Raw genomic sequence first — 288,358 nt, 5'->3', positions numbered from 1 at the left:
TGGAAGAGACTGATTGTGCAGGGACAGACTTTAAAGACCAAGTTTACTTGACAAGAAGGTGGTAGGGGTTTGTTTTACACTGAATGAGATTTAGCTATTTTGCTAATGCAGCAGATCGGGCTTTTTCATGTTTAAGTTGCATAATAAAAATGTTGAAGCCTACCCAGATGCACATAGATATAGCTATATGTTGTTTACCTAAGACTGTCGTATAGCAGCAAATAAACAAAAGCAGTCCCCACAGACATTCTGCAGCAGCTTGCAGCAAAACAGAATTTCGATTGCTTATTCTGAGTCTACGAAGGAAGATTAATTTGTTATGCATCTAAATGAATTATTTTACCCTAGATCAGCAAGCTCAAATCATCACACCCTGTATCTTTTATTTTTTGAATTTGAAATAAATGTAGGTAGCAGGATCATCTTCATCATCAAACAACCTCAACAAAGCACCCTGGAAATACCTTGTGGAAGGCTACACTAATGTGACCTGAATTTTTTTTAGATACTTGCTCTCTAAAATCTTACATTCCACCCAAGCCAGTAGGTCCACATAGAAGAGTCAAATATTATTGCATTATGGCTCTTGTCATTTTTAATTCTTCTTGCTAAACCTTTACTCTCCTCCAAGTCATTTCCTCCTGTTCCAATCTTTAGTCTATGCCTTTTTTAAAGGCATTAGCCAAGATTCATCTCCAGTCCGATGCTTTCCTAAGTAAATCACATCTCATCATCATCTTTCTCAGGGTTTAAATTCCCTCTGAACTCATTCATTCATTCACTCACTCACTCATGCATCATTGTGCATCTACCATATGAGATCCTCACAGCATCAAGTTCAGTGTTCTCCACTCAATCAAAATGCATATATTCTATGCCTCCTTAGGGCCCTGGACCTATGCTAGGTGCCACGAAGTTTATAGAAAGAAGCATATGTAGTTATCTATTTCCTTCAAAAAGATTTAAAGCAACTGGCTGTTTAAAACAAATTACAGTAACATAGTCCACAAAATAAAAGAAAAAATCAAGTAATAAAGGAGGAGGAAATTATATCAAAACTTCCCCCTGAGTTTCTAGCATCTAAAAGGAAAATTAAATGGATCATAAAGCTCTCATTCTCTAATGAAAGAAATGCTAATGAAAAAAGATTCTAAGTTGAGCAAGGATAATAAAAACATGGCTGTGCTGGTATTGCTAATGACACAACCTCAGAATCTTTCTTTACACAACATTCCAGTGAACAACCATGAATTCATCAGAGATGCCACTCAGAATAAATCCTCATCATCTCTTGTATAAATGATGTTCTTTTACCTCAAGAAATTTGCCATTTAAAAAAATAATAAAGCATGCATATCTGTAAAAATGGAAGAACATTTTAGAGCTAAACTGTGTGGTGCTAACTGATTAACTCATACTTCTTTGTATGTCCAATAGCACTGGGTATAGTCCTTGCCCATAATGAGCACATAAAAACCTTTGCCTGACTGACTTATAATGCAATATGAATTCAGAGAAGGAAGAGCCTAGTAGTGAGAAATTTGCCATGAAGAGGAGGAACAGAAGCTGAACCTTGAAAGATGAGTGCTTGTTGAATGAGTGAACTCAGATTTTGAATCAGTTAACCTTTTGAAGAGACTTTTTTAAAATTATAAGTAAACCTAATGAATCTATACTCACTGAGTAACTTCTCCAACAAAGCTGCATTTTCTCCATAATCCTTTGTTCATCTCATATTGAACCCTGCATTCTTCTCCTTTCAGACTTTAGTACATTAAAAATTCATAGTTCACAACTCAGCTTATTAGCCTGTATTAGTCACCAATCCAAGAAGTTGTGGGTGCTTTGTTGGTATCCTCAACTTTATCTTTCTGAGATCCAAACAGGTTTGTCTCATCTAAGGAAGTTGAGGTTCCTTGTAGAGTTAAGAGTTCAAGGAGCAAAAAGGCCACTGATTGCATCAATAATCCACTAGACAGCACCTTTAGATTCGTCTGCTAGATCATCCTTTCAGTTTTCATCAAAAAGGAACACATTCTCATTTCCCTCCTGTTGCTACTAGAGGTTGCAATATTCAAAAACCTATATGCTGTAGCCCTCAAATCAGTAAGTACTCAAAATTGTGTGCAAAATATGAATAAAATATTCATTTCATCAAAAATGTTAAGGACTACTTAATTCAAAAACATTTTATATGTTTGCATATTTATTTCTAAATTTGCATATTTGTTTGCATATAACTTATAAAGATGAATGTTAATTATACTTTAAAATCATTTATAAATTGTAACTAAGAATGTTGTATGAATTTTTAAAACTGCTAAATTCTCAAGTACCACTAATTATAAAGTGTCATGTGAAGTACACTGGAGCAGACCTCATATTGAAAAAATATTGAGATCCTGACAAATGGAAAAGCAGAATTGTTAACTGTGCTTGCTGATTCAATGATACCTGAGGCAAGTGAAACTTAAGTGACACTGTGTGCTTTTCCAAAGCATCCATTTACCTTCACTGAATTATGATGAGAAACTCATGCCCCGAACCAGACAAATATTTTACCTGATGCCTCCACACTATCCCATGTTTGAATGTGAGTTTCTGAGAATTACTCCATATTTTAGCTGTACGTATTCATATTCTGAAAGTGACAAAGAATAAGTAAATAAGAATCACAATAAGCAGTAAGGCTGCCTCAGCAGCGTCCTGTGTCAAACGAGGTGAGCTGAGATTTGTGCACACTAACTGGATTTGTAAAATGTTTCAGAGTAATTTAAAAAACATTTACACAAGGTCAGATCTGAACTGGTTTTCAAAAAGAACCATAGAGAAGAATGAAATGTTCAAGGAGTTACACTGCATGTAGATCTAATGCTTTATCTATTAAACTGGGCACGAAATTGGACTTTTCGGACCTCTCACTGTTGTCGCCTCTCCCGTTGCGGAGCACAGGCTCCGGACGCGCAGGCTCAGCAGCCATGGCTCACGGGCCCAGCCGCTCCGCGGTATGTGGGATCTTCTCGGACCGGGGCACGAACCCGTGTCCCCTGCATCGGCAGGCGGACTCTCAATCACGGCGCCACCAGGGAAGCCCTGAAATTGGACTTTTTAAAAGTATAGTAGGTCTTAAATCTCTAGACAATTTTCTCTATTTTTGATAAAATGTTTAATTATTGTAAGCACAGATATGCAGAGATAGGAGCTATTGCTCATGTATCATTTTTCCTAAATTAGCAACTACTGTAAGTGAATTTCCTTTCACCAATTTTTAAAGAGTTGCGGCATATTAAAAATTGACTAACTGGATTTCATCTTATTCCAACATCTACCTTCTTGCCAATAGAAAGCAACATATTGTTCCCAGTTTCCCCTCCTCCACCACCACCATGCCCCTTGTCTCTATTAGTTTAGGGTTGATTTGTAAACATCTTACTACAGGAAATAATTATGCTAAATTATTCCATGTTGTTATATTATCAGTGTCCTATCTGAATCCATACTAATATAATTAGAGATAAAGTCGACACTGAAATAACAAGTAGCTCTTAAAGTTCCATGCATGTTAAGTAGCATTTGCTGTGCTGGCAGAACAGAACTTAGATCTTGAAAATAATTTGATATTAAAAGACAAAAGTAAACAAATTAGATTGTAAGTTTGTTTTTTTCCCCTGTGTATTAATCAGCCCTAGTAAACCTTGTATTATACTCTTCAAATCTGTGTTAATCAGAATTTAGGTTTTGAAAGCCAAAAGGAAAAAAGTTGTCTCCCTCTGGTGGGGAATATAACAAGTTTTTCTTTCTTTCTTTCTTTCTTTTATTTACTTGTAATTTTTTTTCCTGTAATTTTTTTTCCTGCAGTCAATGTCAGATAAGTTTTATGATACTCTAAAAAAGTACTCTTGAATAACCAGATTTTATCATCTTTTGAACACATTTTACTATCTTTTGAACATGGCCAACACTCAGAAAATTCAGATTCAAAAATGACCTTTACTTCTTTCACTTTTTTTCTGAAGAAAATAAAAGGATAAAAGAAGGAAAATATAAAACCAACTTCAAGAAGTAGGAAAGCTTCGTATTTACATGAAATACCCAGGTTCTAAAAACCCAGGTTGCAAAGGTTCACTTTAGAATCTGTAGTTTTGAACAAATGTCACTGAAAAAGCAGTTTCAGAAGAGGAAAGTCCTAAAAGGCCCCCTTCTCCCTCCACCAGATCATCTGTCAAGAGTTCACTGACCTTTCTCCCTTCTCTGTGATCCTGAAACACTCTCCCACAGCCCCCATTTTATCACCTATTGCCTTACATCATGACTTTGAGTGTCAGTCACTTCAGTAGGACTACGGGCCTCTCAGGGTAGAAACCATGCTTTATGCATCTTCAAGTCTGGTGACCAGTGCTTTGCTGGGCTTTCAGCACAAGCAAAACTTACCTCTGTATCAGGCAGTGTGCAAAGTCAAGGGCATCAAATCATGGATGAGATATACCTGATCCCTGCCTTCATAAAACTACGATCTAATGGGAAATAATGGATTGATTTGGGGTACATTTTACCATGGAAACAATACGTTTAAATAGTAGCCACCAGCCAAAAAATCCTACACAATCCATGTTGTAGTTTAAATGATTTAAAATTCCCTATTAAATTGATTCATCCCTAAAAGTTCTATAGGGTTATTCTCATTGTGATTTGTCAAAAGAATTTTTAACTAAAAGTTTGTATGTCTGGACCCATTCATTCAGCAAACATTTATCGAGTCCCTACTAGGTGTCAGGCCCTGTGCCAAGCCATGCAAACACATTCTGGTTGGGAAAGCCAGATAACAAACGAGTAAACAAATTTTTTAAAGGTGACTATAGCTTGTAGTTTGTGCTATGGGGGCGGGGGGGAAAGTAAGGCGATAGAGGATAGGGTATAGTAACCAGGGTTCGAGCATGAAATCAATTTTATACTTAATGGAGTAATTCAGGAGGGTTTAATAGTGGGACTGTTTAGAAGTTATGGGCAATATTAAGGTAAACCAATAAGGAACATTGAAATAGCTTGGGGCTAATAAAAAGTGGGGTCAGTACTACCCCAGGCCTAATTGGACAAAGGAAAGGAAGAGTTACCAGAACCCAAAGAGAAAGCTATAGCTAAATGAGGGTCTTCCCACAGGAACAGTGGTTTTCCCTAGTGAACACAGCCACCAATGACTTGCAGTCATCTTACCAGGCCACCACAGTAACAAAGGCACTGACCTCCTCTCCTCCTGCCTGCCAATACCTGGCCAAGTCTCCCATCTGCCAAACCCAACCAGAAGTCAGAGGGCAATGGAGCCTACAGATGTTGTCCCTAAAGGTCAACTTCCTGGGGAAGATGGAAAGAGGCTCTAGAGGGGCGAACGAAGCAGATGTTTATAGAGCATCATTAGCTCATCCAATCTTAAGAGTTATCATTGGAGCTAAAATCTGGATGAGTTTTGGGTTTGTTTTTTTTTTTTTTTAATGGAGACTACAGCCAAGTAGAGGTTTTGAGGCAGGATAAAGCTTGGTGGCCCAACTCTAGAACTGACTAGATATATGAACTTATACCAGTCACTTCATATTTTGAGGTACGTCAGTAAAATGGACAGGCTGGGCTGTGATGATCTCTAAGCTCCCTTTCAGCTTGAACAACTTAGGAGTCTTTGAATTTCATGATTCCACTTCCTCTCCCATGATGCATCAATGGCATGAGTGCAAATTGAATGTTATAAATTAGGGTCTGCCTTGATTTTCTGAGAGGTGACAGTCCCAGAAGTGAGGAAAAAGTGAAACTTAAAAACTACCTATACTGATCTCACCCATGGAGCTTGGAGCAAAATCTCTAGCCCATGGATGAAAGCCAATTAGGAGACCTGGCTCATGTCACACACAACCTGACAGTGCTTTATGGAAAATGATTTAATTAAAATCATCCCAAGTACATCATTTACTCCCTTTGAAGAGTTCACCAGAGTTTTTCCATTTTTAATCAAAACTCTTTACAAATCACACTTTAGAGTTAGTGAAAGAAAGTTCAAATTACATGGATCACCTTTTTCTTGCAACTAACATACATTGGTGTTTTATTGTGAATTCACAAGTGAAGTGCACTAAATTAAATTATTATTCCCATCGCAACTGACTCATTGGGTGGGAACAAGTTCACACACCATATGTGGGCTGATCCACATGACTGTATCACTGAAAAAAACATAAATTACCATAGTATTTATGTACCAACTGACTGAAACTGGTAGACTTTTCTCTTTTTTACCTTTTTGTTTGTTTTCATGTAGACTAGCTTATACCTGGAGTTCTATCAATATATAACATGTCAGGATGCAGTGGTAGAAGGATAGACATTTGTCAGCCCAAATATTATTCATTCATTCATTCATCAATATTGATTTACTAAATGCCAGGAACCAACGTTTGTGCATGTAATGGTAAAGATTAGTCAGTACTAGTCTTCATGGAGCTAATCAATTTAGTGGGAGCAACCACCACCAGATGTCACTAACTCCACCCCTCCCAGCATTGGTGAGTATAAGAACATCTTTCGAACACTAAAAAGCTTCATACTCACCCGTATTTATTCAAAAATAAGTACATTTTAGTTTCTGTTAATTGCAAATATATAAAATGATACAAGCTACTAGGAATTTAGTAATCCTTTTGATAAATTTGTATGTATTCATCATAGTGTTTACATACATTTGAAACAGAATATTGCATCCATTTGGGAGATATACTATTTTGCCCATCTACAATACACTGTATGCATATGGAATTGTGGTTCTCTTGCCACGGAGCTTAACCCTTTACCCAGGAATCTACAGCCTTCAGATACAAAGATTCTCTGCTAAAGCCTGTGATGAACTAAAGCCAGACTGGGATCTCTGCAGTTCTGATGCACTTGCTGAATTTTGCCATTAGAATAACACCATGTCCACACAGTGTTCCTCTGTATGTCAGTTCCAAGCAACACTACTTTCTTACCCCAAAAATCTCACAGAGAGTTTGTATGAAAGCTGTTTTCAGATGTTTTAGTTATAGCCTCTTCCACATCCCACCACCTTCTATCTCAGACACAACTGGATGGGGGTAGGAGGAAGGCTGGACTGGTAAAGGAAATCCATCCTCCTACCACAAAGGTAATGTGTTTTGTACAAGCATGTGTTTCTGATATTGTATTTACCCGACCTTTCCTTTGTGCCTGAGACTTCTCCAACCCTTAGATAAACGGACTCCTAAAAGGTTCACCTCACAAGTATGATACATGTGCTCAGAAATGTTCAAATCCCAAAGGAAGATGCACTTTGATCTGCCACTAGGATACTACCCCACGCTTGACAGTAATTAACAAGTACCAAAGAGATGTATGACCAATGTGCTGGCAGAAAAGTGAAAAGGTGGTACTGATTCTGACAGGGGGCGGTGGGCGGTACTCCCAGAAAGTGAAGTGACCGGGACCTGACAAAGTACGTATGCTTTGAACTCTTGGTGGAGAGAGAAAGATCATCCAGGCTGGGGAAAAAATGAGACTAGAAGGGATCTGGAACATAGCAAGTGGCCTAGAGACCAGGGTTTCTTATTAGGCTACAATTATTGGCTTAAGCAAGTTATGAAGTCAGTGGTGACTCTTGATCATAGAGATAGAGGGCAAGCCAGTTGGGAAAAACAACATCCCCAAAGGAGCAGATGCAAGAAGGAGATAAATGGCAGAAGTGATCTTTTCCTCATTCAAAGCCTTTGGTGTGCTTCCTTCTACTCATATGATACTTACCACGGATTACCTTGCTGTCAGTCCTTTATGTCCTTGTCTCTTCTCCTCTATTAGATTGTAATTAAATTCCCACAGTGGGGCAGCAGTGTGATACAGTAGAAATAGCAAAGAATTTGTAGTCAAACAAGTAGTTATGTTCAATCACTAGCGCTTCCACATATGTGACCTCAAACAAGAGTCCCAATCTCTCTTAGCCTCTGTTCTTTATAAAACATGGATGGCAATGCTTACATCTTAGAGTTGGTTTAAAGATTAAGTGAACTAAGTAAGACATATGAAGTCTAACATACAATAGACACATAACAAATATATTTCTTCCCCAATCCCATCTCCATGTTATATCCTTAATATTTATCTTCACATCTTTCACGTAGCTGAGTGACCATTATGCACTGAGTGCAAAGCAGTTGCATTGCATTCCAGATCACTCCAGATAATACTGCTTTGGATAATTTGGCTTGGTTTGTAGCCTACATAAACTCTATTCCAAAAATCATTCATTAATCACCTTCAATGTCTGGCACTGCTAGGGCCTAGGACCATAAATGTATGTTCAACATGGGCCCTGCTCTCAAGGAGTTCAAGTTTAGTGAGTTCTTCCTTTGATGACTCATCCCTATGGAAGGACTTTTAAGGAAATAAGCCAATGGTATGCTGAATGAAGCCATTAAACCTGAGTCATCTAAGAACATATTTTTAGAGCCAGGTAACTTCTTCACGAGAACACTCTGTTAATGTTATAAGGGCTTTAGACAAAAACTAATACCATAGTTGAAATCAAGATCCTTAACAGAAGAAAACTCTGGGGAGAAAAGATTTTATTCTATGGTCACAAAATTGTGTTTGATCTTATTGGTGAGTTTGTCCTTTCGGTGTAACAGGGATAAATAGATTTAAAACTGGCTCAAGGACACAGCAAAATACCTGTTTACGTACTTGTATAACCTCAGCAGCTGGAACATGACAGCCCCAGATTGTGATCCTAGATGAAATAACTTTATTTAAGGTAGCATCAGGCAAGCTAGAAGCTTAGAGGAAAGAGGCCCAGTGACAGACACCTCAAGCAGTGGCCGCAGTCATGTCCCAAAGACAGATTTCCCACCATCCTAGAAACAGCAGCACTAAGTGAGGTGTTAATTGTGAACAAACACGATAACCTAAAGAGGCAGAGTAGCAGGAAGAGCTATGAAAACTCAAGTATGCCTTAGATAATCGAGACTAAGAGACTGTAATTTGAACTGAAGCGGTTCAAAAAGAAATTTAAATTAGTCACTAAACCCCATTCTCTCTCCTCTGCTTCACTCTCCAGGGTCTTGATCCATTCCTTTATCTTGTTCTATATCTTTACAGAGACAATATTTACAGAAGCCCTCATATAGGCCAGGTACTGTGAAAGGCATTTCACACACTGTATCTTTTTCATCTTACAATTAGCCTAGGAATTAAGTGTTGTTATTAGCCCCACTATGCAGATGAAGAAAGCAAGGCTTAGAAAAAGTCTTTGATTCACACACTACTCAGTAGAAGAGCCAGGATATGAACTCAAGTCTGACTGAGGACAGTCTGTGCTTCTTAGACTGTTCAAGTTTAATGTGTTATTCCTCAAACAGATAGCTACATTTTATAAATTCATCAGTGTTTCTTCAACTTCAATTTATTAGATGCTCTTGAAAATGAAAATTCCATTTAGACCCAAAAGAATAAGTTTCTAGTGATGAGATTTCAGCTGAAGTCCAGGGATAACTAGAGGCTAGAGGGGTAAGATGGGCAGTAGGAAACCATCCTTAGGGAAATCAGATTTTACCCCATAAGTGGTTAATGGAACCAAGTCACAGAGCTAGACATGAGTAAGAAAGAAAATGTTTATGAACTTGGAACAGTGTCTCAAAGTGGTAAAGTTGAAGGAGAATGATAAGGTCAGACAAAAGTACCTCCAGTTTAACCTCAGAAAAGGGAAAAATGTGGAGATATGCTTCAGAATGGGGATAAGAACTGGATATATTGGTACTGGCTTTCCCTCCTCTCTAAAATACATCCCATGACTGTACTATTCATGAGTATAAATGTTGTCTATGATAATCCCAGTTTTAAAAGAAAAAAAAAGCAATTTACCATATCCTTTTCACCATTTTAATGTTGAGCTATTAGAATCTCACATTCCAGTGCCCTTCTAACTGCATGGTTATAGTCTCCTTACACTTACTCTGAAATTGTTTTTCCATTGTTATCTTACATTATAGTCGTATCGTAATGTCATGTTTAAAGATTCCCCATACACTTGTAATGAAATCGTTTTGCAGTTCAGAATGGCATCATATTGGCACTTTAAGCAGGGTATCCATCACCCTGTATTGATAGTTTTCACAACAAAACACCCTATTTTAGTGACTGTGAAAGTAAATAGCTGTTGCCAGTGATCTGTTCTTCCATTTCAAACTTAAATGGTCTCGTCTGTTTTATTTTACCTTGCAATTTTCACACCCACTGTGGTATGGGCCGAATTTATACTGTGTGCTTTCAAATGAGGACTGCCATTCCATGGGCTCATAAATGTTTATATGACAAGCCACTTATCTGTTTTGGTGTGGTCTTTGTGTCGTAGATAATTCCTTACACTCTGATAATCAATATAGTCTGGCCACTCTATTTGCAAGGCTAATGTAGATAAGTCTTCTGCTCATTGAAATCTAGAGGCAAATTATTTGGTAAATGTTTTTGAATCAAACTAACTGCATATCTAAAAGTAAAGTATGCAATTACTTTATTACACAATAACAGCAAAAAAGAATTCTATTCCCAAATAGCCACATGTGAAAATTTTGAGTAGTGTTTAAGGCAAAGGCTTAAAGACAGGAAATTTGAGAAGAGTAAATGTGGTATTATTATCATTATTACCAAGAATCAGGCATTTAATTTTTTTAACACCATCATCACACCTTGGTGGTTAAATTTTGAGAGGTTAACAATTTGATTCAAATCTTCCCTTAAGAAATTAAATGTTACCCAACCCAAGTCTAATCCAAACTAACTCGAACTTGGAAGTCGGCCAGGACAGGCGCAAGTCTCCCGACAATAGGCTTCACTTTGAGATCTTTCTATTCTCTGCTGTTAAAAGAGCCATTACTACCTCTGACACAACTTCTCTACAGCTGTTTTGACGTTTCTTCCCAGGTCCAGGTTGAAGGCAGAAGGGCAAAAAGAGAACAAAAGTGATACATTTTTACAAAAAAAAGATTTCTGCTAGCATTTTCATATCCAGAGAAATTGGACATTCAGTTGGAGCTGAGAGCAAAGCTTCAGATAAGCCTTTATCTTATACACAACTATTTCTCTGTTTTTAGGAGTTAACACAGATAATGATGATGATACAGCCAGCAAATCAGCTAGGCCCAAGTGTTAAATAGTGTAAATCCTCTTGTTTTAGGTGTTTGTGCCTGAGCTAATGCTTGAATATATTTTCTGCCAGGAAGCAAGTGGCAACACCTGCAGCAATGATTTTGGTTCTTGGATAATCCAAGGTGCCCAAGAAATGATAATAAATCCTTAAAATATCCCCCCAAATGTGAATTTGCTTTATTTAAACACCAAATATATGTTCTCCACAAGAGAATATGGCATGAATTGGAAAACGAAACAATATACGAGGTAGAGGTAAGGATCACTCCACAGTGCCCAGGCCAAATGCCATCATCTCGGTGTGAAGTCCTCCCAAGTCTCATTTCAAAATTGCATTTGAAATGAACCCAAAGAGGAAAATGCATATTTGAATGACTACACATGAAAAACTTGACTGAGGATTTAAGATACAAGCTTCATTATAGACAGCTAAGTAGTGCCTGAAAAAAACCTCATATAACCTTGCAGAAGGGCATCACACACCTTCATGGTCTCTGAATTTCTCTGCCCTCTGGCTCTGATAAGCATTTTATCTGCTTATAATCATCTCTCTCTCCCATTCCTGGAAGTAACTGTTAATTCCAGACTTCTCCAGTCTCCTCAGAGGCTCAACCCTGCACCTCTCACTCACAGCCGTTGACGTTGCCTCCCTCCTCACTGGGAAAATTGAATCTGTAGGTATGATCTCATCCCCCAGATTTCCACTCCACTGTAGCCACCACAGCCCACATGTGTGTCTACAGCCACACGCACTGACCCTTTTCCTCCGGACTCAGAGAATGAGACAAGTTTTTCTTTAAGACTCCTCTCCCTCTTCTGGGACCTCATTTAATCAGTTGAACTCTCTCACACCTATATCTCAAGTTAACCTCCTCTCTCCCTACGGTCTCTTCTTCAGCCTATAAACAACTTCAAGCTGCTCCCATCACTTGAAAAAAAAATTGTTAGATCTCTCCTGATTTCCTATCTCCTTTGTCCCTAAATCTCCCTCAGCTGTGGCCCAGCCTCTCTCTTCCCCCCACCATATCTCCAGCCAAGCTTTTCAAAAAAGCAGTTTCATTTTCCCTCACAGCTCCACTGCAACGTTTTCTTAACACTCCTTTCTACTGAAACTGCCCTTGTTTCAGTAGTTATATTTCTATATTTCACTGCTACACTGAATTATGTTGATAATAATATTAATTATATTAACATATTAATTAATTATATCAACATATTATTAATTATATCAACATATTAATTATGTTGATAATTACTTTCTCCTCAATGAAACTCTATCCTCCCTTGACTTTAATTCTACCATCTTCTCTTGATTTTCTTCATTTCACTCAGACTAGTCTTTCTCTCCTTTTGACATGGACTCCTCTTCCTCTGCCTACTCTTGCAGTGGTATTTCTTCACCTGCTGAGCGTTAGTCCTCCTCTGCCCTTACATAATCGCTTCCATCCTTGTGACTTCAACTATCACAAAAAAGTGGGTGTGTTCCCTACCCCCGCCACTGACTTCTCCCCTAGACTTCAGATTCATACATCTAATTGCCTCATGAACAACTCTACCTGGATGTCCCATAGACCAGCATAAACTGCATGTCCAAAAGGGCATTTATCATCTTCTCCCAAATCCATCTCTTCCTCCTATATTCTCTTTCAACATTGATATCACCATAATCCCTTGAGACACTCAAACTAGAAACTTGGGAATCATCCTTGACTGCCCCCTTCATTCTTTACATCAATCCAATATTTCTGATTTAGTCAGTTAAAATTGTATTGAATACCATAGCCTCTTTTCCATTCCCACCGCTGCTCCCTTATTTAAAGCCCTAGTAATCAGAAGCCAGTCTACTTAACAGTCTCTATGTCTGTCTCCCTTTATTTAGTCTTGTCACCCTCAAATGATCTTCTTCAAAACAATCTGCCTAAAAGAATCTACCCGTATCATTCCCCTTCTTAAAAACCCTCTAATGGTTCCTGCAACCATAGGTATTGTCCAAGCTCCTTCACATTTTATAATTTGCCTCAGCGAGCTTGCGTCACCAACCTCTCCAACTTCATCTCCCACTTCACCCTGACTCATATTTAAGGTCTAGAAATACTAAATCTTTCACAGTTTCTCCAAATACCACTGAGTCACACATCCATGGCTTTACTTGGACTCTAGGGAAAATACCTAGGGTCCTTTCTCTAAGCTGACCTTGATCTATAGATCAAACAACATTATTTTTCAGGTTTTTCAGATGGCACACTCAAATTCCTTCAGTTAAAAGGGCTTTATTGTAACATAACTGGGGAAGTAAGAGACAGGACATCATATAAAAGCATCATAGAGCCAGGCCTGTGGGAGAAATGGAAGATCATTCTAGACACAGTAGCAAGGAACACTCCAGTGCTATTCATAGAGTCTCCCATCCAAAAGATGTGTCTGTTGCTCATGACTCAGTTGGTCCACCATTATAATGGCCCAGCTGTTCATAGTGGTTCTGCTTTCCTGTTTTTAGCACTACTGATTTATTTACTATCACCATATTATGGCTTCTCTCTACCCTTCTTTCTAACCCATGGGTGCTCATTGCCTTCCTTCTGTATATCTTTCTGTTTTTACCACCCTCCTGCCTTATTTTCTATATGACTAGAAGTTAAGCTTCTGATTGGTTGGCCAGATGCTGTCTGTATAGATGCCATAGATACTTCTTTGGGCAGCACTGTGTCTCTTGACCATTGTGAGTGAAATGTCCTTTACTGGGTGTGAGGGTAGAAAACTTGTGAAGATTTCTGAAGAAGTCACCAGCAAGAAGCCTATAAGTATACCCTGAGACCTCTCAAAAGGAGGTAATATAACTGCCAGAGACTCTCTGTGACTTAAAAGCTCACTTTTTAAATGCTTACAATCACACCATCTTAATAACACTCACCATTTATTGAGCAACTACTATGTGCCAAATACTTCACATACATTATTTTTAATTCTTACAAAAAACAGAAATATAGTGACTACTAACACCTTGCTGAGAACCAGCAAGGATAATTAGCATGCTCGAGTTTGCACAAATGACCTCATAAATGGTAAAACAATTCGAATCCAAAAATGCCTGGCTCCAAGGCTAATGTTATTCCCTCTGTACCCAGATTTATCTAGACCATATTCCTCCAGCCTCACATCTGTAATTTATAACAGACCACTCTGTAATACTAATGACTTTATGCCTCAGTCATGTCTTTGAACAATAGGAGAATGAAGTTGCATCTTTTGACACATGATAACTCAGTCTCACTGGCTAATATATGTAAGAACTTCCTCTCCAAATTTCTGTCTGTATCATGCTCGGCCAAAAATTGATCAAAGTTGAAAACTGACAGTCCTATGTCCTCATTAGGCCAGTTCTTCTCTCATTGAGAAGATGGCTTCAGTGTAGAAATTGCCCAGCAGCACCTTTTTTTCTTTAGAATGTGGCTGTACATTAAATATATAAATATGTTCACATCTAAGTCTTTTTAAAAAGAGAGAAATGAGTGTGAAGTTTTAACTTCTGTTGGCTCAGTAAGGAGGATGGAAGAGTTTATATTTTTAATAAATGTATATAACATAGAAATGCACATTTGAACAGGACAGCAAAAATGTGTACTGTAGTAGGAATGCAAATATTCCCTTCTTTTTTACTATGTGGAGTTTTTAAAACTGAAAAGCTAAAGACCATGAACAACTACACACACTCCAGCTTAGCCCAGTTCAAATACCATTCAGAGGTGCTGAGCTGAAAGGAATCCATCCTGGGATCAGGATTCTATACAACCAAACATGATTTCCAACATTTTATTTCTACCTTTCTTTTCAAATCATCTTTACTTCCACAACTGCTCCCTTCTATTAAAGGTAAGGGCCGTAGCATCTCTTCTTTTAAAGCAGCAATGATATTACAAAAGGAAAACAGTCAAAGTTTGCAAATTTCTTTTGGAATTTTCAATGGAAACCAGTCTCTAACTTGTCCCATAGCTGGCATCCCCCAAATTACTACCCAGGAATAATAGCTTACAAATTTTTACATTAAATAAATGTACAGCATTAGAACTGATGCAAAGTTCCATTATTTTGACATACTCTAATTTGAAAAGGGTAAATCAATTTAAACCATTTTTGTTTAAAATCAGCTCCTTAGGCTGTATACTCATAGTGGTTGCCAAGTTTCAACCCAAAGTGAATGTTAAGGTCTATGTTATTAACCCTTGAGAAATGAGCTCTATCTTGGAAACAATGACAGCCCTGGGGACTACCAGGTGCAGCTGCTGAAGCTGACATCAGTCAAGTAAGAGTAATGCACGGTTTCTTCATATGCAAATCACATAACATGTGCTTACCTTTAAAGGGCAATGTCAGATTATTGTAAAATTGTTTAGATATAAATACCTTTTTTGAAGAAACTAAATTCATTTATACTGAACTCTTTATGGCTGACATACTGTGATGAATCACCTCATTACACAGGAAGCCACAAATATGGCTACTGAGGATGAGTATGATTGTAAATAAGACTGCTGGAATTCTACTGTGGCTTGCAGTGACCCTCAATAAAAAGATACCTGTAGACCACGGCAATAGTTTCCCTTGGAACTATCTTGAAATATTGAGCAGCTAATACCCTGCACTTACAATGCTATCAAAATTAATTTTCTAGGGCTTGGATTTTGCTTCTTAAAATGAACCTATTAGGGTACCTTTTTCTTAGCAATGTCTGTGAATTAAACAACTATAAGCCTTCTTCTAAACATGTTGCAAGAGATTAGGAAGTACAAATTGATGAATTTATATGCTGGGAAGGGTCACAAAGTAGCCTTCTGGGATGTTAAGGGATGTTAAGGATATTCTAAATCTTTATCTAATGGTCATTACAAGGAGTGTGTGTGTGTGTGTGTGTGTGTGTGTGTGTGTGTGTGCGTGAGAGAGATCATAAAGCTGTACACTTAAGATTTGTACACTTTATTCTATATAAATTATTTCACAATTTTAAAAAAAGTTAAAAATCAAAGGAAAACAAAAACATTCTGACATCACTAGGTCATTTTTTAAGGGACAGCCTAAGATGAGAACTGCTAATGCAAACTCTAAGTATCACTTCCCAAATTGGAAATCCACGTCCTGCTCTCTGGCCCTTGTCTCCCAAGTCCTTTCATATATTTTTCAGGTATAAAAATGTCAAGGCAGAATTATTTCTGGTGTGAATTTACTATTCAAATCCAAAAATATTCATGCTAAAGTGAGGTTTCCAAAAATTAGACAGTAGTGTCTTTATAGAGAAGAAGTAAGATGAGAAGTTGTTCAGACAGCTGGCCAAAAAAACAGGACAGAGAGAAGGGGGGAAGTAGAATGTTCTGAAGGGTATACAGAGCTGGAGATCGAAGATCCCTGGCTTTTCTATTCTCAAGAGTCCCCACAGGCTTCTTGATCCTCAGTTCATCGTTCCCTACTATTCATAATCTTATAACCTGTGCGTCTCACATCTACCTCACCCTCTCTCACCTGCTCAATTACCAGGTGTAGGACAAAAGTCACTTAGGAGTCCCCAGCTGGGCTGTCTGCCCGAGACAATGGGTTCTATAACAATAGCTCAGATTCATGTTTAAAAATTAAATCATCCATTTGATTTTCAATTTATTTTCAAGTTAGGAACTTTTCTAGCTCTTAGTAAAGAAAACCCAAAGCATATTCAATATCTGCGTTTATACAGCACACGGACACTTGAGTATATAGTAAATGTAGTTTCAGTAGCACACATCATTCCTTATTTAATTCATCCAGCCTGACAGAGTTGGTGGGAATGAATGCAACAATAGTAATATTTCATTTGGTTTCACAGGCATTTCTCACAATGTACATTAAAAAGATATAATATATATTATGAATGTGAGAACAGTAGATACATAGGCATGCATTTTACTCAAAGGTGCATTAATAGAATGGTAAATTCCATGTATTAAGTCTACAATAACAAACATATTCTGAGTTAAGACATCTGTACAGAATTGGTGCCAAATGAAATGTCGCAATCAAATAAAACATCCCTTTATGAGAATCGAAAGCTTTTTTTTAGAGCTAGAAGGAACCTTTTAAATCATCCAGTAAAACTTACTCATTGGAGACATCTAACCTGAGCTTAAGAAAGATTAAATGACTTAAATAAGGTCACACCTAGCTAGCGGAAAAGCCAGGACTAGAACCTTCCTTCTCCAGATAAAATTCTCTTTCCACTACCTCATTAGCAGCAACTACCTGTGAAACAAAAATATGGAGGGGCTCACCACAGCATCCTCATGTGCTCATTTCAGTGTGTGCAAGGATGTTCTTTGTGATGCATGATGACAGTGTATCACACTTCTGCTAACTTGGACAACCTCCTCTCTTCTTGAAGACTGAGTCTATAACCAAACTGCCTTCTTCATAGTACAAACCCATGGATCCTGTGGGCACTCAAATAGTTGTTGATGGAGTCAAATATTGACCATTTATATTCTGTGTGGATATGCACACAGAGCCCACTTCAAACAGAAAAGATTGAAATAATATTTATTTAATATAATACCTCCATCCTAACTAGACCAACCTAACCTGAGAGCTGAAATTAAAGTATCACAGCTCAGAATGTCTCAACTCAGAGCTCAGAACCAGGGCAGATAGTTGCTAGGGCAGTGGGGAGTAGAAGGGAGTGACCATTTCAAGTTTCCAGAGCACATTGGGTGAACCCCCATCGAGCCATGTTCACAAAAAGGGCTCCAAACTGAATCACGGGTTTAAAAGTTCTTTGAAGTCTAATCTCTGAAAAGAATATGAATATCAAGACTGCAACACTTCACCAAATATCTGGCATGAGATTACCAAAGACTCCAGCTGAAGGCCAGAGAGAACATTAAAACAAACATCCCACATTGCTCCTGACCAATTTGCCTTTGAGAAATTGAGTAACACAAACCCCGGTTGACCTTCTGTATAGCAGCACGAAAGTCAGCATCTGTGCCTGTATCGCAGCTGAAATTTTACATAAACTAAGCACAAGGGAGCAAACTCCAGCTTAGACAACACATTTTTAAAGCAACTTTTATCACAAGGACAGTGAAATACCACAGTAGGAGCAGGTTGCTAGCTAATACAAATGATTTTAAGATTCAGTGTCAATGATTGAATTTAGAAGATTATCAAGGAAGCAAAAAAGACCAAAACATAAGGCTAACACAGGACTGGTTGCCTTTTGTTCTTCTGTAGGAATGTGTAGCTGGAAACCACTAGTAGCACTGCTTTGGACACTAGTAAAATTCCTGTAGAGTGTTTTATAAAGGTAATGAACTTGTACGTGCCTCACTGAACAGGCCTGCTATTAAATCTTCCTTTAAAAATGGGACAGATTGCTGGGGTGTTTTGTGAGTAATGTGAGCTTTTCCTGTAGCAGAGTCAGGGATTTTAATCTCTGGCCCCAAAATTATGATTTTCACTAAGTAAAATAAAACAGAAAACAATCCAGTACACACTCCACATCATCAATTTTTAACCTACCTTATTTTTAAGATTTCCCTTGTTAGGAGTAGATTTGGCGAAAGGAGTAAAGAGGAAATATCAAATGACAAACGTCCAGCCGTGACAGCCCAATAACAAACAAATTAAATGTCCATCTCTGTCACAGCTGGCAACCCCAGCCTGGCCTGGGGAAAATCCTCCATTTAGTTCCGAACAAATGTATTGGAGGCTAATCAAAATCTAATAATCCCTCAAGAAAATAGCTTCCTTAGTCCACATCTATAAGAACTATACTCAGTTTGGGGGAGGTATCTACCAGTTGTTTTCCGGTATAGCAACTGTTTTGAAAATAACAGAACTGGACACCACCAGGAAGATATTTCAGCTAAGCCTATTATTCAAATCTACGTCTTCACTCACCAAAGCGTCAAGGTGATGCATTTGTTGATCTGTCTCACAATTCATTTTATTACAGACATGTAGAGACTGAGAAGACCAGAGGAGGAATTCAGGCAGAGCAAAGGAAAGAGAAACAAATTTTCACTTCCAGACAAAGCCTGCCTGTGACTAGTTGGTCTGACTAACTCTGCCAGTTTCTTTTGCCTAAACGGATGAAAAGAAAAAAACAAAAGAGTCTGATAAGAGGGAATCTGGAACATTAATTTAACCCAAGGAAAACCAGGGACGGGAGAAGGGCAAAGAAATAAGAAAAATGCACCAAGAGAATTATCATCAGCATGAAGCAGATTTGTCCTGAATCCTGATTCTTTTCAGGACCTTTCACTGCTGGAAGACAAGCTCTTTCAATAAAAAATAAAAACTATCAAAATTATATCCGGTATTTCTCACATGCCTCCTAGGCATCACTTTACACAATTTATCCCTAAATCTCGTGATCACCTGGCAAGGAAGGAGGTATTATCCTCATTTTGTAGATGAGGAAACTGAGCTTCAGAGAGGTTCAAAGCTTGCTGAAGGCCAACCACAGAGCTATTAAGTAGCAAACCAAAACTCAAGCCCAAAGCCTGAGCTGTTCTGCCTTCCCACAATCGAATCCATTCCTCTCCTCTTCTCTCTCTGGTCTGCTCAACAGTTTTCTTTCTCAGGAAACTCCTATTGCTTATTGTTCCAAATTTAAAGCAAATTAAAAGCTGCCTCATACCAAATGCATCACTACTCCAAGCCATGTAATCAGCAAGATAGGTAAAAATCACTTGGCTTTGTCACTTTGCAGATTACATAACTAGTCAAAGCAAAGTGGGACCAAGGCATGTGGAAGCAAAGCGTAGTTTAAGGCTACACTTCTCTCATGTATATTCAGCCTTTGCACCAAGACTTACTGTTCTCACCTTTTTTGGCAGATAGAAAAGTGCTGGGTTCCAACATCACTTTAAGTCTTACAGTCCCTGGAAGAGTTCAGATGAAAATGAGGCAACATCCATATGGTCCAGGGATTTTTTCTTTTTTTTTTTTTTTAAACAAAGAAGCCTACTACACGCCTCTAATTAAAGTATATACATTAGCATTGGAAATAGCAATTAAAGGATTTTACACACCTAGGGTCCTCTGACAACATACTCATTTACACTACTATTTAAAAGTTTGATTTTTTCCCATGGGAATTTACAATTTAAACGCTATTTTATGGTCCATTCCAAAGGCATGTTTCAAAGGGGGGTGGGATGTCTTTGGAGAAAACCTAGAAATCTAACTTTGGATTGAAATGATGAATTTCTTTTTTAATTGTCTGGGATCTTTCTGAGAACTGTATGAGTAATCTTTGTTAAGAGACATTTTGGTGTCTACATTTCAACCCCCCTGGGGACAGTGTGATGTCACTAAGTGTCAGGGTAGCATGGGAGCAAAAGTCTGGGAGCTGGTGTCAGATATATAACAAACAGCTTCTCTTCTTACTGGCTGTTGACTTGGGGCACATTATTTAAATTCCCTTAGTCTCAGTTTCCTCCTGTGTAAAGTGAGATCAATGTACGTTTCGCAGGGTGGTTTTAAGCATTGAATAAAGTGAAGCCTATAAAATCCAACAGATTGCCTTGGGACATAGCAGGGTCAAAAGCCTTTCCACGCTGTATTTTGTTTTCTAGATTCTAGTAACAAAATTCATTCATTCAATGTTTCAACAAATGTTTTTTGCACTTTTCCTAGGTAACACAGCACAATTCTAAGGCTCTAAATACTAAAATGGGTAAGTCATTGGCTTTTCTTATTCTTAAAGCGCTTATAGACTATTGGAGGAGTTATTTACATATTACTTACACATATAGAAAAATGTTTCGCTCAGACATTGTGTGTTAAGTAAAAATAATAGCTAATATTCATTGAGTACATTCACTGTGCCAAACACTGTGATTTATACTATTTAATTCCTGCAACCTTTATGCTATGAGAGGTATAAGTAAAGTGCTATGAAAACCTAGAGCACAAAGTTATTAATACCAAGAAAGGAAATCACAAAGGCTCTTCCAAAATACTTACAATAATTAAATCAGTTCCTGAAGAATGAATAGGATGTTAACGGCTTGACATGTTTAACAGCCTAAGAGGAGAAGCCTATTCCAAGTGGAGGGAACAGCAAGAGCAAACATAGAGATCATGGGAGCACTCGGTGTGTTCAGAAAACCCAATGGCCACTGGACAAGGAGATAAAGCTAGAAAGATCGGCTGTAGAGAGCACGGAGGCCACGCTAAGGACTTCAGATCATTCCCCACCAGAGAACCTGTGAATTGCCTAATCAGATCTAAGTTTCAAGAAGACCATGGCAGTGGATAGGGCAGATTAGAGACAGGACTAACAGGATATGGGGAGCCCCATTTTGAGCCTAGAAGTGATGGTCAAACAGTGTGTACATTCAGTGCTATCCCTGCCAATAAATGGGGGTAAATATAGTTTTTTCCAGTGGTATTGGTCTGTAGAGGGGGAAATAAATGATTCAAGCTAAATTTGTGGCTGTCATTGTCTTCACGAAAAGTCAGACTCCTAACAGCCTAAACTTTGGATTTAAAGGGGTCTCTTGTAAATCCAACAGGCAAATAAAAGTTGTTTAACAGAATTTAGGGACCGGAGAGTAGATATGAGTCAAGTCTAGGTCTCTGGAAGACTTGTACGGATATTTTTTTACATATCTGGGCCTTTTTTAGCTACACGTCACACTAATATTGATAAAAAGCCACCAGCAGAGCATCATTCCTTAAAGACTTTAGAGCCTTTTTTCTTTTTTGCAGTGGGTAGAAGGGAAGTGGGTATTGCCTGTTCAATACCCCTCAGCTCCTCAAGGAAAGGTTCTGTTCATTCTCATCCTTGTTCCCCCAGCCCCTACACAGGACATGGGACATGGAAGATGGTGCATAACTCAGCAAACCTTTAATTATTTAATCAATCAATTCAAGGCAAGAGATCATAATAGGCTAAACCAGACTTCAGCTGGTTCCAGTTATATGGGAACCATCTCCTTAGAATTTCAGACAAGGGGAGCTCAGTAAGGAGCTGAAGTCCATTTCTAGGCAATCCCTGCATCTATAAAAAGAGGATTCCTAGGAGAAGGCTATTTCCTCCCCCAGACCCTGTGATATGTGTAAGATAGCACCAAGTGCAACAGAATCTTTCTTCCTAAACAGACATTTTTCCACTCCTGTATACCTTCTAAGCATGGAGTATTGGCATTTGTGTGAATTGGTTTCTCCTGAACAGGTAAATGCCTGAATATGATAATATATATGAATTATGTGTCTTTTTAGATAGACAGGCCTATACCTGAAGTCTAGAAGTTGTTGAAAACCTCATTTTCCTCCATGAGTCTCCTATCATTCAATAACTGAGTCCTTCCTCTCTGGTCTCTCTCTGTCTTCACCCTTCATTTATTCTTAATCCCTCTGCACAGTGTCCCAGATCTTTACTCTTGACCTTGGACATGGGCTTTCAGTCAAATGGTTCTATCCAGCTTTCTGCCCACTGGAGCTATGCATGGCTCTTCAAATTCCAGGGTAACTTGAGAAAACAAAGGAAAATAATCATTCCTAGTCCAAGCTCAGAATTAAATATGTAAAAGACAGATCTCTCTTTTGTTCGATATTAAATCAGAACTCTGTTGTTATGCTGATAGAGTCTTTCTGATCTGCTTATTTTTCAAAGAATATCTTCTGTCATCCTTAGACAACATTTATACTCATGAATAGTACATTCATGGGATGTATTTTAGAGAGGAGGGAAACCCAGTTCCAAGAACTGGTTCTGTCATCCTTAGAAAGTATGTGCCAGAGCTCCAGAAAGTATGAGTAGAGCTGCGCTCCAAGAAAGAGGTAGAGAAGACAATTCTGTCTTGATACAATATTATAAAGATATAAAGTAACAAAATAAAACAATTTTCATGATTTCATGATGGAATTTTTCATATTTAAAAATTACTCATCTATCTACCAAATACTGCTCATGGCTCTACTATGAAACTAAGCTTAACCAGCTGGGACATATCATGAACAGTGCTGACATGCTTCAGTTGAAAACAGGGGCTCTGACATGGCCTTAATTTCTATGAAAGGACACAAATTATTATGAATATAATCTGGAGACAAAAAAGGCTGGGGCACAGAGGACTTTGGATGAATTATGTTCCATGAAACATGGCATTACTTTTAATTTTGCACTTATTGGATACTTTGTAGGCCTTTTTTTTTTTTTTTTTTGACAAAGTATGATTGCTGAATCATCTCCAATTTTAAAAGAACAAAACCAAAGAAAGTGGAGCTAAATTTCAATGGAAAAACCTTGGACTAAGCATAAAGCAGAGTTTCATGGTAGAATCTGAGGGTCCTTCTTTAAAGATTAAGATGAAGATAGGGGCTAGTCACAGACAGGGCTTCAAGTCTTGTAAATATTCAAATATTGTTGCATGACACAAGCAGATGCAGGAAAGCAGTTCCTTGAACACACCAGGCTTCTGCACCTACCATTCCCCCTGCTTAAAATACCTTTCCCACCTGGCAAACTTCTACTCGTTCCTCAGAACCCAGATCAGATGTCACCTTCTCAGAAGCCTTCCTTGTCTATCACCCCAGTTGTAGTTAATCACTCCCCTCTTCTGTGTACGTACTTCTACTACTGCACTTACACTAAATTATATTTGTCCACATGTCGGCTTCCCTACTCGAAATATTAATTCCTTGAAAGCAGGCCAATGTCTTATTGATCTTTGAGGAAGTAAAATATCTGAAACAACAAGCACATTTTTCACTTTGCAGAACTGAAGAAACAAGGACTAAATGTGCAAAATCGCTAAGTCTTTCTTCCTGGAACGTATTTGCACAGCCTGAGAAGTCACACAAGAGTCCATCTTCAGCACCCTTGCTCTCCTTTGGTGATTTCTTTTACTCCCTTGATTTCAGCTGTTTTTCTTATGATTGCCAAATCTACTTCTCCAACCCTGAACTTTTGTCCAAGTTCTAGACTCACATCTCCAACTTCCACTGAACATTTTCACATGAACAGCCCATGAAGATCTCAAAATTTCAATATACCCAAAAAGATCTTATAATTCCTTTGCCACAAATTTACCCACCTCGCTTGTTCTCTGTTTCAATTCATTTTCCCTATCTGACATCTTCCCTTTGTGACAAGGTAAACACTTAGAATCAGCTTTTTTCCCCTCTGTTCCATCATTTACTCTGTTCAGTCAGTCACCAAGTCCTTTCAGCATGCCCATCCACTTGTCCCTTGCTTAGGTCTTCTCTTTTCCACTTCTACTGAATTACTTCAAGCTCTCAATATATTTCTCCTGACCAATGCAATGAACTACTAAAAGTCTTCCTGCTTCCAGCCCTTTTAACCCAACTCCCATTAGACTAGAAATTACTTTCCTAGAACAAAGATACATTTGTGTCAGCTCCCTGCTCAAAAACATCACTGATGGCTCCCCACTGATACAATTCCTTTCTCTGGCATGCCAAAACCTTCACAATCACTTCTCTTCCCATCCATTCATCATTTTCTCACCCTGCCCCACACAGTGCACACTCTACACACACACACACACACACACACACACACACACACACACACACACACATAAAGTCCTTAGCCATACCTATCTACTCCTCAAACACTCAGGGCCCAGAGGTAAAATGAAGGGGATTTGTGAACTTGGATATAAGAAAAATTACATCTTGATTTTCACTGGCAGAAGTGTAGCATTTCCTTCTATTATGAATGTAGGCAACAAACTATAGAAATATTAGAAGTACACGTGACTTTGTCACAAATAGAAATCAGATGTAGCCATATCACATTAAAATCACTGCAGATACCATGAATTAACACTTATGCTCATCACTACTTTGAAATTACAATAGTTATTAGACTTGCAACTGGAATTTTTTGTTTAATGCCTTAACAAAGAAGTGTACTTATTATGATTTCACAACTTTTTGGTATTTCAACAGCTCTGTTTCAATTAAACTGGTTTTTGTTATTATCTTTTGTGTTTTATTTTATACATTTCAAAACTTTGTTCTGAGAATGAGTCAATAAGTACAGAAAAAGTTGAGGATGCCTCTCTGGGTTTATCCCAAACTTCACCTCTTTAAGAAGTTTTTCCAGATGACCCCACCCTCACACCACAGAGTTTAAATTAATATCTCCCTCCACTGTGAAGTCATCAACTGGTTGAAACTCCCTATTTGGCGCTCATCACCCTGCCATCCTTTATACTGACTTATTAGTCATTTACTAGTTTTTGAGGTCCTGAGGATAGGAACATTTAATTCCCATTTTTGAGTGTCGTGGAGTTTGTGTTCATGGTAGGTGATGAACCTGAGTTGTGCTGAACATTTTCCTTTTTTCAGGAAAGGTTTTAGGTTAAAGGAATTCAAACTGAGAAAATAGACATGTTGCTGATACATTTCTGTGGTTGAAGTGAGCTTGCCTACTTGTAACCTGAACTGAACGGGCTCTGTCCTCCTACCTGATTTTAGAACAAGACAGGGAAACATGGGCAAGGACAGAAAAGATGACTCTAGAAATTTTCCTTTAGGAATCCAGACATATGGCAATGAATGATTATATATATTATATATATATATATACACACACACATATATGGTTTTCTTTATAGCGCCATCACAACTAACAGTTAAAATGAGTTGTATTGGGACTTCCCTGGTGGTGCAGTGGTTAAGAATCTACCTGCCAATGCAGGGGACACGGTTTCGAGCCCTGGTCCGGGAAGATCCCACATGCCGCGGAGCAACTAAGCCCGTGCATCACAACTACTGAGCCCGCGATCTAGAACCAGTGAGCCACAACTACTGAGCCCATGTGCCACAACTACTGAAGCCCATGGACTTAGAGCCTGTGCTCCGCAACAAGAGAAGCCACCGTAATGAGAAACCTGTGCACCACAACAAAAAGTAGCCCCCACTCACCACAACTAGAGAAAGCCCGTGCACAGCAATGAAGACCCAATGCAACCAAAAATATAATAAATAAATTTTTTAAAAATGAGTTGGATTTGAACACTCACAAGATAACAAGAAAACATTTGGAATACTGACCATTCAATGACCATCTGTGCTTCAGGGTCAAAAAAGTATTTTTGGAACAGTGACTTTTATTGTTATTTGCATGGCATAAGGTCTTTGTGTGAGGATAGAAAACACTTCTTTCACAGTTAATGTATTTTATGTTCAATGATATCCAAATCCATAACCTTAATAATAGTGTGGTTTAAAGAAATAACGTACAGTAACACATGCATGGGACACTCATCTCTTAACAATTAACTGAGATTGATAAAAATCAACACTAGATAAACATTCTTTTGACTGTGGGCCTCATTATAGGATGCTTGAGAGAAACAGAAGTTGTGAATGATAAAGAAAATACAAAAGAAAATGCTACATACGTTTCCAGTTTAATACAGAGATAAGTATTACAACTATATGTTTAACCAAATAATCAGGAATTTGGCCATTCTTCTATTTTATTCCTAGTACAGAGCCTAAGACACAACAAACGGTCCCAAAACCATCTGCCAGGAATAGACATCCGCATGCTGATTTTTTATAATTTTTAGTTACTTATGCAAGCTCCCTGCTCTTCTTCTTCCAGTTTTAGCCATTTCAGTGTTCCCTGACACACTCCTGCTTCTTATGATGACTGGCAAGGGAACTACTAATATTAGTAATAATGACAATAATAATAATAAATACCCCCATGTCTGCATAATGTTTTATAGCTGTCAATATTTTAGCTACTCATACATCAGCTTAATTCTCATACGTACACTGTGAGGAAGACAGGACTGGTATTATACAAAATATAGAGATAAAAGGACCAAAGTTCATGGAGGTTAAGTGGTTTGCCCCAGTTCCACAGCTTGTGAATAACATAATCAATGCATGCAACCAGGCCTACTGAGTCTAAATTCAGTTTCCATTCTACCCAGGGAAGAGTCAAAAATCAAATAATTCCATCTGGGTGATTTCTGAATCTAGTTTCAACTCTTCATCAATCATTTGGTTAAGGGCATGACTGACCACAGGTATAGAGTAGGCACTTAATCATTTGTTCATTTATTTATGCAACAAATAATTCTTTAGCACCTCATATTTATCAAGCATATAAAATCAGTTGACAGATCCAATTGTTCTTAGGCACTTAGGGTATTTACATTACAAGGAAACGACTTAGATTGGTACCTTTTTAACCAGAAGGGAGTCAGCAGGGCAACAATGTTTTAGTCATCTGCTTGTACCCATCCTGATCGTAAAAGATGGAGGGTGGAGAAGGACACCACAGGGGCAATGAAAGGATGTAGTGAATGCTCTGGTACACCCCCCAGATACCACAGGCCCCCTCACAGACCCATGTACTGAGAGTGTTGGCGACCCATAGCTTAGAGCTGAGTGCCTCTCCAGATATTGCCCTTAGCTGAAGAGAGTCACCCCAACCAAAGCCATGCTCCCTCCTCAGGGGCAGCCTGCATCTAATAGCTGGTCTGTACTCCATAGTTACCATCAGGTCAACAGTGCCAGATGATCCCCAGCTCCCCTCACGGGCTGGCTGCCCACCCCTGCTTCTTCTGTCATGGATGTTAATCCCATGGTACAAGAAAGAAGACTTATAAGTGGGATGAAGGAGCCGAATCACCCATTGGCCCACTGGCATTGAAGGTCTCCTCACGGGTGGTAGATGGAGCATAGGTAGCCCATGACATGTGTTAGCGTGACATTGTTAAAACTTTCACCACTGGGAAACTGAAATGATAATCAAGTGGAAGGGGATGCAATGGTGGGTGTATTAGCTCATACACTGGAGAAACACGGGAGAAGTTGCATACATAAAGATAGTAGAATCAGAGGCTCTTTCTGGGGGGCAATCAATGCTTTTGGAAAAAAGAGGTAATAAAAGGCTGAGGGTGATTAATCAGCAATTAAAAGCCAGCTATCAAAGTTAAAGCTCTCTGCAGCATATGAACAGACTCATCTCCCGCAGCCAAAAGACAGAAAAGGCTGAAGACCATGACGAGGACTTTACTATACAAGTAGCAGAGGTCCAGAAAAGGCTGAATTCTTAGCTGTAGCAGGTCTGCTTTGCGAAGGCCAGGACTCTGATTGGGAAGAAATGAGACCTTGAAATACGAAATGGCAAATCTTCAAACATGAATTGCCAGGTTCTCCTGAACTCTCTGGAATTGAGGAAGTGACCCACTCCTCCCTGTTAAGATCTAGCTCTCCCCCTCCCCCGTGCTTGAAGATGCTGCAGAGGCCTCTGCTTTGCAAATCAACATGGATCCCCTCAGGATATTCCCCCACCTCTCTCCCTGGTTACACAGCTGTAATCTAGTATTAAGCCACAACAAAACCTAGTTGAAGTTGTGTTCAGCCTGCTAAGGGAAAGAGACTACATCTGGAAGGAGCTGCAGGATCTAGACAACATGTACCAGCAGGAGGCAAGAAAGTACATGCAGGATAGATTCTGAGTGTACCGGATCAAAGAAGGTGGTACAAGAAGTTGGATAAAGAACATATTGATTTGAGAGACCAACCTCAAGATTACACATCTAGGCAAGAATCTTGAAAAATCATGTTAACACACTACTAGGATGACCTTTCGTTTAAAGAAAACAATGACCCCTACTAAGTCTAGTAGATATGCCACAATTGCCCTGGCAGACCATAGAAGAGGGATTAAAAGGCTTAGAAAAATGAGTATGCTAGAGCACAAACACTAAGTAAGGCCAGAAAAACCACCAGCTGGTTACAGCCTTCTAGGAGGCCCAGAGGATATTCTGTAATCAAAGCAAGAAGAAATACACTGCCTAAGGGACATTCAGCATCACTGAGAAGCTCAGTAGTGGCTGTCCTTTGTTGACCAGAGCTGACAGTAAGAGATTTCATTATGAAACTAGACCCCTTGATAACAAATGGGATGATAGGACCCCAAAATAACAGAAGCCAGGTGGTGGAAGTTAACCATTAAAAGTAAAGTGGACACAGCAGCAAGACTGGAATGTCAGCCTGCAGGGTCTGACCCACAGAGAGCTATAGAGGTGATTAATAGGACATGGTGTCCATAGGGGCAAGATATATGGGCAACCAAGAAGGGTACTGCTCAATCTGTACAATCAAAAAAAATCAGAGAGAGATGATCGAGAAGCTGAAGGCATGTAAATCCTTTGCCCGATTTCTGGACCTGAGCCAGTTTTCAGACCCAAACTGATTGACTGAAAAAGACACTGTGTCCCCAGGAGGAAGGCTCCTGCAACACTATGCAAGCATGACTGGTAATGATTCTTCAGTCCTTCCTGAAAGGGACCTAAAGCAGTTTACTTGAGGAAACATATACTAGAGACAGGGTAATATCAAATATTTTGAAGATTATTGGATCCAGCGTCCATGTTGACATACTTAAGGTCCTGAAGCATCATTCACAACTGCCTATTAGAGCAGAGGTATGTGGAGACCAGGTAATTTTAAATAGTCCCTCTCACAGAAGGTCCACTGAGCCTGTGGACCCACCAGTGGGTCCTCTAATTGGAAGACTTTCTTGGTAGCTGGTACAACTCCAACATGGGTCTCTTGGCCAACTGAGATAGTGAATCAAAAAAAAAATTAGAACCTATGGGGACTGGCAGAGGTTGGTGCCATCCTTAGAGACCTAAAGGACTTAGGGGTGGTGGTCCCCATCATCTCTTCATTTAATTTGCCAGTCAGGTCTCTGTAAAATCAGATAAATCCTAAAGGATTAGGGTAAACTACCACAAACTCAACTAAGCAGAATCCTCAATTATAGCTACTGTGCCAGGTATGTATGTTTGCTGGAGCAGATTAGCACAGCCTCAGGCACGTGGTATGCAGCCGTTGACCAGGCTTATGCATTTCTTTCCATTTCTGTCAGAAACAGTTCTCATGACAGTGTATATCCACAGTCTTGCCCCAGGACTATCCTAACTCTCTCACGCTGTATCATAATGTGGTCCAAAGGGAGTTGGGTCATCTGAGTACCCTGAAGAACATCACATTTGGTCTGCCATATCAATGATAAATAAACGGGGCCAGAACATCAAGAAGCAGCAAGTATGTTGGAAGCTTTAGTAATAAACATAACACTCTGGTGAGCAGTGATAAATCTACAAAGATTAAGAGATCTGCAACATCAGTAAAATGTTAGAGGTCCAGTGGTCTGGGAGCATGCCAGGACAGCCTCTCAAAATAAAGAAGACAGTATTGCATCTCCTACCTCCCACCTCAAAGAAGAAAGCAAAATGTCTGGCAGGTCTTTCTGAGGGCCTGGAAAAAGCATATTCCACACTTGGACTATTATTCTGACCCATATACCAGGAAACACGAAAGATGGCCAGCTTTGGGTACATCCAGAGCTGTGAAAGTCCAGGTCATGGTACAGGTAGTCTTGTCACTTGGGCCAGAGGACACAGCAGACCTTATGGATTTTCAGGTATCTGTGGGAGGGAGAGACACAGTGTGGAGTGTATGGCAAACTCTAATATGAAAATCACAATGAAGAATCCCAGAATTCTGGAGCAAAACCACCCCGCCAGCAGCGGAAAATTAGACACCTTTCAAAAGCACACAGCTCTTGGCATGCTACTGCGCCTTGGTAAACCTGGGGTACCCGACCATAGGACTGCAGTAACCATGCTGTCACAACTGCCCACCATGGGCTGGATTCTGTCCAGCCTCGAGACCAGCTGCAACAGTGGGGGCTGGGATTCATCCCATTCACCTTTCTCTTGAAAGATTTAACCAAGGAAAAGAGGCCCACAAAAACCCCAAAGGAGCAGTCCCTAGAACTTTTACAAGGCAAATGGATTTCAGTGGCACAAGGAGGAGACTTCGGTAGACATTTCAGTGTGCTGCCCAGATCACCCTCTTCAGTCCTGAAGCACTCATTCTCCCAGCTGCCCAGAGTGTCAGCTAAGGAGAGCCACCTCTTCCAGTGCCATGTTCCCTTCCCAGAGTAACTTGTATCCAATGATTGGTCAATACAGGGTAGAAAGGCTCAATCCCTTTGGCTCAGGGCCCTTTCAGCTCCAGAGCTCCTGATGGGTCAGCTGAGATCTCTGTTGTGATGACATCAGCTCTTCCCTCTGCCCCATCCTGCATTGTTCACTCCCCTACAGGAGGTGACCCAAGAATGCTCCCCGGTAAACTTTCTGCATGCTGATCTTCTCAGTATTTTCTTCCCAGGGAATCTTACCTATAATAGCTGTGCTTAGAGTGGGCAACCTGTCCTTGACATACTCCCTTTCACAAGAAAAGCTTTTCTGAGAGTTTTAAAGAACAGAACTAATGGTCAATCCACAATTCAGGAGTGTTTTGGGGTTTGTTTGGGGCCACACCACACAGAATGCGGGATCTTAGTTCCCCTAACAAGGATCGAACCCATGTCCCCTGCAGTGGAGGCACGGATTCTTAACCACCGGACTGCCAGGGAGTTTAATCTTTCCAGTTGCCTCTGAAAAACTAAAGTTAAAATTAAGAAGCCATCTAGAACATATAAATATCTATACTTTATATCTTCATAGCTCTTTATTTAAATAGCTGTTTTGTTACTTTATAAACATATTTTCCCACTCTATGAAATCAACATTATTGTTATATTTTCATACTTTTTTCTTTCATAAAAAGACAAAATCGGGCTTCCCTGGTGGCGCAGTGGTTGAGAATCTGCTTGCCAATGCAGGGGACACAGTTTCGAGCCCTGGTCTGGGAAGATCCCACACGCCGCGGAGCAACTGGGCCCGTGAGCCACAGCTACTGAGCCTGCGCGTCTGGAGCCTGTGCTCCGCAACAAGAAAGGCCGCGACAGTGAGAGGCCCGCGCACCGCGATGAAGAGTGGCCCCCGCTCGCCGCAACTAGAGAAAGCCCTCGCACAGAAACGAAGACCCAACACAGCCAAAAATAAATATAATTAAATAAATAAATAAAAATTTAAAAAAAAAGGAAGAAAAACTCATTGCCTTCTATTTCATTCAACCTTTAAATCTTTCTACTGAGAAATAATTATAAATTCCTAAAACTCCAGTTGCCAATATTACCAGTCTGCTAGAGCCTGATGGTGAAAGCAGACATTAAACAAATATAACATAAATGAGCATTTGAATAACATTTGATAAGTAATCTGAAGGAAAAGCCAATGTGTTCTTTGCACATACAACAGAAGACCTTAACATAATCTGGGGTACCTGGGCTTCCTTGAAGCTGTGGTATTCATGCCAAGATCCAAAGAATGAATGAGATTAGAAAGATGGAAGAGCGGGGAAAGGGATGTACAGCACAGACAACAGAATAAGATATAATAAAATTTCAAGATGGGTGGAAGAGATGGATATCTCCCTTGGTACTTCTTTCTTAGCCCTTCACAGTATGTTTCAAAATACTGAACACGTAGGTTTAGGGGCCTCATAAAACTAGTGAAAGAGTACTCTTTGGTCTTTGGTCCCATGAGCAAAATGGTATGAGTCATTATTTCCTTTTGAAACACAGGAAATGTCCCCATGTTGTTGGGTTTTAGAGTATCACTGCCACAGACCCACTTTGACCATGTTACATTTTTGTAAGCACAGGCTTTAATTGCTTAATAGAAGAGTCCATTGTCTATATTCTAGTAGTTTGCCTAAGAAATTATACAGATGTAGAGATGTTACCTCACATTTACTTCTCTGCATCAGAAGAGAATTTCATCCCACCCCTTATACACACTATATTTCTTAAGGACAAGAATCATACGAGAACCAGGTCTTACCCAGCCCTGCATTCTCAGCACTTAGCACAGTACCTGATACATAGTAGATGCTATATTTAAATCAAAGCCTTAATAATATTCATTTGTACTGAATCATATATTCAAATAATAACAGTGATGCAGCATAACAAGACAAGATTTTATCAAGTTCAAAAGTTAAAGAATCTTTGAAACATTTTTTAAACAGCCAAGCATAATTTACACTTTTAAAAAAAGCTTCCATGCAATCTTTTGTGAATAAGTATGACCTGAGAGTACAAGTAGAAAGATATAGGAAACATCTAATGCTTTCTCTTGAAATTAATCCCCTGAAATGGATCCAAGCTAGGGTAGTCCATCCTGTTGATTCCTTAGCAGAGATTTCAGTAAAGAACTCCTGACTAACACTCAGGAACTCATATCATTTCAGCATCAAGCGACGCTAGGGGAGGCCTGGCATACCTGGGTGGTACTTCAGCTCCTCACTGCCTGTCCATCACTCCACCAACAGATGACAGGTGCTTGTCTTCTCAAAGTGCCACCACACCTTTATGCCAGCTCTTTCTCATGTTTGTGAAAGTCTGGAAACTACCACTACATGATTTCAATCATCGTCCTGTCATCACATCCTCAGCAAGTTATTTGGGGGCCCAAGTGGCATTTTGTACTTCTATATATATTTTGGCAAAGTGTGATTCTCCTCATTAGTGACTGTGCAATATAAAAAAGTATCACAGGAGAGATCACTATGATATTTTGATAAAAGAAGTTTATATTTTAAGGGAAAAGAGAAAAATCACTGCAAAAGTGAATGCAAATTCTCTTGAGAACAAAACAGAAAGCAATTATGACAATGAGAGCATTGTACATTGAGGAGTACATCAGGCAGTACCGTTTCACAAAGTAAAAATCCTATATCAAGTATTAACTCTAAATGCCCATGTCCTTCAAATTAATTATTAGTAACTAAACTAGTAAGCAAGCAATGTCAAGTTATTGCTCTTACTCTATTAATGATAGACTGTAAAACATCTTAAAATAATGTTCTAGACCATAATTCTATGAGCCTCTACTAGCATTAAGATCATGGACAGAAAAATGTAAGAATAGAAGTTACCGTGAATGATGTGTGCCCTGCTTACCAAAACAACTAATAAATAATATCTCTCTCTCATTCTAACAAATATATAGTAATAAGTATAATATATTGTACATATATGTGTTTAATATACACATACTGATTTAATAATAGGTGCACAACTTGAAAACATACTAAAAATTCATTTAGGGCATTCTGTTTTAAAACTTTAATGTAACATACTTTTAAGACTGGGGAACTTCCTGTCACACAGGAACAATTATTGAAACATACATTTTCAACACCAGGGCAGAGCAAACTGCTTCGATTAGGAAACCTAGAGGATATTTCATTTGATTGCTCCAGAGATGAAAAGGCAAGAAAGAAAAAGGATGAAACAATTTCAGATACTTTCAATGCATTTACCAAATCAGAATGAACTGCTTTTGACGGTGCGTGTAGTAAGTCAGAAAGCATTCACTAAACCAAAAGGCAAGAACTTCTTTTCCACTGTGACTAATTCAACTTAATGAAATTATTTAAAAAAATAAAAACTACACATATGAGATATAAGAAGAAAATGGAAGATGATAGAAAGGCAAGCAACAGCCAGTATATTTCATGAAAAGACAATAGCCACAATTTTGAACCGATTAATATTAGAATTTCTACCTGACCTTGAATTTGACAAAACTCACTCTAAAGGCCAAGCTTATAAAAGAACTTCAATTATAAGAGGTTATCTAAAGAGTGTTAAGCTGGTTTTCAAGATGAAATACTAACTGAAGTTTGTATTTATTTCATAAACAGCCATGTTAACCTTGCTATTTGTGCTGCCAATGACATCTTCCCAAGACTATAGAATCCTTCTGCTATAAATCTTTATAGATAAGCAGCTCATTCCTTGTTTGTCAAACTATGGTAGGAAGTTGTACCAGGAAAATAATATAGAAATGAATCAAATGCAATACTGTATATTAAAGAAACAAAATATATTATAGCACATGCCATATAATTCATAATAATCTTTTCTCCCCTAGAAACAAAATTGACATTACAGTAACCAACACTTATACCTCTGAGAATGGTCTTAAGAGCTAGTAAAATATAATAATAGCATTAATAATCCCTTGCATGTGTTTATTGCTTTATAGTTTACAAACCTCCTTTGCCAGTGTTCTATCAGTTGATCATTACAAGAGTCCTGTGAGACAGGTAAGGCATCTGAGACTTAGGGAACTTGATTTACCCAAGGTCATATGGCTAATAAGAGGAAACTTAGAATTCAAACACAATCTAGTTTTTTTGGCAACTATCTCTCTGAAGTTAATATGGCTGTTCAGGGATAGGAGATATGCAACAAGAAAATACTGCAGTGTCAACACTGATAAAATTTTATTTGATCTATTATAAAAAAAACAGAAAGCCACAATTCTTTCAACATTTAATATTTCTTCAAATTGTCTTCCACAGATTTAAGATTTTAATCAAGCAATATAGCATAGAATTCCTTATACAGTAGGAGCCTTCTTATCAAATGTAATCAGGTCCAGTGTTAGGGTGCTAATTGAAGAAATCAGTGGAAGTATGAAATCACTAAAAGATAATAAATACTTTAAATATTTTATTTCGTTAAAACCTATAAATGTTTAAATGTTTTGTATGAAACATTATATAAAATATTTATTCACCACTTTTTTAAAATGCAGAGTCAAAGACTTTTGTTTGAGAATGGGCCCAGTGACTGTCATCCTAAATATCTGTCTTATAACAACCCCATCTATAACTTATCATGTACAATTTTCAGTTTCAATTTATTCAATTTAAAGCAAGAATTTAAGTACTTGAGGAGAAACTGGATTTGCCTAACCCCAAAGGATCTCCCCCAAGAAAGATACTAACTAGAAAGGGAAAAAAAGAAACTTTACAACAGAGAAACCCATCAGTCACCCCCTTAAGCAAGTGATCACTTCACCAGCAGTAAAATGTATCAACATCATAAACCCTTTGATATGATATACTGAGAAGAGCAGAACATCACTTCTGTGGTATTTTTGCCCAAAGTGTGTAAACTCATTCCAGTCATAAGAAAACATGAGACAAACCCAAATTGAGGGGCATCCTACAAAATAACTGGTCAGCTTTCTTTGAAAGTGTCATGGTCACAAAAGACAAAAAAAAGATTGTGCAACAGTCACAAATTGGACAAGATTAAGGAGAAGTAAAGGCTAAATGCAATGTGGGGATCCTGGGCTGCACGCTGGAACACAGAAAGGAAACTAGTGGGAACACTGGTAAAATTCAAACAAGGTCTGTTAGTAGTTAGTTTAGTAATATTGTGCTAATGTTAATTTCGTGGTTTTGTTGATTGTGCTATGGTTATATAAGATTAACACATTAGAGGAAGTTGGGTAAAGGGTATACAAGAACTCTATGTACTATATTTATAAATTTGTAAGTCCAAACAAAATTAGTTCAAAATAAAAATTTAAAAATAACAAACACACAAAAACACTTGCAAAGCAATCTGACTGCAAACGAGTAGAAAGGCAGTCAAACCCCAATAGGAAAAATAAGCAAAAAGGAGGAAAGCAAGTTGTAAAAGAAAAGGAGACAAATGGCCAGCAGTAAGCACAAAGAAAGAAGGTTCTTAACTTAGTAGTTAATCAAAGAAATGCAAATTAAAATGAAATATTTTTGTCTTCAAATTGGCACATTGATTTTACCTATAAAATTCAGTGTTTTATGTATACAGTTCAGCGTGTGAAGATACAGGGAGAAAAGCATTCATAACCACCACAGGTGGGAGCGTAAATTGATATAAATTTCTCTGAGAAACATTTTTAAAATTTAAGTGTCTATATCCTTAAGACAAGCATTTCCATTTTCTAAAAAATTATTTTGAAGAAATAAATGTCAGGTATACAAAAGAAGTTTATTGCCTGAAAAATTTTAAACAACTTAAATGTTCATCAATAGGGAAAGGTTAAATTATAATGATATACTCATATAATAAAATATTATGAAATAATTTTAAAATATAATCTAGATTTATATTCATTGACATAAATAAATATACATGAATTATTATTATGTGACTTATGGTTATCAAAGAACATTTATAGTAATTGTCAATTATAGTACAATTCATAATATAAAAAACATTTATAGTATGTATGTGTATATACATATACACCTGATTTACTTTTTTCTTTTTTTCATATTTTGATCTTCTATATTTTCTACAACTAACATGTATGACTTTTGCAATAAAACTTTTTAAATTCATGGCCCACTCAAACAGTATTTACTTTTCAGGGATCTTTGTGTGAGGAGGGTCACTTGACTCCATTCTGGGACGGGATAGAAAACCTTCTATGGGATATGCCTGCACTTTTAGGAATTGTCACTAGGTGGTACACTGTTTCTCTAGCAGATATTCAAGACATTTTAATTTAAGTTTGCCATACACACTTAGTACTATGACCCAGAGACAATAACCCAGTCCCATACAGGCATACCTCGGAGATATTGCTAGTTTGGTTCCAGACCACTGCAATAAAGCAACACTGCAACAAAGCATGTCATGAGAATTTTTGGGTTTCCCAGTGTATAAAAAAGTTATGTTTACACTGTACTGTAGTCCATTAAGTGCACAACAGCATTATATCTTAAAAAAAAAAAAGTAGATACCTTAAGTAAAAACACTTTATTCCTAAAATTGCCAACCGTCATTTGAGCCTTCAGTGAGTCATAATCTTTTTGCTGGTGGAGGGTCCTGCCTTGATGCTGATGGCAGCTGACTTGATCAGGGTGGTGGCTGCTGAAGGATGGGGTGACTGTGACAATTTCTTAGAATGAGGTTTGCCTCACTGATTGACTCTTCCTTTCATGAATGATTTCTCTGTAGTGTGCAGTGCTGTTTGATAGCATTTTAACCACTGTAGAACTTCTTTCAAAGCTGGAGTTAATCCCCTCAAAACCTGCTGCTGTTTTATCAACTTAGTTTATGTAATATTCTAAATCCTTTGCTGTCATTTCAACCATCTTCACAGCATCTTCAACAGGAGCAGATTCCATCCCAAGAAACCACTTTCTATGCTCAACTATAAGAAGCAACTTCTCATCCGTTGTAGTTTTGTCTTAAGATTACAGTAATTCAGTCACATCTTCAGGCTCCACTTCTAATTCTAGTTCCCTTGACATTACTCCTTGGTCCATGTGCTGCAGAACGGACGCTGGGTTAACAGGCATGAAAACAACCTTAATCTCGTTGCACATCTTCATCGGAGCTCTTGAGTGACCAGGTACATTGTCAATGAGCAGTAATATTTTGAAAGGAATCTTTTTACTAAGAAGTAGGTCTCAACAGTGGGGTTAAAACACTCAGTAAACCACATTGTAATCAGATGTGCTGTCATCCAGGCTTTACTGTTCCCATTTATAGAGCACAGGCAGAATAGAGTTAGCATAATTCTTAAGGACCCTAGGATTTTCAGAATAATAAATGAGCATTGGCTTCAACTTCAGGTCACCACCTGCATTAGCCCCTAACAAGAGAGTCAGCCTGTCCTTTGAAAGCTTGAAGCCAGGCATTGACTTCTCCTCTGTAGCTATGGAAGTTCTATATGGCATATTCTTCCAGTAGAAGGCTATTAGAGGAAATAGAAACTAGATGAAGTTGAAAATCTGTTGTTTAGGGTAGCTACCTTCATTAATGATCTTAGCTGGATCTTCTGGATAACTCACTGTAGCTTCTACATCAGCACTTTCTGCTTCACTTTGCACTTTTATGTTATGGAGATGGCTTCTTTATTTAAACCTCATGAACCAACCTCTGCTGACTTCAGACTTTTCTTCTGCATCCTCCTCACCTCTCCCAGCCTTCAAAGAATTGAAGAGAGTTAGGGCCTCACTCTGGATTAGGCTTTGGCTTAAAGGAATGTTGTAGCTGGTTTGATCTCCTATCCAGATCACTAAAACTTTCTCCATATCAACAACAAGGCTGTTTTGTTTCATTATCATTCATGTGTTCACTGGAGTAGCACTTTTAATTTCCTTGAAGAACTTTTCCTTTGCATTCACAACTTGGCTGTCTGACACAAGAGACCTAGTTTTCAGCTCGTCTCGCTTTTCATATGCCTTCCTCACTAAGCTTAATCATTTCTAGCTTTTGATTTAAAGTTAGAGATATGCAACTTTCTTTCACTGGAACACTTAAAGGCTATTATATGGTTATTAATTGCCTAATTTCAATATTGTTGTGTCTCAAGCAATAGGGAGGCCAATAGAAACAGAGTAAATTCGTGGATGCCAGGGGCTGGGGGGGTGAGAGAAAAGGGAAGATGTTTATCAAAGAGTATAAACTTCCAGTAAGATGAATAGCTTCTAGAGATCTAATGTACACCATAGTGTTTATAATTAATAATACCATATAGTATTTTTTTAAAGTTCCTAAAAGAGTACATCCTAGGAAGCTGGCGGAGGATTAAGATACAGAGATCACCTTCCTCCCCACAGATACACCAGAAATACATCTACACGTGGAACAACTCCTACAGAACACCTACTGAAGGCTGGCAGAAGACCTCAGACCTCCCAAAAGGCAAGAAACTCCCCATGTACCTGGGTAGGGCAAAAGAAAAAACAGAGACAAAAGAATAGGGACGGCACCTGCACCAGTGGGAGGGAGCTGTGAAGGAGGAAAAGTTTCCACACACTAGGAAGCCCTTTCGCGGGCGGAGACTGCGGGAGGCGGAGGGGGGAGCTTCGAAGCCGCGGAGGAGTGCACAGCAACGGGTGCGGAGGGCAAAGCGGGGAGATTCCCGCACAGAGGATCGGTGCCGACCGGCACTCACCAGCCCGAGAGGCTTGTCTGCTCACCCGCCGGGGCGGGCTGGGCTACGAGCTCAGGCTCGGGTTTCGGTTTCCGACGGAGCGCAGGGAGAGGACTGGGGTTGGCGGCTTGAACATAGCCTGAAGGGGTTAGTGCACCACAGCTAGCCGGGAGGGAGTCCGGGGAAAAGTCTGCACCTGCCGAAGAGGCAAGAGACTTTTTCTTACCTCTTTGTTTCCTGGTGTGCGAGGAGAGGGGTTTAAGAGCGCTGCTTAAAGGAACTCCAGAGACGGGCGCGAGCCGCGGCTAAAAGCGCGGACCCCAGAGACGGGCGGGAGACGCTAAGGCTGCTGCTGCTGCCACCAAGGGGCCTGTGTGCGAGCACAGGTCACTCTCCACACCCCTCTTCCGCGCAGCCTGTGCAGCCCGCCACTGCCAGGTTCCCGGGATCCAGGGACAACTACCCCGGGAGAACGCACGGCGCGCCTCAGGCTGGTGCAACGTCACGCCGGCCTCTGCCGCCGCAGGCCCGCCCCGCACGCAGTGCCCCTCCCTCCCCCCGGCCTGAGTGCGCCAGAGCCCCCGAATCAGCGGCTCCTTTAACCACGTCCTGTCTGAGCGAAGAACAGATGCCCTCCGTCGACCTACATGCAGAGGCGGGGCCAAATCCAAAGCTGAGCCCCTGGGAGCTGTGAGAACACAGAAGAGAAAGGGAAATCTCTCCCAGCAGCCTCAGAATCAGCGGATTAAAGCTCCACAATCAACTTGATGTACCCTGCATCTGTGGAATACCTGAATAGACAACGAATCATCCCAAATTAAGGTGGACTTTGAGAGGAAGATTTATGATTTTTTTCCCTTTTCCTCTTTTTGTGAGTGTGTATGTGTATGCTTCTGTGTGAGATTTTGTCTGTATAGCTTTGCTTCCACCATTTGTCCTAGGGTTCTATCCATCCGTTTTGTTTTTTGTTTATTTAAAAAAATTTTTTTTAATAATTACTTTTTATTTTAATAACTTTATTTTATTTTACTTTACCTTCTTTCTTTCTTTTTTTCCTTCCTTCCCTCCTTCCTTCCTTCCTTCCTCCCTCCCGCCCTCCCTGCCTGCCTCCCTCCCTTCTTTCTCTCTTTCTTTCTATCTACTTCTACTAATTCTTTCTTTCTACTTTTTCTCCCTTTTATTCTGAGCCATGTGGATGAAAGGCTCTTGGTGCTGCAGCCAGGAGTCAGTGCTGTGCCTCTGAGGTGGGAGAGCCAACTTCAGGACACTGTTCCACAAGAGACCTCCCAGCTCCACATAATATCAAACGGCAAAAATTTCCGAGAGATCTCCATCTCAAGACCAACACCCAGCTTCACTCAACGACCAGCAAGCTACAGTGCTGGACATCCTATGCCAAACAACTAGCAAGACAGGAGCACAACCCCACCCATTAGCAGAGAGCCTGCCTTAAATCATAACAACTCCACAGACATCCCAAAACACACCACCAGACGTGGACCAGCCCACCAGAAAGACAAGATCCAGCCTCATCCACCAGAACACAGGTACTAGTCCCCTCCACCAGAAAGCCTACACAACCCACGGAACCAACCTTAGCCACTGGGGACAGACAACAAAAACAACGGGAACTACGAACCTGCAGCCTGCAAAAAGGAGACCCCAAACACAGTAAGATAAGCAAAATGAGAAGACAGAAAAACACACAGCAGATGAAGGAGCGAGATAAAAACCCACCAGACCTAACAAATGAAGAGGAAATAGGCAGTCTACCAGAAAAAGAATTCAGAATAATGATAGTAAAGATGATCCAAAATCTTGGAAACAGAATAGACAAAATGAAAGAAACATTTAACAAGGACCTAGAAGAACTAAAGATGAAACAAACAACGATGAACAACACAATAAATGAAATTAAGGCAGAAGAACGGATAAGTGACCTGGAAGATAAACTAGTGGAAATAACTACTGTAGAGGAGAATAAAGAAAAAAGAATGAAAAGAACTGAGGACAGTCTCAGAGGCCTGTCGGACAACATTAAACACACCAACATTCGAATAATAGGGTTTCCAGAAGAAGAAAAGAAAAAGAAAGGGACTGAGAAAATATTTGAAGAGATTATAGTTGAAAACTTCCCTAATATGGGAAAGGAAATACTTAATCAACTCCAGGAAGCACAGAGAGTCCCATACAGGATAAATCCAAGGAGAAATATACCAAGACACATATTAATAAAACTGTCAAAAATTAAATACAAAGAAAACATATTAAAAGCAGCAAGGGAAAAACAACAAATAACACACAAGGGAATCCCCATAAGGTTAACAGCTGATCTTTCAGCAGAAACTCTGCAAGCCAGAAGGGACTGGCAAGACATATTTAAAGTGATGAAGGAGAAAAACCTGCAACCAAGATTACTCTATCCAGCAAGGATCTCATTCAGATTTGATGGAGAAATTAAAACCTTTACAGACAAGCAAAAGCTGAGAGAGTTCATCACTATCAAACCAGCTCTACAACAACTGCTAAAGGAACTTCTCTAGGTAAGAAACACAAGAGAAGGGAAAGACCTACAATAACGAACCCAAAACAATTAAGAAAATGAGAATAGGAACATACATATCAATAATTACCTTAAATGTAAATGGACTAAATGTTCCCACCAAAAGACACAGATTGGCTGAAAGGAAACAAAAACAAGACCCATATATTTGCTGTCTACAAGAGACCCACTTCAGACCTAGAGACACATACAGACTGAAAGTAAGGGGATGGAAAAAGGTATTTCATGCAAATGGAAACCAAAAGAAAGCTGGAGTAGCAATTCTCATATCAGACAAAATAGACTTTAAAATAAAGACTATTAGAAGAGACAAAGAAGGACACTACATAATGATCAAGGGATCGATCCAAGAAGATATAACAATTGTAAATATTTATGTACCCAACATAGGAACACCTCAATACATAAGGCAAATACTAACAGCCATAAAAGGGGAAATCGACAGTAACACATTCATAGTAGGGGACTTTAACACCCCACTTTCACCAATGGACAGATCATCCAAAATGAAAATAAATAAGGAAACACAAGCTTTAAATGATACATTAAAGAAGATGCACTTAATTGATATTTATAGGACATTCCATCCAAAAAAACAGAATACACATTTTTCTCAAGTGCTCATGGAGTATTCTCCAGGATAGATCATATCTTGGGTCACAAATCAAGCCTTGGTAAATTTAAGAAAATTGAAATTCTATCAAGTATCTTTTCCGACCACAATGCTATGAGACTAGATATCAATTACAGGAAAAGATCTGTAAAAAATACAAACACATGGAGGCTAAACAATACACTACTTAATAACGAAGTGATCACTGAAGAAATCAAAGAGGAAATAAAAAAATACCTAGAAACAAATGACAATGGAGACACGACAACCCCAAATCTATGGGATGCAGCAAAAGCAGTTCTAAGAGGGAAGTTTATAGCAATACAATCCTACCTTAAGAAATAGGAAACATCTCGAATAAACAACCTAACCTTGCACCTAAAGCAATTAGAGAAAGAAGAACAAAAAATCCCCAAATTAACAGAAGGAAAGAAATCATAAAGATCAGATATGAAATAAATGAAAAAGAAATGAAGGAAACGATAGCAAAGATCAGTAAAACTAAAAGCTGGTTCTTTGAGAAGATAAACAAAATTGATAAACCATTAGCCAGACTCATCAAGAAAAAAAGGGAGAAGACTCAAATCAATAGAATTAGAAATGAAAAAGGAGAAGTAACAACTGACACTGCAGAAATACAAAGGATCATGAGAGATTACTACAAGCAACTCTATGCCAATAAAATGGACAACCTGGAAGAAATGGACAAATTCTTAGAAATGCACAACCTGCAAAGACTGAATCAGGAAGAAATAGAAAATACGAACAGGCCATTCACAAGCACTGAAATTGAAACTGTGATTAAAAATCTCCCAACAAACAAAAGCCCAGGACCACATGCCTTCACAGGCGAACTCTATCAAACATTTAGAGAAGAGCTAACACCTACCCTTCTCAAACTCTTCCAAAATATGGCAGAGGGAGGAACACTCCCAAACTCATTCTACGAGGCCACCATCACCCTGTTACCAAAACCAGACAAGGATGTCACAAAGAAAGAAAACTACAGGCCAATATCACTGATAAACATAGATGCAAAAATCCTCAACAAAATACTAGCAAACAGAATCCAACAGCACATTAAAAGGATCATAAACCATGATCAAGTGGGGTTTATTCCAGGAATGCAAGGATTCTTCACTATACGCAAATCAATCAATGTGATACACCATATTAAAATGTTGAAGGAGAAAAACCATATGATCGTCTCAATAAATGCAGAGAAAGCTTTTGACAAAATTCAACACCCATTTATGATAAAAACCCTGCAGAAAGTAGGCATAGAGGGAACTTTCCTCAACATAATAAAGGCCATATATGACAAACCCACAGCCAACATCGTCCTCAATGGTGAAAAACTGAAAGCATTTCCACTAAGCTCAGGAACAAGACAAGGTTGCCCACTCTCATCACTCTTATTCAACATAGTTTTGGAAGTTTTAGCCACAGCAATCAGAGAAGAAAAGGAAATAAAAGGAATCCAAATCGGAAAAGAAGAAGTAAAGCTGTCACTGTTTGCAGATGACATGATACTCTACATAGAGAACCCTAAAGATGCTACCAGAAAACTACTAGAGTTAATCAATGAATTTGGTAAAGTAGCAGGATACAAAATTAATGCACAGAAATCTGTGGCATTCCTATACAATAATGATGAAAAATCTGAAAGTGAAATCAAGAAAACACTCCCATTTACCACTGCAACAAAAAGAATAAAATATCTAGGAATAAACCTACCTAAGGAGACGAAAGACCTGTATGCAGAAAATTATAAGACACTGATGAAAGAAATTAAAGATGATACAAATAGATGGAGAGATATACCATGTTCTTGGATTGGAAGAATCAACATTGTGAAAATGACTCTCCTACCCAAAGCAATCTACAGATTCAATGCTATCCCTATCAAATTACCACTGGCATTTTTCACAGAACTAGAACAAAAAATTTCACAATTTGTACGGAAACACAAAAGACCCCGAATAGCCAAAGCAATCTTGAGAATAAAAAGCGGAGCTGGAGGAATCAGGCTCCCTGACTTCAGACTATATTACAAAGCTACAGTAATGAAGACAGTATGGTACTGGCACAAAATCAGAAAGATAGATCATTGGAACAGGATAGAAAGACCAGAGATAAACCCACGCACATATCGTCACCTTATCTTTGATAAAGGAGGCAGGAATGTACAGTGGAGAAAGGACAGCCTCTTCAATAATTAGTCTTGGGAAAACTGGACAGGTACATGTAAAAGTATGAGATTAGATCACTCCCTAACACCATACACAAAAATAAGCTCAAAATGGATTAAAGACCTAAATGTAAGGCCAGAAACTATCAAACTCTTAGAGGAAAACATAGGCAGGACACTCTATGACGTAAATCACAGCAAGATCCTTTTTGACCCACCTCCTAGAGAAATGGAAATTAAAACAAAAATAAATGGGACCTAATGAAACTTCAAAGCTTTTGCACAGCTACGGAAACCATAAACAAGACCAAAAGGCAAGCCTCAGAATGGGAGAAAATATTTGCTAATGAAGCAACTGACAAAGGATTAATCTCCAAAATTTATAAGCAGCTCATGCAGCTCAATAACAAAAAACAAACAACCCAATCCGAAAATGGGCAGAAGACCTAAATAGACATTTATCCAAAGAAGATATACAGACTACCAACAAACACATGAAAGAATGATCAACATCACTAATCATTAGAGAAATGCAAATCAAAACTACAATGAGATATCATCTCACACCAGTCAGAATGTCCATCATCAAAAAATCTAGAAACACTCCGCAACGGGAGAGGCCACAACAGTGAGAGGCCCGCGTACCACAAAAAAAAAAAAAAAAAAAAAAAATCTAGAAACAATAAATGCTGGAGAGGGTGTGGAGAAAAGGGAACCCTCTTGCACTGTTGGTGGGAATGTAAATTGATACAGCCACTGTGGAGAACAGTATGGAGGTTCCTTAAAAAACTGCAAATAGAACTACCATATGACCCAGCAATCCCACTACTGTGCATATACCCTGAGAAAAGCATAATTCAAAAAGAGTCATGTACCAAAATGTTCATTGCAGCTCTATTTACAATAGCCCAGAGATGGAAACAACCTAAGTGTCCATCATCGGATGAATGGATAAAGAAGATGTGGCACATATATACAATGGAATATTACTCAGCCATAAAAAGAAACGAAATTGAGCTCTTTGTAATGAGGTGGATGGACCTAGAGTCTGTCATACAGAGTGAAGTAAGTGAGAAAGAGAAGAACAAATACTGTATGCTAACACATATATATGGAATTTAAGGGGAAAAAATGTCATGAAGTACCTAGGGGTAAGACAGGAATAAAGACACAGACCTACTAGAGAATGGACTTGAGGATATGGAGAAGGGGAAGGGTAAGCTGTGACAAAGCGAGAGAGTGGCATGGACATATATACACTACCAAATTAAAATAGATAGCTAGTGGGAAGCAGCCGCATAGCACAGGGAGATCAGCTCGGTGCTTTGTGATCGCCTGGAGGGGTGGGATAGGGAGGGTGGGAGGGAGGGAGACGCAAGAGGGAAGAGATATGGGAACATATGTATATGTATTACTGATTCACTTTGTTATAAAGCAGAAACTAACACACCATTGTAAAGCTGTTATACTCCAATAAAGATGTTAAAAAAAAAAAAATAGGGAGACCAAAGGAGAGGGAGAGAGGTGGGAGAATAGCCAGTCAGTGAAGCAGTCAGAACACACAACATTTATCAGTTGAGTTCGCCATTTCACACGGGCACTGTTTGTGGCACCCCAAAACAATTACAATAGTAACTTAAAAGATCTCGGATCAGAGATCACCATAACAAACATAATAATAATGAAAATATTTGAAATATTTCCAAGAATTTCTAACACATGACACACAGACACAAAGTGAGCAAATGCTGTTTGGAAAATGGTGCCAATAGATTTGCTCGATGCAGGATTGCTACAAAACTTCAATTTGTAAAATATGCAATATCTGCAAAGCACAATTAACTGACATACAATAAAACAAGCTGTGCCTTTTTTTCATTTATTTAAAAATTATTTTACCTTCTCCAAAATCTCTGTTCATGTAATAGTCAGTTGTTCCATTGCCTTACAGTAGGCATTCAAGAAATCACTGTTGGGCAAAAAAAGACATAATTAAAAATAGAAATGACAGACATCAAAAATAGAGCAGTTTCTTCACATAATTTTGTTGTCTTTCTAAATGAAGTTGAACTGTTTTCATGAGGGTCTTTAATATGATATTCTGCATTGTGAATCTACGTTAAAGGAAAGGCTTAGCATTTCTCAAATGTATTTCAATTCCTTTTTTTCATAAAGTATCTTTGAAGGAATGACATTCTAAGGAATATGATTTGGGAAATCCTGGCCTCAACACTTGTCCATCTTGTTTAATGTAATCACCCTAGCGTCAACCCAGCTGAAGTTTCCATCTTCCTCACTCCTTGTTGTGGATTTCACCTTGGCTGTGCTCATATTCCCCACAGCAATCAGGTCCCACCTTGGCACTTGCTATCATGTTGCCTGCTAGGTGCTGAAGTCTCATATACAAACTCTCTGTACTTAAAACTCCTCTCTCTGAGTGTCAGTGGTCTCATCACAGGTGTTGATTAAATAGATCCCTTACCTATTCACACCTGATTCCAGTCTGAACTAAACTCAATTCAAAGGCACAAACATGCCACCTCCCTGGCCTCCAGTTCATGTGAGATAATAGAATCTCATTTCCCTGAAATGCTTATGAAATAGAGTTAAGTAAGTTGATTTACCACTCATCAAGGCAAACTTTGAAAATGTCCTCATTGTCTAAAGAAAAGAAAAAATCAACCAGGAGGATAAGCATCCTTTATCATACATAGTAGTGATAGTCTTATCACTACTAAGAAATGGTTTACAGAAGCAATTATTATTGTCTGGGTACTTGTTTGTCTCTCACACTAGACGATGAGCTCATTGGAAATAGGAAATATGTATAGTTCATCTCAGTATCTCCTACTAACTACCATGGTATCTGGAACATTGTAGGCCTTATTATATATTTGAAGAATGGATAAATTAACAAATAAGTAAATGAGTGAAAACAGTGATATGTTTATTAGTAAATACTAGAAGGAGCAGCTCACTTCTAAAAATACCAAAATTAAAAACCTGTATTAAATATGCTAACATCAAAATGACTTTCTCACTCATTCATTCACTGATACAAAAAATGTTTATTAAGTACACAGTGTATTGCAGACACTGTGCTAAGGATACAAAAATGAATAAAAAATAATTCTGCCTTCAATAAGTGCACAGTGTAGTAGATAAAAATAACATGTTTATTTAAGACTTCAAATACTTTCATATCAGATATTCACAATAATCCAACAAGACTGAAATCTTTCCATATCTACACTTTAAATCTTTTAAAAGTCATGTGTAGCAAGATGACAGAGGAGTAAGAGGTGGAGATCACCTTCTTCCCCACAAACACAACAGAAATACATCTATATGTGGAACAACTCCTACAGAACACCTACTGAACGCTGGCAGAAGACCTCAGACCTCCCAAAAGGCAAGAAACTCCTCACATACCTGGGTAGGGCAAAAGAAAAAAGAAGAAACAGAGACAAAAGAATAGGGACAGGACCTACACCTCTGGAGGGAGCTGTGAAGGAGGAAAAGTCTCCATTGACTAGGAAGCCCCTTCACTGGCGGAGATGGGGTGTGGCGGGATGGTACAGCTTTGGAGCCACAGAGGAGAGCACAGCAACAGGGTTGCAGAGGGAAAAGCGGAGAGATTCCTACACAGAGGGTCGGTGCCGACCTGCACTCACCAGCCCATGAGGCTTGTCTGCTCACCCGCTGGGGCGGGTGGGGGCTGGGAGCTGAGGCTCCGGCTTTGGAGATCAGATCCCAGGGAGAGAACTGGGGTTGGCTACGTGAACACAGCCTGCAGGCAGCTACTGCACCAAAGCTAGCCGGGAGGGAGTCTGGGGAAAAGTCTGGACCTGCGGAAGAGGGAAGAGATCATTGTTTCTGGTGTGCGAGGAGAGGGGATTCTGAGCACCACCTAAATGAGCTCCAGAGACAGGCACAAGCCGCGGCTATCAGCTTGCACACCAGAGATGGGCATGAGACGCTAAGGCTGCTGCAGCCACCAAGAAGCCTGTGTGCAAGCACAGGTCACTATCCACACCTCCCCTCCAGGGAGCCTGTGCAGGCCGCCACTGCCAGGGTCCTGGGATCCAGGGACAACTTCCCCGGGAGAACACACGGTGCGCCTCAGGCTATGCAACATTACACAGGTCTCTGCCACCGCAGGCTCGCCCTGCATTCCATACTCCCCTCCCCCAGCCTGAGTTAACCAGAGCCTCCTAATCAGCTGCTCCTTTAACCCCGTCCTGTCTGACCAAAGAACAGACGCCCTCAGGCGACCTACATGCAGAGGCAGGGCCAGATACAAAGCTGAACCCCAGGAGCTGTGAGAACAAAGAAGAGAAAGGGAAATCTCTCCAGCAGCATCAGAAGCAGCGGATTAAATCACCACAATCAACTTGATGTGCCCTGCATCTCTGGAATACCTGAATAGACAATGAATCATCCCAAAATTGAAGTGGTGGAATTTGTGAGCAATTGTAGACTTGGGGTTTGCTTTCTGCATCTAATTTGTTTCTGGTTTTATGTTTATCATAGTTTAGTATTTAGAGTTTATTATCATTGGTAGATTTGTTTATTGATTTGGTTGCTCTCTTCCTTTTTTTTAATATATAGAAGTATATATTCTTTTTCCTTTTTCTCTTTTTGTGAAGCTGTATGTGTATGATTCTTTGTATGATTTTGTCTGTATAACTTTGCTTTTACCATTTGTCCTAGAGTTCCATCTGTCCAATTTTTTTTTCGTATAGTTTTAGCACTTGTTATCATAGGTGGATTGTTTTCTGCTTTGGTTGCTCTCTTCTTTCTTTCTTTCTTTTTTATTACTTTTTCATTTTTTTATTTTTAATAGCTTTTTTTTATTTTAAGAACTTTATTTTATTTATTTTTTTCTTTCTTGGTTGTGTTCTCTCTTTCTTTCTTTCTTTCTTTTTTTTTTTTTTCTCCCTTTACTTCTGAGCTGTGTGGCTAACAGGGTCTTGGTGCTCCAGTTGGGTTTCAGGCCTTTGCCTCTGAGGTGGGAGAGCTGAGTTCAGAACTTGGTCCACCAGAGACTTCCAGGCTCCATGTAATATCAAACAGCAAAAGTTCTCCCAGAGATCTCCATCTCAGTGCTAAGACCCTGCTCCACTCAATGACCAGCAAGTTACAGTGCTGGACATGCTATGCCAAACAACTAGAAAGAAAGGAACAAAACACCACCCATTAGCAGAGAGGCTGCCTAAAATCATAATAAGGTCACAGACACCCCAAAACACACCACCGGACATGGTCCTGCCAACAGAAAGACAAGATCCAGCCTCAGCCACCAGAACACAGGCACCAGTCCCCTCCACCAGGAAGCCTACACAACCAGTGAACCAACCTTAGCCATTGGGGGCAGACACCAAAAACAATGGGAACTACAAACCTGCAGCCTGCGAAAAGGAGACACCAAACACAGTAAGTTAAGCAAAATGGAAAGTCAGAGAAACACACAGCAGATGAAGGAAAAAGGTAAATACACACCAGACCAAACAAATGAAGAGGAGATAGGCAGTCTACCTGAAAAACAATTCAGAGTAAAGATGATCCAAAATCTTGGAAATAGAATGGAGAAATTACAAGAAATGTTTAACAAGGACCTAGATGAACTAAAGAGCAAACAAACAAGGATGAACAACACAATAAATGAAATTAAAAATTCTCTAAAAGGAATCAATAGCATAATAACTGAGGCAGAAGAATGGATAAGTGACCTGGAAGATAAAATAGTGGAAATAAATACTGCAGAGTAGAATATAAAAAAGAACGAAAAGAATTGAGGACAATCTCAGAGATCTCTGGGAAACATTAAACACACCAACATTCGAATTATAGCAGTCCCAGAAGAAGAATAGAAAAAGAAAGGGTCTGAGAAAATATTTGAAGAGACTATAATTGAACACTTCCCTAACATGGGAAAGGAAATAGTTAATCAAGTCCAGGAAGCACACAGAGTCCCATAAAGGATAACTCCAAGGAGAAACATGCCAAGAAACATATTAATCAAACTATCAAAAATTAAATACAAAGAAAAAATATTAAAAGCAGCAAGGGAAAAGCAACAAATAACATACAAGGGAATCCCCATAAGGTTAACAGCTGATCTTTCAGCAGAAACTCTTCAAGCCAGAAGGGAGTGGCAGGACATATTTAAATGACAAAAGAGAAAAACCTACAACCAAGATTACTCTACACAGCAAGGGTCTCATTCAGATTCGATGGAGAAATTAAAACCTTTACATACAAGCAAAACTTAAGAGAATTCAGCACCACCAAACCAGCTTTACAACAAATACTAAAGGAACTGCTCTAGGCAGGAAACACAAGGGAAGGAAAAGCCCGACAAAAACAAACCCAAAACAGTTAAGAAAATGGTAATAGGAGCATACATTTGATAATTACCTTAAATGTAAATGGATTAAAAGCTTCAACCAAAAGACATAGACTGACTGAATGGATACAAAAACAAGACCCATATATTTGCTGACTACAAGAGACCCACATCAGACCTAGGGACACATACACCCTGAAAGTGAGGGATTGGAAAAAGATATTCCATACAAATGGAAATCAACAAAAGCTGGAGTAGCAAATCTCATATCAGACAAGACAGACTTTAAAATAAAGACTATTACAAGAGACAAAGAAGACATAATGATCAAGAGGTCAATCCAAAAAGAAGATATAACAACTGTAAATATTTATGCACCCAACATAGGGGCACCTCAATACATAAGGCAAATGCTAACAACCATAAAAGGGGAAATCGACAGAAACACAGTCATAGTAGGGGGCTTTAACACCCCACTTTCACCAATGGACAGATCATCCAAAATGAAAATAAATAAGGAAACACAAGCTTTAAATAATACATTAAACAAGATGGACTTAATTGATATTTAAAGGACATTCCAACCAAAAAAAAAGAATACACTTTCTTCTCAAGTGCTCATGGAACATTCTCCAGGATATATTATATCTTGGGTAACAAATCAAGCCTTGGTAAATTTAAGAAAATTGAAATCATATCAAGCACCTTTTCCAACCACTACGCTAAGAGACTAGACATTCAATTACAGCAAAAAATCTGTAAAAAATACAAACATATGGAGGCTAAACAATACACTACTAAATAACCAAGAGATCACTGTGGAAATCAAAGAGGAAATCAAAAAATATCTAGAAACATATGACAATGAAAACACAACGAACTCAAAACCTATGTGATGCATCAAAAGCAGTTCTAAAAGAGAAGTTTATAACAATACAATCCTAACTCAAGACACAAGAAACATCTCAAATAAACAACCTAAACTTACACCTAAAGCCATTAGAGAAAGAAGAACAAAAAGACCCCAAATTAACAGAAGGAAAGAAATTATAAAGTTCAGAACAGAAATAAATGAAAAAGAAATGAAGGAGACAATAGCAGAGATCAATAAAACTAAAAGCTGGTTCTTTGACAAGATAAATAAAATTGTTAAACTATTAGTTTAACTCATCAAGAAAAAAAGGGAGAAGACTCAAATCAATAGAATTAGAAATGAAAAAGGAGAAGTAGCAACTGACACTGCCGAAATAGAAAGGATCATGAGAGATTACTACAAGCCACTATATGCCAATAAAATGGACAATCTGGAAGAAATGGACAAATTATTAGAAAACACAACGTTCTGAGAATGAACCAAGAGGAAATAGAAAACATAAACAGACCAATCACAAGCACTGCAATAGAAATAGTGATTAAAAATCTTCCAAAAAACAAAAGTCCAGGACCAGATGTCTCCATAGGTGAATTATATCAAACACTTAGAGACTTCTCAACCTCTTGCAAAATATAGCGGGGGAGGAACACTCCCAAACTCTTCTGCGAGGCCACCATCACCCTGATACCAAAACCAGACAAAGATGTCACAAAGAAAGAAAACTACAGGCAAATATTACTGATGAACATAGATGCAAAAATCCTCAGCAAAATACTAGTAAATAGAATCCAACAGCACATTAAAAGGATCATACACCATGATCAAGTGGGGTTTATGCCAGGAATGCAAGGATTCTTCAATATACGCAAATCAACCAATGTGATAAACCATATTAACAAACTGAAGGAGAAAAAACATATGATTACCTCAATAGAAGCAGAAAAAGCTTTTGACAAAATTCAACACCATTTATGATAAAAACTGTCCAGAAAGTAAGCATAGAGGGAACTTACCTCAACATAATAAAGGCTATATATGACAAAAACACAGCCAACATTGTTCTCAATGGTGAAAAACTAAAACCATTCCCTCTAAGACAGGGAACAAGACAAGGTTGTCCACTCTCACCACTATTATTCAACATAGTTTTGGAAGTCTTAGCCACAGCAATCAGAAAAGAAAAAGAAATAAAAGGAATCCAATTGAAAAAGAAGAAGTAAAGCTGTCACTGATGAAAGAAATTAAAGATGATACAGATGGAGAGATATACCATGTCCTTGGATTGGAAGAGTTAACATTGTGAAAATGACTATACTACCCAAAGCAATCTATAGATTCAGTGCAATCCCTATCAAACTACCAATGGCATTTTTCACAGAACTAGAACAAAAATTTTCACAATTTGTATGGAAACACAAAAGATCCCGAATAGCCAAAGTAATCTTGAGAAAGAAAAACTGAGGTGGAGGAATCAGGCTCCCAGGCTTAAGATTATACTACCAAGCTACAGTAATCAAGACAGTATGGTACTGGCACAAAAACAGAAATATAGATCAATGGAACAGGATAGAAAGCCCAGAGATAAACCCACGTTCAGTGGTCACCTTATTTTTGACAAAGGAGGCAAGGATATACAATGGAGAAAAGACAGCCTCTTCAATAAGTGGTGCTGGGAAAACTGGACAGCTACAAGTAAAAGAATGAAATTAGAACACTCCCTAACACCATACACAAAAATAAACTCAAAATGGATTAAAGATCTAAATGTAAGGCCAGACACTATAAAACTCTTAGAGGAAAACATAGGCAGAACACTCTATGACACAAATCACAGCAAGATCTTTTTTAACCCACCTCCTATAGAAATGGAAATAAAAACAAAAATAAACTAATGGGACCTAATGACACTTAAAAGCTTTTGCATAGCAAAGGAAACCATGAACAAGGCAAAATGACAACCTTCAGAATGGAAGAAAATATTTGCAAATGAAGCAACTGACAAAGGATTAATCTCCAAAATTTACAAGCAGCTCATGCAACTCAATATCAAAAAAACAAACAACCCAATTGAAAAATGGGCCGAAGACCTAAATAGACATTTATCCAAAGAAGATATACAGATTGCTAACAAACACATGAAAAGTTGCTCAACATCACTAATCATTAGAGAAATGCAAATCAAAACTTCAATGAGGTATTACCTCACGCTGGTCAGAATGGCCATCATCAAAAAATGTACAAACAATAAATTCTGGAGAGAGTGTGGAGAAAAGGGAACCCTCTTGCACTGTTGGTGGGAATGTAAATTGATGCAGCCATTATGGAGAACAGTATAGAGGTTCCTTAAAAAACTTAAAATAGAACTACCATATGACCCAGCAATCCCACTACTGGGCATATACCCTGAGAAAACCATAATTCAAAAAGAGTCATGTACCACAATTTTTATTGCAGCTCTATTTATAATAGCCAGGACATGGAAGCAACCTAAGTGTCCATCAACAGATGAATGCATAGAGAAGATGTGGCACATATATACAATGGAATATTACTCAGCCATAATAAAAACAAAATTGAGTTATTTGTAGTGAGGTGGATGGACCTGGAGTCTGTCATACAGAAAGAGAAAGACGAATACCATATGCTAACACATACACATGGAATCTAAAAATAAAAAAAATTGTTCTGAAGAAACTAGGGGCAGGACAGGAATAACGATGCAGACATAGAGAATGGACTTGAGGACACAGGGAGGGGGAAAGGTAAGCTGGGATGAAGTGAGAGAGTGGCACAGACTTATACATACTACCAAATGTAAAATAGATAGCTAGTGGGAAGCAGCCACATAGCACAGGGAGATCAGCTCAGTGCTTTGTGACCACCTAGAGGGGTAGGATAGGGAGGGTGGGAGGGAGACACAAGAGGGAGGAGATATGGGGATATATGTATATGTATAGCTGATTCACTTTGTTATAAAGCAGAAACTAACATGCCATTGTAAAGCAATTATACTCCAATAAAGATGCTTAAAAAAAAATGTGTAAGGTATACTGTATAACGACTTAACAACCTTCCGTGTAGGCTCCACCCAACTTAAAAACAAGAACATTTAGATCCTCCATCTCCCCTTTTATTCCTCCTGAGAGGAAATGGAAACCTGAATTTTCTCTTTACCTTTTTTTCCCCACTTTATATTTAACCATGTTGGTTTTATCAAGCAATATATTACATAGTTTTGTATGCTTTGGTTGTACAAGTGGAGACATACTGGAAGCTTACTATTTCCACTCAACATTGTAGTTTTGCCTTGTACATGTAAGTCTTAATCCACAGGTATTTCATTTTTTTTCCATTTTTCATGTTGTGAGATAGGTTTCTGAAGTCATCTTTTCACATTCAGATTACCAATTGTTCCAATTCCATTATTGAAAAGTTTATCTTTTCTTAACCAATGTGTAGTGTCAATGTCATCTCAGTCAAAGATAAATTGTCCATTTTTGGTGTTGGTCTTGGGGCTCTCCTTTCTATTTTTTGGTCAATATGTACAGCCCTTACCTAATCCCAGACCATCTGAAGAAATAGAGCTGTATAATAAATTCTTAATTTCTGATAAGAAAAAAAACAACAACTGTCCTTCCACCTTATACTTCTTCTTTAGGAATGTCTTATTTATTCTTAATCATTTGCTCTTGCATATAAATGTAAAACTCAGTTTGCCATATCTCCTTTCACATGTAATTGAGCTATACCTCAAAGTGGTTCACAGTGAATTGTGGTGAAGCCAAAGTTTGAACCCATTCCATGGCTCCTTCCATATAATACTCAACATTTCAGAGGAGATCTTCTCTTAAATATTTCAACAAAAGACAAGCTTGTAAAGCTACTGCAGTACATGTCATGCAACTAATTCATCAGGAGACTCATCAAAATGTAAAATGTTCTTTAAAATAAAGGGTTCCCTGGGCCCTTGCTAAGGTTTTTCAAAAGATAGTTACAGCAAGACTGCTAGTGTTGATTCAATATCCATTCTCCCATTGTTCCTCACTGACAGAAACTTTATTTTGTTGGGAGATGAGGGCAAAGTGCCCAGCTAATAAAAACTAAATTTCCCAGCCTCCATTGTAGACAGATGTACACATGAACAGAGACATCCATGTGTCAGAGTTCTAGCCAAGGAGAAATAAGTAGATGTGTGGAGGCAGGAAAAATAAAAATATGTAAAGAAGGCGGGGACAGACTTAGCTGACATGTCCTTTCTACCCTGTGTGCCCTTTGTTCTCTCGCCTTCATGCATCCTCAAGTGCAAGCATGATGGCTGGTACTGTAGCAGCCACTTGCATTTGACCACAAAGGAAAGGCTAGGAGGACCTGCAAAGATCTTACAGACTTGATATACCTGAGCTTCTTACCATGCCTGCCTTCCTGCATACTTTTTGTTTCATGAATAAAAATTAAGCCCCTCTCTAACTCAAGTCACTATGATTTGGGTGTTTTACTGCACACAGCCAAATTTAAGCCCTGCTTGATAAAAGAGTAATCAAATTGCACATTTGCTCTAAAGTGATACCTGCGTACAGTTATCTTTTTCATGGTATATAGCACAGAACTTCAGGGCTTCAAGCAGCCATTAAGTCAAAGCTCTTTTCCAGAGCACAAAGGAGGCTCCAAGTACAGGTACACCTACCACTCATGTTTATGCTCAGGTGGGTTAGCCACCTATATGCCCCATGTAAACTTTCACTGTTATTCCCTTTCAATTTCTCTCATTCTTGGGTTTGACATAAATGACTCTACTTTAGTAAGCACATATCAACACTTCAAGTACTTTTCCAAAGAGTCATAGGCCCTTAGAGGTAGGCATAAGGGTAGAATTTAGTACAACCTCCCTTGCAATGATGGAAGCACAGATCTCTGTCATTCTAGACATTAACCATCAGGAAAAGCATCACGCTAAAGGTTGTAAGGGATTCAGACGTTTAAGATATAGCCCCTGTCCTGAAAGAGTTTATAATGTAATAAAGAAAAGAGACTCACTTGATGATTCAGCCTTCTGAGGTTGGGACTCAAATACTTGGGATATGTGATTGAGTGCAAGGTCAAGGGGAACCTGTTCATTTCTACAGCTGCCATGGACCCAGAAAAAAAAAAAGAATTGTGGCAACATTTTTCTTATCTCAGATGTCAGAGAGTACCTATTTCCTTAAATTTACCTATAAGATCTCTGTTCTCTTTTATCCTTATTTCCTTATTTTGCATAATGAGTACTATCCCCATTAAATGTGTAAGTCCCCAATTCCTTTTGAAAAAAGAACATAAAACTAATCTATGTGATGTAGTGCAAAGACCATTTGTTTTTGAAGACAAATATTGGTTCCAAGACCCATTAGCTATGTGATCTTGAGTAAGCCATCTAATGTCTCTGAACGCCATGTTTCTCCCCACAGCCTGAGTGTAACGCCGCTTACCACTTAGAGTTCTTATGAGGATCAAATGATTAAAAATGTGAATTCAGCAAAAAAACAATTCATTGCAAGTCTATCATAAACAAGCACTATTCAAAACATAGTGAATAAAAAAGATACTTCCTGCCCATATGTAATTACAGCGTATATAATAGTACCAGTAGTGATAGTTTTAATAGCAAAAATAAAGTAGAGTATGTAATTATCATTATAATTGAAGATACTGCATTATTGGGGGGAGGTACCTTTTTTGGTAGGCTCAACAAAGAGAAGCATCATTTGAGCAGAGTCCTAAATGAAGTGAGAGAGGGACCATGCAGGTATCTGGAGGAAAACAATTCCAAACAAAGAGACAAAAAAGGCAAAGGCCTAGAGGCTGGAGTGTGTTTGGCCTGTCAAGCACCCAGCAGGTATCCAGGACAGAATAGTTCTTTTACAGCAGTGGGAGTTCCAGCTGCCCACTCTTCAACAAAGTTGCACTGCTTCTTCATCTCCTTTGCTCTGGATTCTGTACGTGACACAAGCTCTATCTTTCTTCTAGATTCCCATAACACAAGCATTCTCTCTCTTCTTCTTCTCTTACTTTCAACCTAAGCCTAGATTCTCCCCCAAAATGCTTAACATGTTCTCTTTTTTTAAGTTAACACATACTGAGAGTTAAATATATGTCGAGCACTTTACTAAACAGTTTGTGTATCTTAAGTTATTTGATCCTCAGAAAAATCCTAGAGTGTAGCTATTATTGTGTTCCAAATATGGAAACAGCTTTGAGAGGTTAATACGGTCACATTCACATAGCTAATCAGAGCTTGAGTTGGAACTTGAACCCAAGCCATCTCATATTTATGTCCAACAGATTAATCACTATCCTATGCTGCTTGCTTGTAAATTGAAGAAGGACCCTGCAAGGCTATTGATGAATAGATTTGACATAGTCTCTTTCAGGGAAAATCAATTTTCCTAATAAAATGATTCCCAGCCCCAGCCTTTCAGAACATCCAGGATATTCACATTCATTCATTCAACATTTCTTGCACACCAATTATGTGTAAGGACTATGCTGGGTTCTGGGGACAGAACAAGCTGCTAAGAGTTGCCTCTGTCCTAACGAGTCAAAAGAATGTCAAAACCCTGAAAACAAAATTCATTTTCTCCCTTTAAGAGCACATGATGTCATACAAAAAAAAATAACAAAATAATTATAAAGAAACCATTACCACCAAGGTATCTTAACTGCAAATAAAAGTTGAAAATCACCTCTCTAAAGAAGAGGTGGAGTGTAAAGTCTGCCCTGTCACAATCAGGTCCTATTTACCATCCCCAAGAGACTTCTCTCTACAATAGATTTTCAAGTATCCCATTATAAGAATTAAGCAACATTAGGTCCAAACGTGTTCTTTACTGTTTGAGGATTTCCATCTATGTGCATTTTTATTACTACTTGGGGTTTGACAGGCTTCAAACTAAATTTCAAAAACCATAAAATCTTAAAATGCTATTAACTTCCAGTGAAATAACTCCTTCATTTCCTGCCTCCTTCACCCTTACTGGAGTTTCACCTTTTCTCTTTCCTCTGTGCATACCGGGCTCTGTGTGCTTATGTGGGTGAGTGGCTAGCAAGCACCAAGACTATATTGATTCTGTTCTTATGCTCCACAGAAGATTAAGTCCTGTCCTTCAACTACAGACTACAGGCTGGCAAAGCCGAGGAGCAATCAGAATAGCACACTCTGTTAGGCAGGAATGAATTTTATGAAGTTTAAATGATCCTTAACGACTTTGGGGGACAAAATCCAAGCTAACACAATCAGCACTGCGGAATAGAATTTTCTGGGATAACAGAAATATTCTGCGTGTACTGTTCAATACAATAGCCACTATCAATGGTGATAGAGCATTTGCAATGTGGCCAGTGTGACTGAGAAACTGAATTTTTACATTTCATTTAATTTTAATTAATTTAAATGTTAAAACCCACATTTGGCTGGTGGCTACCATATTGGTCAGCACAAACACATAAGGAAAAGATTTCCCATGATTTTTAAATATTCCTAATGGCATGAAGACTGCTAAAATTCTTAAACTGACTTTTATCATAAAACAATCATTTCATAATCCTCATCTTAGGTCCTCTACTGCTAATAAAAAGTGGCAGTAACCTGATTTGTAAAATTACATTTTCTTCTTGAGTGGCACCTGCAGATTTTATAGCTTGTTCATTAATGCCACAGACCTAAATGCCCTACTTTAAATGGCTTATATTTATTTAGTGCAAGATTTGAGGGCATATTTAAAATGACACTCCACCTAAAAGGCCGAAAAAAGCATTTCAGTCCACAGTGAGTGAATGAAGGGATAAACAAAATGTGGTATATACTTAAAGTAGAATATGATTTAGCTTAAAAAGGAAGAGATTCTGACACAATCTACAAGTGGATGAACCTTTTTTTAATATTTTTTTAATATCTTTATGAGAGTATAATTACTTTACAACACTGTGTTAGTTTCTGCTGTATAACAAAGTGAATCACCTATATGTATACACATATCTCCATATCCCCTCCCTCTTGAGCCTCCCTCCCACCCTCCCTATCCCACCCTTCTAGTTCCTCGTGAAGTATTGAGCTGATCTCCCTGTGTTGTGCAGCAGCTTCCCACTAGCCATCCATTTTACATTTGGTAGTGTACATATGTCAATGCTACTTTCTCACTTAGTCCCATCTTCTCCTTCCCCTCCCATGTCCTCAAGTCCATTCTCTGCCTCTGCGTCTTTATTCTTGTCCTGCCACTAGGTTCATCAGTACTATTTTTTTAGATTCCATATATGTGCGTTAGCATACGGCATTTGTTTTTCTCTTTCTGACTTACTTCACTCTGTATGACAGACTCTAGGTCCACCCACCTCATTACAAATAACTCAATTTCATTCCTTTTTATGGCTGTGTAATATTCCATTTATATATATATGTGCCACATCTTCTTTATCCATTCATCTGTCAATGGACACTTAGGTTGCTTCCATGTCTTGGCTATTGTAAATAGTGCTACAATGAACATTGTGGTACATGACTCTTTTTGAATTATGGTTTTCTCAGGGTATATGCCCAGTACTGGGATTGCTGGGTCATGTGGTGGTTCTATTTTTAGTTTTTTAAGGAACCTCCATACTGTTCTCCATAGTGGCTTGTATCAGTTTACATTCCCACCAACCGTTCAGGAGGGTTCCCTTTTCTCCACACTCTCTCCAGCATTTATTGTTTGTAGATTTTTTTATGATGGCCATTCTGACCAGTGTGAGGTGATACCACATTGTAGTTTTGATTTGCATTTCTCTAATGATTAGTGATGTTGAGCATCTTTTCATGTGCTTGTTGGCAATCTGTATGTCTTCTTTGGAGAAATGTCTATTTAGGTCTTCCACCCATTTGAATTGGATTGTTTGTTTTTCTGATATTGAGCTGCATGAGCTGCTTTTATATTTTGGAGATTAATCCTTTGTCAGTTGTTTCATTTGAAAATATTTTCTCCCATTCTGAGGGTTGTCTTTTCATCTTGTTTATGGTTTCCTTTGCTGTGCAAAAGCTTTTAAGTTTCATTAGGTCCATTTGTTTAGTGTTGTTTTTATTTCCATTACTCTAGGAGGTGGATCAAAAAATGTGATTTATGTAAAAGAGTGTTCTGCCTATGTTTTCCTCTAAGAGTTTCATAGTATCTGGCCTTACATTTAGGTCTTTAATCCATTTTGAGTTTATTTTTGTGTATGGTGTTAGGGAGTGTTCTAATTTCATTCTTTTACATGTAGCTGTCCAGTTTTCCCAGCACAACTTATTGAAGAGGCTGTCTTTTCTCCATTGTATATTCTTGCCTCCTTTGTCAAAGATAAGGTGGCCATAGGTACATGGGTTATCTCTGGGCTTTCTCTCCTGTTCCACTGATCTATATTTCTGTTTTTGTGCCAGTACCATACTGTCTTCATTACTGTAGCTTTGTAGTATAGTCTGAAGTCAGGGAGCCTGATTCCTCCAGCTCCCTTTTTCTTTCTCAAGAGTGCTTTGGCTATTTGAGGTCTTTTGTGTTTCCATACAAATTATAAAATTGCTTGTTCTAGTTCTGTGAAAAATGCCCTTGGTAATTTGATAGGGATCTCATTGAATCTGTAGATTGGTTTGGGTAGTATAGTCATTTTCACAATGTTGATTCTTCTAATCCAAGAACATGGTATATCTTTCCATCTGTTTGTATCATCTTTTTGATTTCTTTCATCAGTGTCTTAGAGTTTTCTGCATACAGATCTTTTGCCTTCTTAGGTAGGTTTATTCCTAGGTATTTTATTCTTTTTGTTGCAATGGTAAATGGGAGTGTTTCCTTCGTTTCTCTTTCTGAATTTTTGTTGTTAGTGTATAGGAATGCAAGAGGTTTCTGTGCATTAATTTGGTATCCTGCTACTTTACCAAATTCATTGATTAGCTCTAGTAGTTTTCTGGTGGCATCTTTAGGATTTTCTATGTATAGTATCATCTGCAAACAGTGACAGTATTACTTCTTCTTTTCCAATTTGGATTCCTTTTATTTCTTTTTCTTCTATGATTGCCATGGTTAAAACTTCCAAAACTATGTTGAATAACAGTGGTGAGAGTGGGCACCCTTGTCTTGTTCCTGATCTTAGAGGAAATGCTTTCACTTTTTCACCATTGGCAATGATGTTGACTGGGGGTTTGTCATGTATGGCTTTTCTTATGTTGAGGTAGGTTCCCTCTCTGCCCACTTTCTGGAGAGTTTTTATCATAAATGGGTGTTGAATTTTGTCAAAAGATTTTCCTGCATCTATTGAGATTATCATATGGTATTTTTTTTTTTTTTTGGTTTGTTTTTTTGTGGTATGTGGGCCTGTCACTGTCGTGGCCTCTCCCGTTGCTGAGCACAGGCTCCGGACGCACAGGCTCAGTGACCATGGCTCACGGGCCCATCCGCTCCGTGGCATGTGGGACCTTCCCAGACCAGGGCACAAACCTGTGTCCCCTGCATCGGCAGGCGGACTCTCAACAACTGCGCCACCAGGGAAGCCCTATCATATGGTTTTTAAGGGTGGATGAACCTTGAAGACATCATGCTAAGTGAAATAAGGCAGGACAAAGGCCATATGATTCCATTTATATGACATACATAGAGTAGTCAAATTCAGAGACATAGAGTAGAGCAGTGGTTGCCAGGGGCTAGAGAGAAGGGGTAATGGGGAGTTTAATGAGTAGAGAGTTTCAGATGAGGAAGAGGAAAAGTTCTGGAAATGGATGATGGTGACGATTACACAACTATGTGAATGTAGTTAATGCCATAGAACTACACACTTCAAAATGGTTAAAGTGATAAATGTTATGTTTTACCACAATAAAATATTTTTAATAATTCTCGAAAAAAATGCATTTCAGATGATGAGCTCTTACAGATTAAATCACACATTACAATGTAGTTAACCCTCAATCTGACTGAAGCTCATAAAGATAAAGTGCAGCTCAGATTCAGCAAATACTAGACAATCCCAAATTCTTAATAACTCAGACATTCTGCTTAATTTGAGAATGTGTGACTGGGTGATTTTTACTTTTTGTCTTGGGTCCATCTTCATCAGTAGGATTGGTCTACAGAAATACTGAATTTCCTGAGTATGCACCATTGACAGCAACTGGTAGCAGAGAGATTCTGGTCTAACTTAGGACTTCCAATGAAAGAATGCACAAAGTACATAATCCACAGATTGATAATGTGGAGGAGGAGGGAGCTGTTAGATTGGATAAGCCAGGGTCATGTCAGTGGTGTTCACAGCTGCAAATCTGAGACCCAGAACATGCCTTTATGTAGTAGACATTTAGTAAATGTGTTGATTAAGTGAAAACAATGAGTTAATTAATTAATTAGCCAAGATCTCCAGTTTCAGCCTTAAACTGGATGTCCACATGTTTGGGCTGGTCAGGAAAGCATACGGTATATTATACCTGAATTCTATTCATTTGTGGGACTGATAAATAATTTGGGGAAATAATTCTGCTATGAGTCAAGCATGTAAGCGTGACTCAATAACAATGTTTCAATCATCAGAGAATGGAAGAATGATTTTGAGAACATTGGGTTTTGTGTTTTGTGTTACTCAGAACTGTCTTCCATCCCAACACCCAGTCTTGCTGTGAGCCATAAGGAGAGAAGAAGCCATGTGGAAAAGCTAGATTCACTAAAATGTCTATAACATGTTGGAAGCTCTCATCAGTACTTCATCAAGACCAAAGATGGGCTGGGAGGTGATTTAAAGTGTAGCAGGATGGGTGATGGCTTGAGTTGGCACCAATGGCTTTAGCAGAAATGGCAGGCATAAGGCTGCACCAACAGCTTTGGAGAGAAAGCTTTGAGAGTGACTAGAAATTACGCTTGACCCAGACTTCAGTGCCCTCAAAATGGGCACCAGTGAAAACCTCATTTGTAAAACACCTACATAGAGTTTCATGGATTTCCAAGTTTCCCAGAGTTGAAATCTAAAAGGATGTTAACAAATATGAAATCCCAAAGGGCTTCAGAAATATTTGAAGGAAATTTTGTGGAATCCTCAAGCGGATGAAGGCGAAACCTAATTATTCTGTTATCATCATTATGCCCCTAGGTTGATGTTAACAAAGATGGCACACTTACACTTGAACCCTGTGACTAAGAAGGTTAATGGGCTCATTCTTGATGACACAGAGCCATCAAGAAAAAAAAGAAAAGGATCACACTTCCCAGTCTCCTTTGTAGCTATGAATGACCATATGACTCAGTTCTAGCCAAAGAATATGCGCAGAAGTAAAATATGTCCCCCTAGTGGATATTTGGTAGGTCTGAAGTCATTTTCATTGACACTACTGGGGGTAAGGGGGATGCTACTGGCATCTAGTGGGTTGAGGCCAGGGATGCTGTTAAACACCCTACAATGCACAGAACATCCTTCCTCAACAAAGAATAATCTGCCCAAAATGTCAATAGTGCCAATGTTAAGAAACTGATTTAAAGAAAAGAGATGTATCCTCCCCTCCTTTGCCCCTTCCACTGGAATTGGGACATAGTAATGACCCATGTTGGACCATAGAGCAACACCCTGGAAAAGACAGAGCAACACCCTGGTCCTTTCCAATTTTACAGTGCAGAGCCACTATACCATTTCAGACTTTAAACAAGAGTGAAATACATTTCTATCTTGTTTAATATACTGTTATTTTGAGTCTTTATTTCATGCACCTGAAACTATATTCTAACCTAAACAGAAACTAAACTTAACTGAAAGTCCTTATCAGGTAGAATGCCAAAAAAGAGAGAAGAAAAAAATTAAGGGTGGCAAAAATCCTTTCTTTGCTCTTTACCTTCCATTTCCCCATTTATCCAGAAACAAAATTTCCTTTGGCAAAATCCTCCAAGCCTGGGTCTCTGCCAACTCAGCTGAGTGGGAAAGATCCCACCTCCACCCCCACCCCCGTGGAGGACACTAATTGACTTAAGCAAAACCTCACAACCCCAACTCCCTGGCCATGGTGACCAGCTTGCAGGAAGAGAAGCTTTCACTCTTCCACTGGATTTTGTAGGTGAAGATATGAAGATTAGAAATGCTGCCACCATCTTGTCTCATTAAAGAAGCAACCCAAGAATGAAGCTGCCACACCAAGGAAGAAAGAGTTGAGAGGTGATGAGAAACCCATCATATGATCTCCCACATCAAACTGCATCTATGACAAGACCTACCTCTGGCCCTTCCAAATATTTGAGCCAATAAATGTTTTGCTTACACAAGTTTGAGTTAATTATTTTGTCACATGCAACTGAAAGATTTCTAAGAGACATAGAAAGTTTTATGGTAGAAAAAAATTCTGATAAGAGAAGGTTCACATTTCAGACCTTTTCATTTTACTCAAGGGTTAGGACATCATCTGCAAAGTTTCCTGTAGCAGGAAAACAACTGCAACAGAAGTTTTGCCATTGCCTCATGTATGTGTACTGGGGAAGTGGGTGTGAATAGATTCGAATCACCAATGTTTCTTGGTGTGATATATACCTCATAGACTTTAGTCTACTACTTTCATGTATGACATACCTGCTTCTCTTCCCCATACTTAACTTACCCAGGTATCTAAATAATCAGACTGGAGAGGGACTCTATTTTCTTTCTTGTTGTTACTCTTGTGATTAGTTGTTAGTCAAGGCTAGAGATGTTTAGCAATCATTCTGATTATGTTTGATTGCTCAATTTCCCTAGGAATCATAAACTGTCAGCCTATGTAAATAGACTTTTATATTTGGGTTTCTTAAACTTCCACTTCATTTGTCTTGCTCTTATTCCTCAGTTCCAGGTTCCTATCTTTACTAAGCATTGCCTAGGAACTTCTTCTGTGCTCAACAAGTTATGGACTTTAAGAGAATTTTAGGAGAAAATTCATGTTCCCAAGACTCAACTACTCTAATAATAGGATGTTAGGAAGGAGCGATGGCGGGTGATATTGTCAGTGTTTTCAGACTAGAAGGGCTTGATCACTCGAATCAGACAATGAATATGCTTCTGTCTATGATAAGAGTCTTAGTTCCCTGGTTGTCCTGTATTTTTACAGGTAGTAGTCAACCTCTGTGGTTATTCTTGATTTTCATATATTTCAGTGGTCATGTTGCTCTTGATTCTAATATGTGGAGAACATTGTTGCCCCAGGTCTAGCCTATAGTTGATATAATAATCATGATTTAATGGCTCTGTAACCTCTGGAAAGGTGTATAAACTCTCTGTGACCCAGTTTCTTCCCTTTAAAATGAGAAGAGATGGAAATAATGGTATTGAGTACCACTGATAATTGCAGTGTTTCATTTCAAAGAGTCATATCTTAAAAACCAAAAGCTTTGGAATCTTACCAATCCACTGTCCAGGGGGTTATTTTTTTAAAAAATACCTAGAGAGCTTTCAGGGATGGTACAATTCCATCTAAGACTTGAGGCCAAAGAACAGTAGCAAATGGATAAACCTTACAACTTTCATACACCAGATATTCAATGGAACTAACTACTACATTTTTCATAAACAATTCAAGTGAGGATTTCTTACCTGGCAGAGCAGCTATCTTGAAATTTTTATTAAACTACACTGACTTTTGCCTAGGGCCTTTGCACACAGTGTTCTCTCTACTTGGAACATTCTATCATCTCTCTGCCCTGCTCTTACGCATACTTCCCATGAGACCTCAACATATCTCATATTTTCCCATGAGAGCTGAAGGATCAGCTCTCACCCTAGACATCACTTTTTGTGGAAAACCTTCCCTAACCACCACCCTACCTAATCTAACCATCCCACAGTTTTCTTCCCAACTATGGTCTTTATAAAACTGGATTTAAGTTGTCTATCTACTATTTACACAAGAGTATAAGTTCCATGAGGACAGGGATCTTATTTGTTACATACAAATACTAAGTGCTCAATAAATACTCGTTGGGAAAAAAAAGGACGGGAAAGACAGATTGATGGATAGTTGAATCTTAGGAAGGATGAAAAGATTGGTACAGTGAATTTCCTCATGGTTGCCCCTTGCAAATCTGAAAAATGACAGACCCACCTACTATTGCAAAGCATTTTTTTTTTTGCGGTACGCGGGCCTCTCACTGCCGCGGCCTCACCCATTGCAGAGCACAGTCTCTGGACGCGCAGGCTCAACGGCCATGGCCCACGGGCCCAGCCGCTCCGCGGCACGTGGGATCCTCGCGGACCGGGGCACGAACCCGTGTCCCCTGCATCGGCAGGCGGACTCCCAACCACTGCGCCACCAGGGAAGCCCGCAAAGCATTTTTAATTTTCAAAGTATTTTCTTTATATTACTTTCCTGAGTGAGAAAGAAAACAAAGGACAATCTATCTTTAACATGTAAGTGTAAAGATTGCTTAAAATATAAGAAAGTGCAGAGAGTTTTAAATGACTTAAGAAAACATAGCTGTATGGAAATCTAATTTTCTGAATTCTAGCTCTGTATTTGTTTTGTTTATCCACATTCCTCTCCAGGCTTTGAAGCAAGGGCTTGAGAGTAAAAAAGGCCACTGAGAAACCCGAATAGTGTGACTCTCTATTCACAATAAGAACTTATTCTACTGCCATCTTAATATCTTCAATCATTTGCATTAGTAAAAATGAAGATATACTCAATGATGATATCAAGAAAACAAATGAGGTTAATTGAATATGACCAACCTGTAAACGTTTATGATTGCTTGGACTGCACACAATGGCCATGTGTTTTGCATATTGTTGTTTTCTAAGGGGCTGTAGATTGCAGTTTTGATTAATTGTACTAATTCTCGGACTTAAGAGTCAAACTGAGAGCTATGTAATTCTTAGGCCCTTTCATGTCCTTTATAAACCTTCTTTGGAGGTCTTGAAAATGACTTTCAAAAACTGAAATTAATTTTCTTTCTAATCCCCTAGAGATCAATGCAGTGAATTTCATCATGCCATGATGATTAAAAATGCTGAAATGAGTCATGATATAATTAGGAATTTCTTTGTGCAAATCAAGCTCCATGAACTATATCTAACACTGATTCCGTTTATAAAAATCAGTCTGTTCCTCCTGATGCAGAAGACAAATTTTGGCAAGGAGACATAAAAATCTCATAACTTTAAATATATTTATTAATCGGTCAATTTCTTTAAATGCTACTAAAATATCTCAGTAAATTGGCAGCTTATGCAAAGACATAATAGCAGAGAACAAGGAATACTATGAGAACTGCAGGAAAGCCAGTATGGCTGAAACATGTGTAACAAAATGAAGAAACATTTACTCTCTTAGCAGCTGGTAGAATAATTCCTCTAGGAGCTTAACACAATATTTTTAAATAAACTGTTTAATAAGCTACTTGGGATGAGAGGTGAGACTACAAGGGACATATTCAACCTAAAAGTAGTGGCACTAAGCAAGAATGGAATCTAGAAATAGAAGGGCACTTTGTTTTGTTGAGCCCTTGGATGGAGTTGGGAATGTACGTTTATAATCAGGCGCTGGGGCAAAGCCAAATTGCTCAGTATAATAAAGGGATGAGTGTAAAGAGTTGGGGTGGGGGGCAGGCATGAGTAGATCCAGGAAGACTGTATACCTTGGGGGAAAAGTAGAGACAAAGAAAAAGAAATGTCCTAAGAGTGCCACAGCAGAAAGGAAACTTTGGGGAAAAAATGTCAAATGGTGAATTGGAGGTTGTTACTATACCACATATGATAGAATATTCCCTCATCTCCCCTGTGAATTCTGTGTTTCTCACTAGGACTTTTGTAAAAATGGATTTGGTAACAGAATGTGAAGACATGTAAGAGTTCTATGTCCACCTGGGTGTAAGAAAAAAACAAAGGTTGCTTTTATAGAGGAAACAGCTGGCCTCTGAGTTTCTATAAATTGTAAGAGGACAGTGAGAAGGGATGAGTCTGGAAGAATAAGCAGGGTGATTTTATGAGAGATCATGTGAGCCATCCAAAAATGTGTGCATCTTATCTCAGGGAAAATAGGGAACAGTTAAAAAGATTGAAGCAGAAGAATGACATCATTAGGTTTGTAGTTTAAAAAGATTAGCAGCAATTCAGAGAATGGGGTAGTGGAAGCAATGATAGAGGCAAAGAAAAGTTACAAAGCTTTGCGGCAATCCAGACAAGAAATGTTAAAGCCTTGTACTGGTAGCAGTGGAAATGGAGAGAACTGGACAACTGGACATATTAAAAAGTTAGAGTCAGTGGATCTTGATGAGTGACTGGATGAGAGGGAATGGGTGATCAGCCTCCCTGGTTTGCCCAGGACTGAGGGATTCCCAAGATGTGAGACTTCCAGTTTTAAAATGGGGACAACTCCGAGCAAGCCATTCCAGTTTCCATGGATGTGGGACCCTTTACGCTAAAACCCAGAAAGTCCTGGGAAAACTGAGATGAATTAATGACCCTAATGGGAGTTGAAGTTGTGGATGAGTGAGGATGACAGCTAATTTCTGGCTTGGGAATGGAGGTACCAGTCACTGAGACAGGGAAGACAGGAATAGGAACAAATTCAGTTGGGAAGAAAACACTGAATTTCATTTAGGGGCATGTTTCAGGAGCCTATAGGACATTAAAGAGAGAATATGGAAATATCCAGTAGACAATTAGAAACTTTTAAGAAGCTGGTACTCAAGAAAGAAAGTTGGATTTAAAATATAGTGTTGGGAGTTACTGGCATAGAGATGGCACTTGAAGCTATGTGAATGAATGATACTGCCCAGGGATAGTTTATACCAGAGAAGAAGAGAAGAGGAGAGGAGAGGAGGGAAGAGAAAGAGAGGGGATAGAAGGGGAGGGGGCTGAAGACAGGACCCTGGGAAACATCAAGACATATTTACAAGACATATAAAAGGTGACTGAGATGGAGCAGCTACAATGGCAAGATAAAAACTAAGAGTGCACTGTCTAGAATTCAGGGCAAGACAATGTTGGAAGGAGGTAAGGTAAGTGTCAAGTGCTACAGGCAGATCAAGTAAGATAAAGACTGAAAATTATCCTTCGGATTTAAGAATAACAGATCATTATTGATCTTGGTGAAAGCACTTGTAGAGAAATGGTAGAGAGAATCTAGACTGAGGAATGAATGGCAGATAAGAGAACAGAGATAAAGAGTAAAAAAAAGTCTATTTCAAAATGTTTCAAAGGAAGAGAGATATAAGTGGGATGGCTGGAGGAAGATGTGGGATTGAGGACAACATTTTTATAATCAGTATCTTGGCCCACGTCCTCTAAGAAACAGAGCCTGAAGTAAGGATTAAAACACTTTTCTTTATTTGTGAAATGTGAGTCCAGGGAAGTAAGGGTAAGGAAAGTGGGAAATAAGGCAAGGAGAGATGCAAAGCAATGTGATGAGCTGCTTAAAGAACTGATTGCCAATTTATAATGATCCACAAAGAAACATGGGCTGCTCAGCAGGTGTATCTGCAGGGCTTTTTGAAAGGCTGTTAGAAGAAATCACGCCTCAGAGTTGTCTGCAAAGGGGAAAGGTTTGGGAATTTATTTTGTCCTTTCCTACTCTTGAATCTCAATGGTGAAGTTTCATCCCATAGGCAACTTACTCCTTCACATTCCAGGCTATATCACCTGGCCTTCGCAGTCATCAGGAAGTTAAATCCCATGCCCATAGTATAGTTTTTAATCTGATCTGAATGAAACATTAAGGGCACCCTGGAACAGAGGACTCAGTGTGTGAGCCAGGAGAGCCAGGTAGGCCTAAGGCTCCAACTCAGACTGCAACCTGTTCAGAGAATTCAGCAAAGGAGAGTAAAGGTGCTGGTGATGACAGTGGTAACAGCGTGGTCCAGGGGCAAGCAGTGTCTTTGTAAAGAAAGTAACCAGGAGAATCTGAGAAGGTGCCAAAGGTTTGTGTTTGAATTAGTAGAAAAGATTTAACACATTTAAATGTCATTGGGATGGAATCAATAAGAAGAGATTGAAGGTACAGGAGAGAAGGTATCTCTTTGACTGAGAAGTTTAGGTATTAAGAAAAAAGTAGGTGGAGACAGAATTAATTTCACAGGAAAGGTGAAAGGAGATTGTAAATTCCCCACATAAACTCTATTAAATTCCCTCAGTCCTGGAGCATATTTATTTAGTGCTCACCTCCCTGATACTATTTGAACTGGGCACCAAGGAAAAAATCTACACTATAGTCCACCAACCTTAATCTAGTCTTCCTCTGCCTTTAGAAATCATATGTAATTTAAAGTCCTGCGTTCTTTGGGGGCAGAGACAAAGATATAAGGTGGAATAAGCTATATAATCAAATGTCAGAAAACTAACAACCTGGATAATGTCATCAAGGAATAAGGAATGGCACACTTTCCTGGGAAGTCCCCCTTGGAGAAAGATTGGAGAGGCTGGCAGTGCACCATCATTTAGGCTTTAAGCATTTCTGTAGGACCTGGGTGCTGATCTTACTTTGTCATCTATTGATTGTATCTGCCAAAATTATTGAAACTTTTTAAGTCTTAGTTTCCTCTTCTGCAAAATGGAGATGACAATAACAATTTCTAGTATTTTGCACTGGTGAATTAAATAATATATGATAGGAAAATACTTTGCTTAGCACCTGGAACATGCTAAGTATTATTATTTATGGAACCTAAAGCTATGTTAAGTATTGGGGATACAATGATGAACAAGTCACAGATCCCTAAACTGGATAACCTTGCCAAGGAGGTAAAAAGGTTCATACATGGAAACAGATCATTGATGAGGAAGTCTCTGCACTCCCTGCTTCTGCCCCACTCTTGACACCCCTGCCCTGGCTCTAAACACATAGAAATTCTGGACACAATTTAACAAAAATGGCAAACTTTAAATGCATAGATAAATTGTGAGCAAGAAAGAAAAACTATCTAGGGGTTAGAAATAAAGACAGAGTTCAAAATGAGAGTTGTAAGCAGAAACTGAAGCCAAAATTTTACAAGGTAATTAGAAAAAAAAAAAAAGAGGCCTGGGGGCTGGGTCTTTAATACCTACCTGAGGGACAGAGATGTCTAAGCCTCAGATACCTGACCTCGGGGACCTGGGCCTGAGCTACATGCATGAGCCTAGGAGTGAGGAAGGCAGCTCACTATGTGACATGGACCTCGAATAGGTTCATCTATGCTAGAGGCAGTTCTCTCTGTGGTGCAGGAGATTAAAAACTTCTAAAAAATATTAAATCCATGGTCTAAGCTGCACAGGGGCATGTGATCTGAATTCAAACTACCTATATGGTGAGGTATCCTAAGCTAGGAAGTTGACATAAAAAACCTGGTCCAGAACAGATGGAACTCTTAAAAGTAAAAGCAAACTTGAAACTGTTCATAAGAAGCTCTCCAGGACCCAGGATTCCTATGAAAAACAACTTGCACGAAGAAACAATCCACATTTAAAAAAAGAAAGAAAAAAACAGGATTTTTATCTTTAAAAACTAGAGAAAAATAAAAATCTGAAATAAACTTCAAAATAAATGAAGTGTTTAAAATTATAAAAGAAGAATATAATAAGGCAATAAAAGAACTGTGCTTCTATAAAACAACAGATAGACTTTTTAAGATAATGAAATAAAAATTCTGGGAGTGAAAAATACAAGCACTAAAATTAAATACTTAATGGATAGGTTGAAATGTAAAGTAGACACAGCTGAAGAGAGAACTGATGAATTAAAAGATAGAATGGAGAAAATCACTCAAAATGCAGTTTAGAGAAAAAAGAGATGAAATACATGAAAGCAGAATTAAGAGAAATTATGGATAAAGTGAGAAATTCCAACAGACAGTCAATAGAAATTTCAAAAGAGTGAGAATCAGAAAGATGTAATATTTGAAGATAAAATGGCAGAAAATGTTTTAGAACTGAAGAAGATCCATGTATCGAACATGAATGGCATACATACCATTTTAGTGCGTGTCTCAAGCTTGTCCGTCTCAGCCTTACAGTCTCTTTGAACTACTACTGCAGTGATTGACTTCATGCAGGCACAATCCTTACCTCATCCCCATGTTGCACACTTCTCACTTGTTACCTTGAGGCTTCTGTATTGATATCAAAGCCCAGATGCTACAGTACCCGTACATGCATACCCCATGAATGAAAGGGAATTAACACTACATGGGGTGAATCTCTGACATCAGCTAAGTTGTATGCTTATTAAGAATCAATTTGTGGTGTGTTTTCATTACTAATTGCTCTACTGAAATAAAAATTTTGTAAACTGATGAAGTATGTGTGAGAAAAAAGAGAGAAATTTCTCTAATGAAATTTAAGTGGAATGCTTTGGTAAGACTAGATAAAAGCAGTTGCTAAAAAAAATTGCCGTCATCGTAAGTGTAGGTGAGACAAGCATAAAAGATTGGGGGAAAAAATTAAAATCTTAAGGGATAGTACACTAAGGTCGTTTTGCAAGATCTTTAAACTTTTCTTTGGCTTTCAAGAAAGCAAAACTGGAAATCACAGGCAATGCATTATGGTTATGGTTGTAGCAAAAAAAAAAAAAAACTTAGAACAAAATAAGGTCTTAACCTAACATCAAAATATTGGTGCATATATGTACATCTTTGGGTTTTAATATAAAGTAAAATGTTAATGTATCATTTTGAATGATTCCCTACTTTAACTGACTCTTTAAAGTGATTACCATTCTCAGTAGCCTTCCACTATACACCATTTCCATGCTTATCTTCCAAATGTTGTGTTTGTTTCCCAAATCCAACCAATAAACTAAACCCTGTGGTTTAACAAATTCTACATAACTTTACCTAACTTAACTTTCCAATTTTATTTTCTAATTGTATACCTTAACTTTAGCTCAATTAGACCTATAATTCTCTGAACACATGCTCTAATGTTAAGCTCCTGCTAGTCTCTTTAACTGGAAGAAAAGGAAGGAGAGAGGGAAACAGGAAGAAAAGAAGGGAAGGAGGAAGAAAGGGAGATGAGGGAGACAGGAAGAAAGAAAGAGAAGGAGGGAGGGATGGGGAGAGACAGGAAGGAAGGAAGGGAGGGAAGGAGAAAGAGAGGGAGGGTGGAAGGGAAAAAGGATTAGCTGGATGAGCTAATTTCGTCCCATCACAGATGCCCTGGGACAGATGCTCCCAGGGCATCTGTCCTCCCACTGAGCTCTAGCTACCCCACTTATTACATATATCAAAATCTATGGATTCACAGTAATGTGCTAAAGTGCTATTAAATGTGGCAAGTATAGGGACTACATCAACCCATGAAAGAGTATAAGTGAAACCAATCTTGTGAAAGAAAGCAGAATTCAAAAATTCTATAAATAGAATGTATGTAGCTAAACTTTAAAAGGACGGATGTAAATTTTGAGTGACGTAAAGAGCTAATGTTCATTTGACTGTTTTATTCTATAAATTTGCTTCAGTTCACAATCAAAAGAAATTTATAAACATATACAAAATCTACAAGATGAGCTTCATTGTGAAGTGAATTAAAGGAAACTAAACCACTCTGAATTGGGAAGGAAAAGACAGGACCCTCTATTAGTTTATAGCTAGTTGAGCCCCAACCAGGAAGTTCTAGAACAACCAATAGACTATGTGATTTCAAAATAATTTCTAAATTAACAAATACTTAAGCTTTTGAGTCTCTTCACTTCTTTCTTACTCCTGACCCAAGAGAGAATTAATAATTTGATTATTTTCCCATTTTTTGTATTACATTTCTGCCTTTTATTTTTTTCATTGATTCAATGAAGTTTTTCTTAAAAGTGACAGAATTATAAAAACTCTAAGCTGGAAACGACCTTGGACTATTATCTTCCATTTCCCTACTTTCAGACAACATCACAATAATGCTATCCCAGGCAGATGAAGAGCTATGTTATTTTTTAAACCTCCAGAGAAGATTCTAAAATCTCCCAACATTAACACCTCTCACTGTCAGGAAATTCTTCCACATATAATCTAAGTCTCTCATGCTGCTGTTAAAATCAGTTTCCACTTGGCAGAGCTGAGTCGACATTGAGAACAGCTGGTCTTCAGCCTCTATGTAGAAATTCTTCATTTGCTGCCACTGTAATGTAATGAGATTGAATTTTCTGTATAACTTTGATTTAGTCCTTAGCTTATATCCTTCTCCAAGTTGATTAACCTCAGTTCCCCAACCTCTCCAGAGAGTTCATTCATACTCTTACCTGTATTCCCACTTCACTTTGTAAGCTTCTCTACCAGAACATTATCACAATTTAGTGTAATCATATGTTTGCAGGACCGTCTCCCCACACCTCTTCCTGTCTTATTTGTGTGCCTATCTCTGTGACTGACATATAATAGGTCCTCAATAAATGACTATTGAATGAATCAATGAAATGGCATACAGATAAACCATTTTCTTCCAACCATTCAGCCATGGTTGTGGCCGTCTTGTGTTAGCTAAGTTTCTTTTGATAACAAGTCATAGAAACCAACTCTAGTAGTATGAGCAAAAACAGGGAATTGGTTGCAAGAATACTGGAATATCTTACAGAATCTAAGGAAGAATTAAACCAAGGCTCAGAAAGGGTAGGAACTAGGGCAACTCCACGTATTTCTTCTGTAGGAGGCTGTGGGCTTTTCTCTCAGAGCACTGCAATGTGTCTCAGCTACCAACAACTTCTAATAACACTGATGCTCTTCTAGCAACATTTCCAGTTCATGGGAGAAACAAACTGATGGGCTCGCCTTAGGTGAGATGACAGACCAGAAACAATAAGCCACGGTCCAGGGGACACTTTCCTAACATTGAGATGGCTGTCAGGGTGGGGGAAAAGAGAGGCCCTATCTGTGCATCTTGGCAGCTCCTCAGAGAAGGGGAACCCTGCACTGTGGATCCCCCACAAGAGGTGTCCACTCAGGCTCATTGTCACTGTTGAATTCTTGTGAGGATGTCACAGCTAAATAAATAAGGTAATTCGACCTTAACTTTTCCTTTTCAACTATTTTCTTTAGGCCTGCTGGTACCAAGATTTAAGAAGGTAAAAAGTTGTCTTACTGTGTTGGAGTGTAAATTTCCTTTGCACTATGGATCAGTACTTGAGTTAATGACAAACATTATCACAAGATTTACGGCACACAGAAAAATCTTCCTTTCTGAAATCCAATTCAATTTATGCATCATTGAATTGGTAACAGACTCATACATGAAATACTGAGTAGCAAGGAACAAATAGGTAGTGGCCAAAGCCCCAAACATGCTCCAATTGTCTTGGTATGCCTGCAGTATCTTGTCTTGAACTTCCTCAGTAGCATACCTGCCAAAAAGACCCTGGAGAAGGAGAGAAGGAACAATGGGTCAGCTACATGACAGTAACACTCTGCAGTGATTCAGGAGTTTTCCATTTAAGTCCGATTCTTTCATACCTCTTACCCCATTTTGTAATTGAGTTAAACACCTATGACAGATGAAAATTAGCCACCAATTCTTTCTATCTAGCCTCATGAAGAGGAGGAAATTTCCCCATCCCTTGAATAGGGGCTGGCCTTGAGATTTGGTTCTGACTGAATGAGGAGGAAGTGACATTGCGAGAATTACAAGCCTAGGCCTCAAGAGACCTTGTGAACATGCCAGATAAGAGGATAGGAAACCATGTGGAAATTTCCAGATTTGGGGGGTGGGGGGGATGCAGACACAGATAACATACATCACAAAACTCACAGCTAATTTCAGACTGTAATAAGAAAACAGGGATCCAATAAGTCATTTATATTACATATATATTTACAAGTACCTCTTGCCTTTTATTCGGTATGACACAAATCTATAATCTTCCTTCAAATTTTTTTGATATTTTTTTTCTTAACCCATCAAATTTATAAGCAAGTTAAGCTTGGTTTCCTAATATTTTGGAATATGCTCATACTTAGAATTTGGCTAATTCAGGATCATTCTTCTCCAGGTTATTTAAGACATTCAGACAGTCTATAAAATCTTTTTCCAAATGTAAGACTGTTTTCAAAATTCTTGCAACTCTTTCTGCATCATTTACTGAGAGAATTAAACTTACGTTTTATATGTTTCCAGTTCTGTTCTCCTGAGTGAGTTATCTGAAAGTTAACTGGGTAGTTGAAATCTATGGTCCATCTCCCTGGATGTGGAGATTTGGCTTTGTTCCACTTCATCTTCCCTGACTTCCTGATTTGGAGATCTGTCACAAGACCCTGCTGTGAGATCTTTATTCTGTTTTCCTTTTATCTTTACCCAGAGACTTTCAAGAATTCTTTGTTCCTCTTATTTCCATAGATACTTTGGTATTTGAATACTTCCTATGTCTCATCCTGCTAGAGAGAGAAGTTTACGGATGCTTAGTTTGAATATGGAATGAGAGCTGGGATACTTCGTAATTAGCACAGAAGCCAGCTTAGAAATTCCCACAGCTGGCCATATCATATACCCTTCTGTACTCATTATTTTTACTATGGTTTTTGATAATATTCTGCTTCTCAAAGACTAAATGAGTCACAGTTTCTAGCCTTAAAAAAATATTTATTTTATATGGCTCTACCTTTTATTCATTTTTAATCTAATACCTTTATTGTCCTTATGTCGGTTTCCAGTTTCTGATTTTCCTCTCTCCCCTGATGACTATTGGGTTCTCTATACCTCACTGTCTCTACTTCCCTTTCTTTAAGTCTAGCTTCTCTTTTTACCTCAGAAAAGAGATAATAATCACTCTGATAAACAGTAGACAGAAAACTAAATTCTATGGAGCAAGAGTTAGAAGATTACTTTAAGAGATTTCTTCATTCCTACTATTTTCCAGGCACCAGTATACTAGGTGCCTCTATTCATATTCACCACTTGCCCTTCTAAAAGAAATAATGCTTTTCTGGAAGGTTGGGGAGAGGGTGGGAGGGTGCTCCATAACAAAACCAGAACATTATTGCCTGAAAACATCAAAAAGAAACTCTAATCCTTTTTATAGGGAGTTTACACTGAGGGGAGGGGAGAGAAAGACAAATATTTGATCCCATTTTTCAAAAAGCACTTACTGAGCACCTTGGTAATACAGTTTACATCTTCATGCCTCAGTTTCCAACGTGTTTCACGTAAATTATCTTATACGTGCGGTAAGTAGGCAGACAATAAATGAGTTGTACATGAAACACTTGAATACACTATATAAATGCAAGAAAAAATATTTCCATTTTACACATAAGCAAATGGGGGTCTCAAAGAAGTTGTGAGACTTATCTAATCTGATATGCCTGCTCTCTTGACCACCATAAACTTCTGCATCACACTCTCCCACTGTGAGTCTCCTCTGTGCAAATGTCTGACTTGAAAGAGTTTACGAATCAGTTATGGGAAAATGAAGTACACATAAAAGAACAAATAACATCACCATCACCACCACCATCATCATCATTTAGTGATTACCTTGTGCCAGGCATTGTTTTACATGCAACGATTCATTTAATCCTCTCGGAAATCTTGTTAGATAGGCATTATTTTTATCTCAATGTAGGGTAGAAATAATTAAGGTGCAGAGAGGTTTAGCAACTTGACTGAAGGCACCAGGATAGTGAGCGGTAGCATCAGGATTTGAAGTCAGTTGCCTGTCTCCAGAGTCTATATGTCGGACCACTATACTCCACTGCTTTTCTACAAAACAGTATATGGAATTCCATATTCATGATAGAATGAGTGTGGTAGAGTGTCAGAGAAATTCATGTTGGGGAAAAGAAAGAGAAACGGTGGTGGGGACGAGAAAAGAAGGAAGGGAAGGAGGAAGGAGAGGGAGGGAGGGAGGAAGACAAGAATCTGTCTCACAAAAAAACTAGTATAGAACAGAAATTTAAGTTAAGATTTACTTAACTGGAAGAAGCTAAGAAAATATCATAAGCAGAAAAGAAAAAGAAAGTCGGTGCTTGGCATTTTCAGGAACTGCCAATGGAACCATTCTGACTAAAGCAGAGGATTTAGGTAAGGGCATAATGGAAATTAAGACTGGAGTATTAGGTGTGAATAAGTTGTGGCTGGTCTATAATGAAGAGCTAACTTCGGACTCCGTAATAAACAATAGGAAACCACAATGGCTTTTTAGTAAGGGACTAAAATCCTCAAAAATTTGTTTTTCCGTGATAAACAGAACAGATTAGGGAGTGGAAGACACAAGACCTGTGGAGATGAGCAACTCTTGCAGTAGTCCCTGGAGGCGTGAGGTCACAAGGGCTTGAGCTAGAGTCATGTGAAGAGGAAGGGAAGGACAGAGAGGCCAAGAGGACATCATTCACAGAGGATTCACAGGTTCTGGTGACTGATAGGACGGGGAAAATGGGGATCTCAAAGGTGACTCAAAGCCTGTGTGAATAAGAAAATAATAATGCCATTCATGGGAACAGGGATATTCGGAAGGGAGCTGATTTGGAGACACGATAGATTTGGACATAGCAGATTTGGGGTGGCAGGATAACATACAAGGGGATACATCCAGGAGTCAATCAACAAATATCTATTGAACCCCTACTTTGTGTTAAGGCAATGTGCTGCAGCCTCGGCTAGTGCTGTGACAAGACAGACAAGGTCTCTATACTCGTGGAGCTTGGGGTATAACCTGGGCAGTTAAAGGACTAGGAAGATTTGAAGAAAAGTCAGGGACAGAGAGGAAGATTTAGAAGCCTACCTATTCAAGGTGACTAGAACCCAGATGCTGGCCTATTTTCTCTTCTTCTCTCTCTGGCTCTTTTTTTATTTTTATTTTTAAACCTTCTAAGAGATTCAGTTATTACTATTTAACCTCTTACTCCATCAAATGATTTACTATGAAAAGTTGTTTTTCTTCACAGAGAATTAAAATTTTTAAATCCTTACTTAGGAACCCCAAAGAGGCAAGGAAGTATTCCAGGTCAAGAACTTGCTTGAGTTTGCTACAGATAGGAATGATCAGACTCCCAGTCACAAGCAGCATCAAAAAGAAGAGAAGGAAAGAAAAAGGTAAAAGAGATCATTTTTTTAAAATTCTACACAGCAGTCTATTTGCTGATAAATGAGCTATAGGCCCCTGATGTTGGCCACATGGTCCCCAGGCCAGTGACAACTGTTTGCAGATCATATCTGTGCATGTCTTTGGACCTGGGACTTAGTTGCAGAGCAGAGAAACCAAGAGCTTGGCCATTTTTAATGTATGGGTCAGAGGTTGCAAATGGTGCCCAAGGGTTAGATTGGCCCATAGTCCTGTTTTGTTTGGCCTGCACAGTGTTCTTTTAAAATTTGGGTCAACATTTAAAATTCAGGTTTTGAATTTAGAGGTTAAACACAAAACTCAAGATTTCCAAATGCTCTTGAAAAATCAGAGTACCTGTCAACACTGGGTTAGCTTTTCTGACTGACAATACTGGGATGGAGTTAAGTCAGATCTGTTCTTTGGGACACAGTCATACCCTCGCACAAGAAATACAGCCTCTGAAAGGTGTAGTTCTCTGGGGAAGTTCAGCAAAGGCACTTGCCTGCAGGAGATAGTAGACCAAAGATCTGTGGCCCCATCCTAAACTGACATACTAGGAGGAATAAAAAATGGAGCTGTTCAATAACCAATAGGGGGCTTTTTCAGGAGAAAGGGGCTTTGGTCATTAACAGCGACACCTCGAGCAAGTAATTTATATTTTCTGAAACTCAGCTTCCTAATTTGTAAAATGAAACTAATAAAATTTACCCCCAAAATTCTTGATGCCATTTAGTGAGGCCATGCTACATAAAACACTTAGTGCAGTGCTTAGCTTCAGGTGCAAATACAAGCTGGTTTTTCTATATACTTTATTCATGCATGTTTATTGTGCACCTCCTGTGGCTCTATCCCTATACAAGACATCAGAAATATATAAGAATAAACATAGTTCATGTCTTTGAGGAATTCCCTAGTAAGAAGTAAAAGGGTTAGAGAAAAATGTGTTAACAAGAGAAAAGAGTTTCTGAAGTGTACAAAACCATCTAAGATGAAAAATTAGAAATAAATGACTGGAAAGAGGCAAAAAAAGTTCAAGACCAGAGTATATGGAAAAATGTCACGAAAGGTGAAAGCGAAAGAATGTTTTAGATTATGTTGAATTTGGAATTTCTAGAAAGAAACAACATTCGTGCTCCACAGAATGAGTATCTTCAAACAACAACTCTGTAACAACTAACCCCTATATCACTTACTACTTACCAGTCACTATTCTAAGTGCTTTATATAAATTAGTTCATTTACTTTGCAGAACAACTTTTGAGATAGGTAAAATGATTTCCCATTTACAGATGAATAAACAAGGGCCCACAGAGGTCAATAATTTGTCCAAGGTTATCTACTATTAAATGGTGGAGCTGGGATTTAAAACTAGGCATGTCCATAGTCTATGCTCCTAAGGGAATCTGCAAATAGATCCAGGAAGAATGAAGGTATGTTCATGGTAGACACCTCTCCAAGGAAGGTATGTTCATGGCAGATACATTTCCAAAGAAAATATGGTCTAACTTAGTCAACCCTGTGTGCTATTTTCCTGGAATACGTATGCAAGTAGCTTTATGGAAACTGTCCTTCTTCTTTTTCTGATAAATTTGCCACCAGGAAAGTTTGGCTTTAGTGCCACACCATGGTTTTGAAGATTTGAGGAGGGAATTATCAGACTTTGGGAATGCCCAGGAGCAAGCACACCATCTCTGCTTTCCAGGTGAGTGCTGAAATCCTGGGAGAGAAACCTGGATTTGGAAAGTGAATGACTGACTATATAAATAATGTTGCAGGATGGGATCTGGGTGCTGTCACACTTAAGATATTGCAATGAAGAGACTCTCCCTCAGTGGGAACACTTCACTGACTCGGGGAAGCAAGAGGTTCCCAAGGGCTTGCCAAATGGATACCTGAATGCTTGTCACAATTCAATTACCCACCAAATCAACACCCAGAAATCCACAAATACACAAAAGGCAGTAATAATACTAGGAAAATTTTACTAAGTATTTATTCTGTGTCAGAGATAGTCCCAAGTGCTTTCCATGCAGTACCTAATTTAACCTCCATGAGAGGGGTAGTATTATTTTCATTTCATGAATGAAGAAACTGAGACACAAAGGCCTCTCTGGCTAATCAGTGCTGGTGCCAGAATTTGAACCCAAGTAGCCTGACCTGGAGCCCATGTTAACCACAGTTTATTACATTCAAGTACACATGTAATCTTTATTTCTAAATACCTTTAAACTAGATTGATATTTTTCACACAACTCAGAACACATTTTAGACCTTATTAAGGCCTGAGTCAAACTCATGCTCTTAACTTCAGAAGGGCTGATCTTTCTACTAGCATTTCTCTCATACTAATCCAGGCTAGCCCTAAATTTTCTTATATTTCCAGGATAATATATGGATTTTAAATGTAGGTATAGATATCATAGATATCAGTGCTAGTTCCTAGACTGAGGAAGAAACAATTATTTGAAATTTGACTTGGTTAGCAAATACATCTTTAAGTCTATTTAGATTAGGTAGTGATGTTTTCTTTTTATGTGGAATAATTCTTTGTCAATTAAGTGGCATAATAAGATAGTGAGTCTATTAAATGCTTACTAGACCAAAATTTGAATAAAACCTTTGCCATGAAAAACTATTATAAAATCTCTTCACTAAAGTTATAAAGTCTTCACTAAAGTTTACCACTAGATGGAGCAATTAAATTTTATATTTTTCCACTCATGGCAAAACTTTAAGCTTGTTTTGAATTTAGTCTGGATTTTAGGTTACTTATTAACTGCTCTCGTTTCTTTTTCTTTATCAGATGTTTGTACATTTATTATAGTCTCTAGTAGAGAAAATTTAACAAAACTACATTGCTATTAGTGCATTTTATGCTTGTAAACTTAAAGCTTTGTGAGAAAAGATTGATCATAGACAAAAGTTCAGAATTTCAAGCAAAATACATAAGAAATTCAACTTAAACAGACTTTAATGTGCTTAATAACTACATTAGCTGCCCTCCTATCTGTAATCTGCTACTGAACAATGTGACCCATCCAGTCAAACCAAGCAAAAAATACCTCTGACCCACCAGCACAAGTGCCACAGGGTTGGTTTATAGATGGCTTCATGCGTCAATGGTTTTGTGTATGCATTAAACAGTGCAGGTCCTGGCTGGAAGAGCCAGAATGCTGTTTCATAGTGTGGCATAGGAAACGCAACAGCTTAGGGCCATTGATTTCTGCACAATTGAGGGTCATTTTTCCAGACCATGTGTGTTATTCTCTTCCCACCAAAAACCAGAGGAATTATCCATTCATTTAATATTTACTGAGAGACTGCTATGTACTGTACATCCTAATCTCCACTGACTTCCATCTCAGAGACAGAACCTTGTCTCAGAATTAGGCTGAGGCTGACTGTGCACTGGAAATCTCAGCATTACGTGGGGCTGTTCTGGAAAAACAAGAAGGAAGGAGAGCTAGAATGGATGAAACAGAACTGCTGAAGCTTGTGAAAACCCGGATGATGGAAGAAGAATCTAAACTGAACAAGGACAGAGACATTTCTTCACCCACCACTGACTAAGGGTGTCACCATTTCCTGGACATAGAATATTAGAGATCAACATCAAAACCACACAGAACATTAAAGTTTGTTCTGAGCATTGTTGTTTGATACACTCATAAGTTATGTGTTCATATTTCAGGCTGAGCCATTTCCATTATAAAAACCTGAGTTAGAGAATACTTTTATATATAACATTAAAATTCTCTCTAGACCAATAATAAGAGTCAAGATTCTGTTGATCAGAAAAACGCAGGTCAGGTAAGCAGTGCCTCTTAACAGAATGATGCCTCATTAAAGCTTTTTCCTGCCTGAATGGGCCAGCTGCAGTAATGCTGCCTTTCCTTATAAGCTAGTTGGTTAAGCATTCACTCAAAGATCGTTTCATTTTATCTTATTTAGAGTTTGAATAAGCCTGGTTATCTGGTTTCCTAATCCTTAGCAGATTTGAAATAACAAATGAGAAAGAGAATAACAATAACAAACATTTATTGAGCATCCATTATTTTCCAGGCATTGTTTCTAAGCAGTTTTATTTCACTTAATCTTCATGACAACCTCACGAGGTAGGTGCTATTATTATCTGCCATTACATACATAAGAAAACTGAAGAGCAGGGCTTCCCTGGTGGTGCAGTGGTTGAGAGTCCGCCTGCCGATGCAGGGGACACGGGTTCGTGCCCCGGTCCGGGAAGATCCCACGTACCGCGGAGCAGCTGGGCTCGTGAGCCATGGCCACTGAGCCTGCACGTCCGGAGCCTGTGCTCCGCAACAGAAGAGGCCACGACAGTGAGAGGCCCGCGTCCCCCCCCCCCCCCCCCGCCAAAAAAAAAAAGAAAACTGAAGAGCAGAAATGTTAAGAAACTTACCCAGGCTTTCCTGCTCTTATGTGACAGATCTGAGATTTCCACCCAAACAGCCTGGTTCCAGACTCATTCTTAAGACCACAACCTCTACTGTGAAGAAAGGCTATTAGCTGGCAGGCCCTAGACAGAAGCAAGAAATGGCCTGACAGCAAGGGAAGAGAGGACTTGTGAAGGGCAGCCGAACTTATTTAAAATGCACAACAACCTGGGGTCATTTAAAACACCAGCAAACTGCTCTTTGATTACATGTTTTCTGGATTTTTCAGGACACTTCAGATTTTAAGTATTTATTTCCATAATCCCCACAGGGACACTCAAAATTTTTGAACTGTTTTCCCTAATTTTCAATTCAGAAAAATAGTTACTATACCCCAAACTTACTTAGCCTTAAGTACAATTAATAATGAAATGTAGCTTAGAGTTTGTGAGAGTTAGTGTCTGAATGTGCTTGTGTCCTGGAGGAAATGTCACTGATCCCAGTTCTATTGAGTCATTTGTGCTCCAAGTACTAGGGACCATGATTAGGGGCCAGGATTTCCACGAATGAGAGCTTGAGTCTAAAGAGTACATGCAGAGGCCCTCTGCTAAGGGGAAGGCTTAGAGAGAAGCCACCATAAATCTTGCTAAGGTGGCAGGGCATGTGCCACAACGCAGCTGGAGAGCTAGTTACTGGACCTGCAGGTGTGCATACTAAGGAACCAGTTCTCATAGCCAGTCCTGTGACTCAGCTCAGATCACATGTCTCAGATGAGAAGATGTGAAAGCTGTGATAATACAACCCCCAACCCCCATCTGTAAGACAAATGGACACAAGGGAACACTGAGTACTACTGCCTGGCTGCCCTGGGGTCAACATCCCAAGCTAAATTTTCAGGGTATGTCTCTTTTTTCCAAGAAAGGAAGAACTAGAAAGCCTTTGGGGAGGCTCTGTCAACTTCTTATAGGAAGACAAAAATAGTGTAAAATAAAAAGTTCAGTATGTAAATGATGCTGAGAGAGTGGGGTGGGTACAAGGGTGGGTCCAGGTTTTGTGACGCCTGACACTAACACAATTTGGGAGCATCTTTTAAGAAAAGGAATAAAAACTTATGAATTTAAAACACTTAGGGTAAAAAATGAATATTCGTATAGAATAAGAAAAGAAATGACAATAAATTACAAACTTTGAAAAGCTGAAAAATATCACAAACATCCCTAAATCCAGAAAAATAATATTTTAATAATTAATTTTATGACATAAACTAGAATATTTTTCTATATTTTTTGGCTGTGTATTCTCCGATAACAACTTATTTTCTTTTTTGCTCACGGGCCTCTCACTGTTGTGGCCTCTCCGGTTGCAGAGCACAGGCTCCGGACGCACAGGCTCAGCGGCCATGGCTCACGGGCCCAGCCACTCCGCAGCATGTGGGATCTTCCCGGGCCGGGGCACGAACCTGTGTCCCCTGCATCGGCCGGTGGACTCTCAACCACTGCGCCACCAGGGAAGTCCAACCTTTTTTTTAATTAACATCTTTATTGGCGTATAATTGCTTTACAATGGTGTGTTAGTTTCTGCTGTATAACAAAGTGAATCAGCTATATGTATACATATATCACCATATCTCCTCCCTCTTGCATCTCCCTCCAAGGCTCCCTAACGCACCCTTCTAGGTGGACACAAAGCACCGAGCTGATTTCCTTGTGCTATGCGGCTGCTTCTACTAGCTATCTATTTTATATTTGGTACTGTATATATGGCCATGCCACTCTCTCACTTTGTCCCAGCTTACCCTCCCCCCTCCCCATATTCTCAAGTTCATTCTCTACATCTTCATCTTTATTCCTGTCCTGCCCCTAGGGTCTTCAGAACCATTTTTTTTTTTTTTAGGTTCCATATATATGTGTTAGCATACGGTATTTGTTTTTCTCTTTCTGACTTACTTCACTCTCTATGACAGACTCTAGGTCCATCTACCTCACTACAGATAACTCAATTTAGTTTCTTTTTATGGCTGAGTAATATTCCATTGTATATAGGTACCACAACTTCTTTATTCATTCATCTGTCCATGGACATTTAGGTTGCTTCCATGTCATGGCTGTTGTAAATAGAGCTGCAATAAACATTGTGGTACATGACTCTTTTTGCATTATGGTTTTCTCAGGGTATATGCCCAGTACTGGGATTGCTGGGTCATATGGTGGTTCTATTTTTAGTTTTTTATGGACCCTCCATACTGTTCTCTATAGTGGCTGTATCAATTTACATTCCCACCAACAGTGCAAGAGGGCTCCCTTTTCTCCACACCCTCTCCAGAATTTACTGTTTGTAGATTTTTTGTTGATGGCCATTCTGACCAGTGTGAGGTGATACTTCATCATAGTTTTGATTTGCATTTCTCTAATGATTGGTGATGTTGAGCATCCTTTCATGAGTTTCTTGGCAATCTGTATATCTTCTATGGAGAAATGTCTATTTAGGTCTTCTGCCCATTTTTGGATTCGGTTTTTTGGGTTATTTGATATTGAGCTGCATGAGCTGCTTGTATATTTTGGAGATTAATCCTTTGTCAGTTTCTTTGTTTGCAAATATTTTTTCCCATTCTGAGGGTTGTCTTTGTGTCTTGTATATGATTTCCTTTCCTGTGCAAACTTTTAAGCTTCATTAGGTCCCATTTGTTTATTTTTTATTTTATTTCCATTACTTTAGGAGGTGAGTCAGAAAGGATCTTGCTGTGATTTATGTCAAGGAGTGTTCTGCCTATGTTTTCCTCTAAGAGTTTCATAGTGTCTGGCCTTGCATTTATGTCTTTAATCCATTTTGAGTTTATTTTTGTGTATGGTGTTAGGGAGTGTTCTAATTTCATTCTTTTACATGTAACTGTCCAGTTTTCCCAGCACTACTTATTGAAGAGGCTGTCTTTTCTCCGTTGTATACTCTTGCTTCCTTTATCAAAGGTAAGGTGACCATATGTGCGTGGGATTATCTCTGGGCTTTCTATCCTGTTCCATTGATCTATATTTCTTTTTTTGTGCCAGTACCATACTGTCTTGATTACTGTAGATTTGTAGTATAGTCTGAAGTCAGGGAGCCTGATTCCTCCAGCTCCATTTTTCTTTCTCAAGATTGCTTTGGCTATTTGGGGTCTTTTTTGTTTCCAAACAAATTATGAAATTTTTTGTTCTAGTTCTGTGAAAAATGCCATTGGTAGTTTGATAGGGATTGCACTGAATCAATAGATTGCTTTGGGTCGTATAGTCATTTTCACAATGTTGATTCTTTCAATCCAATAACATGGTATATCTCTCCATCTGTTTGTGTCATCTTTAATTCCTTTCATTACTGTCTTATAGTTTTCTGCATACAGGTCTTTTGTCTTCTTAGGTAGGTTTATTCCTAGGTATTTTATTCTTTTTGTTGCAATAGTAAATGGGAGTGTTTCCTTAATTTCTCTTTCAGACTTTTCATCATTAGTGTATAGGAATGCAAGAGATTTCTGTGCATTAATTTTGTATCCTGCTACTTTACCTGATTCATTGATTAGTGCTAGAAGTTTTCTGGTAGCATTTTTAGGATTCTTTATATATAGTATCATGTCACCTTCAAACAGTGAAAGTTTTACTTCTTCCTTTGTGATTTGGATTGCTTTTATTCCTTTTTCGTCTCTGACTGCTGTGGCTAAGCTTCCAAAACTATGTTGAATAATACTAGTGAGAGTGGGCAACCTTGTCTTGTTCCTGATATTAGTGGAAATGGTTTCAGTTTTTCACCATTGAAAACAATGTTGGCTGTGGGTTTGTCATTATGGCCTTTATTATGTTGAGGTAAGTTCCCTCTATGATTACTTTCTGGAAGGTTTTTCTCATAAATGGGTATTGAATTTTGTCAACAGTTTTTTCTGCATCTATTGAGATGGTCATATATTTTTTCCCCTTCAGTTTGTTAATATGGTGTATCACATTGATTGATTTGCATATATTGAAGAATCCTTGCATTCCTGGTGTAAACCCCACTTGATCATAGTGTATGATCTTTTTAATGTGCTGTTGGATTCTGTTTGCTAGTATTTTGTTGAGGATTTTTGCATATATGTTCATCAGTGATATTTGCCTGTAGTTTCTTTTTTTGGGCCATCTTTGTTTGGTTTTGGCATCAGGGTGATGGTGGCGTCGTAGAATGAGTTTCGGAGTGTTCCTCCCTCTGCTATATTTTGGAAGAGTTTGAGAAGGATAGGTGTTAGCTCCTCTCTAAATGTTTGATAGAATTCACCTGTGAATCCATCTGGTCCTGGGCTTTTGTTTGTTGGGAGATTTTTAATCACAGTTTCAATTTCAGTGCTTGTTATTGGTCTGTTTATGTTTTCTATTTCTTCTTGGTTCAGTCTCAGAAGGTTGTGCTTTTCTAAGAATTTGTCCATTTCTTCCAGGTTGTCCATTTTATTGGTATAGAGTTGCTGGTAGTAATCTCTTATGATCCTTTGTATTTCTGCAGTGTCAGTTTTTACTTCTCCTTTTTCATTTCTAATTCTATTCATTTGAGTCTTCTCCCTTTTTTACTTGACAATTCTGACTAATGGTTTATCAATCTTGTTTATTTTCTCAAAGAACCAGCTTTTAGTTTTATTGATCTTTGCTATTGTTTCCTTCATTTCTTTTTCATTTATTTCTGATCTGTTCTTTATGATTTCTTTCCTTCTGCTACCTTTGGGATTTTCTTGTTCTTCTTTCTCTAATTGCTTTTGGTGTAAGTTTATGTTGTTTATTTGAGATGTTTCTTGTTTCTTGAGGTAGGATTGTATTGCTATAAACTTCCCTCTTAGAACTGCTTTTGTTGCATCCCATAGATTTGGGGTTGTCGTGTCTCCTTTGTCATTTGTTTCTAGGTATTTTTTTATTTACTCGTTGATTTCTTCAGTGATCACTTCGTTATTAAGTAGTGTATTGTTTAGCCTCCATGTGTTTGTATTTTTTACAGATCTTTTCCTGTAATTGACATCTAGTCTCATAGCATTGTGGTTGGAAAAGATACTTGATACGATTTCAGTTTTCTTAAATTTACCAAGGCTTGATTTGTGACCCAAGATATGATCTCTCCTGGAGAATGTTCCATGAGCACTTGAGAAGAAAGTGTAATCTGTTTTTTTTTTTTTTTTCGGATGGAATTTCCTATTAATATCAATTAAGTCCATCTTGTTTAATGTATCATTTAAAGCTTGTGTTTCCTTATTTATTTTCATTTTGGATGATCTGTCCTTTGGTGAAAGTGGTGTGTTAAATTCCCCTACTATTATTGTGTTACTGTCGATTTCACCTTTTATGGCTGTTAGCATTTGCCTTATGTATTTTGGTGCTCCTATGTTGGGTGCATAAATATTTACAATTGTTATATCATCTTCCTGGATTGATCCCTTGATCATTATGTACTGTGCTTCTTTGTCTCCTACAATAGTCTTTATTTTAAAGTCTATTTTGTCTGATATGAGAATTGCTACTCCAGCTTTCTTTTGATTTCCATTTGCATGGAATATCTTTTTCCATCCCCTCACTTTCAGTGTGTATGTGTCCCTAGGTCTGAAGTGGGTCTCTTGTAGACAGCATATATATGGGTCTTGTTTTTGTATCCATTCAGCCAGTCTATGTCTTTTGGTTGGAGCATTTAATCCATTTACATTTAAGGTAATTATTAAATGTATGCTCCTATTACCATTTTCTTAATTGTTTGGGGGTTTTTTTTTTGTAGGTCTTTTCCTTCTCTTGTGCTTCCTGCCTAGAGAATTCCTTTAGTGTTTGTTGTAAAGCTGGTTTGGTGATGCTGAATTCTCTTAACTTTGGTTTTCTGTAAAGGTTTTAATTTCTCCATCGAATCTGAATGAGATCCTTGCTGTGTAGAGTAATCTTGGTTGTAGGTTTTTCCTTTTCATCACTTTAGATATGTCCTGCCACTCCCTTCTGGCTTGCAGAGTTTATGCTGAAAGATCAGCTGTTAACCTATAGGGATTCCCTTGTATGTTATTTGTTGTTTTTCCCTTTCTGCTTTTAATATTTTTTTCTTTGTATTTAATTTTTGAAATTTTGATTAATATGTGTCTTGGCAAGTTTTTCATTGGATTTATCATGTATGGGACTCTCTGAGCTTCCTGGACTTAACTGACTATTGCCTTTCCCATGTTAGGGAAGTTTTCAACTATAATCTCTTCAAATATTTTCTCAGACACTTTCTTTTTCTATTCTTCTTCTGGGACCCCTATAATTCAAATGTTGTTGCATTTAATGTTGTCTCAGAGGTCTCTGAGACTGTCCTCAATTCTTTTCATTCTTTTTTCTTTATTCTGCTCTGCGGTAGTTATTTCCACTATTTAATCTTCCAGGTCACTTATCCATTCTTCTGCCTCAGTTATTCTGCTATTGATTCCTTCTAGAGGATTTTTAATTTCATTTATTGTGTTGTTCATCATTCTTTGTTTGCCCTTTAGTTCTTCTAGGTTCTTGTTAACATTTCTTGTATCCTCTCCATTCTATTTCCAAGATTTTGGATCATCTTTACTATAATTACTCTGAATCCTTTTTCAGGTAGACTGCCTTTTTCTTCTTTATTTGTTTGGTATGGTGTGTTTTTACCTTGCTCCTTCATCTCCTGCATATTTCTCTGTCTTCTCATTTTGCTTCACTTACTGTGTTTGGGGTCTCCTTTTCTCAGGCTGCAGGTTCGTAGTTCCCATTGTTTTTGGTGTCTGCCCACTCTGGGTAAGACTGGTTCAGTGAGTTGTGTAGGCTTTCTGGTGCCTGTGTTCTGGTGGGGGGTGGGGCTGAATCTTTTCTTTCTGGTGGGCAGGGCTACGTCTGGCTGTGTGTTTTGGGGTGTCCTTGAACTTAGTATGATTTTAGGCAGCCTCTCTGCTGATGGGTTGGTTTGTGATCCTATCTTGCTAGTTGTTTGGCATGGGGCATCCAGCACTGGAGCTTGCTGGCTGTTGGGTGGAGCTGGGTCTTAGCATTGAGATGAAGATCTCTGGGAGAGCTCTCACCAATTGATATTACTTGGGGCCAGGAGGTTTCTGGTAGTCTAATGTCCTGAAATCAGCTCTCCCACCTCAGAGGCTCAGGCTTGACACCTGGTCAGAGCACCAAAACCCTGTCAGCCACACAGCTGAGAAGAAAAGGGAGAAAGAGGAAAGAAAGAAAGAAAGAAAGAAAGAAAGAAAGAAAGAAAGAAAGAAAGAAAGAAAGAAAGAAAGAAAGAAAGAAAGAAAGAAAGAAAGAAAGAAAGAAAGAAAGAAAGAAAGAAAGGAAGGAAGGAAGAAAGAAAGAAAAAAGGAAAGAAGGATGGAATAAAGAAAGAAAGAAAAAGAAAAGAAAGTCATTAAAATTAAAAAAGAAAAAGTAATAAAGAAAAAAGGAAGAAAGAAGGGAGCAATCAAACCAAAAAACAAATCCACCAATGATAACAAGCACTGAAAACTCTACTAAAACAACAACAACAACAAAAAACAGACAGACAGAACCCTAGGACAAATGGCAAAAGCAAAGCTGCACAGACAAAATCACACAAAGAAGCATACATATACACACTCACAAAAAGGGAAAAATGAAAAAAAATATATATATAAAAGGAAGAGAGCAACCAAATCAATAAATATACCAATGATAATGAGCTGTAAATACTAAACTAAGATAAACATAAAACCAGAAACAAATTAGATGCAGAAAGCAAACCCCAAGTCTACAGTTGCTCCCAAAGTCCACCATCTCAATTTTGGATTGATTCATTGTTTATTCAGGTATTCCACAGATGCAGGGCACATCAAGTTGATTGTGGAGATTTAATCCGCTGCTCCTGAAGCTGCTGGGAGAAATTTCCCTTTCTCTTCTTTGTTCGCACAGCTCCTAGGCTTCAGCTTTGGATTGGCCCTGTCTCAGCGTGTAGATCACCTGAGGGCGTCTGTTCCCCACCCAGACAGGACAGGGTTAAGAGTGGCTGATTAGGGGACTCTGGCTCACTCAGGCTGGGGGAAGGTAGGGGTACGGAATACAGGTTGAACCTGCAGCAGCAGAGGCCAACATGACATTGCAACAGCCTGAGGCTCACCGTGTGTTCTCCCGGGGAAGTTGGTCCTGGATCACGGGACCCTGGCAGTGGCGGGCTGCACAGGCTCCCGGCAGGGTAAGTGTGGATAGTGACCTGTGCTTGCACACAGGCTTCTTGGTGGCTGCAGCAGCAGCCTTATCATCTCCTGCCTGTCTCTGGTGTCCATGCTGATAGCCATAGCTCCCGCCCATCTCTGGAGCTTGTTTAGGTAGTGCTCTGAATCCCCTCTCTTTGCGCACCCTGAAACAATGGTCTCTTGCCTCTTCGGCAGGTCCAGACCTTTGCCCAGATTCCCTCCCTGCTAGCTGTGGTGCACCAGCCCCCTTCAGGCTGTGTTCACGCAGCCAACCCGAGTCCTCTCCCTGCGCTCTGACGGCAGCCCGAGCCTCAGCTCCCAGCCCCGCCCTCCCCGGTGGGTGAGCAGACAAGCCTCTCAGGCCGGTGAGTGCTGGTCTTCACTGATCTTCTGTGCGGGAATCTCTCCGCTTCGCCCTCTGCACCCCTGTTGCTGCGCTCTCCTCCGTGGCTCTGAAGCTTCCCCCCACCCCCCATCTCCGGCCGCGAAGGGGCTTCCTAGTGGTGGAAACTTTTCCTCCTTCACAGCTCCCTCCAGAGGTGCAGGTCCCATCCCTATTCTTTTGTCCCTGTTTTTTCGGTTTTCTTTTGCCCTACCCAGGTACGTGGGGAGTTTCTTGCCTTTTGGGAAGTCTGAGGTCTTCTGCCAGCGTTCAGTAGGTGTTCTGTAGGAGTTGTTCCACATGTAGATTTTTTTTGTTGTATTTGTGGGGAGGAAGGTGATCTCCATGTCTTACTCCTCCGCCATCTCAAGATTTCAGGTTCCCTGATAACATCTTTAAATGATGGTGATTTTATAACATTACCTATAGAGGGAATTCAAAGATAATTCATCTTTCCTCCAGAATGGTTGATCAAAAAAAATTTTTTTATTACCGATAGATTAGAAAAGTGTCTTTCAGGTTCACAGCTCACTATTCCCAATGTCATTTTTAGGACTGCTGTCAAATTTTGAAAATATCAAATTTTTATCATAAATCAACTACAAGATTTTAGGGCAATTCAAGTTTTTTTGGCAGGAACTATGTTAAGATACTCTTTGAATTCACAACATTCAATTAACCATATTGCTGGGGTCTTGGAAGCAGCCTAGATGGGTGGTGGGCCCTGAAGCTTAACCTTCAATAACTTCATAATAAACGCACTTTTGCATGAGCAGACAATTTCCAGTTCAGATTTGGGAACCTGTAGAAAGTTCAGTGGAAGACATCAATGGCAGCAATGGCAGCTAGCTAGCTATAGTGGAACACTCCCACAAGTGGCCATTTGAAGACTTTGGGAATCACTTCCAGTCTCAAGCCACACAGCACCAGCAACAACACAGAGTCTTCAGCCAGGGGATAAATCTCTGCCAGCAAAATAAGGAAGCATCACATGAATTTGACCACGTCAGTCAGTAGTAAGAGTGGCCTGAGCTATTATACATTATCGCTCAGAGGGAAAACATACGCCTTCTATTTCCTTTCCTAAGGCCTGACTCCTTTAGAGGAAGTTTAATAAGAATTCCGGGCGAAGAAAAAGGAAGAGTTCATCATAATAGGTGGTTTTCAAAAAATCACTACTTTACTTTATTCATTTAAAATGAATTTAGAGGAGACCTAGGAAATATGGTATTGTAATTAATGGTGTTTGAAGGTCACACCTGATAAAACAGTGTATGGGCTTTGGAATGAAGCAGACTGAACCTCCGATCTCATCACCCACTTTCAAAATTTATTAACTCATGCTAACCTGGTTTCTCCTATATCCCAACCCACACCCAACCCCCTTCACCTCCAAGTAATTTTAAAAACGAATTCCAGGAATCATAACTGCTCACTGACAAATATTCTAGAATGTATCTCTAAAGGAAAGGACTTGTTTGTTTCAGCTTGGGCTACTCTAACAAAATACCATAAACTGGGTAGCTTATAAGCAACAGAAATTTATTTCTCACAGTTCTGGAAGCTGAAATTCAGAGGTCAGGGTGCCAGCACATCAAGTTCTGGCCCTCGTCCAGGCTGTAGACAGCTGACTTCTAGTTGTAACTTCACATAGCAGAGCAGAAAAAGGAAGTAAGCTCTCTCCTGACTATTGGAAGGGCATCATTCCCATTCATGAAGGCTCCACCCTCAAGTCCTCTTCTGACCCTACTCTCCCAAAGGCCCCATCTCCTAATACCATCACATGGGGGTAAGGGTTCAACATATGAACCTTGGGGGGACACAAATATTCAGTCCATAACAGGACCCTAAAAAAATCATAGTAACCATAACATCACTATCATACCTTCGAAACTAATAGTATAATATCAAGAAATATCTAGTCATATATTTCCTTTACTAATGTAAAAAACTGAAAACTTAAAAAATTAAGAACAAAAATAAAACGAAATAAAACAATGAACTGACAGTGAAAAAAATTATGTTTAAATCTTAGTTTTGTCCAGTATGTACCCATGGCAAATTCTGGACTTCGATTCATAGCTCATACAATGAAGAAAATTCCTGCCCCACTTAACTCTCATTCTCTCATCATTATTACAAAGAGCAAGTTACTTAACTTCTTGTAGCTTTAATATCTCATCTATAAAATGGGAATAATAATAACCACGTTTAAAGTTGTTATGAATATAGGAGGAGACAAAACATTTGAAATATCTGGCCACACCACCATTCAAAAAAATATATTAGTTCTCTTTCACTTCTGAATCCCAAATTCAACTTCAAACAATACTGCTATATTTCACAGTGTACAATCCATGCTATGATTTTCTCTCTCAGGTATTCACAACAATCTGGAAAAGTAAATAGCTCAGGTGGTGTGTAATCCAAGGCTCAGAGCGATTGACAGACTTGCCCAAGTGCACAGATGTTAAATGATGGAACCAGAATTTGCATAGAAAAAGCTCCTTAATCTCCTGTGTCTCTTCTTCTTTTGAACCTGTGACATCAAGTGAAAGCTAAGTTTTACTCTGAATGTTCGTTCACAGAGGCAGGTATATATAATAGTCTTAAGGAAAACTTCCATCTAAAATGATTATATATTTAAAGTTTTTTGAACTAATGGAGAAGACAAAGTTATCTCAGAAACTCATTTCTTAGGTGTTCAGGACACCAGAGGTTTCAGTTTTACTCTGTGTGAAAAAGAGCCATGTGAAGGTTTTAAAAAACTTAATTACATTGAAGCTCAAGTGTCCAATTGGTTACATATTTAAAGTGCAATTTTTTAAAGCTGAATGTCTATTGGCCTTAAATAAATAATCACATTTTAAATCTATCAATGAGAGTCCACAATGATTTTTAATTTCTTAACAAAAATGCCTATATTTTCTCGTAAAATAAAACTAAAAACTATTGCCTGCAAGGAGCACCGCAACCTGACCGAATGCTCATTATAATTAGCATGTCTCTTGTAATTTGGGTTGCAGTAATTTGGGTTGTAATTTGGGATACCTTCCAAATACATCTTGATTTGGTGTATTTAGAAAGTAACAAGTCACAAAGTGGTGTGGCTTCCCAACAGCAGCTCTTCCTCTAGAAACACCAGCATCCGTTTGCTTAACTCACTCACTATAGTGCCTCCTGGGTGAATGCTAAGTCCTTCTCAGCTACAAAACCTGTAAAAAAATTATTTTATAGCTCAATAGTCCTGTATTTTTCTTTACATGAGTCTCACATGATTCTTCTTAAGGTTATTGCTAGGTATTTTATATAGTTTGTTGCTATGTGGATGAAATTACCCTAAAGGAATTTTCTCACTGATATTTGCTGATATGTAGGTAAATTATTGCAAACTTAGTGTGAACCTGGGTGAGAAGATAGAAGTGATGCTCCCAAATATCTCTGGTTCAACATCATTAATCATTAGAGAAATGCAAATCAAAACTACAATGAGATATCATCTCACACCAGTCAGAATGGCCATCAAAAAAATCTAGAAACAGGGCTTCCCTGGTGGCGCAGTGGTTGAGAGTCTGCCTGCTGATGCAGGGGACACGGGTTCGTGCCCCGGTCTGGGAAGATCCCACATGCCGCGGAGCGGATGGGCCCGTGAGCCATGGCCGCTGAGCCTGAGCGTCCAGAGCCTGTGCTCCGCAACGGGAGAGGCCACAACAGTGAGAGGCCCGCGTACTGAAGAAAAAAAAAAAAAAAAAAATCTAGAAACAATAAGTGCTGGAGAGGGTGTGGAGAAAAGGGAACACTCTTGCTCTGCTGGTGGGAATGTGAATTGGTACAGCCACTATGGAGAACAGTATGGAGGTTCCTTAAAAATCTACAAATAGAACTACCATATGACCCAGCAATCCCACTACTGGGCATATATCCTGAGAAAACCATAATTCAAAAAGAGTCATGTACCAAAATGTTCATTACAGCTCTATTTACAATAGCCAGGAGATGGAAACTACCTAAGTGTCCATCATTGGATGAATGGATAAAGAAGATGTGGCACATATATACAATGGAATATTACTCAGCCATAAAAAGAAACGAAATTGAGTTATTTGTAGTGAGGTGGATGGACCTAGAGTCTGTCATACAGAGTGAAGTAAGTCAGAAAGAGAAAGACAAATACCATATGCTAACACATACATATGGAATCTAAGAAAAAAAAATGTCCTGAAGAACCTAGGGGTAAGACAGGAATAAAGACACAGACCTACTAGAGAATGGACTTGAGGATATGGGGAGGGGGAAGGGTAAGCTGTGACAAAGCGAGAGAGTGGCATGGACATATATACACTACCAAACGTAAAATAGATAGCTAGTGGGAAGCAGCCGCATAGCACAGGGAGATCAGCTCGGTGCTTTGTGACCACCTAGAGGGGTGGGATAGGGAGGGTGGGAGGGAGAGAGACGCAAGAGGGAAGGGATATGGGAACATATGTATATGTATAACTGATTCACTTTGTTATAAAGCGGAAACTAACACACCATTGTAAAGCAATTATACTCCAATAAAGAAAAAATATATATGTCTCTGGTAATGGATAAACATTAGCCAAAAGGTTGCATCAGAATTCAAAATGACTTTGGATAATTAGAGAAGTGTTAGAAACAAAGAATATAGTATTAAGTGGAACAGGTGCAACACAAAACAGCAACAACCAATTTTTTAAAAAGAAAGGGATTGTGGCTATACAAAAGCATGTCAGCAAAACATGTAGGGTCAAAGTGAATGAGTAGCTGACCATGAATAAGCAATGAAGCCCTCCACTTCTTTCTGATCTGTAAACTGGAATCTGGTACGTGAGGAACACCAGGCAAACTCCCTGGTGTGTTCGGTGCTAGTGCAACCTCCACCACGAGACACACTAATGCTGACAGCCACCACTTTAAGAGCAAGGTAGAGATGTTAGAACCTAAGTTGACGTGACAACTCTGAGGATGCATATAAAGTTTAAAAAAAATTAGAAGATGGAATTCCCGAAAAGATAAAGGAAAGGTCCTATAATAATAGGACAGAGACCAACTGTAACCATGTACACTAATGACAAAAGATAAAACAGGCTTAACCTACAACTTGAAGTCTTGCCATAAATGGCAATGTTTTTGGATAGCAGGTTTATTAGTTGTTAAAATGGATTAACTCATGAGATGGTCAAATTTTCTGTTCTGGAAATGTAATTTATTAAAGTTTTCTACTGTGCTCCTCGATTCTAAGAATACTGACAACTTCAGTGACCTCAGGCTGTTTTTGAAGATGCTAGTGGCTAAGCTATCCACAGCTAAGAAAGTAAATAATTCACCTTGTTCCTGAATACAAACAAAAGGACTTTATAGTCCAGCTAGTGAGTGACTGGTAAAGAACAGAATGTTTATCTTACAGTGCTTAGTGGAAGAGGGACACGGGGTGTTTGTTATACCCAGCAACCATCCAGGTCTAGTCTGTGGTGTCTGCTGTGTTTCACAAGAAAAGACAAAGAGAAGCAACTTGGAAGAAGGTAGGACCTTATTGGGTCAAATACACACCTACCGGGCTTCCCTGGTAATACAGTGGTTAGGAATCCGCCTGCCAATGCAGGGGACATGGGTTCGATCCCTGGTCCGGGAAGATCCCACATGCTGTGGAGCAAAGAAGCCCAAGCACCACAACTATGGAGGCTGAGCTCTAGAGCCCGCGAGCCACAGATACTGAGCCCATGTGCCACAACTACTGAAACCCAAGTGCCTAGAGGCTGTGCTCCACAACAAGAGAAGCCACCACTATCCACAACTAGAGAAAACCCACACGCAGCAACGAAGACCCAACACAGCCAAAAATAAATAAATAAAATTAAAAAAAAAACCTACCTGCTAACCAGTTCAGAGAACAGGCAAAAAAAAAGAGACCCCCAGCATGTGAGAAACAAGCCCCTAGTTGAGAGGGACAAATTCATTCAAAGAGATTTGGGACCAAGGTATGTGAGTTTAAGGTTGGTGTAACCTCTTAGAGAAAAATGCTGAGAACTGGCAGGGGAAGACAACAGCAGTGCTAAAGATGATAAGAGAGCCTAGGGCTTCCCTGGTGGAGTAGTGGTTAAGAATCCACCTGCCAATGCAGGGGACACAGGTTCGATTCCTGGCCCAGGAAGATCCCACATGTTGCGAAGCAACTAAGCCCTTGCGCCACAACTACTGAGCCTGCGCTCTAGAGCCCACGAGCCACAACTACTGAAACCCGCATGCCACAACTACTGAAGCCCGCATGCCACAACTACTAAAGCCGGCGCCCCTAGAGCCCGTGCTCTGCAACAAGAGAAGCCACAACAATGAGAAGCCCAGGCACCGCAAGGAAGAGTAGCCCCTGCTCACTACCACTAGAGAAAGTCCACACACAGCAACAAAGACCCAACGTCGCCAAAAAATAATAATAAATAAACACAAACAAATAAATAAATTTATTTTAAAAAAAGAGAGAGAGAGAGAGAGAGCCTAAAGAATTATTCTATGCTCCATTTAAAAATAAAAGGATTGTACCTTTTCTTTGATGGTGTATTCAGGATTATTTGAGATATGGCATCTTGAACTGCCCTAGGTCAGTACTGACGTTTTTATTCACCTCCTTCTAGACCCCCATGATGACCATTGTTCAATTTTTTGTACATACTAGTATATTTTCCTTTCCCATAGTCCTATATGTTCTTTCGTTTGCAATATGCTCTCTTTCCTTACTTACAACTTATTCCACAATTCATTACATTTATGCTAAAGGCTGCTTCCTATTGTCTTAAACTTAGCCTCATGAAAATGTGCAGACAAATCTGTAATGCAAACTGACTCTTCCTAAATTGGCTATCTTACACTGTTCCCACTTTATATCATGTCTTGACCTATAATTCACTACATTAGCAGTGCAGAGCAATGACACTGGGTAAGGCTGGATGAGAAACTGGAAATACATGTGGAAGAGTCAGTCTACTACTTACAGAAGGAAACTGTACCTAGAAATCCTACAGTACAGAGGCTTAAGTTGGTGTAGGTTGGAACAGAACATGTGTTCCCATCTTGAATACAAGGAAGTAATACTTTTTTCCTTTGCATTTTTTTCTCAAACTTTTCAGAAGACATCCTTAGAATATCAGATTAATGCTGACCTGAGACAGCAGAGAAGGGTTTCCAGTTCTTACTTCCTGCTGACAACAGATCTTTACACAGGGATAAATTATAGGATGTCAACATAACTTTTCTGCATAGGTAACAGTGGCACAGTTTTGTTTTGTTCACAGGGAGTCCTTGGTTTGGTATGAGTTAGGCTTTAATCATTTTCAAAACATTTTATAAAAGCCCCAGATTTTACAATTAATAAACATTAACAAGATATTATTTTAGGGCCATTTAAAAAAGATGAAAATAATACAATATTTGATAGTTCCATGAACTTTAAAACTATTGTATTTGAATCATTTGAGATTTGGCAGAAATAGCAATAGATTATTACTCTGAATAATCTAGATCACAAGGGGCCTTGTATGACATACAAATGAATTGGACTTTAACTGGGAGGTAATGGGGAGCCACCTTAGAAGGAGTAGCAAAACCTGATTTGCATTTTAGAAATGCATTTCCATCGGCAGTGTAGAAGATAGATTACAGAGAAAGTGAGGCTAGAGACAGGAAACCCTTTTAGAAGGCTATTTCAGAAGCCCAGAAGAGGCAACAAGCATCTGAGGGAGGACCCAAAGGCAATGGCCATGAGGATTATGAGAAGAAAACTAATCTGAGGCATGTTAGAAGAGTAGGTTTGACATGACTAGTATTAGATGAGAGGTAAACCACAGAACTGAGGACAATTCTGAGTTTTCTGGCTTGCCCAATTAGGTGGCTAGTGGTGCCGTTCACTAAAGTAGATAATACAGAAGGAAAAGCAGATTTGGGAAAAACAATAAAATGAGCTTGGTTGAAGATATGTGGGGTTTGAGCTAGAAATACTTGGTTGTTCTTAGAAATATTGTGTTGATTAGAACAAAAGTACGAGCAGGATACAGATATGCATAAGTATTAGCCTAATTAATAGGAGTTGATGAGCTGGCCCAGGTGTGAAACACTGGTTCCTAGCCATTTCCCAGCCCAACACACCTGCATGATATATCACAGCCCCATTGGTGACTGTGGCAATATAGTGACTTTATAGGCACATGCTCTCAGCAGTCTTCCCTTTGAATGTTGAGAAACATAAAGTGACAGAATCCCTAAGACTGGCAATACTTAAGGCACTACTGCTTCAACTTCAGTGTGTGTAGAACACCCAGTAAGCTTGTTAGAACGAACATGCTTAGACCCACCCCCAGAGACTTTGACTCAGTGGTGTAGGACTCAGGAATCTACATGTTTAAAAGGCAACTTCTGCTGTGTCTTATACACACCAAAGTTTGAGAAGTTCTTTTGGAAGACCTAATAAAAAGGAAGAAGAAAAAGTAGTCAGAAGTTGGATATGTGAGTTTTGCCTTTAAAATGACCATGTATTTTACTTGAAGCAGATTATTTCTTTTGGTTTTAAAGTTCATGGTTTTAGTCAAAATCTAGAGATTATTTTTCCTGGAAAAGTTTATCACAAATAAATTTGCCTGCTTTGATTCATAACAGCATGATTCCATAGGCTTAACAAGGAAAAAAAATCTAAAGTTAAAAACAAAACAAGCAGTGAAATGCAACTGGTTTGCAAAATTTGAAAATGACTAATTTAAAATTTTGGACTCATTATGCTTAATGGAAAGGGTGCTGGACTGAAATTCAGAAAACCTGCATTACTTGGCATTAGTAACCTTGGGCAAGTCTTTGAAGTTTCTGGGCTTTCATTTTCCCATTTATCACAAGAAAAAGTTGGGTTGGAAAAGTCTCATAAGATTCTGGATAAAATTGAAGTGTGGTCTTTTAACTTGTATAGTAGGTTGAGCCAAATGAAAATGATGATATTTAGCCATTTTGACCTACAAATGGTAATTTCATATGGTTCAACATATCTAGGATCGAGCTGACCCATTAGGCATGAGCAGCCCAGGGGCTCTGTATCACTCCATCTCACAGTCAGCTTGCTTTATGTTCTCCAACTACAACTAGTCTTTCTCCATGGCCATAAGCAGACCCACCTTTCCATCCTTCATCCTCTGTGATTTCAAAGGGCAATAACCTTCTTATCTCTAAACTGAAGACTCCTAGAGAAGGATTCAGATTGACATGGCTTGGACCATACCCTCACCTCAGCCAAATGCTGCAGTCAGAGTACTATTACTAGCTGGAAATGGATCACTTTCCTACCCTAATGACCAGAGGGGTAGAATAGCATGAATGGCCGCCTTTAGTGCCTTAAAAGAGGTGTGGTACTGAACAGGCAAAAACTAGATATCCTCTACATGTCTACATGTCTCTGGGTATGTCATGATTTAAAACATAGTTTATTCATTGAAAGTAGACATTATGGCTAAACTAAGCCAGAAAGAAGAAGATTTGGATTCAAAATCTTTATGACTTGGGAAGTTATTTTCTTCTTTTGAATCTATTTTCTCATCTGAAAAAATATATTATAAATACCTCAAAGTGTTATTATGGGATCACATGAAATCATGTGTGTGAAATTTTGAAAATTGTAAAGCACTGTAGAATTTAAAGAATCTTTCATTCCATAAACATCTATTGAGTGTCTACTGTGGCTTGTGAACCTTATTAGGTGCTGGGAATATAAAGATGAATACAATATGAAATTTTTGCCCTCTGTAACATCACAATAGGTTAGGATAACATTCAGTATGTAAACCATCTCAGTGCATCTTTTTAAATATTTTAAATAAATCAAATGCTTGACAGTCAAGTCAGAGAGTACAGCAGTTTAACAAATGGAGGAATAGTCAACATATTAAAGAATAGAGATACTACTCAAAATTGAGTATAAAATGAATTTCTTCAAAGCAAACTTTTTACTTGTTTTACCTATATTGACAACACTATATTTGGTTCTGCTCACCTCTTCAACAAATGATTTCTTCCTCAAGATTAACACTTATTGCCTCAAAACTGGCTTTTCTCAAAAATGATCCTGTAGCTAATATTCTACTCAATGTGTCTTGTCTCTATACACACTTAACCTGAATACAGCAATTCTTACCATGTAGTCTCCCTCACACACTATCTTCAAACTCTTTCCCGAACAAGTCAATTTCGAACTTGATTCATGTTAGCTTTTATTTTTATCTTTTCTTGGCACAATTCTCTTACTAAATTATGTTGTCCCACTCAAGCTCATGCTTTGGGAAAGGGTTGATAAAACTGAGACTTGTCTATAAAATGATCTTACAATTGTCCTGCCATTCTGAATCTAAAATTACCAGTTTCACTTGGGGCAGTCAAACATTTCTCATGGTGGTTTACATTCCCATCATCCTAAAATACATTTTGAAACATGACTTATTAAAAATGTTAACAAGATTAAACAATAAATTATAAGAGACTTTTCAGGAATGTCCTGCTAAAAAATATTTGCTTGTTCTGCACACAGTTTATATGCCAATCACATATTTATTCAGCATGAACTGGCCACATTGCAATGAGTTCCTGTCACCAACAGAACTGTATAAAATTCCCACATTGAAGGCTAGTTTAGTGGTCATAATGCCACTGTTTATTGCCGGTACTTTATACCTATTGCTCAAAGTTTTGTCATGGGTTCCTAGCCTGCTCTTCTTGAAATTCTTTGCCTGGCTTTCCTTTTTCAATTCTTCAGCAAATACTTACTATATCTTCGTTGGGTAGGTACAAGATTAATAAGGCACAGTTTTTGCCCTCAAAGTCCTTACAAAGCAGTAGAGGAGACAGAGAACTAAAAAGACAATTCCAATGCAGGAGACCAGTGGACTATGGGAAGTACTGTTTGTGTTTGTCTCCTCCTAGTTCCTTTAGGCAATTCTTCCTCAATGCCACCGATCTGAAAGAGCCAATCGCATGGGTTCAGGGATGGGCATGAAACTGTCCCAGGTCAATGAAAGTCCTCCTCAGAGCTTTCCTGCTGGAGTTAGAATGGAAGTAGTATACCTATATTGCTTTTGGGTCACAAGCTCCAAGTGTGGAGCCTAAAGCATGCAGATGGTTGCACTGTTCATGTTAAGTGTGAAATGAGAAGTAGCACTTTTCCCACCATATGGAGAAAATAATCCAAGAGATACCAAAGGTAACATTCCAGGAGGAGCAAAGGAAAGCAAGACCTGAGAGATGAAGAAAGCTTGTGGATCCCTGGGTCTGGTATGCCTGAAGCTGTCACTTGCCTAGACTGACCAGTTATGTGAGGAGGTAGGCAGTCCTGGGACAGTATGGTGACTCCATAATCATCAGGGATCCAGGCTCCTTCTGCCTTTCTGCTCTGCAATCCTTAACATTTGACTTCCATCCTCAAATAGCAACTGCACTTTTAGATGCACTTTTACTGATGTCCCCATCATTTCTTAATATCTCCCAGATACTGTGTTCTGTGCCAGTTGTCATTTATCCTCAAGCTTATAGTATTGTTTTCCTTATGCTCTGCCTAGATCACTCATAAACATAATCCACTTAGCCCCTGTAAGCTTTGAAAATATGGTCCCTGATCAAAATCAAAAGGGACATCTACTTAAGTGCATCCCTACTGAGCTCAAGCAAGAAGTCTAACCACTCCTTTGTTGTAAATCTTTTGAAGAAAATAAAGACCCACCAATGGCAATGTCCTCAACCTCAAGGTCATGGGACAATGGTGTATCTACCTATTGTGAAGGATATGCAGTATATCTCAAATAATTCTTACCAGATAGAGATGTGCTTTTAAAGTTTGCTAACAGTGCTCTCTTTTTTTAGAGATTTAAGGTCATTCTTATGATAACATTATTTTCTTTCTCTTGCACTCTTGTATGCTTTATAAAAGGGGAAGAAAAATGATCAGAATTACTGGTTAATTCACAACATTGAATTACTGGTTAATTCACAACTGGTTAATTTCACAACATTCACACAAGCTTATTTAAACATATTAGCAAGTATGTCACAGATCTGAACTTCATCCTTTATATGTAGCAGCAGCAGAATGCCTAAAGTGTAACCACAAAGCAGATGGACACTATGGTAAAGCTTTGAAGGGGACAGGGAGTAGAGACCAACTGTCATCACTAAACATGCAAGTGATTTAACTATTCATGTTAAGTGCCAAATGGAATTCGTTTGTTTGGCCAACTGGGGGCCTATGTGAGCTTTAGTATATGTCAGTAGTCTCCAGGGAAAGAAAGTCCCACTTTATAGTTAGGAAGAGAAGATTGAAGGTAGGTTAGGGATGGGGTGTTTTGAGTAAGAAAAGAGAATGATCTTCGTTGAGACCATGGCTCACTCCTCTAGTAATTCAGAAGGAGCAAGCTGTAAACACAGGGGATTTAAGACTAAGTGAGAATTTCCAGTCAGAAATGGTGCTGCCAGAGATGTGGGCTCTGCTACAAGATTTGTCATAATAGAAAAACAGAAGGAATCTAGGCCTTCAGGTGTAGCTGTTAGCCCCAAATGATGAAAAAAGAAAACCAGCCAAGAGAAAAGTGCTGGAGAGAACGTAGAGAACAATATGATGGTGGTGTTGACAGCAATAAGCAGATCCTAGCAGCAGAAAATGCAGCAGCCAATTTTGTAGGAACAGCTCATCCAAAAATCCTGTGATTTGGGAGAATACTTAATAAGAGATATTATGAGCCTATGAGATATATTGGAGACCATGACTAGGGAAGTGATCTTAGGAAAAAAATAAAGATGGATGTAAGAAACACTAATGAAGTAATAAACAGACAAGACTTCGAAATTGACAATGGGTGAGGTGGGAAAGGAGTAGAGAGTTAAGGAATCAAAAATCACCTTGTGATTTTAGGCCTGAATAACTAGAAGAAAGAAAGTAATCTTCATAGAAATAAAGAAACCTGACAGAGAGACTATTTTAAGGGGAAAGGTGATGTGTTCAGCTCTAGATAATTTGAGTTTGAGGTGAATGAGAAATATTCAAGTGGAAATATTCAGAATAGTCAGTAGGTGATAAGAGATGTGAGGCTGAAGTTAAATGAGAGAGGTCAAGTCTACATTTCTAGAGTGGCAGTTACCTCTCAGTGAGGTCAGTGGAAGCTGGAAAAGTAGATGAGATAACCAAGGGAGGTGCTAGGGACCAAAGTTTGACATGTGAGGGTGTCTTTTCCTACATATTAATCTCAAATATGTGAACTGAGGATATTCAATTACTGCCTTGAACTGGTGCAAATGAAATATGCCTCTTCAAATACCATGTTGAAGAGTTTAGTATACTGTATAATCCAAAGTATCTGTGTTGACGTTTAATTGTATAAAGAATGTTATGCAAATATTTAACTGAATAAGGAAGTAAGATATTATTAATGATGACTTGTGAGTATAATTAGAAATGAGTAATTAGGAAAAATACAATAGTAATAAAGAGTTTATTTCAAAAGTAGTACACTGGTGATATGAAAATAAGCCCATTATATGTCCTTTATGTACCAGTAGAACATACATGTGGTGTTCCTGCCTATGAAAATGATTTGAAATGAAAAGGTAGGAATGAAAGGATCATAATGGTCTCCTATTCTCTAAGTAATTTTAATATTAAATACTATATTCTATCTTTTACACAGATTTGAATAGACTAGAGATCAAATAAAATACATTCCTAGAGAAAGCCTTATCCTCTGTAGAGCAAATTATAATCTTATCTTCCAAAATCACATATAAAAAAGGAGTTTTGAGGCTGGTAGATCAAGATGGAAGAGTAGGAATATTCTGAGCTTACCTCCTCCCATGGACACACCAAAACTACAACTACCTATAGAAAAATTGTCTCTGAGAATGACCTGAAGTCTAGCAGAACAGATTTCCTATAACTAAGGATATAAAGAAAAAGCAATACCAAGAAGGGTGGGAGGGGCAGAGATGTGGTCTAGTCAGAACCCGCATGCCCAGTACAGCGACCCACATGTGGAAGGGTTATCACAACTGTGGAGGTCTCCCCTGAGGAGAAAGGGGTCTGACCCTCACACTGGGTTCCTCAGCCTGGGGAACCTGCACCAGGAGGATGGGCCAACATAACATCTGGCTTTAAAAACCAGTGGGGCTTACATCTGGGAGAGCCAGAGGGCTGTGGGAAACCAAGACTCCACTCTTGAAGGACTTGCACAAAAACTTATTCCTTCCAAGTCCCAGCACAGAGGCAGCAGCTTGAAAAGCACATGGGTCATATGAGAAGGAACCTCAATGACTAACTTTAGAGCATGTGCCAGAGGGGCATGGATCTGATGGAACTCTCTCCAGGGATGGAAGCATTCGTGGCACCATTTCTTTTAACTCTCCTTCCACCTAGCTGGCATAGTGCTGGTAGGTGCCATTTTCGTCACTTTCTATCAACCTAGCTAACACCATGCACCTTGCCCCAGCATTCTTCTGAGGACCAGCCCTGCCCAACACACCTGCCCAAGCAGGCCCCTCCAAAATGGATCCTGCCCCTCCTCACCTGGTGGGCAGCACTGGCCGGCACCAGCAGTACCCCTCCAAAGTAGCTCCTGCTCTGGGAGGTCCAGCCCACACATCAGCATTCCCACAACAGTTGCAGCTGGACATTGCAGCCAGTCATGCTGGGGACTAGTCCAGCATATCAGTGTGCCCACAGTCATAGCAGGGCTTCTCAGCCAGCCAACCTAAAGGCCAAACTCACCCACCAGCATGCCTACAGCACTCACAGCCTAACCACAACAGAAGGACACATGCAGCACACACAAGGGATACCCCTGGAGCACCTGGCTCTGGTGACCAGCGGGGGTTGCACCACTGGGTCCCACAGAACACTTTCTACATTAGGCCACTATTTCAAGACCAGGAGACATAGCTGACTTACCTAATATTGATACATAGAAACAATCACAGAGAGTTAGGGAAAAATGAGCAGACAAAGCAATACCTTCCAAAGGGAAAAATAAGACAAAAACCTCAGAAAAGGAACTAAAGAAATGAGGATAAACAATTTACCAGAAAAAAGGTCAAAGCAATAGTCATAAAGATGCTCACCAAACTTGGGAGAAGAACTCAGTGAAAGTGTTGACAAAGAGATAGAAAATATTAAAAAGAGCCAATTGTAACTGAAGAAAACAATAACTGAAATGAAAAATACACTAGAGGGAATCAACAGCAGATTAGAGGATGCAGAAGAATGGATTGAAATCTGGAAAACAGGGTAGTGGAAATCACCCAATCAGAACAGCAAAAAGAAAAAAGAATTTTAAAAATGAGGATAGTTTAAGGGACCTCTGGGACAACATCAAGCATACTAACGGTTTCATGATAGGGGTCCCAGAAGGAGAAGAGAAAGAGACACTAAATCTATTTGAAGGAATAATGGCTGAAAATTTCCCTCTCCTGGCAAAGAAAACAGACATCCAAGTCAAGAAAGCAAAGAGAGTTCCAAATACGATGAAACCAAAGAGACTTACACCAAGACACATTAGAATTAAAGTGTCTAAATTTAAAAAATAAAGAGAATCTTAACAACAGCAAGAGAAAAACAACTAGTTATGTGCAAAGGAACTCCCATAAAACTATCAGCTGATTTTTCAGCATTAACTATACAGGCAAGAAGGGAGTGGCACTATACACTGAAAGTACTGAAAGGAAAAAAACTTACAAATAAAAATACTCTACCTGGCAAGGTTATCATTCAGAATTGAAAGACAGAGAAAGAATTTTCCAGACAAGCAAAAGTTAAAGAAGTTTGCCACCACAAAACTGGCCTTATAAGAAATATTAAAGGGCCTTCTTTAAGTGAAAAAGAAAAAGCTGTAACTAGAAACAAGAAAATTATGAAGAAAAAATTTCACTGGTAAAGGCAAATATAAAGTAAAGGTAGTGGATCAACCACCTACAAAGCTAGCATTAAGGTTAAAAGGCAAAACTAGTAAAAAATTATGTATATCTAAAATAACTGAGTGATATACAAAATTAAAAGATGTAAAATATGATATAAAAAACATGAAACAATACAAGTGCTTTTTAGAATGTGCTCAAACTTGAGTGACCATCAACTTAAAATAGACTGCTATGTACACAGGTTGTTATATAAGAACCACATGGTAATCACAAACCAAAAACCTATAACAGATACAAAAAAAAAAAATAGAGAGAAAAGAATACAAACATAACACTAAAGAAAGTTATCAAATCACAAGAGAACAAGAGAAGAAGAAAGGAACAGAGAAGAACTACCAAAAAAAAACCAGAAAACAATTCACAAAATGGCAATAACTACATACCTATCGATACTTACTTTAAAAGTAAATGGACTAAATGTTTCAATCAAAAGACACAGGATGGGTGAATAGATTAAAAAAACAAGGCCTGTATATATGCTGACTACAAGAGACTCACTTCAGATCTAAAGACACACACAGATATACACACAGAAAGTGAAGGGATGGAAAAAGATATTTCATGCAAATGGAAATAAAACTGGGGTAGCAATACTAATATCAGACAAAACATACTTTAAAACATAGACTGTAACAAAAGACAAAGAAGGGCATTAAATAATGACAAAGGGATCAAGCCAACAAGCAGATATAATACTTATAAATGTATATGTACCCAACATAGGAGCGCCTGAATAAATAAAACAAATACAGACATAAAGCGAGAGATTAACAGTAACACTTTAATAGCAGGGGGTATTAGCGAATTCTCTAGTGGTCCAGTGGTTAGGACTCCACCCTTCCACTGTAGGGGCCATGGGTTTGATCCCTGGTCAGGGAACGAAGATCCCACATGCTGCTCAGTGCACCAAAAACAAAACAAAACAAACAAACAAAAATAGTAGGGGATTTTAACACCCACTTACATCAAAGGATGGATCATCCAGACAGAAAATCAATAAGGAAACATTGGCCTTAAACAACATGTTACATCAGACAAACTTAATAGGTATATGCAGAATATTCTACCTCAAAAGAGTAGAATACAGATTTTTTTCCCAAGTGTAAATGAAACATTCTCCAGAATAGATCACATGGCATGCCACAAAACAAGTCTCAATAAATTTAAGACGATTAAAATCATATCAAGTATCTTTTCCAACCACACAGTATGAAACTAGAAATTCATTACAAGTAGAAAACTGGAAAAACACAAACACATGGAGGTTAAACAACATGCTACTAAACAACCAATGGATCAACAGAGAAATTGAAGAGAAAATTAAACAATACATTGAGGCAAATGAAAATGGAAATACAACATTCCAAAATCTATAGGATGCAGCCAAAGGAGTTCTAAGAGGGAAGTTGATAGCAATAGAGCCTAGCCCAGGAAACAAGAAAAGTCTCAAATAAACAATCTAAACTTACACCTAAAGGAATTAGAAAAAGAACAAACACAATCCAAAGTTAGTAGAAGGAAGGAAATAATAACAATCAGAGTGGAAATAAATGAAATAGAGACTAAAAAAAAACAATAGAAAAGATCAATGAAGCTAAGAGCTGGTTCCTTAAAAACATAAACAAAATTGATACTCCTTTAGCCAGACTAGAAAGAAAAAAAAAAAAAGGGCCCAAATAAATAAAATCAGAAGCAAAAGAGAAGTTACAATCAACACCACAGAAATACAAAGGATCATAAGAAATTTCTGTAGACACTTATACACCAACAAACTGTACAACCTAAAAGAAATGAATAAATTCCTAGAAACATACAATCTTCCAAGACTGAATCAGGAAAACACAAAAAATCTAAACAGACAAATCACTAGTAATGAAATAGAATCAGAAATCAAAAAAACTCCCAATAAAGGGAAGTTCAAGATTAGGAGGCTTCACAGGTGAATTCTACCAAACATTTAAAGAAGGGTTAATACCTATCCTTCTCAAACTATTTCAAAAAATTGAAGTGGAAAGAACACTTCCAAACTCATTCCAGGAGGCCAGCATAACCCAGATAAAGACACTGCAAAGAAAGAAAATTACAGGTCAATGTTCCTGAAGAGAATTGATGTAAAATCCTCAACATATATTAGCAAACAGAATTCAACAATAAATTGAAAGGATCATACACTATGATCGAGTGGGATTTATTTCAGGGATTCAAATGTCAAATGCCGAAGTTCAGTATTCACAAATCAATCAATGTGATATATCACATTGACAAAATGAAGGATAAAAATCTTATGATCTTCTCCATAGATGCAGAAAAAACATTTGAGAAAATTCAACATCTATTTATGATAAAAACTCTCAACAAAGTAAATATAGAGGGAACATACCTCATCATAATAAAGGCCATATATGACAAATCCATAGCTAACACCATATTCAATGGTGAAAAGCTAAAAGCTTTTCCTCTAAGATTGGGAATAAGACAAGGATGCCCACCACTGCCACTTTTATTCAACATAGTATTGGAAGTCCTAGCCTTGATAATCAGAGAAGAAAAAGATAAAAGTCAGCCAGATTGGAAAGGAAGAAGTAAAACTGTCACTATTTGCAGGTGGCATGATCCTATATAAAGGAAACCCCAAAGACTCCACCAAAAACTATTAGAACTAATAAATAAATTCAGTAAAGTTGCAGGATACAATATCAATATACAGAAATCTGTTGTGTCTCTACACACTAATAGCAAGCCATCAGAAAGAGAAATTAAGAAAACAATCCCATTTACAATTGTATCAAAAAGAATAAAATGCCTAAGAAAAAATTTAACCATGGAGATGAAAGATCTGTACTCTTAATACTATAAGACATTAGTGAAAGAAATTAAAGACCACACAAACAAATGAAAGATATACAGTGCTCATGGACTGGAAGAATTAGTACCGTTAAAATGTCCATATTAAAATGTCAAAGCAATATACAGATTGAATGCAATCCCTAACAAAATACCAATGTTATTTTTTACAGAACTGGAAATAGTAGTCATAAAATTTGAACGGACCCACAAACGACCCTGAATAGTCAAAGCAATCTTAAGAAAGAAGAAAGAAGAACAAAGCTGGAAGTATCATGCTCCCTGATTTCAAACTGTACTACAATGCTATAGTTATCAAAACTGTATGATACTGGCACAAAAACAGACACATAGTTCAAAAGAACAAAACAGAGCCTAGAAATCAACCCATGCTTATATGGTCAATTAATTTATGATAAAGGAGCGAAGAATATACAGCAGGGAAACGACAGTCTTTTCAAATAAATGGTGTTGGGAAAACTGAACAGCTACATGCAAAAGAATGAACCTGGACTATGTTCTTATGCAACATATAAAAATAAACTGAAAATGGATTAAAGACTTAAATATAAGACATAAAACTTGTAAAAGAAAACCTAGAGAGTATACTCTTTGACATTCACCTTAGCAATATATTTTTGGATCTGTCACCTCAGGCAAGATCAGCAAAAGCAAAAATAAACAAATGTGACTATATCAAACTAAAAAGTTTTCCGCAGCAAAGCAAACCATCAACAAAACGAAAAGGTTGCCTACTTCATGGCAGAAGATATTTGCAAATGATATATTTGAAAAGGGGTTAATACTCAAAGTATAAAAAGAACTCAGACAACTCTGTATCAAAAAAAAAAAAAAAAAAGGTAAGACGCGGAGATCATCTTCCTCCCCACAGATACACAGAAATACATCTACACGTGGAACAACTCCTACAGAACACGTACTGAACACTGGCAGAAGACCTCAGACCTCCCAAAAGGCAAGAAACCCCCCACGTACCTGGGTAGGGCAAAAGAAAAAAGAATAAACAGAGACAAAAGGATAGGGACAGTACCTGCACCAGTGGGAGGGAGCCATAAGGAGGAAAGGTTTCCACACACTAGGAAGCCCCTTTGCGGGCAGAGACTGCAGGTGGCGGAGGGGCAAAGCTTCGGGGCCTCGGAGGAGAGCACAGTAACAGGGGGGCGGGGGGCAAAGTGGAGAGATTCCCGCACAAAGGATAGGTGCCGACCGGCACTCACCAGCCCGAGAGGCTTGTCTCCTCCCCCGCCGGGGCGGGCAGGGCTGGGAGCTGAGGCTCAGGCTTCGGTAGGAGGCAGGGAGAGGACTGGGGTTGGCGGCGTGAACACAGCCTGCAGGGGGTTAGTGCTCCACGCCTGGCCGGGAGGGAGTCCGGGGAAAAGTCTGGACCTGCCGAAGGCGCAAGAGAATTTTTCGCCCCTCTTTGTTTCCTGGTGCGCGAGGAGAGGGGATTAAGAGCGCTGCTTAAAGGAGTTCCAGAGACAGCGCGAGCTGTGGCTAAAAGCGCGGAACGCAGAGACGGGCATGAGACGCTAAGGCTGCTGCTGCCGCCACCAAGAAGCCGGTGTGCAAGCACAGGTCACTATCCACACCCCCCTTCCGGGGAGCCTGTATAGCCCGCCACTGCCAGGGTCCCGGGATCCAGGGACAACTCCTCCGGGAGAACGCACGGCACGCCTCAGGCTGGTGCAACGTCACGCTGGCCTCTGCCGCCGCAGGCTTGCCCCGCATCCGTACCCCTCTCGCCCCCCGGCCTGAGTGAGCCAAAGCCCCCAAATCAGCAGCTCCTTTAACCCCATCCTGTCTGAGCGAAGAACAGACGCCCTCCGTCGACCTACACGCAGAGGTGGGGCCAAATCCAGAGCTGAGCCCCTGGGAGCTGTGAGAACAAAGAAGAGAAAGGGAAATTTCTCCCAGCAGCCTCAGAAGCAGCGGATTAAAGCTCCACAATCAATTTGATGTACCCCTGCATCTGTGGAATACATGGATAGACAACGAATCATCCCAAATTAAGGAGGTGGACTTTGAGAGCAAGATTTATGATTTTTTTCCCCTTTTCCTTTTTTTGTGAGTGTGTATGTGTGTGCTTCTGTGTGAGATTTTGTCTGTATAGCTTTGCTTCCACCATTTGTCCGAGGGTTCTATCTGTCCGTTTTTGGTATTTTTTTTAATTTTTTCTTAATAATTACTTTTTATTTTAATATCTTTATTTTATTTTACTTTATCTTCGTTCTTTCTTTCCTTCCTTCCCTCCTTTAGACAACGAATCATCACAAATTGAAGAGGTGGACTTTGAGAGCAAGATTTATAATTTTTTCCCCTTTTCCTTTTTTTGCGAGTGTGTATGTGTATGCTTCTATGTGAGATTTTGTCTGTATAGGGTTGCTTCCACCATTTGTCCTAGGGCTCTATCCGTCCATTTGTTTTTTTCTCTTAATAATTATTTTTTTATTTTAATAACTTTTATATTTTATCTTATTTTATTTTACTTTACTTTATCTTCTTTCTTTTTTTCCTTCCTTCCCTCCTTCCTTCCTTCCTTCCTCCCTCCGTCCCTCACTCCTTCCCTCCCTTTCTTTCTTTCTTTCTTTCCTTCTTTCTTTCTTTCCTTCTTTCTTTCTTTCTTCCTACTTCTACTAATACTTTCTTTCTACTTTTTCTTCCTTTATTCTGAGCTATGTGGATGAAACGCTCTTGGTGCTGCAGCCAGGAGTCAGTGCTGTGCCTCTGAAGTGGGAGAGCCAACTTCAGGACACTGGTCCACAAGAGACCTCCCAGCTCCACATAATATCAAACAGCAAAAATCTCCCAGAGATCTCCATCTCAACACCAGCACCCAGCTTCACTCAATGACCAGCAAGCTACCGTGCTGAACATCCTATGCCAAACAACCAGCAAGACAGGAACACAGCCCCACCCATTAGCAGAGAGCTTGCCTTAAATCATAATAAGTCAACAGACACCCCAAAACACACCACCAGACATGGACCTGCCCACCAGAAAGACAAGATCCAGCCTCATCCACCAGAACACAGGCACTAGTCCCCTCCACCAGGAAACCTACACAACTCACTGAACCAACCTTAGCCACTGGGGACAGACAACAAAAACAACGGGAACTACAAACCTGAAGCCTGCAAAAAGGAGACACCAAACACAGTAAGATAAGCAAAATGAGAAGACAGAAAAACACACAGCAGATGAATGAGCAAGATAAAGATCCACCAGACCTAACAAATGAAGAGGAAATAGGCAGTCTACCTGAAAAAAGAATTCAGAATAATGATAGTAAAGATGATCCAAAATCTTGGAAATAGAATAGACAAAAATGCAAGAAACATTTAACAAGGACCTAGAAGAAATAAAGATGAAACAAACAATGATGAACAACACAATAAATGAAATGAAAAATACTCTAGATGGGATCAATAGCAGAATAACTGAGGTAGAAGAACGGATAAGTGACCTGGAAGATAAACTAGTGGAAATAACTACTGCAGAGCAGAATAAAGAAAAAAGAATGAAAAGAACTGAGGACAGTCTCACAGACCTGTGGGACAACATTAAATGCACCAACATTCGAATTATAGGGGTTCCAGAAGAAGAAGAGAAAAAGAAAGGGATTGAGAAAATATTTGAAGAGATTATAGTTGAAAACGTCCCTAATATGGGAAAGGAAATACTTAATCAAGTCCAGGAAGCACAGAGAGAGCCATACAGGATAAATCCAAGGAGAAACACACCAAGACACATATTAATCAAACTGTCAAAAATTAAATACAAAGAAAACATATTAAAAGCAGCAAGGGAAAAACAACAAATAACACACAAGGGAATCCCCATAAGGTTAACAGCTGATCTTTCAGCAGAAACTCTGCAAGCCAGAAGGGATTGGCAGGACATATTTAAAGTGATGAAGGAGAAAAACCTGCAACCAAGATTACTCTATCCAGCAAGGATCTCATTCATATTTGATGGAGAAATTAAAACCTTTACAGACAAGCAAAAGCTGAGAGAGTTCAGCACTATCAAACCAGCTCTACAACAACTGCTAAAGGAACTTCTCTAGGTAAGAAACACAAGAGAAGGGAAAGACCTACAATAACGAACCCAAAACAATTAAGAAAATGGGAATAGGAACATACATATCGATAATTACCTTAAATGTAAATGGACTAAATGCTCCCACCAAAAGACACAGATTGGCTGAATGGATACAAAAACAAGACCCATATATTTGCTGTCTACAAGAGACCCACTTCAGACCTGGGGACACATACAGACTGAAAGTAAGTGGATGGAAAAAGATATTTCATGCAAATGGAAACCAAAAGAAAGCTGGAGTAGCAATTCTCATATCAGACAAAATAGACTTTAAAATAAAGACTATTAGAAGAGACAAAGAAGGACACTACATAATGATCAAGGGATCAATCCAAGAAGAAGATATAACAATTGGAAATATTTATGCACCCAACATAGGACACCTCAATACATAAGGCAAATACTAAGAGCCATAAAGGGGAAATTGACACCCCACTTTCACCAATGGGCAGATCATCCAAAATGAAAATAAATAAGGAAACACAAGCTTTAAATGATACATTGAACAAGATGGACTTAATTGATATTTATAGGACATTGCATCCAAAAACAACAGAATACACATTTTTCTCTAGTGCTCAAGGAACATTCTCCAGGATAGATCATATCTTGGGTCACAAATCAAGCCTTAGTAAATTTAAGAAAATAGAAATTGTATCAAGTATCTTTTCTGACCACAACGCTATGAGACTAGATATCAATTACAGGAAAAGATCTGTAAAAAATACAAACACATGGAGGCTAAACAATACTCTACTTAATAACGAAGTGATCACTGAAGAAATCAAAGAGTAAATAAAAAAATACCTAGAAACAAATGACAATGGAGACACGACGACCCAAAACCTATGGGTTGCAGCAAACGCAGTTCTAAGAGGGAAGTTTATAGCAATACAATCCTACCATAAGAAACAGGAAACATCTCGAATAAACAACCTAACCTTGCACCTAAAGCAATTAGAGAAAGAAGAATAAAAAAAACCTTAAAGTTAGCAGAAGGAAAGAAATCATAAAAATCAGATCAGAAATAAAAAGAAATGAAGGAAACGATAGCAAAGATCAATAAAACTAAAAGGTGGTTCTTTGAGAAGATAAACAAAATTGATAAACCATTAGCCTGGTCGGGGAACTAAGATCCCACAAGTAGTGCGGTGCAGCCAAAAAAAAAAAAAGAGGGCCTGAATAGACATTTTTCCAAGAAAGACACACAGAACACAGATGGCGAACAGACACATGAAAAGATGCTCAGCATACTCGTGTGCACTGTTGATGGGAATATAATGTGGTGCAGCCACTATGGAAAAAGTATGGAGGTTCTTCAAAAAATTAAAAATAGAACTACTGTACCATCCAGCAATTCCACATTTGGGTATTTATCCAAAGAAAATGAAAACACTAATTTGAAAAAACATTTACATTTCAACGTTCATTGCAGTATAATTTACAATAGCCAAGATATGGGAGGAACCTTAGTGTGCATCCATAGATGAATGGATATAGAAGATGTGATATATATACACAATGGAATATTAGCCACAAAAAAGAATGAAATATTGTCATTTGAGACATTATGGAGCCACAGGGAGGGTATTATGCTAAGTGAAATAAGTCAGACAGAGAAAGACAAATACTGTATGATTTTACTTATATGTGGAATCTAAAAGACAAAACAAATGAACAACATATCAGAACACAAGCAGGCTCACAGATTCAGAAAATAAACTGGTGATTGCCAGAAGGGAGGTGGTTGTGGGGTTTGGGAAATAGGTGAAGGGAATTAAGATGTAAAAACTTCCAGTTGTAAAATAAATAAGTCATGGGGATATAAAATACAGCATAGGGAATATAGTCAGTAATACCACTATAACTTTGTATAGTGACAGATTATTACTAGATTTATCATGGGCATCAATTTCTAATGTATATAAATGTTAATCACTATGTTGTACACTTGAAACTAATATAATATTGTATGTCAACTATACTTCAATAAAACATTTTATTTTTAATTTTTAAAGGAGTTTTGCTGCATTTTGTCCAAAGAGGAAGATTTTATTACTATCAAGGCATAATATGTCAATAAATATTAGGTATCAAAATTATGGCCCATCTATCTGATACTTAGCCCTAAGACTGAACCATTTGGTCAGGAGTCAGAAAATAAAGTTTCTGGCCTATCATTTTTTTGCTCTCTTCTAGCTCTGAAAGCTCTCAGACCTCCCAGACAGTGAATCAACAACCAAAAAATTTTTTGAATGACTATTATGAGTAGGTGTAACAGGAAGAACAAAATAACCCAAAGAAGGGACTTCCCTGGTGGCGCAGTGGTTAAGAATTTGCCTGCCAATGCAGGGGACACAGCTTCGATCCCTGGTCCAGGAAGATCCACATGTTGCAGAGCAACTAATCCCGCGTGCCGCAACTGCTGAGCCTGAGCTCTAGAGCCCGCGAGCCACAACTACTGAGCCCACGAGCCGTAGCTACTGAAGCCATGCACCTAGAGTCCATGCTCTGCAACGAGAGGCCACCACAATGAGAAGCCCGCGCACCGCAATGAAGAGTAGCCCCGGGCTTCCCTAGTGGCGCGGTGGGTGGGAGTCCACCTGCCAATGCAGAGGACACGGGTTTGTGCCCCGGTCCGGGAAGATCCCACATGCCGCGGAGTGGCTGGGCCCATGAGCCATGGCCGCTGAGCCTGCACGTCCAGAGCCTGTGCTCTACAACGGGAGAGGCCACAACAGTAAGAGGCCCGCGTACCGCTAAAAAAAAAAAAAAAAAAAGAGTAGCCCCCACTCGCCACAACTAGAGAAAGCCCGCATGCAGCAACGAAGACCCAATGCAGTCAAAACTAAAATTGTTTTTTTTCTAATTAAGGAAACCATCACATTTAAAAAAAAAGAAAAAGAAAAGAAAGAAACCCAAAGGAAGTATTCAGTATGGTACCACTCTCATTAAGAACGTCACAAAAATATCTGGAATTAATTTAACAGTGTCCCAAATCCTCTTTTTCTAGTAACTGCCTCACTCTACTTCTTTGGTTTCTGTACACGTGTTCTGCCTCAATCCATTAATAAATAGATTTTAGTGTTCATTGTTGGATGAGTGAGTGTTAGCATTACGAGAGCATAGGCTCTGGAGCCAGACAACTTTGAATCCTGGTTCTGCTTCTTACAGCTTTGAAGCCTTGGGCAGTTCACTCAACTTCTCTGAGCCTCAGTTTCCTCACCTATGAAACATAAGTACTAGTAGCATTTACTTTGTAGGGCTGTTGGGGAGATAAAATATAAGCATTCAGAATAGTACTTCGCATAAATGTTTATTATTGTCATAAGAAATATATTCAAACCATGCAAATATGCATACATACATACACATTATATTTTGTCGTATGTGATGGTTGGGTACAATGAGTACCAAGGCAAACAGGTAGACAGAAAGATAATCTTCACTTCAGTCTCGATGAGTTGAACTTAGAGCTAGTATAGGTCCTCTGGAGAGAGGTAAAATTGAATGTGTGTTTTATTTAACTTCTAAGTTCTGTTGTTGTTTCATCCTCTTTGCTTCTTTGTTCTTTACTGTTTTACTCTTTGTGGCTCAATTAAATAGATGCCAATATAATCACACAGAGAAATACCAAACAGTGCAACACAGTCATGTAAAAACAATAACAATAAAATTGTAAGGGCAATTTGAACTAAAGCTAGAACTCAAATCTTAAAATCTCCTGTCTGAAATGAAAAGAAACAATTTTCTTTTCTGCAGTTTGTCTGGTCATATTGATAAGGTCCACAGGATAATTCAAATTAAGAAGCAAATGGGACCCTAATACATTCCTTTGATATTTAAGAAAATTAAATTTGGATCACATGTAAACAGATTGACAATTGCTGGACAGAGAGTTGAATAAGTCATCCAATTAATTTAATTCTAATATATGCATATATCTGTAAATTATTTCTTTTGTTTTCAATTGCTAAATGTAAAAATCAGATAGTTATTCTATTTTTCAAGTTGAGAATGGAGAACTGACAATTTGACTGAAAAAAATGTGTAGATTTGACAAAAGGAAGAATTTTAAGATTGTAATTTATGGGGAACAGATGGATTATTTTCTTTTGGAAATTTTAAGGTTAGGATTATTCTCTTGGGATAGGTTATGTACAAAACTCTTTAGAATTAATAAATTTTTTAAAGTATATATATGGACAAAAAAAAAATCCAAACCCTGAAATGAACTGATGCCGTAGCTGTGGGATATTACCCTTATTCTACATGTCTTACTTCACCAATCCATTGCACCTAATTTCTAACCATGTGAGGTAAAGAAGGAGGTGAGTAGGGGAGGGCAGGGCGTCTATGTCAGAGGAAAAAATGATGGTATATTGAAAAGCATATTTTGCCACTTATAGATATAACTACAATTTGTCTACAAGCCATCTCCATCAAAGAGACACATCGATATCACAGCAAGTGTAGAAGGAATGAATATGTAGAAAAACCTGACTATCTCACTTCATATCTTTCTCAGCAATGTTCTATCTTTCATCAGTTAACACTGCCTTAGACAAAGGATGTTCTGTATGAACTGCATATAGATAACAAATCAAATCTTTAATATTTTTTAGCTTTGTTTTTCATAAAAGTTTTTATAGCTTCTGGCCTCATTTACTTTTCAAAAAAAAAACAAATGAATTGAATGTATTATTATAGCTAAGAAATTTAAGTTATCTCACATTTAAGGGATAGGAGAAGGGCCAAACTGAAATCACCTTTCACTTGGTACCTAGGGCAAGTAAAACAGGTGCTAATGAAAAATGATTCACTCAGAGCTGTCATTACTGGCATTGTTAATCTATATCACAAGCCAGTGGGAGGAGAAAGATGTATTAGAAAGTTGATAGTTTTAGAATGACAGTTCAAAAGTGAAAATTTGAGGTACCATAAAATCTGCTAAATAATCAATAGGCTATAAAAAGTTATTTGTTTTATTATTCTGTTAACCATACTCATGTAATGCCAAAGAAAGAAGTTGAAAATAAAATCTAGCTTATCTGCTGGCTTTATTAAACAAATATAACTGATTTTTATCATTGTATAGTTATACCCGAATGATGTCTACACAGTGAGCTATAAAATATAGTCATAACCTAAATAATATCTTTTAAATAACTGAAAAAAGTAAAAAATGAGCATTTATTTCCCCTTATGTATCTCCTCTATGTATCTATATTCCTTTGTCTTAATTCATATATTGATGAATATATCATAGTGAATTTCAAATTTTAATATGGTTTGATCAGTATCAAAGGTTATAATGTAACTGATTAATGTAACATTTTATTAACTGTCTCAGTACAGAGAATTGTTTATGAAATGTGTTTCAAGTCAGGAAGGCATGCATTTCTTAGGTGAATAATTACTCCAAATACAGATTTTATCAGCATAAGAAAACAGTGAAAAGGGATATTGATAATATAGATAAGCCATTTACCACTATATACTAAGTAAATATAACCTGGAAAAAAACTAAAAGTATGTCATGTTCGTTTGACTAAAAGCCCTTAAAATATGTTTATACCTAAAATAGGTTGTATTATATCATTGTATCTCCATTACTACAAACTTTGATAAAAACCTAATTTATAAGGTCAGTCATTTTCATTCTTTGTTTTAATATAAATAGTTCTGAATAGCTTTCCATTCTTAGCACGTAAAAAATAGGAAGTGTTTTTCTATGCAGCAAATGAAATCGTGAGAATATCTTCTCTGCAGCCCCAATTTCAAATCAATAGATTAAGTGCCCACATTGTTTGCACCTAAGTCACAGCGGTCTAAAATGCTTCAGAAATGTTTAGCAGATTGCTTTATAGCAGGATAACACAGTTTGAACCATAGTTTCCTGAATACATCTTGCTGAGAGCTTATCTCATTCAAATGATGAAGGCAGCTGAAGCATGGTATTTGAATCATCGACATTTTGTTCTGATAAAGAGAACTTTAGGAAGCTCTAGTTGTGATAGGCAACAGAGTAAAGCAATTGAAATGTGGATGTTATATTTTACACCATTCAAACTGCTTGTGTATGTGTGTGTGGTGATAAGATACTTTAAAAATAAAATTTCATTCGGCGAGAAGCTTACAGTTAAACGGTAAAAGCATTACACAGATCATGTGAATTGCCAGCATGTAAAAATAAATATGCAAATGGTTGCAGTACATACTCTTTTCCAAAATAGCATCTTTAATAGGAAACCCTTCATAAGAATCCTTATAAAGTGATATATTTTAAAGTCATTTTTATAATGCATAAGTACTTATAACTAACAGTTCTTATTTTTAATTAGAAAATACACATCTCTTCAGCCATACCTGACTAAACTATAGCCATAGGTATGAACACGAAGAATGCGTACATATATACACTTCTATTATAAATTTTAAAAATTCTTATAGAGCAAACAAGTTCTTATCAAGTACTTTCTACTCATAATGAGCTTTACATATACTAGATGCTGTGGCGATTACAGAAGTCTGATATATATTAATTTCTTTTTCACTCAAGAAGCTTAAAATCTACTTGGGAAATATAAGAGTGAATATAACACGGTCCTAAGGTGTGTGGCTTACAGATATAACCCCAGCAAGTGGTAGATGCTTCATAAATATTGTCAAATAAATGAATGAATTATATACAAGCTAAACTTTGTTTTTAACTGATTAGAGAATGTAAATTAAATATTTCAGAAAAATTCTATCAATGGGAAGTTTGAGAAGAAGACTTATCTAAATATCCAGCTTGAAATGTACGTTCCAATTATCTATTGCTATGAATATCTATTGCTCCCCCACCCCTAAAACAAATAATTTTATTATGCTCGCAAATTATAAATTCAGAAATTTGGACAGGGCATAGCAGGGATTGTCTCTTCCCATAATGTCTATGGCCTCAAATAAGATGATTCTAACAGCTGGTGGCTTGAACAAATAGGCGCTGGAATAGCTGAGACAAGATTTGTTACCAAAATGCTTTCTTCACTCACCTGTCTGGTGTCTGGGCTGAAATGATTTGAAAGCTGGGCTTAGCTGGGACTATTGACCAGAACACCTACATATAGCCTTTCGGTGAGGCTTTGGCTTCTCGCAGAATGGTGGCTGGGTTCTAAGAAAGCTCAGACTAAGAGGGAGTATTCTAAGAGAGCAAGTGTTTTAACATAGTAACACTTGCTATAAGTGTGAAAGAATTTATGGGTTTTTTTTTTTAAACTGATACAATATATATTTACTCTAGTGACTGACTAAAGAATCTGATAGTTACAGGTACAGAGCTTGCATTTTAAAGCCTGAGAAGTAGAACACTTTGCTGATTACAAAAAAATCATTGAGGGGCTTCCCTGGTGGCGCAGTGGTTGAGAGTCCGCCTGCCGATGCAGGGGACACGGGTTCGTGCTCCGGTCCGGGAGGATCCCACATGCCGCGGAGCGGCTGGGCCCGTGAGCCATGGCCGCTGACCCTGCGCGTCCGGAGCCTGTGCTCCGCAACGGGAGAGGCCACAACAGTGACAGGCCCGTGTACCGCAAAAAACAAAAACAAAACAAAACAAAACAAAAATCATTGACTAGAAAGTCTATGTGATGGATACTGTGAATTGTCCATTAAAATCCAACTTGTTCCTCTTCTTCAGTAAAAGAGTTGTGGCTTGGCCCATGACTAGTTAGAGAGTACACTTCTCAGCCTCGTTTGGGGCTGTGTGGTCAAATTCTTACATTCTCAAATGGAACGGAAGCAGAAATGATATGTGCTAATTTTGAGCCTGCGCCTTAAAACACAGGACATATCATCCCTCATGAGGCTCTCTTTTCCTTCCTACAAGGTAGACCGTGGAGTTGCTTGACCCAGCTTCAACGATGCAGTTGAGAATAATGCCATGGTGGATGGCAGAGAAGTAGAGCAGAAAGCCCCTGAATCTCTGGATGGCCTCACAGTGCACAGCCAGTCTGATAACTTGGATTTCTTACCTTGTGCAGTCCTTGCGTGTGAGGGAGTAACAAATTTCAGTGTTCTTTAAACCACAGTCTTGTGTCTTTTTGTTAAAAGTTTAGCTTTACTCTAATTCAGAGAGTAGATGCACATTATTCAATAATAGCTGGAATGATGGTAGGGAAAGCCACCTCCCTGGTGTTCACCTCCCAAACCCTTTAAAATGTTTGGTATGACTGATACTACGTTCTTTGTATCCATTAATTTTTATTGGCATTTTGCAGTTTCAGAAGAGTTTTCCTCTAGAGGAAGTGCCGGTAGTAAAACTGTCATGATTTACACAATTTTTTTCATACTATATTCCTCTTTCATTTTGACAAGGACAGACACATTTTTCATGTACCACAGCAATATTTCACTTGAAAAGTCCAGAAGTTTGTAATTATTTTGGCATGGTAGTAGATCTTAAACTCCGGAAACACAGAAATCACATTCCCATATTCATATGCAGAGAAACTGTACTAATTCAGAATCATCAGAGGTAGCCTTATAGATTAGAACAGCACTTCTCAAAGGGGGTCTGCAAGGTCAAACCTATTTTCATAATAATATTAAGATGTAACTCACCTTTTTCACTTTTATTCTCCCACAGACATAAGGTAGAGTTTTTCAGAGGCTAAGTTCATGGGATGAGGTCATCACTCTGATGGCTAATGAAATGTGAGCTTGTATATTCTTGTGCTTTAAAAACTCTTCAGTTTTAACTTCTAATACAGTAAACATTAGAAGATATAACCCACATAAACGAAAGCTCTTTAGAGTCTTCAATAAGTTTTTTTGGTCAATAGAATTTTAATTTTTAATTATTAAAATGTATTATGGAATACTTTATACATTCCAAAAGAACAAAAAGTTAACAAAAATCTATATGTTAACCACCAGCTGGTTTGCTGATTGTAGAGTACATTTTACTTAAATTATGTAATACATATGTAATACATGAAACATCTACTTTTTTGCAACAGGCAAATGAATGCCTGCAGACTAAAGTTTTTCTCCATTAATTTCTTTTAATTGAGGTATAGTTGATTTACAATGTTATATAAGTTTCAGGTTACAACACAGTGATTCACAATTTTTAAGGTTATATTCCACTTATAGATATTATAAAATATTGTCTATATTCCTTGTACTGTGCAATATATCCTTGTAGTTTATTTTATACATAGTAGTTTATACCTTTTAATCCCCTGCCCCTATCTGGTCCCTCCCCCTTCCCTCTCCCCACTGGAACCACTAGTTTGTTCTTTATATCTGTGAGTCTGTTTCTTTTTTGTTATACTCACTAGTTTGTTTTATATTTTAGATTCCACATATAAGTGATATTATACAGTATTTGTCTTTATCTGACTTATTTCACTTAGCATAATACCCTCCGAGTTCATCCATGTTGTTGCAAGTGTCAAATTTTCATTCTTTTTTATGGCTGAGTAGTATTCCACTCTGTGTGTGTGTGTGTGTGTGTGTGTGTGTGTGTGTGTGTGTGTACACATTACTTCTTTTTTATTCATTCACTTGTTGATGGACACTTAGGTTGCTTCCATATTAGGTTGCTATGAACATTGGGGTGGATATATCTTTTCTAATTAATGTTCATTTTCTTCAGATAGACACCCAGGAGTGGGACTGCTGGATCATATGGTAGTTCTATTTTTAGTTTTTTGAGGAACCTCCATACTGTTGTCCGTAGTGGCTGCACCAATTTACATTCCCACCAACAGTGCACAAGGGTTCCCTTTTCTCCACAACCTTGCCAATATTTGTTATTTGTGGTGTTCAATAATTCTTAAGAGTATGAAGAGATCCTGAGGGTTAGAACAAAAAGTTTAACTTCTCAATGGTGGTTAAAACATTTGTTTTCCATTACTTCAAATACATAAAATTCAAAATGTTACCATTCATTTGATGTCATGTACCGAGCTAGGAAAATGGTATTTTCTGGTATCCTTTTCAGGAGGACATTGCATATTCGGGGAAGAAATTTCCAAACAATCTTGTTTGGTATAACAGTTGAGAATCAGAAGGACCATGAGTATGGTCAAACTCTAAAAGCCTGGGAAAGGAGCAGGATTTGCTTGTTAATCTGTTGAGGGTGGAAAAAGAGAGGTAGACCCAGCGTCAGGGGGAAAGTCATCATATCCTATAGTGTGACCCCTCTTAAATCTTTGGTACGAGGTTAATGAATTAATAAATGCTTGAAAACAGCTTGTATTGAGGATAACTTGTCATGGGTTGAGCTTTAGGTCCATGTAAATATAGGCAGAAACAAGGGCCATGGACAGTAGGGAGTGGTTATGGGAGTGTTTGTGGAGGGACAGAGAAACAGGAAAGCATGTGTAAATAACATGTCAGAGTCCCCAAAACTGGATTGGGAGAAACAGAGTCTCTTGACTTTAGAGGCTATGAAACTGGGCATTCACAGTAAGCTTACCTAGCAGACAGTTATCCTAAAATATTTCTGCAATACATACATAAACACACCTATATACATAATATCTATGCATAAGAGATACTATACTAGGCCCTATAGACACATGGACACTCTTTAGGTGGGCTTAAGTCTAGCAGGAGAAAAATATTGTATACAATGACTTGACAAAGAAGAAATTTAAGTGCCCAAATAGATGTATCAATGAAGTGCTGTGGGGAGGTTCATATTAGGTTTAATATATACTTGTTTATAATTTGTATATTTGCTGAATATATATTGTCAGAATGAATATATATATATATATTGAATATATATATTGTCAGAATCTTTTGGGAATAATAAGTAGACTGGATAGAAAATGAGTCATTGAAAGAGGAGACAGCAGTATTTAACTTTTATTGCTTGTCCTACCCACTTCTACCCTATAGCCAGAATGGTGGTGTCATTCGTTCTCTGATGGTTCTCACCTTGGCTTGATGTCTTAACGTCTGCTTTAGAGTGTGTGTGTGGGGGGGGCACATACACACAGTAGCTTTAGCAAAAAGAAAGACTTATTAGGGGAACACAGGAGACTCCCAAAACACGAGAATAGAGTAGCTGAACTTCCCAGAAGACTGGAGCAAGCAAATGGTAAGACACTGGGAACTAATTCACTTACATTTCTTCCACTGTCCTGGTGCCACAAAGTCTCTCACCTCTGCTTCTCTTTCCACATCACCAGATTCTCCTGTCTTTTAAATCTCTTGGCTTCTCTCCATTTCCAATGCCATGACCCCAGTCTAAACTACTATTCATTATTTAATCCTAATTTTTCTCCCCCAGTCTACTCTTGCCCATTTCTAATCTTGTTGTCACCATAGCCAGAGTGATTTGTTAAAAAATGGAAAATTTATTCAATGGTTTTCCATTGCTCCTAGGATAAACATCAAAATCTTAAACATGGTGTGGAACTGGATTACTATTCACCTACATTCAGTGCCCATCGTTGTGGTGTCCCTCTCTGTAGGAAGATTATACAACCCTGCCCCTTGTTGCTTTCAGGCACAGCAAAAGTTTGGCTGATGAAATGTGAAAGAAATATGACCAAACACTTTAAGAACCAGTGGGTGATTTACCACTTTTCTTCTCCTTCTGACATGACAATGGCAATACTCCAGATAAAGACTGCACTGTTAGCCTGAGTCCAGAGTGAAGACGGCATGGAGCAGAACCTTGGTGGCCATGTAGCATGAAAGATAAATAAACCTTATTGTTGGCCACTGAGAATTTTTGGAATCATTTGTTACTCAACATAACCTAGCCCATCCTAACTGATACACATGATCTATAAGCTCCTGCTTATTGCTTTGTTTCTTTGCTATAGTTCCACTGGTCTTTCAGTACTTAATTAAGATGCTCCCTCCCCTTCTAGAACATTTATCTAAGTTATTCTTTCTCTTTGGAAAGTTCTTTACACCTTTTTTGTCCAGTTAACATATACAAGTGAGATCTCAGCATAAGTGTGAAGTACTTAGGAAAGAATTGCCTGACCTGTGTTTAAAGTACCCTGAATTCACCTTCTTTGTCATTACGTCTCTTTAACTAACCATAAGCCCCATCAAGACAAAGGCCAGTTACGCCTCAATAACCATTATATTCCCAGTGACAGGGAGGAAGGACTTCGTTTCTCTTTCCAAAAACAGCTTTTTCTGCATGTTTGGACACATGGCAAAAAATAGCCATTCTAGCCCTACAACCATAACTCTCCCACCATTGCTGGTCTAGGGCCACCAACTGACCAACATTTCAATATTCTATTTTCACATTCTTGGGGAGGTAATCTGGTTAGCTAAACTTGGACATGTTCTATCATGGCCCACCCATAATTTGCTGAAAGATCTAGATTAAGCCAAATCAACATGGCTACAGAGACTTCTTTTCTGGTGGCAGAGGTAATTCTCAGAGAAGTGAATGTGGGCTGAGCAGACACCTCCAAAAGTATCTGCTATGGTCGCTACAACTTACCTCTACTGTGTTCTCAACTTTAAGAATCTTGTTCTCAAAATTATCTTCATAGAGCTTGCAAGGGAACATCCCTGCAAGGGGTTTCCTAAGGAAGAAAAAGGTGGTGACCAAGTAGTTCTGACTGTCTCTCTGAGTTTGCCTCTCCTTTGGGAGTCTCTTAGTTTGATTACCACTGCTACTTTACTTTTATCCCTTGGGAGTAGGGAGTTACTTTTTTTTTTCTTCCCGCTAACTTGCAAAAACAACAATAACAGGGGCTTCCCTGGTGGCGCAGTGGTTAAGAATCCGCCTGCCAATGCAGGGGACACGGGTTCGAGCCCTGGTCCGGGAAGATCCCACATGCCGCAGAGAAACTAAGCCCATGCACCACAACTACTGAGCCTGTGCTCTAGAGCCCGTGAGACACAACTACTGAGCCCATGTGCCATGAATACTGAAGCCCGCGTGCCTAGAGCCCGTGCTCCGCAACAAGAGAAGCCACCGCAATGAGAAGCCCATGCACCGCAACGAAGAGTAGCCCCTGCTCGCTGCAACTAGAGAAAGCCCACGCGCAGCAACAAAGACGCAGTGCAGCCAAAAATAAAAAAAGTAATAATAACAAACAAATCACTATTTCTACATGTTTGGTCATCTCTACTTCTTAAAGACCTTTAAAATATCTATGAAAAATTTTAAAAGCTACCTGCAAAATTAGTGACACAATTCAGATTTTTTTTATGTCTTTAATTTCTTACATGGAAATTAGTAAAATTAAAAAAATTCCTCTTTTTCATTGTTAATATAAATTAGAACATAACTTTAGGTGAACTATATTTAGGATTCCTCAAAAACATCTGCAAGTAGGGACTGAATATAGCTCATCTGAATCAACATGATATACGTTTCCATTAAAACTTTTTCAAGTATGCTTCATTTTGATAAATATATTCCATGTCCTATTATTTGTTCTTTTCCCCCACTTACCACCCCCCACCCCCTGAACATAAACTGTGATCTGGGTAGTAGTTTTCAGCTTAAGCTAATTTACTGTTTAAACCAACACATTTTCCAGATTCTCAAGCAGTTTTATATTGTCTTGGCTCCCTTTTGTATTGTACCACTTTCCCCAACATAACTAATCTCATAAATAATTCCTATAATTTAAAAAACTTTTTATGCTGGTTGCTTACATTTACACGTGATATATAAAATTAAAATTACTATTAATACTTGATTTAGCACTAGAAATATGTAAAGTTTGAAATCTTTTTCTATGGTAAAAAATTTGAGAGACTATAATGCTTTGAGTTCATTTTTTAATCTATTTTAAAGTACTTATAGCAGCATGGATTAAGTTTAAAGAAGCACAGGATTGGCAATTAGGAGATTTAGATTCCAGTTTCCATCTCTGCCACTAAGGGTAATAATGTTCCCATGCTCCTAATAGTTAAGTAAATTATGGCTTATTTTTCTTCTACGTATAGTAAGTGTCGGACTCAACATTTTAAGTCTCTTCTACCTTTAAAATACCATGGTACTAAAAGGTGAACATCTTTCTCTTATATCTACATTTATTTTTAAAAAGAATGCTCATTCACTATATTTCTAACTCCTTACATAGGTACTTTTAAATTACATCATTATTAAGCACCTACTATGTGTGCCAGCTATCTCAAATCCATTCTGGAGTAAGGCAAAAGAAAAATAAGCAAAATATATCTGCATGCATTTAATGCCACTGAATTGTATACTTAAAATTGTTAAAATGGTAAATTTTATGTAATGTATTTTTAGTACACACAAAATATGTATATCTATCTATCATCTATCTGAATGCAGTGGTCCCCTAACGTTTTGTGACTATCATTTAAAATTGCACTATAGTTGTTTGGACACAAGTCTGTTTCTCCAAAGGACTCAATCACTCCAGGGACAAGGACTCTTTCTTAATCCTAGCTGTAGCTCCAGGGTCTAGAACACTGTCTGGCTCTTACCAGGGAGGGCATTTTTATCCTGGTTTTTCCAAGTGTTGTTGTAGCATATGTTTTAATTATCATTTTCAACCAAGGCTATGTATTAAACATATAAACAGTTTTTAAACTTTTGAAAGACTCACCAGAAAAATTCTCTATCACATGAATTGGAGTTCAGAAAATGTGATCACAGAACTCTAGACAAGTGTTTGTCAAATAAATGCATTAGACTTTAGAAGGTAAAAAGATAAACTTAAGTCCTAGCATCAGCCCAACAGATCTTACATGCAGCTTAAGAGGTTCATGATAGCATACTTAAGAAGTATGCCTACTAAGCCATTCTTCAAGTAGCTATCTAACTAAACTATCCGTATCACTTTCCCTAAGTAGTTTTTAACAAAGCCATGGCATCTCAGCCTCAAATAATCAAAAGTTAAGCAGGTGCCTAGAATATGCATTCACTCCTCAGACAAAAGCTACGGGATGGAGATTTTGTTGACATTCCTGAATATTATAGTGTCATTTCTTAAACCCCCAATTTAAGACTACTTAGCTACATGTTACTAATAGGTTAACCTGGATGTTTACTACAACAGGGAAAGTTGGCTTTTTCCCATTCATGGGGCTAATCCCGCCCCACCGCCTTCACTTTAAATTCAGTAAAAACAATTCAAGAAGCCAACTAATTAAATTCTAAACTCAAAAGCCCAAACCACAGTAGTGCAGCGCTTGGGAAAAGGTATCTTTAAAAAACTGTGCATTAGGGCTTCCCTAGTGGCGCAGTGGTTGAGAGTCCGCCTGCCGATGCAGGCGACGCGGGTTCGTGCCCCGGTCCGGGAAGATCCCCCATGCCGCGGAGCGGCTGGGCCCGTGAGCCATGGCCGCTGAGCCTGTGCGTCCGGAGCCTGTGCTCCGCAACGGGAGAGGCCACAACAGAGAGAGGCCCGCGTACCGCAAGAAAACAAAAACAAAAACAAAACAAAACAAAAAACTGCATTGAGTTGCCAGAGGTCGAGAGCCGCTAACATTTCTTGAAAAGTACAGACCACACCCCACTTTCGCCAGCTGTGCACCTTACTGGTCGCAGAGGCGCGCAGAAGGTGGGTGCGAGCAAAAGGCAAGATTAATAGCTTGGGCTGGGGAATATTCTATCAGGTTTGAGTCCCGAAACTCTTTGGGTTCTGGAGGTTAGAAAAGGGTCCGTTTACGTTAGGTCTAAACTGTGGCAAGCAAAGAGAAAAGGACCTGGGGAAAAAAACAAAAAGAAGCGAGTAGTTTCCCGATTTCCAGCGTTCACAGCGGGGCAGTTAAACAAGCAGGAAAGCGGGCGTGTGTTTTCTTTTTCCTCTTCCCGCTTCCCAGGAGACGCGAGCCCAGCCCGCTCCCCCCCTTTTCACCCTGGCTGGGTCCAATGGCAGTCCCCGCCGCGGAGCCTGGTCGGAAGCCGCCCCGCCCCGCTCCCGCCCTCTGGGTCCCCTCCGCCCCACCTCCTTCGCCCGGCGGGAGGCGGCGGCCGCGGCCGTCACGTGCCCTGGCAGCCGCCAAGTGAGGCCGCTTTTGCGACGCGGTGACAGCCAAATGGTGCGACAGGAGGAGTTGCCGCCGCGGCCGCACAGCCCCGCACCGAGAGGTTCGAGGCGGCTCCTGGCGTCGCCCTGAGGCAGCGACTGAGCAAGAGAGTCCAGCACGGGCGGGCGGCGGCGAGGGGGAGCCCGCTACGAGTGTCCCGGCTCCCCGCCGCTCTCCAAGGACCGGGCGAAATAAGCCGCGCCTCCAGCAGGGGCTGCGCCTCCATGAATCCCTAGGTTTTTTTCTTTCTCTCCCCGCTCCTCACCCCCCACCCCGGATCCCGTCCCGCCTTCTCCCTTCGCCTGCCAGCAGCGGCCGCGTCCAGGTGTGGAGTCCAGAGCGGAAAGCAATGGCGTCCAACCCCGAACGGGGGGAGATTCTGCTCACGGAGCTGCAGGTAAGGGCCGCGGCCCGTGCACGAGGCGCTGGCGGAGCAGAGGGAGAGAGTCTGGCGCGGGGTAGGGGGCCTAGGGGAGCCGTGCGGCCGCCGCGCCCCTAGCCCGCTAAGTGAGGAAACTCGGGGATGTCACTCGGGAGCCGCTTCCTTCTGGAGCCAGAGCCTCTGCCCCCGCCGGAGCCGTGGCCTGCCACCAACTTAATTTGACTCTGCCTACCAGAGGGACCCCATCCTGCGGCCGGCGTCTGCTCTCACCCGGTCTCCGGGGCGGCCAGTTCGCCTCCCCCTCTCTTGTGTCAGAGCCGCCCGCGGACACCCCTGGCGCCCCCTACCTCCTGCGGGCCGGGCCCCGCCCCGCCTTTCCCTCGAACACCGCTCCTTAAACTCCTTTGAATGACTCCCAAGCTGTTTTCTTGTCCCTCGCCTTCCCCTCAGACTCTGCACAAAGAGCGCCCCCATAACTTCCAGTCCCCAGACAAGTTTTTTTTTTTTTTTTTAAAGAAAAAACAAAAATAAAGTGTCTCACCCAATGCTGGCTTCACTTCACCAACCCTCTTTAGGTGGCTAGATTTCTTTCTTTTATTTTGAGGGCTAACCCATTTATTTTTTTTTTACCAAGTGATAGTTACATGGTCCCCTTCTCAGCTACTCCCGGCTCAGATCCGGAAGCTCAGATGCTGATGCTTTTCAGGCTTTCATTTTCCCTCCTGTTTGAATACCAAAAAAAGAACTACAGAAGTTGTTTACAAACGGCAAAGCAGTCGACTAAGGGAAAATGTTGGGCACCACATGCTTGCAGAAGATGTGAACAAAATAGATCCCTTAATTAAAGTCCACGTTGATTAGCAGTATTATTCTTCCCATTTTCCAGCTAAATATTTGATGATGTAGGCACGATATTGGTGTTTAGGTCTCTTTGATGTGCAGGGTACGTGCGCTACCTTGTTGGGTTTATTTTTCTTTACTTTGGAGTGTCCCAGAGATGTTTACATCTGGATTAAAGTTTCATGCTTGTTCTTTGACTTAAACTTATTTTGGTTTGTTTAAATATAGTCGTCTTTTAGCTACTCGAAGATTGAGATGGGAGTTAAAAGAAAAAAAAATAGCCTACGTACATTCGTTTTTGTGTGTTGGGCAGTTAATTTTTTTTGAGAAGGCTGAATCTAGACACTCTGAAGGGTTCATTCTTGATGATATCAAAATTCAGTTGCTTCTAAGTTTTTTGCTGTTTAAATGTATTTTCGATAAATTCCTATATTAGCTTGGTTTATTGTGCAGTTAGATGTAAGCTTGAAGGCATATAATACTCGATATTTCCTCCATAAAAATAGATTTCAACAAGGTATATCAATGCACTTTTGCAAATTTGGAATCCTTTGGAAATGCAAGGCTGAATTTCATATTATTGAACATGTTGCTATATAATGTTTTAATTACTCTTAGTCTTTTCTAAGGAAGTCTTCCAGCATACCAGTTAGCTAAATGAATGGAATTTATTGTTTTATTACTTTACGTGAGCTTTTGAAAAGAAGTTTGAGGCACATCAGAAATGCTTTCCATTGCCTAGTCTTGAAATTTGAAAAGCATATTTTACTTCTGACTGAAAAAAAGCCATGAAAATAACAGAATTTTTCCTTGAGTGGAGTGGCTTCAGAATCATAAAGTATTTGGCATCCTTATTTGTATTTTATAGAAAGTTGATGTAAAAAACTCTTATTTTGGTACTGAATGTGAAAATATATTTTCATGTATATTAAAATATAACATTTAGGGACTTTTAATAAAACCATTTTTTACAATAACAAAGAAGCAAGTCAAATAAATAGGAATATTTAAATATGAGTATTTTAAAAATGGGACCAGACTAGGGGAACGTCCAATCAAAAGTTAGACTTTTAAATAAACTAAAATGTAACTCCCTCCAGTAAAAGAATAGTTTTTAATAAGTGTTACATTTTAGATTGTCATGTATATCCAGGACATTTTTCTTGGTGTATTTGACTCCCAATTCTAATAAAAGTTATTGCATTTGGACTTTATCATGTTTATTAAAATAATTGAAAATATTATTTATATCAGCACTCAAAGATGAACCATGATAAAATTTGCTTCACCAAGTATATGCATCTGTTCAAACATTTTATTATTTCATTGGGTCATGAAACTAGAATATAGTAACCAAATATTTATCAAACTTGTTTGGAGAACCAGTTTTTAAAAACCTTCTAAGTTGTTTGAATTTATTTAAATTGAAAAGTTGTTTAATGTGAGGTTCTTAATGCTTTTCTGCCATACAGATTTTAAGTAATTAAATAATAATTTGTGTAGCAAGTTTTTAAATTGTTTAGTTGAAATTGTTACTTTGCCATATCTTTTCTCACTCTGAAAGTTACATGTTACAACTTCTTTTAATGAAATTTATACTTTATTTAGAAACATTGTACATCCAACATGTAAAAAATTATTTTTCGAATTATATGGCAGAATTTGAAATACTTTACTTGAGGTGGAATTGGCTTATTAATAAGTTTTGATTGTGGAAAGACAAAGAAAATCTGAAACCACAGTCTTGTTAATTGTAATATTTCTATATAATGTAATGTTTCTGACTCTTGTTAGTAATTTAAGAGACATTCAACAAGGAATCATTAATAAAGTATATACAAACTTTGAAGGCTAGAGGCTTCAATGTGTAAGGAAGAATATTTGCTGTGGTAAAAATAAAAATAGGCTGTTAAAAAACATAAACTTAGTTGGCAATTTCTAATTTTTATGTCTTGTAATTAACTTGTTATGTCAAGTTCTCTTGTTTTTTATTTGAAGTGTAGTGGGAAAATGAGTGTGATACTTTCATGAGGCCAAAGAAATTAAAGTTTATTTTCAAGGAAACTGAGTTAATAATGAAAACGATATAAAGAATCTCAAAATGAAAATGTTGGCTACAACAATAATTTTGTAGAGTGTAGACCCAGATATCGAGTAGCATACTTATAAAGTTACCTTGTTGATTATCGGATATTCATCTTCATCAAAATAGCTAATAAAGTGTTGGGAATCTTGAATTCCATTCTCAGCAGAATTTATTTAGGTAGAGGTGACTTGCTCAAGTGGAAGGTTGAGGTAGCTGGTCTTAAGTTACAGGGATTCATTTCAAGAAACCTTTATTGAGTAGCTACCAAAGGTATATTGGAGGGCATAAAGATGACAGGATATGGCTTTTACTTTCTAGAGGAGAGTACAAATAACGTTTATTGATTATCTGCTGTATGATAGACATTGTACTTGGTACCGTGTGTACCTTATGTAATCTTTAAAACAATCCAATAAAGTGAGTGTTGTTATTTCCATTTTACAGATCAGGAAACTAAGTTCAGGAATAGTTAAGTCAGTCATTCATGTTCACAATGTTAAGTCTGAGTTTGAATTTGGATTTATATCTTTTCCACTACACCATTTTGTAATATGTGGACCCATAAATGTTTTGCATTCCAATATTGTAAATGTGTGAACTTTCTAAAAATTGGCCCAAAATGTAGTTAACCAGAGTTAACTTTAATATAAACTTTATACTACTTGTTAGGTTCCTCTCGAACAAGGAAAAGTGATTTCCACATTTTATTTGGTAGTCTATAATTTTTGTTTGTTTGTTTGTTTTTGTTTTTTTGCGGTACGCGGGCCTCTCTCTGTTGTGGCCTCTCCCGTTGCGGAGCACAGGCCCCGGATGCGCAGGCTCAGCGGCCATGGCTCACGGGCCCAGCCGCTCCGCGGTGTGTGGGATCTTCCCGGACCAGGGCACGAACCTGTGTCCTCTGCATCGGCAGGCGGACTCTCAACCTCTGCGCCACCAGGGAAGCCCCGGTAGTCTATAATTTAACAGTGCTTTATTATTGCAAATAAGGTATAACATTCTACAAAGAATAACAGTACAATAACATTTTTGCAGGTTTTCTTCATTTAACAATTAATGTTTCTGATGAAAGTTGTCAGATGTTCACCCAAAACCTTCCAAAAGATTTCACGTTTCTCTGTAGACTGTCCGTAAGATAAACTTTGCTTTAAAATTTTAAGCTATGTAACCAAGCTGTGTGTTTGGCACTGAGTAGGTACACAGTACATTGATGAGAAGGCTCCATTTGTTACCTAGGATGAGAAATGTCTTGACTGTTGAAAGTTGACTATGATCATTGACTTAAGAAATTACTTAGTTTTCTTTATTTTACATTTCTAATCCCTTGTCCCAAAAATATTCCCTTAAAAAGTTCAAAAGGGATTTCTGCACTAGTTATGTTATATCTACATACAGCACCCTCTTATTTTACACATTTGATGGGAAATTAGGAGGTGGCATCTAATTTTGCAGTGATACTGGAACGTAGAAGGTGTCTGTGTTGGGAGGATTAAGACTAGCATGAGTTGGGGGAATGTAGCATGAGAAAGTGGGTAGATGGTTAAGACACATTTTACAGTTTTTTTTCAAATTATCAATGTAAGACAAGTGTATTCTAGAAAATCTGGAAAATGCAGAAAAGCATCAGAGTAAATAGAAAGTGCTAATAGTTCTATCAGAGTAATTGACAAGCTTTTCCAACTTTTAAGTCCCATGGCATTTGAGTCCATTTCCTCTTTTTCCTCCCTTTTGTAAAAAAATTGAGATATATTTGACATACAATGTGTGATTTTAAGGTATACGACATACTGATTTGATATTTTTCCTCCCTTCTGTATCCTATTTTACTTATTAGAATTGTAAAGAGAAATGAGGTTTATAGAGTTTTAAGATAGAAATAGCTGTAGGTAAAAAAAAAATTGCCACTAGTTCTAGATAAGTGGATCAAAGTAGCTTTATTGACTTTTTTATCTCAAAATATTTTTATTTTGAGTAAATCTTTGTGCTGAAACTGGTATTATAAAATGATGACTCTAAAATGGTCATGTTTTTCGATCATCTCTAATTAGTTAATAGAGAGATGAATATCACTTAAAATAATGTTACTTCCAGAAACATATATGATATTTGAACAGAGTAGTTAATTTTACATCATTTTCTAGTACTGTGTACTCTGTTGAACAATTGTCAAATGTCTACTCTATTTCAAAAACCAATTTTACTCTCATCAGAGTATGACAGAAATCATGTAACATTTAATACGAATAACTTTTGGTATGCAGCAGAGTTCAAACTTGGCAACAAAGAAAGTCGAAACTAGTTAAAAGCTTTAAAAAGATACTTAAAATCTTGACTGAGAAAAACATACTAATGAAAAAGTAAACTTCTGATATCTTAGAAAAGTAAAAATAGAGAACATTTATTTTGATACATGTCTAGTTTCTCTTAATTTTATTTAATGAAATCTTATTTGAAACTAGCTCTGTTGTCACATTCAGTTTTTCACAATCTCAGAAAAATTAAATTTGTGTAATATTATATACATAAATATTGTCTGTTAAAAATGAAGAACAGGAAAGCCTGGGAGGAGTGTATTTGATGATAAATACCTTAGATTTGAAGGTAACTGTTGGTGTCATGTTTTAGAGATGAACTGATAGACAAGAATTACAGAATATATACTGTTATTAGGATATATCTATTTTAGGAACTTGGCAATGTTTACTTTTTCTTATTGGTTGAAGCTTTACTGCCCTGGCTTACAAACATCATAATTTATTGGAAAGTTGTTATTACAGAATTTAGAATTTATTTTAGATTATAGAAAATATACTTACCACCCAATACGTATGCTAAATATCATATATTTTACAATTAATCATATTGTTTTCCCTTTCCTATAGTTGTTTCCTTAGAGATTCTCTAAGGAGGTGCTTTTTTTGTCTGTTTCAGAATTTTCATTGAATAAATTTCATTAAATTTTCAGATTTTTTTTCCCATTTATTAAACCTTAGGTACACTGGTTTGGATTAATCATTATCCATCCATATATCATTGTAATAAACACCCATGGACCAGCACTCACTCCCCAACTCCCCCTAAAAGCTAGGAACTTAACCTATACATGGTTTTTCTTCATTCCATCCCCCTACCTCCACCTTCTTGTCATCCAAAGTAACCATCATCCTGAGTCCTGTGTTCATTCTCTTTTTTTAGTTTTGTTGGATATACAATTCTAAAAGTTATATCTTTTATTTTAGTTGTTTTTATATAATTGTGTTCAATATAATCTCTCTAAACTTGATTTTTCACTTATTATTGCTGATTTAACCATATTATTGTATGTTGCTGTAATCACTCATTTTAATTGCTGTGTGATATTTCAATGAGTAAAATATTCAACTCTCCCCTTATTGGATATTTGGATATTTATCCACTGACTTTTCCTTGTTGGGCCTTTATTTATTTTCTGGTTTTTGTAATTGTGAACGATGATACTATGGATGTTCTGTGCATTCTTTCTTATTGCATATATGTAAGAGTTTCTATTAATTATATACCCAGATGTAGAATTGTTGCCTCACAGGGTAATGCCCAGCTTGCAGTGTGGTTGTGCCAATTTATAGTCATGTCAGCAGGTAAGAGACAAAAGATCCCTTGGTCATCCATCCTTTCTGACATTTGCTGTTGTCTTTTAATTTTTACAAATCGGAAGAGTGTAAAATGCGATCTCATCAAATGGTCTTGATTTGCATTTTCCTGATCATCACTGATGTAGAATATTTTTTTTTTAATGTTTACTGGCCTTTTATGTTTCCTCTTCAGTGAAATTTCTGTTCATGAACCTTGCCTATTTTTCTGTGTTTTTTAAATTGATTTATAAGAGTTCTTTATATTCCTCATATAAATCCTTTGTGTGTATTGTGAATGTCTTATCTCAGTTTGTAACTTGTCTTTTCACTTTCTTTTGGGAGTTTGTGGGAGGGACAGTTTTAAGTGTTTTACCTTTTTGGCAAATATTGAAAATCATTTACATCATTGTGATCAGCAAGCCTGCACTTAATATCTAGTCTAGGTTTGGTATAGAAAGGGTAAAGTTATACAGTTTATGACTCATGGATTTACAAAGTTTCCACAGGAATAACTATAGGAAGTTGTATAAAATATTGTATTGTTTAACACATACTAGGCACTCAAATGTTATTTGACTCAAAGGGTAAATTTAGAAATAAATAGTGTAAATTATATATGTAAATAGTTCATCAGTTGCTTATTTTCCCATTCCATATCTTTTCAGTGCAAATTTATTACTATTACTAATTATTAACATTCTTTCATTTGAAGGACAATATATTCCAAGTCTAGAATTATGTGAATTGGTCATTCAGTCATATGCATAGCTTGTCAATAAAGTGCTGTAGCTGATCAGATTTAATACTGGATATAAAATAGAAAATAATCATCTCTTGCAGAATTTACTGGTATTTACAAACCTGGAATCCTAAATGCAGTTCTTGCCATTGCTGTGATATCTGTTGATGAAAAAAAAAACTAAATTTAATATTTGTTAAATTTATTGATGGTATGCCTAAAAAACTTTTGACTAATTGGACACTCCTTAAAATTCCACTGAGAAAAATGTATTTGTTGAATATATAAATATATCATATAATCAAGAAGACTTTTACTTAAGGTACATTTTTAATAAATAAGTGAATTTAGTGGTTCGTCATGTAGCATTTTGATCCATTGACAAATTAGCCTACTTCTCATTTTGCAGCTCCTGTGATTGAATATATCATCCAATATGGCAGTTAATTGTTAAATTATATGTGTGTCTCCCACTTTCAGGACAGGAACTAGGTCTTACTCAGTTTTATGCCCCTAGCACCTGACATATGGCTTTCACTTGATATATGCTTGAATAAATAATGCTTAATAAATAAATGACTGATTTCTGTGACTAATTCTATGACCCGTTTACTACATCTGACTTTTTTGTATTTCTGAAGGTGATCATTCTTTTGTTGCCCGTGTTAGAAAGATCTGCTGGTCACTATCATTTGACTGCAGTCTCAGCCTCTTCAGTTGATTCTTCTATTTATGTAAATTGAATTCATTCATTGCTCTGCCACTGCCCAAGTTTGGGCTCTCATTATCATTTGGATGATTACAGTATCTTGATATTCCACCTCTACTTCTTCAGTCTCATTCTGTTTTTGTTTAGACTATGTACAGCTGCTAGATTCAGAAGTTGTCTGCAGCATTCAGTGACTCCTGACTGCTTGTGAGATACAGTCCTAATTCCTTAGCTCAGAGCTGAAAGCTGTCATTGCCGTGGCCCCAGAATACCTTTTTTTCTTTTTAATTTATTTTTGACGCAGGTGCAAAGGCAATCCTGTGGAGGATTTTCTTTCTTTCTTTCGTTTTTCTTTTAATTAATTTATTTATTTTTGGCTGCATTGCGTCTTCATTGCTGCTCGCGGGCTTTCTCTAGTTGCGGCGAGCAGGGGCTGCTCCCCGTTGATTCTCATTGCAGTGGCTTCTCGTTGCGGAGCGTGGGCTCTAGGCACACGGGCTTCAGTAGTTGTAGCATGCAGGCTCAGTGGTTGTGGCTTGCGGGCTTAGTTGCTCCACGGCATGTGGGATCTTCCCAGACCAGGGCTTGAACCCATGTCCTCTGCATTGGCAGGTGATTCTTAACCACTGTGCCACCAGGGAAGCCCCCCAAAATACTTTTTTTTTTTTTTTTTGCGGTACGTGGGCCTCTCACCGCTGTGGCCTCTCCTGTTGCGGAGCACAGGCTCTGGACGCGCAGGCCCAGTGGCCATGGCTCACGGGCCTAGCCGCTTCGCGGCATGTGGGATCCTCCCGGACCGGGGCGCGAACCCATGTCCCCTGCATCGGCAGGCGGACTCTCAACCACTGCGCCACCAGGGAAGCCCCCCAAAATACCTTTTAATTCTTAACTCTTTTCATGCAAACAGCCTGTGTTTTAGGCATACCATGATTAGGGATTTTTCCTCACCTATATTCTGTCTGTATTTTATTGTTTTATTTTTTTCAACTGGAATGTTTCTTTAAGGCCTAGTTTAGATTTGCTCTTTAATTTTTTTTCTTATTTTCCCCTAGTCATGTATAATGTCTCCTCAAAATTTACGTAGGATATTTTCTATATCATGACTTTTACCATACATTGTATTGCACCATAGTTGTTTGCATCCTACCTCATTTTCTCTGCTGTGTTGAATGCTTAAAATCTTTGACAAAAAGAACTATATGTCCTGTCTTCACCTTTACGCCTTTAGTCCTTAGCAGAGCAACTTATAAATAGTAGCTACTTGTTAGTGTGTGTTGAATAAATAACAGGCTCATGTCCAAAAGTCCCCAGATTTTAAGTTTATTACCTAAAACTTTTTTCTTGCTTTTGTTATGGTCTTTTTGAGGGAGCAGAACTGCATTGTGTCGTTTTTCTTTGGGTAGGGCCACTTGACATGTACATGATTTTAAGTTTATTACCTTTAGTCGTAATAATTTAGTTCCTCATCTCAGACCGAGAATTTTCTACTGACAGAAGGAACAAAGTCTAGATACAACTGAAGCAAGTAATAATAAATAGCAATTTTTTATATTATTAAAAACAAATTATAATTAATTTATATTGATGTTATTTCACTGAATCCTTAAGACAATTCTACTGAATTTGTACTATTATCTCTACTTTATAGGCAAGAAAGCAAAAGTTTAAAGGAAATAACCTCCATGGTCACATAATTGGCATGAACCAAGATGCTCTCTGACTTGAGAGGACAAATTCCTCTTAACCCATATACTATAGTTTCTCTTTCTTCTTTTGGCATTTTTCTCTGCTCCTCCTTTTCCCAGACTCACCCCACTCCAGTAACCACCCCCTATCTCCTGTCTGCTCAGGTTCTTACCCTAGCCTTTCACTTTGTGCAGCATCTCTTATATCATTCCTTCTCTCTCAACAATGCCTATGTTTGCTTTTTCACTAGGATTATTCTTGATGACTAGCTAGTTGATCTGAAGGACAGATCTTACCTTCAAGCTCTAGGTAGGATAGGCTTGAACCCACAATCTTATGGCCTATGGAAATCCTAAGTCTCCCCAAGATTTGTTTTCCTGGTGGGAAGCTCTTAAATTCTCAGGGCACCCTCTGCTTCCTGGGTTTCTGTTTCTACATATGTTTATAGGCATGTAACAACTTAATTGGTTTCAGCAAAGATACTTATATTTCACTTAGTCCTCTCCCCCATAGTATACCCAGTTTCATATCCCATGGTTGGCTCCTCTCTCCTCAACTTCCTGTCTATTCTTCAATCCTTTCTTTCTTATTTGCCATCAAAACTCCAAATTCTTCTCTCCCTGAAGAAGAACAGTTCAGTTCCCTCAAATTCTTCCTCTCAAAAGGCAGAGCCAAGTTCCTCAAGTGTTCATCAAACAAGACCTTACATATTAAAAGAATCAGTCCTCCTTAGAAAACAGGTATAGCTGTAAACAGCAAAACTTATTTCTTGCTGTGTCAGTAAAAGTTATCTAATTTTCTGTTCTCTTGGGAGCCTTGAGGAGCGGGGAAGTATTCTTTTATCTACTAATGAGCCTGTCAGTTAGAAGTGCCTGTGACAATAAAGATACCTGACCCTATCAATTCTTGATGCATTATCAGTTTGATACGTAAAGAAAAGGAAGTGTTGAGTTTTAAAAGTAGGCATTTTTTTTTAAGATACTTAAGCATGTTACAACTAGCAAGTCATGGACCAGTGCCGTTCATGATGATATTTTCACCCTAAGAACAATGTTGTATGAGTATGTATTCTGTATATGTCTATATAAAGTTGCCAGTTTATAAGTAGAGATGCGGACTGTACTCCATTCTGAGATTTTGCTGTTTCTGCTTCTCTTTATATCCTTCCATTCTTGATGTCAAAATGTACTCTCTTTTAAGAAATGATTAGAATAATTGATAGTTATATTCTAACTGGCAAAATAATAAATCAGTAATCTTATATATATCTGCCAAATTTCTTTTTGGAAATTTACTGATCAGTAATTTTAAGGCCTAGTTGAAATCACTGGTCTAGTAGGTAAAGTTTTGAAATCATACAGATCTAGGTTTAAATCCCATATTTAGCACAAATTAGCTGTCTGACTTTGTGGGTTATTTAGCTCCATGAGGCAAATTTTCTTATAAAAGTGGTGATAATTTCTGGCTCAGGGCTATTGTAAGGTTTTTTTTTTAATTGAAGTATAGTTGATGTGCAATATTATGTAAGTTACAGTGTACAATATAGTAATTTACAATTTTTAAAGGTTATACTCCATTTATAGTTATTATAAAATATTGGCTATATTCCCTATGTTGTACAGTATATCCTTGTAGTTTATTTTATATGTAATAGTTTGTACCTCTTAATCCCCTACCCCTATATTGCCCCTACCTCCTCCCCCTCCCCACTGGTAACCACTAATTTGTTCTCTATATCAGTCAGTCTGCTGCTTTTTTGTTATATTCACTAGATTGTTGTATTTTTTATATTCCACATGTAAGTGATATCATACAGTGTTTGTCTGAATTATTTCACTTAGCATAATACCCTCCAACTCTATCCATGTTGCTGCAAATGGCAAAATTTCATTCTTTTTTATGGCTGAGTAGTAGTCCATTGTATATATACCACAGCTTCTTTATCCATTCATCTGTGGATGGACACTTAGGTAGCTTGCATATCTTGGCAATGGTAAATAATGCTGCTGTGAACACTGGGGTGTATGTATCTTTTAGAATTAGTGTTTTTGTTTTTTTCAGATACATACCCAGGAGTGGAATTACTGGGTCTTGTGTAGTTCAATTTTTAGTTTTTTGAGAAACCTCCATACTGTTTTCCACAGTGGCTGCACCAATTTACATTCCCACCAACAGTGTATGAGGGTTCCCTTTACTCCACATCGTCGCCAGCATTTATTTGTTTGTTTGAAATTTATTTTATGTTGGAATATAGTTGATTAACAATGTTGTGTTTCCGGTGTACAGCAAAGTGATTCTGTTATAAATATACATGTATCTATTCTTTTTCAAATTATTTTCCCATTTAGGTTGCTACATAATATTGAGCAGAGTTCTCTGCACAATGCAGTAGTCCTTGTTGGTTATCCATTTTAAATATAGCAGCTTGTACAAGTCAATCCCAAACTCCCTAACTCTCCCTCCCCCACACCCTTCCACCCTGGTAACCGTAAGTTAGTTCTCTAAGTCTGTGAGTCTGTTTCTGTTTTGTAAGTAAGTTCATTTGTATCATTTTTTTTTTTTAGATTATGCATGTAAGCAGTATCATACGATATTTTTCTTTTTCTGTCTTTTGTTGTTTTTGTTCTTTTTGATGATAGCCGTTCTGACCGGTGTGAAGTGATATCTCATTGTGGTTTTGATTTGCATTTTTCTGATGTATTTTTTTAAATGATGTACATAAAGTTCCTGGTATATAATAAACAGTAATCCTTCCCCTGCAGGTTTATGTTTTAGGATTACTTCATTTTTCTTTAAATATTTAAGTTTTGTGGTTGACAGGCTGGCTGAACTTGGGCATAAGAGATCTAGAGAACTGATCATACTTCATAGGTTGTTTTCCCCTCTTTTCTTTCCTCTTTTGCTTCATAGAGGGTGTAATGAGAATAGCTATCTGAAAGATGTGTGTATTTCCATGATTGTCTTAATTTAAATTATCAGTATGCTGCAGTTATGTGTGTAAGAATAATAAGAAAATGATAGTTTGATAAATGATGAACTTCTAGGATTGAGCTTTCATATAAGAGTCTGTTATTTGTCATGCAAAAAATATGCATTGTAAATATTGAGCAATAGAACAATTCAGAGATTTCATGAAGCAGTTTAAATAAGTTCAGATCCTTATTTTGTCCTTTCCTAGAGGCTTTTGGACTTTTTATAAATTTGAACTAAGATTATATATCTGCAGATTCCAAAATGGTCCCTCACATTTCAGCACTGGAGAAACAGACTTGTGGTAATATACTTCTGAATATTAATAAATGATATCAACTCTAATTGAATATGTTTGAGCTTTGATGTGTAAGTTATAGTAAATGTCCAATTGTTTGTTGCTTATTGGTTAGAATAATTGACTTTTCATTTTGTTGCTGTGGAAACCTTGTCTTTGCACTCCAGCATCAGGAGAGTTCATTTTACTATAAATTTTTGTTCTGGTGTATGTTTTCATTGTGTTAAAACCTCATAAAACTCTATATAAAATTCTACACTTAGTTTTGGTTTGTCCTTTTAAGGATTGGAAATCTTAAATATCAGATCTAAAGTAAAATTCTTACTTATCAAATCCCTAAAAAAAACCACTTGACTAAATCTTAAAAAAAAAAAAGTGGACCTTTCCTTTCCTTTCCTTTTTTTTGAAGTTAGCAAGATGGCAGATAGTCTTTATTTTACTGTACTGTAATGGTAATTATAGAAATGAAACTGGTGTTGGTTGGTTACCTCATACAAAATAAAGGAAGATGTAGAAATAATATGAGTAATATTACTAATAGCAATATCACTCTGTTTGTGAAGCATTTTTGAGTTATAAAGCACTTTTATATGTATTATTTCAGTTGATTCTTAAGATGACCCTTTTAGGCATAGGGAGGAATTATTATACCCAGTTTACAGGTGTTCATGTTTACTCAGCCAATGCCTGCTTTAACCTAAACCGTTATCTTCTGACTCCTATCCCTCATTTTAGTACTCTATACAATTCTAGTTTTATTAACTTTTAAAGTTGTAATCTTTTTCTTTACTATGCTTAAAAAATGGTTAACATTTTTAAAGCTATTTTAAAAATGAATGTCATTTTTTTTTCAAGGGAACAGAACAGCTATAAAGGCAATATATAGTTTGCCACCTAGTTGTGAGTATTCACGGTAGTATCAAAGTCCTTTGTAGAATTTTTATAAGATAAAAATATTGTTGAGGCATAGTGATTCCAGCAGTAGTAGTGTGTAACTTCTGGAGAGTTTATCATGGTTTAAAGTTTATACATAATTTAAAAATCATTTAAAGAATTTATTACTAATGAAGTTGAATGATATTTTCTATATTTATAAATTATATATGTTTAAATAGGCCAATCATGTTACCCACAATATCGACTTGCAAAGTGAGTATTTTATATGCATGAGACATATTAGTGCACTGAAAAATTACTCATTTTATATCTTTTAAAGGAATAATATATATCTCTCTGATGTTAAAATTTAGTCTGCACTTACTTCTAGTTTGTTTGTGGGGGCAAATATCTTATAGTAATAAACTGCTTTAAATAAAAAAGTTTTTAAAACACCTTAGAATAAACTTCATTTTATAAGCCCTTTTCCACTTGAGCATCTAATAACTTTCCTAAAATATTTTGCTGTAACATGTTACCACTTCTAGTGATCATAGCATTTGGGCCTAAATACATTCAGATAGATTTGTGAGAAAAAGGATGATCTATTTGTTTTTGTTATCTACATTAATTTTATCCTCCTTTCTTGTGCCTAAGTAATTTCTTATTAGTGGTAGTATTCTCATCCCTACCCTGGTTTTTCCTTGCTACGCTCTTTACAGTCTGAGAACTGTACTTTTATTATGCCCTACCACTAAAATAGAATTCATTTTATCTTCTAAGGAAGTTAAAAATAGCTATACAGTTAACTGAATGTATTTCTGGGTTTTATTTTTCTTGTTGCTCAATATGTGACTCGCTCAAGGCCAGCTCTATTGCCAGTGCCTAAAACCAAACCAAACCAAACAACAAAACACTAAGTATCAATACTTTGCAATTCAGCTTTGACTTTACTCTGTCTAACCTTGTGCCTTCTTAAAAAAGACAATATTCTCTGTCCACCTAGATCCTGTAGAAGTAAAATGCTCAGCTCTTGGCTAGGCTATAATGGGATAATGTAATACAACTTGATTCCTAATGGGGTTACTATAACTTTTTTTCAGCAAATCTGATGTTTTCTTCTGTAAAAAAAAGCACTGTATTTCCTTTTTTGGTGACTTTAGATTTCCAGTTAGCTCTTTTATCAGAAGTACTTATTTGATCAGATTATGATGCTTTTAAAAAAGTTTTTTAATTGTCGTAAAATGCACATAACATTTACCATGGTAATCATTTTTAAGTATATAGCTCAGTGGCATTAAGTACATCCACCGTGTTGTACAACTATCACCACCATCCATCTGTAGAACTCCTTTCATCTTGGAAAGCTGAAACTGTACCCATTAAACACTAACTTCTCACTACCCCCTTTCCTCAGGTCCTGGCAAAAACTATTCTACTTTCTGTCACTATGAATTTGACATATAAGTGAAATCATGCTGTGTATATCTTTTTGTGACTGGCTTATTTCACTTAGCTTAATGTCTTCAAGGTTCATCTTTGTTATAGCATGAATTTCCTTCCTTTTTAATCCTGAATAATATTCCATTGTATGTATATACCACATTTTGTTTATTCATCCATTAATGGACCCTTGGCTTGCTTCCTTTGATGATCTTTTTTTAATATATATTGCACTGAGGTATTGTACCTAGTTGTGATCGTTTGATAGGGTATAACTGTTCAGTGCAGTAACCGCTAGTCATATGTAGCTATTAAAGTTTAAATTAATTGAAATTAAATAAAATTTAAAATTTAATTCTTGGGGCTTCCCTGGTGGCGCAGTGGTTGAGAGTCCGCCTGCCGATGCAGGGGACGTGGGTTCGTGCCCCGGTCCGGGAGGATCCCGCGTGCCGCGGAGCGGCTGGGCCCGTGAGCCATGGCCGCTGAGCCTGCGCGTCCGGAGCCTGTGCTCCTCAACGGGAGAGGCCACAGCAGTGAGAGGCCCGCGTACCGCAAAAAAAAAAAAAAAAAATTTAATTCTTCATTCACATTAGCCACATTTTTAAGTGCTCAGTAGCCACATGTGGCAAGTGACTGCCATATGGGCAGCATTGATATATAGAACATTTTGATCATCACAGAAAGTTCTATTAACAGTGCTGTATAATGAATGCACAGGCTTATTTTAATACCTTGAATTTAAGGAAGACAGAAAAGTCTCTTGTGGATTATGGAAATATTTTTATTTATATTTGAATAAAGAAATGTTTTAGTTTTGTTTAGAAAATAATTATATCTGTTTAAAGACATTTTTTGCAGTGAGTCAAGAGTTTTGGGTTCACACTCTTGACTGGAAAGTATTAAAGTACTTTGTGCTGAATGAATGTTAAATTGGTTTTCAAGTGAAGTAAAACAATGTCTTAGAAGTTTAATATATTAAAAATATGTAAAGTGTATATATCCGTATATATCAGAGATTTACAGGAAAGTAGACTGAGTTTGAAATCATATTTTATATCCATTATTCTCTTAGTTAGGAGAGTATGTGTTGTGTGTTTGCTTTTAGGAGTTGGAGTTAATTGATCTCAGGTGTAGAAGACAGCAAACGATGATTAGTAGTAATTTGTCCAGTTTCTTCATGTTGAGATCTTAAAACAACTTATTCTAGAAATTCTGTATTTTAAATTTTATTTTTTTATCGAGATATAATTGCCGTATAACATTGTAATAGTTTTAGGTATACAACATAACAATTTGATACATGTATATGTTGCTAAAAGATTATCACAACAATTCTAGTTAACATCATCATCACACATAGTTACAAGTTTTTCTTTTCTTATGATGAGAACTTTCATAAGCTCTATCTTAGCTACTTTCCAGTATACTATACAGTATTGTTAACTAGAAATTCTGTACTGTATTCTTAAGCATTTTTACTATCACTGAAATTAGATGAAGCTTTTTTTTTTGCTGACAACCTCAAATGCCATCTTTAGAGAACTGGTGGGGCAGATGGTGTGTGTGTGTGTGTGCGTGTGTGCGTGTGTGTGTGTGTGTGTGTGTGTAGCATTCCCTTTATTACTCTGTGTTGTGTGTTTTTATTAATACCAGTTTATCAACTTATCTTTTTAGATTACTTTTTAAAAATGTATCACAGTATTTTTTAAAATGCATGAAACTGTTTTTGAACCTGCTGGCTATGTTTAGAAATTAATTTAATTGCTGAATAAGTGCTTGAGCTTGAGCTCATTTAAATCTAGCATTTTAAAAGTAATTTTTTTAACTTTTTATTAATTCTATGAGCATCTTATTTGAAAGACTGTAAGCCAAAAATAAAATTCCTCATTTCTTAGAATAATGGTTCATGTATTTCTTTTCAGAAGTAAAAGGAAATTGATCTAATCTCATTTTTAAAAATCTATCAAATGACTTTTTCCATATCAGAACTTTTAACTGTTATTGCATTAGTTTAAAAACAATCTTTAGTTAGAACTAGTATTAAGGAGCAAAAACTTAGGCTGTTGTTTGTTCTGATCTTGTAGAAAGAGAAGGGAGTGATTATTGACAATAAACAACTCTGGAAAAGATATCCTTTTAGGCTTAATTATTGGAGTTGAGCTAAGAAAGGATACCAGTTCACATTCCAGCTCTTTGTAAAACAGAAACTTTTGTTTTTCTGTTAATAACTTGGGTTTCTGCAGTTACAGATAATGAGCTGATGTGATAATGAGAAGTGGCTGAAGCTGAGGAAAGTAGATAATTTTTAAAATCTAGTGTATGTAGATACCATAAAACACCTACAAATAGCAAAAAACAAATAACAAATATTTAGTTCAGGAAAGAGTTATAAAACCAGTATTTCACAGTTCACTATTTGAACACTAACATTTTGTTTTTATCTGATGATACTTGCAACAAGTTTTTTCATATCTAGGCAAGGATATAATTTATTAATTCAGTCAATAGGAATGCCATTGTGTACCTACTGTTGTAATCATATTTGAGCAAATGAATTTTGGTGTTATTGTGAAGTTAAAATAGACACATTCTCTTTGTTTCAGTAGTCCCCAAAGGAACGTTTTAAAGAAGTTAACTTCAAAAGTTGCATTATTAAGACATGTATTTGAGAGGCTCTCCCTGAAAGGCGATTAATTCTTATGATTCAGGCATTGCCAACTAGACACCGTATGAAAATTTCTTACTCAGAACCTTTCGTTTATATAAAAAGAACAGTTTACTTAAGGGCTTGCATTGTTGAAAGGATTATGTATCAAACTGGAGCCATTCAATTTAAAGTACACTATTTATAGCTTTAGAAAACTGATCAAAATTAATTCTTATATTAATAAAAAAATAAATTTTTTAAAAAATTATTTATTTTTATTTTTGGCTGCATTGGGTCTTCGTTGCTGCGCGCGGGCTTTCTCTAGTTGCGGCGAGTGGGGGCTACTCTTTGTTGCAGTGGGTGCTCATTGTGGTGGCTTCTTTTGTTGCGGAGCAAAGGATCTAGGTGCGCAGGCTTCAGTAGTTACAGCACGCGGGCTCAGTAGTTGTGGCTCACGGGCTTAGTTACTCTGTGGCATGTGGAATCTTCCCGGACCAGGGCTCGAACCTGTGTCCCCTGCATTGGCAGGCGGATTCTTAACCACTGTGCCACCAGGAAAGCCCAAAAAATAATTTTTAAATGTCCATAGAATATAGAGCAGACGTCGCAACTAACATGCCTTCAGGATCTAGGCAAGTAACAAAATAGTGAAGCAGGTGAATGTAGGGAACATATACACAATGTGGAATTGACAAGTATAAAAGCAGCTGGTGTCAGTCATTTCTTGGCTGTGGTTGTTTCCATATGGGCTCTCATTGCCTTTTTGTGGGGAGATATACTCTAAATTTTAAAATATTTGTTTAAATTCTTAAAAGACTTCTAATCAAACAAGACATGTTTGTAGGATCATCTCTGCCACTACAGTAATTTGTCTTTATTAAATCAAATATTGAAGTGCCTACCATATTCAGGTACTATGTTAAGAACTATGGTATATACAAATGAACATTGGACCTGGCCACTACCCTTTAGAAGAGCATTCTTCAATAATACTTCCTGGGATGGTAGAAATGTTATATATCATTTTGTTTATTGCCCTATGTAGTAGCTACTGGCCATATGTAAATTGTGGCTAGTGCAACTGAGGAACTGTCTTTTTAGTTTAATTTAAATTTAAATATACACAGCTGCATGTGGTTAGGGACTGTTCACTGACAGTGGTGCTCTAGAAACTAAATTCAGTTGCTAAGACCATCATGGACCATCAGTACAAGATTGAAGTTATATTTCAGGATAGCAATGGAAGAGATGACTGGCGGTCCATTTCTCAGTGAGTTGTACAGGCAGTTGCTATAGGACTTCAGAGAAGGGAGTGGTCACTTTAAGATAAACTTTAGGGAGCAGGTGAAATTTAAACTGGCTCAAGGGATAGGTGGAATTTTATTAAGAGAAAAAGATGTTCTAGGAGAGTGGGATAATGGGACCCAAATGCATGCAGGCAGGGAAAATTAAATAAAACTTCCTATTTTTCGTTTAGAAGGCTGCCCAAAATTATGTTTCTTGGTTTTTTTTTTGTATTTTAACAGGCACATTATTTAATAATTGAAATTGGCCTTGATATATTTGCTGGTTCTAAACTTTTGTCAACAGCTCGAGAAATAAGGCATCGTGCTGTTTTTATTCTTTGAGGTCAACAGCCAAGAAGATGTAAAGAATGTGAACTTTTAAAAAATAGCTTTATGAACTTCGACTCAGTTTTGCTGTGAACCTAACACTGATAAAGCCTATTTTTTAAAAAATAGCTTTCCTTTATATCATATTTACTCCTTTTACTTGGAATATGCAGATTTCACCACTTATAAGTTTTTTAGTCAGTTATGACTTCTTTCTCGTATGATGAAAGATATTTTAACTCAAAGAGCTAAGAGAAAAGCAAATGAAAGCTCTCAAATGTTTAGTTTTCATGAGGTATCGTAGTTTCAGTTGAAAACTTTTTCTGTTTAGTAGTTGTTGGATCTTTTCTTTGGGGGAATTTAACTTGCAGCATGGTGTTTGAAATATTTTGTATTCTGTTCATGCTTACACCAATTTAAAGGGATGACTTCTTAAGTAGTTTAGCCGGGGAAATCTTTGACTACTGATGCAGTGATATTTTGAGTAGGAAAATGATTTATGAATTAAAATATACTAAAATCCCTGTTAAATAATCCTTATGAGAGAGAGAGCATTTCCTTGATTATCTTATATAAAAGTAGCAGTACTTCCCACCCTACCTTCCAGCACTCCTTATCCCCCTTCTGTTTTCTTGGTTTATTTATGTAGATTACATGAAATAAAGCATTTATTACTTTATGTGCCTGATGCTTAGTGGGCACTCAGTAAGTATTCTTGTCTAACCTTCCTCATCATCATCATGAGTAACCAAATTCTTGTCTTTTAAAATGTATAGTGAGAGATACTTTTTAAAGTGGTAGTTTTAATTTATGCTAATAAATGGTAATTATTTTCATGTATTACCATAAAGTCTAAAGGATGCAAATAGTTTTATAACTTTTTAAAATAACTTTTCTCTCTCCTTCCACCCCTCACCTCTGGTAACCACAAATCTGATCTCTTTTTCTATGAGTTCATTTCCTTGTTTTGTTTTTTGGTTTTTCTTTGTTTTGGTTTTTTTTTTTTTTGCGGTACGCGGGCCTCTCACTGTTGTGGCTTCTCCCGTTGCGGAGCGCAGGCTCAGCGGCCATGGCTCACGGGCCCAGCCGCTCCGCAGCATGTGGGACCTTCCCGGACTGGGGCACGAACCTGTATCCCCTGCATTGGCAGGCGGACTCTCAACCACTGCGCCACCAGGGAAGCCCCATTTGCTTGTTTTTGAAAATATAATTGACCTATAACACTATGGTAGTTCTTGTTACACAACGTAGTGCTTTGGTATTTCTGTACATTTCAAAGGATCACAGCAATAAGTCTCGTTAGGATATGTCACCATACAAAGATATTACATAGTTATTGACGATACTCCCCAAATTGTACATTTCATACCTATGACTCATTTATTTTGCAGCTGGAAGTTTGTACTTCTTAATCTCCCTCACCTATTTTTTCCCTCCCCTCTGGCAACCACCTGTTTGCTTTCTGTATCTATAACTCTGTTTCCATTTTGTTGTTTGTTCATTTGTTTTAATTTTTAGATTCCACATATGGGTGAAATCACATAGTATTTGTTCTCCTCTGTCTTATTTCACTTAGCATAATACCATCTAGGTCCATTCATGTAGTCAAAATGACAAGATTTCATTTTTTATGACTGAGTAATATTCCATTATATATATATATATATATATATATATATATATATATACACACACACACACACACACACACCTCATCTTCTTTATCCATTCATCTATTGATGGGTGCTTGAGTTGCTTCCATATCTTGGTTATTGTATCTTGTATAGGCATAGAGAAATAAAATTACTTGTTCATGTTACATAGCAAGTTAGCCCAACTGGAATTTGAAACTAGCTCTATCTAAATCTAAACCAATGCTCTTTTCACTATACAGTTTATATTTTAATATTTTAAACAATTACAGAGGTTTACTGTTGAATTTTGTAATAAACATTTTCCCCCATCACAGATGTGATTTGATTTACTATAGAATTCTTGGAACAACATAATATGATAAAAAGCTGAGGCTACTAGTCTATAGATCCATAAAATATTAAGTGAGATGGGCATACAACATAATATAAAAAGCTGAGGCTACTGGTCTATAGATCCATAAAATATTAAGTGAGATGGGCATACAACATAATATGATAAAAAGCTGAGGCTACTAGTCTATAGATCCATAAAATATTGAGATGGGCATATATCAATTTAGCCTAAACTCATTTTACAGATAAGAAAAATGAGACCCAGAGAGGTTAAGTGATTTGTCTGCCATCACTAAGTAAGGGAGCTGAGACTAGAACCAAGATATCCTAACTTGAGTAGAGATTTTTAATGAACAACCTTGAATTTAATAAAAGGAAAATATGACCATGTCTACAATAAGGGAATAAGATAATTAAAAAGACTTTCTCTTTTAAAAAAAAAAAAAACCTTTCTTTAATGAAATCTAATTGACATTCAATAAACTGCACATATTTAAAATACAAAATTTGATAAGTTTTGGCACACCTCTACACTCATGAGACCATTACTGCAATCAACAATGAACATGTCTATCACTCCCTGAAGTTTCTTTGGGTCCCTTTGTAATCTTGCCATTATACCCTCTTCCCCAATTCCCAGGCCTAGAAAACTGCTTTCTATCACTATAGATTCATTTGCATTTTCTAGAGTTTTACATGAAAGGATCTTACAGTGTGTACTTTTTTTTTTAACATAACTTCGTACACTCCACATAGTGATTTTTGAGATTCTACCATGCTTTTGTATATAGCAATTGTTTGTTCCTTTTTATTGCTGAGTAATATTCCATTGTATGGATATACCACAATTTGTTTATCCATCTACCTGTACATGGATATTTGGGTCGTTGCCAAGTTTTGATTATTACAAATAAAGCTTCTATGAACATTTGTGTGCAAGTATTTTAGTGGATTTATGCTTTTATCATTCTTGGGTAAATGCCTGGGAGAGAAATAATTCATTTTGGTATGAAAAATATCTCATTATTTTAACTGCATCTCCTAACAGAGGTTTGGTAGTTTTTCATATGCTTATTGTCCATTCTGAATTCTACCTGGTTGTATTTTTTTAACCAAAATATTGAGGGAAAGCGACTGTAACATTTCACATTTGTTTACCCCAGAGTGCTCTAGATAATGGCAAAAGTAATCCATGAATAATTTACATTTGAATTACTACAGTACTTGGGTCAATAATTGTTCTTATATTTTTCTTTTGATGCATTTTTACTTGTTTTGTATATTTGAAGGAAATCCAGCTTATTGGACAGTATATGGGAACAAAAGTTATTGCCATTTGGTTACATTCAGTAGCATGAGTAACACTAATGCTGATTGACAACCTGGAGTGGGGGAGGGGAATCTCAAATTATTATTATTGTTATTAAGTGTTTCCTTTATACATAATGCCTTAGTGAAATTCTGTAGATCTTCAGTTATAGCCTACCTGTTATCCTCTATGTTTTTGTGGTTCAGCCTGTCTAACCTGTAGTTCTTGTGTTAATGTGAATAGATAAAAGGAAACTAGTTACGGCTATTGACTGGTTCTCTGTAGGTTTTTGTTATCTAACCCCACCCATAATGGAACATGTCATTTTATAAACTCTGTTCTATTTGGTAGTAAAGAATAAGATAGCTTGAAGTCTTATTGTGACTATTTATCTTCCTTTGGGGTGCTCCTTATACCAGCGGAAAAGTTGGTTCTTCACTTTGGAGAATGTGACCGAATGTGTTGTGATACGATATCAAGTCATACTTCAAAATTACCAATTTTAAATTGTGATTAAAATGTAGTTTTCTTTTATTATGTATTCAGTCATATTTTAATGTCTCATCAATGGGGAATGAAGTATATTTTCCAAATAAAGTATTCTTAACCCTTTAAACATATGAAGCACTGATTTTTAACATTGTTTTTAGAAATTACATTTATGTAGTGTATGTCACATTTTGCTGCCTGATTTACATAACATACATAGAAAGTTTGACTCTTTCTTGAAATATGTAGTACTCCTTATTCCTGTACCAGGTGACTTTAGTGGTTAGTATGATTCTTTTTTTTTTCTTCTTCTTCTTTTTCTCTCAGGTATTACTTCTCACTCAGTATGTCAACTTTGAGCAGCCATTTCTCCATTCAACAAATATTGACTGAGCACTTTCTGTATTCGAAGCATTATTCTGGGGCCTGGTTATAAAATAAGGTTCAAAATGTTTAATAGTGATCAAATATACTTCCTTCTCTCAGGGAACTTAAATTGTGGAAGGGAAGATACACGTTAAGTAATTATACAGGGATATTGGGACTTACTACTAAACTTAAATAATGAATGGGGGAAAAAGGAAGCACACAATCCCAAATCATCATGACAGCAAAAGTTGTTTATAGGATTCATAATGGATATAATGTAAAGTTTGAGTTAAAATTAGAGCTAAATGACTGTTTTAGAAAAAAAAGATTGAAACACAGTTTAAGAATTTGCCATGGGTCTTATAGCAAATCAGTGACAGAACCATGACTAGAATTTCGGTTTTCTTATTCATAATCTCTCTCTCTCTCTGTTGCCTTTAATATCCTACCTTTGCTTAATCATTATGGATAGTTTTGGTTGTGAAAAGTGTTTCTGTGTTGGAAGCATGTGAGAGCCTGAGATTTGCACATGCTATTAAAATAGGTATGATTTTTAACTACATTTTTTAATTGAGATGTCATTTTTACCAATAATAATTTTAGTAATATTAAATAGGAGATATGATTGAGCTGAAACAATGATTTCCATATTAATGAAGTGATTAAATCATAGATGTTTAAGTTATTACTTTGGATATACAAGGCATTTTAATAAAATGTATATACTTCTAGAATGCTTATAAAACACTACAATTGTAGATAGAAATGTGATCATTTTTATTGCTTAAGAAGTAGAGAGATGAAATCTCCATAATTTCAAACCTATTGGATTAAAAGGAGGTTTGAGGAAGGTAATCAAAATTTGGGGAGGAAGGAACTGTGTTTTATGTAATTTTCTACAGTTCTAATATAAACATATTTATGATTTGGTTGGTTTATAAAATTATTATACTTGGTATATTTATATATGTGTAGGCCTGGTAAGAAAATGGATACAATGTGGAGAAATTATTTTTAACCTACTTCTTTTTCCTGTGCCTTCATAATTCTATTGCTAAGATGAGTAAACTTTTGTGACACGTTATTGGTTTAAAAAGTTATTTCTGTTTTACATATACTTTAGTGGCTTAAAATTATGCTTTTTAAGATAACATGACTAAAGTTTTTAAAAAAGTTATATTAAAGTAGATAACGCTTCTGTGAACTTAGATCTGAGCCACTACTTTATAGGAAGATTGGCTTGATCATCTTTGTATCATCAGTGTCTAGAATAGAACTTTACACATAGTAGACATTTAATAAATTGTTGCTGAATGAAACAGATTTTAAAACACAAACTTGTATGCTAAGTTGTAGGACAGAAGGTATATGAGAGTTCCTACCCGTCAAGACCCAAATTATGGTTTATATCTGAACAGACTACTGTTGGCTACTGCTACTTCTTCCCATGTATGTTTTTGTAGTACCTCATGGAATATGACTTTTGTAGGAGGAACATGGTTGCAATTATGATTATTATATACTACTATAAAATTAAGAGAACTAAGCACTCCATATTCTGAATTGCTAAGAATGTAATGTGTATGATTCCTTCAGATGGGTAATAACCAGGGTTTGTTATGAATTATTAAAAACAGTGTTATTAAAATAATATACCATAAAGTATAAATATTTTAAATTAAGGCTGTTATTCAGAATCCATTTAAGACACGAACTTGACTCGTAATACATTTGTGCCATTTTAATTGTTTTATCTGATATATTAATATTTGTGGACACCAGCTTTATAATATGAGAAAAAATCAGTGAGATAATACTAAAAATGTAGTTAAGTAATAGCTAAGAAACTTCATTTTTAAGAATTATAAAAGAAGTTTATGTATTACATTGGTCACAAATTTAAATATATATTTAATGTTTCTTATGTATTGAAATATACCCAGTAACATGGCATTTAAACTTAAAAATTCTTATCATGTTTTTAAGAAAATGTACTCTCAGAGTAGAACAATTTTAAGAGGTTGGGAGGCCATTACCTTCAAAATTCCAGACAGGGGACTATCCTACATTAGAATTCTATAGCCTTCCGAAACTACTTTCTCAGCAATGAAATCCAGTATCTTTACTGTTAGATAGTGCTCTCCTTTAGTTTCTTGTATCATTCCTTCCTCATTTTTTAACAAAATGTTATAGGCATACCAAAAGGTACATAGGGAGTAATAAAACACCATTGTATTCACTACCGATTTAAAGAAATACACATTACCAATGCAGTCGAATGAAGCTTTCTGGATACCTCTCTCTGACATTTCTTTCCTTTCCCATCCCTCCACCCCCAACTACTATACCATATCTGGTATATTTATAAATCATTTCCTCACCAGAAGTTGTTTCTTGATGAAATCTCTAGCTCTGAAACCTTCTTTTCCTTGTGTCATCAGCAGACATGAAGGCCAATATGAAGGACAGTCGGAAGGTTGCTCTTGTTTTCTTTCATGTACCACATCTCTATCAATTTGCCACTAAAACACTTTATCACTCACTAATTTTTAACTTGTTTCAACGAAGTCTCTTGGCTCTCTTATTGTTTCTATTTGTAAATAGCTGTTACTTATCTTGCATTGACTAATTAGTTTTACTTCCTCGAGGACCTTCTTTTGTATTCTGTATAGTTTCATTGCTGTGTTCCCAGGCCCAGCTCTGAGAAACTGACAACTTGTTCTCTATTTCTTTGTCCTAATCAGTGAAATAAAGCATTTAATGAGAGCCCCAGTCTGATTCCCTCCTTCCCTTTTTCCCTCCCTCCCTCCCTCCCTTTTTCTCTCCATATTTGTCTGTCCGTCTATCTGTCTGTTTAAAGTCTTAGTTTGGTTGTCTTTTATTGTATACTTTCAAACAACAAGAGCATCTCTGGGCTTTTCCTTTGCAGTCTTTTTTCTCTTAATATCTCTTTATTTTTAAGCTCCCAAATTCTTAACACTGTGCTTGAAGTAGATATGCTACATGTTATCTATTTCATTTATGCTTAGTCATTCTAAAAAATATTTAACACTTTAGCACATTGGAGTTTTTGTGTGATAGATCTGTTCTAAATTAAGCATGACAAATAAAAATTAATTTTTGTCCCATATTTTCTTCATTTTGATATCCTACTATCCTTTGCCCACTTTTTGACTGTTTTTAGTCATAATGGTAATAATTGACTAAATGAGAAATGTCAGATACTGTGACAAAGATTTTTATATTTTACTAATTTAATCATTTTATATTCCTTTGAGACAAAATCTTGATTGATCTTGATTGTTCTGATGTGCTTGTAGGTGTTATTATTTTATTGGAGTTTTTTGGCTTTCTATTTCATAGTATCTGGCTCTGCCTGGTCACTTCCCTGCCTATCGTCTGTCTCTATCCTATTGTCATCTTCACAACCAGAATTTCCAAATATTTCCAAAATGATCCTAGGAGGTGGTGAAGTCCCTAACAGAAGCTCTGGCTAGGGGAAATGACATGTGGTTCACATTTAGAGATGAAAGAAAAATATAATGTGTAAATAGCCCTTTAAAATTTTTTTTTTACCCTTTGTTTTTAAGAGTTTCAGTTAAAGTATAATGGTCAGTAATAGGTGTTTGAAACTATTATCATTATTTCTTATACTGTTAGGACTGTGGACACAAAACAGGGTTTGTATGTTTTATCTCCTGGGAAGCTCAGGAATGGGGGAGGTTCAGAACGAAGATCAACTGTTTTACCTTCAGAAATGTGAGAACAAATAGAATCTAGGCACTGAGAAGGATTTGTTTCTCTGGTCATCTGGAGCTCTGCTTAATATAATTTTTGAAGTTGTTTAAATTTTTAACATGGTTAATTTTATATAAAGGAGGTATTCTGGGAAATCAGTTAATCAAGGTCTTATTGTATGCCTTTTTTGCGAATATGGTATATTTTCCTTAAAAGTCTTTTTTGCGTATTAGGTTCCTAAGAAATAGCTAATAGCTGGAACTGGTTGACAAAAGGCTAGACCTACATAGGTTCTGAACTTGGTGTGCTTGGATGGGCTTAGGGATCTGTGAACCCCTTAACCTCCTGCCACTGTGTGTGTGTGTGTGTGTGTGTGTGTGTGTGTTGCACACATAGAATTTTCTGAGAGTCCATTGCTTCCATCTGGATCCCAGAGTAGATCTGTAATCTGTGCCCCACCCCCCACCACCTTCACCCCAGTCCACATAAACAAAAAGATTTTGAGAACCACTGTTGGAAAATTGGTAAAATTGATCAGTGGAATGGTGATTACACTATACTAGTTTTTCATAGCTCTAATGTCTATCACTTGATAATGAAACCTAAAAGGTTCTAAGAATTTGAATAAATAAAGGAAAAAAGTAACAAAGGAAAATTAACCTAAGTCATTAAAAGAACAGTTACTAACAAAATTCAGATTTTACTCGCTGTATAATTTTTTTTGTGCTTGAATATATATGACTTAATTGAAAAGAACAAAGACTTGTGTCTGAAAGCCCTTTCCATATTATAAATGTGAGGATTTTCTTGATTTTTGACTCCAGCTGTTTGTGTGTTTCAATACCTTCCTTTTCTTTTTGCCTGAAACTTTTTCTATAACTAGAGCTTTTGGTGGGGGAGGGTAGAGTTTTGGGTTTGGATATGGGGGATTGCTATTCTACTTAGGAAACTTGAAGCATATACTTCTTTTTTTTAAATTCCCTTAAAAGTATTTATTAATTACCTATGATGTACCAGATACTATGCTGGGGACACAGTAATGAACAAGACAGATAATGCCTCTGTACTTAGAGAGGGCTTGTCTTATTGTCAAGCAGGGAAGACAAACTAAGTTGTTCTAAGCAATATGATAGGGTATGTGCATGCGTAATGTGGATCATCTCACAGGAGCATCTAAGCAAAAATTATTAGATGGTATTGTGTTTTTGACTTTGGTGTCCACATGGTCATTGTCAGTACACAGAAGTATGATTGATTTTTGAGTGTTCTTGTATCCTGTGATAGTACTGAACTCTTTTATTCTAGAAGTTTCTGGTAAATTTCTTGGGGTTTTCTATGTAGATGACCATGTTATCTTCTAATAGGGACAGGACAGTTTTATCGCTTCCTTTTCAATCCGTATGTCTTTTATTGTCTTACTGAAGTGATTTGGATGCCCAGTACTGTGTTGGATAAGAGTGCTGAGAGTAGACATCCTTGTCTTGATCCTGATCTTAGGGGAAAGAATTTAGTCGTTCAGCACTACATATAATGGTAGTTGTAAGTTTGTTGTAGATGTTCTTCATCAAATTGAGGAAGGTCTCTATTTCTAGTTTACTGAGAGTTTCTAATTATGAATGCATATTGAATTTTGTCAAATGCTTTTTCTGCATCATTATGAACTCATGTTTAGCTTAATGTAGATATGGATGTCTTTTTTTTAAACCACTGTATGTCCAGTGTTGAGTACAGCATCTAGCACATATAATAGGTATTCAGTAAATATTTGCAGGATGAATGGATCAATCATGTTTGGCCAGGATGTGGGACAACTCTGGTTTAATTTAGTGAGGTGTCCATCCTTAGATCATTCAACTGTGGCCACAGATCTATAGGATCATGTAAGAGCATTGAAGACCTCACTAGAAACACATGGTTTGAGTGAGATAAGAAATATTTCCCAGGGCTTCCCTGGTGGCGCAGTGGTTAAGAGTCTGCCCTCCAGTGCAGGGGACACGGGTTCGAGCTCTGGTCTGGGAAGATCCCACCTGCCGCGGAGCAACTAAGCCCCTGTGTTACAACTACTGAGCCTGTGCTCTAGAGCCCGCGAGCCACAACTGCTGAAACCAGCGTGCCTAGAGCCCGTGCTCCACAACAAGAGAAGCCACCGTGAGGAGAAGCCCTCACACTGCAATGAAGAGAAGCCCGCGCACTGCAACGAAGAGAAGCCCGCACACTGCAAAGAAGAGTAGCCCCTGCTCACCACAACTAGAGAAAGCCCACTCACAGCAACGAAGACCCAACACAGCCAAAAATAAATAAATTTATTTAAAAAAAATTCCCAGAAGCTCAGGGGAGAAGAGTATGCAAAATAAGATGAAAAATTACTAGTGGCATCCTTTGGAACAAGGGTGGAAATGTGACCCTAAATTCAGTTCTGTGGTATAAAATGAGATTAGAGTGGTAGAGAACACAAACACTTATAGGGGAACATTGGTCTTGATATTGGAAAAAAATCATATATATATAGATCTGGAATTGCAGGTATCATTACTATATTACAGAGATAAAATTTAATGTTTCGGGGCTTCCCTGGTGGCGCAGTGGTTGAGAGTCCGCCTGCCAATGCAGGGGACACGGGTTTGTGCCCCGGTCCGGGAAGATCCCACATGCCGCGGAGCGGCTGGGCCCGTGAGCCATGGCCGCTGAGCCTGCGTGTCCGGAGCCTGTGCTCCGCAACGGGAGAGGCCACAACAGTGAGAGGCCCGCGTACTGAAGAAAAAAAAAAAAAAATTCATGTTTCAGAGCAGGGAGATATACCTATCAATATTATTTGGGACTCTTATTTGTGGTAAGGGAAAACTTAAGTCAAACCAACTTAAGCAAAAAATGAATTAGTTGGCACTATGACTAATGAGTTTAGGGGCATGAGGGTATGTTTGCTTTAAGCATGTTTAAAGATTTAAGGATTTAGATGCTCAACCTGTGTCCTTACTGATTTTCTCTATCTACATCTTCTCAAAGTGTTGGGATGGAGAGGTATAAAGTGGGAAAGAAGGAAAATTGTTTTTTCTTTTTTAACATAATGATGTTATTAACGCCCCCATCCCTTTATCTATTGAGAGTCAACAAAAAGTAGTTAATAATCAAAATTGAAGAGACTGCTTAGAGCTATCATTATGGCTCTAAGAGCTATCTTGCCTGGATTGCTGCAGTAGCCTCTGTATGATATGTCTCTGGTAGTGTAATAAACTCATCTCAGAATTCTGTGGGTATAAGAGGTGTTTCTTCTGCTAGTCTTGCCTGTGCTCACTTATGCAGCTGCATTCAGCTGGTGGCTAAACTGGACTGGAATGTCCACTGTGGCCTTCCTCACAGGTCTGTTGCCTCAGCTGGAATGGATGAGACAGCTGGAGTACTTTGGTTCTTTTCCACATGGCCTCTCTCCACATGGCCTCTCTCATCCTCCAGGGTCCTCTCTCTCTAGCAGAATAATCTGGACTTCTTTAAATAGTAGTTGAGTTTTCAAGAAGGAAGACAGAAGCTATGAGTCCTCTTGAGGCGTCTTCTTGAAGCTCCCTGCCCATCATCAGAGTGTCACTTCCATTACACTATTAGAGTAAGTCAGAAGGCTAGCTTTGAGTCAGTGTGGAAGGAGGCTACATGATGATATGAATGTAGGAAAGCAAGATTCATTTGAGTCCATTTAGTAACAATCTACCATAGCTTCATAGCAGTTTTCCCTGCCCCCTCAAATCTGTTAACACAGGAGGTCATACAACATTACTTCTCTCCCTAAGCCCTACACCATTTCATTCAGAATAAAAGCCAGTCTTTATATTCGCCTACAAGGCCCTATATGATCCTTAGTGAGAGAGGGATTTATAGTTCATCTGAGATAAGAAGTCCAAAGTAGGCAGTCTAGGACTTGTGTAGCAGTTCAGTAAAGCCATTGGGGTCCTAGGCTCTTCCACACTGCTTTGTCATCCTTGTTCTGTTCTATTTGCCTGTTACACCTTTAGGCTTTGGGTCTGCATTCTAGGCAAAAAGAAAGGGAAAATTGGAAGCTTTCCCCAAAATCCTGGGCTTCCCTTTGCCAGGAATTGTCATGTAACTACCTCTAGCCGCAAGGGAGTCTGGTGAAGTGAGAATTTTATCTCAGCACTTTGTTGCATCTACCAAAATGGAAATTTCCTTAGTGAGGAAAAGGGGGAGGCTGAATATTATGTAGGCACCCAGCACTATCTCTCAGTACTATGTGCTAGGAAATATACTATTGCTATGAAAGCATACTTCTTATTCCTAGCACAGCCATTATGAGACTTAGAAATAATACAGTCAAGGTAGTTGTAATAATTCCATTTTACAGAAAAAAGAAATTAAAGCTTTAGCATGGTTGCAGTATCAGAATTTATACATGGCCAGTCTGACTCCAAATACTTAGTTCTTTCCATCATACTACATTCTAACTGAGCTTTCTGTTAAGACACACACACAAACATACACACACACACACACACACACACACACACACACACACACACACACACACACACACACACAAAATATAGCCTACATTTGTTTAAAGCTTTACTGCTTCAGATTTTGTTTGGTTTTCATGTCTGTCTTCTTTAGTAAATTGAATACCTGAAAGAAAGCAGGATTGTGTCATTTCCATTACCTAGCATTCAGTGAATATTTTGAATAAAGAAGTTTTAAAGGAACTAAAAGGTGGGAGAACCAAACATAATTTTGCAGATGGGTGAACAGGTACAGAGATGGAATAACATGCTTGGGTTGCATAGCTAGTGACAGAGAGCTGGTGTAAGAACTGGTTTCTTGCTTTCTGGTGAGAGCATTCTCCCCTTAGACACAGAAGGTTGGATTAGGGTGATATGAGAGAATAAGAGGAAATATGTCCTGCCAGTACCCCTGAATTAAGGCACATAATATCCCTTAATTAATGCAAATCAGTTAGGTCAGGGTATAGTTCAAATAAAGGGAAGTGGATAAGAAGGTGGTATGGAGTAAAAGAGCGCCAAACTAGGAGTCAGGAGACTAGTATGCTAAACCCAGCCAGTTCACTGACTTTTCTTTGTGACCTTAGGCAAGTTGCATAGCTGCTTTGAACCTGCTTTCTTCAAAACTAAAATCAAGGGAGTTACACTACGTGATCTTTGAAATTCCTTCTAGCTAAACAGTATATGAATCATTGTACCCACTGAGTTTTTATGGGTGCTCTAACATTTCTTGGCATCTATCAGGTCAGACTGTTTTATATTTCTATAATATAAAGAAAGTAACAGCTTTTTCACTTCTTCTCTGGGAACTTGGCCAGTGAGAAGTAAACATCCTTTCCTGTCTCTCCCTAAATGAAGTACTTGGTCATAAGTGACAGACTTTTTTCTTCATTTTGTTCTTTGAATCTGATCCTGTTCTTATTTTAGTGTTTTTCTTAACTTCACTGTGAGTTTGTTGAAATGTAGTAAATAGAAAATGTCAGTTTATATTTTATTCTACAGATCAGAATTTTGTTATTTCATAAAATAAAAATAGTTGTATTTATCAAATACATATTAACACATTTTCATACTTGGAATACTTGACTGGCATATGACGTGGTCTAGTTATAATGAGTGGAATGTGTAGTCTCATCCTTTGCAGTGGAACTGTATTGACTCAAAATAACCTAGTTAAATAATAGCAAATATACTGTAGAGTGTAAAGTATCATTATAAGCTTTTGCATTTACCAAAATTGAAATAAAGTGAAAGTTACTTTTGATGTCTTTAAAAAATGTAATTCCCTCCTATTAGACAGGCAGTATATATTAATTGCTAAAAAAAAATTTGAGAAAATATGGAAAACTTGGAAGAACAAAATGAAAATCTTCTTAGATTTTTTTACCCAGAGATAATTATTGTTAATATTTTAATCTCTTTCCTCCCAGTCTCTTTTTGTCCATTCTTATTTTAAACATAATTTGAAATAAAACTGTGTACATAGTAGCAGTACATTGAGCTGGACATACTGCTGAGGAATAATAAAGAGTATAAATAAAAGAAACCTTTCCTTATTCCCTAGACTGTTTGAAATTCTTTTGTTATGACACTTATATCCTGAACTTTCTCTTTTCTATAAGTTGGTTTAAAGCCCTGCTACTTGTAAGTTTTGTAAGGGAGTCTGTCTGTGCCCAGCATATATTATTTTAAAAATTATTGTATTTACCATTCTATATAGTTAATAATTCCTAATTATCTTATTAGTTTACATTTCTAGAATTAGAATTACTGGGCCAAAGGGAATCACTATTTTAAAGATTCTTGTTATATAGTTCCAACTTATAAAGTTTTACAGCTTACATCTGGATTCTTGCCAACATTATGATTAGAAAACTCTTTGTCAATTTAAGAGGTAAAAATGGTACAGTCTCTTCTTCCATAGCACAAGTTTTTTTTCTTCAATAGAAGTGAACATACACAGGAGAGTAAGCAGGGGAATGATGTAAGTGTAACATGGGCACTGGGTTAGTTCATCTGTCATTTCCCCAAGAATGTTAACATTTGAAGCAGCTGGTTTTTAATTTTTTTTTAATTTTGGAGAAAGCCTTAGCAATATATGAAGATAAAGGCTGAAAATCCTGTAGAAGTTTGCTAGTTTGGAGCCTCTGTTGTTATTAAGAATAGTTTTCTGTTGATCTAATTATCATTCATTTGTAGATAAAAACGCTTTTTCTCTCTATTTACTTTGTAGTTGCTGCGTTATTTTCATTTATCTTATTTGCAACTTGGTATGACCTTCCAGTCTAAGGATATATCATGCTTCAACTCTGGAATATTCTCATCCATTTATCTCTTCATGTAGCGCTTCTCCCCCATTGTCTTTATTCTGTTATTCTGGAACTCTTACTGCGAGGATCTTGGATCCTCTCATTCTGTCTTACATGCCTTTAAATTTCTCATATTGCTGTATGATGAATTCAGAGTAATTCCCTCAAGTTATCTATCTGCCAGGATACTAATTCATTAGCTTGGTCTAATCTGCTATTTTAACCTGTCCACTGAGTTTTTAATTTATTTTGGTTCCTTTGAACTCCATCTAATTTTTACTCTTTGTTTCTTACTCATTGAAGTCTCTATTCCTTCTTTTATTTATTTAGCTGCTCGAAATCTACTTAACCTAAAAATCATTTCGATGGTACTACTATAAATCCTGAGTGTATTAATTTCACTAATGGTTTCCTTGTTTTTGGATTTGGCCCATCTGATTTGAAAGGCTGCATTAAGGATATAGATGATATAAAATACATTAAAAATAGGTAGGATTAATCATGAAAGAGTTGAAATATTTTTAAACATGATGGTGGATTTCGATTGATAGTGAAAGGAATAGGGTATAAGAAAGAAAGACATGGATGGGTAAGAGAATATAACAGCAAAGTGTTAGATTAATTTGACTAGAATGGAGTGGCTAACTAAGCTTGTTGATTTCAGTGACGAAAGGTTTGAGAATTAATGGGGTTTCTTTTATGTATATATGATTGGTAGAGAATCATGAATACTACTAGGAGTTTAGTTTTATGTTTAGGATTACTTTTGTGTTTTTTTCCTTTCTTTTTTTATTTCTTTCTGAGCATATTAATGAATTTAAAAGGGAGTTTGTGATTAGAGGTTGGATCTTACTTTGCTTGGTTTTGAAAACATGAGAAAAGGTATCTACTGTTTACTTTTGGGGGAGGTGTGAACTATAGAGTACAAAGAGTTGAATGGTGGATGAAAGGGTAAAGCTTATAAACATAAATTACTATAATGTTACTACTGCCTCTAAGAGAACCTACTGAGACAGAGATTATCGCTGAAGATTTTCACTGCTTAAATAGCTATTTTTTTTTTCCTGAGGCTGATTTATTTTACTGTGTCAAGAATATTATTACATTGCCTAGTACTGATTCCATTTATGATATAATTGCTCTTTTTTTTTTAAGGGTAGAGACATAATTTAATAGATGGAATATCTCATTTCAGTTGTTCCAAATGCAAGAAAATTATATTTTCCAATAACTTTCACAGTTTATTGCAACTAAAATTTTTAGGAAAAGAGTAATAGAAAGTACTGTAACCTTTCCTATCTGCTGTCAGGGGGCATAGTTTATCTTAAGTTATTGATTATGGTGTATGTATCTCCTGCTCCTTTCCAAAAGGTGTTTGAGCCATGTCACAACAAAAGATGGGAGTAAAAATATGGTTACTAGAAATTCAGGCCTTTTAGGAAGAGGAAGCAAACATGCTAACCATATACGATTTATATCTAATATCTAATTTTAGCCAGTATAGTTGCCATGATTGAATATCAGTTTTGCCTTAGAGCTTCCTGGAGTATGAGTTCTCTTTACCAGAAAGAGGAAATCATGACTTCCTTAGCAGTGATAGACTTTCCTGAATTCTGAAATAAGAATATTAAATAATGTAATCAAATCATTAAGAAAATAAAACAGAACCGCTCTGCCCTCAAATTGCTCACAGTCTTTGGAGTTGTCAGATAAGGAAAGGAATACTTGTTTAAATAAAATCCACATTATCAGAACACACAGGAGAGAGGCATTTAATCTAAATTCTAAGAAAGGGCATAGGCAGGAAATTCTTTCCTGGGGAAAAAATTATGGTAAACTTTGAAACAAAGTAAAAGTTAACTAAGAAAAGAAAGACTAGGAAGAGATAGTTGAAGAAAGAAGGGAAAATGATGCATCCCATGATGCATCCGAAAGGTGCAGCATGCGTAGTAGCTGAGCCAAAAGAGATTGTCTCTGGCAGTAAATTTCTGTAATTTGATATGAGTGGCATTTAGGGAGCAAGTTGGAAAGTGGAAGTTGAAGTAGCCAAGGGTAACAGTGTTTTTTGGTGGTTGTTTTTGTTTGTTTTGTTTTTAACAGCCTTTAAATATTAGTACCATGATTTTCAAACTCTGCAACAAGGCTCTCTGGAGTGCCTCAGCAAGCTCTCAGGGTGCTGCAGTATATTTTAAAAATTTCAGGGAAACACAGTGACACCATTTGTTGGATACCATGTGGACTAACTAGAGTCAGTAAAGTTTCAATATTAAGGATATTCTACAACCCCTTTGTACTGGCCGTATAGGATGAAGGTGGGAATGTGCAACTGATTTCAAGTTTTGAGAAATTGTGAAGTACCCAATAGCAGACATATATCCCATTAATAAGTAACTGTGGCTATTAAAGAATGAAATACAAATGTAATTTTCTTTCAATTTGTATTATTTCAAACAGCTACTAAGTTGTTATAAGTATTGATTAAGTTATTTGGACCTTACTACTTAATAAATGGAATTGTTAGGTATTTCTTTTAGCCTATGCATCATAACGAAAAAATTACTGAGACACTTAACGTTCTGGCTTAGTACCTAATATTAAAGTACAGATTTGTGAAAGCAATTCATGTAGTGTTTTCTAAGTTTATAAAGATAGAAATAAAACTATCTAGAGGAATGCATTTAGCTTAAGCTTTCTCATTTAAGAATTGTTTGCCTCCGTTCCCTTTACCTGAAGGTGGACAATAGAAATTTGGGATTTTATCTTTTGACAATAGTCATATGTTTTTGATAACCAGACAAAGGTGGATTTATAAACTTTGGAAACCGAATAAATGGATTGATATGACTTATAGTCCATTATAAATAGTGAAAAGCCTCGACATTATTTTGGCCCAGATAGGAGATCATTCTATGTTCGTATAGATAAGAATCAGAAATTTAAGGCCAATAGATGTAGATCACCAGTTTCAGGAATTTTGAATCTAAGATCTGTGGTACCTGGAAATAGTACATACAATAGTACATACAAACATGAATTTTCTTTGTTCTACTCTTTTTTTGTCAATTTCAGAGGCGTTGTTGGCCCTAAAAAGGTTAAGAACAAATTTATGCATCAACTACTTCATTTTTTGCATAGTATGCCTGTTGGCACCAGGTAAATTGGTACCAATGCCAAGACTAAATCCTGTATCTTCCCATCCATTGTCTCACTGTTTTGCAAAATACATGTTTTTCAGAGGTGAAGAATTAGACGTAAAGAGTATTTGCACCAAGTATTTAAACAGAACTTATTTTATGGGTGTGATGAATTCCCAAAGAAGTCAAAGAAAGTCTTATAATTACTTAGGTCTGTGGTTCAAAAGATACATAAAGGGTGCACAGTGAAATATAAATCTCTTTTCTGTGTCCTTCACAAGCTCGATTCCTCTTCCCAAAAGCAAAAGTTAACTCTAGTTTCTTGTGTTTCAGAAATTAAAAATGTAAAACCAATAGTATTGTAGTAATGGAGTTTAAAATAGTGAATGATATACAAATAGCCAGAACATAACTTTGCCTGTTTTAAATGTAGATTAGATGTACTTACCTGATTTGATTTTCATTTTAAGTTGAATAACTGATACTGTGTACTCTCTTAGCTTCTGTCAGTAGGACATAATTTAGACATTTTTTAGTAGTGATGTTTATGTAGTCAACCAAATTATCAATTGGGATAGATAGTCATGAAATATATGAATAGAATTCTGAAATTAGTCTTCCCAAGCCCTAACGCATTTAATTGCTTAACTAAAAAGTGGTTATAAGGATATAATTTTATTTTATTTTTGCCAATATTAGTTTATTTTTAAGAGGTTTCTTATAGAAGATAAAATAGAATTTTATCTCACCTATGGAATTTAATAATCATCTTCACTTATTAAGTGACTATAGTGGGCCAAGAATTATATTTGGAGCTTTACATACAATATTTTGAATTACCACATTATCTCTGAAAAGTGCCTAATATTATTATTTAGATTTTACACGATTAGATTGAGCATTTGAAAGGTTGAATAACTTGCTCAAGATTCACAGTGTAGGTTTTGGAATCTAACTTGGGTTCACGGAATATCAAAAATTCATTGTCTGTTTATACAGTCCAAAGTTGTCTTTGTGTATAGATGTGTTTATTTTAATATAAAATTGTCAGGTAATGCTATTTAGTGAGTGGGCAGAGTTTTTGAAGAATTGCTTTAAGTACAGTTGTATTCTTATATGGCCTATTTTACTGAGCAGCTAACTTTCCTAAACTCCCACATTTGTGTGTTTATTTTTCTTCTGTAGGGAGATTCCCGAAGTCTTCCCTTTTCTGAGAATGTGAGTGCTGTTCAAAAATTAGACTTTTCAGATACAATGGTGCAACAGAAATTGGATGATATCAAGGATCGAATTAAGAGAGAAATAAGAAAAGAACTGAAAATCAAAGAAGGAGCTGAAAATCTGAGGAAAGTCACAACAGATAAAAAAAGTTTGGCTTATGTGGACAACATTTTGAAAAAATCAAATAAAAAATTAGACGAATTGCATCACAAGCTACAGGAACTAAATGCACATATTGTTGTATCAGATCCAGAAGATGTTACAGGTATTTTATTTGATGTTTATATAGTATACTAATAAGAAATGTATTATTTTAAAAATAATAAGATTTGTGACATGTATAGTCTTTAACTTTTTTGAAAGTACAGGGACTGTATTTTCTCCTACAGTTAAGGTCTTATTTATATTCTATTCAGAAGGTGCAGTGAGTTGATGAATATGAAAATTAAAACGTTTACTTAGAGATGAGTAATTCTCTGTCTACTCTCTTACCTGTCACTAAGACATTACTTAAAGTTATTTTCCAGTATTTATGTTTTGTATTGAGTCAACCATATGCTCTTACCTGATTCATCCTTGAGATCAGCAGCACGAGTTTGCCAGATGACTTTTTAAAGTTAAAAATGCATTCTGTGACCAAGGGATATTTTTATTTTTTGCAAATATAGTTAATCAAACCTATGACCTTTGTTCTTTGAGCTCTAAGCAACTGAATTAACAACTACACTACCAGGCATTTTGTTTAAAAAAGAAGAAAATTTAAAAAGCCAAACATTACTTTTTTTTTTTTCTCCAGTATAGAAAATGAAAGGAAAATACAACCTATAAGTCTAACCTAAGAGCATAATTTTTAAACAGTAGAATTAACAGATGTTCATGTTGGAAATTTTTCAATGGTACAGAAAGTAAAAATAGAAAAATGACCTCTATCCACTCTAGGCCCACTCCCTAAAGGTAGCATTACTAAGTTTTTTGTTGTTATGTCCTTCCAGAAAAAAAATTCTATATTTGTATCAATGTCCATCCATTCATATATACATTCTTTCTAAACCTTTTTACTTAACAAATTGTATAAGACACATTTGATCTAATAGTTTTGTCTTTGCAGAGAGGATATTTTGAGCTAGTTATTTAATGTCTAAATCCTTAATTTCTTCATTTGCAAAGATAAGGAGTGGTATACGTAGAATGATGTATCTAGCACCACAGAAATTTTAGAAGAACCTGTATGATTAGCCAAGAAAAAACAGATATAAGTAAAATTAAATTTGCTTAAGGAAGTACATAAATCTGACCAGGAACCACAAATTTCTAATCTTAAAAGTTGTGTACAATGCTTCTGATATTCAGTGTACTTATAGAGCTTGTTTTAATGCATTACTTTCAACATCTGGGACTTACCTTAGGGGTTTCAATTGGAGACTGTCTATGTAGAGATTTCAATCTTGTAAGAATAATTAAATCTTAGAAGTGAAAGAAATCATAAAGAAACCAGCCTTCTTATTTTATAGCTGAAATAATCCCAAAGATGTGAATTAATTTGCCCAGAATTACAAAACTAGCTAAAGAACTCTTCAATCTAGTATTTTCTTACCCACAAATTCAGTAATTACATTATAAATGGAAATTTGTATTATGAAATGCTTTTTCTTCAGCAATATCATATAAACTTAGATATAGCCTATTCTGTTGGAACTCTACCGAGCTCTACATTCTTTGCCCATTACTTGTTTAGGAGAGGTCTAAAATAAGAAACTGTGCTGGAGCTTTAAACTCAGTTTAGAGAAAACATTTTTGATAATCACGGAATACCAATAACTACCTTGTAATTGGAATATAGAAGTGTTTTTGCCACCCAAAGAGTAGCCCATTTGGTTTCCCCAGTCCCTTGTAAAAAATTAACTTTACTGAAGTATGTAAATTACATATGATAAAATGCACATATTTTAAGTATATGATTTGATGAGTTTTAACAAATATATATACCCAGGTAACTATCACTACAACTAGGGATCCTGACCATCACTTCAGTTCTCTTGTATACATACTTGCAATCAATCTCCAGTCCCCATCCCTGGCTTTAGGTAACCACTGGTCCGCCTTCTATCACTTTAGATTAGATTTGTCTTTCCTAGAGTTTCCTATAAAGAAATGACCTTTTAGCCTACTATCAAATTCCTTTTCTACCTCAAAAGCCAATTTGGATATCTCTATGAAACCTTCCTTGACTTTCTCTGATTATCTTTCTATTCTACTTTGTCCACTCATTGTTGTATTACAGTTTATTTCTGTACATTTTTATATCACTTACTAAACTGTATGATCCTTGAGGACAGGACCATGTTTTCATTCATTTATTTTCAAGGTTTATCATAAAGCCTGGAGTATAGTAGGTATTTAGTTGAGAGTATTATATCTCAAAAAAAAAATCCCAACAAATAAAAACCTTGTATTAGTTTTTGTAATTAATACCAAAGCGTAATTTATCATGGTACTTTAAATATTTAATACTTAGGGAATAAAGCTTTAAATAAAAGTTTTAGGAGAAATAATTCCAGAAACTTTCTTTGCTGTTATTGACTTATCAGATAACTGCAGGGAGAATGTTATATGAAATATAACTCTCTACTGTGACTTCTTAACACTTCAGTTTGTTTGGAATGAACTTGACAAGTTGGTTACAGTTTGAATATATTAAAAAAACAGTTCTCTTTGCAAATGGCATATTCACACATCTTGGTAATAAGTTGTTTTTTGGTTTGTTTGTTTTTTTTCTCATACTACTTATTTGACTGCATTAAAATGAACAACAACACAGAGGGTTAAAGGTAGTTCAATGTTAATTTTAGGTCACATTGCCATAAAATTTTATGTTTTACATTGTGTACTAAAGTAGGCAAAATCATTTAATTTGATTAGATCTGACATAAAGGGTCAAGGGCCTAGCATTTTGCTTTCAGTTCTCTAAAGTATGTAGATTAATAAGTATGTGCAGAAGTATTCGGCTAATTCCTGTTGTCTTGTGGGTATGTAAGCAGAATGAATGATTCAAGGAAAGAGGGACAGAATTTAAATTTGCATTGTATATATGATTACCATGTAAGCAGTTAGGAGGCCTGTTCTTAACTCACTTCTGCAATAATTAACTCTGTTAACCATTAGGTTCTAATTTGTAAAATAAGGACTTTTATCAAATGAACTTTAAGACTTTTAGCTATAAAACTCTCTGAAATGTTGCTTATTATAATGTCAAGATCAGATCATTTGGGACTATTTGATGTTCTCTTCATGCCCATGATACTCTAAGCTTCCTGTTCACCTTCATATACTTCAAGAATAGTCTCATAGAGTATTATTATTATTCTCACATGGAAATTATAAACATATTATAAAATGAGGCTGAATGCACCTTGTGAAAAAAGTTATTGGAGCTCTGTAAAGTGGATTAGTAATCTAAGCCTTAGTTGATACCTGAGACTCTGAAAGGAAATATTTAAGAAAGAACTAATTTTCTGAATCTTTGGACTCAATATATCATCCCTAAAGAAGAGGACAAGAATATTTCTCATATTTTATTAGGTATAACTAATAATTTGTGGAGTGTAATTCCCTCTGTTTTTATCTTACTTCCTTCTCTTGTACCTCTTCCCATTTCCATTTTCTCAGACCCCACCAAGCTTAGATTGATTTTTACCTTTTGAGGTAATGAATATTTTCTTTAATATATAGTGTTCAGAAAGAAAATATTGATTTAGTATTGGAATTTTGTGTGTGGTTTTTTTGTTTTGTTTTTGTTTGTTTGTTTTGGCTGCACCACACAGCACGTGGGATCTTAGTTTCCTGACCAGGGATCGAACCCGTACCTCCTGCAGTAGAAGCGTAGAGTCATAACTAATGGACTGCCAGGGAATTCCCTGGAATTTTTTGGAGTTAACCTTGGAAATTCTTCTAAATCCCAGAGATATATCTATATTGGGGGAGTCTTCTTAATGACTAAAATGTAGTTTATGAAGTCTTTCTTGAAAGAGAAGAAGTGAGAATTTAAATTTCTTTTTATTATTGGCCTATCCACCTAAATGTAGCATAGAAATTATAGTTGAATTTTATATTTATTAAAATCTGTGTGGCCTGGTTTATTATACAGTTTCTACATATTCCTTATTTCTGATTGAATTTCTCATTTTGAGGTAAGCACATTTTGTATTAAGTTGTGTACTCTTTTTTTTTTTTGCGGTACGCGGGCCTCTCACTGTTGTGGCCTCTGCCGTTGCGGAGCACAGGCTCCGGACGCGCAGGCTCAGCGGCCATGGCTCACGGGCCCAGCTGCTCCACGGCATGTGGGATCTTCCCGGACCGGGGCACAGACCCGTGTCCCCTGCATCGGCAGGCGGACTCTCAACCACTGCGCCACCAGGGAAGCACAAGTTGTGTACTCTTAAGTAAAGGATTGCTGTTAAGTAGGTAACTGTGATCGTTAATTAACAAGGCACTTTTAATGCCCCTGGGTTTGTTTTCTAATCTTTAAAATCATGAAATTAAATGATTCATAGACACCTAATACTTGAATTCTTTGGTATATATTTTTTTTAAGTTAATACACAGTAAAATTGATTCTTTTTGGGTACATCATTCCATGAATTTTAATATACATATAGGTTCATCTAAACACCACCACAATCAGGAAAAGGAACAGTACTATCCCTTTGTGGTCACACCCTCTTCCTATTCCATATCTCCTGTCAACCACTGGTCTGTTCTCTGTCACTTATAGTTTGCTTTTCAAGAATAACATATAAATGGAATCATAAAGTTTATAACCTTTTGAGACTGACTTCTTTCACTCAACATATTGCTTGTTGAGATTCATCCAGGTTGTTGCATTTATCAATAGTTTATTCTTTTTTATTGCTGAGTGGTAGTCCACTCTATAGATGTACCACAATTTACTTATCCATTCCTTCACCAAGAACATTAGGGTTGTTTTCCAGTTTTTGGCAGTTATCAGTAAAGCTGCTGTAACTGCCCATTAACAGGTTGTTGTGTGAACATGTTTTCAGTTCACCATGGTAAACACTTAGGAGTGTGATTCCTAAGTCATATGTTAGAATATGTTTAATATTATAAGAAACTGCCAAAATGTTTTCCAGAGTGGCTATATTATTTTTCATTCTCACCAGCAATATATGAGAGTTCCAGTTGTTCCACATCTCCTCCAGCACTTGGTACTTTTTACTTAATGTACTTTTTAACCAGTCTAACAGGTGTATAGTGGTTGATGATATATATTATTGTAATTAGGAGGAGGAAAGAAGAAAAATAAAATAGCACCATCTTAAGGAGAATTTATGAAAGAACTGCGCATGCCCTAGGTACAGAGTTATGTACAGAATGAAGAAGTCTTTCCTACCAGAGATATGCAATATGCAGTTTTTAAACATTAGAATGTAATGTAGCATTGATCTGTATTTCTGTTTTTGTACCAGTACCATACTGTCTTGATTACTGTAGCTTTGTATTATAGTTTGAAGTTGGGGAGCCTGATTCCTCCAACTCCGTTTTTCTTTCTCAAGATTGCTTTGGCTATTCGGGGTCTTTTGTGTTTCCATACAAATTGTAAAATTTTTTCTGATTCTGTGAAGAATGCCATTGGTAGTTTGGTAGGGATTGCATTGAATCTGTAGATTAACCCACACACATATGGTCACCTAATTTATGACAAAGGAGGCAAGAACATACAATGGAGAAAAGACAGCCTCTTCAATAAGTGGTGCTGGGAAAATTGTACAGCTACATGTAAAGAATGAAATTAGAACACTCCCTAACACCATACACAAAAATAAACTCAAAATGGATTAAAGACCTAAATGTAAGACCAGACACTGTAAAACTCTTAGAGTAAAACACTCTTTGACATAAACCACAGCAAGATCTTTTTTGACCCACCTCCTAGAGCAATGAAACTAAAAACAAAAATAAACAAATAGGACCTAATTAAACTTGAAAGCTTTTGCATAGCAAAGGAAACCATAAACAAAACAAAAAGACAACCCTCAGAATGGGAGAAAATATTTGCAAACGAAGCAACTGACAAAGGATTAATCTCCCAAATATACAAACAGTTCATGGAGCTCAATATCAAAAAAACAAACAACCCAATTAAAAAATGGGCAAAAGACCTAAACAGATATTTCACCAAGGAAGACATACAGATGGCCAAGAGGCACATGAAAAGATGCTCAACATCACTAATTATTAGAGCGATGCAAATCAAAACTACAACAAGGTATCACCTCACACCGGTCAGAATGGCCATCATCAAAAAAGCTACAAACAATAAATGCTGGAGAGGGTGTGGAGGAAAGGGAACCCTCTTGCACTGCTGGTGGGAATGTAATTGATACAGCCACTATGGAGAACAGTATGGAGCTTCCTTAAAAAACTAAAAATAGAACTACCATATGACCCAGCAATCCCACTACTGGGCATATACCCCAAGAAAACCATAATTCAAAAGGACACATGTACCCCAATGTTCATTGCAGCACTATTTACAATAGCCATGACATGGAAGCAACCTAAATGTCCATTGACAGATGAATGGATAAAGAAGATGTGGTACATATATACAATGGAATATTACTCAGCCATGAAAAGGAACGAAACTGGGTCATTTGTAGAGATGTGGATGGACCTAGAGTCTGTCATACAGAGTGAAGTAAGCCAGAAAGAGAAAAACAAATATCGTATATTAATGCATATTTGTGGAATCTAGCAAAATGGTACAGATGAACATATTTGCAGGGCGGGAATAGAGATGTAGATGTAGAGAACAGACATGTGGACACGGGGGGTGGGGGAAGGGGAGTGTGGGACAAATTGGGAGATTATGATTGACATATATACACTACCATGTGTAAAATAGTTAGGTAGTGGAAACCTGTATAGCACAGGGCACTCAGCTTGGTGCTGTGTGATAACCTAGATGGGTGGCCTGGGGGAGGAGGAGCAGTGGCAGGGAGGTCCAAGAGGGAGGGAATATAGATATACATATAGCTGATTCACTTCATTGTACAGCAGAAACTAACACAACATTGTAAAGCAGTTATACTCCAATAAAAAAGAAAAGAAAAAAATCTTCATTATATAAAAAGCCAGTTTTAGGCACAACACTGTAAATCAACTATACTTCAATAAAATAAATTTTTTAAAAAATATAATGTAACATATATAGGCAGTTCTGAAATTTTAATGCCTAGGTTGCTTATTTTACCTTAAATAAAAACACTACAACCCATAATCTTATCCGTGCTATTTTTGTAAAATACTAAGAAAGCTTAACCAAAGGTTGTGTTAGTTATAAAATATTTCAGCAAAATTAGTTCAGTTGGTGACATCTGACATAGGTCATCCTGAGCACACAAAATAACTGATTTAAGAATCCATTAATAATTAGCATTTATTATAATCTGAGCAGTTTCCAGATGACTATATAAGGTAAGCATATCTGTTTAAACAAGAAAGATGGATTTGGGGGGAAATATAAACAGTTAATATAATTGTAACACATGTCAAGAATCTGGAGCAGCTTTTTTAAAAAATATCTGTTTGTAAGTACTAAGTGAAAACCAAAATGTTGACCAGTGAACAGTAACTACGAGACTTACAGATGGACGTTTGTGGAGATAGTTAAATAGTAAGATAGTGCGTCAGCATACTCATACTACTACCTTTATTAATTTAGATTTGGCTAGATTTACTTCAGTTATATTTCCTCTTATTTTTTTGTGAATGAAATAAATAGCCTTGTTCCATAAACAGACATTCTGGCTGTACAGGTACCACTTTATGAATATTGAGCATTGGAAATCAGCTGGGTATAAACTAAAGAACAAAGTTTCTATAATCCAAGGTCTTATCCCAGCTGGATCGTTACATAGTTATGTGTTTGTATATCACTTGCAACCCCTCCAGGCCTTGTTTTTCTCGTTCATAAAACAGAGAATAGAGACTGTATATGCTCTCTCTATGGTGTTTTGTGAACAAGGGTTTTAATAGCTTGAGGAAAGGTCAAGTATGAGGCGTTTAAGCTTTTCTAATTCTGAACATGAAACCTCTGGATGTAAGTAAAATCTGAGGAAGCTTTCCTGGGGCTAGGAAGTAAAGATTCAAGGTCAATTACGTTACTAACCTCCACGAGAATGAAGTAACCAGTTTAAGGCTAAACCTTATTTAGGAGCCTTCTAAGGATCGGGACTGCTCCTGTTTTCTAGAACTCTTAATTCATTTTGGAAGCCAATTGCTCAGTTGTGGATTTAGAGAAAATACAAAATACCAGAAACAGCATATCTGTTGCTTACACATTGTTGGGAAAACTACTAACAAATTCAGTTTTTACTCATCCTTCTAGCCTTGGAAAATCTCATCCCTGAGGAGATTTTAACCACGTTGTATTTTCTGCTGACTTTCAAAGTGGTATTTCAAACCAAAATGGATTTTCTGGGCTTCATCTCATAATTTACAGCCTTATAACCTTATGGATATTGCCTGAATATAGGTATTATTATCCTGTTGGCTTTGCCTCTTACCATGTTTAAAGTTGAACTCTTCCTTCCTGGGACACTGCCTCTAAATCTTTCCCTTTTGTTTTCTGTCCTGTTAATGGCATGACCCCTATAATCTGTAACTAAAATCTGACTTTTACTGTAGATGTCTGTCTTTCTTTACTTTCACTGTCCAGTGTAAGTCAAGTCACCAAGCCCTATAGATTCTACCTCTGACATAGGTCTCAAATCTGTATCTCTTCTCCATCCTTACTGCTAAAGCCTGCAAGTTAAGTATTTCTCTAATCCAACCTAAACACTACTACCAATATTTTTTACTTAGTATTCAGAATTGATCCTGTTACTTTCTTGCTTTAAACCTTTCAGTGGCTCTCCATTCCCTACAGAATACAGTACAAATTAATAGCATTACAGAGATGCCCTTCATATAATCTGGCCTCTGCTAATAACTTCAATTTCTGATTGAAATTGTTCCTCCCAAATCTAATTTTCCCATCTTTCTTCGTACCATTTATGTTTGCTCTTTTTTTATCTTTCTACACGTGTGTGTGTATGTATGTGTGTGTGTGTGTGTGTGTGTGTGTGTGTAGATTGGCAAATCTAGGTGGTGGGTTTATGGGTGCTCACTATACCATTCTATCATCTTCTCAGTATATTTGAAAATGTTCATATATACACACATACACTGTTGCATGAATAGACACACATACCCATTTATATAGGTACATAGAGGTTGTACCTGACTCTAAGCCCTTTGAGAAAAGGAATTTTTTTCTCAAGTCCTTTGCACAATACCTGAATATGTATGATGTAACCAGTTCCCTGCGTTAAATTCCCTTTGTTCAAAATATCTAGTGTGGTTTCTGTTTGTCAACTAGACTGAATGGTATACCTTCTTTACATACCATATAACAAACTTAGAATACTTTAATTTCAATCTACCTAACTCCAGTTGACCTAAGTGCTGTCATTGTTCATATTCTAGTTCTATCATTTTATCTTCAGTTCCACAAGTTACATTAATTATTATTGTTTTATATAGTCATTGTTGGTTTATAATTACCCACATGTTTATCATTTTCTTTGTTCAACATTTCTTCATGCTTCTCAGGCCTTCCTTCATCTTGTTTCTTTTTCTTCCTAAAGGTGTAGACTTTAGAAAGATATTTCCCCGGGTATATCATTCTAGGTTGACATTTATTTTCTCTCAGTACCTGGAAACTATTATTTTATGTCTTCTGGATTCCCCTGTTGTTTTTGAGGGGGCAGTTACTGATCTAATGGTTAAACTATGCAGATATTCTGCCTTTTCTCCCTAGCTGTTTTTAAGAAACTCTTTTTCTGCAGTGTTCTGCTGAATGGTATAGATTTCTTTTCATTTGATCTGCTTGGGATATGTTGGGCTTCCTGGATCTGAGATTTGTGTATTTCATTGATTGTGGGAAGTGCTTAGCGCCTATCTTGTTGAATGTTGCGTGTCTTGTATTCCCTCTTCTCTTCCATTTTGGAACTCCAGTTAGATGCATGATAATTTCTTCAAGTCTATCTCCATTTCTCTAATTCTTTCCATGTGTCCAGTTTGCTCTTGACCAAGTATATTGTATTTCTAATTTCTGTTTTGTGTATGTATTTTATATATATATATATATATACTTACTACTACAAGTTCTGTTTTGTTAATCTTGGTAATTTTTGATAGTCTCTTGTTTTAGTCATTCTTTTGATGCCTTTCTATTTAATTTTACCTATAAAATGTACTTTTTCACATTTTGTGTGAGGTAATGACAACAAATGAAATCTTTACTGTGCTACTCCTGTAGTTTTTTTCTAACTCACGATGAATTTTTTTTCTGCCGGAACTTTGTGATTTCTAGTTATGGGACCATTTTCATTGGAACTTTATCTGTGGGAATTATTTTAGGTCTGGATTTAAAGTGCTTTCTTTCAAAGAGGACTTGCATTTGTTTCTGTAAGATGCCTGAAAGCATTATCAACCTGAGGTCAATTAAAATAAAATTTATGATTAATTTTTGGGGGGGCACATAGTATGATTTCCTGCCTCAAACCTGTATGAGAGCAGTAAGATTTTTTTTTTTAAAGAATATCCATTTCCCCTCCCCGCCAGTCACCCCAAGCCAAAAGCAAGTCAACAAATAATTCACCTGTTATGGATGACAACTTTTTAGGTTCCTGTCTTTAATCATGTTTTTCCTGATCTGACTGCCTACTTTCTAAGAGTCCTTGGGCCTTTTCTTGGGCTCTTATTAAAATCCAAGCTTTACTTCATCAGGATGATGAGAGCCTAATAAGTCTCTTTTGTTCAGAAAAGCAAAAACATTCTCAGAAGCACAAAGGTACAAATGTCTGCTTATATCTGTCCCGGGATTGTGTCACATGCACCATGCATTCACTGCCTTCTCCCTATCCCCCAAATGCAAGTAAGTCTGAGAAATCTTGTTTTTTTGTTTTCTTTGTCCCCTTAACCTGCTCTTAATTTAAGCAAGAGAGAAGGAGATTGCACATGGAGTATTAAGTTAGTCAACCCACCATTTTAGGTACTTAAAGATTGCAAATATCTTCTGACTCTATAACTTATTTGAGGTGCCTTGTAGCACCTTGATTTTTATAGGTAATTGTTATCTCTTGAGTTATTTTTGTAGAATTATAATTTCCTAGGATGTCCTCCAAAGACAAAGATATCACGAAAAAAGAAAATTACAGGCCAATATCACTGATGAACATAGATGCCAAAATTCTCAACAAAATACTAGCAAACCAAATCTAACAGTACATTAAAAGAATCATACACCATGATTAAGTGGGATTTATCCTAGGTATGCAAGGATTTTTCAATATCCACAGATCAATCAGTGTGATACACAGTATTAACAAATTGAAGAATAAAAACCATATGATCCGGGGCTTCACTGGTGGCTCAGTGGTTGGGGGTCCGCCTGCCGATGTGGGGGGCCCGGGTTCGTGACCCGGTCTGGGAGGGTCCCGCGTGCCACGGAGCAGCTGGGCCTGTGGGCTGTGGCCGCTGGGCCTGCACGTCCGGAGCCTGTGATCCGCAGCGGTGAGAAGCCTGCGTACCGCAAAAAAAAAAAAAAACGAAAAAAAAACCATATGATCATCTCAATAGATGCAGAAAAAGCTTTTGATAAAATTCAACATCTATTATGATAAAAAAAAAACTCTCCAGAAAATGAGGATAGAGGGACCATACTTAAACATAATAAAGGTCATATATGACAGTCCCACAGCTAACATCATGCTCAACAGTGATAAGCTGAAAGCATTTCCTCCAAGATCAGGAACAAGGCAGGAATGCCCATTCTTACCACTTTTATTCAACATAATTTTTAGGAAGTTCTAGCCATAGCAATCAGAGAAAAAAAAGAAAAAGGAATCCAGATTGGAAAGGAAGAAGCAAAACTCACTTTTTGCAGCTGACATGGTGCTATACATAGAAAATCCTAAAGATGCCACCAGAAAACTACTAGAGCTCATCAGTGAATTTGGTAAAGTTGCAGGATACAAAATTAACATACAGAGAGATCTGTTGCATTTCTATACATTCACAGTGAACTATCAGAAAGAGAATTAAGGAAACAATCTGTTTACTATTGCATCAAAAAGAACTAAATATCTACAAATAAACCTAACGAAGGAGGCAAAAGAACTGTACTCCAAAAACTAAAGACTGTTGAATGAAATTGAAGATGATACAAACAGAAAGATACACGGTGTTCTTGGATTGGAAGAATCAATATTGTTAAAATGACCATGTTAGCCAAGGCAATCTACAGATTCAGTACAATCCCTATCAAAATACCAATAGCATTTTTCACAGAGCTAGAACAAATAATTTTAGAATTTATTATGGAAACACAAAAGACCCCGAATAGCCAAAACAATCTTGACAAAGAACAACAGAGCTGGAGGAATCAAGCTCCCTGACTTCAGACTATACTACAAAGCTACAGTAATCAAAACAGTATGGTACTGGCACAAAAACAGACAATAGATCAAGGGAACAGGATAGAAAGCCCAGAAATAAACCCATAAACTTACGGTCAATTAATCTATGACAAAGGAGGCAAGAATATACAATGGGGAAAAGACAGTCTCTTCAATAAGTGGTGCTGGGAAAACTGGACAGCTACATGCAAAAGAATGAAATTAGGATGTTCTCTAACACCATATACAAAAATAAACTCCAAATGGATTAAAGGCCTAAAAGTAAGTCCAAAAACCTTAAAACTCCTACAAGAAAACAGAGGCAGAACACTCTGACATAAATCACAGCAATTATTTTTTGGATCCTTCTCCTAAAATAAAGGAAATAAAAGCAAAATTAAACAAATGGAGCCTAACTAAAAAGCTTTTGCACAGCAAAGGAAACCATTGACAAAACGAAAAGACAACCTACTGAATGGGAGAAAATATTTGCGAATGATATGACCCAATGAAGGATTCATACCCAATATATGTAAACAGCTCATGCAACTCAACATTAAAAATAAATAAATAAATAAATAATGGGCAGAAGAACTGAATAGACATTTTACCAAAGAGAAAATACAGATGGCCAACAGGCATATGAAAAGATGCTCAACACTGCTAATCATCAGGGAAATGCAAACCAAAATCACAAAGAGGTATCACCTTACAGCTGTCAGAATGGCTATCATCAAAAAGTTACAAAAAACAAATGTTGGCGAGGAGGTAGAGAAAAGGGAAGCCTTATACACTGTTGGTGGGAATGTAAATTGGTGCAAACTGTATGGAGGTTTCTCAAAAAACTAAAAATAGAAATACATATGAACCAGTAATTCCACTCCTGGGTATATATCTGAAAAAAACAAAAACACCAAAAAGATGAATGCACCCCAATGTTCATAGCAGCATTGTTTACAATAGCCAAAGTATGGCTACAACCTAAGTGTCTATCCACAGATAAATGGATAAAGAAGCTGTGATATATATATACATACGATGGAATACTACTTAGTCATAAAAATGGCCAACAGAATTTTGCCACTTGCAGCAACATGGATGGATTTGGAGGGCATTATGCTAAGTGAAGTAAGTCAGACAGAAAGATAAATACTGTATGATATTGCTTATATGTGGAATCTAAAAAATATTATAAGTGAATATAACATAAAAGAAGTAGACTCACTGATACAGAGAATAAACTAGTGGTTACCAGTGAGGAGAGGGAAGGTGGGAGAGACAATATAGGTGTGGGGGAGTGGAAGGTACAAACTGTTGGTGTAAGACTCAAGGATGTATTGTACAACACCAGTAATAGCCAGTATTTTGTAATAACTGTAAATGGAAAGTAACCTTTAAAAATTGTATTAAAATTTTTAAAAATTAAAAAAAAAATGGAAGGAAGAAAAATAGTTTGAAAGGGAAAATAGGTGAAATCTAAGGAAGACAGCAAAGTGTTTCTCTAATCTCTAAATGAGTAAAAAGTGGTCTTTATAAAACAAGACATTTCTAAAGTTAAATTTCTGGCTTGGCATATACTTTTGTGACCGTTGCAAATTACTTAACCTCTCTGAGTTTGCTTTCTTATTTCTAAAATAAGGTTACACTACAAACCATTGTTAGTTCCTTTGAAGATTAGATGGCAGAAATAGCTGCTTAACTGAGCCCTGACATGTAATTTTATTGAGCCCTACACTTTAGCCTAAGCACTGTACAGGATTTATCTTCACAGTAACCCCAAATTTGTGGTTAGATAACTATAACACATATTAAGTAAGTATCTGATCAAGATCACACGAATAAGTAACAATCACAGGATTTTAACCCAGACATTCTGACCTCAAGAGCCCAGACTCTTAACTGTTGTGTTATTTCTTATGTTCTTAAAATTCTTATTAAAACTGAAAGTATACTTTTCTATGAAAACAGTGTTAGATATTATAATATTATTACGAATTCACAGACCGATAGAATCAGTGGGTATTTCAGTGTTTTGGACAACCTTCTTTAATGTGCAAGAATTTCTTATATAGTATCTTTAATGGTTTGTAATCTAGCTTCTATATAAATGCTTCCAGAGACAAGGGATTTTATTACATTTTTTAAGGTAAACCATTTAACTTTATAAGGAATTTCTCTTTGTCCTGGGATGAAATTTTTGCACTCACTACATTTACCCTTTGGTTCTAATTCTCTGCCCTGTGAGGAGATAGTAAGAAGACAGCTTCTTTTATGGACAGTTGTTTAAATGTTTAGGCAAGAATCATTTCTCTTACCCTAGGCTAAACACCATCAAGTATTTTACAGACAACAAATTTCCATACTTTTCTCAGCTGAGGTCCTTCTACTCTGAATGCATTCCAGTTCTTTTTAAAAATGTGCTTGCTATAAATTAACTTTATGTACCAAATTTTGTATAATTTCAGTTTCTTCCAAGAGTCTTGTATCATTTATGTTAAAAAAAAAAGCAGGAAGTGGGGGAGAAAACCTATCTGTTCACAGATCTGAATGCACTTTTCAGTCATTGCTATAAATGTGCACTTCATTTATGGACTCAACAGAGATATACTTGACACTTGTACACTGACTAGTACTAGTTACTGTTTACTGGATATTTACTATGCACCATGGCCTTTTCTAACCTCTTTATACATAAATTATTTAGTCACAATAATCCTGTGAGGTAGATGTTATTTTCACTATTTAACAGATGAGAAAAATGAGGCACAGAGCTGTTAAGTAATTTATCCCATATCACATGGTTTGTACTAAATCTCAGTGCCAAAACTGAGATTCAGACTTAGGCACAGCCAGTAGAGAGAGAAAGAGAGAGAGAGAGAGAGTGTGTGTGTATTTATTTATGTCTTAGTTTAGGCTGCTTTAACAAAATACCATAGACAGATGGCTTAAACAACAGAAATTTATTTCTCATAGTTCTGGAGGCTGAGAACTCTGAGATTAAGGTGCCAACATGGTCAGAGTTATGGTGATGGCCCTCTTCCTGGTGTGTAGACAGTGTCTTCTCACCATATCCTTACATAACAGGGAGACTGCCCTTATGACCTAATTACCTCCCAAAGGCCTCACCTCCAAGTATCCTCACGTAAGAGCTTCAATGTATGAATTTTGGGGGTACACAAACATTCCGACGATAGCAATATGTTAAGTAGTTCTTTTGTGTGCCTGATCTGAAAGCTTGTCTACCTTTTATAGTAGTTTTCTTTAAGCATATGTCAACTTATAAAAATCAACTTTTGGAGCAGCTCATTTGTAATTTGGGAATTCAGTAGCAATAGAAACCTTTCTTTTTTTTTTTTTTTTTAAATTTATTTATTTATTTATGGCTGCGTTGGGTCTCTGTCGCCGTGCGCGGGCTTTCTCTAGCTGTGGCAAGCGGGGGCCACTCTTTGTTGTGGGCTTCTCTTGCCCACACAGGCTCTAGGCACACGGGCTTCAGTAGTTGTGGCTTGTGGGCTCTAGAGCACAAGTTCAGCAGTTGTGGCACACGGGCTTAGCTGCTCCGTGGCATGTGGTATCTTCCCGGAGCAGGGCTCGAACCCGTGTCCCCTGCATTGGCAGGCGGATTCTTAACCACTGTGCCACCAGGGAAGTCCCAATAGAAACCTTTCTTGAATTTGAATCCTAGTTAATAACTGTAACTTCCTGATATGTAAAGTGTGGATAATATCTGTCTCAAAATGTTATTTTAAGGATTAATATGCATACATACACATTTGTGTGTGTGTATAATTATACTGTTATATATGTAAGTATACACACATACACACAGTGTTTAGTATAGCTGTTTACAAGGCTTTTAAATGGTAAAGAGGCAGCATAGCACAGCAGTTATTAAGCTAGACTTTGGAACAGAACTGACTTACTACCTGTATGACTTTGGGCAAGTTTCTTAACTTCCCTGTGCTCTAGTTTTCTTTTCAGTAATATAGGTGTAATACTTGTTTCAGGGTTGTTATGAGGATTAATGAGTCAATAAAGCCCTTAGATCAGGACTTAGACCTTGTAAAGTAGTATGTAAATGATAAAATATTATTTTATATCAGTATCTAACATAGCATCTGTATTTTTGTAAGTTAATTAACAAATTATGTTCAAATGTTTTTGAACTAGTGACTTTTTTTAAAGAAGTATAAAACCAAATATGAAACATATTTATTAAAATTGGTTAGTCACACCATCTTTTATTAGAGAGAGAAGGGAACCCTGAAGCACAAAGGTTAAATGACTTGCAGTTTAAGCAGTTTTCTGGTGATTACCAAGCTATTTATAACTAAACCAGGTCTATTACCCTAGTCTTGTAGCTTTATTTATTTATTTATTTTTTTAATCTAGAGACCTGGTGTGGATAAAACACAAAATAACTTCAATATGAAGAAATTTAGTTATGTGGTAGAATTATTAGATGTGTTTCAACACTAATGAGTTACTGAGAATAGTGTTCTATTTTGAAGTTTTTGTTTTTGTTTCAAAATAGAAGCACCATGGTATGCTTTATGAAAAGCAGTGGACTATACCCCCTACCATCATAGTAGAAAGCAAAATGTGAAGACTTTTATGCATACACTTAGATTATTTTCATTAATGCTAGCATTATATTTGAAGTACCCTTAGTCCTATTTATAGATAATTATTTTAGTATAATTTGTATAATTTTGAGTATGCTTTGTTCTCTAATCAATCAGGTAATAAGTAGGGAATTTAGTTTAATTCTTAAATATGCTAGTCAAATTGATTTGATTTAATTTTAAAGAAATTGTGTTAGAAAAACTTTGGACAATGATCTAACTCAGCTTCAGACTCAATGTAGTCACTTCTGCAGTATCCCTGGCAGATAGTTCTACAACTCTACTTGAATATTTTCTTGACTTGAATTCTTGTATTTTCTGTAAGCATAAGGAGATTCCATTTAAGTGACTTCAAGCTCATCTCAAACCTTGTAATTCTTTGAAAATATTAACTTCCAATTTTAAGCAGCAATTGGTCCTAGTAAATAATTTTTAATATACTATTTAACTTACAGATTGCCCAAGGACTCCAGATACTCCCAGTAGTGACCCTCGTTGTTCCACCAGCAATAATAGACTGATGGCCTTACAAAAACAATTGGATATAGAACTTAAAGTAAAGCAAGGTGCAGAGAATATGATACAGATGTATTCAAATGGATCTTCAAAGGTAAGTACAGTAAATAAATGTAAGTGTGTATACAGTCAACCCTTGTTATTCACCGATTCCACATGTGTGAATTAACCTACCTGATAAAATTTATTTGAAACCCAACATCAGTACTTGTGGTACTTTCACAGTCATTTGTGGGCAATGCACAGAGGGGTAAAAAATTTGAGTTATCTGATGTGAACGTTCACAGCTTATGTTGAACAAGATGATACTCTTCTTGTTTAAGCTCTTATGCTGTAAACAAGTATCCTTTTCATCGCCTATTTAGTACCACATTTTTTGCGTTTTTCTGCTTTTCATGATTTTGCAGTTTAAACGCTGTATTAGGATTTCTGAGATCATTTTAGCCTCCAAATCTGTGTATTGACAATACAACAAATTGGAAACAAAAGATTTCTAAAATATTATTTTAAAAATTATTTCTACCAAAATCAATCAATAAAAAATTTTTAAGTAAAATTGTGAGTAAAGGGTACACAGGAACTCTCTACTCTCCACAGAAAACTACAACTTTCTGTAAATCTAAAATAATTCTAAAACAAAAAATTTATTTAAAAACGTTTTGGCTATAATGAGTTTTCCATCACTACATACAGATCTTTAAGAAAGGACAAATGAAAAGAGAAGACGTTCTGTCATTAATGATTGTTTGGACTAGATCTTTGGATTCTCAGGGAATCTGGTATGGGCATGTAACTCCTAATTAAAAACCAGTGTTACGGGGAACACTTGTTACTAATAGGAATGTGTCCTTTTTCTGAGATATAATGTGGAAGAGAAAATGATAGGAACAACTGAACCGGATTAACATGAAGGTCCTTTCCAATCTAAGGTTCTATAGTTTTATAATTTGCAAAACGTCTTAGAAAGGTTGATTTATTATAAAATCCACCATTCTACTTTCAACTCATTTATCTTAAAGATTTTTGCCTCTGCAAATCAGTTTCTTCCATATTTTAATAGATCTTAAGTAATTTCAGAATAAAAGTTTTAGGTATTTCTTTTTGTTTTTTAAGTTTAGGAAGAATTTGAAATTGGGGGGAGTGGAGGGGACAGTAGGAATCTTTGCTTGGAGACAAGTACCCTATGTACCCATTCAGATGAAATTTGTGAAGATGCTGAAAAGAGAGAAATGTGTATATGTATAAGATTTTTTTAACCTTATTTATGAAAATTAGTTCAATTGTATGCCATATTCAAAATAATTTCTAAATTATTTTTAGAGAAATGTATTTATTCCTACTTGATGTATTACTTACATGATCCGATACTTGATAGTATACTACTTCACTAACTTTGAACATTTATTATGGGACTTCAATAACTTTGAACATTTATTATGGGATGGTAGAGTTGGTTTTTCTATTGTTTTTAATATTGACCTTTAGTTTGGGGTTTTTTTTTTTTCATTTTTATCAGATGTTATTTTGGGCTTTTTTTCTTTTTTTAAGGCAAATACTGTGTTCTTGGAACTGTGAATGCACCATATTATGCTGAGTGTTTTAAAATTAAAACACCTCTGGAGTAAGGTTTTTTAACCTACGGTTGCTGGATTAGATTGAGAGGTTCATGAATCCTTTGAAGTTATAGGAAAAGTGAGTGTGTATATTGATAAATGGATGAATAAGAGGGCCATAGGTTTCACTGTATTCTCAAAGTGGTCTGCAACCAACACCCCCACTTCCCAAATTTAACAGGTTTATGGATGTATTAAAAGGGAAATAGATAACTTACAATAACCACAAGTCCAAAATAAACAGGGCTAATAGTAAGCCTGCTAAAACAAATAGATAAGTTCCAGTAGCCTTTTATTTTTAATTAGGAGATCCATTAATTTGAGAAGGGGTCAAGTGGAGGTCCAGAGCATATTAACAGCTGCTATAGTCTCTGAGGTAGGCCTGCCAGTTATTCTTGTCGAGATTTGGTGGTAACTGTTTCATTTCTCATCTTTAAACTTCTCATAGGATCAAAGTATATCTTTATGAGAATAGGGAAAGTTGTACATTGAAGTTATATAGAATATTAATTTAGTCATTACGTAGTTAACAGTTTGATAACTATTATGTTGGGCTCTGGAGTATGAATATTATAAAAGTAGTGTCTTATACGTAGTAGGTACTCAACAGATAATATCCTGCTTTCAAGAGACACACTACCTAAAAAGCAGATCTCATGTATAAATAACTACAATATATAATAGTGGTATGTTCAAGTTACTTAGAAGCACAGTGGAGAAGAATCACTTAACTATCAGAAGAAATAATTAAAGTCTTAGTATAAGACTTGAAGGATGATTTAGAGTTTAAGAAGGAATTACTTTCTAGGGATAGTGATGTGGGTAAGCCCAGTATATACAGGGTAAGGAACTGTGGGATAGAGTGGCTTGCTCTAAGGATGTGCTTTCGTATGGCAATTTCTTATCTGACATACCTGAGGGAAGGTAGGATGCACTTCTAATGGTAACAGTCATCAACTCTAGCAGTTATTTTCAATGAAAGGCCATGCCCTACTGGGGTAACATCTGAATCTGCAGAAAGACACCTTTTATTTGGGAAAAGTCCTTCAGATGAATCCAACAGGACTTTTTCTGTTCCCCACCAGAAGAGCTTTAAGCACATGAAGTATAGTGAGAGGTGTAGCATAATGAAAGACAAACCAGATTATAAAGTACTTTGTACAAAATTAAGCAGTTGAGATTCTATCTTAGAAGGTGTAGGGAGTTGCTGAAAGACTTTTAGCAAAGAAAATACACGATCAGATTTACAGTTTAGAAAGTTCACATCCATCTTCCTCAGACTTGAAGAATTAATTAGAGAGGGTCAAGTCTACAGGCAGCAAGTTTAAGGAGGCTTCTGTGGTAGTCCAGGTTAAACATGCTTAATGCCTTTTGTAACAGCAATGAAAGCAAAGAAGAGAGAGTCAAGCAGTTTTGGTAGAATAAATGTGTGGTGTCTGGATATGAGGAAGAAGGAAGAATTGAAGATGGTTCTTAGATTGGTTATGTGAACAGACTGATGAATGGTGGTACCCTTCACAATGATAGGTAATTCATAATGGGGAGCAAATTTAGTGATAGGTATGATTAACTCAGCTTGGCAGTAGATAGTCCTCTTCAGAACTCTGGTTATTGGATTCTGTATGATAAAATTATTACCCCTGAACATTTTATAGCCAAAGTTGTCTTTTCAAAAGTTAAGTCAGATATTTTCACACGCTTGTTCAAAACCCTCCAGTGGCTTTCTAGCTATTTTAGAACAAAATCCAGAGTCCTTACTGTGATTCTGCAAGTTCATACATGATTTACCCCTGGCTACCTTCCAATCTTATCTTCCAAAACTCTTTCATTCTCTCTCATTACCCTCTAGCCATATTGACTACTTTGCTATCTTTTGGACATACCAAGGACACTTTTACCTCAGGGCCTTTGCATTTACTGTCTCTGCCTAGATAGCTCTTCTCCCAAGTACTTTCATGGCTTTCTCTCTCACTTCATTACAATCTCTACTCAGATGCTGCCACTTCAGCAAGCTCTTCATTACTATCCTATGTAAAATAGCAACCCATGTCTTTCCTTATCCCTTTCACTGCATTACCACTACCTGAAATAACAATCAATTTCTTTATCATCTATTTTCAACATTAGAATGTAAATTTCATGGCTAAGTAGTACCACTGGTTTTCAGAATAATCTCTGAGGAGTTGATAAGACATGCTGAAGAAATGTTTCCTGTTCATATATTCATATGACAAACTAAGCTATTTATTAATATCTGGGGTTCTTTCTAGCCTCTATCACTTTTTTTTTTCTTTTTTTAAATGCTTCCAAGTCTTTTCTTTTTCCTCATTTGAAAGTACTGGACCATCTATCTAGGCCTCCCTTTCTCAGATCTTCCAAAATTGACATATTCCAGTCTTAACCTATATTAAAAGCTCACAAAATTTTTCTGGATTCCGTCCACTAAAACTGATCCCATCTTCCTGTGAATTTTTCTGTGACTACTTTTAACATTCTGTTACATATAATAATATCTGTATCTCTTCAAACTATAAGTTTTATAGGGTAGCATTCTAACTGATTAATCTTTGTATTTTTACTGGATGTGGCAACATTTAATTCACGCAAAGTAAGCCATAAATATGTAATGGAAAAATAAAGATAATTGGTTTATTTATTTCTGAAAGCTGTGTGTATAGTGTAGTTTATTATTTATAATATCACACTATGACTTTTAAAACAAAAAGTTATTTTTTATAAAGTAAAAAAGTATAATTTGAAAATATAAAATGTACTTGATTTTTATTTATAATTGTAAGATATTGTACATTTGAAATATAATTACTTGTAGAATGTAGTATGCTAATTACTAATAGTTAACGACTTTATCTAGTCTGTTAGTTTGAACCATATGAAATTGCTGTTTTTTTAGTTTAGAATCAGATATTGGCATGTTCATATGGTTCAACCTATATATGTAAAAATCTTCTCATAGTTTTAGCATAAAAGCCAGTATTTCTCTAATATATAAACCAGTTCATATGCTTTGGATCTAGCTTTCCTCTTCAACATATTAGGTGCGCAACACAAAAATCCATTGAATGCCTGAAAACATAAAACTGACAATAAAAATTCATTGAATGCTGGAAAGCATAAGACTGACATGTAGTAACTGTAAATTGCCTGTGATAGGTAATATCCAATGTCAGTTTTAAAAACCTTTATCATACTTTGACATCTATGTACATCTTCCAGAAATATGTGTGGGAAAAATCATTTACTTTTTAAAATGAAATACAAATGCTTTTCCTTGCACGTTGAATTGAAATAGTTAAGAAGGGCATTTCTAAAGAAGGGCATTTCTAAAGAAGTAAATGACAGAACTACTGTCTTTTCGCATAGTGATAAAATAATAAAAGGAGTAGCTTAATTGAAAAGCATATATAAATATTTATACTTTTACATTAGAACTTCATTGAGATCCTATAATTAATCATTATTTTTATTCCTCTAAAAGAGAACATTTTAATGCCAATCATATGCTAGGTAATATAATTTTAGTTTTATCTAATGCTTACAGAAGCTCTGTATTTTAGAGAATGGTATCCCTGCTTACATAGTTTCTTCAAGAAACCTATTTGTCCCATTAAATTTGTCCCATTAAATTTGAAATACTAACTTTTTCTCTTACTCTAATCTGGTCTCAGAGAAATAGAAAAGTTATTTCATATCTTCAGTTTGATGTTCCTGATACTGGATAACAAGAGGAATTAAAAAGTATTTTTATTTTAAATTTGGAAGGTTAATAGGTATATTCATAAAAGTATATCTAATGAGTCATAGACAAACACCAGATTCAAGCTAATGTTCTTAATGGTAAAGCATAATTTTAAAAAAGTATAGTGTGTGTGTGTGCTTCATGTTGTAAATGAATATTTAAGGGACTTAGTAAACTATTTAAGCCCAACTCAATGTGAAATCCAAATATTTTATTTAATAAAGAACAAAATCTGACCAGAAACTCTCTCCTAAATGAGTGACCATGGGAACAGGAGAGAAATGAAAGAAAAATTCATAAGTTTGCTAATTGCTTTTTCCTCCACTGTATACAACATGTTTAACTAGTTATATTGGTGTTTAATGTGATATATATCAGCTCACTTTTTTAATGTGTTGTATTGGTGTTTAATGTGATATATTTCAGCTCACTATTTTTTCCTCGTATATATTGTCTCTCCCATCACAAGTATCTCCATCCTCCCCTTAATTCAGTGTCATGATGTACTGTGTGTGTTTGATTTATTGATATGATGCTGCACATCTGATGCTTGTCTCTTAGCTAGTAGTTTTGAGTCTTCTGGAGAATATAGGTTGATTGTATGCTATTTTATTTCCAGATTAATACTGACTGCCTCAGTGATAAAAGTAGAGATGCTTAAATAATATGCAAATATTGGTCTTTCTTGTGAATAAGTGCTTCCTAACTTGATGCTTAGTTTTATCATTTCTTTTTTGTGGATTGAAGCCTACTAGACTTTGACAACTAATATAACTAAGTAGGAGATGGCATTAACTTCTGTTACTTTTCTCATGAAACGTTTGAAAAAAATTCTGTTAGTTTTCTGTGGTTGCTGTATCAAATTATCAAAAATTTAGTGGCTTAAAACAACACAAATTTATTACATTACAGTTTCATAATTGAGAAGTCCAAAATGGATTTCACATTCTGGAGGACATAGGAGAAAATTTGTTTCCTTACCCTTTCCATCTTCTAGAGGCTGCCCATATTCCTTAGCTCGTGGCCCTCTTCCTCTGTCTTTGAAGCCAGAAACAGTGGCTCCGGTTCTTCTCATGTGACCTCCTCTTCTGCCTTCCTCTTCTACATTTAAGGACCCTTATGATTACATTGGGTCCATCTGGATAATCCAGGATAACCTCTGTATTTTGAGGTTGGGTGATTAACAACCTCAGTTCCATCTGCTATCTTAATTTCCCTTTCACATGTAAAGTAACATTCACAAGGTTCTGGGGATTGCCACATGGACATCTTTGGGTTGGGTCATTAAATGGTAAGTTTTTTGTGATTCAGTATTACTGGAACTAAACTGGGAGGTAGGACAGTAACATTATTTCACTTATATCAGGACCTTTCTTGAAGTCTTTAGACATGATAGAAGTTTATTCACTATAACTTACTCCCTAACTTTTAACTAATGGAGTTGTTTTTCTTATTTTTCACCCTATCAGTTTGATGCCTTTCAAAATAAATGTATCTACCCCAAGTATATATATTATAGTGCTCACAGTATTCTTTTGACCCTTGTTTTTCACTTGCTGATGTCATTTGATCTTACTTAGAAGTTATAAAAATGGTTTATTTGTCTCTGTAGCTGCTTACCTTTTCAAACTTATTCTTAATAGGATCGGAAACTCCATGGCACAGCTCAACAGCTGCTCCAAGACAGCAAGACAAAAATAGAAGTGATACGAATGCAGATTCTTCAGGCAGTCCAGACCAATGAATTGGCTTTTGATAATGGTGATGGAACAGAGATAAATTGTCATTCTTATTATTATGGGCATGTATAGTGGTAAATAAATTTTAAGGAAAGAAGTGGTGGTTCAAAATTAAGGAGGAGGAGGCATTCTTGAGTTTTTATCTTGAGTTTTTATCTTTGAGTTTTTATCTTTGAGTTTTGATGGCTAAGATGAAAGACTGTATTTTAACATTGTGTCTATTAAGTATTACTTCAGTGTTTATTGACTTTTAAGAACTAACTTTTAATGTTGTAAGAACTTATTTCTTTTTCTTGAGTTTTAATCCCTACGTATTAGAAAGTCAAACAAATGGTTCAATTAAGTTTGTTTTTTTTTTTTTGTCCCCCTCTAGCCAAACCTGTCATAAGTCCTCTTGAACTTCGGATGGAAGAATTAAGGCATCATTTTAGGATAGAGTTTGCAGTAGCAGAAGGTGCAAAGAATGTAATGAAATTACTTGGCTCAGGAAAAGTAACAGACAGAAAAGCACTTTCAGAAGTAATTTTAAATAAAAATTTTAACTTAATAAATATGTTAGTCAAAGAATATAACTATTTAAATGACACCATTGTCTTTTCCCTGTTTAAGGCTCAAGCAAGATTTAATGAATCAAGTCAGAAGTTGGACCTTTTGAAGTACTCATTAGAGCAAAGATTAAATGAACTTCCCAAAAATCATCCCAAAAGCAGTATTATTATTGAGGAGCTTTCACTTGTTGCATCACCAACACTAAGTCCACGTCAAAGTATGATATCTACACAAAACCAATACAGTACCCTATCCAAACCAGCAGCACTAACAGGTACGTAGCATATATCATCCTGATTTTTTTTTTATTTTTCGTGCATTTTTAATCTACATCTGGTTCTGGTTTAATAAATGAATAAAAATGTGTTTACAGAATTTTTAAATATTGTGGTAAGATACACATAACAAAATTTATTATTTTAACCATTTTAAAATACACAACTCATAGGCATTTAGTATATCCAAGCTGTTGTATAACTATAACCAGTTTCTAGTTCCAGGGTATTTTCATCACCCCAGAAGGAAACTCAGTACCCATTAAGTAGTCATTCCCGATTCCTCCTTTCCCTTCAACCCCTAGCAATCACTATTGGCTTTCTGTTTCTATAGATTTGTCTATTATAGATGTTTCCTATAAATGGAGTTATATAATTTGTGGCTTTCTGTGTCTGACTTCTTTCACTTTCTGTACTGTTCAAGGTTCTTTCTTCTTGTAACATGTATGAATATTTCATTCCTTTTTATGGCTAAGTAATATTCTGTTTTACAGGTATATATCTGGTTTTATTTATCTGTTTGATGGACATTTGGGTTGTTTCTACCTTTTGACTACTGTGAATAGTGTTTCTATGAATATTTGTGTGCAGGTTTTTGTTTGAACACCTGTTTTCAGTTATTTAGGGAATATACCTAGATGTATAATTACTAGGTCATATGATAATTTTATGTTTATGTTTTTGAGGGACCATCAAACTGTTGTCCATGGGGGCTGCATCATTTCACATTGACAGGGGTTCCAATTTCTCCACATCCTCAACAACACTTGTTATTTCCCCCCCTTTTTTTTTTTATTATTGCCATCCTACTAGGTCCATTATTGACAGTGAGGTAGCGAAGTTTCCAACTATTTTTGTAGACTTTCCTATTTCTCCTTTCAGCTATGTAAATTTTAGCTTCATATATTTTCAGGCTCTGTTAAGTGCATATATGTTTATAATTTTTATATCTTCTAAATGTATTGACTATTTTATCAAAATATAATATCCTTTTTCTCCTGTAACAATTTTGGATTTAAAGTATTTTGTCTGACGTTAGAGTACCCACTCCAGCTCTCTTTTGGTTACTGTTTACATGAATATCTTTTTCTATTCATTCTCATTCAGTTGATTGTGTCTTTGGATCTAAAATGAGTCTCTTTTGGACAGCATATAATTGGATCATAGTTTGGGTTTATTTATGTATTTTAATCCATTCTGCCATTCTCTGCCTTTAATTTGAGCCGTTTAATCCATATGTGTTTAAGATAATTACTGATAAAGTGTAATGCAATTCTGATGCTGACTCCCCAGAGTTAGGTCAAATTTCATAGGTTCATGGCACAGTCCCCCACAAGACTGTCCTCGTTTCAGACACAAGCTGCCAGGTTGGAGTTTCCCCAAACACTCACACTTCTGACCAACTGGCTGCAAACTCAGGGGTTCCTACTACCACCTCATGCTCAGTAATTCCATAGAACAACTCACAGAACTCAGGAAAGCTCTGTATTTACAGTTACAGTTTTCTTACAAAGGCTACAGATTAGGACCAAAGAAGAGACACTTAGGGAGAGATCTGGCAGGGTACCTAAAGTTTCCTTGCTTTCAGCATGCAGCACCCTCTGAGAACATCAATTTGTGTCCCCAGCCAAGAGTCTTACTTTAGCTGTGAGTATTCAGAATTTTTTTTGTGGCTTTATTACATAGGAGTGATTGAATCATTGGCCACTTTGATTGAAGTCAATCTCCAGCCCCCAACCTTTTTCTGAAAGACCAAAGGTCAGGTTGATATGTGGCTCAAAGCATGAGCCCTCTAACTATGTAGTTGGTCTTTATGGTATAGCCAGCGCCCATTCTGGAACTGTGTATGGGCCTACCGAGAGTCACTTTGTTAGCATAAACCCACATGTGGTCTGAGGAGTCCACCATGAATAAGAAAGATGCTGCTATTACTAGGGAAATTGCAAGGGTTTAAAAGCTCCCTCTTAAGAACCAGGGAAATAAACCAGCCAAATTCATTATTATAGAACAAAGAAGCTTACATCGGCCGTTTTGCTAATTGTTTTCTGTAAGTCTTAATCTTTATTTTCCTGAATTCTTTTGCTTTCTTTTGTGTTTGATTGACTTTTTCTAGTTTACCTTTTTTATTCTCTCCTTGTTTCCTTTTCTGTGTGTGTGTGTGTGTGTGTGTGTGTGTGTGTGTGTTTCAAATCTTTATTGGAGTATAATTGCTTCACAATACCGTGTTAGTTTCTTTTGCACAACAAAGTGAATCAGCCACATGCATACATGTGTCCCCATATCCCCTCCCTCTTGAGCCTCCCTCCCATCCTCCCTATTCCACCTGTCTAGGTCATTGCAAACCACTGAGTCGATCTCCCTGTGCTATGCTGCTGCTTCCCACCAGCCAACTATTTTACATCCGGTAGTGTATATATGTTGATGCTACTCTCACTTCATCCCAGCTTTGCCCTCCCACCCTATGTCATCAAGTCCATTTTCTATGTCTACCTCTTTATTCTTGCCCTGCAACTAGATTCATCAGTACCATTTTTTTTTCTTTTTAGATTCCATAGATATGCATTAGCATATGTTATTTGTTTTTCTCTTTCTGACTTATTTCACTCTGTATGACAGACTCTAGGTCCATCCACCTCACTACATATAACTCAATTTTGTTTCTTTTTATGGCTGAGTAATACTCCATTATATATATGTGCCCGATCTTCTTTATCCATTCATCTGTTGAGAGACATTTAGGTTGGTTCCATGTCTTGGCTGTTGTAAATAATGCTGCAGTGAACATTGTGGTACATGTCTCTTTTTGAATTATGGTTTTCTCAGGGTATATGTCCAGTAGTGGGGTTGCTGTTTCATATGGTACTTTTATTTTTAGTTTCTTAAGGAACCTCCGTACTGTTCTCCATAGTGGCTGTATCAATTTACATTCCTACCAACAGTGCAGAAGGGTTCTCTTTTCACCACACCCTTTCCAGCATTTATTGCTTCTAGCTTTTTGTTTGTTTTGTTTTGTTTTGTTTTTTTTGTGGTACACGGGCCTCTCACTGTTGTGGCCTCTCCCATTGTGGATCACAGGCTCTGGACACGCAGGCTCAGTGGCCATGGCTCACAGGCCTAGCCGCTCCGCGGCATGTGGGATCTTCCCAGACCAGGGCACGGACCCATGTCCCCTACATCGGCAGGCAGACTCTCAACCACTGTGCCACCAGGGAAGCCCGCTTCTGGCTTTTTTGATAATGGCCATTCTGACTGGTGGTTGGTGACACCTCATTGTAGTTTTGATTTTCATTTCTCTAATAATCAGTGGTGTTGAGCATCTTTTCATGTGCCTCTTGGCTATCTGTATGTCTTCCTTGGTGAAATATGTATTTAGCTCTTCTGTCCATTTTTTAATTGGATTGTTTGTTTTTTTGATATTGAGCTCCATTAGCTGTTTGTATATTTTGGAGATTAATCCTTTGTCTGTTGTTTCATTTGCAAATATTTCTCCCATTCTGAAGGTTGTCTTTTTGTCTTATTTATGGTTTCCTTTGCTTTGCAAAAGCTTTTAAGTCCCATTTGTTTATTTTTGTTTTTATTTCTTTTTCTCTAGAAGGTGGGTCAAAAAAGATCTTGCTGTGGTTTATGTCAGAGTGTTTTTTCCCATGTTTTCCTCTAAAAGTTTTATAGTGTCTGGTCTTACATTTAAGTCTTTAATCCACTTTGAGTTTATTTTTGCGTATGGTGTTAGGGAGTGCTCTATTTTCATTCTTTTACATGTAGCTGTCCAGTTTTCCCAGCACCACTTATTGAAGAGGCTGTCTTTTTTCCATTGTATGTTCTTGCCTCCTTTGTCATAAATTAGGTGCCCATATGTACGTGGGTTTATCTCTGGGCATTCTATTCTATTCTACCATTGATCTATATTTCTGTTTTTGTGCCAGTACCATAGTGCCTTGGTTACTATAGCTTTGTGCTATAGTTTGAAGTCAGGGAGCCTAATTCCTCCAGCTCCGTTTTTCTTTCTCAAGATTGCTTTGGCTATTCAGGGTCTTTTGTGTTTCCATACGAATTGTAAGATTTTTTGTTCTAATTCTGTGAAGAATGCCCTTGGTAGTTTGCTAGGGATTGTATTGAATCTGTAGATTGCTTTGGGCAGTATAGTCATTTTCACAGTATTGATTTTTCCAGTCCAAGAACATGATATATTTCTCCATCTGTTTGCGTCATCTTTGATTTCTTTCATCAGTGTTTTATAGTTTTCTGAGTACAAGTCTTTCTCCTCCCTAGGCAGGTTTATTCCTAGGTATTTCATTCATTTTGTTTCAGTGGTAAATGGAAGTGTTTCTTTAATTTCTCTTTCTGATTTTTCATTGTTGGTGTATAGGAATGCCAGAGATTTCTGTGCATTAATTTTGTGTTCTGCAACCTTACCAAATTCATTGATTAGTTCTAATAGTTTTCTGGTGGCATCTTTAGGATCTTCTATGTATAGTATCATGTCATCGGCAAATGGTGACAGTTTTACTTCTTCTTTTCCAATTTGTGTTCCTTTTATTTCTTTTTCTTCTCTGATTGCTGTGGCTAGGACTTCCAAAACTATGCTGAATAAGAGTGGTGAGAGTGGACATCCTTGTCTTGTTCCTGATCCTAGTGGAAATGCTTTCAGTTTTTCACCATTGAGAATGATGCTTGCTGTGGGTTTGTCATATATGACCTTTATTTTGTTGAGGTACATTCCCCCAATGCCCATTTTCTGGAGAACTTTTATCATAAATGAGTGTTGAATTTTGTCAAAAGCTTTTTGTGCATCCATTGAGATGATCATATGTTTTTTATTCCTTAATTTGTTAATGTGGTGTATAACATTGATTGATTTGCATATATTGAAGAATCCTTGCATCCCTGGGATAAATCCCACTTGATCATGGTATATGATCCTTTTAATGTGCTGTTGGATTCTTTTTTTTTTTTTTTTTAAGTGGCAGTAAAAAATATATGTGGTCAACATTGTTACTTTCACTTGCAAATAAAAGAGTTGGGATGTATAGAAACCTGTACTTAACTTTTTATCAAGAGTACTTATCATCAAATTACTCCCATCCAGGCTTCTGCAGGTCTGGAATTTTCTTTCCACTGGATAGGAGTATGTGGTGGGAATTCCAGTTAACATTTTTATTAAAAAAAAAAAAAAAAAGAATCAGCATAGTCAAGTTGTCTTAGTGTTAAGGATTTCTGTTTGCTAGTATTATGATCATCAGTGATATTGGTCTATAATTTTATTTTTTTGTGATGTCTTTTTCTGGTTTTAGTATCAGGGTGATGGTGGCTTTGTAGAATGAATTTGGGCGTGTTCCTTCCTCTGCAATATTTTGGAAGAGTTTGAGAAGGATCAGTGTTAGCTGTTCTCTAAATGTTTGATAGAATTCACCTGTGAAGCCATCTGGTCCTGGACTGTTGTTTGCTGGAAGATTTTTAATTACGGTTTCAATTTCATTACTTGTGATAGGTCTGTTTATATTTTCTAATTCTTCCTGGTTCAGTCATGGAAAATTGTACCTTCCTAAGAATTTGTCCATTTCTTCGTGGTTGTCCATTTTATTGGCATATAGTTGTTTGTAGTAGTCTCTTATAATCCTTTGTATTTCTGTGGTATCAGTTGTGATTTCTCCTTTTTCATTTCTAATTTTATTGGTTTGTGTCCTCTCTCTTTTTCTTCATGAGTCTGGCTAAGGGTTTATCAATTTGTTTATCTTCTCAAAGAACCAGCTTTTAGTTTTATTGATTTTTGCTATTGTTTTATTCGTTTCTATTTCATTTATTTCTGCTCTGATCTTTATTATTTCTTTCCTTCTACTGACTTTGGGTTTTCTTTGTTCTTCTTTCTCTATTTGTTTTAAGTGTAGGGTTAGATTGTTTGAGATTTTTCTTGTTTACTGAGGTGAGATCGAATTGCTATATAAACTTCCCTCTTAGAACTAACTGCTTTTGCTGTGTCCCATAAGTTTTGGGTCATCATGTTTTCACTGTCATTTGTTTCTATGCATTTTTAAATTTATTCTTTGATTTCTTCGGTGATCTCTTGGTTATTTAGTAGCGCACTGTTTAGCCTCCATATATTTGTGTTTTTTTCAGGTTTTTTTTCCTGTAATTGATTTCCAATCTCATAGCGCTGTGGTCAGAAAAGATGCTTGATATGATTTCAATTTTCTTAAATTTTGCGAGGCTTGATTTGTGACCCAGGATGTGATCTGTCCTGGAAAATGTTCCATGTTCACTGAAGAAGAAAGTGTATTCTGCCACTTTTGGGTGGAATGTTCTATAAATATCAATTAGATCCACCTGGTCTATTGTGTCATTTAAAGCTTGTGTTTCCTTATTTATTTTCTGTTTGGATGATCTGTCCATTGGTGTAAGTGGGGTGTTAAAGTACCCTGCTGTTATTGTGTTACTGTCGATTTCTCCTTTCATGGTTGTTAGCATTTGCCTTATGTATTGAGGTGCTCCTATGTTGGGTGCATAAACATTTATAATTGTTATATCTTCTTCTTGGATTTATCCTTTGATCTTTATGTAGTGTCCCTCCTTTTCTCTTGTAACAGTCTTTATCTTAAAGTCTATTTTATCTAATATGAGTATTGCTACTCCAGCTTGCTTTTGATTTCCATTTGTATGGAATATCTTTTTCCATCCCTTCACTTTTAGTCTGTATGAATCCCTAGGTCTGAAGTGGGTCTCTTAGACAACATATATATGGGTCTTGTTTTTGTATCCATTCACCCAGTCTGTGTCTTTTGGTTGGGGCATTTAATCCATTTACATTCAAGATTATTATCGATATGTGTGTTCCTATTACTGTTTTCTTAATTGTTTTGGGTTTGTTTCTGTGAGTCTTTTTCTTTTGTGTTTCCCACCTAGAGAAGTTTCTTTAGCATTTGTTGTAAAGCTGGTTTGCTGGTGCTGAATTCTCTTAGCTTTTTTTTTCTCTCAAAAGCTTTTGACTTTTCCATCAAATCTGAATGAGATCCTTGCTGGGTAGAGTAATCTTGGTTGTAGGTTTTTTCTCTTTCATCACTAAGTGTATCATGCCCGTCCCTTCTGGCCTGCAGAGTTTCCACTGAAAAATAAGCTGATAACCTTTTGGGGATTCCTTGTATATGTTATTTGTTTTTCTTCCCTTACTGCTTTTAATATTTTTTCTTTGAATTTAATTTTTGTTAGTTTGATTAATATGTGTCTTGGTGTGTTTTTCCTAGGGTTTATCTTGTATGGGACTCTCTGTGCTTCCTGGACTTGGGTGACTATTTCCTTTCCCATGTTAGGGAAGTTTCCCACTATAATCTCTTCAAATATTTTCTCAGACCCTTTCTTTTTCTTTTCTTCTTCTGGGACCCCTATAATTCGAATGTTGGTGCATTTAATGTTGTCCCAGAGGTCTCTGATACTGTCCTCAAGTCTTTTCATTTCTTTTTCTTTATTCTGCTCCTTGGTAGTTATTTCAACTGTTTTGTCTTCCATCTCACTTATTCTTCTGCCTCCGTTATTCTGTTACTGATTCCTTCTAATGTATTTTTCATTTCAGTTATTGTGTTAGTCATCTCTGTGTGTTTGTTGTTTAGTTCTTCTAGATCTTTGTTAAACATTTCTTGTAGTTTCTCAATCCATGCCTCCATTCTATTTCTAAGATTCTGGATCATCTTTACTATCATTACTCTGAATTCTTTTTCGGGTAAGTTGCTTATTTTCTCTTAATTTATTTGGTCTTGTAGGTTTTTACCTTACTCCTTCATTTGTGACATATTTTTTTGGCATCTCATTTTTTTATTATTATTATTAGTGGGATTGTGTTCCTGTCTTACTGGTTATTTGGCCTGAGGCTTCCAACGCTGGAGTAGGCTATTGGGTAGAGCTGGGTCTTGGTGTTGAGATGAGGATCTCTGTGAGACCTCACTGATGAATATGCCCTGGTGTCTGAGGTTCTCTGTTTGTCCAGTGGTTTGGACTCAGAGCTCCCACTGCAGGAGCTTCCACTCGACCCTGGGCTCGCAAATCAAGATCCTGCAAGCTGTGTGGGGTGGCAAAAAAAAAAAAAAGTAACAAAGTAAAAAATAAAATTAGACTATGAAACTAACAGATATGTTATTAGAAAGAATGTAAAAATAAAAATATAGATGAATCAACACCCAGAAGGTACATCAGTACCACAATCATAAAAAAGAGGAGGAGGGAAAAGAAATAAAAAAAGGGGTGGGGGATGTGGGAGGCCTTGGCTGTGGAGAGTGGGACCTAGGCAAGGGTGAGGTTTGGGCAGTGGGTGGGGCCAATGCTCAGGACCCAAAGGGCTAGAAAAGGCCCTGGGGGCTGTGGGGGGTGGAGCTTAGGTTCAAGGAACAGAAGGGGCCCAGGTATGTCCCCCACCCCTGGCCTCAGAGGTCAGGGCACCTCACCGGGGAGCCCAACAGGCTTCCTGCTCGAGTGGGCAGGACAAACGCCCTCTCCTCTCCTGCTCCTCCAGTCTGGAGTCTGGGAGGGCCCCTCCCGCTTGCCTCTCCTGATTCCCCCATCCTCCCTCCTATGCCCCCAAGGACCCACATAGCCTGGAGGGGCCCTGGAGGGCAGGTGATTGGCCTGGGAGTTCCGCAGGCTCCCCAAACCTGAGTGGGCTGGCCAATTGCCCTCCCTCTTCTCCCGCTCCTCCCAAAGGGCACCTCCTGCCTTCTTTTCCTTTCCTCCCCTTGGCCTCCTTCCTATACCCCCAAGGACCCAGGCAACCTGGAGGGGGCTTTGAGGGCAGGGGATTGGCCTGGGAGCTCAGCAGGCTCCCGGGGCCCCAGTGGGCAGGGCAATCGCCCTCCTCCCCTCACCCACTCCTCCCAGGGTGCCCCTCCCACCTGCCTCTCCTAATCTCCCCAGCCTCCTTCCTATGCCCCCAGGACCCACATTGCCTGTATGGGGCTTTGGAGGTGGGGGAACCGGCCTGCCTCTCCTATCTCCCCGGCCTCAGGAGGGCTGATCTTGTCTGGCCTCTACTTCTTCTCTCCCCTTGGTCCCCCTACGTCCTACCAGTTCACTCTGGGGTTCCTCCCATGTCCTTGGGGGTCAGAGTCCCCCACCAGCGACTGGCAGGCACCCTAGTTGTGGGAAGACGCTAACTCTGTGTCTTCCCACAATGCCATCTTGACTTCTTCCCCCTTTTCTGTGTATTTTTAAATTACTTTCTTAGTGGTTACTCTAATGGTTACAGTTAACAACCTAAATTTATCACAGTAGCCTACAAAAGCTCTGCTCCTATACAGCTGTGCCTCCCCATCGTTATATTTTTGTTGACACAGATTATGTCTTTATACATTGTGTGCCCTTTATATTATATTATTATATATTAGATTATAATCGTTGTATGCATTTGTTTTTTAAGTCATACAGGAAACAAAGTTACAAATTGAAAATATAGTAATACTGGCTTTTTAATTTACCAAGTTAGTTTTACTGGTGTTATTTTTTCTGTGATTTCAAGTTACTGTCTAGTGTCCTGTCATTTCAATCTGGTTGACTTGTTTTAGCATTTCTTCTAGGAAGGTCTACTAGTGATAAGCTCCCTTAACTTTTGGGAATCGCTTATTTTCTTCATTTTTGAAGGTTAGTTTTGCATTTATAGAATTCGTTGACAAGCTTTTTTCTTTCAGCATTCTAAAAATTTCCTCCCAGTCCCTCCAGGCCTTTATGCTGTCTGATGAAGAATCAACTTTTAAACTTATTGAGGATTCTTTCTAAGTGACGAGTTGCTTCTCTCTTGCTGCTTTCAATATTCCCTTTTGTCTTTGGTTTTCACAATTTGATTATAATGCATCTCAGAATGGTAATTTCTTTTGAGTTTTTTTACTTGAATTCTTTGAGCTTCTTGATGTGCAGATTCATGTCATTAATCAGATTTGGGAAGTTTTCTGCCATCATTTCTTCACATATTCTTTCTGCCATTTTCTCTCTTCTCTCCTTCTGAGATCCCCATAATGTGTATTTTTGTAGTCTTTATGGTATCCCAGAAATCACCTAGTCTCTGGTTTTTTTTGTTTATTTGTTTGTGTAGAACAAATGTTTATTAATGTACAGACATTTTGAGGGGGGCTCAGAGACAGATGTAAACACAGAAACAAGCATCAGCTTTCATGAATATCAAATATTATGAAGCAGAGACAAGCAGCAGAACTCAGGGAGTCCTCCCACCAGCAACTTCCCATGAGCCTGTTCATAAACATGAACACCAAGATCTCTCCCAAAACCTATCTTTAGTAGAGCTCAAAGAGAAGTTCTCATGAAGTCTCTTAACATATTAAGCCAGGTATCAAATTAGTTAGGTCGATTGCAAATCATTTTTAAGTCTATTGAGTTTTACCTTCTGTTTGCTTTGCTTTGTCTTGTTTTTAATTAGTAGCATACACATTTAGTTTTATGTCTTACTGATCAACTTACTCTTATCATTATAAATATTTCCTTTTATCTCTGAAAATAGAGTTACAGTTTACTTTGTCTGATATTAGTAGAGCCATACTATCCTTTTTATGCCTAAGGTTAAACTAATGAAGTTTTCCATCCTTTTATTTTCAACCTGTTTGTTCTTTTCTACTTAAAGTGATATATTTTATGTACATCATATAGATGTCTCTTTTTATCTAACCTGAAAATCTAATTGAAGTTGTTAGTCTTATATTTTTAACAGCTTTATTTGTATACATTAACTGCACGTATCTGATATGTACAATTTGATAACTTTCGTCATATCAGCCCTCAAAAGTTTCCATGTACCCTTTATAAACTGTCCTTTTAATATTATTTTTGATATTTATTTAACTCTTCAATTCTTGATGTTTGAATTGCATTTACTCTTTTTTCTCTGTTCATCCTTTCCTTCTCTTTGTAGTTGTTTTTGAAGCAAATAGTTCCATTATTCCTTTTCATGTCCCATAACAGTGTTTTAATTACGCCTGTGCATGTGTGTGGTGTGTTTATTGCTTACTTTAGAGATTCAAGTATGCATATTGAACTTATTACAGTCTGTGATCACAGTGTACTCTCTTACTTCCAAATCTGTTTAAAAATTTTATGGAGAAATATTTGCAAATTCTTCCACTTCACCCTGTTTATCCTCATTGTAATATATTTTACTTCTACCTGTGCCTTAATCTGCAGCTGACCCTTGAACAACACTGGGGTTAGGAGCACCAACCTTCTGTGCAGTCACAAATCTGTATATAACTTCACAGTCAGCCCTCCATGTCTGTGGACTCAACCAGCTGTGGATCATACAGTACTGTAGTTATGTATGTAGTGAAAAAAAATTCATGTATAAGTGGACCTGCACAGTTCAAACCCATGTTGTTCAAGGTTCCACTGTACATCTTCTAGTGTTGTTTTTACTTAAAGAGCTAAGAACTTTAAGGATATACATGATCCGTGGTTAATTGAATCTGTGAGTGTGGGATTACAGATATGGAGAACCTACTGTTAAGTTACATGTGGATTTTCGACTGCAAGAAGGGTCAGTTCCCCTAACCCCCACATTATTCAAGGGTCAACTCTAATTTACTTCGTTACAAAGTATTTTTCCAAAAACAAAACAAAACATTGTTCTTTATATCTAATGGCTCATTTATCCTTACTGTTATTCTTCACTTATTCTTGTTGTACTTGAGATTTCCTGTTAGAATTTTCCTTTAGCCCTTAGCCATTTCTTTTAGCATTTATTGTAGTGAAGATGTGGTAGAGTCTAATTTTTCCACTTTTTTCTTGTTTATTTCATCTTCATTTTTAAAGAATATTGTCGGTAGAAAACCTTTATAGGTGTTTTTTTCCTTTCAGCTCTTTAAAAATGTGATTTCATTGTCTTCTAGCTTTCCTCTTTGTATTGGGCTGGCCAAAAGTTTTGTTTGTTTTTTTCCATAAGATGGCTCTAGTAGCACTTAGTTGTCGTTAACTTCATTCAAAACAATTTTGTTAGCTTGTATGTGCAGCTGTTATATCAGCCTGCATTTTAAAAACGACTTATCAAAATTGGTGAATTTTTGTGTAGCCATTTTAATATTGAAGATGGAAGAAAAAAACAACATTTTTGGCATATTATCCTTTATTATTTCAAGAAAGGTTAAAACACAACTGAAATGCCAGTGCGGTGTATGGAGAAGGTGCTGTGACTGATGAAACATGCCAAAAATGGTCTGCAAAATTTCATGCTGGAGATTTCTCACTGGATGATGCTCCATGGTCAGGTAGACCAGTTGAAGTTGATAGCGATCAAATCGAGACATTAATTGAGAAGAATCAACGTTATACCACACGGGAGATACCCAACATACTCAAAGTAACCAAATAAAGTGTTGACAATCATTTGCACCAGCTTGGTTATGTGAATTGCTTTGATGTTTGGGTTCCACATAAGTTAAACAAAAAACCCCTTCTTGACCATATTTCTGCCTGCAATTCTCTACTTAACCGTAATGAAAGTGTTCCATGTTTAAAACAAATTGTGATGGGCGATGAAGAGTGGATATGTACAATAATGTGGAACAGAAGACATCATGGGGCAAGCAAAATGAACCACTACCAACCACACCAAAGGCTAGTCTTCATCCAAAGAAGGTGATGTTGTATATATGGTAGGATTAGAAGGGAGTCCTCTATTATGAGCTCCTTCCAGAAAACTAAACGATTAATTCCAGCAAGTACTGCTCCAGTTAGACCAACTGAAAGCAGCACTTGATGAAAAGTGTCCAGAATTAGTCAACAGAAAACACCATGGTCTTCCATCAGGATAATGCAAGACCGCATGTTTCTTTGATGACCAGGCAGAAACTGTTACAGCTTGGCTGGGAAGTTCTGATTCATCTGCCATATTCACCAGATGTTGCACCTTCATATTTCCATTTATTTAGGTCTTCACAAAATTCTCTTAATGGAAAAAAATTTCAATTCCCTGGAAGACTGTAAAAGGTACCTGGAACAGTTCTTTGCTCAAAAAGATAAAACATTTTGGGAAGATGGAATTATGAAGTTGCCTGAAAAATGGCAGAAGGTAGTGGAACAAAAGGGTGAATATGTTGTTCAATAAAGTTCTTGGTGAAAGTGTGAAATGTGTCTTTTATTTTTATTTAAAAACCGAAGGCACTTTTTGGCCAACCCAATATTATGAGAAGTCAGCTGTAGTTCCTATCAATGTTTCCCTTCATGTAATGTCCCTCATTCCCCAATTATTGAAGTAACATAGAATTACATTGAATTTTCTTCATTTTTTTTCTTTCTGTTCCTAAGACTGGATACTTCAGTTCAACTATCTTTAAGTTTTCTTATTCTTCTGGATGCTCAAATCTGCTGTTGAACATCTCTAGTAAACTTTTAAAATTCCAGTTAGCATACTTTTCAACTCCAGGATTTCTATTTGGTTCTTATTTATAAATTCTCTATCTTTATTAATATTCCCTATTTGTTGAAATACTATTCTGTCTTTTTCCTTTTGGTTTCTTTTAGGTCTTTGACCACATATAAGCTTTGACCATATGTAAGACAGTGGGTATAGAGTCTTTGTCTAGTAAATCCAATGTCTTCCTGAAGGATGGTTTCTGTGAATTTCTGCTTTTCTTGTGAATTGGCCATACTCTCTTATTTCTGTGCTTGCCTCATAATTTTTTATTGAAAGCTGGATATGTTGAGTATTATAATGTGTAACTGGAAGATACTCCCCTTTTCTATAATTTCTTATTGCTCTTTGAAACAGGGTGTAGTTGTTTAGTGACTTTATTTGCTAAAGACTGTATTTTTTGTCATGTGTGGTCACTGAAGTCTCCATTAAGTTAGTGGTCAACTAGTGTTTTGACAGACTTTTTTTTTTTCTTTAATTGGAGTATAATTGCTTTACAATGTTGTGTTAGTTTCTGCTGTAAAACAAAGTGAATCAGCTATATGTATACATATATCCGCTCACTCTTGGACTTCCCTTCCCCCCTCCCCCCCATCCCACCCATCTAGATCATCACAGAGCACCGAACTGAGCTTCCTGTGCTATACTGCAGGTCCCCACTAGCTATCTATTTTACACATGGTAGTGTATTTATGTCAAACCTCATCTCCCAATTCATCCCACCTTCCCCTTCCCCCTCTGTGTCCACACGTCCATTCTCTATGTCTGCATCTCTATTTCTGCCTTGCAGAAATAGATTCATCTGTACCATTTTTCTATGTTCCACATATATGCATTAATATACGATATTTGTTTTTCTCTTTCTGACTGACTTTACTCTGTATGACAGACTCTGGGTCCATCCACATCTCTACAAATGACCCAATTTGGTTCCTTTTGATGGCTGAGTAATATTCCATTGTATATATGTACCATATCTTTATCCATTCATCTGTTGATGGGCATTTAGGTTGTTTCTGTGTCCTGGCTATTGTAAATAGTGCTGCAATGAACATTGGGGCACATGTGTCTTTCTGAATATTGGTTTTCTCAGGGTATATGCCCAGTAGTGGGATTGCTGGGTCATATGGTAGTTCTATTTTTAGTTTTTTAAGGGACCTCCATGCTGTTCTCCATAGTGGCTGTATCAGTTTACATTCCCGCCAATAATGCAAGAGGGTTCCCTTTTCTCCGCACCCTCTCCAGCATTTATTGTTTGTAGATTTTTTGATGATGGCCATTCTGACCAATGTGAGGTGATACCTTATTGTAATTTTGACTTGCATTTCTCTAATAATTAGTGGTGTTGAGCATCTATCTATTCATGTGCCTCTTGGCCATCTGTATGTTTTCTTTGGAGAAATGTCTATTTAGGTCTCTGCCCATTTTTTGATTGCGTTGCTTGTTTTTCTTGATATTGAGCTGCATGAGCTGTTTGTATATTTTGGAGATTAATCCTTCGTCAGTTGCTTCATTTGCAAATATTTTCTCCCATTCTGAGGGTTGTCTTTTCATCTTGTTTATGGTTTCCTTTGCTGTGCAAAAGCTTTTAAGTTTAATTAGGTCTCATTTGTTTATTTTTATTACTCTAGGAGGTGGGTCAGAAAAGATCTTGCTGTGATTTGAGTGTTTCAAACACTTCAAAACACTTCAAAGAGTGTTTTTCCTGTGTTTTCCTCTAAGAGTTTTATAGTCTCCAGCCTTACATTTAGGTCTTTAATCCATTTTGAGTTTATTTTTGTGTATGGTGTTAGGTAGTGTTCTAATTTCATTCTTTTACATGTAGTTATCCAGTTTCCCCAACACCACTTACTGAAGAGACTGTCTTTTCTCCATTGTATAGTCTTGCCTCCTTTGTCATAGATTAGGTGACCATGGGTGTGTGGGTTTATCTCTGGATTTTCTATCCTGTACCATTGATCTATATTTCTGTTTCTGTACCAGTACCATACTGTCTTGATTACTATACTTGTAGCATAGGCTGAAGTCAGGGAGCCTGATTCCTCCAGCTCCGTTTTTCTTTCTCAAGATTGCTTTGGCTATTCGGGGTCTTTTGTGTTTCCATACAAATTGTAAAATTGTTTGTTCTAGTTCTGGGGAAAATGCCCTTGGTAATTTGATAGGGATTGCATTGAATCTGTAGATTGCTCTGGGTAGTGTAATAATTTTCACAGTATTGATTCTTTCAATCCAAAAACATGGTATATCTCTCCACCTATTTGTATCATCTTTAATTTCTTTCATCAGTGTTTTATAGTTTTCCGAGTACAGGTCTTTTGCCTCCTTAGGTAGGTTTATTCCTAGGTATTTTATTATTTTTGTTGTGATGGTAAATGGGATTGTTCCCATAATTTCTCTTTCTGATCTTTCATTGTTAACGTATAAGAATGCAAGAGATTTCTTGCCTTAATTTTGTATCCTGCAGCTTTACCAAATTCATGGATTAGCTCTAGTTTTCTGGTGGCATCTTTAGGATTTTCTATGTATAGTATCATGTCATCTGCAAACAGTCACAGTTTTACTTCTTTTCCAATATGTATTCCTTTTATTTCTTTTTCTTCTCTGATTGCTGTGGCTAGGACTTCCAAATGCCTGCAAGCAGAAAGAAAATTTGCCATGTTTGCAGCTGAATTCTGTGTTTGTGTGCCAAGGCATACCTTCAGCATTCACCCAGGCATTTTGTAACTCTGCCTTTGCTTGCACAGAGCTTGAAGATCTGCCAGATGTGAGAGCTTAGGGCCTTTTCAGATCTCTTCTGAGTATGTCTCCTTTTGCATCTAGCCTTCTAGTTTTCCAGTAACACGTGGAAACATTGCAAAGCTCTTATTCCTTAAAACAGTTTACTCCCTAGCTTTTCGCCAAGACTCTAGGATGTCTATTAAACAATATAGACAACTGATGTCCTTTGCTTCTGGCTTCAGTGGTTGTTTCATTTGCCTTTCATTTGCCTTTAAATGCCCTCCACTTAGCTATTTCTCTGAGAGATTTCTTAGGTGAAAAAAAGATAAACCCTTTCTGTTAGTCCTTCAGGGAGCCTTCAGAGAGGTCAAAGCAGGCATCCACAGTTCTTTGAGTATGAAGTCTTCTCTGCTCCCTCTGGCACTGGGACCCTGTACCAGGAATGCAGCCTGCTATCTTCAGGACTATCACCAAACCATTAGGGGTTGGGGGGAGGAGGGATGAAGCAAAGATAAAGTAAAATGCCAGAAAGCTCTCCTACCAAGTATTCATTGCATTTTTTGATCAAGCATTTGTTTGGTTGCAGTAAACCTTTGTTTCCCAGATTTTTGTTCAAGTTGATTATAAGTAGTTTCCCGGTTTTATTTGTTTGTTTTCCTGTGTTTCTGTGGAGAAACTGCCTTTGGAGTTTGCAACTCTAGCATTTTCTTACCATTACCTACAAAGGTTTTTATGGCCCATGTGAATGTGGCATATTTTTGATACACAGGCCTCCCTCTTCTCCAGGAATCCTTAAATTATCTTATCAATATGAATGTCAGAGAGGGCTTTACCTTAAAAACAATCGTCATTAAATATTTTGAGGATATGAAAGTGTTCTTCAGAATTGCATAGCATACTATCACATTTTAGTACTTTTGGGTACCATTAATCAGCTTTATATTATGGCAGACTTTTACATTCAACCTTGAAGGAGAAATTTACAGTTGAACAATGCTGTTGCCACTATTAAGATCAGTTTAAATCTGCAGTTACCAAATTGAGTTCCTAAATCTGAGGTACCCTGGGATGCCAAAATGAATTCACGAGGGTACAACAGGATATTTTAAGTTTTTGAGGGAAACACAGTATTACTTCACTTCCTACCATCATCATTAATCTACTGGCTTCAAGGTAGTTGGAGTTTCAGCATTAGGTCGAATGACATGCCTTCTGATTATGTCACATATTGATGAAGCTGGGTGTTCCTGGTTTTTCCTTCACTGCTATAATGATAAATACTATGGGAAATCAATGTGGAATAGAAGATAAGGGTGGCACTTTCAAATCTAATCCCAAAGTTTGATAAGTTACACAGTGCCCAATAGATACACACATCTCATTAGGAAGTGATCATGGTTATTTAAGAATGAAATAAGATTACTTTTTTCTTTCAAATTACGTGTATTATTTTTCAAATAGTTATTAATTTGTTACAATATCTTATGAAACAGAACTGTTAGGTACATTGTTCAGACTAGAAGCACAATGAAAAAATTGAGACATTAGGGTATCATGAAACGAGAAAGCTTGGGAACCTCTGTTCTAAATTCTCCATTGTATTTTAAATATTTATTATTTAAAGCATTTATCTTATGAGGTATCACCTCACACTCGTCGGAATGGCCATCATCCAAAAAATCCATAAGCAGTTAATGCTGGAGAGGGTGTGGAGAAAAAGGAACCCTCCTACATTGTTGGTGGGAATGTAAACTGGTACAGCCACTATGGAAAACAGTATGGAGGTTCCTTAAAAAACTGAAAATAGAGCTACCATATGATCCAGCAATCCCACTGCTGGGCATATATCTGGAGAAAACCATAATTCAAAAGATACATGCACCACAATATTCACTGCAGCACTATTTACAATAGCCAGGACATGGAAGGAACCTAAATGTCCATCAACAGAGGAATGGATAAAGAAGATGTGGTCCATATGTACAGTGGAATATTACTCAGCCATAAAAAAAGAACGAAGTAATGCCATTTGCAGTGACATGGATGGACCTAGAGATTGTCATATTGAGTGAAGTAAATCAGACAGAGAAAGACAAATATCATGATATTGCTTATATGAGGAATCTAAACAAAGGGTACAAATGAACTTATCTACCAAACAAATAGAGTTACAGACGTAGAAAACAAACTTATGGTTACTGGGGGAAAGGGGGAGTAGGGATAAATTGGCAGATTGGGACTGACATATACACACTACTATATATAAAATAGATAACTAATAAGGACTTACTGTATAGCACAGGGAACTCTACTCAGTACTCTATAATGGCCTATATGGGAAAAGAATCCAAAAAGAGTGGATATATGTATATGTATAGCTGATTCATTTTGTTGTACACCTGAAATTAACACAACATTTTAAATCAACTGTACTCCAATTAAAAAAATAAGTAAATAAAATAAAGCATTTATGTTTCCAGCCACATCTTCTATAACTCCTACCATGAATCTTCTATTACAATTAATCTGGTTAGTGCAGAGTGCCTATTTAATGTCTTTGACTTATTATCCATTTCTTACTATTTTTTTTTTTAAATCAAAACTGGGATATAGACCTATGAAGACCTTGTCGTCTACCTACATGTAATCTTAACCCCTATCACAAGATACTTTATACACTCAGTAGATATTTGGTAAATGTCATTTGATAATAAGGCAGGGACTGTACATCCAAGTTTCACCATCTTATGGCTCAGGGCTGAACATGTTTTTAATATTCAAAAATTTCAGAATGATCTATTGGTTAAAATATCGTTGTTACTTTAGAAAAGTAATAAAGCCGCATTTTTGAAAATCAGCTGATATGGCTGGAAATTATTTTCCTTTTCTATTCTGGTTGGCTGCTCTTCCCAACTCTTTAACCTCTTTTTAGTTCTCTCTTTCCTTGTTCTTCATTCCCTTAATGAACTTTACTCATAGTGATGTAAATCACCAGTCTAAAAGTAAGTATCTTATAATTCTTAAGATATTTTTTTTTTAATTCCTTTAAAAATTAAAAAAAATTTTTTTTAAAATTCCTTTATCTACCAGACCTTAAACTAAATATGGAGTTAACTAGGAAGAGAAATAGTAGTGGTATTAATAAAGGATTAGACATGATAAAGTGTTAGCATAGATAAGTAGTAGGAGTATTTACTGGCCTGAGTTTTTACTGTATGCTATTATTTGTGGTTTATCTCATTTATACTCTGGTTTCTTTCGTGGTTGTATGATTATAATACTAAAATTTGCAAATTACTTTGATATAAAGTATAATTTAATTTTTAGTCCAAATTTTGAGACATTTACTAGTTTTTATAAAAGAAGATTCCTCAGAATTAAAGAAAAGTTAATTGTACCAAGATGAAATACTGAATTAGTAAAATTGATATAAAACAGTTTTTCCAGAAAGTTAAAAGAAATAAAAAAGTATTTAGTCCTAATGGAATTTTAGCTATTGCTTATGAATACAAACATTTATTTTTTGGATTTGCTTGTTTTTAAAATTTCATATTATGGGTCATAAAAGTAAAAAATGTAATTTTAAGCCACTTCTTACATGGTTATATGCAATAGCAATTGTGTCACCTCATAAAAGAAAGAAACTTCTAGATACTTAATAAAGATCTTAAATCCCTCCAGGTTTTATTCCAAATGAAAGCAGGTGTTGAACATTGTCATCTCCTAATACATTGAAATTACTAAAATCTTTAATAAGCTATATGCTACCGGGGTTTGAAGTAGTAACCAGATGTTTACAGTTTTCCCAGGATGACTTTTACATCTGAGCATTTACAGTGGAAATGAACTAAGTTTGCTACCTTAACAACAACAAAAAAACAAATAAAACACACAGACACAAGTTGCTTCTTTTGAACCAGAATTGAAATGATTTCCGTTATACTTAATCTGCCTTAATACTTTACAGTAAGATAAGATTTCCATAGCCTAACCAAACGTAAGATTGAAGTTTCCCCTCATGTTTAGAATCTTTATTGGGACATAATTTATACACTATAGTATATAAATTTTCACCGATTTTAAGTATAGTTTTAAATTTTTAGGAAATACATATACTTGAGCCACCATTATCAATATCCAGTTTTTAGAACATGTTTTATTGCACATATTTAAAGTGTATAATTTGACAAGTTTTGTCATCTATTTAAAGTCTTGAAACTATTACCACAATCAAGATAATTATATCCATCATCCCCAAAAGTATCCTCGTGTGCCTCTATGTAATCTCTCTTTCTTGCTCTTCTCATGCTTTCCTTCCCCACACCTGTCCCCAGGCAATCACTGGCTTGTTTCTGTCACTAGATATTAGTTTTCACTTTGTAGAATTGTATATAAATTGAATCATACAGTGCATACTCTTTTTTTTGTTGGGGGTGGGAATCTGGCCATTTCACTCTGAATAATTCTTTTGATATTTGTCTATGTTGCATGTATCAGTAGTTCTTTTCTGTTTATTATTGGTAGTATTCAGTTGTGTGAATATACCATAACTAGTTTATCCATTCACCTGTGATTGATACTTGGGTTGTTTCCATTTTGTACTTTTTTCAAATATAGCTGCTAATAAGATCCCTGTATAGTTTTTGTGTAAACATAGATTTCACTTCACTGGGATAAATACTTAGGAATTGTGTGGATGGATCACATGGTAATTTGCTGATAATGGGTTCTTTATCCATTTTTATATTTGAAAAAGCTTCATTTTTGAAAGAAATTTTCAGTAGACTTAGAATTTTAAGTTCATGGTTTGTTTCCTCAGTACTTTAAAGATATTGCTTCTCTGTCTTGCTTTCATTGTTTCTAATGAGAAATCTGCTGCTGTCCTAATCTTATATGTACATGTCATTTTTTCTGGCTGCTTTTAATACTTTCTCTTATTGTTTGTTTTGAGAAATTTGATTATGTTATGCTTTGGTGTAATTTACTTATTTTTCTTTTGCTCGGTGTTCATTGAACTTCTTGGATACTTCTTAGGTTTATAGTTTTCACTACATTAGGCAATTTTTCAGTCATTATTTTTTCAAATATATTTTCTGTTCCCTATCCTCTTTGCTTTTCATCAGGGACTTCAAGTACACATGTATTAGGCCACTAGAAGTTAAACTCACAGCTCACATATGTGCTGGGTTTTGCCCTCCAAATCTTTGCTTTCTGTCTTCTATTTTTGATCATTTCTGTTGCGCTGGCTTCAAGTTCAGTAGCCTCTACTTTTGCAATGTGTAATGTGCCACCAATCCCATCCAGTTTTGGGGTTTTTAAAAAAAATCTCAATGTTATTTTCATCTCTAGAAATTTGTTTTGTGTTTTTCTGACTTCTTCAGTGTCCCTGTTCAACTTTTTGAACAGATGGAATATATTTATAATAACTGTGTGAATGTGTGCTAATCCTAACATTTATATCAGTTTTGTATTGGTTTTCATTTTATTTTTTTAATGGGTCCCACTTTTCTGTTTCTTTGCTTCCCTGGTGTGATAGACAGAATATTAAGAATGACCCCCAGAATTCCTCCCCCATGAATATGATGGGGTATCACTTCTGTGATAATATTACATTACATGGCAAAGGAGATTTTTGCATATGTAATTTAGGTTACTAATCAGTTGACTTTGAGTTATCATAAAGGACAGTTATATGGGTGGGCTTAATAAAATCACATGAGCCCCTTAAAAGTAGAAAATTTTCTCTGGCCAGTGGCAGAAGGGGAAGTCAGATATGAATCATAAAAAGGATTTTATGTGCCATTGCTGGCATAGAGATGGGGGGGCGGTCACATGACGAGGGATGCAGGTCCACTCTAGAACTTGAAAACAGCCCCTGGCTGTCAGCCAGCAAGGAAATAGGATCCCTATTCTTACAGCTGCAGGAAACTAGATTCTGCCAATACCCTGAATGAGCTTAGAAGCAGGTTCTTCTTTAGAACTTCCAGATAAGAGCCTAGCCTGGCAGACACAATGATTTCAGCCTTATGAGATCTTTGACAGAGAATGCAGACCAGCCCACTCAAACTCTGGCCTACAAAACTGTTAGATAATAAATGGATGTTGTTTTAAGCCACTACATTTGTGATAGTTGGTAATGCAGCAATAGAAAACAAATATACCTGATAATCTCTGATTAAATGCCAGACATTTGGAATTTTAGCTTGTTAGGTGCTGGGTATTTTTGTATTCCTACAAATATTACAAATATTTTTGAGCTTTGTTCTGGGTCATAGTTAGGTTACTTGGAAACAGTTTGATCTTTTGGGTAATGCTTTTAAGATTTGTTATGTGGGACTAGAGCATCATTTAGTCTAAGGGTAACTATTCTCTACTCCTGGGGCAAGACTGAAGACCTGGTCTGGAGAACCTTCTGCACATCTCAGGGATTCTGTCTCTGGACAGCTGTATTTTTTCCTTTACTCTGCCTGTGAAATCTCGCCACCTCAGTCAGTTCAGCCTCAATTCTCTCAGTTCTGTCTCCTTAACTCAGGTAGTCCACTTGGCTCCACCTGAGTTCTCCCTCCCTGTGCTGTGTCCTAGATATTCTCAAGGTAGTAAGCAATCTTAGGACTCTTCTCTCAAGGATCACTGTTCTTCATTGCCTGATGTCCCTTTCCTTTAACACTGTTTTTTTCATATTTTTTGTCTGATTATTTTTTTTTGGTTGAGTTGAGATTAAATACAGACTTTTTTACTTTGTTGAAAAAGTCCTTTGGTTACTTTTAAATAATTAAAAAATTAAGTTTTAATTATTTAAGTTTAATAGGACAGCTTCTACCAGGAAATACTCTTTCTAAAGTGCTATACTATGGGCAGTATCTAAAATTTTAATACTGAGGCACCATTTAAAATTTTAATACACTAAGTCTAGCCCAAATGATGACAAAGCCATATCTCCAGATGCCTAAGCTCACAGTTCCTCATTTTCATTTGAACACTTTTAGTTTGTATTTGCCTAAGGAAATTATAATTACTTTATGCTTAGATAATTATAGCCCATAATTATTTGACTAACTAAACTATTAAAGTGAGAAGATAATGTTATTTTACATCTCAAATAGAACAGAACTCCATCTACTTATGCCAAAAAAAAACCCCTATAGTCCTTTCCTGTGTTAGCTATATAACTATTAAACACAACTGTTATTTACATTGTCAGATTTCCTTGTTTCTAATTTCTTTATGTTTATTTTAGTAGGCATATTATTTAGTTTTATGTTTCCCTCCCACATGTTTTATCCACGTAATTCTGTAATTTTTCCATGGAATTATAGAAATGAGTATTCAGATACACAGGAAGTTTAAGTAACTAGTTTTGTTCTATGCCCGACAGCTGGTGCTGTTCTTTCTATACATTTTTTATAGTTGTTTTAATTAAGAATTTTTAATAGGTTTCTCTAAATAAAGCAGTAAAGATGATAGTTACCTCGAAGATGCTCTGGAAGAAGAGATTTTGTTATTTTAGCAGATATTTTTCCCCCCTATTTCTGAATAGGTAACAACGACATCATTTTATATGTTGAGTATTGATGTTTTCTTATTTGATATTTGTTCATGCTACAGGTACTTTGGAAGTTCGTCTAATGGGCTGTCAAGATATCCTAGAGAATGTCCCCGGACGGTCAAAAGCAGCATCGGTTGCACTACCTGGTTGGAGTCCAAGTGAAACCAGATCATCTTTCATGAGCAGAACGAGTAAAAGTAAAAGTGGAAGTAGTCGAAATCTCCTAAAAACCGATGACTTATCCAGTTCAGTAATCAGATTTTTTTATCAATCATGTAACAAATTAAAGGACCTATACAAAGGGCTGAGCAGTGGGGACAGAGAAGAGTGAGACGAGTTAGAGTTGGACAACAAACTTTAAAATTATGATTTCCATAATTTAAATTTAAAATATCAATAGCTATAATGACAGGAAAATTTAAAAGACTACAAAATTTACCCTGCTGAAAATATGTTAGAAAACTGAATGACATATAACATTAATTCTTTTGGAATAATGAAATACTGAACATCTTTATGTCAAACTCTTTGTGTCACATCTTGATTCTTTTAATGGTATAATGACACCTCTAAACTAACGTTGAAATTTTGATAGCTAACCACTGAAGTAAACATGTTTAACTAGGACTGGGTCCCAGAAGTAAACTGAAATGGGGCAGTGGGTAAAGGTGGTAAAGTAAAATGGGAGAGGTTTATGAAGTACTTTGGAGACACTGTAAAGTAATCATAAACTATGATGTAATTATACAACTGGTGGAAAAGGCATGTGACAATTCAGCCTAGTACAGTATGTCTGTGCTTTCCTGTATCTAGAGAGAGACTTTAGGAAAAATGTGAAAATAAAAATTGTTTAAGGTAACAACATTAATAAATAGCAAATGTAGAGAGAGAAAAACTGGATGACTGATATTGACATATAAATATACACACACACCTGACAAACAATTACTGGTCACCTGTTAGTCCTTTCAGTTACATTTTAATATAAACGAAATAGCGATTACTATTTGTGTTTTTGTGAAACACAAAGGATAACTTGGGAGGGTCTAGTGGGAGTGTATATATAAAACTAGCCATTTAAGATTCAAAAGCTTCAGTAGTGAGTAAGAAAAACTTACTTTCAAAGGATCATAAGACTTTTGTTGATATTAAACAGTGGCATTTCTATTTTAAAGGTTTTAAAATATTTAAGCAAGTTTTAAATTGTAATTACAGATGATGTCTGTGCAGTTTTGAAGCTAGATAATACTGTGGTTGGCCAAACTAGCTGGAAACCCATTTCCAATCAGTCGTGGGACCAGAAGTTTACACTGGAACTAGACAGGGTAAGATGAGAAACTTTTTACTTGAATTTTCATTATATTTATAATTCATTTTTAATGTAAATTTTGTTTTAGAAGACTTTGGTAAGTTTTATTCTTAACAGCATATAAGAAGGACCTAGGTATTTTTGACATTTCTCATCTGATGATGTATACATAAATCTACCTTATCAGATTGCTGCAGGAGTTTTCATTTGTGCAGTGATTTGAAAATGTATACTTTGTACTACCCTGAAAGATCAGCAATCAGGTGACATCTAATATTGAAATTTTTTTTATTTTAATAGTGTGCTCTCTGACAACTAAGGTGATTCTTCTGACTCACCACTTGTTGGTTATATTATCAAAGCTGGATTTGAAGTGAGCTATTGTGCTCAGACAACCATTCCTCCATGTATCTCAGTGGCTTTCATGAATAATGTGAGTGGCTAGAATGCAATCTGTAGCTGTAGAACCCAGCAGAAGTTAACTTGGTCCACAGTAGATTTAAATCCACGATGATAACTTTATTATTTAGATGCTAATCTATCCGTTGGGGTGTGGGAAGAAAATATTAAAACTTAATCATAATTTTATCTAAAAAATAAGAAAGATATTAAGCTTTTTATCATTTAGTATTCAGATTGATGGTACATATGTCATTTTAAAAATTACATATATGGGGGTGGCGGTGGGGGTGGAATGAATTGGGAGATCGGGATTGACATGTATACACTAATATGTATAAAATGGATGACTAATAAGAACCTGCTGTGTAAAAAACTAAAATAAAATAAAATTCAAATATAAAAAAATAAAATTAAAATTACATATATTAGTGAGAGCAGATTTACAGTGCTTATTGATGATGTGAGGTGGCAATTACTGCTCTGGCCTCTACTTTTAAAATACTTTTTCCAGTTTATTTTTTTCTGTCTCACAGCCAGTATCTTAATCAGGCCCTCATCATTGCTTTTCTTGGTTCACATACTGTGTCTGACACATAAATATTAAATGTCCTTGAACAAAATGCTTAACTTTTTATGTATATCAGTTTCCTTATCTTTAATACTATCTACCTCACTGAAATGTGTGAGGATTAAATCCATGTAAAAATCTTAGGCTAGTGGTAGGAACTCAATTAATGTTGGCTATTTTTACTAAAGTAATTTACTAACTAATCTCCATGTGTCTGAGAACCAGACTGATCTTCAAAGAATAATACTTTCATCTAGGCATTCATTCTCTAGTTTAGGATCATTCATTTAATTCATTAAAAATTATTATGAAATTATTTGTTCATTTATTCCTTGATGCATACTGTATTCCAGGCACTTCCAGGTGATAGATTAGCAACAAACAATATAAACAAGATCTCTCCAGATTTCCTTAAGGAACTTATACCTCAGTGGCTTCTCAGTATATGTCTGATTATTTGCAGACTTTTTACCATTACGTCTGAAACTGTGTATGATTTCAGTTAAAAAGATATTGAGGACATTGAATACTAGGCTAAGGTGTTTATACTTGTTGGTAGTGGGGATGAGAGAGACATAATGGAAAAATTGATCTTGGGGTATGTATGAAGAATGAATCTGAAAGAATAGAGACTAAAGGCATATAAATTGGCAGGAGGTTACTCCAGTGCTACAACTGTAAGGTGAAGAGAACTTGAAGTAAAATGTGGCAGTAGGAATAGAAAGAAAGAGATATATATATAGGAATTGCTGTAATGGAACTCTTAGGCTTAATAGTCAGTGATTTTCTGTTCTGTGTCAGGCACCATTCTAGATGCTGGTTATGATTGACCAAAATAGTCAAAGTCCCTATATTTATGGACCTTATATTCTAATGAGGGAAGACAAATAGTTAACGAGTTTTTTTTTTTTTAAATCTTCAAGTGCAATGAAGGAAGTAAATAAAGTATTGTAAATAAGGGGGTGGGGGCTATTTTAGGTAGAGGACATAATTAGGGAAAGTCTCTTTGAGGAGGCTACGTCTGACTTGAAACCAATGGGGGGAAAGTTGCCAGACTTACAAAGATCCAGGTAGAGTGTTCCCAGCAAAGGAGAAAAAACATACAACGCCTTGGGGTAGGAGAAAACTTGATGTGTTGCAAGAATAAAAATCATGAACAGAGATCAGTGTAAAGAAGTAAAAGAGCAGAGGCAGGTGGGTGTCAGATTACTAGGGTCTTTATAGTCAATAAATTAGAAGATAGTGAAGGACTTTTAATAGGGGATTATTCATCATCTGATTTAGATGATCAAATAGAAATAATATAAATATAGAAGCTAATAAAAGAGTTAGCAGCCCATAATGGGAAAGAGTTTATAAAGAAAGAATAAAAAGGTCTAACAATCAAATCTTAAGTAGTGTTCCAAGTATAGGAGGAGAAGGAAGGTTTGCCAAAGAGAAATAGAAAACTCTGGGTTGGATCAGATCATACCCTAGATCAGATCTTAACCTTATAAAAGCTTATCGAGTGAAGAGTTGCTGGAATGGTGAGGTGATGAAAATCCTGTTACATATGGAACTTTTGAAGGAAAATGGGATTTAAAATCTATTAAAGAAGAGATTTAACAAAGATTTGGTAACTCTTTAAAGTTAAAAGGAGGAACACGTAAAACAAGAATTAAACTAGTGATAGCAATGAGATTTCCTTTTGTGTGTGTTGACTCTGATGGCTTGGTGGTAACTTTCTGGAGCTCACTGTCAAGGTTTACTGGATGGGTCCTTGTTTATGCTGATCAAGTAGCAGTGTTTGCCAGATGCTTGGAAAAGGGGCAAGTGGTAAGCCGTAGTACAGGTTCCTTCCATCCTTGGATTGACTGTATACTTTGTGGGTGTGGAAGACAAAGCAGAAGTCAATGATGGCAGATTTCATTTCAGTACAAAGAATAGTACTATTAAAAAATGAACTGAGCTGCTGTAGTAAGTTCTCTCTCAGTAAAGTTTTTTTTTAACTTTTTATTTTATATTGGGGTATAGTTGATTAACAAAGTTGTGTTAGTTTCAAGCGTACAACAAAGTGATTCAGTTATACATATACATGTATGTATTCTTTTTCAAATTCTTTTCCCAATTAGGTTGTTACAGAATATTGAGCAGATCTCCCTGTGCTATACAGTAGGTCCTTGATGGTTATCCATTTTAAATATAGCAGTGTGTACATGTCAATCCCAAACTCCCTAACTATTCCTCCCTCCCACCCTGCCCCCCGGTAACCACAAATTAGTTCTCTAAGTCTGTGAGTCTGTTTCTGTTTTACATAAGTTCATTTGTATCTTTTTTTTTATAGATTCCACATATAAGCAATGTCATACAATATTTCTCTTTCTCTGTCTGACTTACTTCACTCAGTATGACAGTCTCTAGGTCCATCCATGTTGCTGCAAATGGCATTATTTCATTCTTTTTAATGGCTGAGTAATATTCCATTGTGTATATGTACCACATCTTCTTTATCCATTCCTCTGTTGATGGACATTTAGGCTGTTTCCATGTCTTATCTATTGTAAACAGCGCTGTAGTGAACGTTGGGGTGCATGTATCCTTTCGGACCATGTTTTTCTCCGGGTAATGCCCAGGAGTGGGATTGCAGGATCATATGGTAGCTCTATTTTTAGTTTCTTAAGGCTCTCTCAATAAAGTTGAATGAGCAACTCATATAAGAGAGATTTAAGGGAATTGTTGTATCAGAAAAAGATTACACTTCCAAGATTTTTTTCAAGTCTGATATTTTCTGTTTTTCAACTCTGATTTTTTTTCAGCTCTGATATTTGCTAGAACTAGTATTGTTACATGCTGTACATTAGCTGTTTAATTAAATAGTTAGACCAATATAATTCAGTCAAGCCCACCAGAGAGGGAAATGCAGTTGAGGTTGTTAGTGTATATGGATATCATTATATACATGTCTTGTTATATTTGCATCTTCCTTCTAAACTGTGAATACATGTAATATTTATGACTCTAAAATGTTTCAGTTTCCATTCATTCTTAAATTAATAGGTTTGCTATAACATTGGTCTTGAAGCCAGACAAACTGGATTCACTTACTTATTAGATATTTGATGGTAGACAAGATACATAACCTTACTACTGGGCATTTATTTCACCATCTCTAAAATGGGGATAAAATATAATCCTTACAGGACTGTTAAGAAGAAATGCTTTGTGTTGCCTGGCACCTTTAGCTACTCGGTGACTTTAGTTCTTTCTTTAGCCCTAGGCTGTGACATGTGGCTATGAATTTGAGTATAATGGAAGAGCATGTTAAGTAATGGGAAATTAACTGGTTGAATGTCATTTTCTTTCATTTCAGAGCCTATTTAAAGTAATTATAGGATTTTAATGAGTGTTATGATCAAAATGAAATTTAAGACATTTATTGTTAAAGGGAAAATGGCTGGTTAGAAGATTTCTCTTGTAGCCAGGTTATTGTGTTAGAGTTTTGTATTTAAAATAGAACTTAAAAGTAGTTAAGTGTCTTGCCATCATTTTATAATTAAGGAAACTGAGAACCATAGTGATTACATATTGATAAATTTCAGAGCTGGTACTAGACCTCGAGTGTCCTTCAAACTGCTCTTTCCTCTGTGGTGATTTGTATGAGATAGAAAGTTAGTGGCAAAAAGGAGGAAACAGCAGAAGACGATGAAAGCCTGGTAAAGAGAAAATAATTTAATATTACCCAAGCTACAAGCTTAGAAAACTAGAAAGACTGATAACTGTTGATTGGTTGTTTTTACTTGCACTTTTAATTCTCACCTAAAATTGTTTTTCTTCTTCATGGCATCAGACTTTCTTCCCACTTTGGAGTAACCCTCCCTTAAAAACGTTGAAGACACTGCATAGCTAAGTAAAGCTGTTCTCCCAGAGGCCAGTTAGACCTTCTGGGTTCCTGATATGCATGTTATGTATCCCTAATTGGATTATAAGCTCCTCTTTGGAGTCCACATTCCTTATTGTGATAAATCCTTCTGTTTACACAGTACATTTTACTTTTCATGTGCTTTTTTTAGTCTTTTACTTTATTCCTTATATTTATAGAATATTTATTTATAGAAAATGTTTATAGAAACATTTATAGAAAATATTATTTTAAACTGACATGTTCATGCTCAGTATTTTGCCTCAAATGTCAAGTTTCTTTCCTATGACATTCTGGAACTAAGTTGTCTATACTGTTTCTATCCTTTCCAAAATACAAAAATTCATAGGACTTTTTATTTATTTATTTTTTATTTTTGGTCACGCCACGTGGCTTGTGGGGTCTCAGTTCCCCAACGAGGGGCTGAACCCAGGCCATGGCAGTGAAAGCCCAGAATCCTAACCACTGGGCCACCAGGGAACACCCAGATAGGTCTTTTTTGAGTTTTGAGATACTATAGAAATTATCTAGATCTAGAATGATCTAGAAAAGTTCAGTTATGTTCCTGGGAGCTCAGGGCTCTGCAGAATTATTTCAGATGGCAACACAGACCCTTTCTTTTTCTTTTTGTTTTGAGATTCTGGGTAAGATGTCATTTGGAATTTGCCGCTTTAAAAAAAAAAAGTTTTGAAAATTGCTGGTGTAATCCAGCCCCCTCATTTCACAGATTAATAAGGATATTATTATGGCCTAGGGGTTAAATAACTAGCCTGAGCTATAATCTAGGATTCTGAAGTGTCCTGTCAGTTCTGTGTTCTTTCTGTTATCAGGTTACTCTTTTTATATTTTCTTATAAAATTTGTTCTTTCTTAATGTTTATTATAAACACAGTAGCTATGTAATTTCACATTTTTTCTGAATTCCCTCAGCCCTCCTGCTGTAAAAGTTTAATCCTCCCATGAGAGTTTGAAATAAAAAGCAGGACCCTTTATATCTAACCTTTTCCCATTCACATTTCCTTTTGATTTACTTTGCTAATGTAATCGAGAAGGATCTTTATGAATATTAGAAACAGGATGAACTGAAACTTAGAAAAATTTTAGCAGGAGCCAGTTCTGTTAAGAGCAGAGTACTAGAGAACGTTCACTGATCAATGGAAAAGGAAGAAGAGAACATCCAGGAAGTGAGAGCCAGTAAAAATGTAATAGGGTTAATAGATTAGAAGTAACAGTGGCATTGAAGGACCAGTGGATGTTGAGGGACTAGAAAGAGTGAGCTAGTAGAATGTTAGGAGGTGATGGTCAGAGAGAAGGATTCAAACAGCTGAGATTGTGGAAAGATTGTAGATATTGGTAGGAGTGAGAGGCTAAGGTATCCAAGAACTCAAGGGATTCTTATTATTTATTGGTTTCACGTTTTCAGAAATTGCCTATACATACTACTCTTAAACCATCCACACTCCTATCCTCATTCTTCCAAATAATTAGGTTAAATCAGTAACTCAGTGTTTATATTATTATGACTATGTAAATATTGTTTACAGATGAACCATGTTCCATACCATGATTACATTCTCTTTTTAGTACCAAGACTCACTTTGGGCAAATAATTGCCCTTTTTTTAATTGTTTATTTTGTTTTGCTTTGCTTAGTTTTCTATATACCTATCCTTTATCACCAGAATCTCCAGAAGGACTCTAGAATAACTCTATGTAGGCAGTTGTATCAGCAAGCTGTCAGTCATCCTAGGACCCACTCTACTCCCCAGCAACATCCTTTCTGGAGCCTTACATCTTTCTGCTCCAATTTAAATGACTGCCATATAGCTTTTATCTTTCACCATAATCCTATTGGATCACCTGAGTCTTGAATTTCTCTTTCAGCTTTCTTGTTTTACTTCCTCATTTTGGTGGATCATATCCCACATTTACATGCTGAGAAAAGAGTGAATGAAAGTTTTAGAGATCTTGCATATCTGAAATATCTTTATTCTGCTGTCATGCTTGGAGTCTAGAATTCTAGGTTGGAGATTATTTTCATTAAGAATTTTAAGGAATTGTATTCTAGTATTGTAGTTGAGATTGCTTACGTGTCTTTGATTTCTAATCTTTGATTTTGATTTGCTTTTTCTTTTTTAAAGATTTAAAGATTTTTATCTTTTTTTCCCTGGGGTTCTGTGATTTCTTAATGGTGTACCTTAGGCGTAGGTGGTTTTCACTCTTTGTGATACTGTGTGGCACCTTCAGTTTTGAAAGCTCATTCTTCAGATTTGAGAAATCGCATTTATTTGATAATTTCCTCTTCATTTTCAGTGTCTCTCTTGCTAATTGAACCTTTTAGACTGACCCTCTGATTTTCTTATCTTTTATCTATTGTCTGTCAGTGTGTCTTTTTGTTCTGCTTTCTGGGAAAGTTTGATACTTTTATTTGCCAAGATTTGATTGACAAACTTATATCTGATATTATATTTTTAATTTCTAAAAGTTTATTCTTTTAAATATCTTGTTTTCCTCTCACGGGGATAATATCCTCTCTTACATTTTAGAGGATATCAGTTTTACGTTTTCTTCTCCCTGAATTAATTGTCTTTATTTATCCTGAGATCCATTTCATAATCTCTGTTTATCATATTGCAGATTTGGTGAAATATATGGCCACCCTTGGCTGTCTTAAAATGAGCCATTAAGAAAATGATGGGAAGTTTTGTATGTGGGGCTCTTCCTTACCCAAGTTCTGAACTAGTTAAAATAAAGAAAGGTGTGACTAATGGAAAGTAAAATGTCATTATGAGCTGATATTTGAAAGTGTGGTTGGGTGTGCAACAATAATGGGGCTATACTCAGTCCCTTAGATCATTGTGGGCTCCAGCTCATATAAAACTTAAGGCATAGCAGAGAAAAACAAATTGTATACTTCCATTTAACAGCCCAGCTCTCAAGGAAGGAAGGAAGAAATGGACTGGATTATTCATGTCCAGTTTCTCTCCCAGTCTTTTATCAGATAACTCACTCCAGGAGATGAATAAGAGGGTTAAGGTGGAGACCTAGATATTTAGGAGAATAATGAAAATTATTCCTCATAGAAACCATGATAATGAGCAAGATGCTTTCCTCCCTATAAAAGGATAAAAATGCATGCAAACATCTAAATGGGGTGTGAAACATCTTAATATAGAACAAGCCATAGAATAGAAATACAAAGAAATTTTAATTTCTTCCATGTGTGAGCTAACATTCAGCATACTACTGTTGTTTTTGGCTGTACCACGTGGCTTGCAGGATCTTAGTTCTCTGACCAGGGATTGAACCCAGGCCATTGCAGTGAAAATGCCAAGTCCTAACAACTGGACTGCCAGGGAATTCCCACATTCGGCATATTGTTTAATCTGAGATGCTATTTTTTGTTTGTTTGTTTGTTTTAATATTTATTAGAGTATAGTTGATTTACAGTGTGTGTTAGTTTCAGGTGTACAGCAAACTGAATCAGTTATACATATACATATATCCACTCTTTATTAAATTCATTTCCCATATAGGCCATTACAGAGTACTGAGTAGAGTTCCCTGTGCTGTACTGTCCTTATTGATCATCTGTTTTATATATAGTATTGCATATATGTCAATCCCAATCTCCCAATTTATCCCACCCCCCTCCTTACCCCCTGGTAACCCCCTGGTAAACAAATAAGTTTGTTTTCTACATCTGTAACTCTATTTCTATTTTGTAGATAAGTTCATTTGTACCCTTTTTTTAGATTCCACATATAAGCAATATCATATGATATTTGTCTTTGTCTGACCTACTTCACTCAGTATGACAATCTCTAGGTCCAGTCCATGTTGCTGCAAATGGAATTATTTCATACTTTTTTATGGCTGAGTAATATTCCATTGTATATATGTACCACATCTTCTTTATCCATTCCTCCATGATGGACATTTAGGTTCCTTCCATGTCCTGGCTGTTGTAAATAGTGCTGCAGTGAGCACTGGGGTGCATGTATATTTTCGAATCATGTTTTTCTCTGGATATATGCCCAGGAGTGGGATTGTTGGATCATATGGTAGCTATATTTTTAGTTTTTTAAGGAACCTTCATACTGTTCTCCATAGTGGCTGTACCAGTTTTACATTCCCACCAACAGTGTAGGAGGGTTCCCTTTTCTCCGCACCCTCTCCAGCATTTATTGTTTGTAGATTTTTTGATGATGGCCATTCTGACCAGTGTGAGGTGGTACCTCATTGCAGTTTTGATTTGCATTTCTCTAATAATTAGTGATGTTGAGCATCTTTCCATGTGCTTTTTAGCCATCTGTATGTCTTCTTTGGAGAAATGTCTGTTTAGGTCTTCCACCCATTTTTTGATTGGGTTGTTTCTTTTTTTGATATTGAGCTGCATGAGCCATTTGTATATTTTGGAGATTAATTCTTTGTCGGTTGCTTTGTTGGCAAATATTTTCTCACATTCTGAGGCTTGTCTTTTAGTTGTGTTTATGGTTTCCTTTGCTGTACAAACGCTTTCAAGTTTAATTAGGTCCCATTTGTCTATTTTTGTTTTTATTTTCATTACTCTAGGAGGTGAGTAGAAAAAAATCTTGCTGCGATAAAAGAGTGTTCTGCCTATGTTTTCCTCTAAGAGTTTTATAGTATCTGACTTTACATTCAGAATGGTCTTTAATCCATTTTGAGTTTATTTCTGTGTATGGTGTAGGTAGTATTCTAATTTCATTCTTTGACATGTAGCTGTCCAGTTTTCCCAGCACCACTTATTGAAGAGACAGTCTTTCCTCCATTGTATATTCTTGCCTTCTTTGTCATAGATTAGGTGACCATAGGTGCGTGGGTTTATCTCTGGACTTTCTGTCCTGTTCTGTTGAGCTGTATTTCTGTTTTTGTGCCAGGACCATGCTGTCCTGATTACTGTAGCTTTGTCGTATAGTCTGAAGTCAGGGAGCCTGATTCTTCCAGCTCGGTTTTTCTTTCTCAAGATTGCTTTGGCTATTCGGGGTCTTTTGTTGCTTCCATACAAATTGTAAAGTTTTTTGTTCTAATTGTGTGCAAAATGCCATTGGTAATTTGATATGGATTGCACTGAATCTGTAGATTGCTTTGGGTAGTATAGTCATTTTCACAATGTTGATTCTTCCAATCCAGGAACATGGTATATCTCTCCATCTGTTTGTGTCATCTTTGATTTCTTTCATCAGTATCTTATAGTTTTCTGAGTACAGGTCTTTTACCTCCTTAGGTAAGTTTATTCCTAGGTATTTTATTCTTGAGTTGCTGTCTTTTAACTTATAATGGAGCTATAATAATACTTACCCTTTTTACCTCTTTTGCTGCTTCCACTTCTAGTACTATCAAATGACACATCATATCCTCTGAGGCTATATGAGTTCTCTGAGCCAATGAACTATATATATAATTCTCTTTTCCCCCCATCCCTCTATCATCTCTTGACCACCAGGCACTTGCCAGTATCCTTAAGGACTTTGGTTCTTCACTCCAGCATCCCATCATCATTATGGGGGATTTTAAACATCTAACTATCTAAACAACAACCCATTTAACATATTATTTCAAACTTCTTTGAATGCATCAACCCCAGTATACCTTTGCTCCTTGTCATTTTAGCAATGAATCGTTCTGAAATCTTAAATTTAGTATCCTAAACTGTTACCAAATCTGCATAAAGCACCTAGTTTAACCCCTTGTACATAATGGTTTTGCTGTAAATGATAGCTTATGTTATCCTCTGGCTCTTTTACTTCTTTGTTACTCCTCTGGCTCTTTTACTTCTTTGTTACCACACAGCTAGATGTTTGGTCAAACATTTCCATTTCCTTGATTCTTCAGGAAGGAGTTTAGGAAGGGGCCATCAGAAAATTTCATTTTCTTCTCTGTTTACCCTAAAACTATTGTTACCCTTTACCATTTCCTTACTGATGCCCCCACAGCATCCTTCAACCTTGTCTTTATAGGTATGTAGGTTTTGGTTGGGAAATAAGATACATGATTAGAAATAGGAACTATATGTGTATACACTGAGGCAGAAAAGTTTGTAATAGGTTTGGAATAATAGTGAGTCTTTGGAACTTTTTCTAGGATGTGAATTGATATAGGGTGCAGTTATATATAACTGTTACAGCACTAAATAGTTTGTATCACAATTGTTTTCTTTTCTGCTCCCACATCTATAGGGGGCAGACTTTTCAAGCAGAGGTCATAGCTTTGTATTCTCCATTATCTCAGTCTCAGTCTTCTCTGTGTTTCTCATTTTCCCAAAAGATCCTAAGGTTTCCTTCTTTTTGTCACATTAGTTCCAGCTGAGAATCACCCTCATTGAACTCCTGAACTGAAAACAGATATTACTGTTTCCTGAGGTGGTAGTTTTCTCTTTGCCGCATAGTAGATTCTGATGGTCCCCTTCCCTGTCCCTCTCTTTGTCTCTGGAGGCTGATAGCTGCGGGTTTGAATCAGTGGGCTCTGACATGAAAGGGGAGACAATGTTAGACGATCTAAGGGCAGGAGGAGAGGGTAATCAGGGTGTTTGTTTCCTTCTCTCCTTCCCTTTTTTACAGCAGTGTTCATCTATGGCTACAGTTCCTGTTTGACAGTCCCTTTTCCAAGATCCAGTTCTCACTGAATTCTGATAACTGTTTCTTCTTGCTCATTCAGGCTAGGAGTGGTAATAGATTTCTACTGTAGCTAATCCTCAGATACTTCCATCCTTGTTGATTCCCTAACCTGAATCTTACCTTCATAAATAGCCAATTTTTAAAACTTAAACTCTTTTTGAGTGTGCAGTCTCTTTACTGCTGGGTTGATGTTTCCCAAGCCTATGTTGTCCTCAGAAGCCCATAGAAGACCAAATAATCAAAGGAAGAGACCAATTAATGTGACACCTGACATGTGCACCTTTACAAATCTCACCTTTCCTTGGCTTTTGAATTTTCCATGCTTTGAATAATTTTCTCTCTTTTAGTAGCTGCAGAAAATTTGCTTTTTGCCCTTTCTTTCCTTTTCAGCAGTGAAATCTCCCTCTCATTTTCACCTATCAGAGGTTCCCAAACTTTCTCGATTCACAACATCCTCAGTGTTCCAGTAATTTTTTTACAGTGCGTCTCTAGGCCAAAAGAAATGCCCAGTAGTTCCATTTATTAAGAAGTAGTTACTGGGAACTCCCTGACAACCAGTGGTTAGGACTCCATGCTCTCACTGCCAAGGGCCCGGGTCCGATCCCTGGTCAGGGAACTAAAATCCCACAAGCCGCATAGTGTGGCCAAAAATTAAAATTAAATTAAAAAAAGAAGTAGTTACTAACAAAAAGCTTGTGCACAGCAAAGGACACCATCAAGAAAATGAAAAGGCAATCTACAGAATGGGAGAAGATATTTGCAAGTCATCTATCAGATAAGAAATTAATATTGCAAAATATATAAAGAACTTGCACAACTCAATAGCAAGAACAACAAAAAAATAATCTGATTTAAAATGGGCAAAGAAACTGAATAGACATTTTTCTAAAGAAGACATCCAGATGGCCAACAATTACATGAAAAGGTGCTCAACATCACTAATCATCAGGGAAATGCAATTCAAATCCACAGTGAGATATCACATGTTAGCATGGCTGTCATCAAGAAAACAAGAGATAAGTGTTGGCGAGGATGTGGAGAAAAAGGAACCCTTGTGCACTGTTGGTGGGAATAAATTGGTTCAGCCAATGTGGAAAACAGTATGGAGGTGCCTCAAAAAATTAAAAATAGAACTGCCATATGATCCAGCAATCCAACTCTTGGTATATATTCAATGGAAATGAAAACAGGATATTGAAGAGATATCTGCACTCCCATGTTCATTGCAGCATTATTCACAATGGCCAATATCTGGAAACAGTCTGTGTCCATTAAAAGATGAATAGATAAAGAAAATGTGGTACATATATACAATGGAATATTATTTAACCATGAGAGGGAAGGAAAAACTGCCATTGTGACAACATGGTTGGACCTGAGGACATTATCCTAAGTGAAAGAAGTCAGACAGAGAAAGACAAATATTACGTGGTATCATTTACATGTGAAATCTTAAAAAGTCAAACTCATAGAAACCAAGAGTAGAAAAATGCTTGTACAGAGAGGTTGGTAAAAAGGTACAAACTTTCAGTTATAAGATAAATAAGGTCTGAGCATCTAATGTATAGTGCAATGTATAATGGTGACTAGTTAATAATACTATATTGTGTGAATGAAATTTGCTAAGAGAACAGAACTTAAATGTTCTTACCAAATATAAATATTTTGTGTGTGTGTGTGTGTGTGTGTGTGTGTAAAATAGGTGATAGGTGTGTTAATTAGATGGGAGGAATTCTTTATTAGTATATATATGTATACGTGTATCAAATCATCATGCCAACTACTTTAGAAAAAGTAGCTACTATTTACTTTTGGGCCTTACAGAGACTTCAGACAAACCATAGATTCCTTAGTTCTACCACAGTTTCTTCTTTGATCCTAGGTTCAGATTCATAAGACGACAAAATGAAACACAAGTTGGGACAGTTTGCCAGTATTGCCAATCTGTACTTAGCTCAGATCATACTGCTCAGCTATTTTGGCAGTGGTTTTACTCCATGTAGAATTTTGTTGCTCTTGAGGTTTGACATTACCTACAAACATGCCCTTGCTTTATGGAATGGACCTGCTTCATCTGGAAAATTGCCAGCAAATGAGCAGTCATACTTGCAGTTTAAATTCAATAAATATCAGTGGCATTTCCCTATATAGAGAGTACTTTGCTTTTCAGATACTATATCCCTGCTTTACTGAATTGCAGTAGATGTTAGGAGTTAAAGGAGGATTGGGGTTCCATGCAACAGTGTTATGAGTAGACATAAAATCTCTTAATCTGCTTTGGACTGTAGCCACTCTCCCCCCTTAAATTGTAGAGAGAGTGATACAGGGAACAATGCAAAGTAACAAAAAGTGAAGAGCTTTATACCTAAAATTTCATGTAGAACTCCAGGAAAGCTAATGTAGGCCTTAAGATAACCTTCCATCCCAAATCTCAGGTGTTTCTAACATACTTCAGGTTGAAGAACGGAATAAACAGACAGAGGAAAGAGAAATGAGTTAATACGTGAGTTTTACCAGAGTGGCTAGAAAAAATATAAAGGAGGTGATTTGACCTTCTCTCATCCAGAGAAAGATATACTCTTACAATTTTAGCAGTGTGAAAAGTATAAGAACTTTTAAGAATTACTAATTTCGTCCCTAGTATCTATACCACTTGCATTTGCCTTATCCATAACAAGTTTTCCTCCCTGATACCGTGGAAGAAGATAGGAGAAAGTAGACCTCTCCTTTTCTAATCTAAAATAAAGTAGTCTAAATTACCAACCCCTGGTTCAGTTATGCAGTTTATTTCCCAAAATAACTGTTTTCAAAATACTTAAAATTTTAACTTGAATGAAATATTATAGCATTAATACCCACCACTTCTAAATGCCATTTGCTGATCTTAAAATAATTATCCTCTACTCATCCTTACCCTTTCCTGACAAGTATTCTCTCCCATAGTAATTATGTGTCAGAGAGAAGCAATGAGGTAGGAAGTCCTGAGCTCATATACTCACTGCCAAGATATCTTTTTCTAGTCCTTTTTTTCTGTCTATGAGACCTTTTGGCACATTGTGTCTTGACTCATTTTTTTCATGTTCTGTTTTTTATAAGTGTTTTCTGTGTTCATTTGCATCAACTAGTTTTATTATTTAAAGTCAAATGGCTTTTTATTATGCCTACTAGAAGCTTAGATAATAAGATGCATAAGTTCACAAATTGAAAGTTTTTATATGAAAGAAGTAATTTATTACTTTGTTGAGCCTAAAGGGAAAAACATTTATCTCTTTTTGTGGGTGATCCACAAAATCCTGAAAAACAAAATAATGGAGAAGTCTTATGCTTTATAATTAAAATATATGCAGATTATGACTTATATGTAGAGGTCAATTTATGGCTTGACCTCCAGCTTATAAACTGTGTCCTACAAGTACATTTAATAATTGATGGTTAAAACCTTAAATATATTTTCCACATAAGCATTATTTTTAATGACTACAGAATGTTCCCTCATGTAGATATGGTATAATACTCTTAAGTTGTCCCTGGTTTTGGGGGGGCTTTTTTGTTTCGTTTTGTTGTGTTTGATGTTGTAATAAATGAACATTTTTCTGTATAAAACTTAGTTTCCTGTTTGCTACCTACCTACGCAGGCCCCTGTAATCACTGGTCTTATTACCCGGTGATATTCTTTAGAAGATTAAATGACCTAACATTCTTAAAGTGTTTGGCATAGTGTGTGGCACACTGAAAGTGGAGAATAAATGCTATTCACAGACCTTTTCCTGATCAACATTGGGATAAAGAAATAAGAAGGTTTGAAATGGGTTCTTTGAGGTGAACATTGAAGTCTAGCAACAGCACAGCCTATGAAGCCAATAGGAGAAGGAAAATCCAAAAGATTGAAGCTCTGAGATGGAAAGAGTTTCGGTGGTCATTCAAATGTATTGATTGTTCCCAGTTGTGTATTCTTTATCTAAAAGGAATACCTTAACTGGAGAATGTTGGGATATGAATGTGTTCCTTTTAGTTAAAATGTGTAAGTTTGTTAAAGTAATATATAATAGAGAAACATTATAAAAGCACTCTTTAAAATAGTGCAACCGTTGTATATGTTATCTTTGTTTATTGTATTTGTATTTTATATATTTTATAATATTTTATTCACATGTGTGTCCAATGATGTGTTCCCTGTTTTCTTTATTTTTTATTTAATTATTCTAGTCACGTGAACTGGAAATTTCAGTTTATTGGCGTGATTGGCGATCTCTGTGTGCTGTAAAATTTCTGAGGTTAGAAGATTTTTTAGACAACCAACGGCATGGCATGTGTCTCTATTTGGAACCGCAGGGTACTTTATTTGCAGAGGTAATAAATGTATTTTATTAAATATGCATAACTACCATTGAAATTATATATGTAGGCAACATGATGTAGAAGTGGGAAGAGTATTAGGCTGAATGGCAGACACCTTGAATTCTTGGCTCAACTCTGCCACTAAATAGGTATGTTACCCTAAGACAAGTCATTTATCCTCTCTAGGTCTGTTTTCTCATCTAGAAAATGAGGAGATGGAACTAAATTATATCTCAGATTCTCTAAGTTTTCAAACTTGCAAGTTTATTGAATTTCGTGAACCATAAATCTAATGCTATAGTCATGTCAACTTGAATTTTCTTCACTGCAGGTTACCTTTTTTAATCCAGTTATTGAAAGAAGACCAAAACTCCAAAGACAAAAGAAAATTTTTTCGAAACAACAAGGTAATTACTGAGAAATCAAGTACAAAGTGTTTTGGTGTTATCTTAAATACTTTAAAAATGTATATACTATTTAAAAAGTGATATCCATCTTTTCTTTTTGTTTTCTTCTTATTTGTTCAATTATTTACTTCTAAATTTTGTTACGGAAAATTTGAAACATGCATAAGTATAGAGACTAGTGTGATGTGCCATCACTCAGCTTCAATGACAGTCAGGTTATGTCCAATTTTGTTTCATCTGTGTTCCATCACTCACAGCTTCCTCAGATTATTTGAAGCAAACCCAGACATCATATAGATTCATCCATAAATATTACAGTTAGTATCTCTAAAAGATAAGAATTCTGTTTTTAAAACCTTAACCACATACCATTACTAGACTTAAATGAGCAATTCCTACGTATTTATTTTTAAAACTGATTTTGCTTTTTTGCACTAGCCTTTAATAATGAATAGTTAGGAACTGGTTTTTTAAGTGACAAATACTGTTTTTTCTTCATAAGTTATAAACCGATGAATATGAATTCTTAAATTATGGCTTTTGGTAATATATTTAAAAAATACTTGTTCTGTTTTCTTTATTTACAATATCCACAGGCAAAACATTTCTCAGAGCTCCTCAAATGAATATTAATATTGCCACTTGGGGAAGACTAGTGAGAAGAGCTATTCCTACAGTAAATCATTCTGGCACCTTCAGCCCTCAAGCCCCTGTGCCTCCTACAGTGCCAGTGGTTGATGTACACATCCCTGAACTAGCACCTCCAGCTAGGTATGTGTCTTAAGATTTTTAAGCATTTCTTTTATAAAATAGTTATTGTGACATTTGTACATATTGATTACAGTGAGCCTATTAAAAGTCTCATTTTTTCCAAATAGTATTTTGAAACTAGTGCTCTGCTTACTTTTAAAACAATAAAATTGTTTGCCTTAATTGTAAAGTTATTTAAAATATATACTTTTGATTACTGCTTTTGGTGAATTGCTTTATCTTTTATAAGTGATTCTGCAGTAACCAAATTGGACTTTGATCTTGAACCTGAGCCTCCTCTGGCCCCACCACGTGATTCTTCCCTTGGAGAAATAGATGAATCTGCTGAATTAAGAGATTTGGATACACAAGGACAGGTAAGGCATTTTAAACCTTGTATAATTCCTTTTCACCAAATGAATTACCAGTAAAAGCATCATAGTGAATGAGATGTTAAAAACATCTCATTTAACATTTTAGTTAAAAAATGCCTGTGTGAACTGTGTTGTTTATGTTTCTTGTGAATGAAACATAAAAACCTCTGGATGCTCATGAGCCAGGAGAGATGGAATAGGCTGCTTAATCTAGGAGCACAGGAGCATGGCTGATATTGGATGACATGTTGCCTGAAACACTGTGCATCTTCTAGCTAGGTTAACATGATTTTTGAAAATGCATGTAAGATGAAAGTAATGTATTCATTTTTTTAAATTGAAATATGGTTGATTTACAACATTGTGTTTCAGCTGTACAGCATAGTGATTCAGTATTTTTTCAGATTCTAGTTCATTATAGGTTAGTACAAGATAATGGGTATAATTCCCTGTGCTATACAGTATATCCTATTGCTTATCCATTTTATATATAGTAGTTTGTATCTGTTAATTCCATACCCCTAAATTGTCCCTCCCCCCTTCCTCCTCCCCTTGGTAAGCACAAGTTTGTTTTCTAAATCTATGAGTCTGTTTCTGTTTTGTATATACATTCATTTGTATTATTTTTTAGATTCTACATATGAGTGATATCATATACTATTTATTTCTCTGTCTGACTTACTTCACTAAGCATAATATTTTCTACGTCCATCCATGTTGCTGTAGAGGGCATTATTTCATTCTTTTTTGTGGGGGAGTAATATTCCAGTGTGTGTGTGTGTGTGTGTGTGTGTGTGTGTGTATACACACACACACACATTTTTTAAAAATTTTATTGAAGTATAGTTGATTTACAGTGTTGTGTTTAATTTCTGCTGTATAACAAAGTCACTCAGTTATACATATATATATTCTTTTTCATATTCCTTTGCATTATGGTTTATCACAGAATATTGAATATAGTTCCTTGTGCTATGTTGTAGGACCTTGTTGTTTACCCATCCTATATGTAATAGTTTGCACCTGCTAATCCCACACTCCCAATCCTTCCCTCCCCCAAACCCCCTCCCCCTTAGCAACCACAAGTCTGTTCTCTATACTTGTGAGTCTGTTTTTGTTTCATAGATACGTTCATTTGTGTTTTATTTTTGATTCCACATGTAAGTGATATATGGTATTTGTCTTTCTCTTTCTGACTTACTTTGCTTAGCATGATAATCTCTAGGTCCATCCATGTTGGTGCAAATGACATTATTTCTTTTTAATGGCTGAGTAATTCCATTGTATGTATGTGTGTGCTATATATATATATGTATATATATATATATCACATCTTCTTTATCCATTCATCTGTTGGTGGACATTTAGGTTGTTTCCATGTCTTGGCTATTGTAAACAGTGCTGCTATGAACATAAGGGTGCGTGTATCTTTTTGAATTAGAATTCATCTGGGTATATGCCCAGGAGTGGAGTTGCTGGATCATATGGCAACTCTATTTTTAGTTTTTTGAGGAACCTCCATACTGTTTTCTATAATGGCTGTACCAATTTAAATACATTCCCACCGATAGTGTAAGAGGGTTCCCTTTTCTCTACATCTCTCCAGCATTTATGATTTGTAGACTTTTTAATGATGGCCATTTTGACTGGTGTGAGGTGGTACCCCATTGTTGTTTTGATTTGCATTTCTCTAATAATTAGTGATGATGAGCATCTTTTCATGTGCCTGTTGGCCATCTGTATGTACCACATCTTCTTAAACCAATCGTCTGTTGATGGCCACTTGGGTTGCTTCTGTGTAACTGGCTATATTGTAAACAGTGCTTCTGTGAACATTGGGGCTCGTGTATCTTTTCAAATTAGTGTTTTTGTTTTTTCCAATGTATTCATTTTTTTACCTTTTTTAGATAAGAGTAATATATAATTAATAACCATAAAAATGAATATCCAATATCTGAATTTTATTTTCTCACTCATATTTATATCAACTTTTAACATTTTTTTCTTTAACTATCCTTACCTAATAAGTTGTTTTCTGAATGTTTCTATGATTTAATGAGTGTTTAATATTTTACAGGTTTCAGAAACAGTTTTTGATACTGAGAATGACAGAAATAGACTACTTCCAAAATCTCAATCTGAATATGAGCCTGATATTCCTCAATCAGGGCTAGAATATAGTGATATTCATGAACTTGAGGACAGAAGGTAAAGAATATGTACACAGCTTTGCTACATGTTTAGTCCCATACTTTTGCCTTATTTTTGATTGACATTACTGTTTTCAGATCTCAACAAATGTTTCAGTTTAATCTACGAGACTTCCGGTGTTGTGCTGTCTTGGGTAGAGGACATTTTGGAAAGGTAATCTTTTAAATTTTCTTGGAATGCCTACAAAAGTAATAACTCACATGGGAAATAATTATTTTAATCTCATTTCAGGTGCTTTTGGCTGAATATAAACACACTAATGAAATGTTTGCTATAAAAGCCTTAAAGAAAGGAGACATTGTGGCTCGAGATGAAGTAGACAGGTTAGTTTTTTAAAAATGAAATTCTTTATTTTTCTGAAAATGTAGCTTATCGTGAAAAATCAGTGTATGTATTGCAACAACAAAACTTTCTATTTTCCTAATACACTTGACCGTCGAATAACATGGGTTTCAACTGCATGGATCCACTTAAACATGGATATTTTTCAACAGTAAATGCTACAATATTACATGGTCTATGGTTGGTGAATCCACAGATGTGGAGGAACTGCAGACACAGAGGGCCGACTATAAATTATGCACGAATTAACCCCCATGTTGTTAAAGGGTCAACTGTAATAAGTAAAGAAACTAAATAAATTAATGCATAAGGTAGGCATTAATTAAATGTTTTTCTTTCTAGCTAACTCCCTCTTCCCCTTCTTAAGACATTTTACTGCTGAGTGAATACCAAGGAAAGATGATGAAATGTTTAAATTAATTCTAATAAGCTTTTATACTTGGAAATTTTAAACTGTTTATATGGAATAGGAACTGTTATACATCTGTGGTTTGGTGAGGCTATTTCCTGTTCATACTACAGAAGTAATAAGATGTCATTTACAAATAATCTTCAGTTAACTGAATGGTTAATATATTTTGCTTTTGAAAATGCACCTACATCTATTTTTTGCTCTGTGTTTCTGAAAATGGTATTTTTTGACCACAGCATCTTACATTTCTGGGTGTACATTGATACGGATACCTCTGCCTCTACAATTATTAAAACGTAAGGACTTTGGGGATAATATTGTAGTTAGGTTAGAGAATATACTTTAAAAGACTATCTCAAATTAATGGAGTGGTTCAACATGGAAATTATTGTATAATAAAATGGCATATTTATTACAGAATGAGGCTTTCATTTGATATTTAGAAGCAGCAGTATTTTTCTTAAACCACCAGTTAAGGAAGCACCAGTTGATATTAATAGAAGACAGCCCTGTATAATGAGAACAGCCTGTGATTATCAGTGAGAAGACTTCTCTAGTTCTGATTGTTCCTTCTTAATTAATGATTTGATCCCAGGGCAATTCACTGAACATCTTTGAGCCTCAGTTAACCCACATATTTTTAAAATATATTTTTTGGTAATACTTGCCTTACCGAATTATATTAAGTGCCATATAGATATATCAAATTGCTATTTTTAATATTTTTTCCATGATATGGGAAGTTCTTAGAATTAGGATAGATCTTAAAAGATGCAGGTTTCTTTATATAAAAAAAATCTTTTCCTTTTGGATTTGCCTATTTGTTTTTTATCCATTTCTCATACTTCTCAATTATATCAAAATAAACTCCTCCCTGATCTAAAACTACTTAGAGAGATTTTGCATAATATTTTTGAAATATTCTGAACACTAGAGTATATGCTAACAACTGTATATTTCTGTTACATAAGTAGTTAAAGCAAACCTTTAATTACACTGTCAGTTTGTTTTAATTACAATAATAGTAAGGTCAAGTGTTTTTCTTTTCTGGAAGAATGTTTGCTTTATTCCAGATTCATATATGGTAAATTCATTTATATCCTAAAATAATAGGAGACTGGTACTACCCAGTTAATAATGGGAAAGTGGTAATTACTTGGTGGTTTATATAACTTTCTGCTACATTGTTACTACTTTGAGCCACGTCTCTGTAGGAAAAAACTTCCTAATTAAATATAGATAGAATAATATTAATATTACTATTAAAGAAGAATGTCTGGATTAGAGGATGAAGCTTTAGCCAGAACCTGGGACATTACCCCTACTTAAATTTAATCCAGCCTTAGTGAAAAGTTGATGAGTAATCTTTATCTAACTTCAGTTATAAATCCATATATTCAGTAACATAGAAGTAAAATTATCTCCAGTAGAACCAGAAAAACAGAGAAATGTAAAATTCAGAGTGAGAAATAAAACTCACTCTTAGAGGACTTTGAGGAAGGCAGCAGAAAAGAGAGCAATTAGAGGAAGACAAGAAAAAAAATTAATTTAGGAAATAAGAAAACAGACCAGCATGTTTTTAAAAGTTATATAACTTGCAAGTCTGAATAGTAAACAACTAAGCAGAAATCTTTTATATCCACTTTCTATCTCATCCTTTTAATAGATCCATAGAATTCAATGTTATTGCATATCAGTGGGGGTTTTTTTCCTATAGATGTTTCTGAAATACTTGATGTTTCTTAACGAGTTTTCCTTTCTAAATTTTCTCTTTCTAGTGTGAATTTTATTATTTTACTTATAGAAAATTCCAAATCAACTTGTTTTTTGTTGTTATTTGGTTTGGTTTTTTTTCTTCTAGTTTTATTGAGATATAATTGACATGCAGTACTGTATAAGTTTAAGGTGTATAGCATAATGATTTGACTTACATACATCATGACATGATTGTCAAAATAAGTGAACATCATAGAGATACAAAATTAAAGAAATAGAAAAAAAAAATTTTCCTTGTGATGAGAACTCTTAAGATTTACTCTTTTAACAACTTTCATATATAACATACAGCAATGTTAACTTCATCATATTGTACATTATATCTCTAGTACTTATTTATCTTATAACTAGAAGTTTGTACCTTTTGACTGCCTTCATCCAATTTCCCCTCCCCTCACCCCATCTCTGGTAACCACAAATCTACATCTTTATTAAGGAACACAAATTATGCACTAACTTCAAAGTAATGTAATTCATGTACAAAGATCACGTTTTCCACCTACCATTAGTAGAACTTCTTTCTGAGTGCCATCTTCCCCCACTCCTGAGTAGGAATGTTAAATGTGTGTTACTGTTATGCCTCACTCAGCTTCCTTGTCTTACCAGTTCACATTTCAAAACAACAGGATAGACTTGGAAGTATATTTTTGTAGTTGCAGAACAAAAACACAGCTAGCCAGATTTTCTATATATATCATATATATGTATATATGATTTAATCCTAAGATTAGCCTTATTAATGTTGTAATTTTCCACTGACCAAAATAACTATTTATATAGTTTTTAAGTTTCTATCATGTCTAATAGTGTACTGAAGGAAGTACACCAAAAAATGTTAGAATGGAACTAGTCACTTAGGGAGATAAAACATAAATACATTAGTTATATAAATAAAACAGATTAGATATGTTTGAGTTTAAGCTGAACAATATAGATAATCGCAGCTCATAACAGGGGGAACATCAAATGAAGGTGTGCTGGTGGATTTAGGTAAGGCCTTGTAAAGAAGATTGGATTTGTGCTGATCTTTGGCAGATGGAAGATATTTGGGAACATGGAGAGGAGAGAAATGACAAGATAGAGGAAAATGTTCTGGACAGAATGAAGTTTGAAGTTTTGAATAAGGTTGGATTGTTTCATGGACTTTTAAGGAGAATATACAATTTAGATTAGATTGGGAAAAGTTAAAGACTTACGGAGCAGCTTTCTGGTGTGCTGTATAATGCTTAAAATTAAAATTATTGTTCCTGTTGGGGTCTATAAAGATCCTTCCTCCTTTACCTAATAGTCCTAAAACATCTATCCAGCCCTCATCAATATTGTCAGTCCTCATCAAACAATTCTATGAATGGCATTAAAACCATTTTAAGAGGAATTCTGGTTAATCCTTTAGACCATTTACATGTTCAACACAGGTCTAACCTTATACTTATCCAGCTGAGAATTAGTAATTCACCCATAGTGGATTAGTAATTCACCCATAAACCATACACAGTGAAGAGGCCACGTTTGCCATCTAGTTGAGCCCAAAACATCTTGCCAGTTTGTCTTATTTCATCCGAATATTTTATCCTCATTAGCCAAAATTTAGATTGACATAGTAAATCAATTGTTTTAGAATCTGTCTTACAGATCTTGCCCAATTAGACATTGTTTTCCAATAAATTTAAATGGTGATAGTCAAAGCTGTTAACTGTTCTTCCTAATCTTCTGTGAATTTATTTCTAATAGTGACTTAATTTGTAGTAACATTTAGAAACCTTGCAAATGTATGGAGACATAAGCCCAACACTTTAGAAACAATTACAGTGGGGCTTTCTGTTTTGAGTATATGTAAAGTTGTAAACAGATTGTGTGAAATAAGAGGGTAAGAGTTCATCTAGAATGTGACCATATTAAATGGAGTTTAAACACTATTTCATAATAGCTGCATTTACTGTCAGTATTTAAAACTGCACAGGTGTTTTAGTTCATAATTCAGAATATGACTATATTAACAGAGCAATAAAAATTCCATGTTCCTTCTACACAACAGGTATACTCTTAAATGTTCATAGCAGTATAATCTGGATACCCAAACAAATGCTTTAATCTTTAAGTTAAACTTTTTAAAATTAACTCTGAAGAGATCCAAAAGAAAGGAGAATGGGTCTACCTCCTTCTAACATTAGAATTTTGGTTTGGTATTTTGAAATCAATAACCAAATACACGCACACACACACACACACACACACACACACATCTAAGGAGTTCTTTAATTTTAAAAATGAAAGCATTATTAATGCTTTTCAACAAACGTTAATGTCAATTTTTGATTCCAGTCTCAAAAACAAACAAAAATGCCTATTTTGTATTAGAAACATAAACGTAATTTAATTGGTAATAAAATACGTCTGTAGGTATATTTATTTTGATCAGGTGTTTAAAGTGTTAATTCCAAGTTGTATTTGAATAATATTTGACCTGGTTTTCTTCTGCTTTGAGGTGTTTTTTGTTGTTGTTGTTTAGATTTTGTTTTCTTTTTTTTTGTTTTTCCCCAGTTATACATACACATGTATCTATTCTTTCTCATATTGTTTTCCCATTTGCGTTTTTACATAGTACTGAACAGAGTTGCTTGTGCTATACAGTAGATCCTTGTTGGTTATCCATTTTAAATACAGCAGTGTGTACATGTCTGCTTTGAGTTTTAAGTCAGGTTGATTTACTAAATATTTTCAGGGGGAAGAAGAGTGGTATTTTTTGCTATTTAGGCAAAATTGTTTCAGAGTCAGTAAGTTTGACCACTGTTCTTTTAAGCAGCTTGTAAGAGTTCTTACAGGGAAACCTGTGATAGCTATAGATTTTATAGATAAATTGTATCATTCTCCAGGAGCTTCCTTGAAGTATGTTATAGAATTCTCCATGTAACCTCTTTATTTTCCAGTTAGCCTTCTAAATTAAAATTTTATGCAGTGTATCTTTACCTCTCAGCTTCATATATTATATGATAGAATATTTGGATACCATAGCTTGTGAATTATAAATATATACTGTCCTTGAAATTGCCTTGAGCAGAAAATTTGTATTTTAAAATTATGCTTTAGGTTGCTAAATCCTTTGACCAATTCCTGAAAATTTTTCACAATTCACTCCTAATTAAGCCTTTTTTATTAACTGTTACCACTAGCCATATGTGTGCTACTCTGATACTGTCAATGTGAACTTATGTCATGCTAATCATATTTAGTTTTCATTAATATATTTCTATTAAAGTTATATGTATCAAGTAGCCCAAATTTTTCAAAGCATTTGTAGCAAAACTAGGACACGTTTTATGGTTTTAAAGTTATAATGGTTAAGAACTTTGCTCATTTTAGAGTTTAGTAATTTTTAAAGAATGTTATTTCCAACTAGAACTTAAAAAAAAAATACCAGTGATTTTTAAATGTTTTCTCTTACAGCCTGATGTGTGAAAAAAGAATTTTTGAAACTGTGAATAGTGTAAGGCATCCCTTTTTGGTGAACCTTTTTGCATGTTTCCAAACCAAAGAGCATGTTTGCTTTGTAATGGAATATGCTGCCGGTGGGGACCTAATGATGCACATTCATACTGATGTCTTTTCTGAACCAAGAGCTGTGTGAGTATTTAGCATTTCTCTGAGTTTCTTCATGACTGATTTCTTTCTGGGAAGGAAAAAAGCTCTCTGAATTTTAGATTTATTTTTTTCCCTCATATGGAAAATAGATGAAGAAATAATAGAACTCCTTACTTACCTTTTTGCCATAAATAAATGTATCTATTTTTCTCTGTTGTTCATGTTGAAAATTTCATGGATTACCCTAAATCACAATTGATAATTTAGATATACAATTTAGGTTTATTTTAGTAAAATTTCTTTTTTTCCAGTATATTTTCTCCCTAGGGAATGCCATCTAGGACCATGGCTTTAAATATTAACTATACTCAAAGTACACTGTTAAGTGAAAAAAGAAAATGTAGAAGAGTTTGTATTATATATTTGTATGACATATTTGTATTTGCATTTTAAAGGGTAATTTAAAAGAGTATGTCTTAAGTGTTTGCTTGCATGTGCTTACAATACCTCTAAAGAATATAAAAGAAATTGGTATGCGTATCGCCTCCAATGAAAGGCATGGAATCCAGATATGATACTTAATAAATAACTGGGTATACTGTTTAAAATATATATTTCACTGAATGCTTACAGGATGTCAGGTACTGTGTTAAATATTTTAATTTATCACTAAACCCCTTTTTGTAGTTTTTGAATTTGATATTATATGAAGGTTTTACTTATTCAGATGCAAAAGAATAAATAATAGCAAACATTTGTGATTAAACATAATTATATATATTCTTCCCCTGTTGTTATCCCAGTTTTGAAGCTCTTAAGTGTTGGAGCTAGGATTTGAACCTAGGAAAATGCTCTTAATAGCTACACTGTATATGCAGGTGTTTACCAAATGTATATCTCCAGCCCTTACCTCTTACCTAAACTTCCAATTCCAACAACATTCAGCAGCCAACTTGACTCTTCCCTTTATATGGCTAATAAGTATTTCTTGTTTAACATCTCAGAATGAACGCCTGATATTTCCCATTTTCCCCCACCTCACCCACCACTCCCCAGCCTGTTACTCTTCTAGGCTTCTCTGTTATTAAATGGCAATACCATCTACCAGTTGTTCAAGCCAAAACACAGGAGTCATTCTTGATTCTCTTTTTTCCTTACATGCAACATCCAAATTCTACCTCCAAAACATAACCCAAATCATAAAAATCATAAACCAGTAGTAAAACTTTATTGAATTTTTATCACTTGTCTGTATTCTGACAGCTGACATTTGTGTAACATTTTTACTTTCATTCCTTTGTTTGATTCTCATAACCATCAGAAGTATAATACAGCAGATAGTAGTACTAGGGCATTAGTTCTGATGGATAGTGAAGCTTTCAGAAAAGGAGGCAAAAGCCACAAAATAATAGAAGGCTACTAATAATTAATTCCCTGCATATTTAAAAATTAATATTTAAAAATTAAAAGCAGGGCATCTAGACTACTACTACTAGCCTTGTGCTAACTGCCTTGGGAATTTGTTTTGTTATGCCTTTTCTTTAAAAAATATAAAATCCTATTCTGCCTTAACAAACTTTTTATTTTTGCTGAGAGTACAAATTGTATAGTACCAATGAAACAATTAAGCCCAGTGAAATACAAGAATAAAACGCTTTATTGCAATACTTCATATCTAAAGTACCTCCCTCTAATCATTCAGATCTCACCTCAAATGTCATTCCTTTGGAGGTCTTTCCTCATTACTTTAATTAAAATACCACTGTATCACTAACGTCTAAATCAGGCCACACTCTATTCTATTTTATATTTTATATTCTTCATAGCACTTTATACCTGAAATCACCTTATTTATTTTTTACATTTTTATTGTCTGTCTCCCCTCACTAAAGGGGAGCAACAAGGACTATGTGTATTCTATGTACTAGTGGAACACCTAGAAGGGTGACTCACATATGCTAGGCAAACATTGTATTCTTATTGCTTGAGACGAAGGAATCGAAATTAATTTGAGTCCTAGCTTTGCTGTGTTCTGGCTATGTCGCTTTAGATAAATTAGTTACTCTTTCTGAGAGCTTCATTTTCTGCTTCTGTAAAATATTTATCTTAAAGGTTTGATTTGATGATACCCAGTATACCCAGTTATTTATTAAGTATCATTAGGACAATCTGTTTACAAATAATGGAGCAAAAGAGAAATCAGGGTATTTTTATGATTGTTACAGTATTGTTTTGCCACCAAAATAAGTTTGCTTAAAAAAAACTACCTTAAGCAATTTTAGAATCACATTTGTTTTAATGGACTTAAGCTAAATCTTTTAAACCTATGATAAATAATTACATAAGATCTAATGTATAATCAAATATTTATAAATAGTTGCATTTAAAAAATCTCCAAATTATGGTTCCATTTTTGTAAAAATAAAGAAACACAAAACATATCTACATGTACACGTAAATGCATTCTAAAATTTGAAGGACATTCACCAAACTAACAAAAGTAGTTACCTTTATGGATAGTAGTGGCATCAGGGTGAAATGGAGATGGATGAATGAAAAATTGTGCTTTAGGGTAGGGGTATTATGTGTATTTTATAGAGGAAATATCCATGTGTTACTTGTAATATTAAGAACTGATTCTCCGAAGTGTCTCCTTATAGGGTATTCTACACTAAAGACAGATCTGCATTTTTTAATTCATTCATTTAGTTATTACCTACCTCCTTATTCAGTAAGGCTATTGTGTATCAAGCATTTTGCTAAGCATTTAGGCTAAACACTGAAAAAGACAAACATGGTCCGATCCCTCAAGAGTTAATATTCTAGCTGGGTTGAAGTTTTTCTAAGATCTAAACCTGTTTATCCAATTTCTAGACCTCTTCACCTGTCCCAAGGCAATTTGAGGTCAATATGTGTAAAGGCAAACTCACTTTCCCCACAAAACTTTGGCTACTTCTGTATTTCTCCACCTATTCATTACAATAAAAAGGAAACCTTGAGAGTTATCTTCATCTTTTCCCTTTCCCTCATCCTTTATAGCTAATGAGACACCAAGTCCTATCATGCTCGTTTTAAAGTTTCTCTTGAATCCATCTCTTATTCTCTTTGTTGCCACTACATTAGAGGTGCTCATGATCTTTCATCTGTACTATCATTTTAGCCTTATCTGTTCCTTTTCCCTCTGGATATCTACCTACTTCCACTCCACTTCATACTACTATCAAGAAAGTTCTCTAACATAAATCTGATTATTCTGCCCTGATGAAAATTGTTTGATTTGCTATCACTAAGAGAAGAATTTTCAGTACAGGCATACCTCATAGATATTGCAGGTTCAGTTCCATACTGAAACAAACATCATAATAAAACAAATATAATAAAATGAGTCGTGAATTTTCTGGTTTCCTGGTGCATATAAAAGTTACATTTACAGGGCTTCCTTGGTGGCGTAGTGGTTCAGAATCCACCTGCCAGTTCAGGGGACATGGGTTCGAGCCCTGGTCTGGGAAGATCCCACATGCTGCGGAGCAACTGGGCCCGTGAGCCACAATTAACTGAGCCTGCGCGTCTGGAAGCCTGTGCTCCGCAAAAACAGAGGCCGCGACAGTGAGAGGCCTGCGCACCATGATGAAGAGTGGCCCCTGCTTGCCACAACTAGAGAAAGCCCATGCACAGAAACGAAGACCCAACACAGCCGTAAATAAATAAATTAATTAATTAAAAAAAAAAAAGTTACATTTACACTATACTGTAGTCAATTAAGTGTTCGATAGCATTATGTCTAAAAAAAACCAATATACATACCTTAATTAAAAAATACTTTATTGTTAAAAAATGCTAACAATCATCTCATCCTTCAGCAAGTTGTAATCTTTTTGCAATAATAATGTCAGAAATCACAGATCACCATAACAAAAATAATAATGATGAAAAACTTGAAATATTGAGAGAATTACCAAAATGTGACACAGAGACCTGAAGTGAGCAAATGCTGTTGGAAAAATGGAGCCCATAATGTTACTCCATTCAGGGTTGCCATAAACCTTCAATTTGTAAGAAAACACAGTTGTCTGTGAAGCACAATAAAGTAAAAACACAGTAAAACAAGGTATGCCTGTGTTCATAATATGACATTCAAGGTCCTTCACAACTTGATCTCAGGCTATCTTTTCAGCTGCATCTCCCGCTACTTCTTCCTCATCCTTTACTTCAGCCACAACAAACTCATTATGGTTGTCAAACAGGTTATGCCTTTTACACGCCTATTCCTTTCCCTCTTAGGAGCATACCCTATATTTCCCATACAAAAGTTCTACCTTTGATACCGTCCTGCCTTTATGATGGCATATTGTACTTTCTTCGAAGAACCAGATCAAATGTCTACCCCAAGGGCTTCAATGACTCCACCAGGCAAAGTTAATGGCTTCCATTTTAGAGACTGCATTTTTCTTATTTTTAAATTTCACCCCTAATATTTAGCACATATCTTACTTATATTTCTGGCACATAGTAAGGACTAAATAAATACTTGTGAAATTAGTTAACTACAGAGTTCTGCTTTGAAGCATAAAAGTATAAACTGGGATTCATGAGTAGTGGAATTTATTAAACTTCTTTTGATTTAATTCTTAAAACAGATTTTATGCTGCATGTGTAGTTCTTGGGTTGCAGTATTTACATGAACACAAAATTGTTTATAGGTAAGTAAAGTTTTGATATTTTCTAATTGCTTATTTTGATATGAAGTAGAATTAAAGATAATTAAGAAGGATATTTTGTTTAACCAGCTTCTTAATTTTCTCTTTTGTATGATAACTGATCACTAAAAAAGTTAAACTCCAATTTTGAAAGACATGGTTAACACAGTAATTAATGATAAATTTCTTTGTTACTGGTCCTCTGCCCATTACCTAATTAGAATAGTCAAATTATAAGTTGACCTATGATAACACAATTTACCAACAATATTCATCCTGGTGAATACTTTATATTCAACTGATCCACTTGTGCCAGATTATAAAACATCACCTTGCTTCCTTCATTAAGCCTTGCTGTCAACTAGACAGTGTACTTGGTGACATATCTGATTTATGTACTGGCACAAACTCCTTACCAAATTGCAGACTAGTTCGAAATAGTTCATAGCCCAGCAGTTAGTCTATGGTTAACACTTTGAATAACATTGCTCTAGATCAGACACATTATGGGAAGGCCAGTAAGAATTAAAAGACTGTAAACATCAGTTTATTCGAACATCTAACAATGTTTCCAAGATAACAGTTTCCTAATGGCCCTATTTAACTTAAAGAATAAAATATTTTCAACTTAATTTGTAATCATTTAATATGACTTAATAGCTTCCTCTTTATTTTGAATTATTCTCTTAGAAGGTTAAACCTGCTCCCTTATACCTTACTTATACTGTTTGTTTGATAATTCATTCTTATGGATGGCGTGTAGGCAAACTTCAAAGTTAGTCCAAGTCCGAGAGCTCCCTGATGGTCTTGTGCTTTGGATTTGGCTCTTTCACTGCCGTGACCCAGGTTCAGTCCCTTGTAGGGGAACTGAGATCCCCACAAGCTGCGTGACATGGCCATTAATTAATTAAAGAATTAATTAATTAATTAAACTTGAGTTAAAGATCCATGAACTCCTTCTGAGCTTTAAAATATATATTTAAATAGATCAAACATTTCTCTTTTAGATACATTCTTCCTTTTCTGCATAACGGGGAAAATATTCAGAAATTATTTTTTGTAAAGTAATAAACTTGCCAAAAGGAAGAAAATGAACATTTGTAATATAGTATTTAAATCTCAAACCATAACTTGAAAAAATTCATTTTTAGTAAAGAGAAAGTACGGCTCCTATTAAAATGATATTTTTATTATATTATCTACTGATTTTATTGGTTTTTTTTTCATTTTGCATTTTTTTTATCCTGAACAGAGATTTGAAATTGGATAACTTATTGCTAGATACAGAGGGCTTTGTGAAAATTGCTGATTTTGGTCTTTGCAAAGAAGGTAATTGGGTATTTTAAAGTGCCTTTTCTAATAGATTACTATTCCTTTGTACTTTGGAAGTTTTCAAATTTGTCTGTGGAGAGCAAAATGTATTTTTTAATTTATTAAAAATTAAACTTTAACTTATTCTTTATTGAGACTTACAGGTTGTTCATATAACCTAATTATCATATTATTAAGAATTTATTCTGTGAATATGAATAAGGTTAGGTTTTCAGAAATCATAGTATAAAAATAAGATTCTCTTTGTATGATTAATAATTCTCCCTACTCTAAGAAAGCATTGGTTAAGCACCAAATTTTTTGCTTTGCTGAGATTGTGCAGAGTAAATTATGCGTGCCTAAAAACTTCTCTCCTGCTTCTTAAAACTTTTAACATTTAAAATAGGAAAAATATATGCATATGCCTCAAGAATCTTTTATGTACCTATACGTGTGTGAGTCCACACACAAACATATGTAAATAAATATGTAAACTGGGGAAATTTGAATCAAGAGGTAGCATAAGAAAATATAAAGAGCATGGGCTTAGGCACCACACAGTCCTAAGTTTGAATCCTGGCGCTGCCACTTATTTGCCCCGTGTCTTTGGACAAGTTACTTTTAACCTCATTGAGTCTGTTTCCTTAGCTATAAAATAAATATAATCCTTCTTGTTTAGGAGTATTATGAGAATTAGAGATAAGTATGTAAATAGGTACACTTAATACACTGTATTGTAGCAAACATTGTCTGTCTCCCCCTCTACTCTGATAGCTTCCTGTTTCTTATTCAGCTTTCTTTCCATAGTATATAGTATAGTGCTTGGCACAGCTTAAGTATTCAGTGAATGCTTAATTAATAAGTAATTGGATGAATTAATGAATGAACTTTATAAATCTGTGTCCATCGGTTACCAACTGACCTCCTAATTATTGAATCTAATGAAAGTTTTTTTTCTTTTTTTGGACACTATTGACTTAAATGCTTTTGTTCCTCTAGAGTCTGGCCTTAGCCCATTGCTTTTCTCAGGTAGTTTTTAACTAGCAACTATATTCTAATGATTTCCAAATCTATTATTTCCTTTCCTGACATATATAGTCAACTATCTACTAGACAGTTTTACTTGGTCAGCAGGTACCTCAAACGCTGCACAAGCAAGTTTCTTTTCCTCAGTCTCGTTTGAAGTTGATGGTGCCACAATCCTCTCAATCTCCCAATTTGAAAATGTGGAATTATCCTGGACTCTCTCCTCTTCACTACTTTCTACATCCTGTTAATCACCAAATTGTGCTGACATCTACCGCCTTAATATTTCTTAAGTTTTTCATCTTCCCTCTACCTCTGCCAACCATCATCTTGTTTTGAAAAGACTACTTTAATAGCCTTTTAACTTTTCTGTCTCTGTTCTTTTTCTCCCTCAAATCAGTCTGCCATGTAATTGCTAAAATGCAAAAGGGGCACATATAAATACAAATCTGACCATGGTACGCTGCTACTGAAAACCTTCAGTGGCAAAGATGTGATATACATTGCCCTTCCTGATCTGCCTGCCTCCTTCTCCAGCCAGATCTCTTGTAGCTGTCTGCCTAGTACTTTCTGTTGCAACAACAATAAACTGCTTACAGTCTTTGTCTCTCCACCACTATCACTCATCTCAGCTCTATTTGCTGACTAATGTCTGCTCATCCTTCACTCAACTCAGGTGTCACCTCTGCAGATAAATTACCTGAGGCTCCTCTCCTCCTATCCCAACTAACAAGTCAGCTTTCATAAGATGATGTGTATAATGTGCTTTTAGCAGTTTAGAATACAATGAGACATTTTCTTCAATATGTAGAATGTATATTTGACTAATTTATTACTAAATTTTGAGAAATATATTTAGAAAACGAGTTAGCTAAAGTCTTTAATGTATTTTGAGTTTGATTACCATGCACAAATGTACACCTTTAATTTTGCTTCCTAAGGATATCTTCTAATTTTTTTGCCAGATTTTTTTCTTTGCTAACAAATATTTGAATTTTACCTTTTTCAGGAATGGGGTTTGGAGATAGGACAAGCACATTTTGTGGCACTCCTGAATTTCTTGCCCCAGAAGTATTAACAGAAACATCCTATACAAGGGCTGTAGATTGGTGGGGCCTTGGCGTACTTATATATGAAATGCTCGTTGGTGAGGTAAGCAGTATAAAATAGGTAAAAGGGAAACGTGATTGAAAGAACAAAGCATGTCACTTATAAAACCACTTAATATGTTTCCTGCGTAAGTAGAACTTAAGCTTAATAAATATTTATATATATATTAGTAATTGCCTATGATCCTATATTACCTTCACCATCTTTTTTAGATTTTTATATTATCTGTGGAATGTTTACCAATGCTTCAAAAATAGTTTCTTATATTTCAGTGTTGCTCTGGTTATATTTTTAAACACAATCACACATAACTGATTGTTTCATAAGAAATAGAAAGCAAGAAGACTGATAAAAGGAATGTACTCTGTACCTGTAAAGAAAGGTCAGCTATATATTAGTCAAAAATAAATGTTACCTTCAAAAGCGATACAGTAGAATTGAAAAGATTAACATTTTTTTTCCTACTATTTTCTTTAGATTAACTTAAAATAAATTTCTGGGGGTAACTTAGTTGTATACAGAAATTGTTACACTTAGAAAACAGTGAATTATATCTAATTAATAAAGCAGTAAGAAGAGACTAATCTATTTTGTTATAAATTTTTGGAAATGATAAATTAGGGTGGAATTAAAAAAGAGTAAATATTTAGACAAGTAATTGAAAATTACTTAGATGGGTTTGATGATCTTGAGATGCAAGAAAAATTACCTTGCATTGGTTCATTGTTCTGCCGTTTCCCTGATGCCAATGACCAACCTTGAACATTCTAGGCATGAAAAAACTAGTAGCTGAATGATGAATGACTAAATTATTGAATGTCAGACATTTCTGAAGTTTTGCCCTGTGATTGTCATTTAGTGGCACTTATACCAAACAAGTAAATAAATGAATTTAGTTCATCCAATGACAGTACCTTTTGATATGTCAAATTGGAGTGGAAACTTGGAAAAGGAGGAAAAGAAATAGCAAATTAAAACGTTTACTGTGTGCTAGGCACTATTCTATGTGCTTTATAAGTATTAGCTCATTTCATTTTTCAGCAAACTTTAATGAGCTCAATAGTAGTCTTATGTTTATCTCCAGATGCATAAATAGAGACACAAAGAAGTTAATAGCTTGCTTAAAGTCACACAGCTCTCATATGGTAGAGCTGGGATTTTAACCTGTCTGTAAACCATTGTGGTTTGCTGCCTGCAGGATAGGGTATTTAATATACCCAAATTTATTTCTTTTCTTAAGACCATGGGTTCAGATCTGAATTTTTCACCTCTATTTAGAAAAGCATAAAGATGGAAAGATATATTTTATCCCTAATCCACAGTGGTCTTTATTTTCTGTGAGTGCCAGAAGTACTCATACTAGTTGTTTCTGTAAGCTCTGACATACTTGAACTTTTTTTTTTTAATAGGTTTATTTTATTTATTTACTTATTGATTTTTGGCTGCGTTGGGTCTTTGTTGCTGCATGCAGGCTTTCCCTAGTTGCGATGAGCGGGGCCTGTTCTTCGTTGCAGTACGTGGGCTTCTCACCGCGGTCACTTCTCTTGCTGTGGAGCGTGGGCTCTAGGGCGCAGGCTCAGTAGTTGTGACACATGGGCTCTAGAGCATAGGCTGAATAGTTGTGGCGCATGGGCTTAGTTGCTCCATGGCATGTGGGATCTTCCCAGACCGGGGCTCGAACCCGGGCTCAAACCTGTGTCCTCTGCAATGGCAGATGATTCTTAACCACTGTACCACCAGGGAAGTCCCGGCAGTTACTTCTAAGTGCAGTCATTATGCCTGCAGTCTCTAATTGTGTTTTGCCACCATTAATTTGCTGTTGACTGTGAAATTCAAACCACATCCATGTCTGATGTATTTCTACAAAGTCTGTGCTTCCCTCTGTAGTAACATGTATTACTGTATTTGCCTTACCCATTTCCTTCTGTCTTTCCACAAGAAGATTTCAATAAGAGTATATGGTGTATCCTCTGGTTAGTAGTTACCTATCTATTGTGTGTCTATTGTGATTTCTTGTAGTCCTTATTTGATGTTTTGGTGGGTCTGTTTTTTTGTTTTTCCTTTTTCTTATTTTCCTCACTATCTGGTTCTTGATTGTACTTCAGAACTTTGAATAGATGATTTTACTGTATTGAAACTCATTTTGACTGACTCAAGGATATTTCTTCTAGTCTCCCTTTCCTGGTGATGATGAAGAGGAGGTTTTTGACAGTATTGTAAATGATGAAGTAAGGTATCCAAGGTTCTTATCTACAGAAGCCATTTCAATAATGAGAAGGGTAAGAATTAATGATTTATAAAACTACTGAAATTTTTTAAAGAACATTTCCCAGTAGAATTTTAGAAGTTGTTTTTCAGGTATAGATGTTGCATGGTTTAGACAAACACATACCAAAAGAAACATCTAAAGCTTTGCAAGTTATGAGAATCCTTGTCAATGAGTCCCTGGTCTTATATTAACTTTCTTCCTTTATATTGTGTTAGTTATTAAGAAGAAATCCTGAGCGGCGCCTTGGAGCTGGTGAAAAAGATGCAGAGGATGTAAAAAAGCACCCATTTTTCCGAGTAAGTATGAAAGTTTAAAATTTTTTATGAAACTGTAGCAATTAGGAGTAGGAAACTAAACTGGTCATTTTATATTTTGTAATCCAGCTAATTGATTGGAGTGCTCTGATGGACAAAAAAGTAAAGCCGCCGTTTGTACCTACAATTAGAGGGCGGGAAGATGTTAGTAATTTTGATGATGAATTTACCTCAGAAGCACCTATTCTGACTCCACCTCGAGAACCAAGGATACTTTCAGAAGAGGAGCAAGAAATGTTCAGAGATTTTGACTACATTGCTGATTGGTGTTAAGTTGCTACACAATGTGAAACCAAGCAGACTGACTCATAAGAAGACCTCCTAAAAATAGCAACCCTTCATTTGCTCTCTGTGCCAACAAAAGCTTCTGAGTTTTTTTTAAACATATGAAGATGTGTTTAAAAATACTATTCTAATACCTTCTTGAAAAGTGGCTTCTCAATGTATTTTCAACGTAAATCTGAACACTGGAAACAGTTTCATGGAGTTTAAGCTGAATGAACATCGGCCATGAAAATCTATCAGAAATGAATACTTTTGGATCAATAGTCTTATTTTTTAAAAAAAGGAAGAAACAAAAAAAACCACTCTTCTACAGTCCCTAGCTTTGCTGTACTCCTGTCTTAAATGGAAGGAAAATTAATCAGTTAACTTTCCTTAGCTGTATTTTACAAGAAGAGGAAAAAAGGGCTTGGGATGCTATTACTATTCACACATAGTATGATTCTGTTTGAATAAGGCAAATGCTCTTATTTTTGTAAAGAAATTACTGTAATATCAAAAAAATTAGTTTGTGCACATTTTGGGGCTTTTTTTCTTTAACAGAATGAGTTGATGTATTATAAATTTTCTATATTTATTAGGAGAAAATTTTTATTGCCTTATCTTTACCAACCGTGTAACAGAGCCTCATAGCTTTCCAACAGAGCTACTTGCCAAACAATTATGTTTATTAAACCAACTATGCTGAAACAAACAGGAACAACTAAACATCTACATTTACTTAAAATTTTAAGAATGAGGACTTACTATCAGCCTGAACCAAGATACTGTTACCTGTATGCATTCCCAAAGTCTAGATACTCAGTATGTTCAGTCATACCTTTTTCCCAAACCAGTGAACTGATTACTCCTTTTTTTGATACTGTACATTTATCAACCTAGTTCATCTTGTTCTTGTGTCTACTGTAGAAGGGAACTATATCTTTGTTAAAACATAGGGATTATCATTGTATACATGCTGTGAACATGTATATGTGCAAGTTGTAATGTATTCTATGTTGTAGGTTTATTATTTAATTTCACCACTTCATCACTTTTGTACAGTGGCCAAGCAGACACCTCAGACTCCAGCATTTACGTTAAGTGCATTTGTACATTTTAGGCCACTGGATCCAGATTTTATATTGGCAGTTACTGAGGGCAAAAGCAATATTTTATAACAGAATGTATAAATATTTTTGATAAAACAGTCTATATTTTATAAAAATTATTATAACACTAAAGCTGTACCTCAAAAGTCTCAAAAATAATTTGATCAAATACTTTTTTACAACTCTTCAGAGGATCCATTTGTGGCTTTTTAATGCTCTTATAAGGATAGGGAAGTCTTTCTGCAAGCCATGACTTTTCTACTTGCCTGGAGTTTTGGGTTTTTTTGTTTTGTTTTAATTGTTTTCCCTCCTAGTCTGACTTTATTGTTTTTCCCTAGTTCAGTAATAACATCTTTGATTCTGTGCTTAGCATGTTAGGGCCATCATACCTCAGGAATAGCAAGTTGTTAACTAACCATACTGAGTTAACCATTTAATCACTATGATCTCATGTCTCAAAAGTTGTTCAAGTTTAAATCCTATGAGAAAAATGAAAGCACATTGATTTATAGAGAATTAAGCTTAAAACATTTATGAATATTTCAGCCTTGCCAGGATGTGTTGGCATGTTTTTGCTATACTCTGAGAACAGTTAAATTGTTCAGAGATAATTCCTGTTTCCTTACAAATTGATTATTACCCATGATCCTTTGGGGGAAAATCTTACAGGAAGAGGGAGCAGCAATATGTTGTTTAAAATTCTTTTAAAATGCCAGTTAACTTCCTTGGTGAAGGACAGTAGAGGACCTTAGCTTAATTGTCTGGTTTTAATGTAAACAGTGTTAACACAACATTAAAAAAAACACTAAATACTTTTGAGGTACAGTCTGCTCACCTTTTCTGGTTCTCAAATATGCATAGAAAGCAATGTCTAAAATAGGCGTTTAGCATTAAAAACTGACATAGCATTTTGTAACTACACAGTGTACAGAATTTTTTTTTTAATTGAAGTCAATCACTAAAAAAATTAGAGGGCAGGGTATATTCACTAATTAAGCTGAAGAAAGCACTAATTTTTTTCTGTAGTTTCAAAAATATATATATTTTAGTCAGATTAAAAATTTTTAAACTCTATAGAATGTAAATATATTTTGTTATTACTGTATGTGTAAGTGACTGCTCAAGCACTTTGTAAGGAAATTAAGATATTTTAGAATGGTACACTATGCATTCAAATTAAATGTGCCTTTATGTCATTTTAAGAAAAAGTGTTTTGCAGTCATAAATTACCACAAATGCACAAATTAAAGTTTATTAGATTGTAATTTGTAACTTTGTTTTTAAGTATTATTTCCTTTTGGAAACTTCCTATTGGTCAGAATATGTATTAGCTTTCCTAGATTCAAGATCTCAAAGACTAGTTAACTTTAGTTAGCCTTCTTGCAGGTACTTTTTGTCCTAGGGAAGGGTAAAATCATTAAGAGTCAAACCAAATTGTCTACTTCACTGGTAACAGTGGGGAAATTTTGCATTCGGTTCCTGTAAGTTTAGTAGCATCTTTCATTCAGTGGTTACTTATGGGACGTCTTCTGTGTGCTAGACACTAAGGATAGAAAGGTGATAAAAAAAGGCACCAAAGTCTTCATAAATGAAGAATGGTAAACATTAATGCTAAAATGCAAGCACTAGTACTATATGTACTTTTCTCTTGTTTGAGAATAACTTATTTAATTTTAGAATCTGACCTTTCAGAAAATAGGTAAATGAAAACAGAATACTAGCTATTTTATAGTCATCTTATTCAAAAATTACAAATGGAATATTTCAGAAATGTAAAAAGAACCCTGCTATCTCTGTGACACAGATTAAGGTCATAATGTAATCACCATTGTATGTTGACTAGGTGAAAGCTGCATTATAGATTCAAATCTAACAAAATTTTTACAGGTGCTGCTGATCTTCCCAAAGCAACTGAGGGTGAGTATGAGAAACCCAAAAGAACAAATGCCGGATCATATTTTTAATATAGAATTCTTGTTTACCTTCTAGCTATCTTTTGAGATCTAGTGTTTCTCTGAGATATAAGCTTTATATGTATATACATATATAACTACATGTGTTTATAAATATATGTATGTAAATAGATACATATATAAATAGAGGTAAGTTTGTAAAGTAACTTCTGAGTGTCAAAAATCTTGTGTAATTTCTTCTAGTATCTTGACTAAGTAGAAACTCTCAGACATCCAGTACGAAACATAATTTGAGTCATTGCTGGTCTCATTAAAGATAAGAGTGGTCTCTGGCAACCCCTCACCCCAAAGTAAGCAAACAAACTTGAGCATGAATCTGCACACACTAGGGCTTCAGCACCTAAGAGTTAGGGAATATCCAAGCACAAAAGTGAGAATACTCAGAGGTTGGGATGGAAGCTTGAGTCCACAGATTAGGCCAGAGAAGTAGGAAGTTGGAGAGGATAAGAGCCAAAATGGCAGGGAGCTGACTTTGGAAATGCAGACACCCAGAAGTGGAGTTGCCAAGGATGGATTTCTATAGCAATACCTTTATGAGGATAACACACCTTGGAATTGCAGTAGAACTTATATGTTCTGTGCTAAAATTCTCTAGAGGAGCTCAAGTTCTACTTTGCAGATCACTCTCCATCTACCAGTAGAATCAAATACTTTCTCAATGAAAGCTTTCCTGGATGGAAATATATAGGATTTCAACAGGTTAAGATCAAGTAATACACTATCACAGATCACCAAATACATGAGAGACAGCAAGTTATCTTGAATGAAGCCAATAAAAATAGTAAATATAGACAGCCCCTCCAAAAGACTGCAAGTATTAGAATTCTCATATACAAAATTTAAAATAACTATATAAAAAAGTTTATATACCTAAAATTTACCAGGATAAATATGTAAAATGAAATTTGAAAGGAATTAACAAACATTTTTTAAATCCAAAAATTAAAAAAAATATATAAATGACCAAATTTGAAACTCAGTGGAAGCATTACAGCAGATTACACAGGTGAAAAAAGAACTGGAGAACTAAAAGATACATCTGAAAAATAATCCCAAGTAAATCAAATAAAGAGATAAGGAAATGGAAGATATCAAAGGAAAGTTAAGAGATATGGAAGATGGAAGGGAGACACAATTGGAATAAATGGAAGAGAGGCAATATGTAAAGACATAATGGCTGCAAATTTCCCAGAGAAGAAAAATATTTAATAAGTACAATATTCTCCATACAGAATAAATATAAATTTATGCATAGAATCATTGTAGTGAAACTGCAGACCACAAAGACAACATTTTGAAAATACCCAGGGAGAAAGGAAAGACTAACAGCTAACTTTTCAATAGCAATAATAGAAGCAGTGGAATATTGCCTTCAGAGCACTGGAAAATAAAATGTCAACCTGAAATTGTGTAGGACGTAAACTTTTTTTAAGAATGAAATCAGTTAAAATATTTTTTAAAGGAGGGTTTATGATCAAGGTCCTACTCTAAAGGAAGTGCTTCAAGAACAAAGAAAATGATCCCCCAAGATGATCAAAGATACAAAAAAGGCTTGTGAGCAAATAAAATGGTAAACACTTAGGTAAATCTAAATAAACCAAATCCATACATAGAAGCCTTTTTTTTCTATGTTAAGTCAACAGAAATTCTGGACAACAGATGTAAGAAAATTGAGATAGAGAAGATCAGAGCTAAAGTATTCTATTGTGTTGTTGGGGTGTCTAGGTCTTTTTTGTTTTAACATCTTTATTGGAGTATAATTGCTTTACAAGGGTGTGTTAGTTTGTGCTGTATAACAAAGTGAATCAGCTATACATATACATATATCCCCATATCTCCTCCCTCTTGCGTCTCCCTCCCACCCTCCCTATCCCACCCCTCTATCAGTTTATCAGTTTAACCAGCTCGGTCACAAAACACCGAGCTGATCTTCCTGTGCTATGCGACTGCTTCCCACTAGCTATCTAGTTTACATTTGGTAGTGTATATATGTCCATGCCACTCTCTCACTTTGTCAGGGAAGGGTAAGCTGCGTGTCAAGGTATTGATCAGTTAAATGTACAATCATAAAATGTCAAGGATATTCACTGAAAGAATATAGTGTGTATAAATTCCAAACCAAAGGTAACATGGTAGAACTCTAAATGTATAGCAATATAAATGGAGCAGACTCACTAGTTAAAACCAAGGTATAGATTTTTAAAAGGAAATCTGATTTTATAATGTTTACAAAAAGATAAATCTAAAACATATGTACGCAGAGAAGTTAAAAGTAAAAGTAGGAGGAAATACATATAATGCAAAAACCAATCAAACTAAAGCTATGGTAGCTCTATTTAATATCAAACAAAACTGATTTTAGACCCATCTTGAAAAAAATGTGTCACTTAGAGTGTTTCTACACAATGTTAAAAGATTCAATTCACCAAAAAGATATAATAATTCCAAGCATATATGTATCTAATAAAATAGTCTCTAAATACATAAAGCAAAAATTCTTAGAGCTACTTTAAAAAACTAGCAAATATCCATCAGGGTGGAAGAATTCAACTCATTATTGGACAACAGACTTTCTAATCAACAAAGATATAAAATGTTAGAAGAAAACAGTAAACTTGGTCCAGTGGACGTACATAGATTTCTGCCTCCAACAATTAAGGGATTCCACAGTTTTTTTCAAGTACATATGGAGCATTTACAAAAATTGAGCCATAAAACAAATGGCAGAAAATTACAGAGTATAGTTATACCAATTATATTTCCTACCTGCTTAGAACAAAAAAATTACATATATGTATATATATATGTGTGTGTATATAAAGTATTTGAGAAAAAAATTTACCCTTTCAATAATGGAGAAAATGAAATAATAGTAATCATTAAATACTTATAACTGAGTAATAGTAAAAACATTGCATTACATACCAAAACTTGAGATGCAGCAAAAGTGGTTCTTCCAGAGAACTTTATAAACTAACTACTTATTAGAAAAAGGAAGGTTAAAAATGGATCAAATTGTTCAGTTTAAAAAGATAGGGAAAAAAAAACACCAATAAACAAAGTAAATAGTAAAAATAGTCAATATAATAGAAACAAAAGCCAAAATCTTGTTCCTTTAAAATGCTAACAAAGTAGACACAGCTCTGAAAAGATGAAATGAGAGAAGGCATAAAAAATACTACCTATTATAAATGAAAATGCAAGTGCGAGAAAGATTTTTTAAAATTGAAACGAGGGCTTCCCTGGTGGCGCAGTGGTTGAGAATCTGCCTGCTAATGCAGGGGACGCGGGTTCGATCCCTGGTCTGGGAGGATCCCACATGCTGCGGAGCAGCGAGGCCCGTGAACCACAACTACTGAGCCTGCATGTCTGGAGCCTGTGCTCCACAGCAAGAGAGGCGCGATAGTGAGAGGCCTGCGCACCACGATGAAGAGTGGCCCCCGCTTGCCACAACTAGAGCAATCCCTCGCACAGAAACGAAGACCCAACACAGCAAAAATAAATTAATTAATTAAAATTGAAAGAAAATACTTCAGCATAACACAAATAAATTTGAGAACTTAAAATAGTGGAGTTAATCTTTGAAAACGATAAGAATACTAACCTAGAAAGAAATTAAAAGACTGAATAATCTCATAACAATTAAAAAAATAAAAGCAGAAGTTAAAAGTCTTTCCACAAAGAAAACAGTGGGTCTGGATTGCTTTACAAGCGAATCCTTCCAAATTTCAAGGAAGAAATTATTTTAACCACATAGAAAGTTTTTGAGATAATGGGGAAAAGTTATATTTTCTAGCTCATTCTATGAAGCCAGTATAATCTAGATAACAAAATATACAAGAAGAGTAAGTTACTAGCAAATTTCACTCATGAATATGGATATAAAAATACTAAACAAAATATTACCAACTCAGATTCAGTGATGTATGCAAAAGACACTTTTCCATTAGCAAATTTGGCTTATCCTGGTAATGTAAGGATGGCTTAATATTAGAAAATCTATAATTGTCATTTACCATAGTAACGGATTAAAGGAGAAAAAGTAATAGATTTAGAAAGAGCTGATCACATTCTTGCTTTAATGGGGTGGGACAGAGCTGGTTAAACTGATAAGTGGTATCTATAGTAAAACAAAAAACACAAGTAACTAAAATCAATAGCATCATCCCATACGAGGAAACATTCTCTTTAAAATTGGGGAATAGAACTAGGATGCCTGTCATTACTACTTCTTTTCAACATTGAACTCCTTTAATATAAGGGTTAAAAGGAGGATATAAAATGGTTATTATTTGCAGATGATATGATTATCAACCTACAAAACTCAAAAGACTAAAATTTGCTAGCAATCATAGTTTATCCAAGATTCTGGTTATAAGATGAAGATAAAAAAGTCAGTGACTTATCTGTGGACCATCACGAAATAATTAGAATACATAATATTTTTAAAACACAACTTTTACATAGCAACAAAACTAAGTTACCTAGAAATAAATTTAACAAAAGATGTGCAAGACTGGTTTTGTTTTGCTTCTAATTCTTCACTGGGAGACATTAAAGACCTAAGTGAATGTAGAATATCCCATCTTATGGTGTGATGTCAAGTGCTCCTCAAGTTGCTCTGTAGATTTAATGCAACTCCAGTCAGAATCTCAACATTTTTTTATAGAACTTTACAAACCCATTCTCAGATTTATGTAGAAGAGCAAAAGGGCAATAATAGTAAAGAACAGTTTAAGAAATTCCAGAAGAACAAAGAGGAGGAGAGGGAATTTGCCCTACCACATATCAAGAATTATGAAAATGTAGCAATTATTGTAGAATTGGTACATATTACAAATGGAGAAAGAGAGCCAAGGGATAGACCTACACATATATGAAACTGATATATAAAAGAAGCAATATGTTAATTTAGTGGAGAAAAAAGAAAATGTTCCATAGGTAGAGCTAGGAAAATTGTTTATCCATATGGAAAGGGAAAAAAACAATTTCTGTGTCACACCGTTATAAAAATTTCAAATGAAATAAAAAGTAAGACTTAAAACTTTGGAAATATATGTAGGAGAAGAAAGCACTAAAATGTAAGAAAAATTCATAAATTCAACTAATAAAATTCAAAATTTCTGTTTATCAAAAGACATCATAAAGTAAAAAGGCAAGTCACAAACTGGAAGTAGATTTATTTCCGTCACATGTAACAGAGAAAGAATGATAGCTAACATAAATTAAAAATTCCTGAAACTCAATAAGGAAAACAATGGGAAATTTCAAAAGATATGAACAGATATTTCACAGGGACAGTAAACATGCCCAATCTCAACTGTAGTTAGAAACTACAAATTCAAGACCATACTCACATACAATTGCACACATTCAATTGGCAAAAATTTTAAATTCACACCATATCAAGTCATGGAGATGGAGTGGAACAATGAGATCTCATGTAAATTGCTGTGAGGAGTATATAGAAATACCCACTCTGGAAAAACAATTTGGTATTGTCTTGTAAAGCTGAACATGATACCCAGCAATTCCACTTGAGTACTGTATCCTGAAGAAACTTTTTACATATGCACCAAGAGTCATGAACAAGAATTTTCCTAGCATTATTTGTAAGCAAAAACTGGAAACAACCCAAATGCTCATCAGTGGAAGAGAACAGTTTAATAAAATATAGTATAATTACACCACGAAATATTATAGGGCAATGAAAATCAGCTGCCCTTATAGTGAACAGTACAAAAGAGCAAAATGTGTGAAAGAAGCTAATTAAAGACTGTATATAGCCTGTTTTTTTTTTTTACATCTTTATTGGAGTATAATTGTTTTACAGTGGTGTGTTAGTTTCTGCTTTATAACAAAGTGAATCAGTTATACATATACATATGTTCCCATATCTCTTCCTCCCTCCCACCCTCCCTATCCCACCCCTCTAGGTGGTCACAAAGCACCGAGCTGATCTCCCTGTGCTATGCAGCTGCTTCCCACTAGCTATCTACCTTACGTTTGGTACTGTATACATGTCCATGCCTCTCATTCGCCTTGTCACAGCTTACCCTTCCCCCTCCCCATATCCTCAAGTCCATTCTCTAGTAGGTCTGTGTCTTTATTCCTGTCTTAACCCTAGGTTTTTCATGACATGTTTTTTTCTTAAATTCCATATATATGTGTTAGCATACGGTATTTATCTTTCTGTTTCTGACTTACTTCACTCTGTATGACAGACTCTAGGTCCATCCACCTCATTACAAATAGCTCAATTTCATTTCCTTTTATGGCTGAGTAATATTCCATTGTATATATGTGCCACATCTTCTTTATCTGCTCATCCGATGATGGACACTTAGGTTGTTTCCATCTCCGGGCTATTGTAAATAGAGCTGCAATGAACATTTTGGTACATGACTGTTTTTGAATTCTAGTTTTCTCAGGGTATATGCCCAGTAGTGGGATTGCTGGGTCATATGGTAGTTCTATTTGTAGATTTTTAAGGAACCTCCATACTGTTCTCCATAGTGGCTGTACCAATTCACACTCTCACCAGCAGTGCAAGAGTGTTTCCTTTTCTCCACGCCCTCTCCAGCATTTTATTGTTTCTATATTTTTTGATGATGGCCATTCTGACTGGTGTGAGACGATATCTCATTGTAGTTTTGATTTGCATTTCTCAATGATTAATGATGTTGAGCGTTCTTTCAAGTGTTTGTTGGCAGTCTGTATACCTTCTTTGGAGAAATGTCTATGTAGATCTTCTGCCGATTTTTGGATTGGGTTGTTTGTTTTTTTGTTATTGAGCTGCATGAGCTGCTTGTAAATTTTGGAGACTAATCCTTTGTCAGTTGCTTCATTTGCAAATATTTTCTCCCATTCTGAGGGTTGTCTTTTGGTCTTGTTTATGGTTTCCTTTGCTGTGCAAAAGCTTTGAAGTTTCATTAGGTCCCATTTGTTTGTTTTTATCTCCATTTCTCGAGGAGTTGGGTCAAAAAGGATCTTGCTGTGATTTATGTCATAGAGTGTTCTGCCTACGTTTTCCTCTAAGAGTTTGATAGTTTCTGGCCTTACATTTAGGTCTTTAATCCATTTTGAGCTTATTTTTGTATATGGTGTTAGGGAGTGATATAATCTCATACTTTTACATGTATCTGTCCAGTTTTCCCAGCACCACTTATTGAAGAGACTGTCCTTTCTCCACTGTACATTCCTGCCTCCTTTATCAAAGATAAGGTGACCATATGTGCGTGGGTTTATCTCTGGGCTTTCTATCCTGTTCCATTGATCTATCTTTCTGTTTTTGTGCCAGTACCATACTGTCTTGATTACTGTAGCTTTGTAGTATAGTCTGAAGTTAAGGAGCCTGATTCCTCCAGCTCCGTTTTTCATTCTCAAGATTGCTTTGGCTATTCGGGGTCTTTTGTGTTTCCATACAAATTGTGAAATTTTTTGTTCTAGTTCTGTGAAAAATGCCAGTGGTAGTTTGATAGGAATTGCATTGAATCTGTAGATTGCTTTGGGTAGTAGAGTCATTTTCACAATGTTGATTCTTCCAATCTAAGAACATGGTATATCTCTCCATATATTTGTATCATCTTTAATTTCTTTCATCAGTGTCTTATAATTTTCTGCATACAGGTCTTTTGTCTCCTTAGGTAGGTTTATTCCTAGATATTTTATTCTTTTTGTTGCAATGGTAAGTGGGAGTGTTTTCTTGATTTCACTTTCAGATTTTTAATCATTAGTGTATAGGAATGCCAGAGATTTCTGTGCATTAATTTTGTATCCTGCCACTTTACCAAATTCGTTAATTAGCTCTAGTAGTTTTCTGGTAGCGTCTTTAGGATTCTCTATGTATAGTATCATGTCATCTGCAAACAGTGACAGCTTTACTTCTTTTCCGATTTGGGTTCCTTTTATTTCCTTTTCTTCTCTGATTGCTTGGCTAAAACTTCCAAAACTATGTTGAATAAGAGTGATGAGAGTGGGCAACCTTGTCTTGTTCCTGATCTTAGTGGAAATGGTTTCAGTTTTTCACCATTGAGGATGATGTTGGCTGTGGGTTTGTCATATATGGCCTTTATTATGTTGAGGAAAGTTCCCTTTATGCCTACTTTCTACAGGGTTTTTATCATAAATCGGTGTTGAATTTTGTCAAAAGTTTTCTCTGCATCTATTGAGACGATCATATGGTTTTTCTCCTTCAGTTTGTTAATATGGTGTATCATGTTGATTGATTTGCGTATATTGAAGAATCCTTGCATTCCTGGAACAAACCCCACTTGATCATGGTGTATGATCCTTTTTATGTGCTGTTGGATTCTGTTTGTTGAGGACTTTTGCATCTATGTTCATCAGTGATATTGGCCTGTAGCTTTCTTTCTTTGTGACATCCTTGTCTGGTTTTGGTATCAGGGTGATGGTGGCCTCATAGAATGAGTTTGGGAGTGTGCCTCCCTCTGCTATATTTTGGAATAGTTTGAGAAGGATAGGTTTTAGCTCTTCTCTAAATGTTTGATAGAATTCGCCTGTGAAGCCATCTGGTCCTGGGCTTTTGCTTATTGGAAGATTTTTAATCACAGTTTCAATTTCAGTGCTTGTGATTGGTCTGTTCATATTTTCTATTTCTTCCTGTTTCAGTCTTGGCAGGTTGGCTTTTCTAAGAATTTGTCCATTTCTTCCAGGTTGTTCATTTTATTGGCATAGAGTTGCTTGTAGTAATCTCTCATGATCTCTTTTATTTCTGCAGTGTCAGTTGTTACTTCTCCTTTTTCATTTCTAATTCTGTTGATTTGAATCTTCTCCCCTTTTTTCTTGATGAGTCTGGCTAATGGTTTGTCAGTTTTGTTTATCTTGTCCAATAACCAGCTTTTAGTTTTATTGATCTTTGCTATCGTTTCCTTCATTTCTTTTTCATTTATTTCTGATCTGATCTTTATGATTTCTTTCCTTCTGCTAACTTTGGCGTTTTTTTTTTTTTGGTTCTTCTTTCTCTAATTGCTTTAGGTGCAAGGTTAGATTGTTTATTTGAGATGTTTCCTGTTTCTTAAGCTAGGATTGTATTCCTATAAACTTCCCTCTTAAAACTGCTTTTGTTGCATCCCATAGGTTTTCGGTCGTCGTGTCTCCATTGTCATTTGTTTCTAGGTATTTTTTTATTTCCTCTTTGATTTCTTCAGTGATCTCTTCGTTATTAAGTAGTGTATTGTTTAGGCTCCATTGTTGTATTTTTTACAGATCTTTTCCTGTAATTGATATCTAGTCTCATAGCGTTGTGGTCAGAAAAGATACTAGATACAATTTCAATTTTCTTAAATTTACCAAGGCTTGATTTGTGACCCAAGATATGATCTGTCCTGGAGAATGTTCCATGAGCTCTTGAGAAAAATGTGTATTCTGTTGTTTTTGGATGCAATGTCCTATAAATATCAATTAAGTCCATCTTGTTTAATGTATCGTTTAAAGCTTGAGTTTCCTTATTTATTTTCATTTTGTATGATCTGTCCATTGGTGAAAGTGGGGTGTTAAAGTCCCCTACTATGAATGTGTTACTGTCGATTTCCCCTTTTATGGCTGTTAGTATTTGCCTTATATATTGAGGTGCTCCTATGTTCGGTGCATAAATATTTACAATTGTTATATCTTCTTCTTGGATCAATCCCTTGATCATTCTGTAGTGTCCTTCTTTGTCTCTTCTAATAGTCTTTATTTTAAAGTCTATTTTGTCTTGTATGAGAATTGCTACTCCAGCTTTCTTTTGGTTTCCATTTGCATGGAATATCTTTTTCCCTCCCCTTACTTTCAGGCTGTATGTGTCTCTAGATCTGAAGTGGGTCCCTTGTAGACAGCATATATATGAATCTTGTTTTTGTATCCATTCAGCCAATCTGTGTCTTTTGGTGGGAACATTTAGTCCATTTACATTTAAGGTAATTATCGATATGTGTGTTCCTATTCCCATTTTCTAAATTGTTTTGGGTTCGTTATTGTAGGTCTTTTCCTTCTCTTGTGTTTCTTGCCTAGGGAATTTCCTTTAGCATTTGTTGTAAAGCCGGTTTGGTCGTGCTGAAGTCTCTCAGCTATTGCTTGTCTGTAAAGGTTTTAATTTCTCCATCAAATCTGAATAAGATCCTTGCTGGGTAGAGTAATCTTGGTTGCAGGTTTTTATCCTTCATCTCTTTAAATATGTTCTGCCAGTCCAATATGTGCCTTGGCGTATTTCTCCTTCGATTTATCCTGTATGGGACTCTCTGTGTTTCCTGGACTTGATTAACTATTTCCTTTCCCATATTAGGGAAGTTTTCAACTATAATCTCTTCAAATATTTTCTCAGTCCCTTTCTTTTTCTCTTCTTCTTCTGGAACTCCTATAATTCGAATGTTGGTGCGTTTAATGTTGTCCCAGAGGTCTCTGAGACTGTCCTCAGTTCTTTTCATTCTTTTTTCTTTATTCTGCTCTGCAGCAGTTATTTCCACTAGTTTATCTTCCAGGTCACTTATCCGTTCCTCTGCTTCAGTTATTCTGCTATTGATCCCATCTGGAGTATTTTTAATTTCATTTATTGTGGTGTTCGTCATTGCTTGTTTCATCTTAAGTTCTTCTAGGTCCTTGTTAAATGTTTCTTGCATTTTGTCTATTCTATTTCCAAGATTTTGGATCATCTTTACTATCATTATTCTGAATTCTTTTTCAGGTAGACTGCCTATTTCCTCTTCATTTGTTAGGTCTGGTGGGTTTTTATCTCACTCCTTCATCTGCTGTGTGTTTTTCTGTCTTCTCATTTTGCTTATCTTACTGTGTTTGGGGTCTCCTTTTTGCAGGCTGCAGGTTCGTAGTTCCTGTTGTTTTTGGTGTCTGTCCCCAGTGGCTATAGTTGGTTCAGTGGGTTATGTAGGCTTCCTGGTGGAGGGGACTAGTGCCTGTGTTCTGGTGGATGAGGCTGGATCTTGTCTTTCTGGTAGGCAGGTCCACGTCTGGTGGTGTGTTTTGGGGTGTCTGTTGACTTATGATGATTTAAGGCAGGCTTTATGCTAATGGGCAGGGTTAGTTGTTTGGCATAGGGTGTCTAGCACTGTAGCTTGCTGGTCGTTGACTGAAGCTGGGTGCTGGTGTTGAGATCGAGATTTCTGGGAGATTTTCGCCCTTTGATATTATGTGGAGCTGGGAGGTCTCTTGTGGACCAGTGTCCTGAAGTTGGTTCTCCCACCTCAGAGGCACAGCCCTGACCCCTGGCTGCAGTACCAAGAGCCTTTCATCCACATGGCTCAGAATAAAAGGGAGAAAAACAAGAAAGAAAGAAAGAAAAAAAAAGAAAGAAAGAAAGAAAGAAAGAAAGAAAGAAAGAAAGAAAGAAAGAAAGAAAGAAAGAAAGAAAGAAAAGAAAGGAAGGAAGGAAGGAAGAAAGGAAGGAAAAGAGAAAGGAGGGAGGGAGGGATGGATGGAGAAGGGGGAAGGAAAGAAAGAAAGAAGTAAAATAAAGTAAGATAAAATAAAATAAAGTTATTAAAATAAAAAATAATTAAGAAAAAAAATTTTTTAAAAAGAAAAAAAAAACAAAACACGGACTAATAGAACCCTAGGACAAATGGTGGAAGCAAAGCTATACAGACAAAATCTCACACAGAAGCATACACATACACACTCACAAAAAGAGGAAAAGGGAAAAAAATCATAAATCTTGCTCTCAAAGTCCACCTCCTCAATTTGGGATGATTCGTTGTCTATTCAGTTATTCCACAGATGCAGGGTACATCAAGTTGATGTGGAGCTTTAATCCGCTGCATCTGAGGCTGCTGGGAGAGATTTCCCTTTGTTTTCTTTGTTCTCACAGCTCCCGGGTCCCGCCTCTGCGTATAGGTCGCTGGAGGGCGTCTGTTCTTCGCTCAGACAGGTTGGGGTTAAAGGAGCAGCTGCTGCGGGGACTCTGGCTCACTCAAGCCGAGGGGAGGGAGGGGCACGGAGTGCAGGGCGAGCCTGCAGCGGCAGAGGCCGGCGGGACGTTGCACCAGCCTGAGGCGTGCCGTGCGTTCTTCCAGGGAAGTTGTCCTTGGATCCCGGGACCCTGGCAGTGGCGAGCTGCACAGGCTCCCGGGAGGGGCGGTGTGGATAGTGACCTGTGGTTGCACACAGGCTTCTTGGTGGCGGCAGCAGCAGCCTGAGCGTCTCATGCCCGTCTCTGGGGTCCGCGCTGTTAGCCGCGGCTCACGCCCGTCTCTGGAACTCCTTTAAGCAGCGCTCTTAATCCCCTCTCCTCGCGCACCAGGAAACAAAGTGGGAAGAAAAAGTCTCTTGCCTCTTCGGCAGGTCCAGACTTTTTCCCGGACTCCCTCCCGTCTAGCCATGGTGCACTAACCCCTTCAGGCTGTGTTCACGAAGCCAACCCCAGTCCTCTCCTTGTGCTCTGATGGAAGCCGAAGCCTCAGCTCCCAGCCCCGCCCACCCCGGCAGGTGAGCAGACAAGCCTCTCGGGCTGGTGAGTGCAGGTCGGTACCGATCCTCTGTGCGGGAATCTCTCCGCTTTGCCCTCCGCACCCCTGTGGCTGCGCTCTCTTCCGTGGCTCCGAAGCTTCCCCCACTCTGCCACCTGCAGTCTCCACCCACGAAGGGGCTTCCTGGTGTGTGGAAACCTTTCCTCTTTCACAGCTCCCTCTCACTGGTGCAGGTTCCGTCCCTATTCTTTTGTCTCTGTTTATTCTTTTTTCTTTTGCCCTACCCAGGTACGTGGGGGGTTTCTTGCCTTTTGGGAGGTCTGAGGTCTTCTGCCAGCGTTCAGTAGGTGATCTGTAGGAGTTGTTCCACCTGTAGATGCATTTCTGGTGTATCTGTGGGGAGGAAGGTGATCTCCGCGTCTTACTCTTCCGCCATCTTCCCCTCCAACTCAGCCTGGTATTTTTTAAAACTTAAAAACTAAGCCAAACTAAACATAAATGTGATTTTTTTTTTAAAGCAAGTAATTGTTGAACGAAAATTAAGATAGGGGTTATCTGATGAGACAGAAGAATATGATAGTGGTGCAGAATATCCTGACAGGTAGAAGATGCTGGTAGTATTTTAGGTCATCAGTTTGGGTGGTGATTTAATCAGTTCAGTATATTAATAAATAATATACTCCTCACCATCTTGAGTCCTCACTGTTCTCCTTTTCCACCTTAAATTGCCATATCCATCATACTCTCCCACGTATGTGATCCTCAGCTCCCTGCTCCTTTCTTGCTTCTTTGTACAACCCTGTTAAACTCCCACCCAAACCCCTGTTAAATCTATTTCTGCATCTGAACAACCATGCTAACTCATCTCACTACCATGAAGTGAGTCAATACTAAATTTCCTTAGTCTAGTGGTTCTCAAACTTTACGGTGTATCAGAATCACTGGAAGGATTTGTACATGGGCTTCATCAAGCAGATTGTTTGTTTGTTTTGGTATTGAGTTGTATAAGTTCTTTTTTTTTTTTTTTTTTTTTACGGTACGTGGGCCTCTCACTGTTGTGGCCTCTCCCGTTGCGGAGCACAGGCTCCGGACGCGCAGGCTCAGCGGCCATGGCTCACGGGCCCAGCCGCTCTGCGGCATGTGGGATCTTCCCGGACCGGGGCACGAACCCGTGTCCCCTGCCTCGGCAGGCGGACTCTCAACCGCTGCGCCAACAGGGAAGCCCTGTATGAGTTCTTTATATATTTTGGATATTAAGCCCTTATCTGATACACGGTTTGCAAACATTTTCTCCCATTCTGTAGGGTGCCTTTTCATTTTGTTAGTTGTCTCTTGCTGTGCAGTAGCTTTTTAGTTTGATGTAATCCTGCTTACTTATTTTTGCTTTTGTAGCTTGTGCTTTTGGTGTCATATCTAAAAAATCATTGCCCAGACCAATGTCAAAGAGCTTTTTTCCTATGTTTTCTTCTTGGAGTTTTATGGTATTAGGTCTTATGTTTTAAGTCTTTAATCCATTTTGAGTTAACTTTTGTGAGTGGTATGAGAGAGGTCCAGTTTCATTTTTCTGCATTTTTTTCATTTTCCTAACACCATTTATTAAAGGAACTATCCTTTCCCCATTGACTGTTCTTGGATCGCTTGTCAAATATTAATTGACTATAAATGCAGGGGATGGTTATTTCTGGGCTCTCTATACTGTTCTATGTCAATTTTTATGCAAGTACCATGCTGTTTTAATTACTATAGCTGTGTAGTACTGTTTGAGATGAGGACATGTGAATGCCTTTGGTTTTGTTGTTCTTTCTCAGGTTTGCTTTGGCTATTCGAGGTCTTTTGTGGCTCCAAACAAATTTTTAGGATTTTTTTTTCCTGTGGAAAATGTCATTTGAATTTTGATAGGGATTGCATTGAATTTATAGATGGCTTTGGGTAATACAGATGTTGTGTATAGAAACACGACTGATTTCTATATGTTGATTTCACATCCTGCAACTTTACTGAACTTGTTCATTAGTTCTAATAGTTTTTTTGGTTCAGTCTTTAGGGTTTTCTTTAGATCGTATAATCTTCGAACAACAATTTTACTTCCTCCTTTCCAATTTGGATGCCTTTTTATTTCTTGCTTGACATTTTTCTCATTCCAATTTTGATTGCTTGCTGATTTTGCTGTAGCTTTATTTTCCTTTACATTGGAGACAGAAATACTGTCTTTATGTCAAAGGAATAAGTTTGTCCTCTAGCATCAAAACACATTGCTATTCTTAAATTGAGAATAGGTGTAAATGATGGGCTAACGTCTAGGAACTATGTTGTAAGAGATGGAGTAGAATGAGAGACAAGAGTGGTTACAAAATTTATTTTTCTTTCTTTCTTGTGTGTGTGTGCATGCCAAGTAGGTATTTGTATAAATTAAATACCTATTTAATCTGTAAAATACCCCTCCTCCCTTCAGATAATCAGCACTGTATATCTCCTAGGCATGAACACACATAAACAGAAAGCCAGAAATCCAAGATATCAAGATCACCATCTTGGCACTGGACTTTCTAGGGCAGTTTAACTGTTCCTATTTTCACTGACTTTTTAGACCTTGCCTTTTTTTTCCCCCTTTCTACTCAGATCTACTTTATTCACTTGCTTGTCATCCTGTATTAATCAGTTCTCTGACTTGAAACCATTAAGTGCTTGTGACATTAGTATTACCATCTTTTTCTGTTTTTAGAAGTAAAATAGTGTATTTTAAAACTTTAGTCTCCCATATATGATCTCATTTAATCCCCAAGACTACCCTATGAAGTTGGTGGAGTGAAGTAAGTTGCCCCAGCTCACACAGCTGCTAAGTGGCAGAGCCAGAACTATGACCCTTTCCTTGCCCAGTACCTTTTCTGTTACACTACAAACTTTTTGTTTAAGTTGGTTTTAAATTAGACCAGTCAATAGTTAACTCCCCCTGAAAGTAAGATGAAGACAGAATAAAGTTAAAACTCCCCTCTCCCTTCCCCCAGGAATACTAACTACATCAGTGGTATTACATCTTACTGCATCACATCGGGAGATAGTAATCTCAAATTTTTCCACTAAGTTTGATCACTTGGTTGAGGTGGTGATCATCAGATCTCTCTTTCTGAAGATACCGTTTTACCCTTATAACTAATAGACAATCCGAGGTAATACTTGAGGATCATTTGATTTCCAAAAACCTTCCTCCCAATACTCATCTGAGTAAATTATTACACTAGAAGTTGCAAAATAATTTCCCAACTCTAGTATTTCATCTACATGCATTAGCTGCCATTCTTGTTTTTTTTAAGCTTTTCCTTTTTCCTCATAACCTCACTTTTTTTTTTAAATTTGAGTATCACTATAGATGCAAGGACTTTTTAAAATCATTGTGTTATAATCCATTACTATTACTGCTTTCTTCTTGGATGCTTAAATTGTTCCCAGATTTGAGCTCATTTGTCTTTGAGTACCTCCTTGCTTTCTTGCACTATAAGGTGTTCCAGGCCCACTTTTTGTGTTCCCTGCAAACCTGGAATTAGCCTTTTTTTTTTTTTTTTTTTTTTGCGGTACGCGGGCCTCTCACTGCTGTGGCCTCTCCCGTTGCGGAGCACAGGCTCCGGACGCGCAGGCTCAGCTGCCACGGCTCACGGGCCCAGCCGCTCCGCGCCATGTGGGATCTTCCCGGACCGGGGCACGAACCCGTGTCCCCTGCATCGGCAGGCGGACTCTCAACCACTGCGCCACCAGGAAAGCCCCCTTTTTTTTTTTTTTGAGAAACAATATTTAGGAACTAAAATCTGATTGCTATTGTGAAGTCATGATATCTAGACCCTTTCAGTTGATAGATGAAGAAAATAAACCTCTTTGAAAATCAGGAGTTCATGCTAATTTAAATGGAGCCTCACAGGATTCTTTTTCAATTTAACCTCATTTCATATTTTCATCTCTCTTCTGCCATTATAGACCCTCATTTTTAAGAGTCTATATGGTGATTCATTTTCATACTAGAAAGCATTATTTTTACTTGTTTTAGAAAAATTTGTTCAGTTTACCAAAGAGATCAGTATACTTTATTTGAAAATTAATAGGAGGGACTTCCCTGGCAGTCCAGTGGTTAAGACTCTGCACTTCCATTGCAGGGGGCACAGGTTCGATCCCTGTTCGGGGAACTAAGATCCCCCGCATGCTGTGCGGCTCGGCCAAAAATATATATATAATTAATATGAAGGTTTAAAAACCTCATGTCTCTACTTTCAATGCCTCAGTAGGAAATAGGCAAGCAGTGGTCCTAAAAAAAAATCGTTTTCAGGTGATTGTTGTTATAGTTCCTAATTTCTATTTTCTTTTTAGCTGTTTATACAAAGTCATCACAGTCACACATTTACTTCTCCAAGCGTACAGATTCACATTTTAGATTCTCAATGGAATCCAGTTCAGTATTTTTGACATTTACAGCAGTATGCTGAATTGTAGCATTTGCTTCTTCATGCTTTTATATTTTAGTGAGCTACTTTTGAGTTGTTGGTTTACTTCTTGAAATATGGACATAATGCAATACAATAAAAATAATGAAAAATACGTACTAACCAAAACTAAACAATATGCAAAAGACAAATACCTTATTGCCTTATCTGATAAACGCAGTCTGTGTAGTATGCATGAAATATTTAAGAGTGTAAGTATTAACAAAAGAGTTAGGTTTCTATGGAAATAGTAACTGCTTTTATCTTTTCCAAATTTGAAATTGTGTGAAAAAACCTTAATCCCAGTAATTTTATCTCTGACCCCCAAACTGCATGTAAACCACTTAGTAGACGTCCAGGGATTTCTAGCATCTAAACACTGTAAAAAAGAGTTGTAGCTTTTTCTAATCCACCATCCTGGACTCATCAAAGCCCAGGATCTTTTGGATAAAGTAAATAAATTGCAATTCGATTTCTAAAGAACCCCTGATGCCTCCTTGGTACCTGCTTTATCTTTACACACTGATACTACTGCTTTACTCCTCCCTCAAGTTGTTTGTGTTATAGTCTAGTTAGAATAGGTAGAAAATAAATGCCAAAATGGCCTTTAAATGTTGTCATTTGAAGCTAACACTCCAAATTGGAGACCTTTGAAATGAGACCTTTGAAGAAAAGAGCAGTCTGAATTGAAGTGTGCATAACTGTTTTGAACTGGAAATTACCTCTAGTTTAGTGAATAAAACCTATATAAATTAAATAAAACAAGGCATATATATTTCTTTTTTCTGTATTATGTCTTATACTTATCCATGTAGAGATGTCCAGCATAGGATTCAGGAAGAGGACTGGGCTGGAGATATGAGGGTCGTTGGATGGTAACTGAAGTCACAAGGGTAGATGAGGTCACTTAGGGTTGAGTGTGGAGAGCAACAAGATAGAAGGGTCAACCAAGGACAAAATTCTAAGGGATGAGTAGAAGAGGAAGACTCAACAGAGACCTAAAAGCAGTAACCAGAGGTAGGAAGGAAATAAGGAGAGAATTAGTATTATGAAAGCCTAGGGAAAGAGAGTTTCAAAGAGGATTGAAAATGGACAACAATGTGAAGTGTTAATTGGTGAAGATGAGGTCTGAGATGTTCCACCTGCTTTAGCAACATGGATATTTTTGAGACCATGATGAGAGTAGTTTTACTGGTGTGCCCAGGGCTGAAACTAGCCTGCAATGCTTTACAGTGGGAATGAGGGGGAATCTTTCAAGAAGTTTGGCTATGAAGAGCAAGAAAGTGCCAGGGATCAAGGAGTTTAGGACACAGAAGACATTGGAATGTGTTTACATGTTGATGGGAGGGAGCAAGCCAGCCACACTGCTTGTAATCCCCACAGAACCATGCAGTATGAGGCCTCCTTGTTTAATTCATGGTGATCATCTTCACTCTTCCCAGAGATGGGGCTAAACCCAGTGAACTTAAGTGCTAATCATCTTCCAGATTCTGCTAAAGTAAAACAGTCTTTCTCTGACCATTCTCTCCCAACATAGAATTAATCAAATCCTCTTTTGTCCCCACCATAACCTGCAAAATACTCTCCATGCTTTATTGCATTTATTTGTTTACATGTCTCTTTTCTCCATAAGTTGTGTTTTATTCATCTTAGATGCCAAGTGCACAGCTCTGTCGCTGATACACTGTAGTGTTCAATAAATAGTAATAGCCTTTTATAAAGCAATAACCTTCATTTAAAAAAATCAGGTATTTTGTGTTACCGTATTGGATCTTCACAACAACTCTGTGAAAAAAGCACTGTAATATTCTCATTTTATAAATAAGAAACTTGAGACTTAAGAGAGCTAAGTAACTTGTGCAAAGTCACATAGTAAGTGGAAGAGACAGGACTCAAACCCAGTCTGTTAGCAAGATTCATGCTCTTAAGCTCACTATAGTCAATGCAAGATTGAATAAATGAATGAATGGATGGGTATCAAGGAATTCAGAAGGACAAAATTCCCACAAATGAACTACCACACCATTTGTTAAACATAACACATACTGAGAGTGTCCAGTTAGTTGCTCAATAAATGCTTTCTGTTGGGAAAAAAAAAATGGAACAGTTGCAAAACTGACATGTAAACTTCCAGACTGTTAACCACTGGAGACTTCTTTCTTATTCTTCCTTTCTAGAAGACAAAAAGGATTAACATCCATGCTCTCTTTGTTCATCTGTGTACACCTTGCTCCAAGAGCTTAATGATACAGATGAAAGAACATGGCACTTTTGAGGAAATGAAACTTCACAGTAGCTGGAGTATATGTAAAAACTGCAATGGAGTAGGTGAGTAAAGACTAGGAAATGCAGGCATTGTGGGCTGTGTTCAGAAAGGTGGGTTTTTTTGCTCGTTTGTTTTTAATTTTTATTTTATATTGGAGTATAGTTGATTTACAATGTTGTATTTCAGGTGTAGAGCAAAGGGATTCAGTTATACATATACATATAGCTATTCTTTCTCAGATTCTTTTCCCACATAGGTTATTAGAGAATATTGAGTAGAGGCCCCTGTGCTATATAGTAGGTCCTGTTGGGTGTCTATTTTACAAATAGCAGCGTGTATATGTTAATCCCAAACTCCTAATTTAGCCCTCTCCCAACCTTTCCCCTTTGGTATCCATAAGTTTGTTTTCGAAGTCTGTGAGTCTGTTTCTGTTCTGTAAATGAGTTCCTTTGTACCATTATTTTTAGAATCCACATATAAGTGATATCATATGATATTCATCTTTCTCAGACTTTATTTAGCATGATAATTTCTAGGTCTATCCATGTTGCTGCAAATGGCATTATTTCATTCTTTTTTATGGCTGAGCAATATTCCATTGTATATATGTACCACATCTTCTTTATTCATTCATCTGTTGATGGACACTTAGGTTGCTTCCATGTCTTGGCTATATTGTAGATAGTGCTGCTATGAACATTGGGGTGCATGTGTCTTTTCAAATTATGGTTTTCTTCAGATATATGCCCAGGAGTGGGATTGCTGGATCATATGGTAGTTCTATTTTTAGTTTTTTAAGGACCCTCCATACTGTTCTCCATAGTAGCTGTACCAATTTACATTCCCACCAACAGTGTAGGAGGGTTCCCATTTCTCCACATCAGAAAGGGTTATTTGTCATAGGGGCAGATCTAAATTTTGCGGGGCCAAAAGTATATACAATTTGGGGGGCCATCTTTAAGAAATCCATGATTTTGTATTTATAGCTACAGAATTAAGTTCAGAGCCTTGGAAGGGGTCTGTGCAAGTGCACCTTAAGTTTCATTAGCTTTCTGATAAATCACCTATGCCTCAGAGCCACTGAAGCATCTTCAGCTGGGAGAAATGTGGTTAGATTTGCATGGGGAGAATGGATCAGAGGGTTCAAGTCTGAAGCCTGGAGCAGTAGCTTGGAGCCACCTCAGCAACTGTGGGAGATGATAAAGGCCTAAACTAGGGTAAGGCAGTCAGGAGAGAGAAAAGTGGGTGAATAAAGCCTCTTCAGGTGGTAGAAACAAAGGACTAGGACTGACTACAGGTAGCCCATAGGGGCCATATACCAACCACATCACAGAAATGTCTCCCCAAGCAATGTGATTTCCACTTATCCTTTAAGGGCCTTTTCCAGTTAAGAAGTACTTTTTTCCTCTTTGTGCCCTGCTCTTTCCACACAGGAACAATGAATGTCTCCTTCTCTCTGACTCCCTTGGGCTTTGTACACACCTCCATCTTATACTCGCTCATAGCGTCAGGACAGGGCATGCCTTATTCACCTCTTGTATCTTGTATCTCCAGAGTCTTCATAGTGGAGGATGAAGGAATGGCCTGCTTTGCTCTATACAAAGACATTTAGAATAATATAAAATATTAGGAAGTTTCTATGAGTGATTGAGATTCAACCTACGATTAGTTGTTGATATGAATTGTAGTTGGGCTCCAACATAATAGAAGTGTCCCTCTGACAACCACCACAAGAGTCATCCCTTATTTAAGTTTAGTTCTTCCTAATCTGTAGAGAAGTTCCACATATAAGCTGTCACTTAAAACTTATAGCGGGCTTCCCTGGTGGCGCAGTGGTTGAGAGTCCGCCTGCCGATGCAGGGGACACGGGTTCGTGCCCCGGTCCGGGAAGATCCCACATGCCGCGGAGCGGCTGGGCCTGTGAGCCATGGCCGCTGAGCCTGCGTGTCTGGAGCCTGTGCTCCGCAACAGGAGAGGCCACAACAGTGACCTCTCCTTTTTGTGGCCCATGTACCACAAAAAAAAAAAAAAACTTATAGCCACTTGGAAAATCATCACATGGAGGTAGCAAAGAGACCTAGGACTAGCCCTTATTTTGCTACTATTAGTGTGACCTTGGACAAGTGATTTCACCTTACTAGTGATATGTGAACATTTCACCCTAATGTTCTCATCTGTAAAATGACGAAGTTATAGTAGGTCATTGATTTTTAACCTTCGTTTTCAAACAAAATCTTCAGCATTACTCCAGCACATAACAAAGTCACAGCAGAAGCAGGCTGGGGGCCCAGTTTGTCACTCACTGGAACTAATTCTGAGGTCTTCCGTCAAAGTCCCTGGCCTACAGTTTGATGTCCATGCTACTAGAAGACCCTTAATTAAATGCCTTAGAGCTGTCATTGACCATCTCCAATATGATGGTCGACTCAAAGTCACTGAGCTGAACTGTGGTATAAGGGCCAAAATCCAAGCCCCTCTTTTGTACTGAAGAGCAAGACCTCTGCTCACAATGACAAATTAGGACAGTGAAAGAGGAGTTGTTCAAATACCAGATAATATTTGTTGGGCCACAGCAATGCAGGAGGATGTTGAAAGTTCTGAGTCCATCATTAAGTTTTCTGGTGTCTCATAGCTGTAGAGCTAGAAGGAACCAGAGAGGCAGTAAAGTCTTTCCAGAGAAATCTCTTACAGATCAGCTAAGTCTCTGCTTAAATACCTTCAGTGAAGTCTTCAACCTGACCATATGGTCGTCTGGGAGCTCCATGCAACTTTTGCATCCTAGACCTGTCTTTCAGAACAGTATAGAACAAAGTAGCCTTTCCAACGTCTTTAAGAGCACTAAACCCAATTCTTTTGTGGTTTTAACTTGCTCAACTATGTCAATTTAAAACAAAATATCTTTTGACAGAATCTTAAATTCAACATAATATCACTCTTTGCTTGTTTTTATTACTCTTGTTAAGTACTTTACATACCAATGATCTTCTTTCCCAGATGTCTCAAAACATTTATTTCAAATAATGGCTGTCTTTTTCCCATTGTATATTCTTGCCTCTTTTGTCAAAGATTAATTGACCGTAGGTGTGTGGGTTTATTTCTGGGCTCTCTATTCTGTTCCATTGATCCATGTGTCTGTTTTTGTGCCAATACCATGCTGTTTTGATTAATTACTGTAGCTTTGTGGTATTGTCTGAAGTCTGGGAGAGTTATGCCTCCTGCTTTGTTCTTTTCCTTCAGGGTTGCTTTGGCAATTCTGGATCTTTCATGGTTCCTATAAATTTTAGGATTATTTGTTCTAGTTCTGTGAAAATTTTCATGGGTAATTTGATAGGAATCACATTAAATTTGTAGATTGCTTTGGGTAGTATGGCCATTTTAACAATATTAATTCTTCCAAGCCAAGAGCATAGGATATCTTTCCATTTCTTTGAATCATCTTCTGTTTCCTTTATTAATGTTTTATAGTTCTCAGAGTATAAGTATTTCACCTCCTTGGTCAGGTTTATTCCCAAGTATGCAACTGATTTCTGCATGTTAACCTTGTATCCTGCTACCTTGCTGAATTTATCAGTTCTAGTAGTTTTTGTGTGAAGTCTTTAGGGTTTTCTATATATAGTATCATGTCATCTGCATATAACGGCAGTTTTACCTCTTCCCTTCCAAGTTGGATACCTTTTATTCCTTTTTCTTGTCTGATTGCTGTGGCTAGGACTTCCAAAACTATGTTGAATATAAGAAGTGAGTGGGCATCCTTGTCTTGTTCCAGATTTTAGCAGGAACGCTTTCAGCTTTTCACCAGTGAGCAGTATATTGGCTGTGGGTTTGTCATAAATATCTTTTATTATGTTGAGATATGTTCCCTCTATACCCACTTTGGAAAGAGTTTTTATCATGAATGGGTGTCAAATTTTGTCAAATGCTTTTTCTGTGTCTATTGAGATGATCATGTGTTTTTTGTTTATGTGGTGTATCACATTGATTGATTTGTGTATATTGAATCATCCTTGTGAACTTGGGGTGAATCCCACTTTGTTGTGGCATATGATCTTTTTTATATGTTGCTGGATTTGGTTTGCTAATATTTTGTTGAGAATTTTTGCATCTGTATTCATCAAAGATATTGGCATGTAATTTTTTGTGGTGGTGTCTTTGTCTGGCTTTGGTATCAGGGTGATGGTAGCTTAATAGAATGTCTTTGGGAGTATTCCCTCCTCTTCAATATCTGGAAGAGTTTGAGAAGGATTGGTATAAGTTCTTTGTATGTTTGGTAGAATTTGCCTGTGAAGCCATCTGGTTTTGGACTTTTGTTTGGAGGGGACTTTTGCTTTGTAGGGAGTTTTTACAGATTCTATTTCACTTCTAGTGATCAGTCTGTTCAAATTATCTATTTCTTCTTGATTCAATTTTGGTTGGCTGTGTTTCTAGAAACTTGTGCATTTCTCCTAGGTTGTCCAATTTGTTGGCCTAATTGTTCATACTATTCCCTTATGGTTTTTTGTATTTCTGCAGTGTCGGTTGTTATGTCTTCAGCAAGTGGTGTTGGGAAAGTTGGACAGCCACATGTAAATCAATGAAGTTAGAACACTCTCACCATACACAAAAATAAACTCAAAATGGCTTAGGCTTAAACATAAGACATGACACCATAAAACTCCTAGAAGAGATCATAGGCAAAACATTCTTTGACATAAATTGTACCAATGTTTTCTTAGGCCAGTCTCCCAAGGCAATAGAATAAAAAACAAAAATAAACAAATGGGACCTAATCAAACTTACAAGCTTTTACAGAGCAGCAAAGGAAACCATCAACAAAATGAAAAGACAACCTACAGAATGGGAGAAAATATTTGCAAATGATGCAAATGACAAGGGCTTTATTTCCAAAATATACAAACAGCTCATACAACTCAACAAGAAAACAAAAAACCCTGTCAAAAAGTGGGCAGAAGACCTAAACAGACATTTCTCCAAAGAAGACATATGGATGGTCAAAAAACACATGAAAAGATGCTCAACATCACTAATTATTAGAGAAATGCAAATCAAAACTACAACGAGGTACCACCTCACACTGGTCAGAATGGCCATTGCTAAAAACTCTACAAATAACAAATTCTGGAGAGGATATGGAGAAAAGGGAACCCTCCTACACTGTTGGTGGGAATGTAAGTTGGTATAGTCACTATGGAAAAACAGTATGGAGGTTCCTCAGAAAACTAAGAATAGAACTACCATATGATCCAGCAATCCCATTCCTGGGCATATATCCAGACAAAACTAATTCAAAGAGATACATGCACCCCTGTGTTCATAGCAGCACTATTCACAATAGCCAAGACATGGAAGCAACCTAAATGTCCACTGACAGATGAATGGATATACAATGGAATACTATTCAGCCATAAAAAAGAATGAAATAATTTAATTCGCAGCAACATGGATGCCACTAGAGAGAGATTATTATACTCAGTGAAGTCAGAAAGAGAAATACCATATAATATCACTTATATGTGGAATCTAAAATATGGCACAAATGATCCTATCTACGAAACAGAAACAGACTCATGGACAGAGAGAGCAGACTTGTGCTTGCCAAGGAGGCGGGGGCTGGTGGAGAAATGGAGTGGGAGGTTGGGGTTAGCAGCTATTATATATAGAATGAATGGATAAACAACAAGGTCCTACTGTACACCAAAGATTCAGTATCCTATGATAAACCATAATGGAAAAGAATCTTAAAGTATATATAATGGAATCACTTTGCTGTACAGCAGAAATTAACGCATTGTAAATCAACTTCACTTAAAAAAAGAGGAATGATGACCTAAAAAAACCCCAAAACGGCTATAGCAGCCATAGGCTGTTGCAGATCAGAGAAAAACCATGAGGTTGTGATACTCTGCAGAAGTTTCATGGTCACCTTTTCCCTGCTCCTCTTTCACCAAGTATAAGCTTGAGCGTCCTAGAATGGCAGTTAAAAGTCCCGCCAGCCAGAGAAATGCCAGTAAGGATTATGAATGGAAGTTTGTGCTTTTGAGAGATGCTGGCATCCCTGCGGCCTAGAGATCAGCCAAATAGTGGTTCTGCATGACACCTTAGGACCTTGAGATCCTGATGTAAGAAGTATGTATGTGTAATACCTGGGAGGGAGAGAGTGAGGTGTTCAGGGGGCCAAAAATCTCTCAGTAGCTCCATAATTTGCAAATGAGATTAAAACTCCAGCAACAGGAAAAGTCAGGGCCACTGACAATTGGAAATATTGGCATGGGGCAGAGAGGCCTCTTGGCTGGATTAGGACCAGATGGGTAATAGGCTGACCCCTCCCAGCTGTTCATCTTGATAATCAAAGTAAATCTTGCACCTGTGATACAAAATGAGCTCAGAAACCAAAGACAACCCTGGGTAAAGTACATTTGTTGCTTTGAACAGAGGCTTACTATCAAGACATATTTAGTTTAAGAAGCATTTCATTCGGAGGAAGAGCTAAAAGAACAATTTCCAGCTATTAACTCCTTGTCTCCTGAGCGGATTTAAAAATAATTCAAAAACTCACTCTGAAGAGCTTTCCCCAAAGAGCCAGATACAAGTATTGCACTGAATAATTCTGTTCATTTATAAATTGAAAAGAAGTCTATTTGAAAGCTACAACTTAAGTCAGGCCTGAAGCAGCTTCCTGTGAAGTAAGCTTCAACAGCATGGTTCAGTGGAAAGGAGCAGTGGATTGAGTGATCAAGAGACCTGAGTGAGTCCCATCTCTGCTAAGTGAACTTGGGCAAAGCTTTTGGTTTCTCTAGGCTTCTCTGAACTACAAAATGGGGAGATCAGACGGGAGCAAACTCAGATTCCATGAAACTTACCAAATCCTTGAACTAGAGTAATAGAAATTGTTCATAAAAGTGGCTTCCAGCAAGTCTTTGTTTTAAATACCCGAATGGAAGGGGCCACAGTAACCAAGTTTTCAACTCTTTGTTTAAAGATGCTAGCATGAACAGGATGGATCTACTTTATCTTCATAGAAATGGCCTTGCATAGCTCACTAATATTCCTAACCTGCTAAAAATGCAGGCCCCAAACAGAAACAGGCTTCACATTCTACGTATGATCAGCTCCCAGTGAGGTGGTTGCCCACCTATGTATGGGGAGTTTTTCCACACCTGGAGGTAAGGCTGTAAGCTCCACTCTCTAAAACAGCAAATACACCCCTCTGCCCACAGATTACTCTTTAAAATCAGTTTTATTGATCCATGTTTTTAAAATGTATTCTAAAAATAGACCAAAATGTTGACATAGTTGAGTGGCAGGAGTAGGTCCCTCCCTTCCCTTTATGCTTAGCTGCATTTTTCTAGTTATCTAATACATTTTCGTAGCCAGGAAAATGAAAAAACTAAACAAATCACATTACTATACCTGAACTGCACCTATGTTTTAAAAATAAAGCACAGCAAACAGCTGGAAAGAAAAAAAATGCCAAAACGCTGGTGGCTATTTTTGGGTGGCTCATGGATGTTTTCATTATGCATTTCCCAAATGTTCTATAATGTGCATGCACTAACCTTCGATAACTGCAAAAATAACTATTTTAAGATTTACTTAACTGGTTGCAGCTTGCAAAGTCAGGCATTACTGAATGGGACTTTTGTGGTCAATCACTAGA

General features: G+C 36.8%; 1 protein-coding gene across 2 annotated transcripts; it reads left to right on the top strand.

Annotated features, from left to right (window-relative positions):
- The first annotated feature begins 132,308 nt into the window (after nucleotides 1-132,308).
- On the top strand, nucleotides 132,309-260,845 carry PKN2 (protein kinase N2). Of its 2 annotated transcripts, XM_082649124.1 has the most exons (22): nucleotides 132,309-132,679; nucleotides 171,200-171,500; nucleotides 188,837-188,991; nucleotides 195,911-196,028; nucleotides 196,380-196,525; nucleotides 196,616-196,829; nucleotides 220,538-220,723; nucleotides 221,694-221,803; nucleotides 237,498-237,641; nucleotides 237,961-238,036; nucleotides 238,633-238,807; nucleotides 239,037-239,163; nucleotides 241,238-241,368; nucleotides 241,449-241,524; nucleotides 241,603-241,694; nucleotides 247,346-247,522; nucleotides 252,118-252,180; nucleotides 253,430-253,506; nucleotides 255,524-255,666; nucleotides 257,796-257,903; nucleotides 258,109-258,189; nucleotides 258,277-260,845. In XM_082649124.1, the coding sequence occupies exons 1-22, from the start codon at nucleotides 132,632-132,634 to the stop codon at nucleotides 258,478-258,480; spliced, it is 2,952 nt and encodes a 983-aa protein (XP_082505250.1). In that variant the 5' UTR covers nucleotides 132,309-132,631; the 3' UTR covers nucleotides 258,481-260,845. The 2 variants fall into 2 exon arrangements, with proteins under 2 accessions (XP_082505250.1, XP_082505251.1); XM_082649125.1 differs by lacking the exon at nucleotides 171,200-171,500.
- Nucleotides 260,846-288,358: the final 27,513 nt, after the last annotated feature.

This window comes from Grampus griseus, assembly GCF_964374135.1.
Source record: "Grampus griseus genome assembly, chromosome: 1".
In the NCBI taxonomy this organism is placed as follows: Eukaryota; Metazoa; Chordata; class Mammalia; order Artiodactyla; family Delphinidae; genus Grampus; species Grampus griseus.
The sequence above is the reverse complement of the archived record's forward strand: the minus strand, read 5'-3'. Positions and strand labels throughout refer to the sequence as shown.

What these genes read in the sequence shown, in the direction of transcription:
- PKN2 (XM_082649124.1), top strand. Translation starts at nt 132,632, where the DNA reads ATGGCGTCCAACCCCGAACGGGGGGAGATTCTGCTCACGGAGCTGCAG. An exon ending in TGAATTGGCTTTTGATAATG is followed by an intron (nt 196,029 to 196,379) that starts GTGATGGAACAG and finishes GTCCCCCTCTAG; the next exon opens with CCAAACCTGTCATAAGTCCT. An exon ending in GTAGAGGACATTTTGGAAAG is followed by an intron (nt 241,525 to 241,602) that starts GTAATCTTTTAA and finishes ATCTCATTTCAG; the next exon opens with GTGCTTTTGGCTGAATATAA.